At 42.4% G+C, this 243,904-nt stretch overlaps 1 protein-coding gene across 1 annotated transcript; it reads left to right on the forward strand.

Moving 5' to 3' along the window:
* The first annotated feature begins 17,557 nt into the window (after positions 1-17,557).
* Positions 17,558-180,901, forward strand: TAFA4 (TAFA chemokine like family member 4). The gene is made up of 7 exons (XM_030206195.1): positions 17,558-17,635; positions 61,517-61,656; positions 80,979-81,114; positions 85,873-85,988; positions 147,607-147,762; positions 168,811-168,935; positions 179,347-180,901. Exons 3-7 carry the CDS (start codon positions 81,035-81,037, stop codon positions 179,356-179,358), a joined length of 489 nt encoding a protein of 162 aa, XP_030062055.1. The 5' UTR covers positions 17,558-17,635; positions 61,517-61,656; positions 80,979-81,034; the 3' UTR covers positions 179,359-180,901.
* Positions 180,902-243,904: the final 63,003 nt, after the last annotated feature.

Here is a 243,904-nt window from a genome sequence, read left to right on the forward strand (position 1 = left end):
AACCTTTTGAGCTTCAGTCAAACTGGAAAACTAGAAACAGATTTCAATACCCCTGAACCCCAAGAAATGTGAATAAAATATAGCTGGATTCATTATGATTTGTGACCACTGGCAGGCAGTAGGCCTCAGGCTTCTGATACTGACTAATGGCTCCTAAGACAACTCTCAGTAAGAGTGTTCTGCTGTTAAATTGTTATGTAAAAAGAAGGTACATGGACAAGGCCTGCCAACGGGGTTATTGTAATACTAAAAAGGGTTATTATAATACATAGTAACATAGTAGATGACGGCAGAAAAAGACCTGCACGGTCCATCCAGTCTGCCCAACAAGATAAACTCACATGTGCCATTTTTTGTGTATACCTTACCTTGATTTGTACCTGTCTTTTTCAGGGCACAGACTGTATAAGTCTGCCCAGCACTATCCCCTCCTCCCAGCCACCAGCCCCGCCTCCCACCACCGGCTCTGGCACAGACTGTATAAGTCTGCCCAGCACTATCCCCACCTCCCAACCACCAGCCCTGCCTCCCACCAAATAATACCAAAATAAGGAGCTGTCTTGCAGAGTTAACAAATTATCCAGTTCCAGGAGGGAGAATTTTTGACCACTCCTGGCCAAAGCAGTGTGAGATTTGTAGTCCTTGATTCCGTCCATTGACATCAGTGCTTCAGGACTCATACCAGGATAGGGTTGTCAGAAATTCAGGACTGACCCCATATTTCCCTCCTGGAACCAGGCAACTCGGCAGTTCTTGTCTACTAGAAATGTCCAGCAGCAAAGACCAGAGTATACAACAACACTTATTCCGAATCGGCTACTTTCACATTATTTTTGACTGATAGAGTGAAAGCACTTACTCCTAATTGGTCCTATTGGGGGTAAGTCTATAAAGTGGTCATTACATTTACACACCAACCAGGTTCTTCAAAGATTTGATAATGGCATATTTGTGTGTATATGTGCACATAAGCATGTAAATTTCCAAATTCCACCCAAGCGCTATTCAGTAAATATGTGCACATCTTACACAGCATGTATTTGACAGGTAGGTGCACCCACGGGCAAGACTCAAAGCTACAAGCATAACTTATAAAACACGACATGTATAAAACACCACTGAACAAGTATACCCTGGATGAAAGGAGACACAGGGGTGATATGATGCAGATGTTCAAATATTTGAAAGGTATTAATCCTCAAACAAACCTTTTCCAGAGACGGGAAGGTGGTAGAGTTAGAGGACATGAATTGAGGTTGAAGGGGGGGCAGACTCAGGAACAATGTAAGGAAGTATTTTTTCAGGGAGAGGGTGGTAGATACGTGGAATGCCCTCCCGTGGGAGATGGTGGAGATGAAAATGGTAATGGAATTCAAAAATGCGTGGGATAAACAGAAAGGAATCCTGTTCAGAAGGAATGGATCCACAGAAGCTTAGCGAAGATTGGGTAGCAACACCAGTAACTGGGAAGCAAAGCTAGTGCTGGGCAGATTTCAATGGTCTGTGCCCTGAAAATGGCAAGGACAACTCAAGGTCAGGTATACATATAATGTAGCACATACAATGAGTTTATCTTGTTGGGCAGACTGGATGGACTGTACAGGTCTTTATCTGCCATCATCTACTATGTTACCACGTTACATCCCTTTTCACTTGTTCTCCCAATACTTTCCTCCCACTCAGTTGCCACTCCGAATGTGGTGCAAAATCAACTTCTGTAAAAGCACTGTGACTTTTAGTTGCGGTTTTCATTAGCTGCGGTCCATGTGTGTGAAGCAGGGGCGTAGCCAGACCTCGGCGGGAGGGGGGTCCTGAGCCGAGGCACATTTTAGCCTGCCTCCCCCAGCCGCCACTCCTCCCTGCCACTTTCGACCTCCCCCCGCCTCCGCCCCTCCACCGCCACTTTTGACCCCCTCCCACCGCCAGGTACCTTTGCTGGCGGGGGTCCCCAACCCCCGCCAGCTGAAGTCTTCTTCAGCACCAGTCTCCGGCACGTTCATTGATCTGTTTCTGTGAGTCCTGACTCCTGATGTCCTGCATGCACGTCCTGCACGCTGATAGAGACTTTTTTGATTAAATATCGGTGACAGGCGTGCGTGCCCTGATAGGAACTTTTCTGGGTTAAATATCAATGACAGGTGTGAACCAATAGGGACTTTTTTGATTAAATATTATTGACAGTTGTGTGTGACCTGATAGGAACTTTTTTGATTAAATATCGGTAACATACGTGTGCAACCCGATAGAGACCTTTTTTGGTTAAATATTGGTGACAGGCGTGTGTGACCTGATAGGAAATTTTCTGGGTTAAATATTGATGACAGGCGTGACCAATAGAGACTTTTTTGATTAAATATTATTGACAGCTGTGTATGACCTGATAGAAACTTCTTTTGATTAAATATCGGTGACAGGTGTGTGACCTGATAACTTTTTTTGATTAAATATCGGTAACATGCGTGTGCAACCCGATGGAAACTTTTTTGATTAAATGTGAGTGACAGACGTATGCAACGTGATAGGGACTTTTTTGATTAAATATCGGTGTCAGGCGTGTATGACCTGAAATGAGATTATGGAGGAAATGAATAGGACTGCATCATGTACACGGTAGTTTTAGGAGTTTTATTAATGGTTCATTTCAAGCAGTTAACATCCTCATTTGTTTGGAGCAATGAATGATCGATGATTCTACATAGCAAGTGTCACTGGCATGTGTCTCTCTGCGTGTACTAATATTAAGCTTGGTAGATTAAACATTGCCTGTGAAACATTTATCCACAACAAGTCACAGAATCCAGTATCCACTGAAATGCAAAAGCCCTTCAGTTTCTGGGAACAACCCAGCAACCCCTTTCAAGCCCTGGAAAGAAGCCGGTGCCATAGTCGCCAAGAGGGGGAGGCAGGGGGGGACAAAATTCCCCGGGCACGGCGCCACGGTCCCACCCACCCTCCGTCGTCGACTGTCTGCCACTGGGCCGGGCCCCCTGCATTGAAATCACAGCACCTCTCACCTCCGTGTGAAAGTGCTGCAGGCAGCTGGGCAGCAGATCGCCTCCCTTCGGGCCTCCTTCCCTCCCTGTGTCCCGCCCTCATCTACCGTAACTTCCACGAGGGTGGGACACAAGGAGGGAAGGAGGGCCGAAGGGAGGTGATCTGCTGCCCTTCTGCCTGCAGCACTTTCACACGGAGGTGAGAGGTGCTGTGATTTCAATGCAGGGGGCCCAGCCCGGTGGCAGATGGAGGGGGCCGGGTGGACGGGAGGGAGCAGCGGTGGTGACCTCGAGGGGGGTGGAGGGCGGAGCGGTGACGGCGATCTTGGGGGAGGTGGAGGGGGAGCAGCGGCGGCGACCTCAGGGGGTAGGGGCGGGGCCCCGGGGGCGGCCTTGCCCCGGGCCCGGCCCAGTCTCTCGGTGGCCCTGGCCATTGGTCTGTTCATTGTACCGGTCGGCTTTCATCAGCATCCTCTGATGGCTCAAAGGGAAGGGCCATCAGCCACGGAGTCAAGTGAGTACCGGCAAGCTTCTACAGAAATCCATCTTGTTACCTGATAAAAGTTTGCTAATGAGATGCACTCAGACATCCATGTGTGACTTTGTCTTCCTCCAACCGGAAAAAGAAAAGGGTTCATAGTTCAGCCATGTTCAGAGAACCCTTCAAGAACCTCTTTCAGTTTCACAGTGATCCCTATTTTGGGACCGATATAAGACTAATCTGAAAGTGCTTCAGCAGATAAGTTAATCAGACCATCTAAGCCCATTTTGAGGTAAGACTATTGCTGACAGGGGTGTAGCCAGACAGCAGATTTTGGGTGGGCCTAGACAAGAAGTGGGTGGGTACCAAGTGTTCTCCCCCCCTCCCCCACCAACTTAAAGAAAAAAATCTCAGCTGGCAGGAAAACACTGTTCTCCACCTTGGCAGCCTGCAGCAGGCATGCGCTGAAAACTGAGCATGTGCAGGTGCTGGTATCGTCAGTTTAGGAAGCTCAGACTGCTGAGGTGGAGAGCAATGTTTTCAGCATCATCAGCGGGAGGTCTTCAGCTGATGGAGCTTGAGATCCCCACCAGCTACCACTAAATGTGTGCTGCTATTGGGTGGGCCCGAATCCTAAGTGACTTGTGGCTACGCCACTGCTATTGCATCTAAAGAAAGGGATCTCTGTGGCACCAAAAGGTCAGGTACTGCAATATCTTTGAGTCATTTTATTTTTCAACACATAGTTGTGCAACCAACAAAGCATTCAGTTCTCTCTGGGACCAATGTGATCACTGGAAGTACAAAGTACAGAAGTAGAGAAATAGGAAGAAAAACAAAACGGAAGAGACAGAGCTGCTAATGATCATACTCAGTTAAAGGCCAGATTGGAAATGTTCTGTAATTATCACTTCTACTTCATTAAGTCTCATCGTACCCCTTGCTGTGGTTCTCTGTTTAGACCTGTCTTACATTATTACCAGCCATTCTTCATTGGGCTTTGCTTGTAAGAACAAAGGTATCAATGCTTCAAAACTCAACAATTACTTTTATGCCTGAGTTTAAACTTATTTTCTCCCACTAGGATGAATATATTCTTATTAAATAATAGTGGAATACATTGATAGAAGACTTTTTAATAAATGTTATGCCATACAAAAAAAAAGGACTGAGATTTAAATGATGTAAAGAATTGAAAATAAAGGCCTTTCATTATCTTATTTGAATATGTTCCACTTCCCTGATGGAATAAAAAATGAAAAAAAAAAAAATCAAAGGTACAGTTTCTTTTATGGTGACCTGTCTTTTTCAGAAAGGATGAAACCATGCTAAAAGTAAGCATTTTAATCAAAGACCCGCCAAATTTTGGTACAAACAATAAATGATATAAAAAGAGAGAGAGAGCGAAGAGAATCCCATAATCCCTGGTTTAGTTGTAATGAAATTGTCCAGGATGAGAAGGGAACAGATGGATTCTGATTAATTTCTTACTGAGATCAAGCATCTCCAGCAATCATAGCTAACGTCTGGTAGATGTTGCCGAAACCTCAAGAGTAAAGAGACTATTACTGTTTGACTTAGATATGTTTCATTTACATACTGGATAATTTTACCCCAGGCTCTGTACATTCCTTCTGTGTTTAAAAATTCTGTGCTATGTTTAGTCACGATTTAAGTACGTCCAGGTAATCACTGATCCAATCCAGTATGTCAAGATGCTGATCAGATTTTAAGTATGAAGGCAGACTTGCATAATAGTGCTGTGTTATTTGCTTAGATTGGCTTTGTGAAAAGAATATCAAGATAGTCAGATTGTCCTTTTAAAAGGTATACCAATTTCAGGCACGAAAACTTTTTATCAAGAAAAATACTCTACTGACGTGATCTCAAAATATACTGGGTTGATATAATCCAATTATGAGCCCCTCCCCCCCTCTGTGAAGGCCGATTAGAAGAACATACTGAAGACATTTAAGCCAAAAAAAAAGTAAACTAGTACATTAAAATAAATTTACAATTTTACCTCTCACATCTGAATATTTCAAGCTGAGGTACTAGGGTTACTTACAACTGGGTCATACTGACATGTAGCAGTGAAAGACACAAAAGAGCTGGGATCATACACTGAGGATCAGTTAAAGAAGACACAGTATCAACTGCAAAGCATATATAAACAATCATTGCCCTCTCTTTTAGGAATTGTTATAATTTTCAGTGTCTCAACTGACACGAGTTTAACATTCAAAGAGCAACAAACTGCCATTTTACTTTCCCAGACCTCTGAATTCCCAGGGTGCATTGCAGGTGATGATGTCACAGATGAGAAGGAATCCATGAATGTTAGGCACAGGGGATAGAGAGCACTTTTAATGCTGATGGTTTTGATGACATGATTGATAGGGAAAAGGTTAATGGTAAAGGATGACAGCAGTCACGTGCTGAGAAAGGATATATTCTGCAGAATGAAGAAATACTGTGAAATTATACAAGATTTTTTTAAAATCAATGTTTGCATTTAAGTTCAGTCAGGGATTCTTCTTGGTTCTGCTGGTGCCATGCCATGGCCCTGACCTCAGATCTAATCTCTTAATTGCATTCTGCTCCACTGGTGGCTCTCCAGTTTCCATTTGCATTGCCACCTCCTGGCAGACCTCCACTGTTCCCCACCCACCCCTGGTCTGCCAATGTCCATTTCTGTCCTTCCTGCAGACATCTTGGACTAGATTCTATATATCATGCTTAAAAAATCAGCGCCAAAAGAAATAAATTTAGGTGTGGTTTATAGAATATGCCTAGCACCCATCTGCGTGACGAAATGTAGTCAAGGGCAGTTACGCCAAGTAATATTTGGTATAAATGCCTATGCCTAAATTAGGAGCAGACTGGGTGGATTCTATAACAATGTAACAAATACAGAAGAAACCTGTCTTCGCAAAACTGGATTCTATAACAATGCACATAGATTTTAGAAACGCCCATGACTTGCCCATTCCGCTATGCTCCTTTTCCAACTCTGCATCTTAGAATTAGTACATAAGTATTGCCATACTGGGAAAGACCAAAGGTCCATCGAGCCCAGCATCCTGTTTCCAACAGTGGCCAATCCAGGTCACAAATACCCAGCAAGATCCCCAAAATGTACAAAACATTTTATACCGCTTATCCCAGAAATAGTGGATTTTCCCCAAGTCCATTTAATAATGGTCTATGGACTTTTCCTTTAGGAAGCTGTCCAACCCATTTTAAAACTCTGCTAAGCTAACTGCCTTTACCACATTCTCTGGCAATGAATTCCAGAGTTTAATTACACATTGAGTGAAGACAAATTTTCTCTGATTCGTTTTAAATGTACTACATTGTAGCTTCATCGCATGTCCCCTAGTCCTAGTATTTTTGGAAAGAGTAAACAAGACGCTTCACATCAACACCACTCATTATTTTATAGACCTCTATCGTATCTCCCCTCAGCCGCCTTTTCTCCAAGCTGAAGAGCCCTAGCTGCTTTAGCCTTTCCTCATAGGGAAGTCGTCCCATCCCCTTTATCATTTTCGTCGTCCTTCTCTGCACCTTTTCTAATTCCACTATATCTTTTTTGCGATGCGGTGACCAGAATTGAACACAATATTCAAGGTGCGGTCGCACCATGGAGCGATACAAAGGCATTAAAACATCCTCATTTTTGTTTTCCATTCCTTTTCTAATAATACCTAACATTCTATTTGCTCTTTACTTTACAGAATGTGCTTAGACAGTTATGCGTGTAAATTCTAATTAATGCCAATTAATGTTACCGCAGCTGGTAAAAGGGAAGTCTTGACTTCCTGCAGGAAATGGCCATGTGGCAAGTAAAGCATTTGCCGTGTGGCCATTTCGAGGGGGAGCCCTTACCGCCACCCATTGAGGTGGCGGCAAGTGCTCCTGCATTAACCCAGCGGTAACTGGGCAGCGCGCAACACTGCCTAATTACCGCTGGGTACACTCCGGCGCTACAAAAATAAATAATTTTTTGTATATCAAGCGGTAGTAAAAGGAGCCCTAAGTTGTGTGCGCAAATCCAGAATAAGTCAAATTATATAGAATCCAGGGGGGGGGGGGGCTTATGTACATTTCACTCTCTCCCCACGGATTTTAAGGGCACGATTCAATAAATGGCACTCAAAAATCGATGCTGAAAAAAAAATTGGTGCTTAACGTTCTACAATGGACACTACAGACAATAAAGCAACACTGGGCCTTCAAGACTGGGACAACAGGGGCTCTTTATTGGCAGATGACCCGACACGGGCCATGTTAAACTTGGTTCTGCAGTATGCACGTTGTATAAGTTCAATGCCCCAAAAGTTGTGCAAACGAGAAGCCTCTCTAAAGAGTTCAGCCTTTGCATTGCGGCGATCTACAAACAATTTTCCAGCTTTTGGGGCATTGAACTTATACAACGTGCATACTGCAGAACCAAGTTTAACGCTGAAACACGGCCCGTGTCAGGTCATCTGCCAATAAAGAACCCCTGTTGGCCCAGTGTTGCTTTTTTGTCTGTATACCTTCTATATATGCTGTATTACCCTCTCTATTTGTTTTCTACAATGGACACTCAAATAAGAATGCCCAGTGCATTTTTTTCCGTGAAAAAGGTGCCGGTACTAAAATGCCAGGCCACCCTTCACGGGTGGGGTGATCACTGAGGAACCCATACCACAATAGCCAGGCCCCCTTGTAACTGGTCACAGAATCTGTCAAGGCAGAATTGTTGTGTAGAGCCTGAGATCTTTCATTAAAACTTGGGGACCATGGGTCAATTTTAGCAGACAACAGAAAAGGTGCCGGTACTCAGTACCCCCTCAAAAAAAAAAGCCCTGAGAATGCCCATTATACAATAGCATTGAACTTCGAATTTGGTGCCTAGTTTTGGATGCCAGGACTTAAGCCTGCTGAAATCAGGTGCACATCCCCAGTGTTCTATAACACTGCACACAAATTTTAGAAACGCCCTCAACCTGCCCATGCACCTCCTATGACCACGTCCCTATTGGGTTGTGTGCTATACGATTTGGGTGCACATTATTATAGACTAGTGCATGGCAAAATGCGCACCCAATTCCAAATTGGTGCCAATTAGTGTCAATTAGCACCCAATTATTATCACTAATAGTCTCCTCTATATAGAAAATCAGGGTGTAAATACCTGATCACCAGTTCTCAGTGAACATCAGGGCAGTGAATACAGAGACTAAGGAGCTTAAGGGCCTCTTTACCAAGGTGCACTAAGCAGTTAGGGCCCAATTCTATATAGGGCGCCTAAAATTAACACGTTAGGCAATTAAGCCTAAGTGTATTCTAAATACCACGTGTATGTCTACACGTGATATTTAGAATATGCTTTGGTGCAGTTTATGTGACTAAATCTATGCACATCCATTTACACCAATGAAAAGCTGATGTAAATCCCTGCACGTAGATTTACGCGCTCTGGCTCATAGATTTTGGAATGCTCATGAAACGCCCATTTCCACTCCCATAAACACACACCTTTTTTGCCTGCGCATGTTAGAATTTATGTACATTACAGAATATGCTTGGCTATGTACGTGTGTAAATTTTAATTTTTGCCTTTGTATCACTCCATGGTGCCACTGCATCTCAAATATTGTGTTCAATTCTGGTCGCCGCATCTCCAAAACGATATAGTGAAATTAGAAAAGGTGCAGAGAAGTGCGACGAAAATGATAAAGGGGATGGGATGACTTCCCTATGAGGAAAGGCTAAAGCGGCTAGGGCTCTTCAGCTTGGAGACAAGGCGGCTGAGGGGAGATATGATAGAGGTCTATAAAATAATGAGTGGAGTTGAACAGGTAGATGTGAAGCGTCTGTTCATGCTTTCCAAAAATTCTAGGACTAGGGGGCATGTGATGAAGCTACAATGTAGTAAATTTAAAACGAATCGGAGAAAATTTGTCTTCACTCAACGTGTAATTGAACTCTGGAATTCGTTGCCAGAGAATGTGGTAAAGGCGGTTAGCTTAGCGGAGTTTAAAAAAGGTTTGGATGGCTTCCTAAAGGAAAAGTCCATAGACCGTTATTAAATGGACTTGGGAAAAATCCACAATTTCTTGGATAAGCAGTATAAAATGTTTTGTACATTTTGGGGATCTTGCTGGGTATTTGTGACCTGGATTGGCCACTGTTGGATGCTGGGCTCGATGGATCTTTGGTCTTTCCCAGTATGGCAATACTTATGTATGGTCTGTGCCCTGAGAATGACAAGGACAAATCAAACTCAAGTATACATATGAAGTAACACATACCATGTAAAATGAGTTTATCTTGATGGGCAGATTGGATGGACCGTACAGGTCTTTATCTGTCGCCATTTGCTATGTTATAGCCTTTTTACTTACCATGTGTTTATTTTTTCTGTTATAAGCGCAAAACTTACTGCATTTTAGTAAACAGAACCCTGTCCACTTATGGTTCTGTCCCCTCAGGATTTCCACATCAGAGTATATGAGTGTACAGCCATGAGCTGACTCAGCCCCTGTGCACTGTGTCTTGTGTTCACAGCCCGTCTGAAGTCCAGATGTCTGTAGGATCAGCAAAGAGAGAATTGGAAGTCAGGCATCTGAGGTTCACGAGAAGAAGGAGCATTAGAAGTTTGCAGAATGCAAGGGAGGCTTGATATTTTTCTACCCTAAGCAAAGGCCTTTTAAGTTTGTGCATCAGGGGTCCTGGGACCCAGCCTGGGAAGTGGAAATGTTTGTTTACCACAGCATTGACATCAGAAAAAAAGCTGGCAGGATTTCCCAGGCCCTCCCAGAAGAAGCAGAAGTATTATCCACTGTAAATGGCTTAGATTTTGTGATTTGCGGTGTATTAATATTGTTTCCTAATATAATCAATAATCAAACAAGAAAGAACAAAATAAGTCAGGCAGCACTGGGAACAATGATACGTCAATCAAGCAGAGAAGCTTTGTGCCCCATAGCCCCCCCTGAGAGACAACATCTGTCCCAAAATGAATTCAACATCTCAACCACCTACTCTCCGTACAAAAAAAAATTGCATACAAAGTTACAGAGTATTCAATATCAGACTGCAGGCTCTAGGAGAAAGGAATTGACCTCACATAGATAAGAATGGCTAAGGACACCCTCACCCTCTGCTTCTCCATCAACATAATATGGTGAAAACAAAATTCCATCAATTCCAAAACAAAGGAGGGTCAGGAACAGTCCAAACCTTTAAAATAATCTTTTGATGAGCAGACGACCAACCCAACTCTGCAACAAAAACACTGCATATATTAAATAAACTTGAACCTGGAACATTCATGAGTGTGTTCACCTGGCTTGAGTCCAAAACTACACCAGTAGAGGCGGAGCCACCAATTCAGCACTAAAGAGCCACATTCGGGGAGTCCTATCCTCACCAGTGGAAGAACCACCCACACCTTATTGAAGAAAGCCACTGGCAGAGACGCCAAGTCCTATTAGTGGAACAGCCACCGACCCATGCAAATTAGATGAGATGAACAGGAGGGAGGGGAAGGGAAAGGGAAAGGGAAGGGATTTTGGATTACATTACATTAGCCATTTTTATCCCATATTAGCCATGAGGTGCAATGTGGCTTACAAATTGATCAGAAAATTAAATAACAAGAGATGTAATTACATAACAAGAGGTATAGCAATACACATACATCACATGTAGTTCACACCTTTCTTTTCAATTGTAGCACAAGGTAATATTCAGGTACAATAAGAGTTGGGAGGAAAGGGTGTAGGAAGAAGTGGAGGGGGATGGATTGTACCACATACCCATACATACCCTGGTGGCAAAAGGAGGGGGAGGGGAAGTGGAAAGCAATGGGCAGGGTTCCTGGGGTGGGAGGTGGCCAATTTCTGAGAAATCTACAATTAGTATCTTTTGCCCACCCTGCCCCTATCTCTCCCCTGTCTCTATGGGGGAACCATCTCAGCCCCAGCCCTCTCTGTTATGAAATGTCCTGTGTGGCCCCTCCCTTTAGGGACTCCTGATGTACATAAAAACAGGTCTGATTAAGCTTCTATATCATCTTGAAGCAAGCAGAGTGGTTGGCAGAGCTTCAATCTACTCAAGCACTCTGATCTCATCAAAAGTGAGTCCATTACCAGCAAAGCCCTGGGGGAAGGTGGGAGCACGTCCTGAGATGGAGGAAAGCATCGTTTTGGAAGAGGATGGTGGGGAACATGTCAAGACACAAGAGAAAAATGTGGGAAATCCCAAGAAAAATCAATTGTAGATACCACACAATATATGACAAACAGAAAGAAATCATGTTTGGTACTTCCTATATAATATAATATGTTTAATGATACAGTATAACCATAGTAGAAATACTTTTATAGTATTAGTCATATACAATGCACTCTGTAAGCAGATTAATCAATTACCTTATAACCACTGATTCAGCTTTTGCCTACCTTGTAGATAAGAAAACTGAGTTGACCATGTACAGATGGTCAGGGAAACCATAGGTACCAACATTTCAAAATGATTGGGGATGCCACACACAAAACAAACTGCCTCACCCTAGACACAGTGAAGGAACCTGCTCAATGCTGGGGTGCTCAGCAAACACTGACACCCTCAGAGCTGGCCGGTATGCATGGAACATACTGTAACCATCTTCCTCAGTTAAAGGGGATTAAAGAGATATCCTGTTTCAGCTTCATTACTTTTAATCTGAGGTTTTAACTGACAAACATTGATAAAATATCAGATGCAAACCAAACCAAACAAACAAACAAACAAACAAACAAAAAGTACATATATAATTGATTCAACTGCAAAAGGTACCTACTCTGTGAAAATACCAACAAACACTTTTTTTGTTCCTGGGTTGTCATTTGTAATGACATAGGAAATGTTAATGACACAACCCATGTTGCTCCATGTCGTTAACAAATCATTTTTAAAAAAGCAGAAAAAAAATGATGCTCTCCCCCTGGATTCTATATATGGTGCCGAAAATTACACAAGAACAGGAACAGCAAACAGGAGAAACCTCCACGACAATCCAAACCAAACCAAGAGGAGTAGAGGCTGACCACAGAGATAGGGCTTGGAAAACGCAGGCAGGCATCGTGTCACGCTGAAACACGGGCCCTGTTGGGTCCTTTGTACAAGTACTTAATAAAGCGTTTTCCAAGCACTATCTCCCGAGTTGGTTTTGTCTGTGGTCAGCCTCTACTCCTGTTGGTTTGGCCCGTGTCCAATTTGTGGGCACATTTTAATTGAGTAATGAGCTGATAACTAGCAATAATTGGGTTCTAACAACCAATTATTGCTGTTAATTGGCTCCAATTAGGATTTATGCGTGCATCTTACTAAGCGCTGTTCTATAAAGATCCATGTGCAAATCTTTGAGGGCCCCTTTTACCAAGCTGTGGCAAAAGGGGGCCTGCGCTGGTGTCGGTGCGTGTTTTTGATGCGCACCGAGGGCCCCCTTTTACCGTAGCTGGTAAAAGGATAGTATTTCTTTTCTACAGGAAATGGTCATGCGGCAAGTAAAGCACTTGCCGCACGGCCATTTGGGGGGGAGCTGCCACCCATTGAGGTAGCGGTAAGGGCTTCCGCGCTAACCCAGTGGTAGGAAATAAGGTTAGGACAGCAAGGCTGTCTTAACTTTATACAATTAGCTATTTGTGTCCTTTTGCCATGGTACAGTCGTTCGAAGTGTGGGGAACTCCTAACTGGATCAGGCTGATTTCTTCTTTCTGCATCGACTGCCATCCCCTTGGGTTGGGTTCTTAGCTGTTAGGCTTTGACAGGGAGAACTAGTCTGGACTAGGCAGGAGCACTGGAGCCCATGCAAGGCAACCTCAAGGAAGTGAAGGAGCTAAGACACGGGAATAAAGCTGGTGAGGGAAGGAAGAAGAGAAAGTTCTGGCAACCTGTGGCCTGGAGTGCCAGAAGTAGATAGATAGGTAGACAGGAAACAAAACAGCCAGTAACAAGAAGTATGGGCCATGGAGCTGGGACAACTACCCAGCTAATCCAAAGTCCCACAGAGCTACCCTGCGGGTGAGAATCAAGAACTTCCTATTACATCCTTAAATCTTAAGCAACAGAATTGTTTTCACGGACTGTTGCCTGATAGTATTACACAAAACAATATAATTTTTTAAAGTATTCTTTTTTTTTGTTTCTTTTCAGTGCCTAGGAAATTGTAGATATGTGATTGGTGGGCATTCTGGGCTCCAACAGAAGGCAGAACAGGGCGATTTGTTTGCAAAATGGCCAGCCTAAGTCCTGGTAGTGGTGCCACAGAGAACAGCAGTGTGGCTTCCTGCGCAGCCTGGGATAGGACAGTGTAGTGGAGAGGTAGGCAGCCTGGTCCCCCTCAGGGAAGCAGCCCATCATTGTGGCAGAGACTGGCATCAGGGACACACATCCTGCAGAAGTAGTTGTCCAAAAGCTTGTCTTGAAGGATAAGCTTAAGTTTGGGCTGGACGCGACCTTTGAGGGCCTATGGGAGGGGGTGGGTGCATCCGGTTGGTCAGCTTGTTTCAAGCTGAACTCTACCACAGGGAAGTGAGGAAGGGATTGGTGGCCAGGAGCGAGGGGGGTCAGGTAAGGACAAAGTCATTTAAAGTTGGCCACCTCCGAGGAGCAGGATTTTTTGTCTTGCTCCACGGAGGCAGCTTACCTACCCATCCTTCCTGCGCAATAGAGGGTGTGAAGTTGTGTATTGAAGGCTCGTTCATATGTTTATTGTTGCAGCAGTCTACCGAACCTGCTCATCAGGGGATGAGTGAAGAAGGTAAGGCTCTGCGAGCCGGATGTCAGGAGGGTCAGTTGACCCGGTTATAGTGGCTTGGAGGTTCTTGCCACTTTCTGGTGCCTCAACTGTCACAGCGAGGCGGTTAAGGAAGGGTAACTGTTTACTAACATGAAGGTACTCAGGTGAGGGGTTTAATATGTTAATGTTATTGCTTAAAACTGTTGTTATCAATAAACTTTTATTTATTTATTTTATTTATTTATTTGTTGCATTTGTATCCCACATTTTCCCACCTCTTTGCAGGCTCAATGTGGCTTACATAGTACCGTAATTGGCATTTACCGATTCCGGTGTGAACAAATACAAGTTGCAAGTAATATCAAGGTGATGTGGTAGAGTGAGATACATGTATTGTAAAGACAATTGAGGAGAACTTAGTAAGGGGAAGGGTTAGGATATGTCGGTTACGATCTTTGGTTACGTTGTGTTGCAAATGTCCAGTTTTTTTTTATGTTGGGTCGGTGGGGTATGCCCTTCTGAACAGTTCTGTTTTTAGTGCTTTCCAGAAATTCAAGTGGTCGAGTGTGGTTTTTACTGCTTTTGGTAGTGCGTTCCACAGTTGTGCGCTCAGGTAGGAAAAGCTGGATGCATAGGTGGATTTGTATTTCAGTCCTTTGCTGCTTGGGTAGTGGAGGTTTAGGTATGATTGTGCTGATTTTATGGTGTTTCTGAGTGGTAGGTCGATGAGGTCTGTCATGTATCCCGATGCCTCGCCGTAGATGATTTTTTGAACTGTTGTGCAGATCTTGAATGCGATATGTTCCTTAATTGGAAACCAGTGCAGTTTTTCTCGGAGTGGTTTGGCGCTGTCAAAGCACGTTTTTTCCAAATATAAGCCTTGCTGCTGTGTTTTGGGCGGTTTGAAGCTGCGGCCTAATTTATCTCCAACTTGAGTGATGCCTGTTTATTTGATATTGTGGTATGTTTATGATTGTTGATGAGGAAATGCCATGTAATGGTAAGGTGGGGGGGGGGAGGGGGGAGGGAGGTAAATGCCAGAGGGGCACTTTTGTAATATTCCAGATCCAAAAGTTAAAGATCCAGACGGAACAAGGGAAGAGTGCGGACCTCCCTGTACATTTGCTTAGGCCCTGCCTGCTCATCATTTTTGACAGACCCTTTCAGCTGGTAATAATAATAATCATCTCTTAATTAGCAACAGCTGTCTGCCTTTGTATTCCTAAATTTGCATCAATGATGAGTGCTATTCCATTTATAATAATGGCTATATTATCTGCACCTTAAGCAGGTCCATAAAATTTGCTTTAAAAGTATGTCAGTGCAAGCGTGCTGATGTTGTAAATGATATGATAGAATATTTATTTTATTTTATTTCCATTTTGCTCATACCTTTTTCAGTAGTAGCTCAAAGTGAGTTACATTCAAGTACACTGGATATTTCTCTGTCCCAGGAGGGCTCACAGCACTGTTGATACAATTAATAGCTAAGTCCATCCCATTGAGGGGTTTTTGTTTTTTTAAAAAGACAGAAATGAATAGGTATCTACCAGTAAACCAGCAAATCTACCCCCAGGAGGAGTGGCCTAATGGTCAGAGCAACAGGCTTTGAGCCTAGAAACCTGGGTTCAATTCCCATTGTAGTTCCTTATGACCTTGGGTAAGTCACTTAACCTCCCATTGCCTCAGGTACAAAATACTTGAATGGTGAGCCCTCTAGGGATAGAGAAAGTAACTGCATCTAGATGTCTGCTGTATGTAAATGGATGATTTTTAAAATATATATTTGCAGTCTTTATAAAATTGATAAAAACTGTCATTTTTTTCAGTCCTGGAAAATGTGGGTCAAAGCAATATTTTTGCAGGAACAGAAGGCTCTGATTACATCTGTGCTCTGAGTGCAATTAGCCTCCCCGGTTAGTTCAAAGGTGTATGAACGAAAACAACATTAACCTGTCAACGTTGAGCTGCTTGGGTAGCATCATTCAGTAAAAGTCCAACCAAAGGACTGATGGTACAGGGACAGCCCAGGTAAAGAATGATAATCAGTCAGCAATCGGGGGCACGTGCACTGCTCCTAGTCCCGGGTTTGCATGCAACTGGGCTGGGCAGGGCAGAGAAATGCAGTCGAGCTGCTGACCTGCCCCCGCGGCTGGTGCTAGGGTACGGGTTGCATTATTCCCTCCCCGGTTCAGTGACAAGCTCAGGGCTCTGGAGCCGGGTTTGTGGATCCGCCTGGCTCCAGATCTCGGTAGATACTGGCCGGGCTGTTCGCTGGGTCACGGTTCAGACGGTAGTAGCAGCAGCCACCGTGTGATCAGCAGAAGGACTGGGGAGTGAAGCAAGGCAGCCCTCACCCTTTCAGTGCCTAGGACCACTTCTTCCCCTCCCAACCTAAAACAAAACAGTACCTGTTAATTTTTTTTTCTGCGGAAAACCAGGAAAATTCTCCAGACTAACTATGACTGGAGGAAAAAAAAAAATCTAAAATGGGTTTGCCTTTTCAGTAGAATTCCTGACACTTACTGGTCGAAGAAGCATGTATTAAACAAACTAAAACGCAACAACAGTGCGACTTAAAAGGACAAAAAAAGAAGAGAACTTTAATTTGCAGCTCAGCTCCAGGCAGAGCTCAAACCTTTCTGCCTCCCTTTCCTTGTATGTCTAGCACAGGTGCGATGACTCCAGGCAGGAGGATTCACTACACAGTTTGCTCTCGTCTCCGCCTGTTTTAGCTGTTATTTCGGCCACTTCAGCTAAAGTAATGTAACACAAGCAACAGCCCACGAGAGAGAGAGAGATCCGTGCACTGTGATCTGCTGCTGATCCAACCTCGGGGAGCTCCTCTGGCAGCTCTAGGTAAGACCCAAGCTGGCTCTCACTCAACCTCCTTGTCCCCTACGCCAGCGATGGGGCTGCAGACGTTGCCTTAATCTATTAATCGCAAGCGTTTGGTCTTTTTTTTTTTAATTTTCCGTGCTGCCCGTTTCAATAACTTTGTTCCTGGACCTGGAATTTAGTCCACATTTAAGCGTATAACGTCTACCGTGTTGCATTCCGTTATCTGGCTAATTCGTTCTTTCTTGTGTTTAATTAGTGAGGTGTTTTCAGTGTTGGATTTGGTGGAAGGAACAGAACTGCCTCGCTGTTTATCCGTGTTTTGTATGCGCGCGCGTGTGTGTTTTGCATCGGGTTTGCAATGTATTAATGAATAGCTTTTAAGCTATCTCAGAGCGTCTGCTCCCACCCTACAGACAAATCAATCTCACCTAGCAGCTGTAACTCATTCTCTCTCCCCCCCACCCTCTTCTCTGAGCCCTCGATGCTCCTTGGCGTCCAGCTCTGCTAGAGCAAACGGGAGACAAAGCCTCGGCCAGATGCACGGTAAGCTGATTGTACGGATGGAGGGGATCAAATACGTATAAAAACATAATTTTGGCGTAACTGGTACAATCTATTGCCTGGCAGGCAAGTGGGGATGAGGAAAAGCTTTTTGGTAGGAAGAAAACCGGCATAGATCTGGGAAGCAGAGCAAGTTACAAGTTATTTAAGACTAAAGTAAGTGTTTGTGTGCGTGTCGGGGGGGGGGGGGGGGGCTGGTGGTGGTAATGAGGAGGATGTGGACGGTGGAGGAGGATCTCAAGCAGAGGCGACGACTGTGTTTTGGAGCTGCTAAGTTGAAACTGGAAGGAGGATGATCGGGATTCCGAGGCTGCCCCGGCGCTGGGAATCGCCCGGTTGAAACCGGTAGGCGTCGTGGGAGCCTGTGAGCAATTGGGGTAGGGGAGATGCAAAAGGTGCTCCTGAAACTGATGGGGCGATTGGGAGGGGAGTGATGCTGCTGGTGGTGGTGGGAATGGCTGGGGCTGCTGGAGTGATGGGATCTGATAGAAATGGAAGGTCCTGAGCTCGTTGGTTGCTCTTCACTGGAACCTGCCGCAGGAATTGATGGGATCTGTTGAAACCGCTGCTTTCCGAGCGATCTGTTCTGTTTCGTTATTTCTGCTCTGTCGTTCTCCGTGCGTGGGATCGATGAGATGGGCTGGGAGTTCCTCTGACCACCATGAAGTGTTTTCAGCGCCGGTACCTGATGGAAGCCTTTCTATACTCTCCTCACTTCTTCTTCCTCTATAGATGATCAGTAATTCCCGAAACGTGTAATGAGGTGATAAATGCGTCTGTCTCGTTGTCTGTAGACAACACTTCGTTTGGGGAGGTTGGAAGACTACTGCACGTTAGCTCGGTTTCTCCCCCTCTGCTCTTGATCTCTTTGACGTGTACAGTGCCAAACTCGGTTCTTTGATACTTTTTCTAAGTTTTCACCCATGCTATCGGTGAAGTTCACGAGATTTATTGCCGGATGCCTCTCTAGCAACGGCGAAGGACGGATGCGCGAAATATCCGTCCACTCGGATGTATGTAACTGGTAATATATATTATAATGCACGGTAAAGCAAGGCTGGGGAGAGATATATTAGTTAAGAAAGCAGGAAAGCTGATCCTTGATGGAAACTGAGCAAGCAATTGCAAATGATCCGAGCAGTCTTTGAGGATTGGCACCGTTATTAAACCTTTGCTGGTAGAGATCATGTGCTTTCCACAGCAGGCTCGCCCTTGATTTCAGCTCATTGATCTGGTTTAGTGTCTGGTGTGAAAACAAAAATTCCAGAATCCCCAAACATCTCTATCCTGGGGTCTCTGTGCGTCTTGAAATGACCCCTCTGACCTCACAGAAGCAGCAATATTTTGGGGTTAGGTCCCAAACTCATTGATACCTTCGATCAAACTAGGCAACCATACAAGTTCTTACACCCTTGGCAGTGAGATCCCAAATTTTTCTGCAGCAGTTCGTTTTGTCCTCATAAGGTTTCTGTACCCTGTAGACTTAAGTCTTCCAATTTCCCCTTCTAGTTTGGCAGTAAAACTTGGGATGGGAGGCATGCAATGTCATTCAAAAATCTTTCAAGGTTTAACCAAATTGTCTTGAAGGTGGCATTGAATTTTATATCCTTTACTCCATAGCAATAGTATTTAAATACACACACCATACAGAACAACCTCATAAATATGTACCCTTTGAAAACTGTACTTGAATGAATGATACTTTGCTTCTGGTTCAAAATCAACTATTGCAAAGATATGCCCATTTAATGAAAATATTTTAATATTTAGGCACCATATTTATTTCATTTAATGCATTTTGTACATGCAAATAATTTTAGGGTAATTAATATAGGTGGAGTGGTGTATTAATAACCCTAATTAAGTCATTATGGACAATTAATAATACATTTTATCTGTTCAAAAACTGATGGCCAGGCCATATGTTACCAGCATTATAGTTCTTCAAAGATACTTACTTTCTACCTCAGCAACACCACAATGAGCCTGGTTCTTAAACGCATGGCATTTACACCTGTATTTCAAGTCTACACTTTATTAAAAAAAACATGTATCATTTTTTAAAATTAGTCAGATTAGAGTTATAGTAAATTTCCCCATAGAAACGTCTTATGTTCTGTGTTGAAACCCACCACTGTTTGCAGGACTGAGGTTCATCACTAGTTCACACAGAAGGAGATTTAAGAAAACACAGGTAAAGAAGAAGAAACAACAAGTAGGTTTAAACAAATTAATTAATATTTAAAATGGTGTGTTAGGAATTAACTGTGTTACTGAATTTGAATGACAGTACGCTTAGTAATGATAAAACTCAATGGTTTGCACACACCAAAGATAAAAGTATATATTCTGCCCTCTTTCTCTTTCATTTCAGCAAAACTAGGAAGTTTTTCTCATTTTCTTTTTATGGACCTTTAGTAATGGTCTGTTGCAGTTACAACGCCATGTTATGATTGCTGTACTTATTAAGCATGCAACAAAGAGGAATAAAAACAACCATCTTGAACTTATTTAGCTTATAATGAATCTTTTCTTAAAGGCGATTAATAAATCCCAGTAAACAAACAAATGCATCTAAGCAATGCCATCAGACAATCTCTACAGCAAATTAGGTTGTAGGAATCTCTCTCTCTCTCTCACACACACATATTTAATTAATTATGGTCCCAAATCAGTAAAAATGCATATGCATAGAGGCAGCAGATTATCAGCCTTTAAGTTCCCATATTCCCATGGTCCTTCACACTAATACATAAGGCGGCAGAGTATCCAGCCATGTCTGCCAGTTTTCATGGGTTGCTCTGCCCCACATCCAGTCTGTTAGTTATCCTGTTAATCACCCTCTCTCTCTGCTGGGACTTCCATTGCGAACATCAATGCAGAGCTGTTACTTGCCCCCCCATCTAAGCTTTCCATCAACCAATTCATTTCTAAAGAACAATGAAGGTATGGAGGGAACTGTGCCCTTGATGCTCCAGATTAGGAGCTGTCAAATCAGAGATCAAGAGGGAGGCTGGATGAGGAAGCCTCCTTTACTGTTTGTACTCACAAGGTTACATTACTATTGCGTTTGGTGATTTTGAAGCAGCTTCTACAACCCTGTAAGCTACAAATCAAAGCACAGAGGAATGAAGTGAGGGGGGCTGACACAACGAGAAATCTTCCTGGACCGAGGATTCTTGACAAAATGAAGGAACATTAGTCTACAAGTGACAAGGGATTGGGTGGCTCCATGAAGGTCCTAACAGCATTTCAGTTCTAGGTCAGCAGTTCAAATGTTCAGGTGGCCTTAAAAAGGTGCTCTATGTGAAGCAAGTTAGTGATTTCCATTCAGCTCCAGGGGCTATAGCTGAAACATTCATATCACAGCTCCCGCCAGGTTCCTGCAGATCGGTGAATTCTGCTGCAAACCTTGTCACAGATTCATGACAAGGACAGAGGAGGTTAGCGATCATATAAACTACCAGAAGGTGACCATAGAAGAGGAGTTTTTTCCTTCAGCTCAAAATTCCAAACAAGATGTAAAGCTAATATTTTTTTTTTGAGATTAATGAGAGTGCGTTACAACGTAGTACGGATGGGCAGGTGGTAAATGTTTGTTTTGTGTTATTTCTGGGAATGTTTGTTTTGTCTGTTTCTTTATGGCCATTTTTTTCCTTATGGGAGCTATGGCATCGAGAGGGCACATTTTTTTCCCAACGGCGTGTGCTTGTGCACACGTGCGTAGTGGTTTTCACGTGTGTGCACTTTCAGGAAAAGAGTGTGCAGTTTTACCAGCAAATGAAAAAAACACAAACTTCTGGATTCTACATAGGTCACTCAAAGTTGGACGCTGGAATTTGCACGTGGATTTGAAATCCATGCTCAATTCAATTGATTAATGGGCATTAACAAGCTCCAATTAGGCACTTAATTGAGATTAACAAGCACTTGATTGGAATTGCATGTGGATCTCCTCTGCACACTATTCTATAACATAACTAACTTTTCCTGTGTGCAACCTAAAGGGAGCGTGGTCATGGGAGGGACCTGGGCAGATCATGGGCATTATAAGCTAAATATACCTATCCATGCCTAACTTTGGGCAGTAGACGTATACCTGATAGAACCAGGCATAAGTCTGGCACCCAAAGTTAGGCTATCACCGGTGTGCTATATTAGTATGAGCAAGTATTTTATATATCCTCAAGAAGCACAAAACATGCAGTTTGCTAACAAAATGGCTAACACAGACTACACGGGGGGGGGGGGGGGGGGGGGGGGGCTAGAAATATCTCAAAATTTAAATAAACAAGGCCTCAAAGCTCAAAGAGCATTGGTCTGACAAAATGTGTCCATTTTCCCAAAGGAATTCCCAGATTCCTTGACCTTCAAAGGAAATGACCCAGAGTATTTGAAGAACAGGATCTCCCTCTGCAGACCTTCAAGGTCACTAAGGTCCTCCCAAGAAGTTTCTCTAACCACACCCTCTCCAAAGGACATCACCTGATGTGATACCCGCAAGCGAGCCTTCTCCAGAGTTGCCTCCGCGCTCTGGAATGCACTCCTTGAAAGTCTTCGCTTAACACAAGACTATCTCTACTTCAGGAAGGAGGTGAACGCTTGGCTCTTCAACAAGGCCTTCAACGGGAAAAATTAATACCGGCTGAACATAGTATAGTAGGGCATGTTTATCCACTCCTACCCTAGCCAAGATAATCTTCAAGCACCTTTCTGACCCCATTTGCAACTTTGAACTAGTCCGTTATTTTCTTACTTCTGTTGCTCTATCTTATCTATCTATATGTTCCATCTTTGCTTACACCCTATGCTGTTTATTAAATGTTTTTTATTGTATATTGCGTTGGCATTGTAATATAGTATGCTATGCCATACTTTGTATTGTTGTTTGAATATTTTTACTGCTGTAATTGTCTATTGCTTATGTTTGACTTATCGTTGCAGTACACCGCCTTGAGTGAATTCCTTCAAAAAGGCGGTAAATAAATCCTAATAAAATAAATAACTAGATATTATCATTGGCTTCAATAAATAAATAAAGAGATCAACCAAAAAAACTCTGAAAAACAGAGCAAAAAGTTGCTCACCAAAAAATGGAGAAAAATAGCCAAAACTGACACAGTCTGTTTTAGTCATCAAAACCCCCCCCCCAAAGATTTCCACATCAAATCCCCATTAGTCCCAATAAATACCACTAGTAATTCACGAAATATACCAATTTTGGTTCCACCTTCTGAAGCAGTGGGTTGAGGTTCTGGATAGCTGGAATATGTATCCCAACACTGGATGAGAGCTGTAGTGATTTTGATGATCTGGATGTCTCCAGTCAAGCTAAGTATCTGTGGAACTGTATTTTGATGTAATTCATGAATTACCAGTGGTATTTTATTAGGACTAATGGGCATTTGATGTGGAAATGTTTGTTTTATGATGACTAAAGGGATTTTTTTCTAAGGTGCTCTAGCTTTTCTTAGCTCACACTAGAAATGAGCTGGCGCTAAATGCTGAGACGCCCACAGAAATATAATGGGCATCTCAGGGGCCCTTTTACCAACCTGCGGGAAAAAGGGTCCTGCACTGGTGGCGGGGGCCTTTTTCCCAGCCACACACCAGGGCCCTTTTTACTGCAGTGGGTTAAAAAAGCCCCCAGCACACATGGCTGTGCGGTAAGAGAAAGCTTACCGCATGGCCATGCAACAGGGAGCCCTTACCATCACCCATTGAGGTGGCGATAAGGGCTCCTGCTCTAACCCAGTGGTAACCGGGCAGCACGTGGCAATGCCTGATTACAACCAGGTTACCGATGCGTGAGCCATTTCCGGGGGTTTTTGTTTTCCCCGGAAATGGCGCACGCTCGGGGTGGGACTACCGCTGGTGGTTGTGTTGGACCGGTGGTAGTCCCAAAAAAGAGAGCTGTAAGCTTGTGTTGGGTTTACCACCACTCTTTGAAAGGGTCCCTCAGTGTTCAGCGTTGGCTAAAAACACTCGCACACTTTAGTAAAAAAACTCCCTAAAACAGACTGAACGGGTTTTAGCTACTTTTCTCTGGTTTTTTTTTTTTGGTGAGCAACTTTTTTCTCCGCTTTTGGGAGTTTTGTTGGTTGCTCTCTTTTTTTCTGGAATTTGATGATTTATTGAGGCCAACGATAATATCTGGGAATTCTTTTGGTCAGGGTGATGCTCTTTGAGCTTTGAGGCCTTGTTTAATTAAATTTTGAGATGTTTGTAGTCCCCCCCCCCCCCCATAATCTGTGTTAGCCATTTTGTTAGCAAACTGCATGTTTCATGCGTCTTACCCCTTGTATATTTTTTTTCTGATTTGCAAGTATTTTATATCACCTTCATTGTTGATTTAATCATAAATTGATAATGTGTGACACAGGGGCATAGTTAGGTGGGGCCACGGGGGCATGGGCCCCCACAGATTTAGCCCTGGCCCCCCTGCTTTCATCCTCACTGCCGCCAACCCTCCCCCGCCACATTCGACCCTCCCGCCACCAACCCTCTCCTGCCACCACTGTCGGGTGCCTTTACTGGTGGGGTCCCCAACCCCCGCCAGCCAAAGTCCTCTTCAGTGCCAGTCTCCGACGCGTTGCTGATCTGGATTCTGTTTCTGTGAGTCCTGACTTAGGAACGTGCAGGACGTCAGGATTCACAGTAACAGAATTCAGATCAGCGAACGCGCCGGGCTCTGAGACCGGTGCTGAAGGGGACTTCGGCTGGTGGGGGTTGGGGACCCCCACCAGCAAAAGTACCTGGCAGTGGCGGGGGAGGGTTGGCGGTGGCGGGGAGGGGGGTCAAAAGGGATGGGGAGGGGCGATGGTGCCGGGGGTGTGTGTTAAAAGTGGCGGGGGGGGGGGAGGGATCGGCAGTGCTGGGGGGGGGGGGGCTAAAATGTGCCCCCTCACCTCGGGCTCTGGACCCCCTTCCTGCCAAAGTCTGGCTACGCCCCTGGTGTGACAGTCAGGCAGACTGAGTGGACCGTTCAGCTCTTTATCTGTCACTCTTTATGTTATTATATAAAGGCTGGGCACCCTTTATAGGATATGGGTTTTGTGCGGATCTTCCTGGCACCTCTTTCAGTACCATATATAGAATATGGCCTACAATGTCATGTTTTTAAAGCTCATTTTCATTTATTTATGACATGCAGTGACGTGATTTATCATTGACATTTCCTTATGTCTTTGGTAGTGACAGCCTGTCCCTACGAACTGATGCTAATTCAGGTTCCTAACTTTCTTGGGGGCAAAGAAGTTGAAATATTGTCAGAAACAAACGTTTCATAAAAGAATAACATTCAGAAAAACTTGAGTCTAAACACTTGCCAGTAAAGGGCACTTAGCTGGCAGGTTTGTATATCGGGTAAATTAAATATGCCATGGCACTGTCCTAGCTGGTCACATGATCTGTTAGCCCAGAGCATCTGTGAACTGCAGACTTAAGACCACCCACAGTGGAGCAATGTCACAGTAAGCTTAATGTTAATTTCCCCATTAATTAAATCCATGAAACATGACTCCTGCATCCTGCTTGCAAGATTATTTGGTGGCATCATCAGCGTGATTGATAGGAGTCCAGCAGCAGGTTTGCATGTCCAAAAGATGCTGATGACCTTTGTATAAAAATGAGATAGATGGGATGAAGATTAATTGCATTTAGTAAATGCATTTAATATTGCTCTGTAATAGATAAATAACGTTAATATGTTTTGTTTAAATTTCAGTGACACCGTTGTCAAATTTTCTAACAACAAATATTTCTTATTTTGGAGCACAAGGATATGAACCAGATTGCATAAACAGTGGAGCATGTCTGACCTCCTATTTCAATTTTTGTTGCTTCAAAATAATAAAAAGCAGTGGATTATCCTATTATGTCTTAGTTGATGGCAAATATTTTGTTTCATGTTTAATTCTGGAAAAAATGATCAAGGCACATGCATCGGCTTACATAGATTGTATGTACTTGTTTAACAGCTGAAATTATAGTGGGAAAGGGATATGATAAACCTCCTTTCTGTGGTTACAATCAAAGCAGTTTATATATTATATACAGGTTCTTATGCAATAGAAGGTTAAGTGACTTGCCCAGAGTCACAAGGAACTGCAGTGAGGATTTAACTCAGTTCCTCTGGTTCTCAGGCCACTGCACATTAAGCTTACTGTGACATTCTCCTGTGCAGAAGGAATGGATCCTCAGGAGCTTAGTCAAGATTGGGAGGCGGGGACAGTGCTGGGCAGACTTATACGGTCTGTGCCAGAGCCGGTGGTGGGAGGCAGGGATAGTGCTGGACAGACTTATACGGTCTGTGCCAGAGCCGGTGGTGGGAGGCGGGGCTGGTGGTTGGGAGGCGGGGATAGTGCTGGGCAGACTTATATGGTCTGTGCCCTGAAGAACACAGGTACAAATCAAAGTAGGGTATACACAAAATTAGCACATATGAGTTATCTTGTTGGGCAGACTGGATGGACCATGTAGGTCTTTTTCTGCTGTCATCTACTATGTTACTATGTTATGTTACTAACCATTATTAAATCAGTGAGAAAATTCAAGCATTCTTGGGACAGATATGGAGGACAATGGAGGGACAGGGTCTGAAGTGATATAATGAGGAGGGTCAGCTGGGAAGATAACTATTATATCATAGGGCTGTGCATTAATTGTATAAACTGATGCGATCGATGTATTAAGTCTCTGCGCGATTAAACATTTTAATCGTACTGGGGCTAGTGTGACCCGGTAAGCATCTTGCATTCTACTTCTGACTTCCCCCACCCCCTCTGGTGGTCTGGCATATCTCTCTCTCCATTCCCTCCTCCCACTCCAGTCATTTTTGTTCGCCTGGGTTGCAGGCAGCATCTGCAACGCAAGTAGGCATCCTCTGCTGACCCAAGAGCCTTCCTGCAGCTGTGTCCTGCCTCCTCTGATGTAACTTCCTGTTTCTATGAGAGTGGGGCGTGGCTGCAGGAAGGCTCTTGGGGCTGGTGGAGGAAGCCTGCTTGCACTGAAGATGCTGCCCATGACTCAAGCAAGTAATACAGTTAACTCAAGATTATTTTTTTTTTTATTGTGAGATTAATTGCGATTAAAATGTTTAATCATCCAACATCCTAATATATCATAAGTAAAACTCCCCTCGTTGGACTTTTCTCTTGTTTGAATAATGAGGTGGTCCTATTCCCTGTATTGTCACCAGAGAAATACTTGAGATACATCAAGTGCATAAATTACCCCTGAGAATACATTGCCTTATACAGGAAATCTGTTTAATAAAACATCTTGTCTATACAAATCAGAAATCTATATCCTAGAGTTACTCTTAATTAATAGATTTCACTGTATTGACAATATTCTTGCTTAGTACTGTAGTCACCAGTTTAGTAATGCCTTATTTCTGTGGAAATGGTTCAGTGGTCTGTGAAGACGGTCTACAAATTCACTTTAGCTGGACTATATGTGTTGTTTAGGCTACACAGGATTTTTTTTTCCATGAGTCAAAGAGAGAGATCCTGACCATTTGCTGGTGTCTTTCAATCTGTTCCTGCCTGGTATTCTTGGAGGGAGTTCACTGGGCCGTGAAGAATGGGACTGAATTTTTTTGTAATGGGGTGAACAACAGCAGGGTTAGAACTAGCCGAGCGTTGCATATGCTATACCTTCGCATCTCCCAGATCCAATGTGAGTTATCACATAAGGAAAAGTACCTTTCAGATATTCTGATTATGTAATGGCCAAATTGAATGAGAGAAGACGTAAGAAAGATCTTGTACTCATAGTCCCTATTTAATTATAAGAAATATCTTCATGTGCATGACTTTTCTTGGATTAAATTAATAACATGGATGTAGCTGTTGTCATGATTTCCCATATTGTGCTTTCTAACCAATGTTTTGCTGAGGATGATGACCTGTCCTTAGTAGATGAGCATGGAATCATTGGAGCCGACTCTGTGGGTGCTGTGGGTGCTTGAGCACCCCCAATATTGAGAAAATTCCTTGTATGTGTCCAGGGAGGGGTTATTTTCATTGGGCTTAGCACCCCCAATAATTTTGAAAAGTTGGCTCCTATGCATGGAATATATAGGTTGAGGGAAAGAAAACAACAAGGCAAGCAATCCACCAAATCCAGTGTGGAAGATTAAACAAAGAGGCAGATTTGCCTCTAGGTTGAGGGAAAGACAGAAAGGTTTTATAATTAGGAGTTAGGAAGGTTGCAGTATATTAAACCATGAGTGAGAGTGAGAGAGGATTCATCCAAACAGATCAGAAAACTGCCCTCATCTGTTCTGATTATGACACTAAGAAAAGTCAATATTCTAGTTTTTCTTACTTCAGGCTCACAAAAACTGGTGATATAAACAAGCATATACAGTATAAATTCATTGCAGAAGTTCACAGGGTTTTTTTTTTTTTCACAAGCAGGATTGAATCAGCCACACAATTGGATGATGTCATTCAACAGTGCCAGGACGGACTTACTCTCCCAGTGCACAGAAGTTAATGTAAATATAACCCCCAGGAGGATTTTACTGGCGTTGGATTCAGGGGTAGGGGATAACTGGGGGTCACGAGGCTCACGGGAGTAAGGCCTGCCAAGCTTGATTGATGCCAAGTTGGCAAGCGAGTGGGTAGAGAGGGGAAGCCCTGAAACTGCTTAGGCATCAAAAGAATCATAGCCCACCCCAAGAGAGGTATGGCAAGAGGGAATAACAGAACTGTGAGGGTGAGTGACGGGGCCTTTGGTTACCTGATTCCTGCCAAGACCCAGAGTGCTAAAGGAGGATCCCAGACCACAGGGCTTTGTAAAGTGAAGAAAAGATTTATGGTTGGAGGCGAGGACCTGCTCCCCAGACTGGGGATGGAGGAGGAGGTAAAGGAGTTTATTTATTAGGATTTATTTACCACCTTTTTGAAGGAATTCACGGAAGGCAGTATACAGCAAAAATAAGTCAAACATGCAATAGACAATTACAGCAGTAAAAATATTCAAATAACAATACAAAGAGGGGCATAATCAAAAAGGGCGCCCACGTTTTCCTGAGGACGTCCTCACAGGACGTCTAGCGAAGGGGCGGGGAAACCCGTTTTATCGAAACAAGATGGGCGTCCATCTTTCGTTCGATAATACGGTCGAGGACGCCCAAATCTTGACATTTAGGTCGTCCTTAGACTTGGTCGTTTCTGATTTTCGGCGATAATGGAAACTAAGGACGCCCATCTCAGAAATGACCAAATGCAAGCCCTTTGGTCGTGGGAGGAGCCAGCATTCACAGTGCACTGGTCCCCCTGACATGCCAGGACACCAACCGGGCACCCTAGGGGGCCCTGCAGTGGACTTCAAAAAAAGCTCCCAGGTACATAGCTCCCTTACATTGTGTGCTGAGCCCCCCAACCCCCCCCCCAAACCCACTACCCATCACTGTACACCACTACCATAGCCCTTATGGGTGAAGGGGGAACCTAGATATGGGTACAGTGGGTTTCTGGTGGGTTTTTAAGGGCTCACATTTACCACCACAAGTGTAACAGGTAGGGGGGATGGGCCTGGGTCCACCTGCCTGAAGTGCACTGCACCCACTAAAACTGCTCCAGGGACCTGCATACTGCTGTCATGGAGCTGGGTATGATATTTGAGGCTGGCATAGAGGCTTGCAAAAATATTAAAACTTTTTTTTGAGGGTGGGATGGGGTTAGTGACCACTGGGGGAGTAAGGGGAGGTCATCCCCGATTCCCTACGGTGGTCATCTGGTCAGTTTGGGCACCTTTTTGTGGCTTGATCATAAGAAAAAAAGGACCAGGTAAAGTCATCCAAGTGTTCCTCAGGGATGCCCTTTTTTTTCCATTATGGGTCGAGGACGCCCAAATGTTAGGCACGCCCAAGTCCCGCCTTCGCTACGCCTCCGACATGCCCCCGAGAACTTTGGTCACCCCTGCGACAGAAAGCAGTTGGGGACGCCCAAAACTGGCTTTTGGTTATACCGATTTGGGCGACCCTGTGAGGACGACACCCATCTTGCGATTTGTGTCAAAAGATGGGCGTCCTTTTCTTTTGAAAATAAGCCTGAAAGTATGGCATAGTATACTACTTACATTGTCAACAAAATACACAATAAAACATTTTAAAATACAGCATATGGTGTAAGTAAAGATGGAATATATATAGACAAGATGGAACATATAGATAGATAATATAGAGTAACAGGAATAAGAAACTAAGGGGTCTAATTTAAAGAAAGTTGCACATGAGGCCACAATGACTCTTACCCAGTTTAGGAATGAGAATGGGAGTAGAAATGAGCTTCACTTTTAGATGTGAGGAGAGGTTGGGGGGAAGGGGACAGGAGACATGGGGCTGACAACGAAGAAAGCTCTGATAGGATCCATTAGGGGATAAGATGGAAAGAAGGAGGTCCTGGTACTAAAGCTCTGACAGCCCGTGAAAGTCTGGGATGGAGCAAATTTGCTGAGTTGAAGATTAGGACTCAACCTGACCATAGCGTGGAGCCATTACTAAACTTGGACTGTAAAAGTAACAAGCTGGGAAATGGGTCAAACGGGCTGTTAACCTGTGAAAGGAAGCAGTAAAGTTATTGTTGGTTCTGAATTCCAATGTGTGGATGTTTTTCTCTTTTGAAAATGCGCCCTGTGGGGGCGTATTTTCAAAACACTTAGACTTACAAAGTTCCATAGTAACCTATGGAACATTGTAAGTCTATGTGCTTTGAAAATGAGTTACGTATCACCAAACTCCAGACTTTGTCCATGCCCCAATTGTGCCTGAAAGGTCCAGAATTTTGACAACCAAACTAAATGCCTCTTATACCTTGGGTCCTGACCAATTCAGAAGAACTGTAAACATGCTCAAATGTCACCAGCACAACGGTATCGTTTTAATCACCTGTAGGAATATTTTGAACCTGAGGGACAGGTCTTTCTAAAACAATTCCACCAGAAGGACCCTTCTGCACAGAAGGCATCTACCTTGAACAGACCAGTTGTGAATCTTCCAAAGAGTAGCCAACAACCTCTAGGCTCAGTGGAGGAGTGGCCTAGTGGTTAGGGTGGTGGACTTTGGTCCTGAGGAACTGAGTTTGATTCCCGGCACAGGCAGCTCCTTGTGACTCTGGGCAAGTCACTTAACCCTCCATTGCCACATTGAGCCTGCCATGAGTGGGAAAGCGTGGGGTGCAAATGTAACAAAAATAAAAATAAGTTTCCCTAAAAATCCAGTTGCTCAAAGGCGAGATCCTTTTGAGGTATCCAGACACATAGCACAACCACTGCTAGAGCACCTGCAAAAGTCTGAGGAGAGGCTGCTTGCATCAACTCCATGCAAAATGCTGTCAAAGATCAAGCAGGACAGTACAGATAATCGTACAACTAAGAGGAGGTGCTCACATCGTCTGCTGAGTCTCTCGATATGGTGTCAACTTAGACTAATTTATGTGGCCCCTGTGAGGAACCCCTGAGGGTCAGGGAAGAAGGGATCTGGGAGAGGAGCAAGATGGGTAGGTTTTATACCCGGGATTCCAACTACAAGTCCCAGGATCCTAGGGGCTGGGAAGCCACGCCCCCATGGAGGCATAAGTTTCCCAAGACTCGGAGAAGGGAGGAGGACTACAGTTCCCAAGAACCCCTGCAAAGCCCTGGGGGTAAGCAAAAGGAGCAGCAAGGGAACTACAAGTCCCAGGAGCCTGAGGGAGAGGAGGGGGATTGGCTGAGGAGGAATAAGGAGGGAGAGGACCAGCTGGGAACCATAAAGGAAGAGGAGCCCATGGAATGGGGGGTGGAGAAAGAGGTTGGAGAGGAGATCCAAGCCCAAGATGACTGGGGAAGTGAGCCCATGGAGATTGCTGCTCTAGCTCAGGTACAAGGGAAGAAGTTGAAAGGCTTCATAACAAACCTTCTTCAAGGCTGGGGAAAGCTTGGAGGAAATGTTAAGCAGCTGTTCCTCTCAAGGGGGAGAGAGGTGCTGTGCTGTAAAGCAGTGAATGATTTCAGCTGTGGCCGGAAGTCAGACCCGGCTGGAGAAACAGGTAGTGACTTGAACTGTGTCCAGGAACCTGGCCATGCTGGGGAGGCAGTGAGTGATTTAACGTTTGTCCAGAAGTCATGCCATGCTGGGGAAGCAGTGAGTGACTTGAACTGTGTTCAGAACACTGCCATACTGGTGAAACAGTGAGTGATTTAAAACTGTGTCCAGGAATCAGGCCATGCTGGGGAAGCAGTAAATGATTTAAACTGTATCCTGAAACTGTGGCCGGTGGGGAGAAGGAACAAGGGGTGATATGTGCTGTAACCAAGGACTGTGTCTGGAAGAGGAAATGTCTTGGCCTTGCTGATGGAATAAAGCGGTTTTAAGCATATTTTTGGAGTCTGCTGTGTCCAGGGAAGGGCTCTTCCAGGGTCAGCCGAGTTCATACCAGTAGGAAGGCCTGAAGGTGGTGGCCTGCTGACACCCCCCAGATTTACTAAAGTGCATTACTGTGTTAGCATGTGCTAATTTGCCTTAGCATTCATTATTTATTGCAGGGACCTATTTATTAATAACGGGCCCTTTTACAGAAGCTTAGCACATTAGTGTGCACTAAATGTTAAGGAGCCCATTTTATAGCTATGAGCTTCTTAGAATTTAGGGTTAGATTCTATATATGGTGCCTGGAAATTCCGTGCAGAAAAAAAAATACACCTCGGCGTATTCTGTAAAGTACATGTACATTTTATAGAATAGGCTTAAATTTCCACGCGGTAAATAATGAGCACCTCTCCACACGACCAAATGTAATTGCCACCATTTACACCATGTTTTACTTGGCATAAATCCTGAGGCCTAAATTAGGTGTAGAAGGGGAGATTCTATATAAGGTTCCTAAAAAAATCCGCATGGAAAACACTTCCGACTAAGCGTATTCTATAAGCGGCACCTAGATTTAGATGCAGTATATAGAATATGCTTAGGTGATATCCCAGCACCTAAAACTACGCATATCCGTTTACATCAACGAAAAGTTGGCATAAATCCCAGCATGTAGATATAGGCGCACAGTGCCATATTCTATAACTACACGTGTACATAAGTAAATAATGCCACACTGGGAAAAGACCAAGGGTCCATCGAGCCCAGCATCCTGTCCCCGACAGCGGCCAATCCAGGCCAAGGGCACCTGGCAAGCTTCCCAAACGTACAAACATTCTATGCATATTATTCCTGGAATTGTGGATTTTTCCCAAGCCCATTTAGTAGTGGTTTATGGACTTGTTCTTTAGGAAACCGTCTAACCCCTTTTTAAACTCTGCTAAGCTAACCACCTTCACGTTCTCCGGCAACAAATTCCAGAGTTTAATTATGCGTTGGGTGAGGAAACTTTTTCTCCAATTTTGTTTTAAATTTACTACACTGTAGTTTCATCGCATGCCCCCTAGTCTTAGTATTTTTGGAAAGCGTGAACAGACGCTTCACATCCACCTGTTCCACTCCACTCATTATATTTTGGAACACCCACGAAACACCCATTTTCCCACCCCTTTTGCCTGCATGTGTTAGAAGTTAGGCACAGTGCGTTACAGAATATGCTTAGCGAGTTGAACGATAAATTGTAATTATTGCCAGCTAGTGCTTATTATTGCTTGCTAAAAGCTGTTATCAATGCTGATTAGCTTGTTAAGCCAATTAAGTTGCATGTGCTGTTATAGAATATGCTTGGATTTCAGCGTGGATCTCTAGGCGCGCTATCTATAGAATCCGGGAGGAGAGCAGGCGTACTGCATAACAAAGCACAAAGATTTTAGAATTGCTCAAGCCACCTTCCAGGAATAGTGGAACTTAGTGCTCCAAATCTACAAATACGAATCACACCTTGCAAAGACATCTTCTCGCTTTGTTGCAAATAGGGAGAAATGGCTACCACTTGTATCATTTTTTTTTTTGTTACATTTGTACCCCGCGCTTTCCCACTCATGGCAGGCTCATTTCGGCATTGTACAGCGATAAGCACTCAATTAGATGTATTTTATGGCCTATGTATGTTTTATACTTTGATCTGTACCCTCCAGCCCCCACTCCTTCCCTCCTTTTTCTCTTTTCTTAACTTTATTTTAACCCTAGTTATGGATAGTTAGTTCTTACCTGTGAGCTCCGGTATTGCCTTACTTTGTAAAATGTTGCTTGTTGTTATGTTGTGAGCTCTTGATTGTATTTGTATCAAAAATCAATAAAAGAAATCAAACTAGGAAAAAAAAAAAGAAATGCTCATGCCCCACCCATGAACACGCTCTCTTTTCAACTATGCGACTTAGAATTTAAGTGCACCACGTTACAGGATATGCTTAGCGAGTTGTGCGCTTAAACCTTAATGCCAATTAGTGCAGATAATTGCTTGTTAATGTTCAATTAACAGCACTGATTAGCTAGTTCACCAGTTAATTTACAAGCATTGTTATAGAAAATGCTTCGATTTCCATGTGGAAATTAAGGTGCCATATATAGAATCCCTGGGTTAGTGTGCGCGAATGAAATTAGTGCGTCCTAAGCTTTAGTAAAAGGGCCCCAATGTTCGTTAACATAGTTGCACACTTTCGTAAATCTAGAAACTTTGCTACCAATGAAAATATGCTGTGTAGGAAACTTGCATAAAAATTTAGTTCCCAGCACAACAAAAAAGATAGTTACACCCTATAGAGTTGATTTCTGAGGATAAAATGCTTTTTACCCATGGAAATTGCTTTGAAATTGCTCTGTGTACCTGTAAATGCACCATATTAGGAGAGTTTACATCTAACAAAATGCTGCATGAAAGACAGACCATCGCACCTTATAAATAACAGGAACATAAGAACCATTATAAAAGATGCGAATTAAAAAAAAAGATATTTTAAAGAGATACAAAAATGGAAATAACATTTTGATAAAGCTTTGCTTGAACTTTCTTGAGCTGATAAAATGACAGAGAAGAAAGGGATTTTTGAATAGAAGTATCCAGTTAAAAGAGATATTGAATCACTTATGTATTCAAGAGGACACTTTAAAAAAAAAAAAAAAATCTGGCCCTGGAGAATGCCCAAGTGGGGCTGTTTTTCAGTACATCCAAAATAGAAAATCATGCAGGTTCTTGGCTCAAATATATGCAGGCATTTCTAAAGAATATTCCTTGTGGAAGTTGTGAAAAATGAATTTAGTTGAGTTTTTGCAAGATGTGGGTGAATTATCTAATGTCTTGTCGTAACGTGACAGTGCTTTAACCCATCCTATACAGTGGGTCACTGGACTTGTTCCCTTCTTTCTCAGAAATCTGTTTCATGTGGGGGGGAGGGGGAGAGGAGAAGAGGCTGTACAAAAAGTGGAATCCTGTACCATGTGGGTTTCCGGCATGTAATGCATGCTGCGTTACAGGAATGGATTTAGGACTAAACTCTAGATATCACGCCTAAAATATCAGCACCGAAATGAAATTCACCTCTCTAAAGTATGCCTTAATTTAGGCATACTTTATAGAATAAGCCTAAATTTCCAACTGGTATATGTACATTTTGATTAATGCAAATTAGCACTGATAATTGATAAGGCCCAATTATTGGCACTAGTTGGATCATTATTCAATTAAATTTCATGCGCAATCAAATTTGTGCATACAATTTAAAAAGCCATTTTTAGAACTTGGGGGTTAACCTATTCTGTGGAAGATGTTCTGCATGAGTTGGTAAAATTGAACATTTGAAAGATACTGGCAAAGAAATTCAAATTAAAGCATCAAGTTTTTTCAGTTCTGATAATCCAGTTTCTGTGAGGCATTCCTTAGTCTCCTCTGCCTCCACGTTCCTGCCACACAGCCATAAACATGTTGGTCATTGCCTTAAAATATACCAACATACTACACCTTTTACATTTTCATTAGAACAGTTAAAAAAGGAGAAAAGGCTGAAAAACGCAATGTGTAGTTAAATAGATGGAAACAAATCTCACTGACTGGGACAGTAAGCTTTATTTGTTGAGATGGATATGGGGGAAGCCACTGCTTGCCCCAGGATTGGGATTCTGGAATGTTGCTACTCAGGGATTCTGGAATGTTACTGTTTGGGGATTCTAGAATCTTGCTACTCTTTGGGATTCTGAAATCTTGCTACTCTTTAGGATATCGAAATGTTGCTACTATTTGGGTTTCTGCCAGGTACTTGTGACCTGGATTGGTCACTGCTGGAAGCAGGATACTGGGCTAGGTGGCCCAGTTTGGCTATTCTTATTTTTGGAGTCTGATGTTGTCATTTTACTAACCCTAACAGGGTCCTTTTTTGTGGGCACTCAGTGGCTGCCAACTTTAAGATTGCTGTGTCGTCATTAAGGTCAACATTTGAGAAGAATAGTGCATAAAAAGTGACCATGGTTTTTTTAATTAATTGGACTGCTATGGATAACGCAATGTCTGTTGGCTAATGAGGGCCTGAATTTTGCAAAAATGTCAGTACAATCGTTGTTTCAGTAACAATAAAATGGAAAGAAATAATCATATTCATGGTAGCTTATAATGTAACTGAAGAGATAATTACTTTAATAATCGAGAAACACAAGATAGCTTGAGGATAAAGGTGCATTAGCATCACTGGATGGAAGGAGCATGAAGGTGCACGTGGAACACACATAAAAGTTGATTGAGTTATTGACATTATGAACACGTCCTTCTCACATCATGGAATTAACAATTGATCATCTTCACTGGGGTTTAGCTCTTATAAGCATGGCATGTTTATTCATTGTTGTGACTGTATCACCGAGGCACTGGGGGTCGTTAGCAGAACACAATGCAAACTGATCAAGATGTTATTTGAATATTTAATATTTGCCTTTTACACAGATAAAACAGTCTTTGTGTCTTATATACTGATTGGCATTAATGGGAAATGAATAACAGTTGTCTGGTTCATTTGTGTTTTATACATTCTTGGAAATGGGCTTCTCTGCATTAAATATTTTGACAATATTGTAACTTTTATCGTTACAGTTAACCATACTAATATCTGATCGGAAATGAATTAATTTTATGTCTCCCTTTTTTATTAGTCTTAGTATAAATAGAGGAAACAGCTCATTCAGTAAGCCTGTCAAAAAAACTTCTGAGTTAGGAGGAAAACGCCTCTAGAAGCTCCTTTTCCACAAATTACACGGATAAAGGGCTAGGGCTGCTTCTTCATTGGCGAAAAACCCCCTTCAATGGTAGTTGCTAGCCTTAATATTAAGAACCTCTATCTTTCTAGCTTCCGTCGACAGTCTGAACGGAGTATATACTGACGTGTGGTTCTGAAGCAGCAAAGGCGAAATGGAGGCCAACGTTGACCATGGCCAGGAACACCAAAGAGCCCCAAAGAAGATATGTGCTTTGAGCTAAGTACCTCTCTTTAAATTAAGATAGAGGCACTACCATTGAAGGGGGTTTTTCGCCAATGATGAAGCAGCCCTAGCCCTTTATCCGCGTAATTTGTAGAAAAGGAGCTTCTAGAGGTATTTTCCTCCTAACTCATAGAAGTTTCTTTGACAGGCTTACTGGATGACCTGTTTCCTCTATTTATACTAAGACTATTATTCATGAATGGAAACTTGTTCCCTGGTATATTTATAGTTTATCCCTTTTTTATTAGGCATATGAATTGGGTGCGAGCATATGCATCTAAGTTCTGGTGATATGTGTGTAACTTAAAGCACTGTATATGTTATGGGCTAGATCAGTAGTGTCCAGCCTCGGTCCTTGAGGGCTGCAATCCAGTCAGGTTTTCAGGATTTCCCCCCATTGAATATACATGACATCTATTTGCATGCCCTGCCTCCATTGTATTCAAATAGATCTCATGCATATTCACAGTGGAAATCCTGAAAATCCGACCTGGTGAGGGCTGAAGTTGGACACCTCTGGGCTAGATCTTGTATATGGAGCTGAAAAATCAGCGCCCCCCCACAAAAAAAGAATGCTAAGCGTTATTCTATAAAGGGTGCTCTGATGTTTATAGAATAGCATCTGGCACTGAATTTTAGGTGCAAGAATTTACACCAAGTGAAACCTGGTGTAAATTCTTACACCTAAATTAGGCGCAGATTGGCCTTGTTCTGTAGCACTGTGCACAAATTCCAGGAATGCCCCTGACCCACCCATGCCCCCTTTTGGGTCTGCACAAAAAAATGTATGTGTGCATCTTTATAAAATAATGACTATAAAGATATGCACATAAATTCCAGTGATTGCCAATTAATGCAAATAATTGGTTGTTAGTGCCCAATTATCAGAATTGGCCCATTAAGCAATTGCATGTGCAAATTGGGTGCAAGTCCAAATTAGTGCATGCAATTTTGAGCACTATATATAGAATTAGGAATATGAGGTAATTCTCTATAGTTCTTGGGTACCAGGATGATGTGTGCTGAGCAAAAATTCTATATCAGCAATTGTGCATGGAATTAATGCTACAGAATACAAGCATAAATCCATAGTTATGTGCCTAACTTTATGCTAGATAAATGTCTTGTCTAAATGCTTGCAGTTATGCACCTATAAAAATAGTGCTTAGCGTTTGCACATCAGAGCACTATCGTAGTTTTTACAATGGGGATATCAATTCTTTGTACAAGGAACACTCTGAAATGAGCAAACTTTGAATTGTCATTTCTCCGGGAAACAAAGTTTTCGGACTCATCTTTGACTTCAAGCATTCTATACAGAGTTAGGTGCAAAGGTTATAGAATACTAGGAGTTATGCTATGCTATGCTATACTATACATTGCTTCTAGTCCACAAACACCTGAACACAACCATCCAGGAAGATATATAAGTACATAAGTATTGCCATACTGGGAAAGACCAAAGGTCCATCAAGCCCAGCATCCTATTTCCAACAGTGGCCAATCCAGGTCACAAATACCTGGTAAGATCCCCAAAAAGTACAAAACATTTTATACTGCTTATCCCAGAAATAGTGGATTTTCCCCATGTCCATTTAATAATGGTCTATGGACTTTTCCTTTAGGAAGCGGTCCAAACCTTTTTTAAACTCTGCTAAGCTAACTGCCTTTACTACATTCTCTGGCAACGAATTCCAGAGTTTAATTACATGTTGAGTGAAGATGAATTTTCTCTGATTCATTTTAAATTTACTACATTATAGCTTCATCGCATGCCCCCTAGTCCTAGTATTTTTGCAAAGCGTGAACAGACGCTTCACTTCTACCTGTTCAACTCCACTAACAAAAATAAATCAGTTGGTTCAAAAAATGTTCTCAAACAACCAAGATTTTAAAGGTTTACAACATGCCAAACAATTAGAATTAATATGAATTTCCAAACGAGTTCCACAGTGTGGCGCTTGATAGTGCAAAGAAGAATTAAATACAGATTTATATTTAAGATGTCTAATAGATGGAAAATTTTTTCGCATATCAATAGGACTTAAAATGAAGTACACTAGCCCAGTCAACAAGATAAAAAGGCACTAACCCACTTAATATTTTATAAGTAAAGGTACAGAGCTTAAACTGGGCCCTGGCCTCAACTGGAAGCCAATGTAACTTTTCCAAGAGCGGAGCAGCTGACTCAGACCTGGAAACTGAGAATATCAAATGTGCTGTAGTATTCTGCAACAGTTGAATTCTATTTACTAGCGTTTTTAAACAACCCACAAGTACAACATTTAAGTAATCCACTCTGCATAAAACCAGCACTTGAACCAACAATCCAAATTCAGCAAAACCAAAAAATTTGTGTATTGCTCTCCATCTGTATAGTATAAAAAGATTTCTGAACTAACTGTCAGGGCCTTGCCAACCCGGTAAGCGAGGTAAGCATGGCAGGAGGGCGCCGACCTCTGGAGGGCACCGCCGCGCCATGCTTACCCTTACCGTTTACCTCCAGACCCCGACAGCAGCCCTGCTCCGGTACCCGCACCGCCCTGGGGGATTTAAATTTACCTCTGACGTCGCAGCAGCTGCGCAGCGTCAGTGAAAGCGCTGCTGCCCGACGTCTCTCTAGCTTTCCCTTTGCTCGTTCGTTCCCTCAGTGTCCCGTTTTCTTCTGACGTCATTTCCTTGCGAGGGCGGGACACAGTCTGAGAGGGAATGCATGAAGCGAGCGTTTTAGTGGGACTGTGCATGCAGCTTCCTTAGAGTCATGTGTGGCTTTTTTTTTTACAGCACAGATTTTCTCTCACAATCAGAGGAAATAAATAACTTAACCCCCCCTCCAAAAAAAAAGTAACTTTGCGAAGCTGCAGTCTGACCTTCAATCACTATACTGGAAATGCAGAGTGCCTTTTGAAGTCAGCTTTACAGAATCTAGATCTGGGAAGTGTAAGACCCTCCAACTAGGTTTTTATCATGTTTAATTGCAGTTATTTTGTGTCACATTCTTTACAGCATTGCTCGTTTTCCCATTTATACAATGTCTTCACTAAGGGGAAGCTATTCAAAATAAGAAATCATTTCAACAATCAACTAACAAAAGTAACATTTAAGGAAAAAGAATTCAAGAATTACTATGGGGAAATGGTAAAACCGCTGTCTCCTATATGGCATATATAGGTCATCAGCTTATTTATAATAATTCATGATCATGTCTTTGGCGATGAATGTGGTTATGGATGCCTCCAAATTAATGCACCCTTCACTCTTAAGCTTCCCATATTAGGTGAGATGTTTGTCCAACTCCCAAAGATCCCTTGATTGGCATGTAATGTAAGACCTATCAGAGTGCAGCAGTAGAGAAAGACGGATTATTTTCTCCCTCGGCTTGGAAGGCATTCATAAAACCCTGTTCACAGGTACTTCGTGAGGATTACTTGCCATTCAGTTGCTCAAAGCTCACAAGCCAGGCAGACACATCAGCTCAAAATAAAGACAAACTGTGAGCTGCTATGCTAGCGTTGGAGATTCAAGCAGAAACAGTTCACACACACTGTTCACTGCAAAAAGATGATAGGTTATAGTCGCTGAAATCCAGTAGCATAACATATTCAATATAGATTTTTTTTTTTGTTACATTTGTACCCCGCGCTTTCCCACTCATGGCAGGCTCAATGCGGATCAAACCCATAACCCCACGTAAGGGAGCAGCAGCTAGTAAAAGGGGTGTGACTACTGTAGGGGCGGAGCCATGGTGATCACGCCCCTGCATGGGTAGGGGCGCCGACTAATAAGCTGCAGGGGGGCGCCAGAAACCCTAGGCCCGGCCCCTTCTAACTGTTGAACATGGCATGAAAAGGTCATTAAACTGTCAACTTCAACTCCCAGAAGTCCCACAGTTAGCCTTTGACATGGTGTAAGTGCTCGCGTCTAAAGTTGGGCAGATTCTGTAAATGGTGCTATATGCCAGATTCTGTAAATGGCGACTAAAATAGGTGTGTCCAAAAAATAGTGCTTAGTGTTATTCTATAAACCATGACTAAAGTTAGGCGTGGTTTATAGAATCGCACATAGGGCTGGGGAACATGCCTACATTTAGGCGCTGCCATTTACATTACTGAAAACCTGGTGTAAATACCTGTACTCAGTGGCGTAGCCAGACCGGCGGGAGGGGGGTCCAGAGCCCGGGGTGAGGGGCACATTATAACCGCCTGCCGCCGCCGACCCCCCCGCCATTGCCACCGCCGCTGCCGCCGCCACCACCACCACCAACTTAGACCCCTCTCGACCCCCCTCCCGCCGCCAACCCTCCCCTGCCGCCGCCGTCGCCTACCTTTGCTGGCGGGGGATCCCAACCCCCACCAGCCGAGGTCCTCTTCTTTCTTCGTTCTGTTTCTGAGTCTGACATCCTGCACGTACAGAACGAAGCCTTGCAGATCTCTGCAAGGCTTCATTCTGTTTCTCCGAGTCTGATGTCCTGCACGTACAACGTGCAAGATGTCAGACTCAGAAACCAGAACAAAGGAAGAAGAGGACCTCGGCTAGTGGGGGTTGGGGGTCCCCCGCCAGCTAAGGTAGGTGACGGCGGGTTGGCGACAGCGGGTTGGCGGCAGGATGGGGGGGTCGAGAGGGTCGTTGGCAGGGGGGTCCAGAGCCAAATCTATGGGGGCCCAGGCCCCCGTGGCCCCACATAGCTACACCACTGCCTGTATCTAAATGTAGGTGCATTCCCTCGAAATCTATAACCATGTGTGTAAATTTGAGGAACTCTCCCAAATACATTAAAAAGATGCACGCTTAGTATCTATTGCCAATTAGTGCTGATAATTGGTTGTCATCAGCCTTATGTTATATTGAAATGTCTCTGAATATTCAAATTAAGAATACCCAACAATTCCTAAAATGTCATTTTGCTCTGTTTAGTTGTTAATTCATTTAATGGAAATGAGCAGTGATTTCAGCACTTCAGTGACATCAATGTGAAAATTGGAACACGCCCTGCTTATTACCCTTCAGTGTGAGACTCTAATTTATTAAAGCAGATAAACATCCATTTTTATAAGTTAATTACACAGTAGAGTTTTATCCAAAGGGAACATTTTGCAAGTCTGAGAGTTAAGGTCACCCTGAGAAAAAAAGGGAATAGCCAAAGATGAGTGAGAAAACTTTGTATCCTGGAGAAATGGTAATTCAAAGTTTGCTCATTTCAGAGTGCTCCTTGTACAAAGAATTGATATCCCCAGTGTAAAAACTACGATAGTGCTCTGATGTGCAAATACTTCAGAGCTGCGCACTACACAGGAAGTTAACAGTTTTAGAGCAGAGATATTCCCTAGATCTGCATTTCAGAAGCTTTCAGAAGCTGTAACCATCTACCAGTGGAATCGGGGAAGAAGGAGGCATTTTTTTTCAGCAGAGCTGGGAGGCATCAGTCAAATGAAAAAGATTTGTGGCCTGATCTTTAAACAGCATGGTCATTTTACAAAAATGCTGGCTGTGGTGTTTAAATAAATCACGTATATTTAGCGATACTATTTGGATAATGGACAAAGTGCAGTGGCGTAGCTAGGTGGGGCGCCAGGGGAGCAGCCGCTCCCCCCAAACGGAGTTCTGCCGGTGCCTATCGTGTTGCATAGAAAATGTGCGCTGGCACTGACGGAAGTCCGCTCTCACGTCACTTTCGCTTCCCCCCCCCCGCGCCATCAACCTGGTTCTGCTTCTGGCAGAGTGGTGAGCATTAGTGCTGTCGATTCAGTCAGTTTCCTATTCGATTTCGATTTGCTCATATGAATTGATTTTTCAATTTGATTTGATTCGATTCAGTTCTTTAAGGCTACTGTGGAAATAAGTAGATTAGGTGTGTTATATTTACGTGAAGTCAACAGTTTTAGTAACGAATTTCACCTTATAGTTTGTCAGCAGCAATTGAACAGAGTGACTGCACCTTAAAGCAAACTATAGGGGTCCTTTCACCAAGCTGCGGGAAAGAGGGCCCTGCGCTAGCGGCGGGGGCCATTTTTCCCATGTGCCAGGGCCCTTTTTACCACAGCGGGTAAAAACCCCCCAGACACACATGGCCACGCGGTAAGAGAACTCTTACCACATGGCCATGCGACGGGGAGCTCGTACCATCACCCACTGAGGAGGTGATATGGGCTCCCGCGCTAACCCGTCGGTAACCATGCAGCGTGCAGTGATTCCCAGTTACCGCTGGGTTACCATCATGCAAGCCATTTCTAGGGGTTTTCTTTTTCCCCAGAAATGGCATGCGCTCAGGACAGGGCTACTGCTGGCGACCACGTTGGGCCGGCAGTAGTCCTGGAAGAGCGAGCAGTGATTCCACGTTGGGCTTACCGCCACTCTGTAAAATGGCTCCAAATATGATCAGTTTTGATATTGACCTTGAAGTAACTGTACACAGAAAGTCAAATACGTTAGCGTTTAACTTTAAAAAAGGAGACTATGATAAAATGAGAAGAACGGGTAAAAAAAAACTTAGGGGGGCAACTGAGAGAGTAAAAACTGTACAACAGGCGTGGACGCTGTTCAAAAATACCATCCTGGAGGCCCAGGCCATACATATTCCGCGAATTAGAAAAGAAAGACAGACTTCCAAAAGACAGCCGGCCTGGTTGAAAAGTGAGGTGAAGGAAGCTATTAGGGCTAAAAGAAACGCCTTCAGAAAATGGAAGAAGGAACCGTCTGAAAATAACAAGAAGCAGCATAAGGAGTGTCAAAGCAAATGCAAGGCACAGATAAAGAAGGCCAAGAGGGATTACGAAAAAAAAGATAGCATTAGAGGCAAAAAAACATAGTAAAAATTGTTTTCCGGTATATTAAAACCAGGAAGCCGGCAAAAGAATCGGTTGGGCCGCTGGATGACCGAGGGGTAAAAGGGGCGATCAAGGAAGACAAACACGTAGCGGAGAGACTGAATGAATTCTTTGCTTCGGTCTTCACCGAGGAAGATTCGGGTGGGATACCGGTGTCAGAAATGGTATTTCAAGCGGACGAGTCAGAGAAACTTACTGACTTCACGGTAAACCTGGAGGACGTAATGGGGCAGTTCGGCAAACTGAAGAGTAGCAAATCTCCTGGACCGGATGGTATTCATCCTAGAGTACTGATAGAACTGAAAAATGAGCTTGCGGAGCTACTGCTAGTGATATGCAACTTCTCCTTAAAATCGAGCGTGGTACCGGAAGATTGGAGGGTGGCCAATGTAACGCCCATTTTAAAAAAAGGTTCCAGGGGAGATCCGGGAAATTATAGACCGGTGAGTCTGACGTCGGTGCCGGGGAAAATGGTAGAGGCTATTATTAAAAACAAAATTACAGAGCACATCCGAGGACATGGATTACTGAGACCGAGTCAGCACGGCTTTTGTGTGGGGAAATCTTGCCTGACCAATTTACTTCAATTCTTTGAAGGAGTAAACAAACATGTGGACAAAGGGGAGCCGGTTGATATTGTGTATCTGGATTTTCAAAAGGCGTTTGACAAGGTACCTCATGAAAGGCTACAGAGGAAATTGGAGGGTCATGGGATAGGAGGAAATGTCCTATTGTGGTTTAAAAACTGGTTGAAGGATAGGAAACAGAGAGTGGGGTTAAATGGGCAGTATTCACAAAGGAGAAGGGTAGTTAGTGGGGTTCCTCAGGGGTCTGTGCTAGGACCGCTGCTTTTTAATATATTTATAAATGATTTAGAGATGGGAGTAACTAGCGAGGTAATTAAATTTGCTGATGACACAAAGTTATTCAAAGTCGTTAACTCGCGACAGGATTGTGAAAAATTACAAGAGGACCTTACGAGACTGGGAGACTGGGCAGCTAAATGGCAGATGACGTTTAATGTGAGCAAGTGCAAGGTGATGCATGTGGGAAAAAAGAACCCGAATTATAGCTACGTCATGCAAGGTTCCACGTTAGGAGTTACGGACCAAGAAAAGGATCTGGGTGTCGTCGTCGATAACACGCTGAAACCTTCTGCTCAGTGTGCTGCTGCGGCTAGGAAAGCGAATAGAATGTTGGGTATTATTAGGAAAGGTATGGAAAACAGGTGTGAAGATGTTATAATGCCGTTGTATCGCTCCATGGTGCGACCGCACCTTGAGTATTGTGTTCAATTCTGGTCACCGCATCTCAAGAAAGATATAGTAGAATTGGAAAAGGTGCAGCGAAGGGTGACTAAAATGATAGCGGGGATGGGACGACTTCCCTATGAAGAAAGACTAAGGAGGCTAGGGCTATTCAGCTTGGAGAAGAGACGGCTGAGGGGAGACATGATAGAGGTATATAAAATAATGAGTGGAGTGGAACAGGTGGATGTGAAGCGTCTGTTCACGCTTTCCAAAAATACTAGGACTAGGGGGCATGCGATTAAACTACAGTGTAGTAAATGTAAAACAAATCGGAGAAACTTTTTCTTCACCCAACGTGTAATTAAACTCTGGAATTCATTGCCGGAAAATGTGGTGAAGGCGGTTAGCTTAGCAGAGTTTAAAAAAGGGTTGGACGGTTTCCTAAAGGATAAGTCCATAAACCGCTACTAAACGGACTTGGAAAAATCCAAAATCCCAGGAATAACATGTATAGAATGTTTGTACATTTGGGAAGCTAGCCAGGTGCCCTTGGCCTGGATTGGCCGCTGTCGTGGACAAGATGCTGGGCTAGATGGACCCTTGGTCTTTTCCCAGTATGGAATTACTTATGTACTTATGTACTTATCACTTCAGGTCCTAGAGAGCTGAGCGAAGGTGGATGGAAAGAAAGATAATAGACTGGTGAAGTGGAAGGGAGATGCTGCAATGAAGGGGGGGGGGGGGCTAGATAAGAAAGATGCTTGTTCAGAGGTGGGAAAAGGAAGACTAGAGGCACAGGCGGTTGGTGGCCCAACTGTTTGGGGAGGCTAAAGGGGGCGGGGTTAGGGGTGGGGCCAGGGGTGGAGCTTAAATCCATAATTGTCTGATAACACACAGAAAAAATAAATAAAAATAAGTCACAATTAATACCTTTTATTAAATTTAGATATTAGCTATGTATCATATGTCAAAGAATAAAGTGGTTGCTCAAAGCATATACTAACCACAATCGCTCAACTGCAAAACACTATGCACAATTTTGTCCAAAAACACACTCAGAACCTCACTGTACCATAAATATTACACTGGGCAGACCTAATACACCAATATACCACCCATACGGAAAATGCAGACCATCAACAATATGAAACAAGGATCATATCATCACAATTCTCATGTAGAGCCACAAAACACCCTAATTCCTGTTTAATGTGGGATAAAATGCCATAAATAAGTAAATAAATATAAACTTTTAATGTTGAGCATCTGATTCTCAAAGTGGACATATTCCAAACACTATAATGAAAATAAAATGATCTTTTCTACCTTTGTTGTCTAGTGACTTTTTCTGATCATGCTGGCCCAGTATCCGTTCTGCTGCTATCTGTCCTCAGTGCAGGTCAGGAAGTCATCCTCGTTAAATATCTTCCTGGCAACCCAGGACACCTCCAGCCAACCCCCTCTGCTTTCCCAGCAGTAAGGTAAACAAACCATAAACCAATTTCTACAACTGCTAGAGGGCTTTTACTGCAGCTCCTCCTGTGAGGATGGAGGTAAATCAACAATTTAATCCCCTCAGAGCAGCTGGACTCCACAACTGATCCATTCTGCTGCAGCAGGGGGGAGGCTTAGCCTCTCCAAGCCTCTTATACCGGGCGCCTGTGACTAGAGGCACAAAAAAGGAGATGCTGGGGGTGGGAACAGGATAACAAGGGAGATGCCAGACATAGGTGGGAGTATAGGGAGACAGAAGGAGAAGCTGGACATAGGGGCATAGAGAAAGAAAGGGGAAAAGCTAGACATGGCTGAGGCTTAGGGATAAAGATGAGAGATGCTGGCTATGCGGGGGGGGGGGGGGCACAGAGAAACAGGAGGGCAATGTTCATTGGAGGAGGGAGAGATAGAAGAGATGCTGGATGGAAGAGAGAAGAAAGAGAGAATGAGAAGATGCTGGATAGAAGGGGGAGAGGGGAGAGTTAGTGAAAGACTGGGGAAAATGAGGCAGCGGAATAGGAGCGCTAGGTGAGGGAAAGAAATGAAAAGTTGTATTAGATGCAGTAAGAAGAGGAGAGAGTTTTACTTGTGAGAGAGGTCTCTTCGTTTGATAGGACCTTGGTTATTGCATTGTTTTGTATTTCACCCTAAGTGACCAGGAAGAGTAAACACGGACCACTATGAAACCTGCAGGAGTGGTGGCTTTTTCTGGGTTGTCTAAGGACACGTATCCAGTGCACATGACAATGACTAAAACCAGAATTGCAGTCCCAGCCTTGCCAGCTGGGTACCGGTCGGCAAGTCAAGGAGTCGATAAGTAATGGGGGTACGTCCTTGAAACAGCTTATGCGAACCCTGATATGGTCCATAATAGACTCTATGGACCAAAGTCAACAACTTAGTTTATTCTATATGATATGGGCAGTCAGTGATACTTCAGATAATAGGGGGGGGGGGGGGGTGACAGGATCATAAAATCTGCCATTTCCCAACAACCATTTCACTGTGTTCTGTAATGTTTGCAGCCTTTTAAGGTTTGAACTTGAGGTTCCAGCTAATACTACAGTGGCATAATCTATTCTAGCAGCAAAGTGTGTAGCGTTTTTTTCATCAAAGTAGTGTCTTATTGAGCGGAGTAGCTCCAGTGTATAAAAAACTTTTTAATTAAATTCTGATACATGATTGTTAAATACTAATTGAAACTCCACCATTGCCCCTAAATATTTAAATTTAGCAACTGGTGGAATAGTTTTACCTAACAAATTCAGAACCAAAGCTGGTTGGGGACTTTGACCTGTGACCCAACATGTTCTGTTAGCCACTGAGATGTTGAAGCTAGACAAGCTTGAAGCCTCGATTTGTTCCATATTTAACAGATCGATCTTGGCCATAATTAAGACGTCATCTGCATAACAGTATACTGTCATCCCGAATTCTTGAATCACTGTTAATAACGGCACAATAAAAATATTGAAAAACACTAGAGAAAGGGCAGAGCCCTGTGGTACTCCACACATTAGATTATAATTTTTAGACCTCTTATCGTCCATTGGCATTATTGCTAGCCACTCATGTTAACTTTAAGGAGGGCAGTAATTATATAGATAAATAAACTGAACTCTCATTTTTCTGGCTACCTCAGCACAAGTTGAGACAATATAGGGATGGCTGCAGCATTGCTGTCTAAAGAAGCTTTGACACCTACTCTAGATGAAAGATACCTTTCTTTTTTGTTATTTATAGTCTCTGAAGAGATTGCACTGATGGGTTTGTTCTATGGGAAGGTTCAGTCGGGGTAATGTCTCCAAATGGATTAGTTTTGCACATATCATGTCTCCTATGGCAGAGAGTACTGGGCAGGCTCGCAATATGGGTTCGGTGGAAGCCATTGATCATAGTCCACAGCCCAAATTGCAGGCCATAGCACGAACCACTTAAAAGCTGCAGATCTCTGTGGGAATTGGCAGGTAATCTCTGGTCTCTTCCATGTAAAGTGATGCAGTTGTTTATAGATGCCCATGAATTATTCACAGGGATCTATAAATGTGGTTTTTCTTTGGTACTTAGGTTCTTCTGTTTACCAAATAACCCTCAGTTGTATAAGTTTTTGGATTTGCAATGCTGAGTTATGGAAGGAAACATGCTCATTTAATTAGTTATCTGGCAAGTAAAGGTGCTGCTTTGTGAATATCCTGCTTTGTCTGGGGTTTTTGTTTTATTTCCATTTGGCTGTTGACTGCTGCAATTACACCTTATTCACATTTTTTTTTTGCCTTTGGCAGCATCAGATTTGCTTCACACCCGTTCAGTCATTTCGAACATTTTCTGTAGTAACCTATTTTGGTTTGTGTTCTTGGCTGTTTTCCATAAAATCCATTTAATGAAAAAGCAATGCAGCATAAAGATCCTTATCAAAATCTATTTAAACTGGCCAGGGACCATGCTAAGTAGCATAATCTTTAGACTTCAGTCCTCAGTTGTTTAAAGGTATGTTTCTAAACAACATAAAAAAAATTTAGTTTTGCTTTGCTTCTGGGTTTTAGCTTGCAGCAAACAATTTAGCACACACTAAAACAGAGAAACAAAACAGAATGAAAAGGGGGAAAGAAAAACAAAGTAATAAAGAAATGAAAAATAATGGGGAAACGGAAGGTTGGAATTGGAAAAGGTGCAGAGAAGGGCGACAAAGATGATACAGGGGAGAAAAGGCGGCTGGGGGGAGATATGATAGAAGTCTATAAGATAATGAGTGGAATGTAACGGGTCGATGTGGGGCGTCTGTTTACGCTTTCCAAAAATACTAGGACAAGGGGGCATGTGATGAAGTTGCAGTGTAGTAAATTTAAAACGAATCGGAGGAAATTTTTCTTCACTCAACGCGTAGTTAGACTCTGGAATTTGTTGCTGGAAAAAGCGGTTAAGGCGGTTGACTTAGCGGACTTAAAAAAAAAATGTTTGGACGGCTTCCTGGAGGAAAAGGCCATAAAATATTATTGAAAGGACGTGGGAATAATCCACTATTTCTGGGATGGGCGGGACAAATTGTTTGTTCTTTTGGCTGCTGTTGGAGACAGGGTGCTGGGCTCGATGGACCCTTGGTCTGTCCCAGCATGGCGATGCTTTTGTACTTATGTACTCCAAGAGGAAATTGGGGATCATCTGTGAGTTCCCAGACCTTCAGCAAATGAAAGCGGTGCTCAGACTTCTTTGGGGTGCTTTTACTAAGGTGGGCTGAAAAATGGGATGTGGTAGTGTAGGTGCGTGTTTTTCAGCGCACCTGTAAAAAAAATGCCTGGACGTGCGACAAAATGAAAATTGAAAATGGACGTGCGGCAAAATGAAAATTGGTGCGTGTCCATTTTGGGTCTGAGACCTTACCGCTAGCCATTGACTTAGCGATAAAAACTGGGTGGTAATGGTCTACACATGCCCAAATGCCGATTACCGCCCACGCACCAGAAAATTAAAATATTTTCAGACGCGCGTATCAGTCGCGTGGCAAAAATGAAATTGCCGCATGGCCCACGCGGTAGCCGGGTGGTAACTCAGAACTGGTGCATGTTGGGCATGCGTAGACACTTACACGGCTTAGTAAAAGCTTTTTTTTGTTGTTCATATGTGATGGGTTAAATCTGGTCTCAGGAGCTCATTCACAACATTTATGGATAATTCGGATGTTGGTCTAATAAAAATGATTGCAACTGACTTATAATGAGTGTAAGAATATAGTACTAGATTCTATATATGGAACAAAAATTCAATGTAGAAAAAAAGCTCTATTCTGTAAGCCACACTTAAAAAGTTAGATGTGGTTTATAGCAGAGGCAGAGCCAGACCGGCGGGAGGTGGGTCCAGAGCCCGAGGTGAGGGGGCACATTTTAGCCCCCCCCCCGGCACCACTGCTCCCCACCCGCCATTGCCGATCCCCCACCATTGCCGATCCCCCGCTGCCGCCACCACCTTTGACCCCCCCTCCCACCGCCAAACCTCCCCCGCTGCTGCCGTCGCCTACCTTTGCTGGCGAGGGACCCCAACCCCCACCAGCCGAGGTTTTCTTTTCCTTCCTGCATGTTGTACGTGCAGGACGTCAGACTCAGAAACAGAACAAAGGAAGAAGAGGACCTCGGCTGGCGGGGGTTGGGGTCCCCCGCCAGCAAGGGTAGGCGACAGCGGGTTGATGGCAGGTTGGTGGCGGGAGGGGGGCCGAGAGGGTCGTTGGGGTCCAGGGCCAAATCTATGGGAGCCCAGGCCCCCATGGCCCCACATAGCTATGCCCCTGGTTTATAGAATAGCGCTTACGCCTGGGAATCGTGCCTAACTAAGTGCAGCCATTTGCACCAACTGAAACGTGGTACAAATGTATGTGCCTACGTTAGATGCATATCTCTGTGATTCTATAACAGCGCATGTTCATTTTAGGAATTCCCCCATTCTGTCCATGTCCCTCCCATTTCCGCTCCCCCTTTTTCAAATTCCATATAAAATTTAGGCGCGGATCCTGTGCCTAAATTTATGCGTGTAAAGTTCAATTAAATTTAACTAGTGGGTTCAGAAGCACTGTGTTAGGATGACTTCACTCGATCAGTTTTCCTTTGTCTGTATCAAAGCAGTGTATCAAGCAGCTGTAGAGAATTTCCGGATAATGTGCATGCAGCGTTATACTTGGAAAAGAACTAAAAACCTCTTGCAATCACAAAAGAGACATCCATCCAACCCCAGGGCTGGTTTTAGACATGGTGGAGCCCAGAGCAGAAATTAAGGAGGGGGCCCCTGATACCTGATCTCCCCTCCCCCAGATCTCCCCACCTGCATTGCTACTATGCGGTCCTGGCATCTCTTCCCCTTCTGCTCACCACGGTCCGTCTCCCTCCCTTCCCCTCACCTTGCGGTCTTCTTGAAAATTTTTATTTTCCTTCTCAGTTTTTTGGTGCCTAACCTTTAGTGAGCTATATTGAATTTATCCCTCAGTTTGATTTAGTCGGTAACTACAGATTATCACATTCTCATTATTTTTATGTGGATCCAGTAAAATGTCTCAGCCCATCAAGACCCAAGCCTGAATTCCTTGTGTCATGGTGCATGGCACTACAACCTGACAGGCCCTCTTACGAAGTTGCATACGCGCATACGTGTGTCCTATGTGCGTCAGTTTTAAACTATCACCCAACTACTGCGTGACCTTGGCAGTAATTTCATTTTTTACGCATATGTGCTAGACTCGCCAGAAAATGTTCCAGTGTGCGGCGCTAACTGGACAGTAATCAGCATTGTACACATGCTGACGATTGCCACCTGGTTAATGTGTGAGACCTTAACACTAAGTTAATGGGTGACAGTAAGGTCTCAGACCCAAAATGGATGCGTGCCAATTTTTATTTTGCCGCACGTCTATTTTTGGCCAAAAAAAGGCCTTTTTTTGCAGGGTGCATTGAAAAATGGACCTGCGCACGTCCAATACACGCATCTACACCAGCGCAGGCCATTTTTTGGTGCACCTTAGTAAAAGGACCCTTGAATCCCTGGGTTGCCCCAGGATTTTTTTATAGTTAAAAAAATTTAAAGGATGACTTTAGGACAGCAATTTTTAAAGGCATTTTCCTGGATAAATAGTTGTCTACCTGTAAAAATGGTTTGATTGAAAAAATTGCCCTCCTGAAATGTGACAAAGTTGAATGTGGGTTCAATACTGGCTGCTATAATTTTAGCCACGGACAAAAAAGAAGGCATCTGAAAGGCACGTCAAGGTTGGAGGATGAATCAGCACATGTGCATTCCATTTTGCACTTGCTCATTTTCAAAGAGAAACTGCGTTAAGGCTGCTCACATATTTAGCAACCTGTGGTCTGTTTGAAAATTGCTCCTTATTATAGCCCTTGAGGGATTTTTGAGTGAATCAAGTATTTCTGGAAAGAGAAGTAAGCTAGCTCTCCTTAAGGACCATTTTTACCTGATCAATAAACTCCTAAAACTCTGGTTGTAATATAAAAACAGTAATTCAAATTTAGCTCTAATGATTAATTGTTCTCATGTTACCTGTGGAGCCATTCAGACCATGTTTTCAGGAAGTGAAATCCTTTCATGAAGGTTATATTTTACCTAATTAGAAAGATAATAGCTTTGTGATTGCTGTTAAGGTTATGACCCAAACTATCTAACTCCCTCCTCTTAAGACATTAGTCCTCAGATCCTCGTGTCCTCTTAGGAAGAGCTCCTGTCATATTATGGATTTTGCAGCAGCTGAGGTGGCAAAGCAGCAACAGGTATATTCCCAGAACAGGGCAGGGAAATTGCACAGACTGAGCGAACAACCAGCCACCTCTTAAAACTAATTGCAAACCTGTCAAGATTCCTTCCCATTTTATGGCCAGTGTTCTGCAGAGCCAGACAAGGTGTTGCAAACTCCTGACAGATGTGCAAACACAGCTGATCTCCTGCAGCCGTAAAGATAATCTATTTGCCATCTGTATTTTCTTTCTTTTTTTTTTTCACTGTTTTGTTCTATTGAGCGTCTTATTTCTTACTAGGTTTGCCATACACTAAATATTGTGCCGTACTTTGGTAAGTGGTGATGTATACTTCTTTGAAAACGTTTGCTGTACTGTAGATTTTGTTCTCCCCTATGGGAATGCAGAAAAACTTTTGATATTATTACATTACATCTAATACTAATATGCCGCGAATAACCAAAAATGGATCGATGCAGTTAACATTAAAGAAATAGGACATAATTCTAGAATTACAGCATATTAAACAAAATCCCTAAACAATAATATCCTAGTAACTTCAACCAACAATGTCCAGAGGAGGCTCGTTTATAAATTGTGCAGCTTGAGGATGGGATCCAAAGGGGTTAAGTGGATCAGACATTGGGTGACTGATAGCCGACAGAGGGTGATAGTAAATGAAATTCACTCGGAAGAAAGAAAGGTGAGGAGTGGAGTGCCTCAGGGAGCCATCCTGGGGCTTATTCTATTCAATATTTTGGTGCTGAACGATTAGAAGGAAAAGTATTTCTGTTTGCAGATGGTATGAAGAGTAGCAATGGGCTCTGGAGGGAGAGAAAAGCATGAGAAGTGATCTACATAAATTAGAAGCACAGTAGAGCTTTAATGTGAAGAAATGTAGAGTGATGTACTTGGGGTGCAGAAACTGGTGAGAGACTGATGTGCAAAGAACAGGAACGGTACCATGGAATGAGGATCTCAACGTGGCGAAACAATGTGCTAAATTGTTTTTCAAGGTTGGAAGGATGCTTGGTTGCACAGAGGGGCATAACCAGAAGAAAGAAGGAGGTAATAATGTACAAGTCATTAGTGAGACCATACTTGGAGTATTGTGGTCAGTGTTGGAGACCATGGCCTTGATATTGAGACAGTGGGAGTTAGACCGGCTAAATCCTGCTATTGCCAGCAAACCCGGAAATTCAATGCTGGGGCGGCAAACAGCCACCAGTATTGAATTTATGGGGTATTTTTTTGGAGCTGAAACTTAGCCAGTTAAGACGATATTCATCGGCTGACCTGCTAGGTTCTAGCGGCCAAAGATAGACCTGCTATTTACGTGGGTCTATTCGGCTACTAAACTTAACTAGTCAGCCACTGAAAATCAGCGGGGATTTTCAACAGGAGATAGTTGGTTTTCTCCTGCTGAATATCGGCAGATAGCTGGCTTGAGGGTATTTAACCAACCAGGTGCTGTTCCTGGCCTACTTAAATACTTTTGAATATCGGGCGGCTTATCTTGCCAAAGATATCATGCCTCAAAGCGGTTCAGAGGAAGCAACCAAAATGGTATGGGGTCTCCGCCAGAAAACATATGAAAAGAGTCTTGGATACCCTAGAGAAGAGGAGGGAGAAGAGAGGTATGATATAGATGTCTAAATACTTGAAAGATATATATGAACAAGCAAAGCTTTTCCAAACAGAAAGAGACTATAGACTTAGATGTCATGAAATGAGAGAGAAGCTGAAAAGCAACATAAGGAAATACTTTTTCACAGAGAGGGTGGTGATGCCTGGTATGTTCTTCCATGGTAGGTGTAGGGATGAAAATGATGATGGAATTCAAAAAAGCATGGGATAAACAAAGAGAATTTCTATATGGGAAGAGCATTGGAATAAAAGTATAAAGTAAAACAGAAATGATTCAAATAAAATAAGAGAGAGAATAGAAAGGGGTAACCTGCATGGAGCAGCAGGTGCAATCTTGGGCAGACTGGATGGACCATGCTGGTCTTTATCTGCCGATATTTACTATGTTACTTTTTTAGAATTATGTTGAGGATAAGTGCCTTTGTTTTTTTTAAAGGCTGAATCAGTCTTGTTTTTACCCTGTAACATACATGGACATGTAAACTCTAGGAAAAGCCAGTCTTTTGTAAGTCAATCAGTTCCCAGCACCTACATTTTTTCTCTCCGTCTTGAATCTACTTTTGAACACATAACTTGCTTTCTGTTGGGTTCCTTCAAAGTAAACAAGGTGGCCAGTCGCACTCTAAATCGAACAAAGACCAGGACCATAGGTCCATGAAAATGGTGGACCAAACCCATGCCTAGACCATCTGACCTGAGAAAACTGAGTCATCTGGACCTTTAACAGGCCCCTGTAGTCCTGGATGTGTCCCGCTGGCTGCCCAGACTTGCAGTTCTGCTTTTGTTATGGAAATGAGGACTGTGTTTTACAGTGGGGGAAAAGCAGTTCTGGTCAATTTGTCCTACAGAAGATGGAGGCAGTTGGACATGAGGCTGTGACTGGGAGACTCTCTTGGTAAGTTGCATTGCATGTGGCATTGCAACTTTAACTTTTTTGGTCTCTGACTACCGTTGTTTAGTGGAGGAGCGGCCTAGTGGTTAGAGCAGCAGGCTCTGAACCAAGGAAAGGAAGTCTGTTTCAGATCCTACTGCTGCTCCTTGTGTCTCAGGTACAAACTCGCCTGAAATTTAAACACCACACTCAGTGTGTGTTTAACTGTATACCTCGATATTCAGCCTGGGCTGTATCCAGGTACTGAATAGCCTTCTTGCTGTCCTAACTTATCCAGGTAGTTACCTGCTTAACAGACTGAATTATCTCCTCTAACTGGGCAACTGGGAACCCCTTCCAGGCTCCACCCCTGGACTACTCTGACACTACCTGGATAGTGTTAAGGCAATCTGGATAATGCCATTGAAAATCTAGGTATGGGCCCGGTGAGCAGCACTTACCAGGTAGGAGCTGATCCTTCGACCTGCTGAATTGTAAGCCGTCTGGAGACGGGGATATGCTTGCTGTAATTGAATGCAACTCACCTTGAGCTACCATTAGAAAAGTGTACATTAAATCTAAAAACAATGTCGGTTCAATATCTCTCATGATTTAGATGACTGGCAAATAGGTTTGCCAGCTCGCCCACCTTGATTTTCTCCATTGAGTACGGGAGCTGTAGTTCCTACTTTTCTTAGGAAAATCCAAAGCCAGAACTACACATATATAGGGCATTTTTATAAGTTGCCACCTCCTTTAGGCAGCCCAATGTCACACAATTAGGTCCTGTTTTATAATCCTCTTCGACTGAAACTACACTGGCTCCCTATCATGGACCGCATTACCTTCAAACTTTGTACTCTAGTCCACAAGATAATCTACGGTGATCTTCTAGCCAGGAATAGAATCAGTTCATCTCGTACTTATATGAACCTTCACTATCCTAGTTGCATTGGTCTTAAATATAAAACCGCCTACACGTCCAATTTCTCATACTTAGGTACGCAGATGTGGAATGCATTACCAAAGAGAGTGAAAACGATACATGACCATCAAGAATTCAGGCGATCTTTAAAGACCTATTTGTTTTGCAAGGCCTAACCTGCTGATTCTACTTAAGTCTCAACTCTACAATGATTCAAAGGACAATTTTATTTCTTCTTTCTTTGTCACTTATTATACCCACTTACCCCTACCTTACCTGACCCTATTTCTAATTGTATTTGTTTAACCACTACCGTACTTGGCGTTCACCAATACGGTTCTTGTAAGCCACATTGAGCCTGCTAGTGTGTGGGAAAATATGGGATATAAATGCTGCAAATAAATAAATAATGGCACTGGGCCCAGATTCCCTTATAGAACACAAGCTTAACCTGACATTCTAGGCAGCTGTAGTTAAACCAGCCATATATCCGGCAAGGGTGCACCTAAGTTACTGGATTCTGTAAGTTGAAGCCCTGCCCACCCATGTCCCTCTCATATTCTGCCCATGCAAATGCCTCCATTCATTTATGCACTATCCCCCTGATATTCAGTCTGCGGTGGGCAGTGCTTTTGCTGTCCGCTGGTGATGTTAAACCCAGATATTCAATGCTGGGCTGTTTTGTTTTTGGCAACCGGCATTGAATATCCGGTTTCACCTTCGACTGCAGCAGCCTAACTGGAGAGGAGAGCACCTTTGACTCTGAAGTAAAGATTGTGCTGGTTTTTTATCTGCCCTGGTGCCATAGGGCCCTCAATTGTGTAAATTATTGTGATACACCATTTAGCTATTTTGGTGATGAAGAGATCACAGTATAGCCCCTTGACGCAGCCCCTTTGGGTGAAACACGGCCTGTGTTGGGCATTCTATTAGGCTGAGATTCTCCAATAAAGATTTGTTCAGATTTACCCCAGATCTGCTTTGTTTGTCTCCTAATAAATGTTTGCCATCTTGCTGTAATAAGAAAAACGTGGAGGGGCTTAATCGAATGGGGCTCCCAAGTTTTCCTGAGGATGTCCTCGCAGGACGTCCCCGCGAAGGGGCAGGGAAACCCATATTATCGAAACAAGATGGGCGGCCATCTTTCATTTCGATAATATGGTCGGGGACGCCCAAATCTCAACATTTAGGTCGACCTTAGAGATGGTCGTCCCCGATTTTCGGCAATAATGGAAACCGAGGACGCCCATCTCAGAAACGACCAAGTGCAAGCCCTTTGGTCGTGGGAGGAGCCAGCATTCATAGTGCATTGGTCTCCTGACATGCCAGGACACCAACCAGGCACCCTAGGGGGCACTGCAGTGGACTTCAGAAATAGCTCCCAGGTGCATAGCTCCCTTACCTTGTGTGCTGAGCCCCCCCAAGTCCCCCCCCAAAACCCACTCCCCACAACTGTACACCACTACCATATCCCTTAGGGTTGAAGGGGGGCACCTAGATGTGGGTACAGTGGGTTTGTGGTGGGTTTTGGAGGGCTCACATTTACCACCACAAGTTTAACAGGTGGGGGGGGGGATGGACCTGGGTCCGCCTGCCTGAAGTGCACTGCAGTACCCACTAAAACTGTTCCAGGGACCTGCATACTGCTGTCATTGAGCTGGGTATGATATTTGAGGCTGGCATAGAGGCTGGAAAAAAAATATAATTTTTTTTAGGGTGGGATGGGGTTAGTGACCACTGGGGGAGTAGGGGGATGTCATCGCCGATTCCCTCCGGTGGTCATTGGGTTATTTAGGGCACATTTTTGTGGCTTGGTCGTAAAAAAAAAAAAAGGACCAAGTAAAGTCGGCCAAGTGTTTGTCAGGGATGCCCTTCTTTTTTCCATTATCGGCCAAGGACGCCCATGTGTTAAGCACGCCCCAGTCCCGCCTTCGCTATGCTTCTGACACGCCCCCGTGAACTTTGGTCATCCCCGCAACGGAGAGCAGTTGAGGACGCCCAAAATCGGCTTTCGATTATGCCGATTTGGGCGACCCTGGGAGAAGGACGCCCATCTCCCGATTTGTGTCGAAAGATGGGCGCCCTTCTGTTTCGAAAGTAAGCCTGAAACTGTTAATTTATGCTCGCTAAAGTTCCCTAATGTACGGTGTATTTTAATACTCTAGTTTGGATCCAGCTTTTGGATAGCCTGTCTCATATTCCCACCTTTTTTATTTTTATTCACTAATGTACTTATCCAGTTTATAATCTAATAAGATTTAACAAGGTAAATGCCCTGGTAGTGTACATGATGCTCGAAAGCTGCTCCTTTCAGTGAATGATTTATCAAGTGAGACTTTCTTAAAATGAACAGTGATACAATAGGAAAAAAAAAAGAATTCCTACAGGCACACCATTCAAATTCACACGAACATCCACCCTTAGGCAACGGCCTACTCAGCTGCTAACTTGCTGTGAAGCTGATAAAGGGGGAGGGTGGGGGATGTGTAACTCCAGAGTAACTAATTTAACCAATGCTCAAAACTAATTCCTATAAATGGTATCACCTGTGATATGCCTGCTGAATGTTCCTTCTCAGAAAACTATAATTGAGCTGCTGAAGTGGAAGAGGGTTTTTTTTTCTCCTATTTCTCTGTGAATATTTTTTTCAGTACATTACAGTGTTAGAGATAATGGAGCAAAGCATTTGAGTCCTATAACACCCTCCAGACTTTTGACTCTTGGGGGGGGGGGGGGGTAGCTTGAATTTTTGCTGAAAATTCTATGGGTTGAATTTTGAGCTGGTGTGGGGACTGGCTTGAGTACAGGGAGTGATACTTAATGTCCAGAGACTTCGATCAATGAGCGGGCACTACTACTACTACTTAACATTTCTAAAGCGCTACTAGGGTTACGTAGCGCTGTACAATTTAACATAGAGGGACGGTCCCTGCTCAAAGAGCTTACAATCTAAGAGACAAGTGAACGGTCAGTCCGATAGGGGCACTGTGAATTTAGTTTTAGCCTGCTAAGTGGCAACATTTAAACATCTAGAAAGGCCCAGATGTGTAAATGCCATTTCAGAACAGGGGTCATTCAAACATGGGGAAGCTGAGTTCACCTAGATGGCAAAGGGACATGGGGAGAATTGGACAACAATACAGGCATGCTTTTCCTGTTTCAAATAGGGAATCTGTCTGAATGGGGAAATCTGAACACTGGAATTTACACCTGCCCCAAAGCACATGTAAGTATCTACAGTAGGGGCAGCTCTAAATTTCAATGTTATCAGATGCAGGTAATGTCCCCACACTGATGCCAGTTTCCCAAATCCTCCTCCACAGCACACTTGATAGCGAAGCCAACCCCCTGTTCTGACCTGATTTTACTGTGGATTCTTTTGGATTCATATTAGGTAAATGAGACTTTTATTAGAGGTTCTAAGATACACAATGATTAAGATATATACACAATGATGAAAAGAAACAACACCTATCTATAGTTAAAAAGAACCAATCATTACTTCACTGGTCCCTACATCCAAGCAATGCTAGGAGTCTCTTGACCAGGAAAAGAAGCAATAATACATCATGATATACATACATCACTGGTCCTTAATCTCTACATCCAGGCTCTTATCATCAGTTGGGGGGGGGGGGGGGGGCCCTGTTAACAGCAAAGCCAGGAGTTTCTTTGATCAGGAAATATAGTTCTCTGCACAGTACGTACGTTACAGACAAGCTCCCAATTTCACTGGCAAAAATTCCCCTTTTTATTAGGCTTAGAACTCATGATCAGAGCTAAAGAAAATTACAGAATGCTTGAGACGTGGGAGTGTGGCCAGTCTGAACTCGGAACAGGCTCCACCTCTCCCTTCACATACCAAATTAATTAGAGCTGTGTCTTATCCTCGTCCACATTTCACACAAACAGAATTACTTCTAATACAAAAATACAGATCCCGAGTGCACTGTTGGTCAAGGCAGAGTTGAAAAACAATCTTTAAAATCTTCCATTGCATCCCTCCCTGACATCATCTGACCTCCCCCTGACACAATGGCATCCTTCTTTGACATCACCTTCCCCCCTATAACAATCAGCACCTCTCCCTAACATCACCTGCCCCACCCAGAGCAATGTCACTACTCCTAGATATGATCCTAACATGTGGCAACCTCCCCATATTCCACCTCCAGAGTCCAAGACCTCCCAAAATTGGTCTGGGGTTAATCTACCATGCCAGAAGTATTAGGCCTCAAAGCTGTGGTCTGATGTTCCTACCACTAAGGGTGCCATTTTGAAGATGGTGATGGCAAGGCAGGGCAAGAAAACTGGGGATCACTTTTCCCCAAAGACAACTGGATCACCAGGGTTATTGATGGTAGACCCACTAAGATGGTGAGGGCCCTTTAAGGGCGTGGGGACTGTGATTGGGTGGGGGAGAGGGGAGTGTGATCAGCTGGGAAGTGTGGGGAGAACAGCACTTACCCTGTAAGGCCTGATGCTTCTGGGCTGCTGGAATAAAACTGCTTGTGAGGTGGCTCACAAGCAGTGTTATTCATTTACCATAGTAATCGGCAACTTGTGAGACTGTTATACTGCAGGTTGCTGGTTCCCATGGTAAATCAAGGTGGCGGTAAAAGCTCGCCTCATTGACTTCTCCCCTAAATGCTGGGTTATGCACGTCTAAGTGCTTTGGTTGTACTACAGAAAGACGGTATATCAAAAATCTAATCAACTTTAAAATGTGTATTAAGCTTCTTAATTGAGCACCTTAATATCTTTCCTTAGTGTTATTTATTATTATTATTTATTTAGATTTTGCTCACACCTTTTTCAGTAGTAGCTCAAGGTGAGTTGCATTCAGGTACTCTGGATATTTCTTTGTCCCAGGAGGGCTCACATTCTAAGTCTGTACCTGAGGCAATGGAGGGTTAAGTGACTTGCCCAAGATCACAAGTAGCAGCAGTGGGATTTGAACTGGCCACCTCTGGATTGAAAGACTGGTGCTCTAACCATTAGGCCACTCCACCACTCCTTTTAAGATCTGAGTACTTTTTCCTCATTCTCTTCCTAGGATTAGATCGGAAATTGTTCATTTGTCAGCTCTGATTTGCTACTGCTAAGGGGTGAACTTGTTATTCATCATAGCATTAAAAAAATAAGTAAAAAGGTTGATTATTATCCTCCACTAGAGACGAACCAAACTTTCAAACTTCCTTTCAAACCGTGAGGGATTTACAAAGAAATGAAAATTCTGTCTTACAGGTGTCAGCCTGCCCTGCTGGGACAAGATTAAATCCGTTAAGAGATTTTCAACTCCCCAGGCTATCAACCTAAACAAGGACCCTCAAAAATGAAAGAAACTGATGTCAACAATTTGTCCTGTCAGGCGGCAGAGATGAGAGGTAAATCTGTTAAATATATCCCTTAGATTACCTTATCACAGCTTGTGCTATCATACATCAACTAGCTGAGCCTTTCAAGGTGGATAGACATAAAGGGGTATCAACGTTTCCCTACTCCTCAGAGGAAGGAACATAGGTCCCCTCTCTCCATCACTAGAGCGACTGTAAAGCACAAGGAACACTGCAACCAAATTACTGTTTGTATGTGGATGCAAATCAGAGAATATTTATTATGAGGTCCTTTTACTAAGGTGTGCCGAAAAGTGGCCTGCGCTGGTGTAGACGTGTGCATTGGACGCACGCAGGTCCATTTTTCAATGCACCTGCAAAAAAGGCCTTTTTGGGGGGGGGGGGGGGGGAATAGACATGCGGCAAAATGAACATTGGTGCGTGTCCATTTTGGGGCTGATACCTCACCACCACCAATTCACTTAGCAGTAAGGTCTCGCACGTGAACCGGGCGGTAATCGTCAGTGCGTACAATTTTCCGGTGTGTGTAGTGGGCGTGCATAAAAAATGAAATTACCACCCGGGCCACGCAGTAGCCAGGCGGTAGCTCTGAATTTGTTTGCATAGGGGCCTACGCGGCTTAATAAAAGGGCCTCTTTATTTGTATGCATTGGGATGTATTAACCGCCTTTATGAAGAGATTCACCCATGGCGGTGAACAGCAGGTACAGTTTAACATCAAACTTATAATTTTGTTAACAGCATAACAATAGTAAAATAACCAAGAATAAACATAAATACAATCAATGAGGTAAACTTGGAAAGGGCAAATTGAAATCTAGCAATAGGATTAACATGATACGGTGTCAGAAGTATATGATTGCTCTACAGTGTTATTAAATGTCTATAACAGAAATATGATAACATTTGAATATGAATGCATTAAGGTGAAATTCTTCCTTCCTTTTACATATTAAAGGTAAATTCTATAGCAAATCACAAATACACGTTAATAGTAAAACCTCCTTAATTTTTACTGCTGGCTCCTGAACCTCCAGGGTAGCATTTTCAGAAGGTGCTCCCCGTTCAATGCGCAGGACTCAAGAGACAGGCAGAGCCCCAGAGTCTCAATGTGTGGATGAGGTGCTGGTGCAGGGGAGAGGGTTTTAGATTTGTTAGGAACTGGCAACATTCTGGGGAAGAGGGAGACTTTTCCCGAAAGATGGGCTCCACCTTAACCAGAATGGAACCAGGCTGCTGGCATCAACATTTAAAAAAGGAAATAGAGCAGTTTTTAAACTAGAAACCGGGGGGGGGGGGGGGGGGGGGGGGGGGGAGGGGGGAGGGGGGAAGGCCGGCAGTCGCTGAAAAGTGCAAGGTATCCTTAAAAGGTATCAACCAAAACAGGGAAGATAGGGGCATCCTGATAGCAAGGTTGCAGTAGTCCATAGTAGGTGTGGAGACATATTTTCAAAGCACTTAGACTTACAAAGTTACGTGGAGGGGCATTTTCGAAAGGAAAGGCCAAGTTCCGATTTGGACATCCTTGCAAAACGGCGAAATACAGGGGTGGGGAAACCCGTATTTTCAAAATAAGATGGATGTCCATTTTTCATTTTGAAAATGCAGTCTTGGACGTCCCTAGATTTGGACGTTTCTGACTTTCGGTGATTTTCAAAACCAAAGACGTCCATGTCAAAAACGTTCTAATGCAAGCCATTTGGGCGTGGGAGGAGCCAGCATTTGTTCTATAGCAAATCACAAATACACGTTAATAGTAAAACCTCCTTAATTTTTACTGCTGGCTCCTGAACCTCCAGGGTAGCATTTTCAGAAGGTGCTCCCCGTTCAATGCGCAGGACTCAAGAGACAGGCAGAGCCCCAGAGTCTCAATGTGTGGATGAGGTGCTGGTGCAGGGGAGAGGGTTTTAGATTTGTTAGGAACTGGCAACATTCTGGGGAAGAGGGAGACTTTTCCCGAAAAATGGGCTCCACCTTAACCAGAATGGAACCAGGCTGCTGGCATCAACATTTAAAAAAGGAAATAGAGCAGTTTTTAAACTAGAAACCGGGAGGGGGGAGGGGGGGAGGGGGGAAGGCCGGCAGTCGCTGAAAAGTGCAAGGTATCCTTAAAAGGTATCAACCAAAACAGGGAAGATAGGGGCATCCTGATAGCAAGGTTGCAGTAGTCCATAGTAGGTGTGGAGACATATTTTCAAAGCACTTAGACTTACAAAGTTACGTGGAGGGGCATTTTCGAAAGGAAAGGCCAAGTTCTGATTTGGACGTCCTTGCAAAACGGCGAAATACAGGGGTGGGGAAACCCGTATTTTCAAAATAAGATGGATGTCCATTTTTCATTTTGAAAATGCAGTCTTGGACGTCCCTAGATTTGGACGTTTCTGACTTTCGGTGATTTTCAAAACCAAAGACGTCCATGTCAAAAACGTTCTAATGCAAGCCATTTGGGCGTGGGAGGAGCCAGCATTTGTAGTGCCCTGGTCCCCCTGACATGCCAGGACTGGGCACCCTAGGGGCACTGCAGTGGACTTCATAAAATGCTCTCAGGAACATAACTCCCTTACCTTGTTTGCTGAGCCCCCCAAAACCCACTACCCACAACTGTACACCACTACCATAGCCCTTACAGGTGAAGGGGGCACCTATATATGGGTACAGTGGGTTTGTGGTGGGTTTTGGAGAGCTCGCTGTTTCCTCCACAAATATAGCAGGTGGGGGGGGGGGGTATGGGCCTGGGTCCACCTGTCTGAAGTGCACTGCAGTACCCACTAAAACTGCTCCTGGGACCTGCATACTGCTGTCATGGACCCCGAGTATGACATCTGAGGCTGGCATAGAGGCTGGCACCACATATTTTTAAAGATGTTTTTTGAGGGTGGGAGGGGGTTAGTGACCACTGGGGGGGGGGGTAACAGGAGGTCATCCCTGATTCTGGTGGTCATCTGGTCATTTCAGGCACCTTTTTATGCCTTATTCATAACAAAACAGGTCCGGGTGAAAATGTCCAAGTGTTCGTGAGGGATGTCCTTGTTTTTTTTGATTATGGGTCAAAGACGTCCAAGTGTTAAGCACGCCCAAGTCCCGCCTTCGCTACGCCTCCAGCACGCCCCCTTGAACTTTGGATGTCCTTGCGATGGACTTCCGCTAGAGACGCCCAAAATTAGGTTTCGATTATACCGATTTGGATGTGCCTGGGAGGACGTCCATCTTCTGTTTTATGTCGAAAGATGGACGTCCTTCTCTTTCAAAAATTAGCCCAATAGTAACCTATGGAACTTTGCAAGTCTAAGTGCTTTGAAAATGAGCCTCTAGGTGTTTTTAAATACAAAACAGATTTTAAAGATTGCAAATTATCACTGTCAACTGCTGAGCAAGTTGTATATAGGAATAACAAACATTGTTTGAAATGCCAGAAGCCTAAGAAATAGGATGAGAGAGTTAGAATGTATTGCACTATGTGAAAAGATAGATATAAAAGGCATCTCTAAGACATGGTGGAAGAAAAATAACCAATGGGATACTGTCATACTATGGTACAAATTATATCACAGTGATAGGGTGGACTGAATTGGTGGAGGGGTAGGTAGCGTTATATGTTTAAGAGGGCCTTGAATCACATAGACTAAAAATTCTGCAGGACACAAAACACATCTTGAAATTTCCTATGGATAGAAATTCCATGTGTAAAGGGGAAAAGGTGTTTGTGAGGAGCTGGCTAAACTTGAAGGTAGACAAAGTGATGGGACCCTATAACATATATCCGAGGGTACTGAAGGGACTTTGGGAAGTTCTAGTGGCTCCACTGGCTGACTTTTAAAATGCTTCTCTAGAGTTGGGAGTGGTCCCGGAGGACTTAAGAAGAGCAAATATGATCCCTCTCCATAAAAGTGGAAGTAAAGAAGAGGTTGGGAACTACAGACCAGTAAGTCTGACTTCCATGCTAAGTAAATTAATGGAAATGTTTTTAAAACAGAGAATAGTAAAGTTTTTGGACTCTAGTGTTTTACAGGACCTGAGGCAACATGGTTTCACTAGAGGCAGGTCTTATCAGACAAATCTGATTAATTTCTTTGACTGCGTGATCAGACAGTTGGATTGAGGGAGAACGTAAGATGGAGTGTATGTAGGTTTTAGCAAAGCTTTTGACACAGATCCACATAGATGACTAATAAATAAACTGAGTGCCCTTGGTATGAGTCCTCTAGTGGCTGAGTGGGTTAGGAACTGGTTCAGTGGAAGGCAACAGAGGGTAGTGGTAAACAGAGCTCATTCTGAGGAAAAGGATGTGACTAGTGCTGTGCCATAAAGTTTGGCTCTTGGGCCGGTAGTTTTTAACATTTTTCTAAGCGACATTGCTGAAGGGCTGTCTGGCAAGGTTTTCCGCTTTGCGGATGAAACCAACATCTGCAACAGGGTAGACACCCCTGATGGTGTGGATAAGGATGCTGAAGGACTTAGCAAAGCTAGAAGAATGGTCTGGAATTTGTCTACTAAGATTTAATGCTAAAAAAAAAACCAATGCAGGATCATGCATTTGAGCTGCAAAAACCCAAGGGAACAGTACAGTTTAGGGAGGTGAAGAACTTTTGTGCACGAAAAAGGAGCGGGACTTGGGTGTGATTGTATGTGATGATCTTATGATCTTAAGGTGGCCAAACTGATGGAGAAGGTGATGGTGAAAGCTAGAAGGATGCTTGGGTGCATAGGGAGAGGAATAGCCAATAGGAAAAAGGAGGTAATGGTGCCCCGGTAGAAGACTCTGGTGAGACCTCATAGCTCATCAGCTAAATAAGGGTTCCTTGTACTAAGCGGCCGTAAGACCAATGCAGGCTTACCGCTCACTATACAGGAAGTACTGCCGGGCTACCTGCCTGGCGGTACTTCCCTTCCCTAGTGCGCCGTCATTTCCGGTGCTACAAAAATGTATTTATTTTTGTAGTGCCGGAGAGTACCTGGCGGTAATTGGGCAGTGCCGCATGCTGCCTGGTTACCAGCGGTTTAATGCGGGAGCCCCGGGCTCCTCCCCAAATGGTCACTTGCCACATGGCCATTTCAATAAGGAAAGCAAGACTTCCCTATTACCAGCTGCGGTAAAAGGGGGCCTCGGCGCACGTGTAAAACATGCAGCCCCCTTTTGCCGCAGCTTGGTAAAAGGGGCCTTAAATATTTAGTGCTGGCCTTTTGAGTTTATAGCTGCAAATATAGGACTGCTATTTAGCTGCAGAATGAGGTATTAAAATTTTAGTTGATTCTTCTCTTGCAAATGAAATGGAATCACCCAGTGCAGTAATCAAATTTTAGGGCCTACCACACTAAGCTTCTGGCCCTTAATCTTACTTCCTGTGCACCTTTATTTTTCATTTGCTTTGCTCAAAATTTAAATCCGGTCCCAAATGTTGTGATCAATGGTCACATAACGGGACAATAGTTGTTAAATTATGTCCAATGCCTCTAGAGACCACAAGGTGGCAGCCTTGTTACATCAAAGGAATCAAACACTAGTTACAAATAACTATATTTCTGCTTGTCCTTACTGAAAAAATGGTTGGTAACTCCCAAGAAAACTTGACACATAATTCTTTTCTTTTTCAAACATCTTATAAAAGTTATTTTTCTAATTAAAAATATCAACTTGATATTTTTGTTCCATGTCATGGTAGCAATTCTTAGCCCTTTTTTGAGTTATTGCTCTTGAATCTTGGTGTAGAATTATTATACTAAATTTTAATTAAGCTCATCGTTTATATATGTGCTTGATTTCAGATGTAAACAGGAAAAATCATATGCTGATCTGAGCAATTAGTTTACCAATTTAAGCACAGTGTAGTCGTGACTGCTCCATGTGTCAAATAATTTGAATATTACCTTTTTGTTAAAAGATAAAATGAAAAAAATATTAAAACAAATGAAAGGCAACTAGTTATTGAAAATGCATTTGTGACACTCTGGTTTCATTACTGGAAAACTTAAAATGAAACGTGTCCAATTAAAGAAAGGTCTAATTAAGAAAAAAGTCAGCAGTAACAATAATTGATCCTTTAGAGATTTAGAGCTAATATCCATTTGCATTTGCTTTTGTGTCGCCCAAGCACTGGGCATGATCCTTCGGACAATGCACTAGATGCTCTGATACTCTCTTCTTAAGGGTGAGTACTGCAGATTTTATGTATCTTTTATTTCCAGTTTAATGCTGATCTCCTTGACATTAACGCTAATTAATATCTATCAGTGTTACTCTATGATAATTTTATTTCTGTGAAAAGAAACAAAATGTACCTTTGCAACCGATGACTTTTTATAAAATCATCTGTAATTTGTAATATTCCAGCCTAGTAATTACAAGTTGCTTCTCAAATCTAACACATTTTAACACCCTTCAGAAATGTCTAGAACTCTTCTCTGTTTAAAATCTCTCACAAGAAAAGCCTGCAAGAGACCCCTTTTCTCAGTTAATAGATGACGTTCATGGAACGGCAGAAAATATATCTGTAAGGCAAACTTAGCATCAAGTTCTCTTTTGCTGAGTCTTATCTTTCAAGTGAGGTGAATTTTCTAATCACCTTTCTACACTCTTCCTCCTGACATCTAAAGGGTGTATCAAAATCAGAGATGCCCTCAGGAAAAGTTTAATCAATTCATGAAATGAATTGACTATAAAAAAGTAAATGACTTACAAACTAATCACAGGCACTGTTCTGATTATCTTTTAAAACTGACATTAGTCACTCCTCTTTACAGCTGAGTCCTGAACCAGGGCAAGGGCAAGGGAGCGCTAAGGTGGATTCAAGGAAAACCAAAGAAGACTAGGATGACCTTTTGTTAAGTTGTAAAAAAAGAATGTAATTAGTTTAGATCTGAACTACTGTCATAATACCAAGAACCACAAAAAGATGGAACAAATGAAGCTATAAACTAGTAAATTTAAAACAAATCGGAGAAAATACTTCTTCACTCAACGCATAGTTAAACTCTGTAATTCATTGCCAGAGAATGTAGTGAAAGCAGTTAGCTTAGCAGGATTTAAAAAAGGGTTGGATTGCCTTCCTAAAAGAAAAGTCCATAAGCCTTTATTAAGATGGCCTTGGGGAAAATCCACTGCTTATTTCTAGGATAAACAGCATAAAATGTATTGTACTGTTTTGGGGATCTTGCCAGGTACTTGTAAACTGGATTGGCCATTGTTGGAAACAGGATGCTGGGCTTGATGGACCTTTGGTCTGTCCCAGTATGACAATACGTATGTACTTATGTACTTAATACAGGTCGGCATCTTCTTAGAGACTAATTTATGAAGACACATAGGTGCCTGTGTGTCATTATAAATTACTGGTGTAAGCAATGAAATTGCACCTTGAATGCAGGCGCGGACCATTTGCACAAAAGTTTATTTTTTTAATTTGATTTGATGTCATTTTAATTTAGTGCTCGATATTCAAAGCATTTTAACCAGGCAGGAGAGGCTACCCTCCGGTTAAATTGCCTGTTAGGGCTGCATTCAGCAGTGCTCTGAGTCCATGGAGCATATCCCCAATGTATGGACATAGGACAGTGTATGTAGTCCTGCATTCTTAGATTTGGAATCATCTGCAGAAAAACTTGGGGATGGGTTGTCTGGTCTACGCTTTCTTGCTTATCCAGCATTGTGCAGAAGAGAACATGATCTATGGTTGTTTGTAGTTTCTAATCAATCCATTACTAGCTGGAAAGAAAAATAAGTAAAGAGATGAGACAATAGGTCACTTCCTGTAGTGGAGAATGAATGTACTTGATTGTTGACACCAACCTCTTATTGAACCTCACCATGAAGTGCACTCGATGTAGGAATTCTGGAGGTCGGAAAAAAATGTTTTCTCTGCCATCAGCAAAGCTCTTGTGGCTAGTTACAATGGCATTTGGAATGAGAAAACCAAGGGGAGAAGATTCTTTTTTTCTGCATTGGGTTTGTAGAACCTGCAGGGTGAGATGCTTTCAAGAATCTTTCTGCTGGAGCTTAATTTCATAATGGGGACCTATATGAAATAAGCCCAGTGTCCGTTCTCTATCTGCCTTTATGAAATTAGCTCAAAAATGAAAATGACCCACTTGAGAAGAAGCACAAATAAGATTTCACAAATGTGAACTTCTCAGGAAAAATATATATTTGGAACTTGAAGATAAAAGACTAGCAAACGGTCATGTAAGTAAAGGGGCCCTTTCACTAAGCTGAGCAAGCATTAGCGCACACTTACCACAGCTTCAAATGGCTTACCACAGGACGTGCTTGGGCCACTTGCTTTAAGTTCCAAATTGGCGTGCTAACCATATGCTAAGAAATATTTTAAAGTTTTTGTTGGAGGGGGCATGTCTGGGGTGGAGAGCCGGCATCCTGTGCTTGCTGCACAAAATTACACACATGAGTTATAGAATACTGCCAGTTAGGCATATAACTTAATTGTTAAATTAGGTGCTAATTGACACTAACAATCAATAATTGGCTATAATTAGAGTTAATTGTGGTAATTGGCTCTAATTTGCAGTTATGCATGTAAGTACTCATAACTGGAGTGGGATGGGTGGACAAGAATCACTTGAGCGCAGACTGATTAGCACAGGACTGCCGAATCCAGTGCTTTTTTTTGTAGGAAAAAAGGTGCTGGTACTCATTATGGGTGGAGTCACCACACATGGCTCCGCCCCTATGATAGCCACACCCACATTGGCCACACCCCTTATACCAGCCATGGCGCATATAAACAGACATCATTGAAAATATTATACTAGTATAGGAGAAAAAAAATAACGTGATTTTTTTTCATTATAAATAATTTCTGTAAGCTGTTATAGCTCCAGTATACCCAGTGCAAAATAAGACAGCAGATGTAAATTCTGAAATTGGACATATTCCAGACACCTTTGTTGTCTGGTGACTTTGTTTTTCTATCCATATTGGTCCCAGTCTCTGATTCTGCTGCTCTCTATCTGTTCCCTTAACTCTGTTTCCAGGCCAGGGCTTCCTTTCCATTTATTTCTTTATTTTCCTCCTTTCTTCTTCATTTCTTGCCAGGTGATTATAACCTCCTCATTCTCCATAATATCCTAATACAGTGATGTTGTCGTGTTCATAAAGTTTCCAGTGGATTAGATGTGCCACTTTTATTTCACCTTTCCGTATAAAAATTTTCTGCCATCAGCACTTTGCAGCTAGCTATGAGATCAATAACTATTTCCAGCTCTTTCATACAGAATCTGCATTTATTTTATTTATTTTTATTACATTTGTACCCCGCGCTTTCCCACTCATAGCAGGTTCAATGCGGCTTACATATTATATACAGGTACTTATTTGTACCTGGGGCAATGGAGGGTTTAAGTGACTTGCCCAGAGTCACAAGGAACTACCTGTGCCTGAAGTGGGAAACGAACCCAGTTCCCCAGGACCAAAGTCCACCACTCTAACCACTAGGCCACTCCTCCACTCATGTGTCTGTTTACCAATTTCTTTTTGTATATTTGCTGTGAACCATCTCATCCGTAATCCACTCATCTGGGCTGCAACTATCAACCTCTGATCCTTAGATTTCAGTTCATCTCTCTGTAGCTATTCATGTGTACTGTTACGATCCACTTCTGGTTTCTGAAGTAACTCTTGGCATTCCCACTGTATTTGTCCATTTGCCTCTTGCTTTTCCTTGTTTGCAAATCTAATTCTTCAAACACATTTTTTCTTCTTTTGCAAATCCTGTTGCCTCCTCTCTTCGATGTGCTCTGGTGGATTCTCACTCATTTCTTCTCCTCCACTGAATGCTTGTCCAAGTTTAATGGTGGAGATGGACTCTGATTGTTTCTTCCATTCTTTCACACTTTTTTTCTCTGTTTGGATCTGTTGATGCTGTTAAGCAGCATACAAGCAGTCCAGAAAAAAAGCACAAAGGGCTCTCAAAAATGCAACTAGTGTGCTTTAATGGTTATCCGACACGGGCTGTGTTTCGGGCGTGAACAAAAGCCTGCCTCGGATCAATTCCACCAAAATACACTAGGGAGTTATTTTATTAAGCTGCTGTAAAACGGGGCCTGTGCTATCGTCAGCAGGGCCGCCGAGACACTGGGCCGAGCCTGGGGTAAGGCTGCCCCTGGGGCCCCGCCCCTGCCGCCCTCGCCACCCTGCCCCCTGAGGTTGCCACCGCTCACCCTGAGATCGCCACTGCCACTGCTCCCCCCTCCGCCCCTGAGGTAGCCGCTGATGCTCACCCCCTCCGTCCGCCACCGGGCCGGCCCCTGCATTGAAAATGCAGTCTCACCTCCGTGAAAGCAGTGCTGCAGGCAGCAGAACGCCTCCCTTCGGCCCTCCTTCCCTCCTTGTGTCCTACCCTCACAGAACTTACGTCAGACGAGGGCGGGACACAGGGAGGGAAGGAGGGCCGAAGGAAGGTGTTCTGCTGTCTGCAGCGCTGCTTTCACGGAGGTGAAACTGCGATTTCAATGCAGGGGGCAGATGGTCGACAACAGAGGGTGGGTGGGACTACGGCGCCAGGCCTTCCTTGGAGGCCCGGTCCCGGGGAATTTTGTCCCCCCGCCCACCTCTCGGCGGCTATGATCATCAGCGCATGTAAAAGGCTGTCTTTTTTATTTAAAAAAGATAAGGCCATGCGGTAAGTGAACCACTTACCGTGTGGCCATGTCAGGGGGGAGCACTTACTCCTGTGCTATTCCGGCAGTAGCTGGGCAATGCGCACCACTGCCTGATTACCGCTGGGTAAACATTGGAGCTACAAAAATAGAAAACATTTTTGTAGTGCCGAAAATGGTGCGTGCTGGAGGTGGGAACTACTGCCAGGATCCTACAGTAGTTACGGATTGGCGCATGGCAGCCTTTTTGTAAAAGGATCTCTAGGTGCGTACGTTTCAAATCAAAATACATAATGTACAGTGGCGTTCCTAGGCTGACTGAAACCTGGGGCGGATCGCTGATGTGACCCCCCCCCGGGTGCAACGCGCCCCCCCCTCTGGGTGCATTTTTACCTGCTGGGGGGGGGGGCGTGCCGCTTGCCTGTTGGCTCCGAGTCCGCTCGTTCCCTGCTGCTTCCTCTGCCCTGGAACAGGAAGTAACCTGTTCCGCGCAGAGGGAGCAGCAGGGAGGGAACGAGTGGACTCGGCCAACAGGCGTGCGGCACCCCTCCAGCAGCGTGCACCGGGGCGGACCGCCCCCACCGCCCTCCTTGGTACGCCACTGCATATGTAGTGACACAGCAATAGTAATCCGCTCAGAGAAATTGAAATCCGATATCTGGAGCGCAGCAGACTTGTTCCATTCTTGAGAACCCCGGATGCTGTTAAGTAGGCCTGGAGGATAACAATGGGGTCCTTTTAGTAAGGTGCGCTGATAAATAGCCTGCGATAGTATAGGCGCATGTTTTGGACGCACGCAGATCCATTTTGTTGGCTGAAAATGGACGTGCGGCAAAATAAAAATTGGCACATCCATTTTTTTGTCTGAGCCTTGACTGCCACCCTCTCGACTCAGTGGTAGGGTCTCACGCGTTAACCGGGCAGTAATTGTCAATGCACGTACACTGCCGATTACCGCCTGGTTAGCACCGCATGTCCGAAAATAAAAAATATTTTCAGGCATGTGTAAAAAAATGGAATTACTGCCCAGGCCACATTGTAGCCTGGTAGTAGTTCCAAACTGATGCTCATTGTACGCACGTAGGTGCCAATGCGGCTTAGTAAAAGGGCCCCTATGGTAACTCCATGGATTAGATTCAGTAAATGGCGCCCAAATTTATTTATTTATTTATTTGTTGCATTTGTATCCCACATTTTCCCACCTATTTGTAGGCTCAGTGTGGCTTACATAATACCGGAGAGGTGATTACCGACTCCGGTTTGAACAAATGCAATGTGGTTTGTGTAAGATAAAGTTCATGTGGCAGAGGCCACATTAGGAATCGTAGAGTGGAAGAGTTGAGTTATGTTCATTACGTGCTTTAATTTTCTAGTGTAGCTGGGATCAGGCATTTAAGTTGGATTCGTTGGGTATTCCTTTTTAAACAGGTGGTTTTTAGTATTTTCCGGAAGTGAAGGTGGTCGTATGTCATTTTCAAAGCTTTTGGTAGCGCTTTCCACAGTTGTGTGCTTATGTTGGAAAAACTGGATGCATAGGTAGATTTGTATTTAAGTTCATTACAGCTTGCGTAGTGCAGATTTAGATATGTCCGTGTTGATTCAGATGCGTTTCTGGTTGGTAGGTCTGTCATTTATCCTTGGGCTTCGCTGTAGATGATTTTTTGAACCATGGTGCAGATTTTGAAGACGATGTGTTCTTTGATTGGGAGCCAGTGTAATTTGGTTGTCGAAAAAAATAAGCGCTGAGCGCTATTCTATAAACGGCGTTCTGAGTCGGGTGCTGTTTATAGAATAGTTCATAGTACTGGGATCTGCGTGAGAATTTACATCAGCTGAAACCTGGTATAAATCCTTCTGTATAAATTAGGTGTGGATCCCCCGGATTCTATAAAACTGTATGTATCTTTAGTGAATGCCCCTCCCTTGGTCACACTCACTTTTCATTTGCACGCTAAAAAATGTGTGCATTCATCTTTATAGAATAATGCATAGCAACATGTGCGTGTAAATCCAAATTGTTGCAAATTAACACCAATAATTGATCGCTAGTACCCAATTATTGGGACTAATTGGCTTGTTAATTGTGCGTGCAAATTGGGCGTGAACCCAAATTTGTTCGTGCAATTTTGAGCACCATTTATAGAATCCGTGGGTATGTGTATAATGTGTGAGGCTCATTCTTCCGGATCTAGGTAATAAATAGATAGAAAACAAAACATAGAAAAGTGAATAAGATACCTTTTTTATTGGGCTAACCTAATATATTTTTTGATTAGCTTTCGAAGGTAACTCTTCTTCTTCAGATCAGAAATAAGCAAATGCTGATAAATAACAGTATATATAAATGAAATATTAAAGCATTCCAATGACAGTCTTCACAGGAAGAGGGTTACCTTCCAAAGCGAAACAAAAAATGTATTAGGTTAGCCCAATAAAAAAGGTATCATCTTATTTACTTTTCTGTGTTTTATTTTATTTCTATTTTTCAGCTTTAAAAGTGGACTAACACGGTTACCACATCACTCTACTTCCAGATCTAGGAATGACCTCATGATGCAACGTTTTATATTTTTGTTTTCATTGTGCTCTTTTCCCTTATGTTTCCTGCGGATTAGGGGTGGATAAGGATTTGACAGCATAATTAAATGAACTTTTTGCTCTTAGTTTGCACTAGTGTCATGCTGGAAACATGTTCCAAGAACTTCCTCTGCCTATTTCAAATGTCAAAAATGTTAGCAGAGTGACTCACTTCCCAAATCTAAAGGTAGTAACACGTATGCAGACTTCAATAAAACTAATATTGTATCATACGCTGGTAATGGGGGTTGCCCAGGAGTATATGAGATATACAGTACCTCTTGGCAGCCCTTTTCAAATGCAATAAATAAATATTTTACTAAGGCGCATAGGCACCTACGTGCTTCCAACACGCGTCAAATTAGACCTGTAGGAGTATTTACCTGAGCTCTCACCTTTGCTGGTCTTGGCCTATATAAGCAGAACCATTCTGTTATAACAATATGGACATTTCTGCCTGTGGCCTGCATACATCTGTATTCATCAGAAACCAGCTTTTCTACAAAGGAAAATTACTGCTGAGCATACCATGATGACTTAATCCAAGGACATATTATTTGTTGCAAACTAGCCAGTTATCTCCTGGGAAGAATGGAGGAGAGAGGCACAGATGGTTCCAGGAGTATGAGATCCGACAGGGAGGTTTGCATGCCATCGATAACAAAGGCCTGTCTTCATGACCATGAAGCTGGCTGGACATTATTACACCGTCTGTGATTGGTCCACAGGTATCATCTGACCCTTGGATGCCAAAAGTTGGATTAAAGAAGGAAAACAGAAGAGGAGAAGACCAGAAGACTTGCAGGAGGATAGAAGGCTCTGAGAGAGAGAGATTGATTTCCTAAAACACCAGTGAATACAGACCTTGTAATAAACTAACAAGGTTAGCTCAGCTATAATATACGACCTTACCTAAAGACTATGCCATCTGTATCCAGAATATAGACCTTGGACTTTATTCCTGGACTGAGTGACTCACTGAGGCTTCAGCTTGAGTCTCTAAGGAGGAATCCACTTCTTTACCATTGGAAGTCTGCCACAACAGACGGCAAGGTGAGATAACGGGGTATACTACCTATTAGTTAGGGGATAACTAGTTCTTGGCTTTTGTCTGAGACAGATGGGTTTTATGTAATGACTTATGGTCCGTGAATTTAGCTGCTAACTGTGTATTTTGCATAAGACATGTGGTGTAAGTTCTCATAATCATTAGGATATCAGTATCGTGATTGGTTGTGTAATCACTCATTTAGTTAGTCCATTAGGATAATCATATATCATTATCTATATTTTGGTGATTAACCTATTTTTTAGCAAGTTATTTTGTTTTTTGCTTTGCATTTTGCTTCAGAACTATTTACATATATATTTCTTTACCTACTAAATAATATATATTCCATCTGTGGCATGGTTCCTTTTTCCAGCACAGCTAGCTAGCCATAGGGCCAAAGAGGTACGCTTCCCCTAGAGATGAGTCCAGAATAATTGCTATTTAGTAGTGTTCTGTCAGCTAAGTACCTATGGATATATATTAGGAGTTGTCCTCCTGGATATATACCCCTACAGAACTACCGCCCGGCTACTGCGTGCCCCGGGTGGCAATTCTATTTTAAACATGCGTCTAAAACGTGCGGCGCACAATATTTTCTATTTTCCACCATGTGGCACTAACTAGGTGGTAATTGTTAGTGTATGCACGCTGATGATTACCGCCCAATTAATGTGTGAGACCTTACCACTAAGTCAGTGGGTGGCGGTAAGGTCTCATGCCGAAAATGGATGCATGCTGAATTCAATTTTTCCACACGTCCATTTTCAGCCACAAAGAAAAAAAAGGCCTTTTTTGCAGGCACGCTGAAAAATTGAGCTGCCTGTGCCCAAAACACGCACCTACACCAGTGCGAGCCATTTTTCAGTGCGCCTTAGTAAAAGGGCCCCCTAGTGCAGGAAATGCATGTTCACCCCAGTTAGGTCTCTGATCCCTAATAATTGCAGATTCCTCAGGGAAGAACTGCTCTTTTCCCTGTCACAGGCTTTCACAATTAATTCAGTTGCATTTTTATCTAGTTTTTGAATCACGCTCCATGCATTTGCATATTGTTTCCTACAGATTTAAATAAATCAGTCATAGAGACTTTATTCTGCAAAATCTTATTTGATTATTTTAGCAGATAAACTCAGAATGTACAGGAAACCATTTTGGTAATGAAATATGAATTGAGCCTACAATTTCTATGACTGGAGCAACAAAGATTTGTTTTATTAATTTTACACACTTTTATTCTTGTTCAGTTACAAAATAATAAACTGTGCTTTATATCTTATATGCTTTAATGCTTCAAGGGCAAGGGAAGGACATTTAGTAATGTGTTTTCTTGACCTTGAGCGTTGCTATGGACACCGGAAGGAAGGCCATTCTTCAGGCAGGATTTCTAATTGTTGTGACAGAAATATACCAGCGTAAATATCAGAAAAGGTTATGTTGATTATTCAGCAGGCAAGGACGCCACACAAATTCAGAGAAATTGCAAAGTGTCAAATTTTTGATAATGTGAGGTCATGTCACATGACTACGCGCAGTGTCATGAATAAGCATAAACAGGTGTTGCTGTGCTAGGAGAAATCCCATTCAGTAATGCAAAGCAGTAAGATCGTTCCTTACAAAATCATTTCTGATCCAGAATTCATAAATTCTGGAATAAAAACAACCTGGCAAAACTAGCATGGAACTTTACAAAGGGTATCCAGAATCATTGTTTTCTGTTTGTCTTTGAAATGTTTGGTTTTCCCTTGAATAGCAGTTTCAACAAGAGCACAAACCATCTATGTGCAGCCCCAGTGGGTGGGTGTGGGGGGGGGGGGGGGAATGAGTACATTGTTGTGAGAGCAATTGTTATTTTTTTGTACTTATTTTTGTACTTATGGTCAGGTAACTTTCTGTGTGTTAGTTCATAACGAAGTTGGCATTTATTAATAGCGATTGTTGTGTACTGTGCATTGCATGCAGAATGTGTTTGTATTATGCTCTTAATAAAAATAATTTGAACAAAAGAATAAACCACAGAGCGCATAGGGAGGTGTGATTTTATTAAGACATATACCATTTCTAGAGGTGTAAACATTTACCTCCTAAATCTATTATCTTGCATGCTCATTTTCATGCTCACCGCACAAAATTGCACACTTTAGAATACTGCCAGTTAGGCACATAACTTAATTGTTAAATTAGGTGCTAATTGGCTCTAAAAATAATTTGCTATAATTGGAGTTAATTGTGGTAATTGGCACTAATTTGCAGTTATGCAAGTAAGAACTCTTAGCTGGAGTGGAACGGGTAGACATGAATCACTTGTTCACTCTTTCCAAAAATATTAGGACTAGTACATTTAAAACAAACTAGAGAAAATATTTCTTCACTCAACGTGTAATTGAACTGTGGAATTCATTGCCAGAGAATGTGGTAAAAGCAGTTAGCTTAGCAGGGATTAAAAAAGGGTTGGATAACTTCCTAAAAGAAAAGTACAGGAGCCATTATTAATATGGATTTGGAGAAAATCCACTGCTTATTTCTAGGATACAACAAAAAATCTTCGTGTACAGCTTCACTTCACGCTCAGATCATGCAGATTTTTCCCTTGACAAAGCTGTCAGAAGCGAAACAGGCTCCTGTTGGGAAATGTGTGGAAAACGCACATCGTGGCTTAATGCCGATAAGGGATACAAAGGAAGCACCCAATGTCACAGATTGAATGAATAGGCATGGGGAAGAGTGAAGATAAGCAATGCTTTTTCTACACTCGTTTAACTTCTTTGCATGAAAGAATAGTGCACAGTATAAACAAACAAACAAAAGACTATGAAGAAGTGTTGCACCAAGCAATTTTAAGTTTAAGCACATAGGGAAGGACATTTATGTGTAGCAAGATTGTGCACTATTGGGGGTCGGGGGAGTCTATGATTATACAGCGTCACAGAACAAAGGCTCGCTGTATGCGGGATACAAAATGCTTATGTGACTGTATGAGACGACCCCTTATAAATTATTAAATATTCTTCTCCTAAGAACAACTTTGAGAACATTTGTTTGTCTCACCAGTATAGTGTTGTATTTCTAGGATAAGCAGCCTCAAATCTATTTTACTATTCTGGGATCTTTTCAGGTACTCGTGACCAGGATTGGCCACTGTTGGAAACAGGATACTGGGCTTGATGGACCTTCAGTCTGTCCCAGTATGGCATCACTTATGTTCTATTATAAGGCACAAAGGTATAATTGTTAAATCAATGTATGGAACAACTATCTAATTCAAGAAACCATAAGATAAACACAGAGGATTCCTATATGTGAAGAAATGAAGGGCAGTCGGAGAACAGGTGGGGTCTTTGGCATTGCATCAGGCAGGCTAAAAAGGTGTATTAGTGGTCCTTTTACTAAGGTGTGCTGAAAAATGGCGTGCGGTAGTGTAGACGTGGGTTTTGGGTGCACACCAATCCATTTTCAGTGTGCCTGTAAAAAAGGTCTCAGACACTTTGCGTCTGAGACCTCACTGCCAGCCATTGACCCTGGTGGTCAAGCCTCACACGGTAACTGGGCTTAAATGACCTATGCATGCCAAAAGCCACTTGGCATGCGTAGCTGACGCACCAGGAAATAAAAAATATATTTCGGGCACATTGGGTGCACGTAGACGCTTATGCGGCTTAGTAAAAGGGCCCCTTAGTTATTTGCCATTATGGTATATATTTCTCTTCATTGAGATGTCTTACACGAAAGGCTCCTTGTTGAAAAGGAATAAAGAGGACATATATAAAATAAATGGCAAACAAGAAGAGGCAAAAGCCCTCCCCTCATAATTTATTTATTTATTTGCAGCATTTATATCCCACATTTTCCCACACACTAGCAGGCTCAATGTGGCTTACAAGAACTGCATTGTAGGGGTTAAACAAATACAAATAGGGTCAGGTAAGGTAGGGGTGGGTATAATAAGTGACAAAGAAAGAAGAAATAAAATTGTCCTTTGAATCATTGTAGAGTCGAGACTTTTAAGTAGAATCAGCAGGGTAGGCCTTGCGAAACAAATAGGTCTTTAAAGATCGCCTGAATTCTTGATGGTCATGTATCGTTTTCACTCTCTTTGGTAATGCATTCCACATCTGCATACCTAAGTATGAGAAATTGAAAAGAGACAGAAAATAGTTATTTAAATTTAATGATAAATAGAATATTAGGGTGAAAGAGATATTTTGTTTGTGAAAAATCATCCCGCACATTCCTTAATCTACACTTCCCTAACTGCAAAGGTCTAAAATACAAAGTAATGCATGCATCATCCTTTACCTACTTGAGCACACAGTTATGGAACACATTGCCGCACAACTTAAAAAAGATCTACGAACTAACGAACTTCCGCAAACTACTGAAGACCTATCTCTTCAACAAGGCACACCGCACAGATCTACCAATGTGAATACACACAACTCCTCCACATCTACTCAGAACTGTCTTATAATTTCTGCTCGTTATACTATTATCATGTTTTTTCATTATCATCTTGCCCAAAATCCTTCTTAACACTAAAGTCTACTCTCTAATATATGTTCACCATTCATGATGTATTGTAAGCCATATTGAGCCTGCAAAGAGGTGGGAAAATGTGGGATACAAATGCAATAAATAAATAAATAAAAAAATGACTGTACATTTCCAAAAATAATTTTTCATACTGGGCAGGTGATGTAAAAGATAGAAGAGTGACCTGCAGTACTAAAGTGAAATCTAATATTCCTGTACTGAACTTTACAAAATATCAACGTGAAATTGTAGGTGTAGCTTGCCTGCTTACTTGGGGGGGGGGGGGGGGGGGGGGAGGAGGGGAGCAAAGGATAACAAAGTCATATTAGCAGTAGGGCAGTAGGACTAATTCAGTATTCGCAGCCTCGTTCTTGAGGGGGTGGGTGACCACTCTTCATGCTATGCCTAGGTCTGAGAAGGTGCTCCTTTCTTTGAAATTCTCTACATTTCTTGGGCCGGAGCTTGAAGCACGATTGAATTTGTGAGTTGCCTTTCACTGTAAATGGCACTGCAAAACAATTGCTTGGGATCTCGGCTGTATTGCACATCACTTTTTGAAACGCTAATTGCTGTCCACTCCTGTTTTTCTTTGTAGGTACCTGATGGGGAAGAAATTTTCTGAAATGCAGAAATGGTTGGTTGTAGTTGCAAATGGGAATTTGGAGTAACTCTGAAGCACAGACTGAAATAATTGTATTTGACTGGAACAAAATTCATGTAAAGTCCCCAAGGTAAGACAACTCTTTTACCGTAGGTCTATAAGGAAGGAGGATTCTGGGTTCTGGCTGGATAAGTTACACATTTTAGCTTGGCAAAGAGTAAACCTTTTATTGCTTTAAAGGTGAACAGATTTTCCCTTTTTTTACTCGGTCTGTAATATAATTTAAATTATATTTTAATTCACTTCATTCAAGTAAAATTACAATTTTTCCTAGCTGAGGCTGTCTCCTATGTACAGCCTTGGAATGTGTTGCATTTTATGACATCGGAATGTGATATTATTGCTAAGCTCTGAACTTGATTAGCTTTGACTGATGGAACAAGTCAGTTGGAAGTCATAATTGTAGCAGCAGTTAAAATACACTTACTTTTTGGTCATTTCTGGTTTAGTTTCCAAATTATTAGTCATGTATAGCAAATTCTTCCTTTAATTATTGCATTTGATATCTAGGAGCTTGAAGTATCCACCTGTCAGTGGTCCATGGTGCATTCCAGACCCACGTGTAAATGAATTACTTAGGGGCCCTTTCACTAAGTCGTGTAAGCGTCTACGCGTGCCCAACACATGGCAAAATGGGAGTTACCGCTCGACTACTGCGTGGCTCTTGCGGTAATTTCATTTTTGGTACGTGTCCAATACCACGTTTTACTATGGCTTAGTAAAAGGGCCCCTTAGCGCGGATCTTACCTGCTCAAACCTGGTGTAAATGCTGGCACGCAACTAATGGCAATTGGATGCATAAATGATCCTATTCTATAACACTGCAGCTAATTTCTGGGAACACCTCTGCCTGATTAAGCCCCTCCCATGACCACGCCTCCTTTTGAGTTGCACTCTATAAAAGTTAGGTGCACAGTTTATAGAAGAGAGTGCAGGGCAGATCCGCGTGTAAACCTAATTGACTGACAAATGACATCAATTGTTGATTGATAACGGCTCATTAAGGGGTCCTTTTACAAAGGCACACTGAAAAATGGGTTGCGGTAGTGTAGGCACGGGTTTTCGGCGTGCACCAATCCATTTTTTTAGCTCACCTGTAAAAAAGGCCTTATCAAAATTTTTGCCAAAAATGGATTTGCGGCAAAATGAAAATTTCCTCACGTTCATTTTGGGTCGGAGACCTTACCGCCAGCCACTGACCTAGTGGTAAAGACTCACGTGGTAACTGGGCGGTAATGAGCTACGTGCACCAAATGCCACTTGGCGCACATCCGTTACACGCACTCAAAAATAAAAAAATATTTTTCAGACGTCTGGCATTGCAAAAGGGACGTCCACTGGGAGAATAGAAAGGGATTGAGATGTGACTTTTTTTTTTTTTTTTTACAAAATGGGAGCACTGTTAAGGAGAATCTTTCCCAATTACACTGTGGGGTCTTTTTACTGGAAAATGGCCTGCGGTAGTGTAGATGCGTGTTTTGGCCGCGCTCAGAATTATTTTTTTAGTGCACCTACAAAAAAATGCTCTTTTATTTTTTTTGCCGAAAATGGATGTGCAGCAAAATGAAAATTGCCACGCGTCCAGTTTGGGTCTGAGACCTTACCGTAAGCCATTGACCTAATGGTAAGATCTCACGTGGTAAGACTGCCTCCATTAAATGCAAATCTTTTTCATGCATATTCATTGGGGATATCCTAAAAACCTGACTGGCAAGGACCAGACTTGGGAAACACTGCCCTACACAAGTTAGCGTGTGCTATTTACTATGGACCCCATTCAATGGGGTCTATTTATTATCGGCCTCTGTTTAGTAACTAGATCTTTATCTAGCTTTTAGTTTTTGATCCACCTTAAGGTTTTATAAAGAATAGCAGCATTTCTTATTTTATTGGCTGTAACTGAATTGTTCAACATTTTACCTGAGGCCAGGTTTTTGTATAGTCTCTTCCAGATTGCTTAGTAAAAATGACCTTGGAAATGATTTCTGACAAAGTTGCTTCTCTTCTGAGATTGTAAACAGGCATGATTGTGATGGGGTTGTCCTTCATCTTCCACATGGCTGAGCTGTAACCTAAAGTTTTCTTCTGAACAGCTGCTTAACTCAGTTTCCAGAACTTGTTCAAATGGAGAAAAATATATGTACCAGAAAGGTTTCTGGCACAGAGTGGAAGGCTATGAAGGTTATGCAACTATTTACACGAGATAAAGAAATTGACAGAGGCAGGTGGGACCTTATAGACTCATCAAATTATTGAGGCATGAACTTTTGAGAAAATAAAACAAGCACAGTGAGGAAAAGGAGCCACTTTATGGAACCAACAGTCCTTGATTACAGTCCAGCACAATATGGATGATCCAACACAGCTACGTTTCGGCAAAAATTGCCTGCATCAGGGGTCTCAACTCATAGAAAGCTGATAAAGGAACAGCATCGTCCAAGAAAAAAAAACCACGTAAAGGTGGAGGTGCGTTGATTCCCTACGTGAAGAGGGTCACAGAAGACAAGAAGTAGGGAGAGTTGGCTCTTCTCAAACAACGGAGGAGATGTATAGATGGATAAAAGTCCTTATTGCAAAATATCAAAATTGACTCGACACAGCAGCCGTGTTTCGGCACCTAAGCACATGCCTCGGGAATCTTATGATGTATGGCTGGTTATGGAAAGAGATATTCTTATCAAAACTCTCTATATAAAAGATATCAATCTAACCCGAAGTAGGATAGGAACAAGAGTTTTGATAAGAATTTCTCTTTCCATAATCAGCCATCCATCATAAGACTCCTGAGGCAGGTGCTTAGGCGCTGAAACACGGCTGCTGTGTCGAGTCGATTTTGATATTTTGCAATTTGGACTTTTATCCATCTAAAGGAACAGCATTCACATACAAACACCACTCCAAAATACTGCTTCTGTGTACCAATATTACATGAAACTGGAACAACAATGCATTATGCTGGACAGTAATAAAGGACTGTTGGATCCACAGAGTAGCTCCTTTTCCTCAGGGCCACCGAGAGACTGGGCCGGGCCCGGGACAAGGTCGCCTCCCTCCGTCCGCCACTGGGCCGGGCCCCCTGCATTGAAATCACAGTGCCTCTCACCTCCGTGTGAAAGCGCTGCAGGCAGCAGGACAGCAGATCGCTTCCCTTTGGGCCTCCTTCCCTCCCTGTGTCCTGCCCTCGGGGAAGTTACGTCAGATGAGGGCGGGACACAGGGAGGGAAGGAGGCCTGAAGGGAGGCGATTTGCTGCCCTGCTGCCTGCAGCACTTTCACACGGAGGTGAGAGGCGCTGTGATTTCAATGCAGGGGGCCCGGCCCAGTGGCAGGTGGTTGAGGATGGAGGGCGAATGGGACTGTGGCGCCGGGCCCCCCTTGGAGGCCCGGGCCTGGGGAATTTTGTCCCCCCTTTCGGTGGCCCTGCTTTTCCTCACAGTGGGGTCCTTTTACCAAGCTGCAGGAAAAAGTCCCTGCGCTAGCTGCAATGCCTGATTACTGCCGGGTTATCGCCGTACAAGCCATTTCCGGGGTTTTTCTTTTTCCCCTGGAAATGGCACGTGCTTGGGGTGGGACTACCGCTGGCGGCCGCGTTGGGCTAGCAGTAGTCCTAGAAGAGTGAGCGATAGGCCCGTTTGGGCTTCCCGCCGCTCTGTAAAAGGGCTCCTGTGTTTGTTTCATTTGGTCCTCTACATGGGAATTCCTTTTGGCCCTTCTTTGTTGTTGTTTCATGAGCTTTTGAGAACCAGAGTCTACTTTGCCCGGCATTTGCAGTTTCCTTAGGAAGTTAGTGATGTCATGAAAGTTCTGGTGGCATAGGGTCTGCGGATGGAGTCCATGTAGCCAGTGTGATGCTGTTGATGCTGGAAACAATAGGGCATCCAGGCTTTCTCCGTTTGTGTATTTTGGGAACTAGAATATACCTGATTGAGGCTTCTAGAGTGTGCCCAATCAATTCTATTTGCACACTTCAGTGGGGAATCCCTTCAGTGCACTGCGTATTGTAGTTCTTTCTGGTATTTTTCAGTTTTCACTCTTTGGTATCCTGTTATAACATTACCCTCTACGTGAAAAGCTTGAGTTACCCAGGGGTTAAAGATCCATGTTGGTAATTGCTGCAACTAGCCTGGCAAAGGTGGAACCGAAGCGAGCAGACATTATCCCTGGGATTCTATATATGGCGCCTTAATTTCCGTGTGGAAATCGAACAATGCGCATAACTCAATTGGTTAACTAGCTAAATAGCGCTGTAAATTGGATGTTAACTGGCAATTATCAGCACTAACTGGCATGATTTAAGATTTACGTGCACAACTCGCTAAGCGTATTCTGTAACGTGGTGCGTGTCAATTCTAAGTTGCATAGTTGAAAAGAGGGTGTGGCCATGGGTACAGCGGGGGCGTTTCTAAAATCTATGCACGTTGTTATAGAATACGCCCTCTCTGTGCCTAATTTAGGCATCGAGATTTACGCCAATTAAATCATGGCATAAATGGCAATGACTACATTTGGTTGCATCGAGAGGTGCTCGGCGTTATTCTATATACCGTGCACAAATTTAAGCCTATTCGATAAAACTTAGGCGTACTTTACAGAATACGCCTAGGCGTATTTTTTTTCCATGCGGAATTTTCAGTCGCCATGTGTAAAATCTAGCTCTGTGAGTTCAGTCTATGCGTGAATTAAATTTAATCAATATTCCTTTCTTTTTACCTCAGCCACTGCAATTATTGTTTCAAATCTTTCCTTCTTTCTCCCTCCCACCATTGCTTCTTTTGTGCTTTCCCTGTTATGCTATTCTTGCGTTCATCTGTTTGCTCTTCTGTCCTCAGGATGAAACTTTATGCCAAATCAATGCTCCTGTCTCACTGGCTTTTTCTGGTCTATGCCTTAACACTCTGCTGCAAATTGTCGTCCGCTGCTAGCCCCAGTCCCCGGGGACACGCAGGTAGGCGCCTTAAAGTCATTATATACTTCAGAGGCCAATTAATAACACTCACAGAACGCTACAGTCCAGTTTGCAGCCCTTGATAATTGATGAAGCTGTTGACAATGTGCTATAGAATGAGCAAAATGTTAAAAAAAAAACATGTCAAAATAGAAGCTGTAATCAGGATGGGAGTTGGCAACCTCACTACAGTAGAGGCTTGGGAATCAGGAAGAATTTGTTCTTGGAGAATGCTCTGCAGCTTTCTGAATCTGTCTTTGATCATTCATTTGACGCTTTCTCTCTTCCTCCTCACACTGTAAAGGCAAAGAAATTCAAGTGTGTTTGTGTCATCTAACCTATACCTGTTATGTACTTGTGCCTTTGTTTCATTGCTTTTCCCTTTGGGCTATATTTTATTTTTGCTTCTCTCTCTCTTTTTTTTTTTTTTTTTTTTGGTAATACTTTGTCTTCCTATAGGTCATTCCTTGATGAGATGTAATAAGCAATTTTCCAAGAGTGACTGAATAGGGTCCCTTTTACAAAAGGACCACTGAAAAATGGCCTGCGGTAGTGTAGACACGTGTTTTTTTGGCGCACGCAGAATTATTTTCAGCGCTCCCGCACAAACTGCCTTTTTAAAATTGTTGCCGAAAATGGACGTGTAGCCAAATGAAAATTGCCGCTTGTCCATTTTGGTTCGGAGACCTTACTGCCAGCCATTGACCTAGCGGTAAGCTGTCATGTGGTAACTGGGCGGTAATGGTCTACGTGCGTAAAATGTCGAGTACCGCCCAATTACCACCCATGCGCCAGAAAATAAAAATATTTTATGGCGCCTAGCGGATGCGCAACAAAAATGAAATTACCACAGGAGCCAGGGGCGTAGCTTCATGGGGTCACGGGGGAATGGACCCCCATAGATTTGCCCTGGTCACCCTGCCGCCAACCCCTTCGACCCCCTCCCCCGCTGCCACCGCCATCGGGTACCTTTACTGGTGGGGCTCCCCAATCCCCACCAGCCGAAGTCCTCTTTTCCGGCGCGGTCGCGTTGCTGATCTGCAAGGGCAGGCTTCTGTTTCTGTGAGTCTGACGTTAGAGATGGCCACCATTGGTTTTCGCTGATAATGGAAACTAATGGCGGCCATCTCAAACCCGGCCAAATCCAAGCCATTTGGTCGTAGGAGGAGCCAGCATTTGTAGTGCACTGGTCCCCCTCACATGCCAGGACACCAACCGGGCACCCTAGGGGGCACTGCAGTGGACTTCACAAATTGATCCCAGGTGCATAGCTCCCTTCCCTTGGGTGCTGAGCCCCCCAAATCCCCCCCCCCCAAACCCACTCCCCACAAGTGTACACCACTACCATAGCCCTTATGGGTGAAGGGGGCACCTACATTTGGGTACAGTGGGTTTCGGGTGGGTTTTGGAGGGCTCACATTTACCACCACAAGTGTAACAGATGGGGGGGGATGGGCCTGGGTCCGCCTACCTGAAGTGCACTGCACCCACTAAAACTGCTCCAGGGACCTGCATACTGCTGTCGTGGAGCTGGGTATGACATTTCAGGCTGGCATAGAGGCTAGCAAAAAAATGTTTTAATTATTTTTTTTTAGGGTGGGAGGGGGTTGGTGACCACTGGGTGAGTACGGGGAGGTCATCCCCGATTCCCTCCGGTGGTCATCTGGTCAGTTTGGGCACCTTTTTGAGGCTTGGTCCTGAAAATAAATGGACAAAGTAAAGTCGGCCAAATGCTCATCAGAGCCGGCCCTCTCTTTTCCATTATCGGCTGAGGCCAGCCATCTCTTAACCACGCCCCCGTCCTGCCGTCGGTACACTGCTGACACGCCCACTTGAACTTTGGCCGGTCCTGCGACGGAAAGCAGTCGAAGCCAGCCAAAATCGGCTTTTGATTATACCGATTTGGCCAGCCTTAGGAGAAGGCCGGCCATCTCCCGATTTGTGTCGGAAGATGGCCGCCCTTCTCCTTTGAAAATAAGCAGGATAGCTGGTTAGCGGCTAGCCACTAACCCGGATATTCAGCGGCAGATAACTGGTTATCTCCCACTGAATATCCATGGTCAGGCATTTAAATCCTATCTAACTGGCCATAGCCATTTCTAGCCAGTTAATTTGTTTTGAATATCGGGGGGGGGGGGGGGGGGGGAGAGATTTCCAAATGAAATCCGTGTGCATACTCTCCTCCCTGATGTAACCCCACTGCTTTTTTTTTGCCACAGGTAACTTTTCCGGGCAGAGAACAACCTGGGTGGCAGTGGCGTTCCTAGGGGGCTGACACCCGGGGCGGATTGCCGATGTGCCCCACCCACCGGGGGCAGCGCCCCCCCCCCCCTGGAACAGCGCGATGCCCCCCCTGGCGAAAGAACTCCCTCCCGGGTGCACGCCGCTGGGGGGGGGGGTGCCGCAAGCCTGCCGGCTCTTCGTTTTCATGCTCCCTCTGCCCCGGAACAGGAAGTAACCTGTTCCGGGGCAAAGGGAGCATGAAAACGAAGAGCCGACAGGTGCGCGGCACCCCCCCAGCGGCGTGCACCTGGAGCGGACCGCCCCCACTGCCCCCCCCCCTTGGTACGCCACTGTTGGGTGGAGGGAGAGGAATTTTCAGATATCCTGTTTTTGTGAATAAAAGTTTCTTTTACCTGTAGAGATCACTTTTGAAAATTGCCCTCAAAATAGGAAGAATCTTTTAGTACATTTGAAAAACATATTTTTAGTTTTCTATTCTTTTTTTTTCCTTGTAAAGATGTCGATCTTCTGTTAGTTCTGGCATCTGTCTGCGCGAAGCATGCAGTAATTGTATTTTTTTTTGAGGGTCTGTTATAAAAAGTAAACCGATACCCATATATAAAAACAAAAAATTATTTATCTTGGTTTGAATAAATTATTTCTTTGTTTTTATATATGTGTATCGGTCTACTTTTTATAACAGACTTTTATGTAGCAAGTAGACTGTTGCCTTTTTTGATGTTCTTTTTTTTTCGAGGGGACATAGTGACAGAGAATGAGTGTGGATGTGCTAATCAGTTAGAGGTCCTTTTTCTAAGGTACGCTGAAAAATGGCCTGCGCTAGTGTAGGCGCGTATATTGGACGAAAGCAGATCCATTTTTCAGTGTGCCTGTAAAAAAGGCCTTTTTTGGGCCAAAAATGGACGTGTGGCAAAATGAAAACTGGTGTGCATCCATTTTGGGCCTGAGATCTTACTGACACCCATTCACTTAGTGGTAAGGTCTCATGCGTTAAGCTGGGGGGGTAATCATCAGTTCATGTACAATGCTGATTAACACCTGGTTAGCGCCGTGCACTGGAAAATAAAATATATTTTCCAGCGTGCGTAGTGGACGAGCATAAAAAATGAAATTACCGCCCGGGTCATGTGGTAGCCGAGAGATAGTTCTGAACTGGCGCACATTGGGAGCGCATAGGCGCCTACGCGGCCTAGTAAAAGCGCCCTCTAGTGTATCTACATTACTGCTGTGTGAAATAGGAGGTGGTAAGTGCTCCCGCGGTAATTTTTTTAAATGGCCACGTGCCAATGCTAACGTTAATGCAAGACAAAAAAAAATGAAACAAATTGAAAAGAGGCATTTTTGATGGCCGCACTAGAAATGGGCTTTAGCGAGCGAGAAAGGTCTGTGTAAGGGCGAGCTAAGCCCATTTCTTAGTGCAGCTTAGTAAAATGACCCCCTCTGATGTTTTCAAAACAGGAGGCGTAGCCTAGTGGTTAGTGCAGTGGACTTTGATCCTGGGGAATTGAGTTTGATTCCCACTGCAGCTCCTTGTGACTCTGGGCAAGTCACTTAACCCTCCATTGCCCCAGGTACAAAATAAGTACCTGAATATATGTAAACCGCTTTGAATGTATTTGCAAAAAACCTCAGGCCGTATATCAAGTTCCATCCCCCCCCCCCCCTTTAACATTGATATCCATTCAGGAATAAAATAAGAAAAAAAAGGCAGGATTAATTAACAATTTTATCTATTTATTTTTAATTTTTTTTACAATTTATTTACACTTTCCATGAATTCTCTTGTAACAGAAAATAAGGAATATAACACTTTCACTTTAACAATCATTCCTACACAGGAAAAAGAAAATATTTATATTTATAACCTTATTTAGTCCACAAACCTTTAGAGGAGACCAAGCACTATACTGATAGGAAAAGAAAAAAGATTCCTAGCTTTAATTATCCAACGGTTACATGAAGGAGAATCTCAGGAATTATCTTAATAGATCATGGTGTAGATGTCATTATCGCTTCTGATTTTGGGGGGGGGGGGGGGGATGTAACTTTTTTGACTCTAAAAAGGAACTTAAATGTAACGGTTCAAAGAAAACATGCGTCACTGATTGATACTTCACAACACATTTACATGGAAAATTGAGCCAAAACAATCCACCTAACTGTACAACCAATGGACGTAGTTTAAGAAAATTTTTTCTCCTCTTTTGGGTCATTTTAGAGACATCTGGAAATATTCTAATTTTATAACCCAAAAAGGTCTCCTCTCTATATCGGAAGAATCGTTTAAGGATCCAATCCCTATTCTTGTCATCTTCAAGTATTTGTGTTAAATTTAAAGTCTCAAAAGCAGCATCAGTTCCTTCAGTTACTACTTGATCAGTTAATTCCTTTTTGTAAGGCTGAAGGTAATCAATTTTTGCGATTGGAGGATATGCTGCTTCTGGTATTCTTAATACTTCCAACATATCTTACTATATAAATGAAGAGTGACCGATGGGCGGCACGTCACAGATCACTCCCAAATCCCGCACCGTCTGTCGTTTACAGGAGCTACCCCGACAAGCTACGAGAGCGCTTCTTAACCCGGCTCCTGTTTCCCCTCCCCTCATCCGGAGGTGGGGGGCTGCCGAGGGGAAACCCATGTCAAAGCGGAAGCGGAGTAACGAGGTGTGCGCAGACCGCAGCGTGCCCGGAGAGGTTGTAGACAGCAGCAGTGGTTCTCTCTTCTTATACTTGCTCCTGTCAATGTTCCGATTTCTGCCTGCAGCACTAAAGATGAAGTCGGAGGGCTGAGAGGAGCAGGTAGAAGAAGAGAGAGAGAATGTGGACTTGGGGGGGGGGGGGAGTGAGGGTTCAGGAGAGCAGGAAAAATTACTGGTAGAAGGAGGGCAGAGAGAGAGAGATGTTTGAAAGGGACAGATGCTGGGACAGATGCTGGGAATAGGGGATGAAAAAAACAAGGGAGACTGTGGTCATGGAGTGGAAGGCAGAAATGGTGATCATGGAGGGCAGGGGATAGCTGGTGCCAATGGAGGGGAAGTAAAGGGAAAAGAGAAAACAGGAGGAGACTGTGATCGGGAAGGGGAGAAATGGTACCCATGGAGGGGAAGGGACCTGGAGAGAAGAGAGCCAGGAGGAGATGGTCATACACACTCACTCTCTCTCTCTCTCTCAACTCACTCCCACACTCTCATTCAGACAGGCGCGCGCGCACACACACACACACACACACACACACACACACACACACACACACACTTTCTCACACACTCACACACACAGAAGCAGGGAGAAATGTATCTCCTCCTTCCTTGACTCTCTGTCTTTCAAACATATGCACACACACACACACACACTTTCTCTGTCTGTCTGTCTCTCTCTCTCTCTCACACACACACACACACATACACACACTCTCTCTCTCTCTCTCTCTCTGAACTCACTCTCACACTCTCAGTCAGACAGGCACACACACAAAATATTACCTTCTGTACTTTTACAAGACAAACAGAAGCAGGGAGAAATTTATCTTCTCCTTCCTTGACTCTCTCTCTCTCTCTTTCAGACAGATGCAAACACACACTTTCTCAGTCTCTCTCTCTCTGTCTCTCTCTCACACACATACACACTCTCTCTCTCTCTCTCTCTGAACTCACTGTCACACTCTCACTCTCTTTCAGACAGGCACACACACAGAGACTTTCTCTCCCTCTCTCACACACTCACTGTCTGTCTGTCTGTCTCTCTCTCACACACACACATAGACAAAATATTACAACAATAAGGGAATTACATTTCACAAATAAAAAATGCTGCCCATTTTAATGGGCTAAACGGCTTGTAGTAACATATAGAAACATAGAAACTTCATTGGCTCCCTATTAGAGAACGAGTCAACTTTAAGGCCATTACACTAATACACAAGATCATCCATGGAGTATCACCAAGTTAAATGGTCAATCTATTAGATCTTCCATCCAGAAACAGGTCACCATCTTCACGGACATACCTTAACCTGCACCTTCCAAATTGCAAAGGACTAAAGTATAAAACATATCATGCATCTAACTTCCCCTACCTGGGATCCCAACTCTGGAATGCTCTACCCAGATACATTCGATCAACTAGTGAATACCTTCCCTTTAGGAAACTATTGAAAACCATTCTATTCAAACAGATTTACCCAAATGACTTGACCTACCATAAGCAAACATAAGCAACCCATCCATTTACCGGTTCATCTAATCATTAACAACAATGGCTCAGAAATTACCTCCTACCAATCTTCTTACCCTCCATGCTCTTCCCCTACCTCTTCTTCATCGCTCCACTTCCTTACCTATCCCTGTCCTTTCTCTCATACCTCTTTTATCCCATTTATCCTTGTTCATTTGTCCTACCACATACCTCCTTTGTTGATTCAGATACTACAGATTGTATTCTCTTGCTACTGTGTAAGCCGCATTGAGCATGCGATGAGCGGGAAAGTGCGGGATATAAATGCAATAAATAAATAAATAAATAATAGAAGTATGACGGCAGATAAAGACCACATGACTCATCCAGTCTGCCCATCCTCTGTAACCCCTAACTCTTCCTGTTACTAAGTGATCCCACATGCTTATCCCATGCCTTTTAAAATTCTGGAATATAGAACAGGAAAAGTTCTGTACGATGACAAATCACAGAAGGCAAAAGTAGAGACTAATAGACGATTCACCACTGGAGACGTGAGTCCAACAGTCTTTATTATATCAAAGATAACGACCCGACACAGGCCGTGTTTCGACGCTAAAAAAGCGTCTGCATCAGGGGTCAATAAATACACCAAGTAGTGAATGCAAAATGAGGAGTCCTACTTGTATGTGTGTTGTCAACTCACTAATCACATAGCACTAAACAGAAAATGCTGGACACAAACTATCAGAGCAAAAGTTATAACTTTTGCTCTGATAGTTTGTGTCCAGCATTTTCTGTTTAGTGCTATGTGATTAGTGAGTTGACAACACACACAAGTAGGACTCCTCATTTTGCATTCACTACTTGGAGTTTTAAAATTCTGGAACAGTCCTTGACTCCACCACCTCCACCGGGATGCCATTCCACACCTCCACCACCCTTTCTGTGAAATAATATTTCCTTAGGTTACTCCTAAGCCTATTCCCTCTTAACTTTGTCATATGCCCCCTCATTTCAGAGCTCTCCTTCATTTGAAAAAGGCTCTCTTCCTGTACATAAATGCCCATGAGATATTTAAACGTTTCTATCATGTCTCCTCTCTCCCTCCTCTCTTCCAGCGTATACACGTTGAGGTTCATAAGCCTGTCCCTATAATTTTTGCATTCAAGACCGCTTACTAATTTCATAGCTGCCCTCTGGACCGACTCCATCCTGTTTATATCTTTCCGTAGGTGCTGTCTCCAAAACTGCATGCAGTACTCCAAATGGGGCCTCACTAGAGACTTATACAATGGCACTATCACCTCCTTTTTCCTGCTGGTCATGCCTCTCTTTATGCACCCAAGCATCCTTCTGGCTTTGGCCGTCGCTTTTTCTACCTGTTTGAAAGCTTTAAGGTCATCAGACACAATCACCCCCAAGTCCCGCTCTTCCTTTGCACACCGAAGCACTATGCCCCCTATACTGTACCGTTCCCTCAGACTTTTTGCGACCCAAGTGCATGACCCTGCATTTTTTGGGATTAAACCTTAGTTGCCAAATATTTTTTAAAAGTTATTGTCGGTGCTACAGACACCTGTTTAGGAAAATTCACTAAACACAAAGTGTTAACATTGATATCCATTCAGGAATAAAATAAAAATAAGAAAAAAAAAGGCAGGATTAATTAACAATTTTATTGATTGTAATAATTACCAACTTAAGGGCCTTTTTACTACAATGCGCTAAAATTTGCAGCTATTGTGGCTTGGCTTGGCAATTTCTCTGGAAATTTAGGGGCCCTTTTATTAAGGCAACGTAGGCGCCTACGTGCATGCAATGCGTGTCTTGGAACTACCGCACAGCTACCATGTGTCCCGGGTGGTAATTCCATTTTTGATGTGTGTCCAAAACACATGGGTATAAATTTTCCGACCACGTGGCGCTTACCCGGCGGTAATCAGCAGTGTACGCGTGCTGACAGTTACCGCCCAGTTAACGCGTGAGCCCTTACCGCTAAGTCAATGGGTAGCAGTGACATCTCATGCAGAAAATGACACGCGCTGGTTTTAATTTTGACGCATGTCCATTTTCAGCCACAAAAATGGACCTGCACACTTCCAAAACACGCGCCTACATCAGTGCAGGCCATTTTTCAGTGTGGCCGAGTAAAGGACCCCTTAACGCTTCGTTGTTTAGGGGAGTTTTATTTTTTGTTATTAACTCATGGCCATTTATCAAATTGCCACATGAACATTTACCAACATCTATCTGATATGCCCTCACAATCCTCATCTGGGCTTACTGCTCCCTATACAGGACGTACCACCGGGCTACCATAGCAGCCCAGCAGTACTTCCCACCCCAAGCACGCCGTCATTTCTTTTTTTTTTTTTTAAATATTTTTATTAGATTTTAAAGATACATCAAAAAATAATATAACTTTGGGTCCATAGAGACCAGCTCTTTGGGTGCTGTAAGTATTGAACAGATACCTTGATTGGATCCATTGAGAGATAATCTCCATTGGATTTAACACCCCAAATAATGTCAAAATATTGGGGCTCCTTTTACTAATGTGCGCTGAAAAGTGACCTGCGCTGGCGCAGACGCATGTATTGGATGTGTGCAGGTCCGTTCTTCAGCGCACCTGCAAAAAAGGCCTTTTTTTAGCCGAAAATGGATGTGCAGCAAAATGAAAATTGGTGCACGTTCATTTTGGGCCTGAAAGCTTACCGCCACCCATTCACTTAGCAGTAAGGTCTTGCGCATTAACCGGGCGGTAATCGTCAACACATGTACAATGCTGATTACCGCCCGGTTAGCACTGGATGCCCATAAAAAATGAAATTACCACTATGTAGCTTAGTAAAAGGGCCCCTTGGCTTCTACAATTGGGTCCCGTCCTTAAAAAAAAAAAGCCTTCAAGTATAGTGATAGTGATAGCCTCCAGTAAAATATAATGCAGTCATGAAAAAGTAAAGTACGGAAGAGCAAATTCATTTCAAAATAGTTTAAAATAGTCTAGCCAATCTCAAGAAGACAGTAACTTATCTTTCTTTAAAATCCATAGCCTGCTTTTTAATCTTCTTGTGACGGACCCACGTCTTATCATTCCATCTAGCTGTCTGTTTCATCCAGAAAGATCAATATGCTTGAAACAGTCAGACGAGCATCATGATGATGAGACGTGGGTCCGTCACAAGATTAAAAAAAGCAGATTATGGATTTAAAAGAAAGATACATTATTGTGCTCTTTGGACAGACATTCTGGTCTAAACTGAATCGAGGCAGGATGTTTTCAAAGTTTTTTTTCCATAATGTGAAATTGTCCCTTCATGCTTTCGTTCTGTTCTCTGATTGCAATGTGGGTTTTGTTGTGTTTGTATTTTTGTTAATTTTTACTGGGGTTTTGAGAATAATTGGTGCTCCTTCTTTTTAACCAGTTCTGTCTCTCGGTATGACCGTTTGTTGGGTGAGTGCTTCAGATGTTTCATTGGGGTTTCTGTCTGCATAAATGAATCTCTTGTTTCCATCCTAGCGCAGAATCCTACAGAATTTTAGGGCCTGTGTCATAGTGAATGACGGGGCAAGAGGCACTGCTACCATCTGACAGATGGTGAGCGCTTAATGTTCGCATACCTCATCGATAATCTAAAAACTGGTGGCCAGGCCTGTGCAGTGAAGGTACCCTGTAGAAATATGTTTGTATTAACGGTGTGATTGTGAGTTTGGCTCTGCTTCTTCTTCAGTCTTACTCAAAGCCTTTTTCACGCTTATTTCTGTTATCTCTCTCTTACTGGCAGATTCATTTTTCAGTGTACCTGCAAAAAATGTCTTTTAAAAATTTTTGCCGAAAATGGACGTGCGGCAAAATAAAAATTGGCATGCATCCGTGTTCGATCTGAGACCTTACCGCCAGCCATTGACCTAGCGGTAAAGTCTCACATGGTAACTGAGTGGTAATGACCTACGTGCATCAAATGCCACTTGGCACACGTAGCAGATTCACGCCAGAAAAGAAAAATGATTTTTCGGACGCGCGTATCGGACGCTTGCTTAAAATGAAATTACCGCAAGAGCCACGTGGTAACTGGGCGGTAACTGCAAATTGTCACGTGTTGGGCACATGTAGACGCTTACACGGCTTAGTAAAAGGGCCCCTCAATTGGAGACAGTTTCCTTCCTACTGTAATTCTAACTGAAGTTGATTCTTCATCTTTGGTGAACAGATCTTAAAAACCCTCCTTCTAGTCGAAGTCAATTTAGCCTTCAAAAGGCCTGAATCAGTCAGCAAAGCTGAAGATCTCAGAGCTCTACTGAGAGCTTACCTAATAAAAAATTTATACAAATAGCTTGAGCCTAATTGATGAAGCCCCTTAAAAACCATTGTAAACACTTTAAAATACACATACCAATAAACAGTTAACTAATGCAGTTTATGCAGAAAAGTAGTGCCATGTTCAGAAGACCTGCCAGCCAACAAATATTGAGCTGCTGAATGAGATGCTATTGCATCAAATTTGGTTTTGGTAAACGTGATAAAAAGAGTTATAATAACTCAACTTCATGGCTATTGTTGCATGAACAAGCAATAAAGAATCGTCACTCAGCAGCCTGCAATGATGTCACAACTAATGTAACACCCCAAAATAAAGTTTCTTTGTAGCTAAAATTTGAGGCTTGAAAGAAAGTGTAGCATCCTAAAAGGCATTGAGTGGTCCCTTTACTAAGCCATGGTAAAAAGTGGCCTGTGGTAGTGTGGAATATGTTTTTGGCGTGCACTGGGGCTTTTTTTTTTTTTTTTTTTACTGCAGCTGGGATAAAAGGCTTTTTTTTAAATGGCTGGGGAAAAAGGCTTTTTTTTAAATGGGGCCAGTTAAATAGCAGTAAATATTGGGGGGACAGTATCTAAGTTACTAGTCACATCCACTTGACCAAAGCCAATGTCTATACATGAACCTCTTTGATTTAACATCTGATTGAACACTGATTAACTTTTCTTTTGTACGATTCTCCTATAGCGTCTGTAACACAGGAACCTCTTTGATTATAACATCAACTTGTATTTGTTTCATCATCGAAGGCAACTAACGCCTCATAGTACTATGTAAGCCACATTGAGCCTGCAAATAGGTGGGAAAATGTGGGGTACAAATGTAACAAATAAATATACAGAGATAGATACCACCTGCTTAGACATGACCCCCAACACCAAACTTCTGGGTAATTTAGGACTTCTTTTAGTAGAGAGATGTGGTAGCCGTGTTAGTCCACTTTTAAAGGTAATCAATAGAAATAAAACAAAATAAAACATGGAAAAGAAAATAAGATGATACCTTTTTTATTGGACATAACTTAATACATTTCTTGATTAGCTGTCGAAGGTTGCCCTTCTTCACCAGATCGGAAATAAGCAAATGTTGGTAGATGACAGTATATATAAGTGAAACATCAAAGCATTTCAGTGACAGTCTAACAGGATGGGGGTGGATATGTGAGAGACAGGAAGAGTTGGGTGGAGACAGGAGGGTGAGAAAGCAGTACAATTTTATGGTTTATAATGGGCTAGAAAACCCAGATCTTTAAGTCCTGTCTGGTGGGTGTCAAAATATTTAATCATTCTGACTTCAAAGCTCTTACGTTCCTGTATTGTTTTAAAGTTACCTTTTACAAAGCCGCGCTGGAGATTCCTGCATGGCAAATGAGAGGAATCGGTAGCTTTATAAAAGAGGCTGTTTGTTGTTTATTTTTACAATTTATACCTTGCCTAATACTAAGCAGCTTACGAAGGAAATATACTCAAGCAAAAATTAAAACCCAAAACACGGAACATGAAAAAAAGTAAAACAAAAGAAGTTGCTTATTTGAAAGCCTACTGACAAAGACATTGAGGGCCAAGTTCTATAAATGGCACTGAAAGATCCCCCCCCCCCCAAAAAAAAAAAAATGCTGAGAGCTATTCTATAAATGGTGCTCAAAATTGGGTGCTGTTTATAGAATAGTACTTAGTGCCAGGATCCATGACTACCTTCGACATGATCATTGCACAAATTGAACCCTGGTGCAAATCATTGTGCCTTTATTTATTATGCATGGATCTCCCTCTATTCTAGATAACAGCATGCCTAATTTGCAGGAACATCCCTGATTCACCCATGCCATTCCCATGGCTGTGCTCCCTTTTTGGAGCTGCAGGAAGTATTTTTTCACAGAGAGGGTGGTGGATACATGGAATGCCCTCCCGCGGGAGATGGTGAAGATGAAAACGGTAATGGAATTCAAACATGCATGGGATAAACACAAAGGAATCCTGTTTAGAAGGAATGGATCCACAGAATCTTAGCAGAGATTGGGTGGCAACACCGGTCAGTGGGGAGCAAAACCAGTGCTGGGCAGACTTCTGTGGTCTGTGCCCTGATCGTGACTGAATAGATATGGATGGGTTGGAGTGTAAATTTTAAGGGGCTTCAACCTTAACTTCAGAAATTTTAGTACAAGAACAGTGCTAGGCAGACTTCTATGGTCTGTACCCTGAAAACTACAGGCCAGTAGCATCCATACCTTTAATAACCAAAGTAACAGAAGGAATGGTAACCAAACAACTCACAAACTATCTAAACAAACACTCAATACTACAGGACGCCCAATCAGGATTCCGATCGAATCATAGCACAGAAACAGTATTAGTCACCATTATGACCAAATTCAAACAATCGCAACTGGCAACAACATACTCCTCCTTCAATTCGACATGTCAAGTGCCTTTGACATGGTTGACCACGGAATCCTGTTACATATACTCGAATACTGAATTGGTTCGAAGGGTTCCTAACCCAACGTTCATATCAAGTCACATCAAATTTGACCACATCTAAGACATGGATACCTGAATGTGGAGTACCACAAGGATCACCTCTCTCACCAACCATTTTCAACTTAATGATGATCCCTTTGGCAAAACTCCTATCAAACCAGAACCTTAACCCATACATCTACGCTGATGATGTGACAATATACATCCCCTTCAAACAGGACATTAACGAAATCGTCAACGAAATTGATCAAAGCCTACACATCATGAACACATGGGCGGATGCATTTCGACTGAAATTAAATGCAGAAAATACTCAATGCCTGATTCTCACCTCTCAATACAACACAAAAGAATTCACAACCATTAACACTCCAAACCTGAACCTTCAAGTCTCAGAAACGCTAAAGATCCTTGGAATCACCATCGACCGCCACCTAACGCTTGAAACTCATGCTAACAACACAACAAAAAAGATGTTTTACAGCATGTGGAAACTAAAAAGGATAAGACCATACTTCCCAAGATCCGTCTTTCGTAGCCTAGTGCAATCCCTTGTGCTCAGCCATTTGGATTATTGCAACTCACTATATGCAGGTTGCAAAGAACAAACACTGAGGAAACTGCAAACAGCCCAGAATACGGCAGCCAGACTTATCTTTGGAAAGCCAAAATATGAAAGTGCAAAACCATTAAGAGAAAAACTGCACTGGCTTCCACTCAAGGAATGCATAACTTTTAAAGTATGTACATTAGTCCACAAAATCGTTCACGGTGAAGCCCCAGCCTACATGTCAGAGTTGATAGACTTACCACCCAGAAATGCCAAAAGATCATCTTGAACCTTCCTTAACCTCCACTTCCCCAATAGCAAAGGCGTGAAATACAAAACGTTACACGTGTCAACCTTTTCTCACAAGAGCACGCAGTTTTGGAATACACTGACGCGCAACCTAAGAACAACCAACGAGCAAGCTTCCTTCCGCAGATTATTGAAGACCCATCTTTTCGAACAAGTCTACAGAAAAAAACAAAACACATAAAGTCCACACTTACTGTTCACTAATGCATCGTACATTCATCTCAGAACTCCCACTCCCAAATTATCACATCACTCATACCTTTACTCACAGAAAGTTATATACCATATGATTTCATGTCTTTTTATCGCCCCTAAGCTACCATTGTTTCCTTCCAAAGTTGCAATGCCTATGTCCCATTATTACATCCCTAACGACACCTCAACTGCTTCGCTTAACCCTGCATAATATAATCTCTAACTATCTGTAACAAATTGTATTTCCAACATTCAAATCATATTGTAAGCCACACTGAACCCACAAAAAGGTGGGAAAATGTGGGATACAAATGCAATAAATAAATAAATAAAATGGCAAGGACAAATCAAACTCAGGTATACATATAAAGTATCGCATACCATGTAGAATGAGTTTATCTTGTTGGGCAGACTGGATGGACCGTACAGGTCTTTATCTGCTGTAATTTACTATGTTACTATGTAAAATTTACATGTAGATCTGAGTCTGTAAATATGTGCGACATTTACCCTACAAAAATTATCCTGAAAACCTTTCTATATAGCTGTGATTTTTGTGTGAATGTGTGTGCCAGGACTTGGTTAGCAGTTGATATTTGGCTTCAATACACAAGTTATCTGTTCTAGCACACGTTTATGGACTATTCGCAACAGAAAGCTGTGACATCTAAAAACACAGTGTAGGTCAGTCAGTCCTGCCAGGTAGAGAAACGTCATTTACTGGAAACCCTGAAGCGCTGTTTCACCTCAGTAGCTCTCTGTGTTGTGCAGAAATCGTAATCTAATCTCAAAGGACAGATTACAGAAGGTGCCACTCAACATTAGTCCTTTATACTTTTCAGCTGACTGAACAGATAATGATTGTGGTTTGTTCTTAACCATGTGTTAACTAAGACCTATTAGGTTAACTTGACCCATGGCAGACAAACTGTAAATTTATCAGCTTCAATGCGCTATCAAAGCCTTCATCCAAACTAATTTATTTCAATAGTGAATCTGTTTCTGTAGCTATTTGAACAAGTAAAACAAGCACTTGGATGCAGTTAGTTGCACTGTTCTGGTGGCATTATCTGTGCAAAGTTATCTGCCATGTTCACTATTAAATTGTAGGTGTGGTTCTGGAACCACAACATTAACATGCTTTATAAAATGTAGACCCATGCGGCAATTCTATAAATTGGTACGTCAGTTTAAGTACCCCAATGCTATGCTCTTAGTGCTCTTAGGAACCCAAACTATAGCTACGTCATGCAGGGTTCAGCATTAGGAGTTACGGGCTGAGAAAGGGATCTAAGTGTCATCGTTGATGATACGTTGAAACCTTCTGCTCAATGTGCTGCTGCGGCTAGAAAAGCAAATAGAATGTTGGGTATTATTAGGAAAAGGATGGAAAACAAAAATGAGGATATTATTCTGCCATTGTATCGCTCCAAGGTGCGACCACACCTCGAGTATTGCGTTCAATTCTGGTCACCGCACCTCAAAAAAGACATAGTGGAATTCAAAAAGGTGCAGAGAAGGGCGACAAAGATGATACAGGGGATAGGACGGCTTCCCTATCAGGATAGGCTGAAGAGGTTGAGGCTCTTTAGCTTGGAGAAAAGGCGGCTGAGGGGAGATATGATAGAGGTCTATAAGATAAGGAGTGGAATGGAACGGGTTGATGTGGAGCGTCTGTTTACGCTTTCCAAAAATACTAGGACAAGGGGGCATGCGATGAAGCTGCATTGTGGTAAATTTAGAACGAATCAGAGGAAAGTTTTCTTCACTCAACGCGTAGTTAGACTCTGGAATTCGTTGCCAGAAAAAGTGGTTAATGCGGTTGACTTAGCAGAATTTAGAAAAGGGTTGGACGGCTTCCTGGAGGAAAAGGCCATAGAATGTTGTTAAATGGCCGTGGGAAAAATCCGCTATTTCTGGGATGGGCGGGACAAATTGTTTGTTCTTTTGGCCGCTGTCGGAGACAGATTGCTGGGCTCGATGGATGCTTATGTACTTATGTAATTCTATAATGACATCTTGGTTCCAGGATTCCATCATAGAATACTAGTGCATATCAGCATTGGAATGCCCATATTTAGGCATGCCTTCTTATGCCATGTCAGTAGCAGGCATAAGCTGGCACACCTCATGTACCAAGTGAAGCACATAATGTGTGATAATGTTCAGCATTTAAACGATTCTTAAAGACTCACTATTTTTAAAGGCCTTTCTAGAAGAACAAAGTGTACTGTTTTTCAGTTAATTAGGTTGATGTATTAATTGTTGTCTGCTGTGATTTAGTGTTTTTATTAATTGTATGTATATTTTTCTGTTACCCACTTTGGGTAAAGGCGGGATACAAATAAAATAAATAAATAGATACATAATTTATAGTAGTCTATAAACTATGGGGCCCATATTCAGCCAGTGGGAGGCAGTCTGCAATTATTGCTGCAGTCGGCACTGACCCCGGATATTCAATGCCGGGCCATTTCCATGGACCGGCATTGAATATCTGGGTATTTTTGGCTGGCTCTAACTTAACCAGCTATGTGAATATTCAACGGTAGCCAGCTAAGTTAATAGTGGGCAAAGATAGGACTGCTATTTATATGGTCCGATTTGCCCACTAAGCTTAACTGACCAAAGCTTGAATATTCACGGATAGCTGGCTAAAGACATGTGACACAGCCAGTTATCGGCTAGCTACTAACTGCAAATATTCAGCTGAGATAACCAGCTATTTTCCACTGAATATTGGCGGTTAGTTGGCTAAAGGCTATTTAACCATCCAGGAACCATTCCTGGCTGGTTAAAATAGCACTGAATATCAGGGGGTATGTGTATGATTGGGAGACACGCCTATGGCTTACCCACATATACACCCCCATGCAGTTAGGCTCTATTGGGGCCCTTTTACAAAAGCGTCAGTAAGTCCAACGTGGGATTTCCACATGCTATCCTGGAACTTAAGTAAAAGTAAAAAAGTTATTGCCTAATATAATACTTTTTGAGTAAAAAGTAAAAGTATCCACAACTACAATGAATGCAACTGTTATTAACGTTTTTACCCAACAACTTTGTCTTACAATTCAATCCACTTTGCTTTTAGTAAAACTAAATTTTTGAAAATGACTGTCACTCATCTGAGTGTGCTGAGTCATTAATCCACCCCAGCTAAAAAGGTTCAACAACTACACTAGAAGAAAGTGCATTGTTCAGTTTGATAAAAAGTTCCTTCAAATCAGGCCAGATTGCAATATTACCGATGTCTTCTGACTGGGTTCTAACAATGGCAAACTGTTTGAATATTTTTGAGAACGATGCAAGAACGTCAAATGTAGTAGAGACATACGTCTGTTCACCAAGAATTGTTACCAGTTTCAGCTTCATCTCCACTTTAAAGTCACCCAACCCATCACTGTTCTGCTTGATTGATCTTATAGGTTATATTCTCTAAACAGCAAAATTTAAGATGAGACGATCTACTGTTTGCGTGACAAGGTTTGCAATAGCAAAATCCTGTTCCCGGTATTGCTGTTTCATTTGTTTTACTGAGGAATTGTCATTTACATCTCCCTTCTGCTTTTAGTAAGGGGGCCTTTTCCAAGCTGCACTAGTGTTTTTACCTCATGGTAAAAATCTGCTGGCAGTAAACGCTGAGATGCTCCTGAGATGCCCAGGGCGTCTCAGTGTTTACTGCCAGCTGATTTTTACCACGAGCTAAAAATGCAAGCGTGGCTTTGTGAAAGACCCCCTTACTTTTAACTGCAAGCATCAGATGTAACTGAGTAAAAGTAGTAAAAACTGGCAAAATTATTACTTCAGTAAAAGTAGCAAAAAACCCTATATAGAGGATGCATATCCCTATCAAGTAAAAATATCCTACCAGGGCTAGAAAACACATGTAGCAGTTATAAAATATTACACAAAGGAGACCCTAAGCAGTGCTTGATCTTGTCACTTGAGGGCTCTGCAAGGTTGTGAATTATAACAAGGCTGCAAGACAACCAGTCAGCTTTTACCATGCTCTGATGATCTAAGCCACAGTTTTGTTTCACTAATTAGAATTATGGATCACTTGCAATTTTGTGGTTCAGACACGGATAGAGCACAATTGCTTTATCCCTTGCTCCTACTTAGCTTCTCATATGTCTCAGTACTTTATTCACTGTATTACTTGGGTACAGTTTTACCCTTATTGGAAAGGAAGGGAACAACCATACTCAGGCATGACTTTAAGACTTTGTCAGCTTTTTTTATCTTTAATTTTTAATTGTTTTTTAAACATATTACACAATAATGAATACATCAGTTTTGCTTACTCAGATTATAAATCCAAATTAGTGTTGACATCTGATCTTGGGTCATGGTAATTAGAGTAAATGTTTTTGTAAGTTTTGATGCTACTTTTGTGCTTCATATTTATATTTTTTTCTTTTTTTTTTTTAATTACCACTTTTAACTTTTGTGGAATTACAATGTGTTTGGTCTTTTGCTGTATGATATTTTCTGTTTGCAGTGTGTGTTTGTTTATATGCTGTACTTGTTAGTTTTATTGCTCCCTTCTTACTTTTTTTTTTTAATGCTACTCTTGTTATCCATTTTGAACATTTTAGGAAAAGTGGGTTATGAATAAAATTTGAATGATTGAGCCATTGAAACAGCGACTAGTGAGGCAGACCAGCGTAAAACAGTGTGACACATTTTAGATTCACTTGCTGGGACTTTCAGTAAAAGGAGTTAGAGAAGAGAATTGATAGGCAGGTTTCTACTATCAGATTTTATCCTGCTTTGGTTTCCCTGTGCCACAGGGGCATAGTGTACTGCAATTTAACTGCTTTGTGCAAAAAAGAAATTTAGGGGCTCTTTTACTAAGCTGCGTAAGTGTCTACACGTGCCAAAATGGAGTTACTGCCCGGCTACCGTGTGGCTCTTGTGGTAATTTCATTTTTGGCGCACATTCGATACGCGCATCCCAAAAATAATTTTTATTTTCAGACGTGCTTATTGGACGCATGCCAAGTGGCATTTGACGCACGTAGGTCATTATTGCCCAGTTACCGTTTGAGACTTTACCGCTAGGTCAATGGCTGTCAGTAAGGTCAGACCCAAAATGGACGGGCGGCAGTTTTCATTTTGCCGCACGTTCATTTTCATCAAAAAATTTTAAAAAGGCATTTTTTACAGGTGCGCTAAAAATGATTCTGTGCACGCCCAAAACACTCGTCTATGCTACCGCAGGCCATTTTTCAGCTTGCCTTTGTTAAAGGGCCCCTTAATAATTCTTACCAGATTTGGTTGTGGGCTACAGCAGAATTTTGTTTGGTTCATAGGTTACTTTGAGCTGGGTAGTTAAGCTAAAGTTTATAGGGGACTTCTGCTTTACTAAGAATTTTCCCCACCTCTCTAATACCTCAGACCCATATGAGCTGAAACAATTTATACTGAATTCTAAGTGCTGGTTTCAGATCTGAAACAGCAGTGGCTGTGCTTATCTTGGTCCCCTGTGATAACCTCACATCCATTCAGAAGTCAGAGAACCAGTGGAAGGTAGTGAATTTTAAGTGAGGAGATTAGGGATGCCTTGTTCCCTGAAGCACCACTTTCATCCCATCAGTTTGGCAAACATACTCAGGAGGATAAGGATGGAAATCAGGGTTTCATGATAACAATCTCTGAGAATTCTTTCAGACAGAAGAGAATTACCAGCACAGAATTTCAGAGGACAGAGTTCTGTTACTCAATTTTCATAAACTAAGGGCAGAGGTGGAAAGGTCTTCCATGCTTTAATTTCCTAAATTCAGATGGAAGGAGCATTCAAAGATGAATTAGGGGGAGGGAAATCACACGATCATGTCAGCAGCCTCAGCCCCCTTTGCTCTGTGTTAGTTTTCTCTTGTGTTATTGTGATTGAACATTAGGGATGTGCTTTCATTGGAAATGAAAGCGGGAATTTTAACAAAATTTCCAATTTCATTGAATTCTAGAGATGGCTGAGGATGGATATGAACGAGGTCTATAAAATCCTGAGTGGTCACTCATTCAAACAGTGCAAAGACTAGGGAACACTCAATGAAATTACATGGAAATACTTTTAAAACAAATTTGAGGAAATATTTTTTTTCACTCAAACAATAGTTAAGCACAGGAATTCGTTGCTAGAGGATGTGGTATCGGCAGTTAGCATATCTGGGTTTAAAAAAGGTTTGGATAAGTTCCTGGAGGAAAAGTCTATAGTCTTATTGAGATGGACATGGGGGAAGCCACTGCTGTCTCTGGGATTGATAGGATGGAATGTTGTTACTGGTTAGGTTTCTGCCAGGTACTTGTGACCTGGATTTGCCACTGTTGGAGGCAGGATACTGGGCTAGATGGGCTGACCTAGTATTGCTATTCTTATGTTCTTAACCAGCCAGGTTAACCACATAAATAGGACTGCATAAAAGTCTGTCCTTTCTTTGCGGCAACTCATAGTTACTGCCAGGCTACTGCACCCCCTGGCTGTAATTTCAGGTTTGGCACATGTCCATACTGCCTGGAAAATTTAGTTATTCATTTCCTCCCACGTGTGGCGTTTCTGGCAGTAATCGGCAACTTTGCACACACTGACTGGACACCTCGCATGTAGCGCCTGAACCCTTACCACTAGATCAATGGGTGGTGTTAAGGTCTCAGGGCGGTTTTAGGTGCACGCTGGTTTCTGTCTTACTGCATGCCCTTTTCCAGTCCCATTAAAAAAAATAGCCCTTTTTTTGCAGATGAGGTAAAAACTGGTTCATCGTGTGCCCAAAACACGCTCCTACACTACCACAGACCACTTTTTACCATGGCTTAGTAAATGGACCCCTAGGTGCTAAATATCGCACTTAATCAGCTAAGAGTTAGCTGGCTCTGGAAATCTAGAATTTCATTACTGGTACCCAAACATGACCTGGCATTGAAATTGTAGGTTTAACACCAGCAAGTGGTCAGCAAAATGCTGATCACTGATGCCTGTATATCGGGCCCTATATTTTCATTGTCTTATTTTAAACTATATGTGTATGATGTACACCATAGGATGCATACATGTGAGATATGATGGGATATGCATTTTAATAAATAGAAAACTGAAAATATTTCCTCAATTATTTCTTTAAGAAGCCTGTGAAAACTGGGATTACTTTAATCAGTGGGATTTGAATTAGAGACTTAAGTATATGCATTGTTAAATAACTTCTGGTTTTTAAAATAGAAAGAATGTAATCAGATGTATTATTTCTAACTAATATTGGACAATAAGTATGTTTTTCAATGAAATGATTTGACTATACACCGTATTAGCCTTGAAGAAGCCAACCAGATTATCAATGTGGAATAATGAATTAGATGAGTAATATCTGGGGATAATCAGGTTAATACCACTTTTTTTTCTGTTTACTGTTTAATTGATCTCCTTGTCTTGTTTCACTCTCCCTATTTAGTGGTCTAAGGAAGAGAATAGAATTACCTGACTGAAATAATTCCTATATATTAGTTTCTCTGTATTTCCGGCAAGTTGTTTTATCACTTGTAAAAATTTAAATGGTTATAAATAAAAAATAAAAAAAAAACCTGAAATGGAACAGACCTTTTATAAATGAAAAATAACAAGCATTCATGTATCGGATTACTACTTAGTTTATTCAACATCAGGTTGTAGGTTACTACTCCTAATGAAAATTGCGTGAGGGAAAAATGTACTTATAGAGATGTACCCCTGCTTTTCTTGCGTGTTCTTTTTCTGACCATAACAGCGTTTTTGGTTTTGAAAATTATGCATTGTGTCAGCTGCACCATCCTAATCCTGTTCTGAGAAAACTGCAATAAAAGCATGGGCCAAAGACCATGAGCTGTGGAACGACGTGAACAGTTAAAAAAAAAAAAAAAAATTCCTTCTACCTGGGTACACGGCTTTTGAAAATCGCCTTCTAGTAGGCTGGTAAAGAACAGGACGTAAGGTTTCCATCTGTAAATTTGCTAACTTACTGGGCCAAAAGGCATTGAAAAGACTTAACAGTCTTGAAATGTTGTTAGCATTTTGCCATGAATGCTAAATATTTTTACAGTCAATTAAGCTTGACCTGCTATGTATTATTACAGATACGACAGAATGCTAGCATTCTGGAGTTTTCTTTATTAGTAAACAGTATTATCAAGGTTGTTTTTTTTCTATTTGACTAAGGAAGCAGTAAAAATATCAATTCAGAGACTAGCCAGGCTTAATGAAAATAAACATTTGCAAGGCTGCTGTTGTAACATCAATACACAGGGACTCCTGAGACAGGCCAGAGCGGCCGAAACACGATTTGTGTCGAGTCCAGTCTTTATCAATAAACTCTTGCTGTGAACTTTTTCCGAGTGCAGTAGTAGTTTTATCGACATCATCCACCTTGTCACCTTCGCTGTGCCTTTCTCTTGGCTGTAACAACCCAGACATATCATATAGAGGGGGTCATGGATTTGATATACTGCCTTTCTGTGGGTAAAACCAAAGCGGTTTACATCTATTATATGCAGGTACTTATATCTGTTATAACTTGAAGGCTGTCGCTTGTATGACCTTAATCTATGTTCAATTGTAAGTAGATTTGCCAGGTTTCAATTATATTCAATAAGATGGCAATTATTAAAAGCTATTTCCATAGATAAAAGGGCTATTTGAAAAATGTCCGCCTTGTGTACAGATTAAAGTATGCACATTGTAGAATGATATGCATGCTTTTAGCCAGATTAAGTGTGAGGGGGTTTATAGATCACTGAGCCACCTTAAGATCGCTGGTCCTACTCAGGGAGGAAGTGAGCCAGGAGGGGTGGATTCAGAACCAGAAAGTATCAAAGGCAGGGCCAGACTAGGGTTAAACATGCCCAGGGAAGAAGCAACAGGAAGCCCGATATAGGCTGCTACAGCTTATGTCTAATGATTGTGACCTGACTGAGGTATGTCTTTTTTTTTTTGTTTCCTGATTTGGGACTAGCAAGTTTTGCTCTGAGGTCTTCCTGTAGCCAGACCTGGAACTCAGAGAAGAACCGAGAAGAACTTACAGGCAATGTTTGGGGCGTGGCTGCCTCACCAGCCACACACTGTGTTTTGGACCTGCCAGCCAGAGGCATGCTTAAGACTGTATTTACTGAACTACAGAGGCATTTCACCTTATGTTCCTGGCCCTGTGACATAACAGGCCTAAGGATTTCATTTATATACCTTAGTCCAGCTGTGTTATTTTGCAGGCCCACCCTCAACCCTCACTCGAGGTATCACATTCAGCATAGCTATTCTCAAGGCCTGGTTAAGCGGGAGGGATCTTGCTACAATAAAGGTTGTTTTGTATTTTCAAAAATGCATGCATTGGATTTAGCTCACACCTTTCTCAGTAGTTGAAGGTGAGTTATATTCAGGTACATAGACATATTTTTGTCTCTGGAGGGCTTATAATCTAAAGGTCCCTTTTACAGAGTTGCACTAGTAAATGGTCTTAATGCATCCTTACATGGCCCATTTCTAGTGCCATAGATAGAGAACAGGACATCCGAAACATATCAGTTGAGAAAATCCCACGGACCCTGATGCAGGAGGTGAAACTTGGGCCGAAGTCGGGCCGTGGACAGGGTTAAGAAGACTGAATGACTGCACAGTTGTCAAGCAGCAGAAAAGATAAGTAACCCTCATAAAAAATTTCATCACAAAAGTACTATTATTAAAAGGCATTTGAGGGTTACGTTGATAGAGGAGGTTTTTCAGCCAGTGATGATCAGGCAGTGCTCCCTAAGGTTGGACTCAACAAAAGGAGTACTTGCCTGTGTTTGAGGCTTTTCGTCCTATAAAACATAATTAGACACCACACTATAAGTATAGTAGAGGTCACTTTGTTTGATTGGTTACTGGGTAACTAGCAGACTCTCTACAGGCTCTTGGTGATTTTTAGATGACCATTTCTAGTGAAGCCATCAAAAGGGGCTTTTTTTCTATTTGTTGTGTTTTGGGCCATGACTGAATGTTATTGGCCATTTAAAATAATTAATGCTAGAGCACTTAGCACTTCCTGTTTAGGAGTGGAGAAGTAGCCTAGTGGTTAGTGCAGCGGACTTTGATCCTGGGGAACTGGGCTCAATTCCCACTGCAGCTCCTTGTGACTCTGGGCAAGTCACTTAACCCCTCATTGCCCCAGGTACAAATAAGTACCTGTATATACTAGCACTTTGAATGTAGTTTCAAAAACCACAGAAAGGCAGTATATTGAGTCCCATTTCCCTATTTGAGATTCTACGTGGAATGTTGCAACTATTTGAGATTCTGTTGCTACTGTTTGAGGTTCTACATGGAATGTTGCTACTATTTGAGGTTCTACATGGAATGTTGCTACTGGAGGAGTAGCCTAGTGGTTAGTGCAGCAGACCTTGATCCTGGGGAACTAGGTTCAATTCCCACTGCAGCTCCTTTTGTGACTCTGGGCAAGTCACTTTAACCCTTCATTGCCCCAGGTACAAATAAGTACCTGTATATGCTATGTAAAGCACTTTGAATGTAGTTTCAAAAACCAAAGAAAGGCAATATATTGAGTCCCATTTCCCTTTCCCTATTTAAGATTCTACATGGAATGTTGAGATTCTGTTGCTACTATTTGAGGTTCTACATGGAATGTTGCTACTGGAGGAGTAGCCTAGTGGTTAGTGCAGCAGACCTTGATCCTCAATTCCCACTGCAGCTCCTTGTGACTCTGGGCAAGTCACGTTAACCCTTCATTGCCCCAGGTACAAATAAGTACCTGTATATTTATTTATTTATTACATTTGTACCCCGCGCTCTCCCACATACAGCAGGTTCAATGCGGCTTACATAGTAAAGAAAAGCATTACACAGAACATGTAAGAAGAATATTATAAACCGTGGTAAATATAATGGCAACAGTGCCCAAGAATAATGAATTGGAGTAGGGGAGGTAGACAAGGAAAGGATAGGTTAGGTAAAGGGAAGGAGATTGGGGGCAATGGTATAAAAGGTAAAGAATAGAAGGGTGGAGATTGAGTATAAGGGATTTGGAAATTAGGTCAGAGGTGTGATTGGTGCCATATTTAGTGTCATCTTCAGATCAGGGGTAGTGAAGGTGGGCTGGTAGAATTAAGTTGGTTGGTTAGGGTAAACTTGCTTGAAGAAATGGGACTTTAACATTTTCCTGAATGGTAAATAGTCGTTAATTGCTCAGGTGGGTCTAGGTAGTGCATTCCAAAGTTGACTACCCAGAAAGGAGAAGCTGGATGCATAGTAGGTTTTGTATTTGATACCTTTGCAGTTGGGAAGGTGTAAATTGAGATACGTTCGTGATGATATAGATCTGTTTCTAATTGGAAGGTCTATCAAGTTGTTCATATAGGTCGGGGATTCTCCTGATATGATTTTATAGATCATTGTATGGACCTTGAAGTATATTCTCTCTTTGATGGGGAACCAATGAAGCTTCTCTCGAAGGGGTGATGCACTTTCAAATTTTGACTTGTCAAAGATAAGTCTTGCTGCTGTATTCTGGGCCATCTGAAGACTTAAGTCCTTTTTTAGAAAAAATACTAGCTCTCCATCCCTGTCAGTCAGGATTTTCAACCTCACCATTGCACCGAAACTGTTATAACTGCACTCATCAGTGAACTTCAGTCCCATTTTGATCAGCACAACACTATTTTAGCTGTCTCTCAATCTCTCTGCGGCTTTCAACCTTGTCAATCACTCTCTTCTGCTTGCCCATTTGTCTTCATTAGGTATCTTGGGTGTAATCCTATCTTGTTTCACTTCTTTCTTATCACACCGCTGTTTACTATGTAAAGCACTTTGAATGTAGTTTCAAAGACCACAGAAAGGCAGTATATTGAGTTCCATTTCCCTTTCCCTATTTAACATTCTACATGGAATGTTGAGATTCTGTGGCTACTATTTGAGGTTCTACATGGAATGTTGCTACTATTTGAGATTCTACATGGAATGTTGAGATTCTGTGGCTACTATTTGAGGTTCTACATGGAATGTTGCTACTATTTGAGATTCTACATGGAATGTTGCCAGAGCTATAGCGAGGGGAGCTGACACCCGGGGCGGGTCGCTGCTGCGCACCCCCCCCCCCAGAGTGCATACCCCCACCGGAGCGCATACCTGTGGAGAGGGACGGGCGGGAGGGCCGATCTGCCCGACTGCACGTTGCTGGGGTGTGTCGGCTCCGCGCTGGTTCACTGCTCTCTCTCTGTCCTGGAACAGGAAGTAACCTGTTCCGGGGCAGAAAGGGCAGTGCATCAGCACGGAGCCGACACCCGCCAGCAGCGTGCACCCGGGGCGGACCGCCCACCCGCCCCCCCCTTCCTACGCCACTGAATGTTGCTACTGGAGGAGTATCCTAGTGGACCTTGATCCTGGGGAACTGGGTTCAATTCCCACTGCAGCTCCTTCTGACTTGGGACAAGTCACTTAACCCTCCAATGCCCCAGGTACAAATAAGTACCTGTATATACTATGTAAACCACTTTGAATGTAGTTGCAAAAACCACAGAATGGTGGTATATCAAGTCCCATTCTCTTTTCTGTTATCAATGTGCTAACCAGTTAGCATGGCATAATGTTAGTGCACTAGCTGTTTACCACAACCAGCCAAGTCTCCGCCCCGACACACCCCTACCACAACCAGCCAAGTCTCCGCCCCGACACACCCCTTCCAAAAATAAATAAAAAAAAAAATACTATGGGGCCAATTTTCAGACTATGGGCTTCTTCTAGTGACTGGCATTGAATATCTGGTTTATTTTGGGCCAGTTAATATTCAGCACTGCCTGCTTATGTTGAAAGCGGCCAAAGATAGATCTGCTCTTTTGGTGGCCCAGTTTGCCTGCCAAACTTAGTTGGCGATGTACTGAATATTCACAGATAACTGGCTATATCATGTGATATAGCTGGTTAATCACTAAGGTGTGCTTTTGCCAAGCTGGGGAACTGGGGGCCCTTTTCCCCATGCTCCAGGGCCCTTTTTACCGCAGCGGGTAAAAAAGCCTCCAGTATGAATGGCCACGCGGTAAGAGAACTCTTACCACATGGCCATGCAGCAGGGAGCCCTTACCACTACCCACTGAGGTGGCAATAAGGGCTCCCGCGCTATCCTGGCGGTAACCGGACAGCACGCGGTGATGTCCAATTACTGCCAGGTTATCACCACACAAGCCTTTTCCCCCAGAAATGGTGCACGCTCAGGACTACTGCCGGCAACCACATTGGGCCGGCGATAGTCCTGGAAGCATAGGCACCAACTCTGTGGGTGCTGTGGGTGCTCGAGCACCCCCAATATTTTAACCCACCGGAAGTTCCCAGCCAGCCCTACCTGCCCGTCCTTGGCCTCAACAGTCTTCCGTCCTCGCCTTCCTGCCACCCAGAATTTAAAACTCATCTTACCTCTGGTCCTGGCAGCAGTGAAAGGCGAGCAGGCTCTGCGCTTCAGCCTTCCCTTCTCTCTCAGCTCTGGTCCCGCCTTTCACTGCTCCCGGGACCAGAGGTAAGAGGAGTTTTAAATTCCGGGCGGTAGGAAGACGAGGAGTGGACGGAGGACTGTTGTGGGAGAAGAGGTCTGGCTGGGGTTGGGACTGGCACTCAGAGGAGAGGGTGGAGGCCTGGAACTCGGAGGAGAGAGAGGGGGACCTGGAACTCAGAGGAGAAGGGGGGGCCTGGAACTCAGAGGGGGGCAGGTGGTGTTTGGGGCGAGTTACTGGACATGAAGGGGAGGGAGGAGAAATCACTGGACATGGAAGAGAGGGCAGGGGAGAGATGTAACTTGTTGGACGTAGATGGAGGGTAGGGGAGAGAGGAGAATTGCTGGATATGAATGGAGGGGGGAGAGGAGGGGGGGAGGAGATGGGGAGAGGGGGGAAATGCACCACCTGTAAAAAATTTCAGCACCCCCAATCATTTTGAAAAGTTGGCTCCTACGCCTGGGAGAGCAAGCGGTAAGCCCACGTCGGGCTTACCGCCGCTCTGTAAAAGGGGCCCCTAAGTGCTGACCAGGAATATTTAGCGGGAGATAACCGTCTACCTCCCCTGATATTCGTGGTTAGCCAGTTAAGCACCGTTTAACCATCCAGGAGCTGTTCTAAATTGTACTGAATACAGGGCAGGATGTGCTTAGCGTGTCCTGCATTAGTCCATTTTTGCTGCGTTAGATGAATATTAGTGCCTGATGCAGCTTAGTAAAAGGACACCTAAGTTTCTACCAGAGGCAATGAAGGGTTAATGGTAGTGAAGCAGGAGGCCCCTTGTAATATGAGGCCCAAAGCTGTACCTTGTCTATCATATACCTAAATCTGGGCCTGCCAGAAGGAGCCCTGGTTTGTGGCCACCCGCTGAGAATGATCCAAAAAATGTATTTATTTTTATTTATTTATTAAATTTGTACCCCGCGCTTTCCCACATATGACAGGCTCAATGCGGCTTACATAGTAACAATATAAATGTACACTAAGAGTTTACTATTGTCACTAGATTGCTCATATTTGAGTTTCAGACAAGTAAAAAAAATAACCTGAAGTTAAGACTTTTAATGTACATTACAGAGAAGTAACGTATTTATGCTATTAATTGTTGAACAAAGTCTTTGACATACTGTAGAAACTATTCCCATGATTAAGTGAGTTGGGAGGGTAATAGATAAGAGGAGAGACCCCTAAGGTCTGTCATCTCCGCAAAGAGACCTTCCCCAGTGGACTAAATTTAGGTAGATAAATACAGGCTCAACATTTTCTTTTTCTTTTCTTTTCTTTTTTTTAATTTTAGCTCTATCACAATGGAAACATTGAATTCTATTAAGAGTTATAAACACTGTTAATACTTTCAGGGTTATTGAAGCCACTTGATCAACCTTTCTAAAGTTATACAATAATTCCCTTTAACTGGATTCTAACTGATTGACCTGAGAGTAAAAAAAATGATTCTGTATTAGATCCAAACACAGGTGGGCACCTGGGATCAACTGCGGTCTTGAAAGGAAATAACACTTAAGCACTGGGCAGCTGATATATGTAAACTGCACAGAGCATTTTGGAGACTTGAGAAACACCTGTTCCTTTTGCATACATCGGGTGACGAAGTAGCACTGGCTGATCTGTGGAGCTGAGATAATGTTTGGCAGATAGATGAAGCAGGAGGAAGGTGGAAGCCTGCAAGGGGGAAGGAAAGAAGAGTCACTTTCTGTTCTGACAGGCTCTCCTGATGTTGCTTAGTGCTTGATAAGAGGATTAGAAGCCTGAAATCGGCTTTAAATTGCTGGGCAATGGAATGAGATGAAGATAAATAGGTCTGCTCTGTTGATTACATCCCCTCTTAACTAGAATCAGTTATTAAATAATATACCATGCTTCTTTAGTTAATAGCGTCTTTCTCTCCAAACAAGGATTCCAGTTGAGGAAGACTTTTAGGGAATAGTTTGCTGCAAAAAGTGCCAGGTCACAGATTTTTGCTTTGAGATTTCATGATCGGGTAAACTGAGCCTTGAGTTGCTTCTAGACGATGTTGAATTGAGAGCAAATGCTTGTGACAGCTGCTGCTATCAGAATATGTCATTGTAACTCAATATATAGCAGATGGGAGACAAAACATGTCTCAGTTTTAAAAAGTCAGATATACCCCTCCGAAGGGACACCACCTTGTAGAGGTGGAGGGGCTTGTGTGTTTCAATGACTTAGAGGGCTATGCTGAAGGGTTACTCCTATCAGACAGGCCTCTGAGGAGAAACCAGACAAAGTGTCCCAAACTGGGAGAGTGGTAAGATGGTGACCTGAAGTTCGTATGCCCAACAGCCCAGCTGCCCTCTGAAGTTTTGTCTTCTTTACGTAAATTTCCTCTCTGCAATTGCAGTTACCTTAACTGAGAGGAAGGGGACAACCGGCGGTCAGCCGCCGATAGCCAACGTTTTATCCCCTGAGTAGGAAGTGTGGGACCACTGCGCGACGAACTGCCCACAGATGAAAGGGTTGGTGAGTCCATTGATTAGCGCCGGCGAAGGAGCGTCGACGCTCTTGGACCTGGAAAAAACAACTCCATCTCTCCCGAATTATTCAACCACCATGTCCAAAGGAGTGGAGGAGTGAGTTAGAGGTATATGCTGAAACGGAGGACATTTACAGCAGAACCCAAATCGGCGGAACCACTCCTAAACACCTAAGAGAAATCAACTTGGAGTTTTGGGCTCCCGTGGAGGTTACATTGAATACCATCTGGAAGGCGCTTCGGGACCTAACAGTGGCAGTAAATAATTTTGTTTCAGAAATAATTTTATTAGAGAGTTACATGGACAATTCAACTAAACCCTTTGAGAGTAAAAATTGATATAACAAATGATTCTACATGAGCAAGAAGTGGTTATGATTTTGAAAATGATAATAGACCAGAAATTTTGAATAATAAAATGAATATTATTATAGATGATTAATATCGAGATTATTGTTTTTCCCAGAGCTCCAGGTATGACTCCTAAAGTTTTTCTCAGAAATATTTCCTCAAATTATTACTTTAAAAGGAGTAAAGCTTGTGAAAACTGGGATTACTTTAATCAGTGAGATTTGAATTAGAGACTTAAGTATATGTATTGTTAAATAACTTCTGGTTTTTAAAGAGAGAGAATGTAATCAGATGTATTATTTCTAACTAATATTGGACAATAAGTATGTTTTCAATGAAATGATTTGACTATACACCATATTGGCCTTGAAGCCAACCAGATGATCAATGTGGAATAATGAATTAGACGAGTAATATCTGAGGATAATCAGGTTAATACCATGGGGTTTTTTTCTGTTTACTGTTTAATTGATCTCCTTATCTTGTTTCACTCTCCCTATTTAGTGGTCTAAGGAAGAGAATAGAATTACCTGACTGAAATAATTCCTATATATTACTTTCTCTGTATTTCCAGCAAGTTGTTTTATCGCTTGTAAAAATTTAAATGGTTATAAATAAAAAAAAAAAAAAGGTGTGTGGTGCTTGAGACAGCAGTACACCTATAGTTGTAAAAATTGCCAAATCAATGGTCCATCCAGCCCAGTATCCTGCTTCCAACAATGACTAATCCAGGTCACAAGTATCTGGCAGGATCCCAAAGAGAAGCAAGATTCTGGAATCCCAAAGACTAGCAAGATTCCATGCTACTTAATCCCCAGATATGCAGGGAATAGTCTCAGCAACTTTAGAATGAGTAAACCCCTATGAGAAAAGCTACACTGGCTCCCACTTAAAGAACGCATCATGTTCAAAATGTGTACCCTGGTTCACAAAATCATTCACGGAGATGCCCCAGCCTACATGTCAGACCTGATAGATTTACCACCCAGGAACGCTAAAAAAATAGTCCCGCACATTCCTTAATCTTCACTTCCCCAACTGTAAAGGTCTAAAATACAAACTAACGAATGCGTCAACCTTTTCATACTTGAGCACACAATTCTGGAATGCGCTGCCGCGCAACTTGAAAGCAATCTATGAACTAACTAACTTCCGCAAACTATTGAAGACCCATCTCTTTAACAAGGCATACCACAAAGATCAACAAATGTGAACTCCTACACATATATCCAGAATTGCCTTACGATATTTGCTTGTTATTCTACTATCATGCTTTATCATTATCATGTTACCCAAGATCCTTATGCAATACTAAATGTCTATTTTCTTATATATTTCCACTAATCATGATGTAATTGTAAGCCACATTGAGCCTGCAAAGAGGTGGGAAAATGTGGGATACAAATGCAATAAATAAATAAATAAGTCTGCCACCACCCAAGTAGTTGTCCCTGTTTGGCTACTACCACCGGAGCAGGGTCCCTGATCACCCTAAATATCTTATGGAGACTATACCCAAGTTGTCTGCTGTTATACGCTCTTGAGAGGGTCTGACTGGGATTGTAAGCTCTGTCAAGCAGGGACTGTCTCTTCATGTTCAAGTGTACAGCGCTGCATACATCTAGTAGCGCTATAGAAATGATAAGTAGTAGTAGTAGTCGGGATTACGGAATCTTGCTACTATGGGATTCTGGAATCTTGCTACTCTTTAGGATTCTGCACGGAATCTTGCTACTCTTTGGCCTTATCCCTTATTTGTTCTGTTTGTCCTAATTAGATTGTAAGCTCTGTTGAGCAGGGACTGTCTCTTCATGTTCAAGTGTACAGCGCTGCGTACGTCTAGTAGTGCTTTAGAAATAAGTAGTAGTAGTAAGTAGTAGACTGGGGGCTCCTGTTCCCTTGTGATGGGACATACACCCCCCCCCCCCATTACAGTGCTATTACTCTTTACAGTTTGACATACAGTTGGTGCTTGACTTTAGGTTTGTGCCCTATAAAGTTGTCTTTTTTCATTTACTGGAGAAACACTTACCAAGTCAAGGAACAGAGTTGATCCCCTGCCTGCACATACTTTCTTTCAATGAACATCCATTACACTGTGCTCAGAAACTAGTTTTCACTGTTGGGAGGTTCATCATCGTAATCCTATTCTGAAATACTGTTACTGAATTCCTCATCTGCAGGGTTGAAATAGGTTCCCTTTCTTCTGTGGAATAAGTAAATGTTGTATGGGAACCTTATTAGATAAAATGAAACGATGAAAGAGGCATTCTCAATATAAGGTTATACTGCAGAGAATACGCCCATTCTAACGATATCCAGGCAAGTTTATCTGTGTATATTCAGCAGAAAACCTGTTCAGATAAGGTACACAGAATATCTAAATAACGTTATCTAGGTTATATTATCTGAATATATTTTGTGTTTATAGAATATTAGCCCCAAAGATATAATTTACAATACTCCTCAGTACAGCTGTGGATTTTGACAGCCACTTTGGGGAAGTGTCACCAGGCCTTCGATTTAGGAAGAAATAATATGGCAACTACCCAGGGAACTGTTTTCAGAAGCTGGAGGAGTCATCTCCCACTGGGTTTGGGGCTTATACTCTGATATCATTTTGAAGAGATACTGCTGTGTTACGCTGGTTCCAAGTCTTCCACTCACTTGTGCCAGGCGTATTTCAAGCTCTCTGCTTTTGCCTATAAACCCCAAAATCTTACATATGATCCTGAGGGTCAAAATATCTTTAGTACCACTCTGTAAATAGTCAGTCCTTATTTGTCACGTAAACCTAGAACCAGCACCAGAAAGATTCATTTTGCAGAAAGAGCAACCGCCTAGTTGACCAACTTTTCGTACTGATTGAGTGCTAAACACAAATTGTTCCTCCCTGGGCAACATGAAAGCAGTTGCTCAACATTGGAAGTTCTTTAATATGAAAAAAGCTTTAACCCAGGAGTTGAAAATGAAGACTTATTCACCTACTCATAATTACCAGCATTCATTTTCCTCTTGCCTTTTTGCTTTTGGTGAAGGCACTAGCAGGATTTTACTGACAAGCGCATTGGAAGCTATTTCAGTAGAGTTACCTGATACATCAGAAGTGAGACAGTCCAGGGAACTGGTTAAGCTTCAGTTAAAAGGGGTTGCTAGGAACCAGGAAGTTTGTTCCGAGCAATCAGAAGGCTGCCATATTCTCCAGTGAAGTGAACTTCCTGTGCATCATAGCTGAATCCTGACTCTTGTCTCGCTTCGGTTTCTGAATTATGTGTTACAGTGAAATGGGAAGACTTTTGTCTTCCTGCATTGAAGCCACTGTGCTTAACCCTGCTGCTCTGCCTCTGCCCCTGTATCTAGTCTTTGCATCTGATTCTTCTACGACAAGGCTCCAATCTTGCACTCCGTCGATGAGTCTGTGCTACAGCCCAGTCCTTGGACTGGCTTTGCTCCAGCTTCTCTTGCAACCCTGCACCTGGCCCAGTGCCAGTTCTGCTGCCACTTATGTCCTGATGTCTGACACCATTCACAGGGGCATGAACTTGGCAAACTCCTATTTTCTTGTCTTTTTGAGGAATGCGCTCACTTTGGATATAAGCGGGGCGCAGACATTCTTTTGCATTTCTCTTGTGACTTACCTGATATATAATTTTTCTTTTCTGTTTAGCAGAGGACCTTGCCTACTAGTTATTCTAACAAGTTGGCTCAGAATATTAAGTAAAATGAAAACAGCGTCAGCTAAGGTGGGACTTCACCCTAATTCTTTTTTGTTTTTCTTAACACATTCTGATGCCATCTGATTCCTGCTTTTTCTTTATGCAAATAAGATTGGTTAACAATCTACGCTGCAGCTTCGCAGGAAATAATAATGTTTATAGAGATACAGAATGTCTGCATTATTATTTATTTATTAGGCTTTATTTATTACCTTTTTGAAGGAATTCACTAAAGGCGGTGTACAATAAGAATAAATCAAACATAAGCAATAGACAATTACAGCAGGAAAAATATTCAAATAACAATACAAAGTATGGCATAATACACTACTTACAATGTTAACACAATACATAATAAAACATTTCCATAGACAGCGGTAAAAATGGCTGATAATAGCCATGGCTACCACCCACTGAGGTGGGTTACTGCCTGATTACTGCCAGGTTAGCGCTGCACTAAAAACTTTGGGTTAATTTTCTCTAGCACGGGAAATGGTGCATGGCAGGGCTGGAATGACCGCTGGTGCCCATGTTGGAATGATGGTAGCTCCAGATGAGCGTGTGTAAGCCCGCATTGGGCTGACTGCTGCTTTTTAAAAGGGTCCCTCTATGAATGTGCAAAAAAGGTGGGAATAAAAATATCTAAGCATGGCTTGTAGATTTTTAATTTTTTTTTTTTTATGATGGTTTGAAACAGTCTTGCCTTTGGCAACCTAATTATAATATTGTCAAACCACAGTGTTTCATACTTGGAAAAATGCAGTCCTGGGCTATGAGTGCTCTGCAGTGTAATTACTTTTAAGTTGTATTCCATGATTGTCTTCACTATGAGCCTACTGACTATACCTCTTGACCTGAGGTTTCAAGTTGAAGCCACTTCTCCAGAAGGGTACAGACTCATTTGTCTTTTTTTTTTCTTTTTTCCACATTGTTAATATAAGTTCTTGTTTCTGTTCTCTTATCCCTGTAGAACAGAATAGTTAACTTTGTTTCTGCTTTTTCCCCATGCTGCTAAATTATTCTGTAGTCAACAATTCTTCCATGTTTTGTCTGCGCTAACGTCTTGGCTATTAAACGATGAATTATACAGTATGTTACACTTTTAATTAACTGAGAAACAGATCTTATACTGATAGACTATAAAAATAGGAGGAAATTGCAGACACAGAGGAATACATTTTATTTATTTATTACATTTTTATCCCACATTTTCCAACCTATTTGCAGGCTCAATGTGGCTTACATGGTGCTGGAGATGCGATTGCACAGTCCGGTGTATACAAATACAGAGTGATGTAGAGATAAGATAAAGTTCTTGTGGTATAGCCACATAGAGGCGTCATACACGGCAGAGTTGTGTTGTATCCGTTCCATATTTTGGTTTTGTTGTGTTGCAGCGGTCAGGCATTTATATTGGGTTGGTAGGGTATGCCTTTTTGAACAGATAAGTCTTTAGTGTTCTCCGGAAGTGTAGGTGGTCGTACGTGGTTTTCACGGCTTTTGGGAGTGCGGTCCACAATTGTGTGCTTATGTAGGAAAAACTGGATACGTAAGTTGATTTGTGTTTGAGTCCTTTACAGTTTGGGTAATGCAGGTTTAGGTACGCTCGTGATGATTTTGAAGTATTTGTAGTTGGTAGGTCAATCATGGTTCTCTTACCCTCTGATTCTATAACTGCGCATGTAAATGTTCAGAATGCCAAACAGCAAAACAAAAAGTACCAGGAGCCTTCAAAAATGAGGGATAAGAATTTTAATTGAATGTATAGATGAAACAATCCTAGAATGGACCCGACACGGTCTGTGTTTCGGCGCACAGCGCCTGCGTCAGGGGTCCCGAAGTGTAGCAGAAAAATGTATGGCTGTGGGCTGGAAGCAATATGTTGCACCACTGCGTTATCTCTTCTGGGTTTTTAGAGGGATCCTTCACTTCTTTGCAGTTTGGGTAATGCAGGTTTAGGTACGTTCGTGACGATTTCTAGTTGGTAGGTCAATCATGGTTCTCTTACCCTCTGATTCTATAACTGCGCGTGTAAATGTTCAGAATGCCAGCATTTTTGTGCACTGCTCCCTCTAAGCTGAGCGGGAGTCCTCCAAGGGGGTGGTGCTTCAATACTGAGTTTTCAATTGCTAGGGAGAAGCATTGCCATACTGGGACAGTCTGAAGGTCCATCAAGCCATGGGTCTGACCCAGTATGGCTACTCTTATGTTGACCTGCATGGTACAATTTATTGTTTAGTCACCTAAATGTGTGTGTTTTTTTTAGATAATTATTTTAGAATTATTGTTTTTCATGTTAATATTTACAGTAATCAATGACTTTTGTTCCAGCCATTCAAACAAAACAGCAGCACAGGCAAATGATATGACAGCACACTGTAGCTTTAAATAATGCATGGTGCTTATTGCATGGTTACATATGGAACTGCTCAATTAAATAACTATCCAGTCAAAAAAAGCATGGTTTCTTTCTCAGCTTAATTAACACTTCCTTGTTGTTTAACTATTTATAAGGCGGGGAGATGTTAAAGTGTGTTCAACAATTCCCATCTGGCATAATCTAAATCCATGATTAAAGTAACTGCTACGTTACAAGAGACATTCGCTTCTATTCAGAAACTAAAATTATACAATGATTGCTTTATAATTGCTCTTTCTGCATGTTTTGCTTCCTTTTTTTTCTGTAATGCTTCAGATTGCATTAGATCTAATGCTGTAGAAGTTGTTTGGAAATTATTTTTCTTGGTATACGATTTCTTGTCCTTAATACTTACCTTTCTTTAAAGTTTTATTACATTTTTGTTTTCACTGTTTCTGCTTTCTGGCTGATTGATAAAGAATGCAAAAACAGGAGGCTTAATGATGTCTTCAATTCTCAGCATCTTAATGGGTTGTTTTACAATCCATTTTTACACAGCCCTCTGATGTCAGATGATACCAGGATGTTATCTACTCAATAAAACAGAACTAACTTGGGGCTCGATGTCATAGTGGAAGCAAGGAGGGATAAACAGAACAGCAGTGGGTCTGTTTAGATTGTTACAAAGCTTGTCGGAAAGACATGAGAGGGGACCTGAATTAAATATGGGACTTGTAGAAATCAAAGAGGAAAATGACGGGTTTGTATCAGAATTATTGTTCAATTTTTATTTTAATTGGTTTATTCAGTTAATGCAGATTGTAGACTAACTTTTTCTGTGGCCCCATTGATTTGTTGTTTTATGTTCTTTTTTTTAGTATACCTGTGAATATTTACCATCTGTTCTGTTGCATGCTTTTTGGATAGCCTACATTATTTGCCAAAGTTATGCAGAGTAGCAATGTGCATTCATTTGAAACAGCATGGGAAATGTCAACCACATGATCTTTATATGGACGCATGTTTAGTGCCAGTTGATTAACGAGAAGTGCTCCTTATGTGTAAGGATGACCTCTACTGAAGAGACAACCGCTAGGACTCTTTGGTGCCATTTTGAACCTAACACAATCCTGTGGGAGTTGAATGGGATTGCTCAACCCTAGGCCACTAAATTACCAGAGAACCCACCCGAGTAGGTCCTGGGTGATTGTTTGTTTGTTTGCTTGTGTGTGTGTGTGTGGGGGGGGGGGGGGGGGGGAGCTTGTACCTATAGGCACAGGTATTGTGACTAGTGGAGGGGATTAGACAGGAGGACCAGGGCGGTGACTTGGATGTGATCAGACCAGGAGATGACTTTGGGGGGCTATGGGGGGTGGAACATGGGGAAATGTTTGGGGATGGGTAAGATGAGATCAGACCAAGGGGAGATGTCTGTGACTTTTGTTGGGGATTGGACAGAAGAGAGATGTTGGAAGGGGGGGGGGGGGTTGTGACTTCATGGGGAAGATTTGACTGGGGAGGAGATATTGGGAGTGGGGTTGCAACTTCAAGGGAGGTCAGTGATAGGACAACGGTGAGATGTTGTGACTTCAGGTGAGGGGGGGGGGAGGTTCACCACTGCAGCAGTCCATTATTTTTGATTGGGCCAATATAGCATTCCATGATGTAGCAGATAGCACAGGTGCTCCATTGCTGCCACTGCATACAACATGGTGCCTGTGCAGTACGCGTCTGCCCATTGTGGTAAATACAGGGCAGATGCTGGGCACTCTCCTAAATTTACTGCACAGGCTTTGCACCCGTCACCTAATTGTTTTTGCACCTAATGATCATTCAGTGCAAGAACTATACTTAATAAAAGGGTCCCTCGTGGAAAAGAAATCATCTGAATGCGGTTTAATCGGAGTGTTTGGGAACTAGTGATTCAGAGTCAGAACTAAGAACAGGATTCGTCCATGGCCAAAGTTCTCTCTTCTACTGAAGGTCCTTTCATCAAAGGAGTCAAATTCATGTCAGAGCTGCAGACTGAAGGTGAAAGACGCAATTTTGTTGTTTGAATGAAACAGTTATTGGAATGTTTAGAGATTTGGTGAGCCATTTATGAAGTTACCCAAGGCAATTTTTCTTAATAAACGACACTTCCAACTGTGTGGCTTGAGCAGGAGAGCACCCAGTACAACATATGAGCAACTCATTAATTTCCAGTACCAGGTCAGTACGATACCCAATGAGGCATTGTCTGACCCTGACTATCTGAAAAGTACATTTGTAATCTAAGATACAGTATCAGGAGAAATGTGTTCTACGGGGATTAAATAGAACATTAGCAATGAAGACAGCTGTGAAAAGACACTAAGGGCAGTCAATTAAGTTTGAAGATAAACTAAAAAGATTGGTTCTAGTGGGCAAATATTGGGCCTGGATGGGTTAAAGGCAAGAGATTATCATCAATCATATATTTTGTACCTGTATCATAGACACGATGTCCAGAAAAAAAAAAAACAGGACCCCTTGCATAGTTTCAAAACACTTTGCAATTGGGATTCATACACAGGGATTTTAAAAGGGAGCAAGCAAAGAGCCTGCACTATGGGAAGTATGAAAATTGCCTTCCTCAGTTTTAATGAGTTGTACATTAAAAGTTTTATTTTTTTTTAGTTTTTCATATAGGTTTTATACATAAGATCCTATAGATCAATTATTGTTAAATTCTATTACAGTGGTGACATTTATCACTTCTGCTGATTGGGCTATTCCAGACACTGTTGTCTTCCTCTTTGGTTTTTATGATTTGAGTCCCAATACTTAACCTAACCCCAGCCCCCCTCTCATTTCAAAGTTTTTCTATAAGGTCAATTTGTAGCCACACATACAGAAGGTAATTTTGTAAGGGGGCATTTAGTTCTAGGCACTGAGAACATGCATAAATGCAGATCTTTTAACAACTAGCTTATAAGCATGCACCAAGTGGGCCTGCCCATGGGCAGAGTTTGCATGTAAATTACAAGTAGGCATGTAAGTGATAAAATACAAACATATAAGCACCTTCTTGCTAATATCTAGGTGTAGATGTTTACCAGAGGAACTGGGTTCAATTCCCACTGCAGTTCCTTGTGACTCTGGGCAAATCACTTAACCTTTCATAGTCCCAGGTACAAAATAAGTACCTGTGTGTATAATATGTAAACCTCTTTGATTGTAACCACCTGTGGTAGTGCAATCAAGGTTGTGGCCTGGATCGGGCACAAACTCAGTCATACATACAGGGTTGCAAGCAAAAAGGAACAGACTATAAAATAATGAGTGGAGTTGAATGGGTAGATGTGAAGCGTCTGTTTACGCTTTCCAAAAATACTAGGACTAGGGGGCATGCGATGAAGCTACAATGTAGTAAATTTAAAACGAATCGGAGAAAATGTTTCTTCACTCAACGTGTAATTAAACTCTGGAATTCATTGCCACAGAATGTGGTAAAGGTGGTTAGCTTAGCGGAGTTTAAAAAAGGTTTGGACGGCTTACTAAAGGAAAAGTCCATAGACCGTTATTAAATGGACTTGGGGAAAATCCATTATTTCTGGGATAAGCAGTATAAAATGTTTTGTACATTTTTGGGATCTTGCCGGGTATTTGTGACCTGGATTGGCCACTGTTGGAAACAGGATGCTGGGCTTGAGGGACCTTTAGTCTTTCCCAGTATGGCAATACTTATGTACTTATGACTTTATTGTTGGACACATGTGGTCCCTGTTACTTCACAGACTAATGTCCAGTACAGGTAGTCTCTTTAGTTCTCTCTGGTTCCTCACATTAAAAACAAGTACTTTCTGAATGTAATCCAAAGTATCTCCTAACTTGTCAGTCTTCCCACGCAATTCTGACACCAAAGAAGCTTGAACCACAGACTTCTCTTGCCTTCTCAGGTACTGCAGCTCAGCTTAGAGTGGAGTCTTCTTGCCTCGGGGCCTGGCTGGTTCTACACTGTCTCAGGGCATTTTAACCTTCCCTGACCTCTTGACTCAGGACCTGCTTTGGCAGTTTAGTGCCACCTGCTTTCAAGCAGCTAAACTGCACCCTTATTGGGGAAGTGCTCATCGCCATACCATCCACTTCCTCACACTACAGAACGGTGGTATACCAAATCCCATCCTCTTTCCCTTCATTGTATCTTAAAGTAAAGCATGTTATTGTCCACTTATAAATAAAAAGTAGGCATCTGCTTTTCATTTTAAAATAGGCACCTTAAACAGTGTTTTTAGTAGGTACAGTTATAAAATTATCCTTATAGGGTCAGTTCTCTGAAAGTGCATTTATGAAGGTTGCAAGCTTCTTGCATGCACAGCCTAACTTGTGATATGTGACCCCCAACTATTGTACTCTGTTATGAGGAAGGAATGATGTTATGTTAAACGTTCTTCAAATTCCTTGGACGTTTTAGAACACCTTCAGTGTAAGGAAACTGCAGGAATCATACCATTCCCAATTCATTGTTCAGCAAAACTATACGTTGGAAGCTTCTCATCTTTAGTCACCATGAGTTCATGCATATTTATGATAACCCCGGGCTATCTGCCGATCTGCTCCCAATATGGAGGCATGAAATAATCTTAAACAAAGGCTCTCTTATCACAGCAAACCATTCACAACATTATTTATTCTCCACTGTATTTTGTTGTCTTTTTAAATTTAAATCAGGTGATTAGTTTTAAGCTCCCTCCAAACCTTTTAGCAAGATAAAAGACAGAAATAGAAACACCATGTGGAGTTGAAGGCAACATATTTCTGCTTCTTTTAAAAACCCAGTACAGGTTCGTACAGTTCATATTTGAAAGCTGAACTTTTAAGTTGAAATCAATACTTCTATTATAAGATGTCACATTTCATATTTTCCCAACATGCTGTAGTACAAGCAGGGTCAGGAGCTAATCTGTTTTTTCTTTGGTTTTTTTTTTTTTTTTTTTTTTGCTTCAGCCCCATTATTTATGTCTTTGGGAAAATCCCTTGATAAATTAGGTCTATGGAAGCCCACAGAATGCAAATATGAGACTGTACAATTTGCAAAGCATGAAGGATTGAACACTCGGAGGCAATTCTAGATAAGGTGTAACTGCATTTAGGCACATTTAATGTGTATAAATGCAGAATCGGCATTAGTTATGTGCACCCTTGCCCAAAGTGCTATTCAGCAAGCTACAATATTGGAGGGTGACCTCCTGGTCTGCTTTTAGTACATTGTTATGAAATCTGGCCTGTCTTGGAAATGAGTTTGATACTCTCTCTTTAGAGACTTTGGAGTTGATATTGAAAGAGAGCCAAAACTGAGCATAAAAATAAAAAGATGATTCCAATATTTTCTTGTATTTAATACCAACAAAAGATGGCAATATTAAGTGAAACAAATCATGAAGAACTTTGTATAAGAGGGAACGAGGTCAAATTCAAAAAATATTCTGGAGAAGAACCATCAAATAACGTAAATATCAAGCGTGCTACATTTGTAAAGAGGGATCACATCAGCCCTTCTTCAATCTCTAAATTATCCACTTTTACCCTAGCTGAGACAACCTTTTATCATCTCTCTGACCTCATGTGCAACTTTCATTAAATTAGTCACCTTATTTTCTAACTCCTCTTATTCTCTTACCTATCTATATGTTCCATCTTTATTTACATCCTACTCTGACAATTAAAATGTTCTATTAAGTATTGTGTTGACATTATTTTATTTATTAATTTGTTGCATTTGTATCCCTCATTTTCCCACGTATTTGCAGGCTCAATGTGGCTTACATTATGCCGTAGTGGCGATCGTCATTTCCGGAATGAGAAATACAAAGTTCAAATCTGATAAAGTGAGTTATAGAGTAGTTATACATTAATTTGTAGAGCAAGTTAAACACATATAGAGAGTTCATTTCAGCATGAGAGGTAGCATGATAGTTCAAACCTTTTCATTAGTGATAGAGTGGTTGAAGCAGTCACGTGTAAGAAAGTTCGGTTTTATCAAGTTTTGGTAGAGTTCTGTTTCCTCGTGTTTAGGATGGATCTTTGTGGTATGCCTTTTTGAACAAGTTGGTTTTCAGTAGTTTTCGGAAGGTTGTTAGGTCGTGCATTGTTTTTTATGACATTTGGTAGTGTGTTCCATATTTGTGTGCTTATGTATGAGAAGCTAGTTGCATATGTTGATTTGTATTTAAGACCTTTGCAGCTGGGGTAGTGGAAATTCAAGAATGTGCGAGCTGATGTTTTTGTGTTCCTGTTTGGTAAGTCAATAAGGTCCGACATATAGGCTGGGGCCTCACCGTGAATGATTTTATGGACCAGGGTACAGATTTTGAATGTAATCCGTTCTTTTAGTGGGAGCCAGTGTAGCTTTTCTCTTAGGGGTTTGGCACTTTCATATTTCGCCTTTCCAAATATGAGTCTGGCTGCTGTGTTCTGCACAGTCTGCAGTTTCTTAATGATTTGCTCTTTGCATCCTGCAAAGATGGCGTTGCAGTAATCTAGGTGGCTCGGTACCATTGATTGTACCAGGCTGCGGAATATTTCTCTTGGGAAGAAAGGTTTTACTCTTTTGAGTTTCCACATTGAGTGGAACATTTTCGTTATGTTTTTCGCATGCATTTCTAGTGTGAGATTTCGATCAATTGTAACTCTGAGAATTTTCAGACTTTCCGAAACAGGGAGGGTGTAATCTGGGGTGTTTATGGTGGTGGGTTTGTTTGTGTTGTATTGTGAAGAGAGAATGAGACATTGTGTTTTTTCTGCGTTTAGTTTCAGTTGGAATACATCCGCCCATGAGTTCATTGTTTGGAGGCTGTGAGAGATTTTGTTTGTAATTTCTATACTATGCCATACTTTGTATTGTTGTTTGAATATTTTTACTGCAGTAATTGTCTATTGTTATGTTTGATTTATTCTTACTGTACACCGCTTTGAGTGAATTCTTTCAAAAAGGCGGTAAATAAATCCTAATAAATAAAAGTACCCCAATAAAAAATTGCTCTCTTAACCTTTTTTCTGTCCATTGAACTGTTTCTAAATTAATGCGTCTTAAAATGGAGTCTGCAGACAGTAACAGTTTTCTATTTTGAACTCTGTTGACATTGCCTGAGGGGCTTTTGGTACATTGAATGTACCTTTTTTTCTGCAAGGCCATTTCAGGCTCTATTATTGGAACATCATCATTTACCAAAGCAGAAAAGGATCCTTTGGGAAAATGGGTGTCTTTATGTTACAGGTCACATGCTGTCAGAGCCCATTGTAATCTATCTATTCCTGGGTTGTGTGATTTTCTTGCATGAGTGGGGGTGGGGGAAGCACTTTGAAATGCAACTAATTCTTCCTTGCATTGAGTCAGCTCTTTTTTTTTCAAAGCTGAGAGCTGGAGACAGATGGAATAAGCTCTAAGACTCCAAATGATTTGTTTTAGGATTAAGGCACTGCAACTATTGCATTGAAGAACTGTCATTATGATGATTGGATTTGATATAGAGCAGTTGTACTATCAAAAGCAACAGATATACTTTCCACTTAATTGAAGACTATTGGCTATGTGTCTTAGGAGGACTATATTTAAAAACTCCAGCCCTGGGATGCTGGATGAAGGTAGGGTGGGAGGGATTTTAACTGGCCAACGATTGCAGAAGACCATGTCTGAACTGACTGTAACCCTAAACGTCTCATGTATAAAGGTCCAAGAGGGGAAATAAAGAAGTTCAATTCTGTAAAGCTATAGCCAAAAATTAAAGAGGTTTACTAATAGACTGTATCTAAGTAGGCAAAAGAAAAAAGAGACAGGAAATTTGGAGAATTGTCTTTCAGAGAAAGCAAGGCAAAGTTAGGATTTTTCCCCCCTTTCTTTTCCCCATGTATATATCCATCCAGAACCATTACAGTAACATGCTATGGTTATAAGTGGAGTCTGACTTCCATATTTTGCATAGGAAAAATTAAAAGAAAAAAACAACAACCAAGAGCAGCTCACTAAGAACAAATAATCGGTTTTTGTACAAATTTGGAAAAGCTTAGCCAATCCATTCACAAGGATGTAGGGTTTATGAGAGGGCAGAAGATGCATTATGCAGACACAAAATTTTCCAGAAGCTTTTGAACTTAAAAATAACATTCATAGATCTAAGTTTAGCTATTTGGTAAAACTATATGGAGGATAATTCTGTAACAGTTCACTTATATGTAAGGACCAGTTGGTTGCCTATTCTATAAAGAAATGTAGGCACCTACTTCCCTTCATAGAATATTAGACATAGAGCTGCTATAAGTTCTCTCATCTAATGCGTGCCACTTATAGAGCAGAATTTTAGAAAGGATGTCTAAATCAGAATATGCACATCCAATTCTGTACTTTGGATATGAACATCCATTTCTCATGTATTTTAGAACAGGATCTGCTGATAATACAGCCCGTTCTAAAATACATAAGAAATGGACATCCTGAGTGCTGACATCGTCCAGTGTGAGCATTAATTTTATAAACTATGAACAGGGCAAAACCAGTGACTTGGACATCTGGTGACAATAGAAGAATATCCATGTTATAAAATGGCTATAGCATTATCTAGAGCAGCCACGAGAGAACCAATAAAGAGATCCAAAGGCTGCAGGTTCAAATCACACTGTAGCCTTTTATAGTTCTGTATTTTTATTTTTAATTGTGAGCCCTTCAGGGACAGAAATACCTACTTCCTTTTACTCTATCCATCGAAAAACTGTTCAATCGGAGCACCTTTCTGTCAACTGGACTTGCCAAGTACCGTGTCTAAATACGGATGTTCCTCTTTTTGGACATGGACATCTCCTTTCTCCTTCTGCAATTGGAGTTGGAAGCCCATCTTTTGGTTCTTCCCTAGTCCTATCCGGATGATACCCAGACTACGCCCTCTGTCTTGTGGATGTACTGCAGTTTTACATATCCAAATCCTAGCTTTGTAAAATCTGGATTTGGACATCTATGTAATACAGACATCTAAACGCCAGTTTTCAGATGTCCAAAAACAGGAATAGAGCTTCTAAAAGAACCACCATTGTATTCTTCAAATCACACACATAAGGGTGAGTCCCATTCATTCTCCTCTTAGACTCAACCTATGTGTTCATCTGTCTGTCAAATTCTCTAGTACTGCATACATCTTAAGTGACCGCCTCTGACCCTTCTATGCCCTTCCCATGGCCACACCCCTTTTCAGTTGCACGCATCTTGTTAGGTGTTGTTCTGTAATGATGTGTGCATACATTTTTTTTAGTGTGCAACTGAAAAGGGGTGTGGCCATGGGAGGGGTATGGGTGGCTCAGGGGTTCCACTTAAGATGCACGCAGTATTAGAGAATTTGGGGGATCCACATGTAATTGAGGTAAGGAGATTTATATCAGGTTTCAGATGGTACAATTCTTGTGCCCAAAATTGGGCACAGATCCTGGCAGTTGACGTTGTTCTATAAATGGTGCCCAACTCAGAGACCACTTGTAGAATATTGTTCAGCACTCATTTTTTTTCGGTGCCCAAATTTGGGCATTGTTTACAGAATTTAGTCCTAAATGTTATTGCTTATGTTGTGGAATTACCCCCTTTATGTACCTTGTGCACTATTACCATTCTCCAATGGAAAAACATCCTGGTCTAACCAACTTGTAAAGTGCTGCTGTGAGTTTCTTAATAGTGTTCTTACTTCCCTACTTGTTTCCAGGCTGATTTCATTTAGCTCGTTAGAATATCAATACTAAACAGTTGAAATATTTGTCACAATGCACAGACTTCTCACTCTTGTGTTTTGATATCAGTTACAATGAAAGGCCACATATGATTGATTGATTGATTGTTCTTGGTAGGGGTAATGCCAACGTGTTCATAATTTACTGTGTCTTGGATATATGAACTCCATTGCTGCAAAATATATTGTCCTGTCACCTTGATCATGAAATCATTACTTGAACAGTCTGGACTCTTTATTTTAACATATTTTTTTTTCTTTGTAGAGTGAACTGTGTCTAATTAAATCATGTCCACTTTCCAACCAGTTTTGGTTTAGCCTTAAAGTGCTGAACATCTTCCTCGCTTTTCAAGATGTCCTCGCTATACTTTACTAAGCATAATCCCATAGACACAAAATAGGAAAAAACATTGAGGGGCCGATATTCGGACCACAGGAGTTAGCCAGACTGCCTCTATGGTTGGCGGCAAACCTAGAAATTCAATGCCAGTCTGTATTCGGCAACTGTCATTGAATTTCCCGAGTTTCTTTGGCTGCTATGCACATAGCTTGTTAAGTCAATATACATTGGTTGACCGTCTAAGTTATAGCAGCCAACAATAGATCTGCTCTATCTGGTCACTAAACTTAGCCAGTCAGCCAATGAATATTTGCGCTAACTGGATATGTTGCACAACATAACCGGTGACCGGCCTAGCTGCTAAGTGCTAATATTCAGCCGAGATAGCCAGCTATGTCCTGCTGAGTCTTAGCACTTAGCCAGCTTAAGGCTATTTAACCAGCCATGAGCCATTCCGGGACGGTTAAATAGTGCTGAATATCGGACGGTGAGTATATTAGCAAGGCTGGCCCAACCATTAGGCAGGACTCGGAGATTGCCTAGGTCATCAGCTTCCGAGGTGTGTGTGCTTCCTGCCTTTATTTATTGCATTTGTATCCCGCATTTTCTCACCTATTGGTAGGTTCAATGTGGCTTACATAGCACAATGGGGGCGGTTACAAGGTATCGAGTGGGGTTAAAAGTTCGATAGAGACAGCGAGAGTCTGGTCTCTTGTGGAAGCATTGGGTTAGGCAAGGACCTTAGGAGATTCAATGTGGTTTACATGAAGTTTGATGATTCTGCTCATCTGTACTGGTAAAAACCTGATTCCGTAGGAGAGGATGAAGGTTTCCTATGCAGGGATGGTCTATGGGAAACTCTGAGGAGTGGGCTTGATTCAGGGAGGGCAGAGGAGGGAAGGATGCTAACCAAAAGGAGCAGAGGGCTGTTTCTTGGGATCTGGGGAGGAGTAAGTGGAGGAAGTGCATTGGGAAGGGACTTCTTTCTTTGCCCAGGGATTTAGAGAGGAGGAAATCTCTCAGCGTATATAAAGACTTACCGACTTGTGCACTAAAACATTGTTAGTGGAAGTTTTATTGCTTAGGCCCCTATATATCGACTAGGGATAGGCAGCCAGTAAATTTTCAATATGTCATTTCCCATGTCATTTCCAGGGATGTTGGTTTTGTTCATCTTTGTTTTCCCCTTATGTCATCATGGGAGCACTGTTACATGGTATTTGTAAATAGTGTGAACTCTTTCCCAATAGTGAAGGGTAAAGGATCATGGATTTGATGGTCTACCTTTCTGTTTACATTTATTATATGCAGATTCTTTCTCTGTCCCTAGTGGGCTCACAATCTAAGCACCTCTTTTATCAAGCCGTGTGGCTATGCCAATGGAGTCCATTTAAAGTGAATGGGCTTTGTCAGCATTACAGCACTGGAAGCCGTTAATGCATCTTCATAAGAGGTCCTTAGTGTTATACCTGGGGCATTGGAAGGTTAAGGCGCCCTTTTTACAGAGCGGCGGTAAGCCCAACACGGGCTTACCGCTCGCTCTTCCAGGACTATTGCTAGCCCAACGCGGCCACCACTGGTAGTCCTGCCCTGAGTGTGCGCTATTTCCAGGGGAAAAAGAAAACCCCCAGAAATGGCTTGCCCGGTGATAACCCAGAGTAAATGGGCATCGCCATGCGCTGCCCGGTAGTGCGGGAGCCCTAATTGCCACCTCAATGGGTGGCAGTAAGGGCTTTCCACCGCATGACCACACTAACAGCTATCTCGCTACATGGCCATTTTTTTTTTGGGGGGGGGGAGAGGGCTTTTGCTAGCTGTGGAAAAATGGTCCTGGCACAAGGGAAAAATGTTCTCCGCTGCTAGCACAGGGCCCTTTTCCCCACAGCTTGGTAAAAGGACCCCTCAGTGTGCAGATGCACACACTGTTCACACACTTATGATGGTTCACGCATGTGCACATTATTAAGAAAGGATGCACCCTTTTTGTAGATCCAGTTCTAAAATATCTGGTGAAATGGGCACTGTACTTGCTGGCATTTACACTTGTATTTCTCCATACTGTTATATATTGATTTTACAAAAAGCTCCATGCTAGGTGAGCTTGGGTTTTAGACATACATAAACCATTATTTAGATGCTTATAGTGCATAAACTTTTAAATTCTGATTTTACAAAACTGGGATATACACATCTAAAACTCTAAAACATGCATATGGCAAGGAAGCATGGACTGGGTATATTCTGGGCAGGCCTAGGGCAGACCTAAAAAGTAAACATGTATTCTCCGTTTCAGAAGTGGAATGCATGTCTATGTATAAAAGACTGAAGTTGGAATTTACATCTACGACTTAGGATATCTAAGTTTCAGAAAAGTGCTCCTACTGAGTCCACTGGTGGGATTAGAGGAGGTCGATCCCTTAATGCCTCGGTGGTTGATGTCCACCCTGCAAACGAAACTGGAGAAAGATTTCAGGAAAAATAATTATTTATGTTTCCAAAATGTCTAAGTTAAACACTTATGATCGGGTACATAAATGTTTATGTTGCCATTTTATCTCTTCTAAAATGCTAAAGGAATTTCACACATCCCAACTTGGATATCTCGAGTCTAGCTTTTACGTCCTTTCCAAAACCGGCCTCTATACACCGGGTTCCTTTAACAAAGCTGTGCCAGCAATTCCGGCATAGCAAATGCGATGAATCCCATAGGAACTGAATGGGTTTTGTTGCATTTGCCGCACCAGAATCATTAGCGTGGCTTTGTAAAAGGAGCCCATTATTTTTAAATTCTAAGTTGTTTTGGGGCGCCAATGTAAAGCAGTAGATTAAACTGAAATAATAAATGTATGAACAAAATTTTATTCTATGAAATGGCAAGTGCTACCTGCAGAGTTTGTACATTTCTATCTGTAAGAACTGTTAGTTTGTATTTTTCTCTCTATTAAGCCTCATAAGTTTTCCACCTACCTATTTCCCCAGGATAGTCACTTTCATTTGCAGGAGGAAAATGCCTTACTCTGCATTAATTACTTCACACTTCCTTAGTCTTTTTTATCTTTGAATTTCATTTCAAAGTCATGGTGTTTCAGGAATCTCTTGATCAATTTTGCCCAGGCAGATTCCATTTTTTTGTGTGTGGATGAAAATGACAGCTTGGGAGCAGAAAGGACATTAAAATGAATATACCAGCCTTGGAACTGCAATCTGCCAAGTGATTAGACTGCTGATTGGATTTCCAGGCTCTGTTATCCTCTTGAACATCATTTTACTTTCACTCACCTTTAATTCTAAGGATGTTGCTTTATTTCAAAACTGTATAAATGCCCCTTAAGATATTTTATAGAGATTCCATATCAAAGAAGTCACTTTCGTGTGCAGCAGGTATACGTTCTCTAAGGGTTACCTTAGCATGCACTAAAGACATCAGCATTCTAGCAGAGAATTTCTTTGCATATAAATTTTATTTTTCAGCTGATACTGTAGTAGCATTTGAGTCTTTTTTTTTTTTTTTTTTTTTTTTTTAACTATACAGTGATGTTGTATGTTTTGCATGTCAAGTCACGGCAGACCAAATAGTGTTGAAGGCTGTAAAGCTGGAATTAATCCATCTAATTAAGTTATTCACAATTGGTGGTGGAATGGAAGGAACCAATTACCGTTCTGCTAATATAGATTTTGTTTTACAGATACATAATTGCTGGACAGCTACTTGTAAATACAAAATCAACATCTAAAAAAAAGTGGTCTCAGCTTTTGGCTCGCATGCCAGATTAAATCTGTAACTGCATTCATCAAAACACTATTGGACGTGTTGCAGTTTTCTCAGGGTAGACTATTTTTCTTCCTTTTCTTTTCACCAGAAAAGCATTGTGGGAAACACATTGGGATGTGTTAGGTATTCCCTAGTGATCCAAATTGTCTGTTGGAAACAGGATAGTGGGCTTGAAATACCATTGGCCCAGCCCAGTATGACACGTCTTATGTTTTTATGTAAAAAATATATATAGAGAGAGGCTTGGGTTTCATTTCTTTGAGTCTAATGCATTCTCATTGATGGTGTCGAGACTACAGCTTCCATTCAGTGAAATTCAAGTTTTATTCGGTACTTGATATACGGCTCAATCAGTGGACTTTGTAGGTGGCTTACAATGTTATAAATAATAATATAAGGAAGAAATGGAAAAGGAAATACAATATTCATTAAAAAAGAGAGAAGAATAGTGAAGAGAAAGAAGCTGCCAACCAGCTGCTTCAGAAATGTTAAAGAAAATTACATACTAGTAAACTTCTGCATGACAGAAGTCTAACCTCAGTAATTGCCTTTTCAATAGGGTAAGAAAAAAATGCTGCAGGTTGAATATTATCAGAAATTTGCTTAATTTATGCAGTATAGGAAGCCGCACATTAGATGGTATTAAGAGTGCCCTCAGCAATGTAGGTGAGTGCAGATAACATGGCGGTGTCCATTCCTGCATGATGAGGAGAGGGAAGGATAGCGTTAGGAATGGGGAAGAAGTTGAGGTAGGGTAGGATTGGAAAAGAGGCACAGGGGAGGAGCTTGGAGTAGGTGAGTAGTTAAGGGAGAATGTTTGGTTGGGCTTAGGCATTGTTGGGTGGGTGGGTGGCAGGTAAGAAGGGTGAGGTATGGGCGGGTTAGTGTGCAGGGGAGGAGCTTGGAGTAGGTGAGTAGTTAAGGGAGAATGTTTGGTTGGGCTTAGGCATTGTTGGGTGGGTGGGTAGCAGGTGAGAAGGGTGAGGTATGGGCGGGTTAGTGTGCAGGAGGAATTTTGCCCATCCTGTCCGCCTCTGAGGACTTGTTTGGTTTGTTGAGGGTCAGACTGTGGGTGGGTTGAAAGATAAGGGTGGTGGCCACAGCTATTGGAAAGTGAAAGAGTGGTTTTGATCCCAGATGTAGTTTTCAGAGGGGTGAGGACAAAGCATGAGGGGAAATGAAGTTTACCCAGCTCATGTGTGATATTGCCACAAGTGTAGGCGGATGCTGGGCGTTATCTTCATGGGTATGCAGGGGGAATTATACTGAATCTCATGCTTGTGAATAATGACAGCTAGGTTGTCACCGACTTAGCTATTTCTTAAAAGATGTGATATATTGAGATTGAAATAGACCACTCTGGGAGGGATGTTCCTTTGGTAATGTTGGGAAGGTTGTAATATTCTCATTTGATATTTACAGTGTTAAATAATTATTGATAGTATTAAATAAAACTGTGGCCAACGTTGTGCCAGTTTTAGAATTCATATGGCTGTCGAGTTCTTTAGTTGTGAAGATGGTGCGAAGAAGTGGTGCGAATGCCAATGTTTTGAACATTTGGCATAGTGGAACACAGATGTATTTATTAGTAAATTTGGTTTTCTAATTATTCTTCAGTTTTCAATAATGATGGGCTGTCACTTACAATGACATGGGAAATATCAATGGCATATCCCATGTCGTTAGCAAATAAAAATGAGCAGAAAAAAGCATGACAGTTTGTTTCCTCCTTCGCTGATGATATGCGCATTCTTTGCAAAGAGGCTACACTATTAAAAATATTGTTCCTGTAATGACAAAGGGGATAGTTCAGTAAATGGCACCCAAGGTTAGGTGCTGGGAAGATCCACACTAAACTAGGATTCTTCAAAAGGCGCTCTTCCCTCAGATTCTATATAGTGCGCTTATCCTAAACCGCACGTAACTTAATTGGCTTAACAAGTGGAGGAGTGGCCTAGTGGTTAGGGTGGTGCACTCTGATCCTGGGGAAGTGAGGAACTGAGTTCGATTCCCACTTCAGGCACAGGCAGCTCCTTGTGACTCTGGGCAAGTCACTTAACTCTCCATTGCCCCAGGTACAAATAAGTACCTGTATATAATATGTAAGCCACATTGAGCCTGCCATGAGTGGGAAAGCGCGGGGTACAAATGTAACAAAAATAAATAAATAATGAGCACTGATATCAGCACTTAACAAGCAATAATGAGCACTAACTGGCGCTGATTAGAATTTAGGCGCACAATTTGCTAAGTGTATTCTGTAAAGCTCTGCGCCACACTTCTATTATGCACAGGCAAAAAGGGATGTGGCTATGGGTGGGGAAATAGACGTCTTTGTGGGCGTTCTGAAATTTAGGCGCCTAGTTATAGAATATGGTGCAGTGCACCCAGGATTTATGCCATGTTTTAGTTGGTGTAAATGGATGTGCACAGATTTAGGCACTAAAATATCAACTAAGCGTATTCTATAATCTGCGCCTAAATCAAGGTGCCATATATAGAATCTCCTCCTCTGCGCAGAATGCCCTTTGCAGAATTCTAGCTTAGCATGGATCTTGCCTCTAGCTTTCATCATGGCACTTACGCCTGGTGTAAATGCTGGTGAGCAACTTATGGTGCTTGGGGGTATAAATTACACAATTCTAACATCACACCTGCATTCTGGGAATGCTCCTGATCCATCCATGCCCCTCCCATGACTACACCCCCTTTTGAGTTGCATGCCATAAAATGTAGGTGTGCATGTTATACAATTGAGCACAGGGCATAAACAGGGCAGGCGACATCTTGGCACTTTCCTTTCGTCCCACTAAACACTGCATATATCCATACATGACAAATTTTCCGAGAGGAAGAGTGGAATTTATGATGGCCACAGCATTCTACTACTTACATACATTGGAGCCGACTCTGTGGGTGTTTGAGCACCCCCAATATTGAGAAAATTCCTTGTATGTGTCCAGGGAGGGGTCATTTCCATTGGGCTTAGCACCCCCAATAATTTTGAAAAGTTGGCTCCTATGCTTACATATGTGAAGACATTTACACTATTGTGCAATTACATACATGCATGCAGCTTACAACAGCAAGCAATTAAATACATGGATCGATCTTCTATCTAGAGTATTTTGGGCAGGGTGTCTATCCTTTTGAGTCACACAGCTCTTACTCATGAAGCACCTTTCCTGCTCTGCCTGTGGCATATACCATTGAAATGCCGAGGCTCTGTCATCACGTCCTTGATGAGGGGTTGCAATAAAAGCACATCTCCCTTCTTAATCATTTAATCTCTTTCTTGATGCCTTCAGCCTCCCAATTCCTCCAAAGCCTAAGGTAGGCACCACCAACTTTCTGTTTATTTGGCACTGGCTTCCCTTCCTACAAGAGGGACTGCTCCTGGTTTTTCATGTCATCCATGCTACTGCTAGCAAGTGACAAAACAACTTCACATTTGACCAATGTTGCAGCTTGATTTGATCTGAAACATACTGCTGTGTGCTCTAATAGGCTAGAACCACAGACCAAGACAGCAACACCTTGCTTGCTGCAATCTCCCCATCTCCCCTACTCCTAGCTGCGGCTATTCCTTAACTCAGGTACTCCTGAGGTCCTGAGCTAAACAGCTGTAACTCCACTAATGGGTCAGCTTCGCTGTACTATGTTTTCAATGTAAGCAATCTGACTCATTCCTGCATTGCCAGGCATCACCAAGAAGCCATCAGTAGAAAGCTTGAACACACTCTCCTATGGCTAGAACCCAGTTATATATATATATATATATATATATATATATGTGTGTGTGTGCGTGTGCGCGCATGCATTTATTTATACTGCAGCTTGACTCAGATGGCAGCAAGGTAACTGGAGTTTAGAATTTGAAAGCAACATGGAAAACTGGAGGAGTACATTTTGGTAATCTGTTGACTCGTATTTGGAGTCATTTCATACAGACAGCTTAAAACTAACCAGCCATGAGCTGCTGCTACAGTTGCAGTGAGCCCCAGATAGGATGCCAGGGGTTCCTTGAAATCTATGGCTACCTTCTATGGATTCATTAGTGGGGACAGTGTGGTGGCTGCTGTATCTGAAGAATCCTGATCCAGCAAACCATGCTGATGGCGCATCCCATACTCCATAGGGAAGGTCCGTACCCCCAATTACTCCTGCCACTGAGAATATTCTACTGAAAAATCTATTGCAGCATGGGGGTATAAGGTTAATGAAGTCCCCTGGCACTCCTTGTAATACACTTGGCCACATGGGTGTGTAAGGTTAATGAAGCCACTGCCAACTCCATTATTATTCTTGCCACTGAGAAAATCCTAATGGTGTAAGGTTAATTATGCCACTGTCACTATTTCTATCCTAATATTTGAGGACATCATGGGAGCCTAAGGTTAATTAAGCACTTCCAACCCCCTTTTGAATCCTGCTATATGGCCTGTGAGCCTCTCTGCCATCCTCTTGACCTTCAGCAAACTGTGGAGTAGACTCAAACCATATACTATGCCTAAACTAGCCTGACGGCAGAATAAGCCACCACAACACTCACTCTGTATCTTGAGGAAGCGTAGGACTTGTCTACTATTTGTGGCATGCATCGAGGACACAAATATGACCACATTGTTTAAAGCATGAATATGGCAGGTATATATAATATATGTAGGTTTCTCTCTTGTGATGATTGATCTTGCTGTTGTTGCTGCAGAGACCAATGCATTGAGTACAAATCTGTAGACTATAGAGGAACAGCTCTGCCATTAACATCTACTCTACTGGAGAACTGATGCAAGGAATACTGAGGTTTGTTACAGTGGCCCATCCTATTCTGTAGTTTAGTTAGGAACCGAGCTCGCTTTAACATCTACCCATGTCAAGAAAGAACCGTGCTCCCGTTAACCTCCACCTAGATTGAGGAAAAACTGATGGAGGGACGAGAAACAATGAAATCAGTTAAATGGATATCTTCAGATTCAGTAGATTAGGAAGGAACAGTGCTTGTTTTTGTTCCACTGAAGGAACAGCGCTTGTGTTAAACTGCACTTATTTTGAGAACAGCTATCTGTGTAATAATAGCACATTATATCAAAAGCGATGGAAGTAGTTGGCAGAGGAATCCTGTGGAATATGTTTGGCCTTGTGCACGTAAATTCTAATTATTGCTAATTGGTGCTCATCATCGTTTGTTAAATACTGTTAATGCTGATTAGCTTGTTATGCCAATTAAGTTATGCGCATTATTATAGAATGCGCTTGGAGTTTCGGCGTAGTTTTCTATCAGTTACACACATGAGTTTCACCCACGCTCTGCCCAAATTCTATCTGTGTTCACCCATCTGTCAAATACACACCACGTAAGATTTGTACATATTGACAGAATAGCGCTTAGGTGGATTCTTGGCATTTATTTGCCTATGAGCAATTATTGTAAACATTTACTCGTGTAATCAATGTGTAATAGTTAGAACCTATTTTAGAGCATCTTTTACTAAGGCGCGCTCACGTTTTTAGGACGCACTAAAATTGTGGGTGAGCTAAATGTTAGAGACGCCCATAGGAATGCATTGGTGTCTCTAACGTTTAGCACGCCAAAAATGTGAGTGCGCCTTAGCAAAAGACCTTCTTATAGAATTACCCCCTTGATGACTAGTAGCTTATGCATTTTCTATCCACTTTATTGGCCATAGCAGAACAGAGATTATTTTAAGGTCAAGGTTGTATTCTGAAGAGTGAACATTACAAACCAGGCAGTGATCTACCAGTCTAATAGACTGAGCTCTTTTGAATGAGCCGCCAGGCATTGGGACAGACCCTAACGGATTCTACACACTGACACTCTTTTGATTGTCCCATCTCATCAACTCAAACTGATCTCTACTTAATGGTTCAAGAAGTGGTGGTGTCTCATCAAAAGGAGGAAAAGCCTCAAAAAATGATAAGGTACTCTTTTGTCAATCAGTTAATCAACCTTAGGGAGCCCCATTCATTCATCACAGGCTGAAAAACCTCCCGTTAGTCTTTACTATAAAGAAATTCATTCATGTACGGTTGCACTTAATTCAACTTTATCCAGACTTCTAGTAATAGGAACGACACTTATCTCTGCAGCTACTCAGTCTCTTCTCGCTGCCCATGGCCAACTTTGACCAAGGTTTCGACTCCTGCTTCAGGGTCCGTGGCGTATTTTGATTATGTCATTAGAGAGCATCATGCCAAGTCTGTGAGTGATAATGAAGGCCTGGGGGAAATGCACTCTTTTTCTGACTCTTACTTCACATATCTGAGGGGAGGTATGATAGAGGTTTATAAAATACCCAGTGGAGTGTAACAGGTAGATGCGAATCGCTAGTTTACTCTTTCCAAAAATGCTAGGACTAGGGGGCACGCAAAGAAGCTCCTAAGTAGTACATTTAAAATGAATTGGAGCAAATATTTCTTCACTCAATGAGTAATTAAACTCTGGCATTTGTTGCCAGAGAATGTGGTAAAGGCAGTTAATTTAGCAGGGTTTTAAAAAGGTTTGGATAATTTCCTAAAAGAAAAGTCCATAAGCCATTATTAAGATGGACTTGTGGAAAGGCACTGCTTATTACTAGGGCAAGCAGCATAAAATCTTGCCAGGTACTTGTGACTTTGATTAGCTACTGTTGGAAACAGGATACTGGGCTTGATAGACCTCCCGTCTGTCCCAGTACAACAATGTTTATGTTCTTATGACTCAAGTTGATTCCTGATTTGAAAACTGGCATAAACCGCTAGAGAAAATGTAATATCTTGAACCCCTAATCTAGGTTTAGAAGTTAAACTGAAGGTTCCTTTGCCTGGAGTGCTAAAGGCCTCCCTCCTTCTCTGCATTAAAACATGATAATTACTCTGTGGTTCTAGTGCCAGAGTTCACCCGGCCACATAGCACATATGACACTGCCATGTGGTGCCAACTATTTTTATTTTCCACTAAAGCAGAATTCCTTTTCTTAATTAGCTGATGGTGAAGCCCAACTGATAACCCATTCATGAATAAAAATAGTCCTAGTTTGTCTCGTCTTTATCAACAGTAGAGTGTTGGAGGCAGAAATACTAGAGCAGCAGTTCTTTCAGCCAGCTTTGTCCGATCACTTGCATTTTTTTTTCTATTCCCAGCACCTATTCCTGTCACAGAGGTTTTTGATTTATTGGCCCTGCCATGGCAATGCTGTGCTCCTCCTTGAAGCCTCAGGGCTCTTGTCTGATCTGATGTCACCTCTACTGCTGATTCTAGGGGATTTTAATCTCCACATGGACGTGACCCCTCTGGTGCTCTCACCCAGGAGTTCACTGTACTACATGATTCGGTTCAGTTAAGTTAGCACGCTTATTCCCCTTTGCACAGAAAAAGGTTAGATTTGGGGAAGTCAATTTTCAAAGGATTTTATGCAGCTACACCTGTGTTTAGCTGCCAAAAACGATATTTGAAAACTTATCAGCGCTTGTAAAACTACATTTGCAGTTTCATAATGCATAGAGCAAAAAGGTATGGGTGGAAGAGGGCTGGTTCAGCGGGAAGAAAGCACCCACAGTTGATTTTCAGTTTGAACTCCTTTCATATACTTTGCAGCATGAACTTTGTGCCTGCTGCACAGTACTAGGTATAAAGTCCTTGGGTTCCTTGGAACCCCCGGCATATGAGCTGGTGGATTTTCAAAGGGAAACTCAGTCAGGAATTTCCATTTGAAAATGACCTTGCAGTACAAAACACCTATAGATCTACAAGTAGCCTGGGGAGTCTGAAACTTGCCCTACCCCATCTTACTTAATTTTGGGGGGCATATGTTCTAAAGATAAAGGTGTGGGCTAAGGCCATTTAGCATGCACTAAATACATTGTGGTATCCATGAAGGCCCTGGCATGCTCGCTAAACTGACCTGATAAGAGTACTGGTTAAGACCAGTGTGTATGCACTTGAAAAAGGAGTAACTTCAGATGAAAATGAGGTTTTAAAAAGCATGTGCCAAGTAGCAGCTCAGCTCTCTCTCCCCCATGAACTTTCCTCTTTGAGAAGTTCTAACATTTAAGTTCGGCCTTGAACCAGGTTTTAGCATTCACACTACTTTAAGGGATCAGCTGAAGGTATACATTGATGGTTACTGAGGGGTGAGATGGGGTTGTTAATGGAAGCAGCATTGTTGGAGGTGTGGAATAGAGGAAGAGAGTGAAGTGGAGAAAGGAGGTGCCCAGAAACAGATGCTTGATCACTTAAAAAAAAAATTCTACATGTATGCAGAAAAGAAAATGCATTTTCAAGGGTTTGCTGAGAAACAGCGTTTTGCAGGTAGAGGCATGTTGGCGTTCATGTAACCTGGCCCCGGTGTTCTCTTCAGTGTGTACAGTAGTAGGCTTGCCACATTAATAAAGATCCACAAGGTCAACCGTGATACTTTTTAATTTGCCTCCATACATTTGTGACTGGATGTCTAGAACAATGCACTGACCCGATGAAAGGAATATAATTCTAGCAAGGGTTGATGGGAGGGTAATTTTCAATGCCATTTCAATCAGAGTGTTTTACTGACTGTACATTTGTCCTTTAGATTGTAAGCTCTTTGAGCAGGGACTGTCCTTCTATGTTAAATTGTACAGCGCTGCGTAACCCTAGTAGCGCTTTAGAAATGTTAAATAGTAGTAGTAGTAGTAAATAGCTCCTTGAAGATTTCCAATTCAGGCAAAAGAATGCTGAATTTTTACCAACATTGATGGTGCTCCTGGAGTTAAGTTGGAAGAGACAATAACATAGTAAAGAGGCCCTTTTACTATTCCCTACTCTCCACCCCACCTGCTTACTTCAATCAATAGATGATTGTTTGGTCCTTCCTGGCCCATGCTTTGCCCAACTCCAGCCAACTAGATATCATGTTCCCCCAACAAATCATGCAGTTAACATGCAAATGAGTACATGCTGTCATGCCACTGCAGTAAGTTTCCATGCTCATGCGGTAGCAGTGCACATTAATTTGTGTGTTAACTGATCAACACACTTTAGTAAAAGGAGTTCCTAAGCTTTTCCCAGAGATACAGAGTGGGAGAAAAGCTTGAGAAAATCAGTCTATTGTCACATAGCCCTGGATGAGTTAAATTTCGATTGAGCTGACAATAAACAGAGCAGTACAAAATTCCCCATTAGCAATACACAGAGCTCACATCACTACACCCTGCCTTGGGCTAAAAAACATAAATTGTACCAAATTCTTACTCTGATACTAAATTGTAGATCGTATGTGTCTTTTTTGCATTTATTGGTATGTGTCACCGACTGTTATTACTAAACACAAATGCATTACATTATTCCATTAGACTTTTATCAGCTTAGCGTGAATATTCTAGTTTTCTTCTTTTTTACCTGCTTTGCCTCACACAGATTCTTGCTCCGTGTATATATAAAATATTTTTATTGAGATTTTTCAGTGTTTTCGTTTTGTAAAAGTTTTTATTGAGATTAATCTGTATATATCTTTGCAACCAAATACTTCCACTGTTTTGATGCCAATAGATCACTGGCTATTTTAAATCATTTTATGACTTGGGGGGGGGGGGGTGGAGGGGGAATTCAGTAAATGCTACCCAAAGTTAGGCACTGGGAAGATCTGCACTAAAGTAGTATTCTGCTCAGGGCGCTCCGCGCAGAATGTCCTTGCAGTGTGGATCTCACGCCTAACTTTGGGCGCAGGCAGGCCTGCTGAAGACCTGGTATAACTAGTGGCGGTGGGGTGTATAAAATGATCCTATTCTATAATATTGCACCTAAGTTTTGGGAACGCTTCTGACCCGCCCTTGCCCCTCCCATGGCCACACCCCTTTTGAGTTGCACATCATAAGATTTAGAGGCACATGCTATAGAATACGGTGTAGGGCAGATCTGCATGTAAATCATAATGCAGTGGTTCCCAAACCTGGTCCCGGAGGCACCCCAACCAGTCAGGTTTTCAGGATATCCACAATAAATATGCATGAGAGAGATTTGCATGCAGTGGAGGTAGTGCATGCAAATATCTCTTGTGAATATTCATTATGGATATCCTGAAAACCTGGCTGGGGTGCCTCCAGGACCAGGTTTGGGAACCGCTGTCATAATGACTGCCAATTAACACCAATTTATTTATTTATTGGAATTTATTAACCATCTTTATGAAGAGTGATTCACCCAAGGCGGTGTACAGTAGGTACAGTTTAACATCAAACTTACAATTTTGTTATCAACATAACAATAGTAAAATGAACAAGTATAGACATAGACACAGTGAAAGATGAAAACTTGAAAGCGGCAAATTGAAACCTAATAGGACTACCATGAAAAGGGATAAAAAAATATACACATTTAACAGCACTGAAATTCAAATAACAGAGATGTAATACTATGCAAGCATAATAGCGATGGAATAGTCAATAAGCACACAGAACCTTCAACTAACATTGCTATGATACTAATGCTTTTATAATACATAGCAAATTTTGAACATGCTGACTTGCATATTGATAATGGCTCACTAATTAGCTTGTGTGCAGATCTGGGGTCTGCACCCAAATTTGCATGCCCAACTTTGGGGTAGAATTTTAACGTGGAAGGAAGTGGTAGGAAAAGGAAGGTCAAAGACTGCAGATTGCCTTCATTACCTTTTTGTGCCTCAGGTGAAAAGCTGCATTTGATAGTCTGCCTGAGCTACTGGAGTAATAACCTTGACATACAGTAACAAGAAGATGTAAGAACTCTTAGGTCTTTTCATCATGTGAAGGACAATTCTATAACTGGGCATGTGACATTTTGCGTGCCTTGTGACTGTACACCTGCCGTTGACCTGGCGTAAAGGATCATGCCTAAATTCAAAAAAGCCTTTGATAGATATCAATATATCTATATCTTTGCAGTGCAGACTCTATTCTTCATAGGCATCCTGGAAAGAGTTGGTGCTCAATGCAGGCCTTCGGTGCACCTAAACAAAGGCGCCCAGTTATAGAATCACCCCTAAGGGTTTGCATGCTCTCCAAACTGAATGTGTATCATGGGGAAAACTAATGTTCACACACTTCTGCTTCCTTGGTTATTAGGCCACCACCAAGTGAAACAGGGCACGTGTGAAGTTGTGGCCGTGCACCGGTGCTGCAACAAGAACCGGATCGAGGAGAGGTCACAAACGGTGAAGTGCTCCTGTTTTCCGGGACAGGTTGCTGGCACGACAAGGGCTCAGCCCTCTTGTGTGGAAGGTAAGGAAGTTCTGCTTTAATTTCTGTGTAATTCAAGCGGGTTTGAGGATATCACCTCCTCAATCAGTATCCCTGAACCCTCTGCTAGTGATCAAGGACAATCCCTTATTTCGTTTGCACTAGAAACATCAATGAACTTTCTTAATAATGAACGAAGCATATTAATCATACTATAACTATTATTTTTATTGCATGTGCTTGTTCATTTCCTGTGGTACCTGGCATTCAAATACGTTCGAACTACTAGTTCTCCAAATTTGTGAGAGTTTAGCTGACAAAGAAATATGCCATGGCATGTTTCTTTGACGTTTCTATGATATACAGTATAATGAGAAATGTGAATGTCTACTTGTCAGTAAAAAAGGGAATGGGTCTTGAAATGTGACATTCTCTTCATTTTAAAGTTATTTATTGGAATTGAAACCATGCAGAACATCAGCTGGTAACTGATCATTAATGCTTTTTCTTTACAAATCAATGTAATCCTCTATTTTCATGTACTCATGTTGAAAGATATCATTTTTCTGGTTTTTACTGCTTTCCAGTTTAAATCACTGAGGTCAGCTTGTATCAGCACAGCAATTGCATAAAACAGGAAACTGAAAATACACTTATAACTTTAAACAGTTGAACTTATTCATTTAAAGCTATACCTACTATTTGTATAGTCCGATCTGGATGGATAAGTAATCTGGTTCCATTTTACTATGGGTAACTATAACCAGGTACATGTGACTTGGATTGGCCACTGTTGGAAGCAGAATACTGGGCTACATAGACCATTGGTCTCACCCAGTATGGCTATTCTTGTATTCTTTTGGAAACTTCTTTGATAATTTTCCTGGGTTTTTTCCCCCATTACTTTATTATCTTAATCTTAGATCTGATTTGCCTTATCATAATTGGTGGACGAAAGTTAGAAAATATTGTTTTTCTACAATGGCTAACATTTTTTTCCTTTGGTGTATTACTGATTTTTTACTGTATATCAAGCTGTGTTTTGGTGATATGTTAAACTTTATTTATTTATTTTATGTATTTGTTGCATTTGTATCCCACATTTTCCCACCAATTTGCAGGCTCAATGTGGCTTACATTATGCCGAAATGGCAATCGCCATTTCCGGATAGAGAATTACAAGTAGTATTGCATTAAGGCGCATAAATGGTATAGTAAAATACAAAGTGGTATTGTCTTGACGTTGCTGAGTGATAGAATGAATTATAAAATAAGTTAGATAATCAACTATCGAAAGTTCATTTCCAGCAAGAGAAATAAGGTGGTAGTGGGTATTGCGTAACTTTCATTAGTAGCAACAAAGGTTATCAGTTTAGTGTAAAGTGTTCAGTTTTGTCTAGTTCATTTAAAGTCTAGTTGTCTAGTATTTAGGATGGATCAGTATGGTATGCCTTCTTGAACAAGTTGGTTCTCAGTAGTTTTCGGAAGATTGTTAGGTCATGCACAGTTTTTATGGCCTTTGGTAGTGCGTTCCATAGTGCGCACTTATGTAGGAGAAACTGAATGCATATGTGGATTTATATTTAAGTCCTTTGCAGCTGGGGTAGTGGAGATTCAAGAATGTGCGTGCTGATCTTTTTGTGTTCCTAGTTGGTAGGTCTATGAGGTCTGACATATAGGTCGGGGCTTCACCGTGAACGATTTTGTGGACCAGGGTGCAAACTTTGAATGCAATTCGTTCTTTTAGTGGGAGCCAGTGTAGTTTTTCACTTAGGGGTTTAGCGCTTTCGTATTTCATTTTTCCAAATATGAGTCTGGCTGCTGTGTTTTGGGCAGTTTGAAATTTCTTATTTGTTCTTTGCATCCGGCATAGATGGCATTGCAGTAGTCTAGGTGGCTTAGCACCATTGATTGTACCAAGCTGCGGAATATTTCCCTTGGGAAATTTAAATTTATAAATTAAAAAAACTTAAAGAACAAAAACAAATACATATCTATAATCTAGGCTCAAGCCCTTATGTCAGGCCTTTATAGTATTGTAATCAGTGCCGATTCCCACACCAGGGGTGTAGCCAGACAACAGATTTTAGGTGGGCCTAGGCAAGAAGTGGGTGGGCACCAAGTGTTCTCTTCCCCCCCATAACCAGGAAAATGCTTCTTTCCACCTTGGCAGGCTGAAGTAGGCATGCGCAGAAAACTGAGCATGCACAGGTGCCGGTATCATGGAGAGTAGCATTTTTGTTACCATTAGGGGGAAGTCTTCAGGTGGCAGAGCTTGAGATCCCCACCAGCTACCATTAAACGTGTGCTACTGTTGGGTGGGCCTGAGCGCTAAGTGGGTGGGCCCCAGCCCACCCAGGCCCACCTGTGGCTACGCCAGTGCCCACACCTAACTGTAGGCATTAGAGATGTTTGCTGAAACCTGGTGTTTATGCTGACGTCCAAGTTAGGTGCATTGAGGCAGTATTCTGTAACAACGTGCGTAACTTTTCGGAACACTCCTGACACCCACATGCCCTTCCCATGACCACACCCCCTATTAGAGTTAGGCACCATGCCTTATAGTATAACATGCGGCTAGATGCGTGTGCCAATTAACATCAATAAGTGGTCGATAGCACCCAATTATTGATAATTGGTTCGTTAGCCAATTAATTTTCACACACATCGCGAGAGCATTCCCAAATTTTAGCATATAAATGTAGGCACTGGGTTAGCGTGGGAGTCCCTACCCCCCACCTCTATGGGTGGTGGTAAGGGCTCCCCCCCAAAAAAATGGCTGCACAGCAAGTGCTTTACTTGCCACAGGGCCATTTCCTGCAGGAAAGAGAGGCTTCCCTTTTACCCACTGTGGTAAAAGGGGGCCTCGGCCCATGTGAAAAACACACGCTGAAGCTGGCGTAGGCCCCCTTTTGCCGCAGCTTGGTAAAAGAAGCCCTTAAAGACTTAAACATGTATATCTTGGAGAAATATAAGAGATATGATATAGATATGTAATAACACCCAGGTATAAATGCACAGGATTCAGGCCTCCTTGAACGGAAAGGAGGCACTAGAAAGAGTGGTCATTGTATATGAGGGGGAAATGGTGTTTTCAGGTATAATTAAAGAAATATTTCTTTACCAGAAGGGTAGTGAACATGTGCAATAATATCCTAGTGGAGTTGGTGAAGATAAAGACAATAAAAAAATCAAGTAAGCATGAGACAAGCATCTCAGAGACTAGACAGGTCAGATGATCTTCTGCCATTAAGTTCTATATTTCGACATTTCGATTTTTATTTTCTGTTTCTACCTGCTCCATTACAGAAAGGAAAAAAAAAACTATGACAATCAGCTGAATTTAATTTGGTTGGTGACACTTACAAATTTGATGGTGCTTGGGATTTTAGAAGCAGATATTTCTGTATAAAGCCACCAGTTTTAATAACACCCCGATGCATCGATGAGTCAAATAAGGACCAATAGATGGAAACTTTATTTGCATACCAGTATGTGATTGAAACACAAATCAACAGATATTGCTTAACAGACTGAAAGGTTTGTCCCACAATCATCTGTATTTAGAGCTGAGAAATGGTAACAAATTTTGTTCCTTATGATAGAAAATATATTATAGATACCCATCAAACTAGTGTAATGCCATAGAAGTAATACTGAATACTTTTTTTTAATATAATGGGAAGAATGTATTAGTCTAGTTTATTTGGTCTATGGACAGTGTCTACAGATCTATCTATATCAATTGGCATTTTTTCTCTTCATCAGGGAGAGGGTGGGATTTTTTTGTCACTAAAGACACATTTGACCATGTAAAATCAGATTTCAAAATTGTCTCCATGAATGTGAATAAAGGTGGGTATCAGTGGAGCTGGGATGGGGCAGGTAGCATTTTATTTGTTTTTTAGGATTTATTTACCGCCTTTTTGAAGGAATTCACTCAAGGCGGTGTACAGTAAGAATAGATCAAACATGAGCAGGAGGCAATTAGAACAGTAAAAATATTAAAACAACAATACAAAGGTATGGCATGGTATAGCACATAAGCACAGCCATACTGGGAAAAGACCAAGGGTCTGTCAAGCCCAGCATCTTGTCTCCGACAGCGGCCAATCAAGGCTTCAAAAACACGGCAACCCCCCCCCCCCCCCAAAAAAAAATATTTAATAATGTTCAATGGACTTTTCCTTCAGGAATCTGTCCCAAACCCCCTTAAACTCTGTAAGGCCAACTGCTGTCACTATATTCTCCGGTAACGAGTTCCAGAGTCTAATTACATGCTGAGTAAAGAAAATCTTTCTCCTATTTGTTTTAAATCTACCATATTCTAGTTTCATCTTGTGTCCCCTGGTTCTATTATTTTTTGAAAGTGTAAACAATTGCTTCACATCTGTCCGCTCTACTCTGCTCATTATCTTGTGGACTTCTATCATATCACCCCTCTGCCGCCTTTTCTCCAAGCTGAAGAGCCCTAACCGTCTTAGCCTTTCCTCATAGGGAAGTCGTTCCATCCCTTTTATAATTTTCGTCGCCCTTCTCTGCACCTTCTCCAATTCTTTTATCCCTTTTTTGAGATGCGGCGACCAGAATTGGACACAATATTCGAGGTGCGGTCGCACCATGGAGTGATACAAAGGCATTATAACATCCTCGTGTTTGTTTTCCATCTCTTTCCTAATAATACTCAACATTCTGTGTGCTTTCTTAGCCACCACAGCACACTGAGCAGAAGTTTTCAACGTTTTAACGATGACTCCTAGATCCCTTTCTAGATCTTTGACTCCTAATGTGGAACCTTGCATGACATAGCTGTCATTCGGGTTCCTCTTACCCACATGCATCACTTTGCACTTGTCAACATTGAACTTCATCTGCCACTTGGACGCCCAATCCCCCAGTCTTCTGAGGTCCTCCTGTAATCTTTCACACTCCTCCTGCGACTTGACGACCCTGAATAACTTTGTCATCTGCAAATTTAATTACCTCACTAGTTACTCCCATTTACTACTACTACTACTACTACTACTTAACATTTCTAGATCGCTACAAGGGTTACGCAGCGCTGTACAAATTAACGAATAAGGACGGTCCCTGCTCAAAAGAGCTTACATTCTAAAAGACGAAATGTCAAGTTATAAATATGTTTAAAAAGCAGCGGTCCCAGCAATGACAACACAATATGTACTAGAACATTATAATTGGTAGTGAAGGGTAAGGCAAAGTTGAAACATATAGATGAGTAAGAAAGTAGGAAGAATTAGAAAGTAAGGTGATTGATTTGAAGAAACTTGTACGTGAGGTCAGAGAGACGGTTAAATACCATCATGTACTTCCCAAGGGGGAGATTTGTTCAAGATAACCTGTTTAGGGGTCCTTTTACTAAGGTGCTCTGAAAAATGGGTTGTGCTAGTGTAGGCACGTGTTTTGGGCATGTGCAGATCCATTTTTCAGTGCGCCTGCATAAAAGACCTTTTAAAATTTTTTTGCCAAAAATGGACGTGCGGTAAAAATTGACGCATGTCCATTTTGGGTCTGAGACCCTACCACCACCCATTGAGTTAGCTATAAGGTCTCATGCGTTAACTGTGTGGTAATCGTCTATGCACTTAGAATGAAGATTACCGCCTGGTTTCTGGCTTAGTAAATAGGGGGGTTAGCCATTTAAGTTAAAAGGTTCTTTTCCTGTGCAAGAGCCTTTACCGCTAGATCAATGGGTGGCGTTAAGGGCTCAAGCCAGTTTTGGGTGCGCGTTGGTTTCATTTTTACCGCAGGCCCTTTTCCCATCCCATTAACCCCCCCCCCCCCCCCCGTTTTTTGTGGATGCGGTAAAAACTGGCCCGGCGTGCACCCAATACACACTTCTACACTACCGCAGGTCACTTTTTACTGTGGCTTAGTAAAATTGCCCTTTGAGTGACACGTTTGAAGATATTATTTTTGAACACTACTTTAAGGGGATTTTTGAGCTATGGTTACTGTTTCAACTGTGAGTATTGTGTTGGCTGCTGCAGTATTATGAGGCATAGGAGCCAACTTTTCAATATTATTGGGGGTGTTAAGCCCAGTGGAAATAACCCTTCCTTGGACACACACAATGAACTTTCTTAATATTGGGGGCGCTCAAGCACCCACAGAGTCGGCTCCTATGAGGTCTTTTCCTTCTTAAAAAAATTTTTTTCAAGAACTTTGATATTGAGTATGCATGTAAGAGATCTGCAATATTGCCTCATTTGTATGCCTTGCTATCTCATGAATATTCATGACAGATATTGGAAAACACAACTGCTGTGCGGCCCTTCAGAGACTGGAGGCTCCTCAACAATTTCATAGAACCAAATCCTCCATCTAGTGGGGGCTTGATTTTGAGATGATAGACAATATGGCTTTCGTATTTCATCATAATTTCACTGTTCACAATGTGTCTGTGTATCTTTGCTGAGTTTATACACAAGGATGGTATTTAACGCACTGCAGATTTATGACCAGTGGAGGGCGCTGTCTGCATTTGTAGCAAAACACATCACTTGTCATTAGTAGTACACAAATGTGTTTATTTTTACAAAATGAAGAAGTATATTTGAGGGCCCCATCGTCTAAGCTAATATAAATATTTATACTCTTTTATGCTGACATACAGTATTAAAATATACTACTACTTTTGCAAAGTACTCTCAGTAGACAGAAGCAAAAATGTAATTTCATTTTCATGCCATCTGTTTAAGAACTATTTATTTTTTTTAAATATTCAGTCAGGAAAAATTATCCTTGTGAAAAGAGATTCATATATTGTGTGTAAATATATTCAGTAAAGTTACTGGAAAAAGTACTTGCCTTAGAACTGGGCAAACTGACCTTTTTATTCCTGTTCTCTCTTTTGGGGCAGGTAATCCACTCTGTCCCTACACTTCAGTCCATATTAATAAGTTAGGAGTGCTTAGGTTTGTAGAACATTTTCTCATGGATCAGCTGGAGATGGCAGTACAAAATGCAGAAGGCAGAACCTCAGACAAGTCAGAACATCACTGAACAGATCTAAAAACCAATTTTATCGTATTGTACAAAAACTCACCAGAGGCACTATTTTATTCACTCACTATTCATGCTTGCTTCCTTTGGGATAGTATTTTCTAGTGACACACCTACCACCTATGCATGTTTTACCAGCTTTGCATTTACATATCTTTTATGTGTTTATTCTGCACTTTGTAAAAAAATTATTATGCGGAGGCAGTACCTGGGGGAGGAAGCAGAAGGCATCACAGTGATCACACGGCAGTAACACCTAACCCTGGATTCTGTATAGGTTAACCAGAGTTGCATGCCCAAGGAAAAGGCACACAGTGCCATAGTGAGGGCGACTGACACCCGGGGCGGTTCGCCGCTGTGCACCCCCTCCGGGTGCAGTACAGTGCACCCCCCCCTTGATGCGCGCGCACACCCTCCCCCCGGAATGCATTCTTACCAAAGGGGCGGGCCGCTCCACCCCGAGTGTACGTCGCTGGGAGCTGTGTCGGCTCCACTGGTTCCCTGCTCTCTCTGCCCCGGAACATGAAGTAACCTGTTCCGGGGCAGAGAGAGCAGGGAACCAGCAGTGCCGACACCGCCCACAGTGGCGTGCACCCGGGGCGGACCGCCCCACCACCCCCCTTCCTATGGCACTGGAGGCACACTGAAATTAGGGACCCTTTTACTAAGCGGCTGTAAGCTCACCGTGGGCTTACCGCTTGCCGATCTGGAACTACTGCAGGGCTACCGCAGAAGCCCGGTGGTAGGTTCCCATCTCTAGCTCATTCCATTTCCGGCACTACAAGAATATGTCCTATTTTTATAGTGCCAGAACTTAACCAGCAGTAATCGGGGAGTGCCGGCTGCTGCCTGGTTACCACCGGGTTAGTGTGGGAGCCCCTTACCACCATCATAGACCCCCCCTTTTTACTGCAGCTTAGTAAAAGGGACCCCCTCAGTTAGTTAACGAGCTGTTACATAGTAACATAGTAGATGACGGCAGAAAAAGACCTGACGGTCCATCCAGTCTGCTCAACAAGATAAACTCATACAGTGGGGGAAATAAGTATTTGATCCCTTGCTGATTTTGTAAGTTTGCCCACTGACAAAGACATGAGCAGCCCATAATTGAAGGGTAGGTTATTGGTAACAGTGAGAGATAGCACATCACAAATTAAATCCGGAAAATCACATTGTGGAAAGTATATGAATTTATTTGCATTCTGCAGAGGGAAATAAGTATTTGATCCCCCACCAACCAGTAAGAGATCTGGCCCCTACAGACCAGGTAGATGCTCCAAATCAACTCGTTACCTGCATGACAGACAGCTGTCGGCAATGCTCACCTGTATGAAAGACACCTGTCCACAGACTCAGTGAATCAGTCAAACTCTAACCTCTACAAAATGGCCAAGAGCAAGGAGCTGTCTAAGGATGTCAGGGACAAGATCATACACCTGCACAAGGCTGGAATGGGCTACAAAACCATCAGTAAGACGCTGGGCGAGAAGGAGACAACTGTTGGTGCCATAGTAAGAAAATGGAAGAAGTACAAAATGACTGTCAATCGACAAAGATCTGGGGCTCCACGCAAAATCTCACCTCGTGGGGTATCCTTGATCATGAGGAAGGTTAGAAATCAGCCTACAACTACAAGGGGGGAACTTGTCAATGATCTCAAGGCAGCTGGGACCACTGTCACCACGAAAACCATTGGTAACACATTACGACATAACGGATTGCAATCCTGCAGTGCCCGCAAGGTCCCCCTGCTCCGGAAGGCACATGTGACGGCCCGTCTGAAGTTTGCCAGTGAACACCTGGATGATGCCGAGAGTGATTGGGAGAAGGTGCTGTGGTCAGATGAGACAAAAATTGAGCTCTTTGGCATGAACTCAACTCGCCGTGTTTGGAGGAAGAGAAATGCTGCCTATGACCCAAAGAACACCGTCCCCACTGTCAAGCATGGAGGTGGAAATGTTATGTTTTGGGGGTGTTTCTCTGCTAAGGGCACAGGACTACTTCACCGCATCAATGGGAGAATGGATGGGGCCATGTACCGTACAATTCTGAGTGACAACCTCCTTCCCTCCGCCAGGGCCTTAAAAATGGGTCGTGGCTGGGTCTTCCAGCACGACAATGACCCAAAACATACAGCCAAGGCAACAAAGGAGTGGCTCAGGAAGAAGCACATTAGGGTCATGGAGTGGCCTAGCCAGTCACCAGACCTTAATCCCATTGAAAACTTATGGAGGGAGCTGAAGCTGCGAGTTGCCAAGCGACAGCCCAGAACTCTTAATGATTTAGAGATGATCTGCAAAGAGGAGTGGACCAAAATTCCTCCTGACATGTGTGCAAACCTCATCATCAACTACAGAAGACGTCTGACCGCTGTGCTTGCCAACAAGGGTTTTGCCACCAAGTATTAGGTCTTGTTTGCCAGAGGGATTAAATACTTATTTCCCTCTGCAGAATGCAAATAAATTCATATACTTTCCACAATGTGATTTTCCGGATTTAATTTGTGATGTGCTATCTCTCACTGTTACCAATAACCTACCCTTCAATTATGGGCTGCTCATGTCTTTGTCAGTGGGCAAACTTACAAAATCAGCAAGGGATCAAATACTTATTTCCCCCACTGTATGTGCTACTTTATGTGTATACCTTACCTTGATTTGTATGTGTCATTTTCAGGGCACAGACTGTAGAAGTCTGCCCAGCACTAGACTCACCTCCCAACCACCAGCCCCGCCTCCCCCCACCGGCTCCACCACCCAATCTCGGCTAAGCTTCTGAGGATCCATTCCTTCTGAACAGGATTCCTTTGTGTTTATCCCACGCATGTTTGAATTCCGTTACCGTTTTCATTTCCACCACCTCCCGCGGGAGGGCATTCCAAGTATCCACCACCCTCTCCGTGAAAAAATACTTCCTGACATTTTTCTTGAGTCTGCCCCCTTTCAATCTCATTTCATGTCCTCTAGTTAACAATCAATTGCATCTGTTCCTAAATTTCACAGTCTGCAACTCCAAAGGGATGTGGCTAAGGGAGGAGCATGGGCAGATTAGGGGGCATTCCCGTAAGTTAGGTGTGGCGTTAATGAATTGTGCCTAAGGCACAACATATAAAATTTATGGAGTGAAAAAGCAGCCCTCAACTTCACAATCTCATCTCTCAGAGTCAAAAATTTCTTCCTGTGAGCTTGTGTAGCAGAGGTTAAAACAGGGAAAAATCTTCACTCTAAGAGAGAGAAACACTTTGGGGGCTCTTTTTCAAAAGAGAAAAAAGGTCTCAAAAATAGCACTTGGACTTTTTTTTCTTTCTGAAAAATGTCCAAATCGTGATATTCAAAACTCGTATTTAAGATGTTTTTCTCTGCAGTGTGTCCAAATCACAAGGGAATGTATTGTGAGCATGCTAGGCCTGGGATTTGGGTATTCCCAAAACAGAAATTTTTTTTTGTCATAATGGAACAAAGCAAAATCATCCAAGGCTAAAAATTAGACGTTAGACACACCTAAGTCACAAAAAAGTGCCCTAAATTTCAAGATGACCACTAAAGGGATTAAGGCATGATCTCCCCTACCCTCCTTGTGGCCACTGACCCCCCCCCCCCACCCCTCAAAGATGTGAAAAAAACCCCAATACATACCAGCCTCTGACAGCTTCAGATGTTATGGCAAGTCCTATTAGAGCAGCAAGCAGGTCTGTGGAGTAGCCTAGTGGTTGTGCAGTGGACTGTAGAGAAGGGGACCCAGGTCTATATCTCACTCTAACTGCTGGTACACTTGTGGTTTTTGGAGGGTTCACACTTTCCACCACGTGAACCCTCCAAAAACCATATAGGCAACCAGGGGTGTAGCCAGACCTTGCGGTGGGAGGGGGCCAGAGTAAGAGGTGGAGGGGCACATTTTGGCCTGCCGCCCTGCCACTCCCCACCCACTGCCGTAGCAAATACCTTGGCTGGCAGGGGTCCCGAACCTGCACCAGCTGAAGTGTTGTCCAGCGCTGGTCTTCGGTGCCGCGACGTTGCCTGCCCTGCTCTGTCTTCCTATCATGTCCTGCACGCTTCTTTTAGTGAAATTGAGCATGCTCAGTTTCATTAAAAGGAGCGTGCCGGATGTGAGGGGAAGACAGAGCAGGAAAGGCAACGCAGTGATGCCAGAGACCGGTGGGGGTTGGGGACCCTTGCCAGCAAAACCAGGGGCCCACAGAACATTTTGGGGGGCCCAGGCTCCCTGTAGGCAACACCTGCAGGCATAAGGGCTATTGTAGTGGTATACAGTTGCATCCAGTAAGTTTTTTTTGGTGGGTTTTGCAGGGCTCCCCATACAGTATAAGTGGGTAATGGTGAGATGTGTACCTGGGACCTTTTATGTGAAGTGCACTGCAGTGCCCCCTAGGGTGCCCCACTGTTCTGCTGGGATGTCTGTGTGGCCAGTGTACTAAGAATGCTGACCCCCACACAACCCAGTTTGTTTTTTTGTGCATTTTTCCTTTGGATGTTCCCCCCCCCCTCCCAAATGGTTCTAAAAGATAGATGCACTGAGCATAAAAATTTTCGAAACAAAAAGTTGGACTTTTTCAGGTATGAAAATGGCCATGTTCGCTACTGGATTTTGGGATGTTTTCTGCAAAATATCCAAAATCGGATTTAGTTATCATGCCAAAAATGCCCCTCCATATCTCTCTGCTGAAAATATGGTTTAAGAATGTATTGTTGTTCCATGTGGTAACCTGCTAATACATATATTCAGTGGATATTTATATAGCTATCGGTGCTGAATGTATGAATTATGGTAAGCACTGGTGCATAACTAAAAGCAATGACTGCACTGGCTTGAAATCCAATCCTATATGTTTACGTGCTTTGGGGGTTGACCTATTTCCCTCCTCCTAAATGACATCACTACCAGAATGTATTGCTTTCTTTTCTTACAGAGCAGAAATAGGTGTGACTTTTTAGCAGCAGCATTAACCAAAGTTATCAGAGGCTCCTCTGATAAAACTCGGAGCCTGACTTCACCCATAGGCATGTATGATTTTTGCTCACATTTACCAAACCCCAGCTCCGCAGCCTCCAACACCATCAGAGCTTGTAAGGAAGCTGATCAATAAATATGATAGATTCAGTCCCAGCCCCCAGTTTAGAGGAAATCAAATCGGAGAACTGTGCAGCTCTGAAATATTTTAAAGGGGGTCAGAAGCCCCAGCTCTCCAGCTGATAGGGATCAAAAGCTGGTTTCTCAATTGCAATGAGGTCCCACTGCAGCTGCAGTACTTCTGCCATGAATCATGTTGACACCGGAGAAACCTCGGTATGAGCTGCTTTCTCCCTTTTTGATTTCCACTCTCATCTTTTAATTTACTGGATCTTTTTGATTAATGCTTTTAGAATTCAGTGGTAACGACCTCTGCAAAGTTCATGGCATCTTTTCATTGGCTTCTTTATCAGCAGCAAGAAATGTGTATTAATGGCACTAAGGGGTCACTTTATTAAGCTGCATTAAAATTGGCTGTTAGCCTGCATTAATAGCTGATTTTAATGCAGGCGGTTTTTAAACATAATTTTTATTGAAATGAAAAGGACAGTACAAATCATATTCCAACAGGTTTGTACATTTTACCAAGTGTTGTGTTCAGTTTTGGAGGCCGTATTTTGCTAAGGATGTAGAAAGAATTGAGGCTGTGCAAAGAAAAGCTACAAAAATGGTATGGGATTTGCGTTACAAGACGTACGAGAAGAGACTTGCTGACCTGAGGAGAAACGGGGCTGATATGATACAGATGTTCACATATTTGAAAGGTATTAATCCGCAAACAAACCTTTTCCATAGATGGGAAGGCAGTTGAACTAGAGGACATGAGGAGATCCGTGAAATTATAGACCGGTGAGTCTGACGTCGGTGCTGGGCAAAATGGTAGAGACTATTATTAAGAACAAAATTACAGAGCATATTCAAAAGCATGGATTAATGAGACAGAGTCAACATGGATTTAGTGAAGGGAAATCTTGCCTCACCAATCTACTACATTTCTTTGAAGGGGTGAACAAACATGTGGATAAAGGGGAGCCGGTTGATATTGTGTATCTGGATTTTCAGAAGGCGTTTGACAAAGTACCTCATGAAAGACTCCAGAGGAAATTGGAGAGTCATGGGATAGGAGGTAGTGTTTTGTGGATTAAAAACTGGTTAAAAGATAGAAAACAGAGAGTAGGGTTAAATGGTCAGTATACTCAATGGAGAAGGGTAGTTAGTGGGGTTCCCCAGGGCTCTGTGCTGGGACAGCTGCTTTTTAACATATTTATAAATGACCTAGAGTGGGAGTAACTAGTGAGGTAATTAAATTTGCTGATGACACAAAGTTATTCAAAGTCGTTAAATCATGGGAGGATTGTGAAGAATTACAAGCGGACTTTACGACACTGGGCATCTAAATGGCAGATGACGTTTAATGTGTGCAAGTGCAAAGTGATGCCTGTGGGAAAGAGGAACCTGAATTATAGCTATGTCATGCAAGGTTCCACGTTAGGAGTCACGGACTAAGAAAGGGATCTGGGTGTCGTCGTCGAAAATACACTGAAACCTTCTGCTCAGTGTGCTGCTGCGGCTCGGAAAGCGAATAGAATGTTGGGTATTATTAGGAAAGGTATGGAAAACAGGTGTGAGGATGTTATAATACCGTTATACCGCTCCATGGTGCGACCGCACCTTGAATATTGTGTTCAATTCTGGTATCTCAAGAAAGATATAGTGGAACTGGAAAAGGTGCAGCGAAGGGCGACTAAAATGATAGTGGGGATGGGACGACTTCCCTATGAAGAAAGACTAAGGAGGCTAGGGCTTTTCAGCTTGGAGAAGAGACGGCTGAGGGGAGACATGATAGAGGTGTATAAAATAATGAGTGGAGTGGAACAGGTGGATGTGAAGTGTCTGTTCATGCTTTCCAAAAATACTAGGACTAGGGGGCATGCGATGAAACTACAGTGTAGTAAATTTAAAACAAATCGGAGAAAATCTTTCTTCACCCAACGCGTAATTAAACTCTGGAATTCGTTGCCGGAGTACGTGGTGAAGGAGGTTAGATTGGCAGAGTTTAAAAAGGGGTTAGACGGTTTCCTAAAGGACAAGTCCATAAACTGCTACTAAATGGACTTGGGAAAAATCCTCATTTCCAGGAATAACATGTATAGAATGTTTGTACGTTTGGGAAGCTTGCCAAGTGCCCTTGGCCTGGATTGGCCGCTGTCATGGACAGGATTCTGGGCTCGATGGACCCTTGGTCTTTTCCCAGTGTGGCATTACTTATGTACTTATGAGTCACGGACCAAGAAAGGGATCTAGGTGTCGTCATTGATGATACGTTGAAACCTTCTGCTCAGTGTGCTGCTGCGGCTAAGAAAGCAAATAGAATGTTAGGTATTATTAGGAAAGGAATGGAAAACAAAAATGAGGATGTTATAATGCCTTTGTATCGCTCTATGGTGCGACTGCACCTCGAATATTGTGTTCAATTCTGGTTGCCGCATCTCAAAAAAGCTATAGTGGAATTAGAAAAGGTGCAGAGAAGGGCGACTAAAATGATAAAGGGGTTGGGATGACTTCCCTATGAGGAAAGGCTAAAGCGACTAGGGCTCTTCAGCTTGGAGAAAAGGGCGGCTGAGGGGAGATATGTTAGAGGTCTATAAAATAATGAGTGGAGTTGAACAGGTAGATGTGAAGCATCTGTTCACGCTTTCCAAAAATACTAGGACTAGGGGGCATGCGATGAAGCTACAATGTAGTAAATTTAAAACGAATCTGAGAAAATGTTTCTTTACTCAATGTGTAATTAAACTCTGGAATTCGTTGCCAGAGAATGTGGTAAAGGCGGTTAGCCTAGCGGAGTTTAAAAATGGGTTGGATGGCTTCTTAAAGGAAAAGTCCATAGACCGTTATTAAATGGACTTGGGGAAAATCCACCATTTCTGGGATAAGCAGTATAAAATGTTTTGTACTTTTTTGGGATCTTGCCAGGTATTTGTGACCTGGATTGGCCACTGTTGGAAACAGGATGCTGGGCTTGATGGACCTTTGGTCTTTCCCAGTATGGCAATACTTATGTACTTATGTAACTGAAAGTATCTTTGTCTCTGCATTAACTAATATTGAATACTGAGCACCATGCAATTTCCATCAGTGAACATTTTGTTATGCTCTGTCTTGTTCCGCAGCTGATCTCAGTAACTGAAGCAATGCGTTTTGACTTTCACCTGACTCATCATTCATACTGTAAATGACATCAACATCTATCTTGCTGGTAGCATTGCCAATGGAATTATAGATATCTTTATATAATCCTAGTTTCAAATGTGCAATTTTTTTTGTCTTATAGAAAGAAAGACAAAATGTCCTTTTCTTTCTTAGGTGTTGCCTTGCCAAAATTTATTTTGCCTTTCTTGAAGAGTCCCCTACTGCACATCATTGTACCAGTCACTGATGAACTCATTTATCTTTCTCTCATCTTTTCACAGTTCACTGCATTCAGCCGTTGGTATCTTACAGTGCTGTCTTTCTTCATTCATCTTCTCTTGCATAGATGGCATTTTTTCAGCTCTTTAGAGGCCTGATTCGTCCAAAATATTTGGCCTCTTGTGAGTGAATATTAGAGAAAAGTCAAATAGAAACTATCATAATAGATATTAATGAGATATTAATGGGAAGAAAGAATTTCGAGCATGCAAGAGGAGGTGACTCTATAGATTGTCCATTATAGCCCATCACTGGAACCCACAGATGTATTCCAACAGACAGATTCACTTCTGTACTTCATAAATACCTCTTGGAACCCTAAGACCTGAATACGCCAACACCTGCGTCTGGTAGGATAACTCTAGGTGGATTACTGCCTCAATCATAGATGTTTCATTAAGTGGGGAATCAGAGCTGAAAAAACATTTGGTTAGTGTGATTCTATAAACTACGCCTAAAGTTATGCATAGTTTATAGAATATGCTCACACCATTCTTACAACTAAAATTTAGGCGCACCCATTTAGGCCACCTAAAACCAGCCCTAAATAGCTGCGCCTTTGTTAGGGACAAGTAGACGTAGAGGGGCATTGTCGAACGGGGACGACCATCTCTAAGGGCGCCCAACTCTAAGGACGGTACCGCGAAGGGGTGGGGCAACACGCATTATCGAAACAAGATAGATGTCTATCTTTCGTTTTGATAATACTGTCGGGGACACCCAAATCTTGACATTTAGGTCGACCTTAGAGATAGTTGTCCTCAGTTTTCGGCGATAATGGAAACCAAAGACGTCTATCTTAAAAACGTCCAAATCCAAGCCCTTTGGTCGTGGGAGGAGCCAGCATTTGTAGTGCACTGGTCCCCCTCACATACCAGGACACCAACCGGGCACCCTAGGGGGTACTGCAGTGGACAAATTGCTTGCAGGTGCATAGCTCCCTTACCTTGGGTGCTGAGCTGCCCAACCCCCCCCCCCCCCCCCCCCCAGGTTCGCCTGCCTGAAGTACATTGCACCCACTACAACTGCTCCAGGGACCTGTATAGTGCTGCGATGGACCAGAGTATGGCATTTGAGGCTGGCATAGAGGCTGGCAAAGTATTTTTAAACTTGTTTTTTTATGGTGGGAGGGGGTTAGTGACCACTGGGGGAGTAAGGGGAGGTCATCCCCGATTCCCTCCAGTGGTCATCTGGTCAGTTGGGGCACCTTTTTGAGGCTTAGTCGTGAAAAAAAATGGACCAAGTAGTCGACCAAGTGCTCGTCAGGGACGCCCATCTTTTTTCGATTATCGGCCAATCATGCCCCAGTTCCGCCTTCGCTACCCTGCTGACACGCCCCCCATGAAATTTGGTCATCCCCGTGATGGAAAGCAGTCGAGGGTGTCAAAAAATCGGCTTTCGATTATGCCGATTTGGACGACCTTGCGAGAAGGACACCCATCTCCCGATTTGTGTTGAAAGATGGACGTCCTTTTTTCGAAAATAAGCGTGATAGTAGAGTTGGATATATTCTATAATAGTGCGCAAAGTGTTTTGTAATCCGCACAACCTACCAATTCCATGCCCATAACCACTCCCTCTTTTTCACTGTGCATAGTACAATTTATGTGCCCCACGTTATAGAATACATCTATAAACTTGTGCGCATTAATACTAAAGTCAATTAGTGCTGCTAATTGGCTAAGTACTAATTATTGGCGCTGACTGGCTAGTTTATCAATTAAGTTGTGTGTGCAATTTGGCCATATGGTCAAATTATCACGCACAACTTAAGGTGCCTTTATTTATTTATTTATTACATTTGCACCCCGCGCTTTCCCACACATTGCAGGCTCAATGCGGCTTACATAGTAAATATAATTACAATTACAAAGTCTTGAAGGAGAATATTATAAGCAGTAAGTGAGGTTTTGAGGATAAAAAAGTTGAACATGTAGAGGCAAACAAAGGAAAGGATAATCAAAAGGAAAAGAGATTGGAAGAGGTGAGGAGAGGAGGGAGGGATGGAGAGGAGAAGGTAAAGGATAGAGAGGGAAAGATGAGGGTATAAGGAGATTGGGATATATAAACTAAAGTATAATAATCATCAGGACCGGGATTAAAAGGAAGGGTTTAAAAGTTAAGTAGGGTTATTTGAGTAAGCTGACTTGAAAAGGTGGGTCTTCAGCATTTTCCTGAATGGTAGATGGTTGTTGATTGTTCGGATGGATCTTAGCATAAGTACATAAGTCATGCCATACTGGGAAAAGACCAAGGGTCCATCGAGCCCAGAATCCTGTCCACGACAGCGGCCAATCCAGGCCACGGGCACTTGGCAAGCTTCCCAAACGTACAAACATTCTATACATGTTATTCCTGGAAATGTGGATTTTTCCCAAGTCCATTTAGTAGCGGTTTATGGACTTGTCCTTTAGGAAACCGTCTAGCCCCTTTTTAAACTCTGCCAATCTAACCTCCTTCACCACGTTCTCCGGCAACGAATTCCAGAGTTTAATTACGCGTTGGGTGAAGAAAGATTTTCTCCGATTTGTTTTAAATTTACTACATTGTAGTTTCATCGCATGCCCCCTAGTCCTAGTATTTTTGGAAAGCATGAACAGACGCTTCACATCCACCTGTTTCACTCCACTCATTATTTTATATACCTCTATCATGTCTCCCCTCAGCCGTCTCTTCTCCAAGCTGAAAAGCCCTAGCCTCCTTAGTCTTTCTTCATAGGGAAGTCGTCCCATCCCCGCTATCATTTTAGTCGCCCTTCGCTGCACCTTTTCCAATTCTACTATATCTTTCTTGAGATGCGGTGACCAGAACTGAACACAATACTCAAGGTGCGGTCGCACCATGGAGCGATACAACGGCATTATAACATCCTCACACCTGTTTTTCATACCTTTCCTAATAATACCCAACATTCTATTCGCTTTCCTAGCCGCAGCAGCACACTGAGCAAAGCGTTCCAAAGCTGGCTGCCCAGGAAGGAGAAACTGGATGCATAGAAGGTCTTGTATTTAATGTCTTTGCAATTGGGGAGGTGTAAATTGAGGTGGGTACGAGATGACGATGGTCTATTTCTGGCTGGGAGGTCGATAAGGTTGTTCATGTAGTTGGGAGATTCTCCATATATAATCTTATGAATCATAGTGTGAACTTTAAAATTTATTCTTTCTCTGATGGGGAGCCAATGAAGCCTCTCCCGAAGAGGTGTTGCGCTGTCAAATTTTGACTTGCCAAAGATAAGTCTGGCTGCCGTATTTTGGGTAGTCTGAAGTCTCTTGCATCCTAGGAAAACACTAATAGAATTTAGGGGTAAGTCCATTGAAGGAAATACGATACACACAAAAGCATTTCATGCTTGACGGAAAAAAAAAGAAAACATAGCTGGAACCAGCCCTCTCCGTTTATTAATTAATACTCCTAAACATCTGTAACATTTGTTTAATTGAAGACTTGCTAAAGCTTTTGATATAGGTGATACTGAGTCACTGATGATTTTCCCACTGCCTTTTGAGAAACACTTTACTACTCTACTGCCAATATCACATTCTACCAGCTTTAAAATTCTATTTTAAACCTAGTTTTTCATGTATTCACATCTTTACTCCTCCATTTTCACTCACATCTTTATGCAAATTTTTTAACGCACATTCCCAAGACACTCATAAACACCTCCTTTTGGTAACAGTGCATTGTTTTGGTCATTTATGCCATACACATAAGAGGTCATGCAGGAACTGACAACATACCCCAGGAATAGAAACAATACAAAATATAAAGATAAGAAAAACAAAGAAATGTACCCAAAAGTTTTATTCCCAAAAATAAAACAGGAGGACCTTTAGTCGCATCCTTTCGTTGAGTCAGTAGTGGAAGTGGTAAAATGAGACTGAGTCCTTTTCTTCACTGGCTAGGTCTCTTTATATTTTTCTTCAAGTCACATTAGATAGTCCATATGGACAAGTGGACTTTTCCAAGGTACCTCTTCAAGATTGAAACAATGGCCTAGGATCCCCAGTTTGAGACTAGGGAGAAACATTGGTCCTTGGATAATCAGGTGAGCTGACCAAGTTGTTGCTCTCACTGCCACTGATCAATTAAGGAATGCCGAAATGTTCATGAGAAACATGTTTAAGAGGGGCCCATATATCACTAGAAGGATGATGGTGTTGAGTGCTTTAGAACGACTGCATCGGGGTGGACCGACCATTGGGACAATAGGGCAATACCCGAGGGTTCACAACAGTGGGGGGCTCATTCTTCCCTATCTTTCATCTAGTTTAATCACTTTTGATAGGTGGTAAGGGGCCAATGATCCTTATTGCCCATGGGCCCAGATCACTGTCAGTCTACCCTTGGCCTGCATTCATTTTGTATAACTGCTACCAAAGGCAATTTCAAAAGAAACAGAGGCAGGATGTGTGAGGCCCTTTTTACCGGGGTAAAAAAGGCTGAAAAAAAGACATGGCCACTTTTCGTATGGCCATGTGGGGGAGGGGGGAGCAATTACTGCCACATATTGAGGTGGTGGTAAGGGATCCCATGCTAACCTGTCAGTAACCGAGTAGCATGCGGCGCTGCCTGATTATCACCGGGTTAGCGCCATGCTAAAAATATAGGCCGATTATGGGAAATGGCAAGTGTAAGGGCTGGCGCCCACATTGGGACGGTGGTAGCTCCGTAATCCCACGTTGGGCTTACCAGCACTTTGTAAAAGGGCCCCTTACGTACCACCATTTACACTACTACTACTACTACTACTACTACTAAACATTTCTAGAGCGCTACTAGGGTTACGCAGCGCTGTACAAATTAACAATTAAGGACGGTCCCTGCTCGGAAGAGCTTACAATCTAAAGGTAGCCATAGACATGGCATAAGTGGTCGTACCTAAAGCTGGGTAGGTTATTGTTGACTTATTACAGATTTGGCACATCCAATTGTGCCATCATAGAATACTAGCCAGTTTTTTGGCCCCTAACATTTATGTCCTTTATTAAAATTGCCCTCGTACTTGTGTACACAAACTGTAGATACCATGGTTGCCTACAAATTCAGTACACCTGTACTATACTTGAGAAAAGTCATCTCACTGTAGTTGTATGGCATAGATGATTTTCTCATTGCAATACGAGCTTGAGACTGTGCTTTTCACCCTATCAAAATGTCCAGTCTTTACACGTTCCTCAACTTTACACCTTTGGGTATTTTCTCTGTAGTGTGCAGGAAATAAATGTGACCTAGGAGGGTTGTAGTGTAGAATAAATCCTACCTTGCTGAAAGCTGCAGTGTATGGAGTTTGCCTCCATGATTACAGTGCTCCAAAGAGAGAAATGAATGGAAAGCAAGGTACGCAGTACTCATGAGACACTTTTTTTCAGGTATTGTAATTTAGTTTATTTGAGAATTTATTATACTGCCTTATAACCTATAAAAAGAAAAAAATAAGGTGGTTTACAATGAGAAAATAAAACGGGAAAAGGGGAGGGAGACCAAAAATCTTTTATCTGTTGTGATGCTTTCCTGTTCAATAGTAAAAGTGGGAATTACATTTTTTGGGACTTTTTTTTTCAGCCTCCATCGTTGTACAGAAGTGGTGGTGTCATATGAATCCATGTATGGAAGGGGAAGAGTGTAAAGTACTGCCGGATCTTTCAGGCTGGTCGTGTAGCAGTGGCAATAAAGTCAAAACAACAAAGGTAGGAATGGAACAAGAGCCGTCCTTAATAAAAAAAAAATCATCAAAATTGATTTCATTAAGGACCTGGCATTTTGCTGACTGCTGCTGGTGTTAAACCCAGAAATTCAATGCTGGACCGTGTCCAAATATTGCCGCTAGCGCCAGAAATGCCGCGTGCTGGAGTGGAACTACTGCCGGCACCCGTGTTGGGCCGGAGGTAGTTACAGATTGGCGCATGGTAAGCCCGTGTTGGGTTTTCCGCTGCTTAGTAAAAGGGCCCCTCAGGGTGCATTTGGGCAGGGCGTGGGGGGGAGGGGTCATACATATGTGTAAAACTTATAGAATATGGTAAGTTGTTATTTTTTGTACGGAGGTGCTAATATTTACACTTGCTGTTTACATGGCGTAAGTATATTGGCACGCAAATGCTGACTTAGTGGCCGTTTTACTACGTAAGCATCTATGTGCGCCAAAATAGGGTAACTCACGGCTACCGCATGGCTCTTGTGGTAGTTTCATTTTTGGTGTGCGTCCAATATGCAGGTCTGAAAAATTTTATTTCAGATGCGCATATCGGACATTCGTCAAGTGGTATTGGACACTCATAGGTCATTACCCGCCCAGTTACCGCATGAGTATTTTACCGCTAGGTCAATGGCTGGCAGTAAGGTCTCAGACCCAAAATGGATGCATGGCAATCTTGATTTTGCCGCATGTCCATTTTCGGCAAACATTTAAAAAAGGCCTTTTTTACAGGCACGCTGAAAAATGGATCGGCACATGCACAAAACACTAGTGCAAACCATTTCTCAGTGCACCTTTTGTAAAAGGACCCCTTAACCTCTCTGCTTCGATGATTCCCAAAACTGTCCTGGGGGAGTTCCTAGCCAGTCAGGCTTTCAGGATATCCACAATGAATATGCATGAGCGAAATTTGCATGCATTGGGAGGTGGTGTATGCAAATTGATCACACGAATATTCGTTGCGGATAACCTGGAAACCTGATTAGCTGGCATTCACCCAGGACAGGTTTGGGAATCTTTGTTCTATTCTGTAACGGAATCTGGGTGTCTAGATGCTATTATAGGATTTTATCCTAGGGGCCCTTTTACTAAAGGGTTGCCGCGTGGCAACCCGGAACTTCCACCGGCCCAACGCGGCTGGTAGTTCTGCCTCAAGCGCATGCCATTTCCAGTGCAACAGAAAATTATTCTGCAATTTCTAGTGTGGCACTAACCCGGCGGTAATCGGGCAGTGGTTCTTGCTGGGTTACCATGGGAGACCTTACCGCCACCTCAATGGGTAAGTGCTCCTCCCCCTTGCATGGCCACATGGTTACAATAATCTTACCACATGGCCATGTCTTTTTTTTTTTTTAGGGCCTTTTTACCCGCTGCAGGGCCGCCGGGAGGGGGGCGGGGCAAAATTCCCCTGGCCTCCGGGGGGGATGGGCCTGGCGCCGCTGCCCTTTGTCGCTCCCTGGCATTGAATTTAAGTGCCTCACCTTCGAAAGTGCAGCAAGCAGCGGCAGACCACTCCTTCCTTCCGTGTCCCGCCCTCGCCTAACGTAACTTCTGCGAGGGGGGGACACAGAAGGAAGGAGTGGTCTGCCGCTGCTTGCTGCGCTTAAGGTCAGTGCAGAGGGCCTGGTGGCGGGTGGAGGGGGGCCCGGCGACCTCGGGTGGGGGGGCCCTGGGGGCGGCCTTGTCCCGGGCCTGGCCCAGTCTCTCGGCAGCCCTGACCCGCTGTGGTAAAAAGGGCCCTGGCCCAACCACAGGGGCCCTTTTTACCGCAGCTTGGTAAAAGGACCCCTTAAGTGCATAGATTTTTGGTGCCTAATGTGTACACGTTATAGAATTGTCCCGATTAATGTGCATTGTTTGACTTTTAGCAAACCATGAACATATATTTCTCCATGAAAAATTATGTGCACTGCAGTGCCAAGTTTTTTCCTGTGGTAAATGTCTAAGGAGACTTTCAAATATCAAGCATACTCATTGTAATCAATTGGTAATTTTTCAGACGTGTATGATCTTTCTTATAATGCAGTCAAAGTTTGCGTTAGTAAAAAGCAATTGTTTGTCCCCGTGTCAATTAAATATTATGCACAGACCTGTCTGAGCACTGTATTTTTTTTATTTAATAAGCACTGTGAGAGAGCATAGCATCTCGTTTTTGTTTTCTAGGTATATATTAGGAAGAGGTTGATGGGGGAAATAACGAAATCCCTAGCGGTAGTGACATTTCATTTGTAACACGAAGAAGCTGTAGACACGTAATATGGCTCCCAAAGTTGTCATTATGATATAGCTTTTATAGTTTGAGTAGTACAGCACTGGAGAAAAATTATGAAATCATAAGTTTTTATTCACGCTGTTTGTAGTCTGATCTAATGGGAGTTGAGACGCTTGAAAGATTTTGTGCCTGTGAATTCATTTGCAGAACGACCTCTAGTTATGATATACTCATAGGTTATTATCTCCCCAAACAAGATGAGCAGAGGAGATATGGGTTATTTGGTAACACACTCAGGTGACTGTTTTATTATGAACTATGAAGCTAAAAGAACCCAGACCTGCCATTCATGGTAATTAGTTAACCTGTATTAGAATAGACTGCCATAGCAAACCAGTGATTTCCAAACCTGTCCTGGGGGAACCCCAGTCAGGTTTTCAGGATATCCACAATGAATATTCGTGAGATTGATTTGCATACACTTCCTCCTTATATGCAAATCTATCTCAAGCATATTCATTTCGGATATCCCCCAAACCTAATTGGCTGGGGTTCCCCCAGAACAGGACTGGGAACCCCTGTTGTATTCTAACTGTGCTTCTCAACCCAGTCTCTGGGGCACACCCAGCTGGTCAGGTTTTCAGAATATCCACAGTGACTATGCATGAGAGAGATTTCCATGTGCTGCCTCCTTAATATGCAAATCACATACATATTCACTGTGGATATCCTAAAAACCGGACTGGTTTCAAAACCATTGGTGTGGAGGATGGTATCGCAGCTTCTTAATGCACCAGTACCATGCAGTCATTTATTGGATAATACTTTTGAACAGCAAATAGAAGCCATCCTAGACGTTTTCTTCTAGGGAAAAAAAGTTCTAATAAATAAAACACAATGTTTATTTATTTATTTGTATAGCACATTTGTATACCATTTTCCGAGTCATAAAGCAAAGCGGCGAACAAATTTGACATGCCATAACCATTTAAGCATAATTTAATGATCAGAAAGTTAAAAACTGCCCACAGCAATTCCAACTTAAAGGAATTCTTCTCTTTCATTAGTGCACAGAAATGTGATTCTGAAATGATGCCAAATTTAGCTATAAAAGTCCTGGATAATGATACTGGTATCTTTTCCTGTCATAACAGCATATTGTATAAGCGGGGATAATTCTGACCCAGATGGTTCTACAGCTACACAGCTCCCATTACTTCCTACAGGCCCATTTTGTTACTTTTAAATGGCTGAAATACTTAGAGGGTTATTTTATAACTGCACACTTACAGGACAATTTTATAAAGTATGTTTTAACAGTTACATCCCGATTGCCTATATGTGTCATTAAAATAATGGAATATACTTTCGTATGTGTGCATAACTGAAAAAATAAATCCCCCTAAGCTCCATTCTGTAAATACCTCACACAATTGAGTAACAAACTGACCCTTCCACCATCGTATATTGACGTCCCAAAAATTGACAGTATGCCCACCAATCTGATAGACAAACTTAATATTGGGCTGTTGAGAATTCAAATATATCATAAATCGTTGTAACTTCAACACATCTTCTTTCCAAATAAGCAGGGCATCATCTATATAACTCAGCCATCCCACCACTTCTGGTTCTAAGTGACTCGAAGTGCAACTGAGACTGGCATGTGTAGGATACACCTGGTGGCTGTTCAAGTTTCCGACTCTGGGAGATTCCTACCATATTTGATGGATGAACTCAATTGATATAAAATACAGTTGGAGGAACAGTTAAGTGCACGCTCCGGTTAACTGCATGCATTTCTTTGGTCCCAGACCCTTGCACTTAAGCGGATTGCAATATATCTATCTATCTATCTATCTATCTATCTATCTATCTATCTATCTATCTATCTATCTATCTCTAATCTCTCTCTCTCCCTTTCTCTCTTCCCTCTTTCTCTCCTATCTCCTCTTTCTCTCATCCCTCTCTCTCTCCTCCCACCTCCCTCTTTCTCTCTCTCTCCCCTCCTCCTCCTCTCCTCTCTCTCTGTTCGCTCTCTGAAAGAAGGAGAGGAGGGGGAGGAGAGGAGAGGGGGGAGCGGAGAGAGGGAGGAGAGAGCGAGAGGAGAGAAGGAGGGAGAGAGGAGAGAAGGAGGGAGAGAGGAGAGAAGGAGGGAGAAAGAGAGAGGAAGGAGAGAGGGGAGGAGAGAAAGAGGGAGAGAGAGGGAGGAGAGAAAGAGAGAGAGGAGAGGAGATATCTTTCTTATATATATATATATATACACATATATATATATACACATATATATATATATACACACATATACACATATATATATGCTTAAGTGCAAGGATCTGGGACCAAAGAAATGCATTCAGTTAAGCGGAGTGTGCACTTAACCGTTGTGACCCAAAGAAGCTTGACATGTGATAAACTTATGTACAGTACTGTTTGTTATTATACATACAGTATACAGTCTCCCTTAACTGACGTTAGGCTTACTTGAAGTAATCAGTTATAGTCCTCTGTACACTATTGGGTCTGTGAGTTCCATAGACTACGTCTGCCAGATGGTAAAAACTGACATCCAGTGGCCTTCAAATAGGCCCGCATGGTGTTGAGACTCTCCAGCGCTCTTGCAAAAGTGACAGGAGGAGGTTGTTGAACTTTGTCAGCATGTTCCTCACTGCTCATTTCATCTCTTCCATCATCAGCTGTTGCCTGTGTGTAGGCACATATTTCAACATCAGTGCTGTCGTCAGCTGTTTGCAGATCGTAATCAACAGCTACGTAGCGATGGAACTCCTTTTCAGTAATACCAGCTGGGATGTCAATAACCCGTTCATCTGACGCGTTTGCAACAGCTGCATCTGTTTCGTCCCTCTCCACATCCTTAAAGCTTGCCCGCTTGTAGCAGTTCACAATTGTTGCCTGTGTAACATGATTCCAGGCTTCTTTCTGCATATGCAGGGAATCCAACAGTGATATATTACGAGCCAGTTCAACAGCACGTTTATCTTTGCCAGTCTGGTCATCCATAACGCTCATCAGACAACGTAGCACAAGAGCCCGATAATGTTGTTTGAAATTGGCTATTATGCCCTGATCCGTAGGTTGGATCAGAGAGGTATTGTTTGGTGGCAGGAAGACCACCTTGATGTTAGACAGCCTGACATCATCCCTGTGTGCAGCACAATTATCACAAAGCAACAAAATCTGGCGCTTTTTGTGCTTGCATTCTAGTGTCTAACTTCTTTAGCCACTGCTTCCAATTTTCCCCAGTCATCCATGAAGTTGCTTAACTTTCTTGAAACAACGGGGCCATTTGCTCTTTCCAATGATGAGGGTTTCCAACTTCTCACTCCCATCCATATTGCAGCAAAGGAGGATCGTCAGTCAGTCCTTCATTTTACCTTCAGTAGTTTCGGCATGTTTGAAGTGTTCCATCAGGAATCGCTCGCCAGTAGAGACCGTTTTCATCAGCATTGAAAATGTCACGAGGTGCAAACTCGTTCAAGATGGTAGGAAGAACTGAAACAACCCAATTTTCAGCACCAAAGTCATCAGCGTCTTGTTTCTCACCATGCTGTTTCTTAACTTTTATATTATTCCTCTCCTTCCATCTTTCCAACCATCCAACAGTGGCTTTGAATTCAGTTAGACCAAGACTTTCAGCTAGCTGGTTAGCTTTCTCCAAAAGCAGTGGACCACTGACAGCAAACTGTCTGCTCCTGACCCGAGAACCACCGAAGAAGAGCATCTTCTACCTCCTCAGCTTTTCCCACCCGTTTTCATTTCCGTTGTGGATTTGTATTGTTTTGCCAGTGTTCCAGAAGCTGGTCTTTCTGCTTCAAGACACGTGAAATTTGACTGGGATTGACACCATATTCTTTAGCAATAAATACTTGTTTTCTAATTTTTTAAAGAACTTCTATTCGTTCAGCCAGTGTTAGTCTTACAGTTCTGCCGTGACGACAACGACCCCAGTGTACACTCTAACAACATTCTTTCGCTTATTCTGCCTGTGGCAGCTAAAGGGGCAGTAAATTTGAAATCTCGTTGGTTGTCACGCGCCAATTGGCTTCCATATTCTGTGCGTGTGCTTATGTGGAGTCTTCCCTGCAAAGGAGCGGTCTTAAACCATGCATGTAAGCGAATCTTGCACTTATCAGTGGTGCGCTAAACCGAAGTTTGTCCCCATAGAAATTGATGGCACCAAAAACGGGACTGAAGTACGGCATGCAGTTAAACAGAGCATGCGCTTATCCGACGTGCACTTAAATGGAGTGCACTGTATATGCATGTAGATTTGGTGCACTGGGGCATATTCTGTAAGTAGGCGCATAAATTTCAGAATGACCACTTCCCCACCCATAACCACGCTCCTTTTTGCCTATACACATTAGAAGTTTGGAGCACATCATTACAGAATATGCTTAGTGACTTGTGCACCTAAATTCTAATCCGTGCCAGTTAGTGCTCATTATTGCTTAAGTGTTGTTATCAGTGCTCATTAGCTTGTTAAGTTATGCGAATTGTTATAGGCACGCTATATAGAATCCAGGGGACAGAGGGTGTATTGTATAATAATGTGCATAGATTTTAGAAACGCCCATTCCACGCCCATAACCAAGCCTCTTTTCAACTGTGCAACTATGGAATTTACACACACCACATTACAGAATACGCTTAGAGTTGCGTGAATAAATCATAATTAATTCCAAGTAGTGCTGACAATTGCTAACATCCAATTGAAAGTGCTAATTAACTAGTTTACCAATTAAGGGGCCCTTTTACTAAGCTCCGTAGGCACCTATGCGCACCCAACGTGCATCAATTTACCGCCCGGCTACCGCATGGCCCTTGCAATAATTTCATTTTTGATTTGTGTCTGCTACGCGTGCCAGAAAATATTTTTATTTTCTGGTGCACGGGCAGTAATTTGCATTTTACGTGTGTAGACCATTACCGCCTGGTTACTGCGTGAGACCTTACCACTAGGTCAATGGGCAACGGTAAATTCTCAGACCCAAAACGGACACGCGGTAATTTTCATTTTGCCGCACGTCCGTTTGGGGCAAAAATCAAAAAAGGCATTTTTTTACAGGTGCGCTGAAAAATGATTCTGCGTGCACCCAAAACATGCGTCTACACTAACGCAGGCCATTTTTCAGCGCTCCTTTGTAAAAAGGCCTCTGAGTGATTTTGAGTTGCTATATTAAGTGCATCTCTTGTTGGGCTGAGATTTGTTTTTTCTCCACATTGGTGGATATTGTAAGATTGGGAGAAGAGAATCCGCATGAAGGCGTTTTGAGAGACTTTGATTGTGAGTTTTATCATAAACTTTCATAGGATGTAAACCAAGACTTCCTAGCTTAATATTCATTTCAATCTGTTTTCTTCTGAAGCATTGCAAGGCCCTGTACAGAACTATTTATGTGGTGCTGTTTGAATAAAAGATACTATTACTACTGTGACAAATATTTTGTGGGTTTTCACATGCATTAAACTGTCTTAAAGGGTTTAGAGGCAGAGCTGGCACCCGTGGGAGGGCTGGCAGCTGTAGGAATGAGCTAGAGCTTCTGAAATCTAATTAAATACAAAATACTTTCCCAGACATTCTGCAAATGTCTATTAATAAATGCCTTGGAGCCAGTAATTGTAATGTGTCCTGATACAGTGAAAACCAAGGTTTTAGTACCAGTATAAAAGACAGAACACTGCAAATGAAAGATATTTTCCGTTCCAGTGATGCACCCTGTAACAAGTACTTACATTTTTTTTTTTTTTACAGCTAGGAATTTTTAGTAACATAGATGTGATATTCAAAGGGATTATCAAGAAAAAAGCAAGTAAAGCTGGCCACTTCAGCAGTGTCTATATACCCCAGATTATATATATGGTGCCCAAGTTTGGGTCAACCAAAAGAAGATCAAAAAGTGGAGTCAGTCAGCACGTATTGGAACCAGATGATTCTTTATTGTTCTTATAGTCAGCAACTGTAAATGGCAGAAAACCCGACACAGCTGTGTTTCAGCATAACTATATGCCTGCATTAGGGGTAGAACAACCTCTAAAAACAAATGTTGTTGCATGGATTGAAGATGTATGTGCAAAATAATTAGCTAACAAGTCATTAACTAGCAATAAATTGATGTTAATTATTGAAGTTAATTGGCATTAATTAGATTTTGCATGTTCTTTTTTTTAATGGTCATGTAGTAATTTCCTGATTAGCATGTGGCAATTACCACCAGGAGCCCTTCCCACACTACCCAATTAGTGCAGGCATGCCTACTCTCCGCCCCCCCCCCCCCCAGACACTTCCCACAGCAAAAAAAAAAGGTAATAATAATAATTTTACTATGGGAGCAGCATGTGCTGCTGCCAAATTACGAAGGGACACCTTAGCACCTCCGGTGTTAGGCCTACTGCACCTTAGTAAAGGGGCCCCTTTCTCCCGGATTCTATATAGCACACCTATAGCTCTGCGTGAAAATCCAGGCATTTTCTATAACAGCATGTGTAACTTAATTGGCTTAACAAACTAATTAGCGTTGATAACCGCTCTTAACAAGCAACAAGCACTAATTGGTAATTATTAGACTTTACATGCACAACAGATATAATAGAGGTCTATAAAATAATGAGTGGAGTTGAACGGGTAGATGTGAAGTTTGTTTACGCTTTCCAAAAATACTAGGACTAGGGAGCATGCGATGAAGCTACAATGTAGTAAATTTAAAAAGAATCTGAGAAAATTTTTCTTCACTCAATGTGTAATTAAACTCTGGAATTCGCTGCCAGAGAATGTGGTAAAAGGTGATTAGCTTAGCGGAGTTTAAAAAAAGTTTGGACAGCTTCCTAAAGAGTCCATAGACCATTATTAAATGGAGGAAAATCCACTATTTCTGGGATAAGCAGTATAAAATAATTTGTACTTTTTTGGGATCTTGCCAGGTATTTGTGACCTGGATTGACTACTGTTGGAAACAGGATGCTGGGCTTGATGGACCTTTGGTCTGTCCCACTATGGCAATACGTCTGTACTTATGTAAACAGGCATTTTGTAGGCGTTCCAAAACCCACTCCCCACAACTGTACACCACTACCATAGCCCTTAAAGGGTAACGGGGGGCACCTAGATGTGGGTACAGTGGATTTCGGGTGGCTCCCATTTACCACCACAAGTGTAATAGGTAGGGGGGGATGGGCCTGGGTCCACCTGCCTGAAGTGCACTGCAGTACCCACTAAAAACTGCTCCAGGGACCTGCATGGAGCTGGGTATGACATTTGAGGCTGGCAAAAAAATGTTTTTTAATTTTTTTTTTGGGTGGGAGGGGGTTGGTGACCACTGGGGGAGTAAGGGGAGGTCATCCTCGATTCCCTCCGGTGATCATCTGGTCAGTTCGGACACCCTTTTGAGGCTTGGTCCTGAAAATAAATGGACCAAGTAAAGTCGGCCAAATGCTTGTCATGGCCGCCCTTCTTTTTTCCATTATCGGCCGAGGGCACCCATGTGTTAACCACACCCATTCCTACCTTCGCTACGCTCCTGACACGCCCCCTTAAACTTCGCCGCTCCTGCAATGGACTGCAGTTTAGGGTGGCCAAAATTGGCTTTCGATTATGTCGATTTGGCCGCACCTGAGAGAAGGGCGCCCATCTCCCGATTTGTGTCGTAAGATGGGCGCCCTTCTCTTTTGAAAATAAGCAGGATTGGCTCCCAGGCATGTGATCTATACATGACTATTAAATGAAATAAACTATGTACTTATGCCTCCATTACCTATGGAATGTCACAGTATGGCATAATAAATAATACAACAATCACAAGCTATTTATTAACTATATTTATGAAATTTCCAATGTGCTTATGCTGATATGACATTTTGATGTATAACATAAAATACAATACCCACTGCTTCGGGAAAGACTAACCTGGATTTATGGATTCAAGCAGATTTTCTATTAAAAAGCCAACAGAACACTATTGCTGGTTAAAATTAATATGCTAACAAATGTTCTCATTTCAATGAAAGATGATCTGGAAAAAGATTTTTTCACAGAAACCATCCAAACTGTTACTTTAAAGAGTAGAAGGCACGGAAATCCTCCAACCTGGGGCCCAGAATATTTACATAAGGTTTTATTACAAATGTTCCATTTTTGCATCTATAAAATAATAACTATTACCTCCTTTGTATGTAGGTGACACGGTAGCAGAGGATGAAGAGCTGCACCTCTGTCGGAAGAAGATGGTTTTTGATATATTTCCAGTGGTTGGAGGACCAAGACCCCTTTTCTGTGACATGGATCTACAACAGACTTCAAGACTTTGGTTCTTTTACAAATAGGAAGAACATGAACTTCCCCTTTTGACAACGCATTTCATGATCCGAGATATTTTCTAGAGTAGATAGGAACATGAGAATTTTAACTCAGAGGGGAGGATTGGACATCTGCAGATGGGATGGTTAAGGAATAAAACCTGCGCTCTCAAAATTTGTATACCTAAGAACAATTCACAAGAGGAACATGACTAGGATTTACAGTTTTCAAGATGATGATGATTGTGAAAACACTATTGGGTCTTTCAACAGCTTGGCCAGGTGAAGGACAAAAGAAGAAAACAGACTACGTTCCTATTTCATTGTACTTCATTTTCTCTTTACAATATTCTGGAGGCTTCTGGAAAGTCAAATGTGTCTAAAGAGACATTTCTAGTGAACCAAGTTTCAACTGTGATTTACTAATCTTTATTTTAAAACTGTAACGTTAACTGTGTAAAATAACACTTGCTGTACTGATTAATTTATTCATCCAATGTACATTTGCTTTGATCTCTTTTGCCACTTTGGCTTTCTTCTTTTTAAAACTCTAAGAGTAGGTGATGGATGTTAATGTATTTATAAGTCTTATCCCATCACTAGCCTAGGGTCTGACGCCAGGCATGGACACAACTAATGTCTTGGAAAGAAATCTGTACCCAGGAAAATCCACTCTAACTGGAATGCAACCCATTAGGAAGAAATTTAGTTTGCATTTTCACCACTTTGCTTATAGTTTAATAGCTGCATTACATTACTGAGGATAAATAATTGCTAATTTGCTAGATACTGCCTCAAAACGCTTATCAGTTTCAATTAGTTTTAGTGTCTAGTAATTATAATGAGTGTAGCCTATATTTACACAAGGTTGCACGTAAGTGTCTAAAATTTGCACTTAGGGATCTGTTGACATTAATCTTGATATCTAATATATTTTCAAACTCCTCCAGTTATTCATCTAAGTATCTTGGATGTTTATGCTTGGACAACCATCCAAGTGGGTAGTCCAGAGCAAACGTGCTAACTCCAAAGAGGTTTGCAAAAAACAATTCTATGAGCCTATTGCAATTCTGCAGACCTTCTCACAAGAAAATTCCAAAGCAGATTTCATTGGCTTGGTGGATCAACTGCTGGGTTTGTCTGAAAATCCTAAAGTGACGTTTACAGATTTTTCTTTAGGTCGTCTTTATTTTTGCAGTGTGTGAACTAGGAAAAGATACTTGCAAATTTTATTCGGATATGCTGCCGTGAAACGTCTAGTTAAAATCTAAAATTTCCATGAAACTCAAATCAGGTTGAATTCCACCTGATTCAGGTTAGACTGAAAACTGTAGTCCAGTGGTGTGATTTCCCATTAGATGGCCACATGTAAACTTCAAAATATTGCAGAGTTAGATGTTATGCAACATGTGTCTAATTCTAAACAGTGCATTAAAAGTTATAGATAGAAAGTTACTTGGACTGTAAGTGTTTCTATAACTTTATTTTCTTTTGGGGTAGACATGGCGGAAGCCACTGCTTGCCCTGGGATTGGTAGCATGGAATGTTGCTACTATTTGAGATGCTGAATGGGATGTTGTTATTATTTGAGATTCTGACTGAAATGTTGCTACTCTTTGGGATTCCGGAATCTTGTTATTCTTTGGGATTCCGGAATGGTGCTACTAGTTGGGTTTCTGCCAGGTACTTGGGACCTGGATTGGCCACTGTTGGAAGCAGGATATTGGGCTAGATGGACCATTGATATGACCTAGTGTGGCTGTTCTCATGTTCTTATGACTCTTTTACTAAAAGGCATTACACGCTCTAATGCGCATTTACCATGTGAAAAAAAGGCTTACTACAAAATGTATTGAAGATTTTATAGTAATTTGCCAGGTTGTGCGCACTAATTGTGTGTTATTTATTTTTTTAAAATACTTTTGGGAGGAGGCATGGGCAGGAAATGGGCATCAATGTGTTAACCAGCTAGTGTATTTACATTAGCGTGCGCTAACTGGATAGTACAGACTTAGAGGGGCATAATTGAATTGGGCGCCCATCTCTAAGGACGCCCCAGTGAAGGAGCAGGGCATCCCATATTATCGAAACAAGATGGGCGCCCATCTTTTGTTTTGCTAATACGGTCGGGGATGGCCAAATCTCAACATTTAGGTCGACCTTAGAGATGGGTGACCTCGGTTTTCGGCGATAATGGAAACCGAGGACGCCCATCTCAAAAATGACCAAATCCAAGGCATTTGGTCATGGGAGGAGCCAGCATTTGTAGTGCACTGGTTCTCCTTACATGCCAGGACACCAACCGGGCACCCTAGGGGGCACTGCAGTGGACATCACAAATTGGTTCCAGCTGCATAGCTCCCTTACCTTGTGTGCGGAGCCCCCCAAAACCACCCCAAAACCCACTCCCCACAACTGTACACCACTACCATAGCCCTTAGGGATGAAGGGGGGGCACCTAGATGTGGGTACAGTGGGTTTCGGGTGGGTTTTGGAGGGCTCCCATTTACCACCACAAGTGTAACAGGTAGGGGGGGATGGGCCTGGGTCCGCCTGCCTGAAGTGCACTGCAGTACCCACTAAAAACTACTCCAGGGACCTGCATACTGCTGTCATGGAGCTGGGTATGACATTTGAGGCTGGCAAAAAATGTGTTGTACTTTTTTTTTTTGAGGGTGGGAGGGGGTTGGTGACCACTGGGGGAGTAAGGGGAGGCGATCCCTGATTCCCTCTGCTGGCCATCTGGTCAGTTCAGACACCTTTTCATGGCTTTGTTGCAAGAAAAAATGGACCAAGTAAAGTCGGCCAACTGCTCATCAGGGATACCCTTTTTTTTTCCATTATCAGCCGAGGACGCCCATCTCTTAACCACACCCCTGTCCCGCCTTTGGTACACTGCCGACATGCCCCCTTGAACTTTGGTCGTCCTTGCGACGGAAAGCAGTTGAGGGTGCCCAAAATCGGCTTTTGATTATACCAATTTGGGCGTCCTTAGGAGAAGGACGCTCATCTCCCCATTTGTGTCGGAAGATGGGCACCCTTCTCCTTTGAAAATAAGCGTGTTAATGCACGTAGCACCTTGTACGTAGGAGACGGTAAGTGTTCCCATGTTCATTTTTTTTTTGCAAGTCCCTCACGCTAATGGAAAAATTAGCACAGGACCTGCAAAAAATATATATATTAAAGGCCCTAAATAATGAGTTAAAATCTGGGTTAGTGTGTGGGAAACTCCTGTGTTAAAGCATGTTAAGCCCAGGTTTTAATACATTTTAGTAAAGAGGCTCCTAAAGGCTGTATTACCACTATAGATCTCAAAAGAATTTATACTTTTGGTTGCAATGATTTTAAACCTGTGGAGGGGCATTTTCAATATGATGTCTAAATCCAATGTTGGATGTTTTGCAAAAAACATCCAAAAATCTAGTAGTGAACATGGCCACTTTCAAAGAAAAAAGTCTTTTTGTTTCGAAAATGGCCATTTGCTAGATGTTTTGTGCTCAGTGCATCTATCTTTTAGGACCATTTAAAAATGCGCAAGGGGAAAACAAGGCATTGGGATATATGTGAGACCAGCATTCATAGTAGACTGGCCACACAGATATCCCAGCAGAGCAGTGGGCACTCTAGGGAGGGACTACAGTGGACTTCACATAAACATCCCAGGTACACAGCTCACTGTTACCTCCTTATATTGTACGGGGAGTCCTCCAAAACCCACCCAAAATCTACTGTACCCAACTGTACACCACTACAATAGCCCTTGTGCCTGCAGGTGTCACCTATATGTGGGCACAGTAGGTTCTTCGTGGGTTTTTGGAATGCTCACACTTTCCACCACAAGTGAAACAGTTAGAGTGAGAGATGGGCCTGGGTCCCCTTTTCTACAGTGCACTGCACTGACCACTAAGCTACTCCAGGGACCTGCTTGTGCTCTAATAGGACTGGCCATCACATCTGAAGCTATCATACAGGCTGGTATGTACTCTTTCTTTCACATCTCTGGGGGATAGGAGGGGTCAGTGACCACTGGGGGAGTAAGGGGGAGTCATGCCTTAATCCCTCCAGTGGTCATCTGGTCATTTAGGGGATCTTTTTGTGACTTAGGCATGATTGAAAAGTCCAAATTCCACCACAAAATTGTCCCGACATGTCCCCTTGTGATCTGGACACTGTGCAGTGAAACTGCATGGAAACAAATATTTAAAATAGATTTCAAAAATAACAGTTTGGATGTTTTGGACAAAAAAAAGTCCATCTGTCATTTTGTGTGGCTTTTTGGACATGTTTCTGTTTTGAGAATGAGCTCCATAATATATCTCTAAGGTAGGGGATAGTTTTATGAACAACTTGTGCTTGTTATTGAATTATATTCCCTATCCATCAGAACATCTAGAAATGTCCAATTAGATTAACTTCTCTAACCTTTTGGATGCACAACTCTTAAATACAAAGGAATATTTGTAGGCACAAAAGATAAGGATCAGCCTCCTTTAATACAATTTGTTGTACTGTTGTCATAAAACAAATATCGGAAGAAATCCCCAGATGTTTATCAGTGGCTAAGATGCCGATGATCTGAAATGTCTGGGTTCAATCAACAGTGAATGCACTAAAGTACTGCAAATCACACTTCATTTTCAACATCAAGAATTGATCAATACTGTTGATGGTTAACAGTCATCATGCTATTCATGAATCAGAAGGAAAAGGACTTTACCAGTCCAAAACACAGATAAGAGAAAATCCTGGTCAATAATTCAACTAGAGTTAGGATGTAAGAAAAGAATACCTTTACACCTATCAGTAATTCATGTGGTCGGCAGCAGAGGAATATGTACAAAATAAACATGAAAACTGTGTTTTAACATCTTGATAGATTTAATTTACTGAAGGATATTTATAGCTCAAAATCAAGTACTATAGGTAAGTATTGTCAGAGTGCTTCTGCTTTTGTCTTACACAACTCCAGCATCTTCTCTGGTGCTATGAATATTCAGATGAACTAGCAAAGAATCATCCCCCTAATTCTCTTAAAAGGCATTTTGAGATGCACTTGCAAATTTGGGTGCAGTGCATTGTAATTGAACAATGAGCCAATTAGCATCAATAATTGGCTTAACAAGCTATTATTGGTGCTAATGGGAATCAATTAGGTATTTGCATGTAACTTTAGGAGTGTGATCCATGCCTAAATTTTAATGCATGTCCCAGAAAAGGGAGTGTGGAAATGGGAGGGTCAAGGGTGGTTTGGGGTGGAGCATGGGCATGGATTTCAGTTACGTGCACAGAATTGCAGAATAAGGGGACTCTGAGGGGCATAATCGAACGGCGGTGGCCATCTCCATGACCGGTGCTGTAAATGGGCGGAGCCGGCCATCTTTTTCTTCGCTAATACGGTTGGGCCCGGCCAAATGTCAGAGTTCGCCGGGGTTGAGATGGCCGGCATTGGTTTTCGGCCATAATGGAAAATAATGCCGGCGATGTCAAACCCGGCCAAATCCAAGGCATTTGGTCGTGGAAGGAGCCAGCATTTGTAGTGCACTGGCCCCCCCTCACATGCCAGGACACCAACCACTGGGGGAGTAAGGGGAGGTGATCCCCGATTCCCTCTGGTGGTCATCTGGTCAGTTGGGGCTCCTTTTTGAAGCTTGATTGTGAAAAAAAAGGGACCAGTTAAAGCTGGCGAAATGCTCATCAAGCCTGGCTTTTTTTTCCATTATCGGGCGAAGCCGGCCATCTCGTGAGCACGCCCCCGCCCCACCTTTGCTACCCTACCGACACACCCCCTTAAAGTTTCGCCGGCTCCGTGTCGGAAAGCAGTTGAACCCAGCCAAAATCGGCTTTCCATTATACCGATTTGACCGGGTTCAGGAGATCGCCAGCCATCTCCCGATTTGTGTCGGAAGATGGCCGGCGATCACTTTCGAAAATGAGCTGGTCTGTGTCTAAATTTAGGCACGGGCATTTGCACCATATGTTCATTGGTGCAAATGGGTATGCCTAAAGGTAGGCATGACCCCTGTTTTCTAAACAGCATCCAAGGTCCCAGGTAAAGTTGGCAAGTACAGATATTGCTTATATTCCCCCTCATTCTATAACCATTTGGGCATGTAAATTCATAGAATGCTAATACTTTCACGGGTATGTCTATAATTGCATGCATAAGTATTAAGTGAACATTCAATCCTATTGTATGAATGATGCAAGCAACTCACTTAGGGGGTCTTTTACTAAAGGTTAGCACACGTTATCTATCACAGGAGCCATTTTATTCCTATGGGTCCAGTTACAGATAACATACTAATCTTTAGCAAAAGAAACCCCCTTAACATGTAAATGCAAGGGGGCATTTACAGGGGAAGATCATGAGTGGGGCAATGGGTAGGACCAACATTTTTACACATAACTTATGGAGTACTGTAAGTTACGAACTAAAGTACCACGTGGAGGGGCATAATCGAATGGCGCCGGCCAAATAGATTGAACTTCAGAAACCGTATTAGTTTAGGAATAATCATCTCAGCACAAAGTTCGTTTTATTTTTCCTGCCAGGGATACCAACCCAAAAAAAGCTCTTATATGACAATGTGACCCTTAGTGGTTGATCTGCAACACTTCTGATATAAGTCATGGGCACCATTTTGAACCCAGCAGGGCAACTATTACCTCAGGTTGACTCTGAGGGACCTATGATGGGTCAGGGGATCCAGGGGTCCAACTTGGATGAGGCAGGGCTTCACCCTTTCTGAAGGGATGTGTCTGGAGTGAGGAGACTGAGGAGTTGTGGGTATCTTTGCAGGGTCCCCCTCCAATGGCTTTTGGTTGCTCATTTTAGGGGTGATCCGCTTTGGTGTTCTGTAAATGGAAGGAAGTACAGCAAGTCTCAAATAAACACAACTGTATCTATTTTGTGCTTATTTTATCAAGGCAACATAGGTTATTATGTGCCTTTATACCACAGGCTGACAAAAAGACCCCCAGCAATGCACAAATTTTCACATACAAATGTACACCTCCTCCAAAGAAGGGGTAAAAGTAAGCATGTATTCTATGTGCGCCAATGTCCTTTTTATAAATATTGTAATTCCATCCCAGCTCCACCCAGTGTCTCCTGGAATGTCGACAGGTGGTGCATTTATAAGACAATCCAAAAGGGAAAAGAGGAGGTTACAACCCCATGAATATAAAGCAGCAAAACCACAGAAGTGAGGCAGCACAAAAAGAAGATTCCAAGAAGCTGATTCAAAAAAACCTTAATGAAGTCCAAATCTTCAAATGTATCCAATCGCCTAGTGTGTATCAGACTCAACACGGCCGTGTTTCAGCATGGATGCCTGCGTCAGGAGTCACAATGCCTTACAAAAACAAATGGCAAATCAATAAAAAACATAAATCATATACATTAACATCTAGTATAAAAGTACTCAATATATAAATAGATGAAATAATAAAAGAATAAATTAATGAATGAATAAATGTCGGTTTACTTTATATATATACAAGCCATTGAGCCCATTAAAACAGGTAAGAAAGCAGTCGGAGCAACGCCAGGTGCAGCTGAGCCCTCGCCCAAGAAAACCGCCCAGGGGGATGGTGGCAGAGGAAAGCGCCCGGGTCACAGCAGGGAGCGGCGCAGTGACAGCTGATTCCCAGGCAGGGGGAGGAGTAGGGAAACACGTTGGTTGGTTGCCTTGCCTCTCACTGTTCCGCCCTCGACGTCATCACATTTTGACGTGAGGGCGGGACAGAGAGAGATGGTGACAGACTGACGAACCTAATGAACCTTACGAACCCTTCACTTCAATGAAGCCACGGAGTCAGCTTCAGAACATTGGCGGTGGAAATTATTTTAGTAGATCAGTGATTTTGATTCCTGTAGAGATTTCTTTTTTCTTTAATTAAGGGGGGAAGTTATCAACGTGGGCTACCATTAAGGCATGTTATTTTACTGTTAACCCCAATTATTAGTAACTAGGTCTCATTGTGGTATACTAATACATCTTAACAATAGCCTATGTTGATAACTACATCCCTCAATGTAATTCTCTTTAGATCTTTAAAATAATTTTTCATATATTAAAATAAAACAAAAAGTTAATGCTCCACGTGTCCCTCAAACCACTAATGGCCCACCTGATAGCATGAAGTACACATCTGACCTCCTGATTTCAAAAGCTAAGAAGACAGATGTGCTGTCAAAATACACTTCTATCAGCTTCATCATGTAAATAACCCCAGATGTTATTCAATAGATATCTAAAGGGAAACAAACATTTTAACTTACAAAGTAACCTTGTCAACAGGAACTTTTTACAAAAGATGCGTTAATAATTTATGACTTGCAACTGGATCATGCAGAGAAGGTTACTTAACATTGATTTTTTTTGGCCGTGAAAGACGATGAAGGCAATCTCATTGCTCCCATGACACAAGGCGATGTTCTAATGCATGCTGATATCAATATTCACAGGCTATTTACATGTAGTAATGTCAGGGAAAAAAATTTAAATCTTTTTTTTTTGGATTTGGAGTCAAAGCTTATAAACTCTTCACACAGATACAACCCCAAAATAATCTTCAAGAAAATTGCCTCTTCCCTCAAAATACCCAGAGAAAACATATTGAAATACAAAGAAAAGAAAATCAAAGCGAGAGTGACCCTTGTAGTGACATACAATCCAGAGCTAGAAAATCTGACAAAAATCATAAAAGACCTACAGCCACTACTCCAGAAGGATGAATTCCTGAAAGATAAATTCCCAGTGCCACCTATGCTGGTCAGAAATTAAGACTGTCAACGGGATCCAGATTCGCTTGACAGGGTAGATTCAGCCCTGGGTTACCCCATTGCATGCAGGGACTTGTAGTCTTGCTTTTCGTGGGGAATATTGGGGAAATCAGAACTTCAGGTAAACTCAGGACTGGAGGAGCCCTGTCAGGTGAGTCTGGAACCAGTTAGCAACCCTACCTTCTGACAACCACCTAATCTGAAACAAAAATGAGTGAAAACAAAGCTCCCAGTAGAAACTGAAAAAGAGAATGGCACACATACCCAGTGGCGTACCAAGGGGGGGGGGGGGCGGTGGGGGCGGTCCGCCCCGGGTGCACGCCGCTGGGGGGGTGCCACGTGCCGGTCAGCATCATTCATTTCCATGCTCCCTCTGCCCCGAAACAGGAAGTAACCTGTTCTGGGGCAGAGGGAGCATGGAAATGAACGACGCTGACTGGCGCGTAGCAGCCCCCCCACCAGCGGCGTGCACCCAGGGGGGGTTCTTTCGCTGGGGTGAGGGGGGTGTCCTTTCCCGGGGGGGGGGGTCGCACTGCACTGGGGGGCGCTGCACCCGTGGGGCGGGGCGCATCGGTGATCCACCCCGGGTGTCAGCCCCTCTAGGAACGCCACTGCACATACCTACAATATATCAAGCTGCAGACTGTGTCAACACGTGTCACAGTATCTCACAGTCACTCACATGGGAAAAACATTCAGCATTCAGGAATTCTGCACATGTTCATCTTCAAATGTAGTAAATATTATTCAATGCAAGAAGGATGCTGTGTTGGAGAGACAGGCCAAATGCTTAAGAGACCAGGCTCAATTCACATCAGCACCACACGAAACACTACAGTTCTTACCAGGATGACATTTCTATAGGACAGCATTTTGCCAGATCAGAGCACCAAATGAATGACTTTTATGGTGAGAATATTAAAAGTCAACACCAACAAAAGATAAACACTCCACTCTTTTTATATAGTTTTTTGTATATTGATATTAATATATTTTTATATGTGTAACCTCTACTTTATATATATGTATATATTTTTCTCTTGATTTTAGACATCATAGGAGATTTGGCTGCAATCAAATTGTTCTAGGAATACATACTGTTTTACGAATTCCTAGGTATGTTTTACCCACAGTTTCTTTAGCTCTTATAGATATTTTTATTATATGTATATATATATTTTTTTTTTTCTCATTTTGTGTTACATATAATGTATGTTGATGTATTTATTTGTCACTAGTAAAAAAGGCCCATTTCTGAAAGAAATGAAACGGGCGCTAGCAAGGTTGTCCTCTAATGGCAATTATGTTTTTAAGGGAACTGTTAGGAGAGAGTATGTGTGAGAGAGAGTGAGAGTATGTGTGAGAGAGTGAATGAGTATGCGTGAGAGACAAAAGAGTGTGTGTCAGAGAGAGACAGTGTGTGATTGAGAGACAGAATGTGTTTGTCTGTCTGTGTGAGTGAGAGAGTGTAGTGTGTGTCCCGTATGCACTAAATATGCAGGATCTCTCCCCTGCCCCCTCCATCCATCATGGTGCAACAATTCTCCTCTGTCCTTTGCCCTCCCCCCCTACATGTGCATCATACCTCCCCCCTCCGAGTTCAAGGCCCCCCTCCCTCCCAGTTCCAGGCTCCCTCTCTCCCGCCCTTAATGGCCCTCCTCCATCCCTCCCCTCTCTCCGAGTTCCAGAGTCCTCCCCTCCCCTCCCTCCCAGTTCCAGGGTCCCTCCCTCTCTCCCTCCCAGTTCCAGGCCCCCTCCCTCTGATTTTTAAAACTCATCTTCACTCACCACATCGGCGTTACGGCAGCAGCGGTACAATGCACGCAGGCTTGGCCCATCTCTCTGTCTTAGCTCTGGTCCTGCCCTCATTTTCTGTTTCTGCAAGGGTGGGAGCAGAGCTAAGACAGAGAGACGGGCCGAGCCTGCGTGCGTTGTACCGCTGCTGACGTAACGCTGATGTGGTGAGTGAAGATGAGTTTTAAAAATTGGAGGGAGGGGGCCTGGAACTGGAAGGGAGGGAGGGAGGGAGGGATGACGACCGTGGAACTGGGAGGGAGGGGGAGGGGACCCTGTCACTGGCGTTAAACATCTGAAGCGGCTCCTCGACAGTGTCTCTGCAGTAACATCTCCTGACGTCAGGCAAGCAGGGTTCTAGTGCGGGCCAGTGACATCAGGAGATGGTTACGATCCCAGTGAGACACATTCGAACGTTGAAGGAGCAAATTATTATATTAGATAGACCGCTGACACAGGCCGATAGGGCCAAAACATGACTCGTGTCGGATTGCTTTTTTACTGATTTGAATAAAGAATTTACTGCGGACACCATCTGAGAGAGAATATTAAAAGGAAATTTCAAAACCATCCAGGAACGTAAAACCTTTGAAGTTAAAATGATAAAATATTTGACACCCAGCAGACAGAACTTAACAAAGACCTCGGTTTTCTATCACAATACAAACCATAAAATTGTACTGCGTTGTCACCCTCTGATCACCCATCCATCTCTCCCTGTTTCTCACACCCCTCCCCACTCACCCGTACCTTCCTCATGAGACTGTATTTGGAATACTTTCATGTTTCACATATATAATCTGATATATTTATTTATTTATTGTGAACATTTATATCCCATATATTCCCACCAAGGCGGGTTCCATGTGGTGTACAAGGCAGGAGAAAGTACAACAAATGACAGTAGCGTGAAGCAGAAGAGAGAGGAAAAAAAAGGAGAGCAGGGGAGGGAGGGAAAACTGAAGGGAAAGAACCAGGCACACCCATTAAAGGGGGGCCGACCACAACCGGGCTGAAGGCCAGCGAAGACAGAAGTGTGGGGGAGGGTACAGGGAGGGCCTAGCTAGAGAGCAGAGGTAGTAGTGGGAGGGAAACAAGGGGTAGCAAGGGGAGGGGGCAGGAAAGAAGGGGAGGAGCAAGGGAGGAGGAGAGAGGAATTTGAACTGCACAGGAAGTCCTTTTGAATTTGGAAGCAGGGGAAGGAGGGGATGTAAGGATCAAGCTGCTGAGGAGAATGAACGATCACATAGGTAGGTCTTCAGGGATTTCTTGAATAGGCTGTGATCCGTGGTCTCTTTTTAACGATGATGGGAGAGCATTCCAATAACGGATGCAAAGAGCAGCTTGTAACGTCATCATTTGCTCATTTCTGAACTTCTGATCTGAAGAAGAAGGTTTACCTTTGAAAGCTAATTACAAAAATGTATTGTTAGTCCAATAAAAAAGGTATCATCTTACTTTCTTTTCATTGTTTTGTTTTATTTCTATTTATTAAATCTTCACAGAAATCTCTAAAAAAAATCTCTCATTAATATTAGAGCTGCCATGTACTAGAAATATTTACAGTGTCTCTAGCGCTGTAATTGTTACTGAGTAGAGCAAAAATTTCCAAAGGACAACTTTCATTACTGTCGTTGTTAACATCTTGTAGTGCTCTTGTAATTAATTATGTGGCTTATGTATTAAACCCTGGATTCTATAAATGGTGTGCAAATTTCTATGCACAAAATTGCTCACTATCCTGAGATGCGCATGTAGCTAAGTGGTCCTTTTACTAAGCCGTGGTAAAAAGTGGCCTGTGGTAGTGTGATTGTGTCTTTTCGGCGTGCTGGGCCATTTTTTACCATGTCTAGGCAAAAGGGCCTTTCTTAAGGGGCCGGAAAATGGACATGCGCTAAAATTGAAACCAGCGTTCATCCATTTTTGGCCTGAGATCTTACTACCACCTATTGACCTAGTGGTAAGGGCTTACGTGCTACATGCGCGGTGACTGGTGAGCGAGCACCAACTGCCGATTAATGCCGGAAATGCTGTGTGCAGTAGGAAATTAAAAAATAAATTATCCCGGTGTTATGGGCATGTGACAAATCTGAAATCACTGCCAGGGGGCATGCTAGCCTGGTGGTAGTCTCATTTTGGCACATACCAGTGGCTTACCTATGTGGGGCCAGGGGGGCCTGGGCTCCCGTAGATTTGGCCCTGGACCCCCTTGCCGACGACCCTCATGATCCCCCCTCCCACCATCGCCTGCCTTTGCTGGTGGGGGACCCCAACCCCCACCAGCCAAGGTTCTCTTCTTCCCACAAAAGGCTTCCTTCTGTTTCTACCATCCTGCACATACAGGACGTCAGAAACAGAAAGAAGCCTTTTGCGGGAAGAAGAGGACCTCGGCTGGTGGGGGTTGGGGTCCCCCGCCAGAAAAGGTAGGCGACGGCGGGTTGGTGGCGGGAGGGGGGTTGAGAGGGTCGTCAGCAGGGGGGGCAAAGTTGGTGGTGGCAGCGGCAGCGGGGGTCGGCAATGGTGGGGGGTGGGTGTCAGCAATGGCAGGGGGGGTGTCGGCGGCACCAGGGGGGGGCTAAAATGTGCCCCCTCACCTCGAGCTCTGGACCCCCCTCCCGCTAAAGTCTGGCTATGCCCCTGGCACATACTGCACATATCTAGAGCCTACCGTGCCTTTGTAAAAGGGCCCTTAAATTGGCTAACAAGCAAATTAACGCCAATAATTGGGTGCTAACAATTTATTGGTATTAATCCTGAATGTTGTAGAACCAGTAGAAGTGAATTTGATTTTTCACTCTTTCAAAAAGTACAAAGACTAGGGGACACTCGATAAAATTACATGGAAATACTTGTAAAACAAATAGGAGGAAATATTTTTTCACTGAAAGAATAGTTAAGCTCTGGAACTCGCTACCAGAGGATGTGGTATTTGGGTTTAAAAAAGGTTCAGACAAGTTTCTAGAGGAAAAGTCCATAGTCTGTTATGGAGATGGGGAAACCACTCCTTGCCCCGGGATAGGTAGCATCAGTGCATTTTTTTCTAGCGAAAAAGGTGCCGGTACTCAAATGCCAGGTCACCCTTCAGGGGCGGGGTGATCATTGAGGGGCCCACCCCACAATAGCCAGGCCCCCTACAACCACAGAATCTATGACAAGGCAGAATTGGTGTATACAGCCTGAGCTCTTTCATTAAGACTTGGGGATCGTGGATCAATTTTAGCAGACAATGGAAAAGGTGCCGGTACTCAGTACCCCCAAGTACCCCCTCAAAAAAAGCCCTGGGTAGCATGGAATGTGACTACTAATTGGGTTTCTGCCAGGTACTTGTGACCTGGATTGGCCACTGTTGGAAGCAAGATACTGAGCTAGATGGACCATTGGTCTGACCCAGTATGGCTATTGTTATGTACTTATAACATTTTGAATTTGCATGTGCATCTTGCTATTATTCTATACAGATCCACATGAAAATCTTATAGCATGCAACTCAAAAGTGGTTGTGGCCATGGGACAGGCATGGGCGAATTAGGGGCATTCACTAAAGATGCGAGCAGTATTGATGAATACTGGGGATCCAGGTTTATCTTACGTGCCAGGATATTTTTTGGCACTATTTTTTGAGCGCCATTTTCTGATGCTAGCACAGGCCTCCTTTACCGCAGCTTAATAAAAGGAACTGTTTAGAAGGCGTATTTTTTGTAAGCACGGATCTATAAATATACCCTGCAATCATTTATTACAGAAGACAGTAATTTTGGAAGGAGCATCTCTCCTAAAATTAATCTGTTTTGTATCTATGAATGTATCTTTTTAAACATGATGCTTGTAATTTATTCCACTAGAACACTGGAACAATTTTTTTATGCTCCTTCTCTTGAGCACCGTGAACAATCTTTTCTAAAGATCACATCAAATATTAGGCATTTGCTGAATAACTCCTGAGCGTGGCACGTATCTGAAGATTCCCTTTTATGACAAGACAACTAATCTTCAGGGTTTTCACTGTTTGGTTTCCAGAGATCAAAAAGATCTTCGATGAACCTAGACTACAGCAGTTGGACAAACAAAAGCCTCAAGATTAAACTCCCACTGACCAATTGACTAACATTTTGAATAAGAATTGACTTAAGAAACATTGCTTTATTTCATAATTGCAGCTGAATTCCCTAATGCAATACATCATTCAATTAAATGAGTGGTAATTATACAGGGTGAGTGGATATAATTTGATTTTTCTGCATTATTTTGCTTCTCTAATTAACTTGTTGGCATGAGGGTTGGTATGCGATGATATGCTGGAATGTGAAAATTAGGAATATTAAAAAAGTAACAAGAATTTTCTGTTAGAATATCCTATATAATAAAAAGCACCTCCAACGTTCTGAAGCTGACTGCGTGGCAGTGAAAGTTTGAAAGGTTCGTGCTGCCTCTAACGCTCTATCCATCTCCTGAATTGACGTCACGCACTTCCGGGTTTGTCACAAACAGCACTGACCAACCACAGGATAGTAGCATGAGGCACAACCTCAACGTCTATAGCCTTCCCTTCAAGTTCGTTCCCTCAGAGTCCTGCCCTCGTGGAAAGAGAAAATGACATCAGCAGGTGGGACTCAGAGGGAATGAAGTCGAAGGGAAGGCTACAGACTGGCAGGGCTTTCAAAGACGCAGCCCCTTCGACGGAGGTAAACAGGGGAACAAGGAGAATCGAGGGATGGCTGGAGGGGGGCAGGGGAGCGAGGAGAATCTCTGGGTGGCTGGAGGGGGGGCAGGGGAGATAGGACAATCACTGGGTGGCTGGAGGGGGGGCAGGGGAGAGAAGAGAATCACTGGGTGGCTAGAGGGGGGCAGGGGAGAGAGGAGACACACTCTTACCCAGCGGTCTTACTCTCTTTCTGTCACACACATACTCGCACATTCACTCTCTCTCTCTCACACAGTCACTCTCACACACACTCTCTCAAACATACACACTCCGAGAAAAACCTTGCTAGCACCCGTTTCATTTGTGTCAGAAACGGGCCTGTTTTACTAGTGAACAATAATGAAGACAATAGTAACACGATGTTTCCCAAGTATGAAAGAAGATTAAGGGGTTCTTTTACCAAGCTGCAGTAGAAAGTGGCCGTTGTGAACCAGGGGCGTAGCCAGACACCCAATTTTGGGTGGGCCTGGGCCCAGGATGGTTGGGCAGAATAACTTTGCCCTGTCCCACAAGTGATTTGGTGTCTTCCTCTCTCGCCTGCATGCCATTTGGTCTCTCAAACATCCTCCCTCCCTCGTATGCAGCAACTAATATACACTGCTCATGTTGGCCCACCAGCCTTCCCTCTGATGCAACTTCCTGTTTCCGCATAGGTGGGAATACATCAGAGGGAAGGCTGTGGGGCTGGTCCGAATAGTATGTATCAGTCACTGCTCGCTGCAGGCGAAGGTCTGCTATTTACAAGGTATGCAGGAGGGACAGTTGTTGGGAGTTTTTGGCTGGTGAGGCTTAGGGATCTTTGCCAGCCACATCATATGTGTGCTGCTACTGGGTGGGCCTGAGCCCAAAGTGGGTGGGCCTGGGCCCATCCAGGCCCATCCTTGGCTACGCCACTGTTGCGAACCCTTACATGGATCTTTCCTGTGTTCTAAAGCTATTTCTACCACAACCGGAAAATGACTGATTTTCCATTTTCCAAATTAATGGCCATGTGCTAATATTGCCATTAGTGTACGTTTTTTGGCGGTTCACGGAATCGGCTGCTGCTTGCTAAAGTTTGTGCATCAAATTGTAGAGTGAGTTTACCATAATGCAGTTTGCACTCTCATTGGTACTCAAGACTTCACTCTTGACCCCTGAGGCGGGCGCTTTGAGTACCAAAACACGGCACGTGTCGGGTCTCCTTCCATTAAAGTTTTGCATTTTTCCAACCTTGGATGCCCTCTTGTGCTCTTCTGTGCTGCCATTAGTGTACATCCTTTATTAAAAATTAGTGCATGATCCCTTGCCGACACCTATTTTGAAAGTGGTAAGGGCTCACGTGTTAATCCCACACTAATTATTTACACCTTAATTCTCTATATATGGCTAGATTCTATATATGGTGCCTGAAAAATTTGCCTAAATTTTAAAGAATAGGCTTAAATTTTCACACAGTATATAGAATATGCCGATCACCTCTCCACATGACCAAATTTGGTCGCATCCATTTACTTGGTGTAAATCCTGATGGCTAAATTAGGCACAGAGCGGGTGTATCCTATAGTAATGTATGTAGATTTTAGAAATGTCCATGACCCACCCATTCCATGCCCATAACCACGACCCCTTTTGAACTATGCAACTTAGAAATTACGTGCACCACATTACAGAATACACTTAGCGAGTTGTGTGAATACATCTTTGAAGGGGTGAACAAACATGTGGATAAAGGTGAGCCGGTTGATATTGTGTATCTGGATTTTCAGAAAGTGTTTGACAAAGTACCTCATGAAAGATTCCAGAGGAAATTGGAGAGTCATGGGATAGGAGGTAGTGTCCTATTGTGGATTAAAAACTGGTTAAAAGATAGAAAACAGAGAGTAGGGTTAAATGGTCAGTATTCTCAATGGAGAAGGGTAGATAGTGGGGTTCCACAAGGGTCTGTGCTGGGACCGCTGCTTTTTAACATATTTATAAATGACCTAGAGATGGGAGTAACTAGTGAGGCAATTAAATTTGCTGATGACACAAAGTTATTCAAAGTCGTTAAATCGCAGGAGGATTGTGAAAAATTACAAGCGGACCTTACGACACTGGGAGCCTGGGCATCAAAATGGCAGATGACATTTAATGTGAGCAAGTGCAAAGTGATGCATGTGGGAAAGAGGAACTCGAATTATAGCTACGTCATGCAAGGTTCCACATTAGGAGACACGGACCAAGAAAGGGATCTAGGTGTCGTCATTGATGATACGTTGAAACCTTCTGCTTAATGTGCTGCTGTAGCTAAGAAAGCAAATAGAATGTTAGGTATTATTAAGAAAGGAATGGAAAACAAAAATGAGGATGTTATAATGCCTTTGTATCGCTCCATGATGTGACCGCACCTCGAATATTGTGTTCAATTCTGGTCGCCGCATCTCAAAAAAGATATAGTGGAATTAGAAAAGGTGCAGAGAAGGGCGACAAAAATAATAAAGGGGATGGGATGACTTCCCTATGAGGAAAGGCTAAAGTGGCTAGGGCTCTTCAGCTTGGAGAAAAGGCGGCTAAGGGGAGATATGATAGAGGTCTATAAAATAATGAGTGGAGTTGAACAGGTAGATGTGAAGCGTCTGTTCACGCTTTCCAAAAATACTAGGACTAGGGAGCATGCGATGAAGCTACAATGCAGTAAATTTAAAATGAATCAGAGAAAAGCTTTCTTCGCTCAACGTGTAATTAAACTCTGGAATTCGTTGCCAGAGAATGTGGTAAAGGCGGTTAGCTTAGCGGAGTTTTAAAAAGGTTTGGACAGCTTCCTAAAGGAAAAGTCTATAGACCGTTATTAAATGGACTTGGGGAAAATCCACTATTTCTGGGATAAGCAGTATAAAATGTTTTGTACATTTTTGGGATCTTGCCGGGTATTTGTGACCTGGATTGGCCACTGTTGGAAACAGGATGCTGGGCTCGATGGACCTTTGGTCTTTCCCAGTATGGCAATACTTATGTACTTATGTTTAATCTTTTTTATTGAATAAAGAAAACATTGTAAATACAGAAGCATAGTGACCAAAAACTTATTTCGTTTAATACTCCCCCCCAACCTGCCTCCTCCCTCCCATTCCCCCCTCCCTTCCCCCCCAAGAGAACTCCCCCCCCCCTCCCCTCAATCTCCTCCTCCCTTCCAGTCTTTCTGAGTCCAGCCGTGTAGGTCCCATTAGAAGTTCAACAATCTGCTTACTTATGTACTTATATACTTATGTACTTATGTAGCATCCAATTAACAGTGCTGATTAGCTAGTTAACCAATTAAGTTATGTGCATTGTTGTAGAATACGCTTTGATTTCTGTGCAGAAATTAAGGCACCATATATAGAATTTGGGGGATAAGTGCTCAAAATTATACACACAAATTTGGGCACACACCCAATTTTGCGCATGCAATTTAATTGATAAACAAGCCAATCGGTGCTAATAATGGGTGCTAATATTAAATAATTGGCGCTAATTGGAATTAATTTAAATTTACATGCTCATCTTTAGGTGCTGGGTTCTATATGTAAATTTTACACGTGGATCAAGAGAGGGGGCATGGCCATGGGAGGGGCATGGGTGAATCAGGGGCGTTCCTGGAATTTGCACACAGTGTTACAAAATAAGGGAGATCTACACCTAATTTAGGTGTGAGAATTTACACCAGGTTTCAGTTGGATCCTGGCACCAAACACTATTCTATAAATGTCATCTGACTATTAGCTAAAAATTGCTCACAGATCCTATTCTCTCCAAAAATCATCAGAATAACTCAAAACATACAGTGAATCGAAATACAAGCACTTCCACTATTAAAAAAAAAAAAGACTTCATAACACTACAACAAATAACAGCTTAAAAGCAGACCACAACAACTTCACTTGCACACAGTTAAAAAAATTAATTATGGGTCAAAAAACCTCCTGAGCAAAAATAAACAAAGTTTCATCACATAAGTGCCATACCATTACACTCCTAGGAGGTTGTTTACTAAAGCTCAGCTCGAGTTATCTGCCGCAGGACCCATAGGAATAAAATGGGTCCTGCTGCAGATAACTCGAGCTAAGTTTTAGTAAACAACCCCCTGTTTAGTGCATGCAGGGCCCACTTTACTAAGCTGCGTAGACACGTATGTACACCCAATGCGCGTCGATTCAGAGTTACCGCCCGGCTACCATGTGGCCTGTGCAGTAATTTTGTTTTTTACGTGCGTCCACTATGCGTGTCGGAAAATACGTTTTATTCATTCTATGTGCATAGACAATTACCACACGGTTACCGTGTGAGATCTTACCGCTAAGTCAGTGGGTGGCGGTAAGGTCTCAGATCCAAAACGGATGCGTGCCAATTTTCATTTTGCACATCCATTTTTGACAAAAATTGAAAAAAGGCCTTTTTTGCAGGCACACTGAAAAATGGACCTGAGCGCATCCATTACACGCGTCTACAACAGCGCAGGCCATTTTTCGGCACACCTTAGTAAAAGGACCCTACAGATTGTAAAGCTAATACAGAACGCTTTAGTGCATCCAGTGTTAGGCCATTTTTGCTGTTCAGTGGCTTATTCTGTAAATAGCAATGGGATGTCCACATAGGTAGAATTATGGGCTGGACTTTGGCTGGCCTCCCACCTGGCTTAAAGGAGGCAAGGTCCAATTAAGGGGCCCTTTTTCTAAGCTGCATAAGCGTCTACATGCACCCGTGTGCCAAAATGGAGTTACCACATGGCTACCACGTGGCTCTTGTGGTCAATTCATTTTTGGCGCACATCTGATACACGCGGCCAAAAAATATTTTTTATTTTCTTCCGCTCATATCGGACGCATGCCAAGTGGAATTTGCCAAGTGTAGGTCATTACTGCCCAGTTACCATGTGAGTCTTTACCACTAGGTCAATGTCTGGTGGTAAGGTCTCAGACCCAAAATGGACGCGCAGCAATTTTCATTTTGCCGCACGTCCATTTTCGGCAAAAATTTTAAAAAGGCATCTTTTACAGAAGCGCTGAAAAATGATTCTGCACACGCCCAAAACATGCGTCTACACTACCGCAGGCCATTTTTCAGTGCAGCTTTGTAAAAGGGCCCCTAAGATCAAAACTCAAAGAAGGAAGAGTTAAACTGCTAGACTAAAATAAAATGGTCTGTATAGGAGTGAAATTACATTTTGATTTGAAAACATTATAAAGGGTTATTGCTAATATAATTCTGTCTTCTCTCGCTAGAAACTACAAAGGTAATTCTCCTGCACTTCCTCTCTTTAGGGTATATATGTGATCAATATATAATCCACACAAAATCCTTTTTAAAACCTTGCAATATTATTAATTTACTGTTAATTTTTGCAGTCAAGTAGAGCTTGTTCATAAGTGGTCCATTGAGCATTTCTTGATTAACAAACTTCAAACAAATGGAACAGAGGTTTTCAATAAATATTAGATAGAATGCTTCATTTTCAGATTTTTCAACAGGGTAGAACAGAGGTAATAAAACTGTCCTTGGCAACTGTATGGTAGCTCCCAAATTGTTATTAGAAACTATTTTTATTTTTTGTGCTATTATCCTGCTTATTTTCGAAAGAGAAGGGCACCCATCTTCTGACACAAATCAAGAGATGGGCGGCCTTGTCTCAAGGCCGGCCAAATCAGCATAATCGAAAGCCGATTTTGGCCGGCCTCAACTGCTTTCCATTGCAGGGACAGCCAAAGTTCAAGGGGGCGTGTTGGCAGTGTACCGAAGGCGGGACGGGGGTGTGCTCAAATGTCATGCCCAGCTCCATCACAGCACTATGCAAGTCCCTGGAGCATATTTTAGTGGGTACTGCAGTGCACTTCAGGCAGGTGGACCCAGGCCCATCCCTCCCTACCTATTACACTTGTGGTGGTAAATGGTAGCCCTCCAAAACCCACCAGAAACCCACTGTATCCACATCTAGGTGCCCCCCATTACCCTTTAAGGGCTATGGTAGCGTTGTACAGTTGTGGATAGTGGGTTTGGGGGGCTCAGCACCCAAGGTAAGGGAGTTATGTACCTGGGAGCAATTTGTGAAGTCCACTGCAGTGCCCCCTAGAGTACCTGGTTGGTGTCCTGGCATGTGAGGGGGACCAGTGCACTACAAATGCTGGCTCCTCCCACGACCAAATGGCTTGGATTTGGCCGGGTTTGAGATGGCCGCCCTTAGTTTCCATTATAGATGAAAAACAATGGTGGCCATCTCTAAGGGCGGCCCAAATGTTGAGATTTGGCCGTACCCGACCGTATTATCGAAATGAAAGATGGCCGCCCATCTTGTTTCGATAATACGGTCATGTATGCTTTTTTATGGGGCTGTCCCTAGAGATGGGCGCCCTTATAGATAGGCGCCCCTGTTTGATTATGCCCTTCCACATGATACTAATTTTTACATGACACTATTAAATTATGGTCTAATAATGTAAATATATTATATGCTAGTCAATGACAACAGGAGTCTGATTAATATTAGTAATGTATTATACACATTGAACAGACATGTCAATGGAAACTGCAAATTTGCAGAAATTAAATATGAAAACATGATTTTCTATCAAAATATGTCACAATTGGTTATGCAATGAACAAAAAGTGTAGTATACATCGTTAAAGAGCAATGCATTAATAATTTTCATCATCAATAGACAGTTTCAGAGAAAATATTAATGTCATATTTAAAGGCATCTACCAACATTATAGGTGTTCTTAGTAAAACAGATTCTATAACAGGACCGATTGAAGGATCACCAGCGATCCAACATGTGGTAGTTTTTGATACATTCCATACTAAATGATTGCCTTTAAGCCATTGTAACTAAATCTAAACAATTCTGAAGAGGTTGAAGGTCTCGTAAGGAAGGTGAGAGAGAAGAAACCTTAAGTTCAAAAGGAATGTCATCAGTGTCAACATACTGCAATAGCAACGAGGCACTGAGTGTCTTGCAACTCTTCCTACTTTCTTACCCTTCTATATGTTACATCTTTGCTTTACCCTTCGCTACCACCTATAATGTTCTATTACGTATTGTGTTGACATTGTAAATAGTATAAAATGCCATACTTTGTACTGTTTTTGAATATTTTTACTGCTGTAATTGTCTATTGCTCATGCTTGATCTATTCTTACTGTACACCGCCTTGAGTGAATTCCTTCAAAAAGGCGGTAAATAAATCCTAATAATAATAATAAAAAATAGACAGAAAGCAGACCCTGAAGTCCAAACAGTTTCTTTATTTGTATCAGATTCTTTATGGTATCTTACCATCTTGTATGATAGATCTCATTAATTTATCACCACAAAAATGCCACCTCATTATCTACAGAATATCTCATATTACATTTCTCAAGTTGTAAAAACTATCGATTCAACATCACCACCATGATTGGAACAAACCACGTGCCCGATCGCAAAACCGATCAATCAAGATGACATCAGCAGTAATCTGAAGGTGGAGCTCAGCCTTTCTTGTCCCTGATTAGCTGTTTTATGTCACTACCCCTAATGCAGCCTTATTGGTAAAGCGTGGCCACGTCAGGTCTGTACGAATAAAGAAACTGTTTGGACTTTCAGTGTCTGCTTTCTATCTCATCAGTGTCAACATATGCACTGATACCAGCATCCTGGATAATTGTACCCAATGGACTCAAAAATATATTGAACAAGAAAGGGGATAAGGCAGATCCTCGAGACACACCACAATCAATACAGTTGGGCATACATTTAGATGCCCTGGATGAAACTACAAATGATCATCAGATGAAGTTGAAGTAAACCAATCCAAGACAGTATCTTGAATCCCTACCGCTTGCAGTCTTGCCAGTATTAATTGATTATCAATTAAAACAAAGACTGAATCCAAAGATAATACCCAAAATATTTTTCCACTTTCTAGGGTACTATCAACTTTAGTTTAAAAAGCTTCCAATAAAGTTTCAATGCTATGGTCATAGTGAAAACCAGATTGTTGAGGATGCAACACATTAACCGATTCCATGAAAGGGGTAAGCTGTCTTATCACTACCTTCTCTACAATTTTAGATGCAAAACCAAGTTGAAATAGATCTGCAATTAGAAGGATCAGTAGACTCCAGAGTGTGTTTTTTCCAAGACTGGCCACACCAAATCTTGTTTCCAACAAGCTGGAACTTGGCTTGTAGAAAGACTTTGGTTAACCATCAACAATGGCAGTGGTAGTAAGCCATGTCAGTTGAACTGACTTTAGACAGAATGGGGACTAAATCACAATGTCTGATTTCCTTCCTTGGTTAAAAATCTGTTGGATGTATGGAAACTATTAAACTTGTATCATGAAATAATCTTCCTGTCTTGTTTCAGGTTTGTTTAAATCTGTACAGCCTGCCTAACATGTTTGTTAAATCTCCTTTTCTTTTGACCCACTAGTTTCCTCCCTCTCTTTTGCTCAGTCAAAATCTGACAATGTGAACCTTCATTTGCAACCACCATATGTATATCAGGACCATTATTATAATGGGAGTTTCAGTGATGTTCAGCTATATAAAAACGGAATTCAAAAGATGGATAGGGGTTGGTTGGTTGGTTACGTGAAATGGCATTCTTTTGATTTGCTATTGCTCGTTACTTTATCTAAATTGCTTACATCTATGAAAATAACTAATTACTCATTACATGATGTAATGACCATGGCAAGAAAGTTTATGACTTCCTATGTGAAGATAATCCTCACGTGCACAAGCTTTAGAAAAATAAAGGCATATGGATCCAGTGAAATTTTTCTGGGTGACCTGAATGACATGAGTTGGAAGTAATCACCGTCAAGATTTTTATGCTTATCATTAAACAGCACCTAAAGAAAAGACGTCCCTTTCCCAAGAGAAGCTCCTGCTAAAGAACCGTATTATTAAATGGTGCTTAAAGTGTCTTTTTCCATTCTTGGAGTTCAGCTATATAAAAATTATAACTATAAAAGCAGCGTATTAAGGCTCAACAAACATTCTTCGGTCTTGTAGACTCATACTTTTATTCCCTCCAGCGCTAATGAGCAGTGATTATGGCAAAAGAAATAATGGGCAACTGCACATTCCATAAAAAGTAGAGAATGTTGTAGGCAATTAATTTCTGATCAGATGCGAATTACAACTATAATGCAGATGGCACAGCTGTTAGCATAGTCATCCTCATCTAATAAAGATTTTTTTTTGTGAGCATAGACTGGGAAAAATCTTTTAGAATAAGGCCCATGGCAAATCACAAAACAGTGATTCAAGTTACCCACTCATTTCAGGTATTATGGGCTCTGGTTTTCAGAAGGTGCTAATTATTATTATTATTAGCATTTGTATAGCGCTACCAGACGCACGCAGCGCTGAACACCTGATACAAAGAGACAGCCCCTGCTCAAAAGAGCTTACAATCTAAATAATACAGACAGACAAGACAGTTACGGGTGAGGGAAGTAATGGGTGAGAAGGAAGGAAGGGACAAGGGGAGGGCAATTGAGTAGTGGCTAGGAGCTAAAAAGCAGCAGTGAAAAGGTGGGTTTTCAGCATAGATTTGAAAATAGGTAGAGATGGAGCTAGACGCATAGGTCCAGGAAGTCTATTCCAGGCATAAGGTGCTGCAAGAGAAAAGGAGCGAAGCCTGGAGTTAGCAGTGGAGGAGAAGGGAGACATGGGAGCTCTTTTACAAAGGCGCACTGAAAAAATGGCCTGCGGTAGTGTGAATGTGTGTTTTGGGCGCACACAGAATCATGTTTCAGCGCACCAGTAAAAAAGGTCTTTTTGAAAATACTTGCTGAAAATGGACATGCGGCAAAATGAAAATGGCCGCATGCCCATTTTGGATCTGAGTCCTTACTGCCAGCCATAAGCACCACCATGCTGGGAAAAGACCAAGGGTCCATCAAGCCCAGCATCCTGTCACCGACAGTGGCCAATCCAGGCTTCAAGAACCCGGCAACCCCCCCCCCCACCCCCCCCATTGACCTAGTGGTAAAGACTCACGGGGTAACTGGGCGATAATGACCTATACATGCCAAATGCCACTTGACATGTGCCCAATACATGCACCCAAAAATAAAAATTATTTTTCAGATGTGTGTATCAGACGCAAGCCAAAAATGAAATTACCACAAGAGCCACACGGTAGCCAGGTGGTAACTCCATTTTGGCACACGTTGGGCACGCATAGATGCTTATGCGGCTTAGTAAAAGGGCCCCATGCTTTTTTATAACAAAAGGAATGCAGTCGTGGGTGGGCAGAACAGAGGGAATCAACAACACAGATGAAGAGTCACAAGGGGAAGAGTAGTTGGCTGCAGGCGAGACAGAGAAGACAAGCATCAAATTTTTTATATATTATTATGGGGTCCTTGGAGAAGAGACGGCTGAGGGGAGACATGATAGAGGTATATAAAATAATGAGTGGAGTGGAACAGGTGGATGTGAAGCGTCTGATCATGCTTTCCAAAAATACTAGGACTAGGGGGCATGTGATTAAACTACAGTGTAGTAAATTTAAAACAAATCGGAGAAAAGGTTTCTTCACCCAACGTGTAATTAAACTCTGGAATTCATTGCCGGAAAATGTGGTGAAGGCGGTTAGCTTAGCAGAGTTTAAAAAGGGGTTGGACGGTTTCCTAAAGGACAAGTCCATAAACCGCTACTAAACGGACTTGGAAAAATCCAAAATCCCAGGAATAACATGTATAGAATGTTTGTACGTTTGGGAAGCTTGCCAGGTGCCCTTGGCCTGGATTGGCCGCTGTCGTGGACAAGATGCTGGGCTCGATGGACCCATGGTCTTTTCCCAGTATGGCATTACTTATGTACTTATGTACTGAATTGTGGTAAGCATTAATGCATGCGATTGCAGTTAAAATGCACAGGCAAGTCCACTGTTCTTATAAGTTATATTCAGTGAACAGTAACATTTAGGATGAAATGATCCTAAATGAAATGTTTGTGTGATGAGATTTGCAATGACAAAATCTTGTTCACAGTTTTACTGTTTCATTTGGTTGACTGAGGAATTGTCATTTACATCTCCCTTCTGCGTTCACTTTTTACTTTTAACTGCAAGCATCAGATGCAACTGAGTAAAAGTAGTTAAAATTGGTGAATTTACTTCTGTAAAAGTAAAAGTAACAAATGTTACCCTGTACTTTACAAGTAAAAGTAACAAAACTAGTTACACTTACTTAGAGGTACTTTTACCAAGCTGTGGGAAAAAGGGACCCGCAGTAGTGGCAGGGGCCATTTTTCCAGTAGTAGGTAAAAAGCCCCTTACAAAAATGGCCATGTGGTGGAGAGGCGGAACTACCACTGAAGGCCATGTTGGGCTGGCGATAGTTCCGGGTTGCCACATGGCAAACCTTTGGGCCCCTATGTTACTATACAATACTGATTAGCACCAGTGGAGCCAGAATGAGGCAGGTTGACTGCACGGGGGGAGCGAGAGTGGACTTCCGCCAGCACACCTTTTCAGTGCAACAGGACAAAAAAAATAGGCACCGGCGCAAGCAGAACTCTGTTTGGGGGACCGGCCGCTCCCCTGGCGCCCCACCTAGCTACGCCACTGGTTAGCACGTGAGACCTTACTGCCTACAAAATAGGTGTCGGTAAGTGCTCATACGCTAATGGCCACATGCTAATGGGACATTTTTTAAAAATGGCTGCATGTTAATGACAACATTAGCGCATGGCCAATAATACAAATAATATTTAAAAAGGCATTTTTATAGAAGTTGTAAAAATGGCCTTAGCACACAGGAAACACCCGTGAAAGGGTGTGCTAAGGCCACTTTTTGCCACAGCTCAGTAAAAGGACCCCTCTGTTTTTCTAGCAGTTACTGTCACCACATCTCATAAAAGATATAGTGGAATTAGAAAAGGTGCAGAGAAGGGCGACAAAAATGATAAAGGGGATGGGACGACTTCCCTATGAGGAAAGGCTAAAGCAGCTAGGGCTCTTCAGCTTGGAGAAAAGGCGGCTGAGGGGAGATATGATAGAGGTCTATAAAATAATGAGTGGAGTTGAACGGGTAGATGTGAAGCGTCTGTTTACGCTTTCCAAAAATACTAGGACTAGGGGGCATGCGATGAAGCTACAATGTAGTAAATTTAAAACTAACCGGAGAAAATGTTTCTTCACTCAATATGTAATTAAACTCTGGAATTCGTTGCCAGAGAATGTGGTAAAGGTGGTTAGCTTAGCGGAGTTTAAAAAAGGTTTAGACGGCTTCCTAAATGAAAAGTCCATAGACCATTATTAAATGGACTGGGGAAAATCCACTATTTTTGGGGTAAGCAGTATAAAATGTTTTGTACTTTTTTGGGATATTGTGACTTGGATTGGCCACTGTCGGAAACAGGATGCTGGGCTTGATGGACCTTTGGTCTTTCCCAGTATGGCAATACTTATGTACTGTCATGCTATTGTTAATGACTATTCCATACACACTAATAGTTATCTTGCCAACCACTGTAAAACACAGCATCACACAACCTTGTAAATGTGATTGAATCAATGTAATCTCTAACAACTGTTAAATGTAAGCCACATTGAACTGAAACTTGGTTTTGGATAATTGTGGGATACAAGTATGAATAAATAAATAAATAAATGCAAGTACGCAATGGGGTGATTTTATAAACACACAGGCTGCCCTAACATTATCCTTCAAGCTTAAATATCTACCCCATTGACCACCATAGGATGAATATCTACCGTATAGTCTTTTGTAGATGTTCAGTAATGTAACAAAAATGCTATCGTGTACTCAAAATAAAAAGTAGCATGCGATCAATTTCCCTTTCTTGAAATAAGGGACCAGTGTAGCTACAAATCCTTTATTGTTGAAATTGTGACAGATTTCAGCCGCCGTAAGTCCTGACAAGGCTACAATCACCTCTCTCGCGTGCCCTATAACTCGTATACTAAACTGAGATTTATTCTTTCTTGACCTGGAGGGTTTTGTTTGGTAACCCTCAGGTCAGAAGCCAGTAAATCTCAGCCCACAATGCAATAATTTCCCCGTTTATGTGGCAGCTAATGGAGCGTGTGAGAGCTAGGATGCTAACTTGATAACAGAGTCGACAGCAGCCAGGATTTCTCACCTTCTTGTGGGACTTGATGATCTTAGGCTTTCCCCATCTCTCTTCTTGCAGATATTGGACTGCCTCAAGCTTCAAAAATAAATTTTTCTCTGGCTCAAAGGAGGGAGAAGAAAGGTGTTCAATATTTCGTGCTTACTGGACTTTCTTGTACCTTTAGCACTCAGGGAAAAAGAAATAAAGTGAGTCATTGCTTTCAAGTCCTCCTATCTTCATTATCTTTGGTATATTGATAATGGCAGGATGCCAACATGTTTATTTGTTCTTTTTGTTTCAGTGGATCGAATAGAAATAAAACTACAACAGGTATTGAGTATTGACAATCATTCCTGGGACTCAATTACAGGAGTGTGTGTGTGCGTGTTTTAAATTTAATGTGTGATTGTTTCCGGTTACAGCTATCTCTATTATGCTTTGTAACAGTGACATTTTTTTTAAAGTGTTGCAGAGCAACAATCCAAGCAATATTGTCCTGCCTGCAGAAAAAGCTATACAGGCTTATTTTCGAAAGTGATCGCCGGTGATCTTCCGACATAAATCGGGAGATGGCTGGTGATCTCTCAAAAGTGGCAAAATCGGTGTAATCGAAAGTGGCTTTTTTTACACCATCGCCGCGCTGGCGAAAGTTCAAGGGGGTGTGTCGACAGCATAGCAAAGGCGGGACATGGGCGTGGCTACCAGATGTCCGGCTTTCGCGGATAATGGAAAAAAAAAGCGGCGTTAAACAGTATTTTGCCGGGTTTACTTGGTCCTTTTATTTTCATGACCAAGCCTCAATAAGGTGCCCCAACTCACCAGATGACCACCGGAGGGATGACCTCCCCTTACTCCCCCAGTGGTCACCAACCCCCTCCCACACTAAAAAAATTAAAAAAAAACTTTTTTTTACCAGCCTGTATGCCAGCCTCAAATGTCATACCCATCTCCCTGACAGCAGTATGCAAGTCCCTCGAGCAGTTTTTAATGGGTGCAGTGCACTTCAGGCAGGCAGACCCAGGTCCACCCCCCCTACCTGTTACACTTGTGGTGCTAAGTGTTGAGCCCTCCAACCCCCCCCCCCAAAACCCACTGTACCCACATGTAGGTGCCCCCCTTCACCCATAAGGGCTATGGTAATGGTGTAGAGTTGTGGGGAGTGGGCTTGGGGGGGATTTGGGGGGGCTCAGCACCCAAGGAAAGGGAGCTATGCACCTGGGAGCTATTTGTGTATTTTTTAAACATTGTTAGAAGTGCCCCCTAGGGTGCCTGGTTGGTGTCCTGGCATGTCAGGGGGACCAGTGCACTACAAATGCTGGCTCCTCCCACGACCAAATGCCTTGGATTTCGCCGGGTACGGGATGGCCAGCATTTTTTCCATTATCGCTGAAAAACAAAACCGGCGATCTCAAACCCGGCGAACTCTGGCATTTGACCGGGCTAAACCATATTATCGAAAAAAAAAGATGGCCGGCCATCTTTTTTGATAATACGGTTCCGGCCAGCGGTTGCACCGCCACCAAAATAGATCGCCGGCGCCATTCGATTATGCCCCTCAAGGTCTACACATGTTGGCCAAATAGGCAATTTGGGGGCCATTTTACTAAGCCGCATATGTGCCCATGTGCGCCAGTTTGGAGTTACCACCCAGCTACTGCTTGGCTCTTGCAGTAATTTCATTTTTGGTTGTGTGTCCAATACGCATGTCTGAAAAATAATTTTTATTTTCTGGGGCATGTCCGCTGTGAGTGTCAAGTGGCATTTGATGTATGTAGGTCATTACTCAATGGTCATTACTCAATGGCTGGCGGTAAGGTCTCAGACCCAACATGGACGAGTCTTCTATTTTTTTGAATTAATGACCATGAGCTAATTTCCCCATTAGCACACGAGGCCCTACTGCCACCTATTTTGTAGATGTTAAGGGTTCACATGCGAAACATGCACTAATTGGTTAGCGCATAGCGATGTAGTTGCGAGAACCAATTAGCACAGTACATACCTACCCTGCGCCCCCTGCCTCCAGTGCTAAAAAATAAAGGGCTCCTTTTACTAAGCAGAAGTACCACAGGGCTACCGCAGCAGCCTGTTGGTACTTCCCACCCTAGCACGTCATCATTTCCAGCGCTACAAAAATTTATTTATTTTTGTAGTGCTAGAGTGTATCTGGCGGTAATTGGGCAGCGCCATGTGCTGCCTGGTACTACCGGGATAACAAGGGAGCCCTTACCACCACCTCAATGGGTGGCGGTAAGGGCTCCCCCCCCCCCCCCCCCACCGAAATGACCTTGCGGCAAGTGCTTTACTTCCCTTTTACCAGCTGCCTTAAAAGGGGGCCTTGGCGGACATGTAAAACATGTAAAACAGCCCAGAACACTGCAGCCAGACTCATATTTGGGAAAACAAAATACGAAAGTGCTACATCACTAAGAGAAAAGCTACACTGGCTTCCACTTAAAGAACGTATCGCATTCAAGATCTGCGCTCTAGTTCATAAAATCATTCACGGAGATGCCCCAGCCTACATGTTAGACCTTATTGACTTGCCACCCAGGAATACTAAAAGATCAGCCCGCACATTCCTTAATCTACACTTCCCCAGCTGTAAAGGACTAAAATACAGACTTGGCGGACATGTAAAACAGCCCAGAACACTGCAGCCAGACTCATATTTGGGAAAACAAAATACGAAAGTGCTACATCACTAAGAGAAAAGCTACACTGGCTTCCACTTAAAGAACGTATCGCGTTCAAGATCTGCGCTCTAGTTCATAAAATCATTCACGGAGATGCCCCAGCCTACATGTTAGACCTTATTGACTTGCCACCCAGGAATACTAAAAGATCAGCCCGCACATTCCTTAATCTACACTTCCCCAGCTGTAAAGGACTAAAATACAGACTTGGCGGACATGTAAAACAGCCCAGAACACTGCAGCCAGACTCATATTTGGGAAAACAAAATACGAAAGTGCTACATCACTAAGAGAAAAGCTACACTGGCTTCCACTTAAAGAACGTATCGCGTTCAAGATCTGCGCTCTAGTTCATAAAATCATTCACGGAGATGCCCCAGCCTACATGTTAGACCTTATTGACTTGCCAGCCAGGAATACTAAAAGATCAGCCCGCACATTCCTTAATCTACACTTCCCCAGCTGCAAAGGACTAAAATACAGACTAACACATGCGTTCAGCTTTTCCTACATGAGCACGCAGTTGTGGAATGCATTGCCATGTAACTTTAAAACAATTTATGAACTAATTAACTTTCGTAAATCCCTGAAGACCTCTCTCTTCAACAAAACATACCACAACGATTAATAATTGTAACACATCACCACTTACCTCACATTCTGACTGGTTCTTTCTATGCCTGTTTGCTTAATTCTATTATGTCATCCTATTCTCTATGAAACACCAACTATATCTTTTACTCTGGAATGGCAAATGCCATAACGGAACATTGTAAGCCACATTGAGCCTGCAAATAGGTGGGAAAATGTGAGCTACAAATGCAACAAATAAATAAATACATAAAACACACACTGATTGCAGCACCGGCGCCTTTTGCCGCAGCTAGGTAAAAAGTGCCCAAAATCGTTTTTTTTTTTACCATGTGAGGAGCATGCGCAGATGCCAAAATTACAATGGGGCGCTGTAAGGCATTTTAAGCTTTCTAGTGCTTACCGCAGCTTAGTAATAGGGACACCTAAATTTGAGTACGTAGCCAATTAGGATCACGTAAAAGAAGGATTTTGTTACAGAAGTCAACTTTTCAATCTGAGCTGGCTCCAATGGGCTTTATTTTGATCACTAGTCTTTAGTCTTTCTTCAAGCCCTGTAACTAATTAATAGTTACACAAAAGTCTGTCCAGCAATCTTTCTAAAACACTAGTGTTTTAAAAGTTAGCAATAATAGAAAAGAAATAAAACTTTTAATGCAAGTTATATGAACACTACAGTATACACGTCTTAGCCAGAGTCTCACTGCAGTTCTCTCTTTTCACTTTTGCAGTACGCAGCACTCACACAATTAGATACAGAATTACACAGGGAGACAGCAGGGGCTTGGTCAACATTGTGAATATAGAATAGACATATAGAATAACAGGTCCTAGACACATCACACCTGTGGATAGATCAATATCGTGTTTCGTTTCTTAATTTTGCTTACACTTATATGTCTGGTGTGTGTTAAAACTGCCTGATACTTTAATGAATTGGCTTAGGGAGGATAATTTTCAAAGCCATTTCTGCAGACATAACAGCTCTTTACCTTTGCATCCACTGCACTTTTTGTGAAGAAATATTTCCTTAGATCAGTCTGGGTCTGATCTAGTTCAACCTTATCCAGAATAACCCCCAATTCTAGAGTGCCCTTTCATTAGAAGACGCCTGCTTTCATAACTTGGAGTTATTTAAATGTCCTCCGGGGTACTCACGTTTAAATCTGTAAGGGGTCCCTTTACTACTACTACTACTTAACATTTCTAAAGCGCTACTAGGGTTACGCAGCACTGTACAATTTAACATAAAAGGACAGTCCCTGCTCAAAGAGCTTACAATCTAAAGGACACGTGAACAGTCAGTTCGCTAGGGGCAGTCAAATTGGGGCAGTCTGGATTTCCTGAAAGGTAAGAGTTAGGTGCCGAAAGCAGCATTGAAGAGGTGGGCTTTAAGCAAAGACTTGAAGATGGGCAGGGAGGGGGCTTGGCGTAAGGGCTCAGGAAGGTTGTTCCAGGCATAGGGTGAGGCGAGGCAGAATGAGCGGAGCCTGGAGTTGGCGGTGGTGGAGAAGGGTACTGAGAGGAGGAATTTGTCCTGTGAACGGAGGTTTTGGGCGGGAACTTAAGGGGAGATGAGGGTAGAGAGGTAGTGAGGGGCAGCAGACTGAGTGCATTTGTAGGTAAGAAGGAGAAGCTTGAACTGAATGCGGTATCTGATTGGAAGCCAGTGAAGTGACCTGAGGAGAGGGGTGATATGAGTATATCAGTTCTGGTGGAATATAAGACGAGCAGCAGAGTTCTGAACAGATTGAAGGGGGGATAGATGGCTAAGTGGGAGGCCGGTGAGGAGTAAGTTGCAGTAAAAAGCAGCCTTAGATCACCCTTGCACAGGTTTTTCCTGCATGCTAAAGCCTTTTGTACCGCAGCCATAAAATGGCTTTTTTGTATTTTAATGGCCATGTGCTAATGCTCTCAATCACAAAAATGAGAGAAACTAACCAAAATAATTATAACTCAAAAAACAAGGTTTGTAAAAAATGCCCAAACTCAATTCACATAGGAGTGCTGTATAATTTACCACCTTAAATAAATGACACCTCAAACAACCCAGTACAGGACAATAGAACATCTATTAAAAGTCCCTCTCTCTCTTTGGGAGTCCCGTTAATATCATTGGTGTCCAAGACTAAGATGAAAAAAAGAATCAGTGTAAAAAAACTCCAAACGAAGGAAAAAACAACTGATTCAAAAACCATCTTCTGTCTCAATGCAAAAGCAGGTACCACCCCAAGCGAATGAGTCCAATCTCAAAAAGTGAAGGTCCATCTTGGGTTTGTTAATGAAGGTTAAAAAGCAGCAATGTATTTGCAAGACAAGACGGCCTCGTTGGGGATTATGGAGATTTAGCAGCAGCTTGCTGATTCATGAATGCTATTATGAGAGACTTTGTTGAGATCCACAACATCAGTAACAAGTGGGAAGGAAGCAGAACTGCAGTGTGCTGTAGCGGTTTGCAGCGGAGCCTGTGTGTGTGGTTGCTGGAAGACAAGTTTCGTCTCATAAGATATGTTTTTTTTGGCAAGCCTGCCTCTCTTTTTTTGAGCTACAGTGATCACTGAGATGGTGCTTTTGCGAAATCTTGATTTAGAACCTCTTCAGTTTTTGAGCTTGGACGCATTCGCTTGGGGTGATACCTGTTTTTGTATTGAGACAGGAGATTTTTTTGAATCAGTTTTTCTCCATTTGGAATTTTTTTACACTGGTTCTTTTTTCTTCTTAGTCTCGGACATCAATGATATTAACGGGACTCCCAGAGAGGTAGAGGGATGTTTAATTGGTCAGAACCGGTTTGAACCATCTTTCAATCCTGGTTTATCCTACACACTCTTTTGTGTATGTGTTTTCAACCTTGTGCTCAATCCCCCCCCCCCCCCCCCACCTCCCATCATCGAGTCCAAATTTTCAAGACATCCACAGTGAACATTTATGAGATTGATTTACATGTACTAGGCCTCCTGCACTCATATGTCATCCATATTTATTGCAGATATCTTAGCAACCTGGTTAAAAACCTCTGCATTAGTACATAAGCTCCATAATATAAATACAGTGATACCTGGTTTTCGACGATAATCCTCCTAAAACAATCGGCGAAATCCGAAACCGACGAAAACCGAGGCAATTATTTCCATATGAATAAAAAAAGTACAAAAACACTGGAAAGCAATGGAATTGTTTGGCTAGACGCGCGGGGTGATGCTCACACAACGAGAAACAACACCACACTGAGCAGGAGAACGCATTTTCACAAAATTAGCAGCGAGGTCACATGGGCACGCCAACAAAATCCAAGACAAATTTCTCATGGAAAAAATCAACGAAAACCGAAACCGACGATAACCGAAGTCAACGAAAACCGAGGTATTACTGTAGTTGAAAAAAAAACCCAGGCTAGGAAATTTGTAAAAACAAGGTGTGCATAGTATTAAGAGAGATGTGTATACCCTTTCACCTAATTATATAAAAGGTATATGCTTTTATTCCAAAGATATTGTATAAAAATATACAAAAAGAACGGGGGGGGGGGGGGGGGGGGGAGGCTATGAGCAGAAGCAAAGAAGGACGAAAACAACACTGTTGAAAATCAGGTCTTTCGACCAAGGTTATTTTCAATAGCATAGGTGCCACATCCTTCCTAGTATAGACATACCTAACTGATTGATTGTCATAGATGCCACACCTAGTCAGTCAGGTTTTCAGGATATCCACTGAATATGCAGGAGATAAATTTGCATGCCCTTCTTCCTGAAAACCTGACTGACTTCGGAATGGGTTGAGGACCCACGATCTAGATGGATGGACAAATTCAACCAGTCTTTCAGAGCTTTCCTGCCTAAGCTGAAAAGGGTTACAGTTGTTTCTAGAGTGGAGTGGGCAACCTTGGTCCTTGAAGGCCCGCCACTCAGTCCGGTTTTCAGGATTTCCCCAATCAATATGCATGAGATCTATGTGCCTACAGTGGAGGCAGTGCATGCATGTAGATCTCATGCATATTCATTGGGGAAATCCTGAAAACCCAACTGGGTTGCAGCCCTTGATGAGGGTTGCTCACCCCTGTTTCTAGAGAGTAGATATGTCATATTTGGAGGAATCTAGCTAGGATTGGTACATTACAAAAATAATATGTTTTGGGGTCCATACATATAAGCCTTCTTATACCATTATACTTCTAACAGTCTACAAATGTTTGCTCAAAATACAGCTGTGGGGGAATCAGATGACAGATGACTACAACTGCAAATGCCAAATATATTCAAACAATGTACCTTTTCTCTAAACCATAAAATAATGATTTAACAGAAGAAATGTAATAGCCTATAATGTATACTTATAAACAACCCATAAAATTTAATGTTTAGAGTAATGGGACAGACGGAGTTTTTGAATATTTAATCAAGTATGGTTCTAGAAATAAATGGGTCATTCTTTATAAGCTTGATGTAAGGATTGAATAATTGGCCTGCAACGCATTTTTAGTGTCAAGTGCAGAGAGGATATACAATGCATGCTTCTAGGCTTCTCAACAGATGAGAACGTAAAATGAATTAGCCACCTTCATGTTGTCTAAAATAGGATGCCAGATTTATGCTTCCCTGTCTACGAGCCTGTATTCAAAAATCAGTCATTTAGGTTCTTCTAGTGCTTTCTCAGAATGATTTGCATAAAATAGTTGTTCATAACTCTTGATTTTATGGTTACTTCTATATCACCTAAGTACAGTTCTTGTAGTTAAATATGAAATATTTAGAACCAACAAGAATATAAGCAAATTATGGATGGAGAATTGGTTGGGGGTGGGAGATTATTATTTTCTCATAATATATATTCACTCTGATATTATTAGTAATCATTGTAAGGAGGGCAATCTTCAAAGCAGTTTTGGGATGGAAAATTGATTTATATGCTTAGATTGCCCTAACAATTGTCCATCTCAACCCAACTAAAACTGCATGTGGTAAACCCTAGCTCTTGTACTCTACAGATGGATTTGAAGGAAGCAGTTAGAGTGGATCAAAACGTGGAGAAAAATAACATGTATACAAAACATTCTCTATATGATAGAGGATAATAAAATAATGAGTGGAGTTGAATGGGTAGATGTGAAGCGTCTGTTCACGCTTTCCAAAAATACTAGGACTAGGGGGCATGTGATGAAGCTACAATGTAGTAAATTTAAAACGAATCGGAGAAAATGTTTCTTCACTCAACGTGTAATTAAACTCTGGAATTTGTTGCCAGAGAATGTGGTAAAGGCGGTTAGCTTAGCGGAGTTTAAAAAAGGTTTGGGCGGCTTCCTAAAGGAAAAGTCCATAGACCGTTATTAAATGGACTTGGGGAAAATCCACTATTTCTGGGATAAGCAGTATTTATTTATTTTGTTGTATTTGTATCCCACATTTTCCCACCTATTTGCAGGCTCAATGTGGCTTACAGTATACCGTTATGGCATTCGCCATTCCAGATTAGAAGATGACAGTTAGTGTTACTTAGAGAACATGTATGATATAATAAAATTAAGTAACAGATATAAAAAGAAAACAGTTCCGAATATAGGTAAAGTGGGGATGTGTTACATTTACAATTATTGAACATTGTGGTATGCCTTGTTGAAGAGGTAGGTCTTCAGAGGTTTACGAAAGCTAGTTAGTTTGTAAATAGCTTTTAGGTTAAGCGGCAATGCGTTCCATAACATAAAATGTTTTGTACTTTTTTGGGATCTTGCCAGGTATTTGTGACCTGGATTGGCCACTGTTGGAAACAGGATGCTGGGCTTGATGGACCTTTGGTCTTTCCCAGTATGGCAATACTTACGTTTGTAAAGTATGTTTGCTATTTAACCTCATGAAATAAAGGATGTTTTCACTCACAAGCATCTTTGGGGAAAAAAATGGTCATGCGATAAGTGAACCACTTGCCGCATGGCCATTTTGGGGGGTGGGGGGGAGCACTTACCACCACCCTCTGATGTGGCAGTAAGGGCTTCCATGTTAACCTGGTGGTAACCAGGCAGTGCACAGCACTGCCTAATTACTGCTGGGTAAGTACCGGCACTACAAAAATGGTGTGTGCTGGGGATGGGAACTACCGCCGGGCTCCTGAGGTAGCCCTGTGGTAGTTCCAGATTGGCACGTGGCAAGCCAGTTGCCACGCATCAACCCTTTAGTAAAAGGGCCCCCAAAGTGCCTAAAATTTAGAAAAATAAATACCGAAACAAAAAAAGCAACACTGGGCCTTCAAGACTAGGACAACAAGAGTACTTTATTGACAGGTGACCCGACATGGACCGTGTTTCGGCGTCAAATGACGCCTGCCTCAGGGGTCAAAATTTGATTCTGCAGTGTATAGATCTCGCAGGTCAAATGTCTCAACACATCAAAGCTCCTGTAAAAGCCGTCTCTTATGCGTAAATAACCGGCTATTTACGCATAAGAGATGGCTTTTACAGGAGTAATTTTTCGTGTTGTGGCGAACATTTCCAAATGATAACACTTTGATGTGTTGAGACATTTGACCTGCAAGATCTATATACTGCAGAATCAAATTTTGACCCCTGAGGCAGGCTTCGTTTGACGCTGAAACACAGCCCGTGTCGGGTCACCTGTCAATAATGTACTCCTGTTGTCCTAGTCTTGAAGGCCCAGTGTTGCTTTTTTTGTTTGTATACTTTCTTTGTATGCTGTATTGCCCTATTTGTTTTGAAAAATAAATACCACAATACAATTTGTGCAGTGCAAGTGGTAAATATGAATTGACCTGTTGATTTACCAAATACTGCTATATAAAGTAATAATGTAAATACGTGCCAAAACAAACTTTTTTTTAATATATGAATACTTTTGTTTAAATAGAGAAAATAGAAAAAAAAAGCATTTTTGTGGCTGTAGTAAAAATAGCCTTAGCATGTAGGAAAGACCCGAATGTGGACATGCTAAGGCCAATTTTTACTGCAGCTTAGTAAAAGGACCCCATATTTACGTTTAAGCAAAATATAATTCTCTAAATATAATTACTTTCAAAATTTGCTCTCTGGTCCACAAGAAAATCTACGGTGATGCCCCAGGATATGTGATTGATTTAACAGATCTTCCAGCCAGAAACAAAATCAGTTCATCACGTACTTCACTACCCAGTACTTCCCTCATCCGTAACTGTCTTGTCTGTCTGTATTATTTAGATTGTAAGCTCTTTTGAGCAGGGACTGTCTCTCTGTGTCATGTGTTCAGCGCTGCGTGCGTCTGGTAGCGCTATACAAATGCTAATAATAATATCCAAGCTGCATTAGACTCAGATACAAATCAACCTATGCATTCAATTTTTCTTACTTAAGTACGCAAGTGTGAAATGCGTTACCAAAGTGTGTGAAAACGATGCACAATCATCAAAACTTCAGGCGATCTTTAAAGACCTATCTGTTTTGCAAGGCCTACCCTACTGATTCTACTTAAATGCCTCAACTCTACAATGCATCTATACATACATTGTAATGGACATTTTTATTTCTTATTTCCTTGTCCCTTATTGTATCCCATTTACCCCTACGTTACCTGACCCTTTTTCTAATTGTATTTGTTTAATACCTACCATACTTGGCGTCCACCATTACGGTATTTTGTAAGCCATATTGAGCCTGCTAATATCTGGGAAAATGCGGGATACAAATGTTACAAATAAATAAATAAAGGGGCCATTTTACTAAGCTGCATAAGCGCCTATGTGCACCCAACATGCGCCAATTCAGAGTTGCCACCTGGCTACCACATGGCCCTTGCGGCAATTTCATTTTTGACGCGTGTCTGAAAAATATTTTTTATTTTCTGGCGCACATCAGCTTCATGCTTCAAGTGGCATTTGGCACGCGTAGGTCATTACCACTCGGTTATCGTGTGAGTCTTTACCACTAGGTCAATGGCTGGTGGTAAGGTCTCAGACCCAAAATGGACATGCGGCAATTTTCATTTTGCCGCACGTCCATTTTCAGCAAAAGATTTTAAAGGGCCTTTTTTACAGGTGCGCTGAAAAATGATTCTGCACGTGCCCAATACATGCGTCTACACTACCGCAGGCCATTTTTCAGCGCACCTTAGTAAAAGGACCCCTAAGCATGGGAGTGTTCTATTAAGTTCTAACAATAATAGAACCAGGGGACACAAGGTGAAATTAGAATGTGGTAGGTTTAAAACAAATCGGAGAAAGTTTTTCTTTACTCGGCGTGTAGTTAGACTCGGGAACTCATTGCTGGAGAAGGTAGTGACAGCAGCTGGCCTTGCTGAGTTTAAAGGGGGTCTGGATAGATTCCTGAAGGAAAAGTCCATTGATCGTTATGGGTTTTTGCCAGGTTCATGGGGCCTGGATTGGCTGCTGTCGGAGACAGAGTGCTGGGCTTCATGGACCTTTGGTCTTTTCCCAGCGTGGCAGTGCTTATGTGCTAAGTGGGTGGAGTAGGTTAATAGAGGCTCAAAGACTTACAAAGTTATAGAGGTTACTAAGAGGTGTATTTTCAAAGTACTTAGAATTTCAAAGTTTCATTATAATCTATGTGACTTTGTAAGCCTTTGAAAATGAGTCTCCATGTAACTTTGTAACTCTATGTGTTTTAAAAATGAACACCTAATTGTTCAGGAGGTTCTTTTCTAACAATATCTAACATCATAAATGTGTTTTCTTACATCTATTTGAAGTTCATGAGCAGTATATGTTGGATTTGCCAAGTTTCTAACCTTCTGAAATGTGAATACATGCAAAGCATTATGCAGAGAAATAAATGCCTATGGGGCAGAGCTGAGTATCCCCTTAATCCACATCAATCACCTTTTTATGGTGCTCTGTAAGAAATAAAATGTCACAGTTTAAGAGTCCCTAGATACTCAGCAGAGGAATTTTGCATAAGAGTGGCCAACATAATTAGCAATGAGTAATAAGGTGTTTTGGTCACAAAGGGAGAGAAAAGAAAACAGAAGAAGTGGGAATGCTTACTACACAGACAATTTTTTGTTTGTCTTGCAGTACATACCTGGCAGAGCTCCACACTCAAGCATTAATACTTTCCAAAATGCCTCGGAGCCTCCAAGAAAAAAAACAAAAGAAAGAGTCCTACAAAATCACTAATCATTTTGAACAGTCAAAGGGAGGTTGGAAAGAGCAGAAAGAGTTTTTCTTTTCTTTTTTCGCTGGCTGGCAGATCTCCACAGTTATTTCTGATTTTATTGTCCATTTTGTGAAGAGTGATTGTCCCAATATGTGAACGGGCTTTTGTCAAGATCGATTATACGGGAGACATTTGTAGTATTTTATAGTCGATTTTACTATGATTGTATTATGTAGAAATGATTTTATTTTGTTTTAGTTTATTTGGTATTTGTATTTTTTCTCTACTGATGTTGGTTATCTACCTTGAGATCATGAGGGTTGTAGTAGAATAGAAATGTGAGGAAAAGCTAAAGAGGTTAGGGCTCTTCAGCTTGGAAAAGAGATAACTGAGGGGGATATGAATGAGGTCTACAAAATCCTGAGTGGTGTAGAATTGAGTGGAAGTGAATCGATGTTTTACTCTTTCAAAAAGTAGAAAGACTAGGGGATGCTCAATTAAGTTACATGGAAATACTTTTAAAACAAATATCCATAGTTGTTTTGTTGAGATAGACAGGGGGGAAGTCACTTCTTGCCCTGGGATTGGTAGCATGGAATGTTGCTACTCTTTGGGATTGCTGAATGGATTCCTGAATGGGATTCCTGATTCCTACTATTGGCGTTTCTGCCAGATACTTGTGACCTGGATTGGCCACTGCTGGAAGCAGGACACCGGGCTAGATGGGCATTGGTCTGACCGAGTAGGTTATTCTTATGTTCTTATATGCATTAGTGTACAATATTTCCGTAATAAGCCATTTGGGAACAGATTGATGGGAACATTGGACACTAAAGGGTTAAATTAAAATTGACTAAATTAAACTAGACTTAGTAATTATAGGAAAATCATGAGGAGAACACACTTGGAAGTCAACAAAGCATATTGCATCCTGGAGTTTTTCATTGGCTCATAAAACATAGGAAGTGGGATGGATTGGGTCACTGGTTCTATGATCCCACCAATATTTTGCCCAACACAACATCAGTAAGTAGATAGTTTAATTGACCTGTGCAACCAAGAAGGTGCTCTGTGTTGTGGTTCTCCAGGCTCTATAATCTTTTGTGTATGTCTGGTAATGGAACAGTTCCAGGTCTATCACAATGAAGGACTATAAGGAACAGTAGCTCACTTGCACAAATGCCCCCCTCCCCCCCCCCCCCCCCCACACACACACGAACACAAAAATGATGCATACAAGTAAAAAGAAATTTAATCAATATGTTCTACCAACTGTTATGGGGGCAATTTTCAAACTGACAACCTAGATGTAAAGAAAAAAAGGGAGAACCACCACAAAGGTGGAGGTACACTGAGTTCCTACGCAAGAAAATGCACAAAGCAGGAAGAAGGAAAAGTAGGCTCTTCCAAGAAACCGCCGAAGACATATATTGAAAATCAAACCTTTATTCCAAGAAAAATACTGACACACTTGACTCTGACTCGACACAGCTGTGTTTCAGCGCTGAAATACGCCTTCATCAGGAGTCTTATAACGTACAGCTGATTGTATATATTCAATTATCTGTTATATGCTGATGTTATGTTAGATATGGCTATCATCCGATATCTCTTCCAAGGATGATCTATGTGGTGTGCAAGTCAATCCAATGTATCACTTCATTGTAGAAAAAAGTGATACATTGGAGTGACTTGCACCGATGAAGGCATATTTCAGTGCCGAAACACAGCTGTGTCGAGTCAGAGTCAAGTGTGTCAGTATTTTTCTTGGAATAAAGGTTTGATTTTCAATATACGTCTTCTGCGGTTTCTTGGAAGAGCCTACTTTTCCTACTTTGAACCTAGATGTAAAGTCCATGTACCTAATTTTCAATTGGAAAATTGCACCCAGTTGTATAATTGCTCCCAAAGTGACTTAGCTAAAAGACTATCTGGTCAATTTTTAGCAAAGATAACTAGATAACCTCATCTGGTTATCTTGTGCTAAATTTCTAATTACGCTTAACTGGTAATGTTGCAACTAAAATATTTCTTAAATTTAGCCAGACAATCTTATCTGGCAACATGTAAGCCTGCTATTTGTGTAACAGGAGCTGTCTAGCTAAAGTTATTCGACTTGGTTAGCACTAAAAATCCACTTTGATCAACTGAATTGAAAACCAGCCCAGCGAATTCCTCCAGAGCCACTTTTTTCCCTGACCAGTTGAATTTCTGCACCCTGTCAATTTGGGAGTACATGTTTAAAGTCAGAGGTCATTTGAATGATGAGATGCAACTTTAGGTCACAGAGACGGCCACTCAAAAATGAGTATATTAATTCTGTACTAGAGATTCAATTAAGTCTGGGAATTTGATTGAAAGTCATTCCTGAATGTGTGAACATTAAAGTAAATGTAGGAAAATGACTCTTCTTAAAAGCCTACAAGGGACTGGGGATACAAAACAAAGTCTATTACTTTGTCAAGAGCAAGTTGTCTTTGATAGAACAGAAGGTATGATACAGCAGGTATGTTAAGTAATCTAACCTTGATTCCTCCTATTAATCAAACTGAAAACACCTGACAAAACAATAATCATAAACATAACAGAAGGGCTTTTAAGTTCCCCAGTTGCTTTTGAATTTGCCTGATGGGAACAGTTTCAGTTTGCGGATATTTGGAGTCAAATATGGAATAGCATTGAAGCATAATTTTGCATATACCAGCTCCACCATGGAATTTAAATAGAAACACTATTGGTCTAAAAATGGTTGTATTGACATTACGTTTGTCCAAATTATAAGCGAGGTGCAGCCCCTTATTAGATTAAATGAGTACAGTCACTGTATGAATGCTGCTTTGTATGCTAACTGTATACTTTTGAACACAGTTCTAACAATGGTTGGCCTGTTATTTAAACTCTGCAGTCGGTATTTGTTTAAAACACTGGCTGTGGCATTTAAATAGTTAATTTACCAAGCTGCGGCAAAAAGGGGCCTGTTGATGGCGTCGGCGCGTGTTTTTCACGTGTGCAGAGGCCCCCTTTTATCTCAGTGGGTAAAAGGCAGGTCTTTCTGTTTTTTGAGGAAATGGCCATGCGGTAAGCGAAGCATGTGCTGCATGGCTAATTCGGAGGGAGCCCTTATCGCCACCCATTGAGGTGGCATAAGGGCTCCTGCGCTAACCTGGTGGTAACCGAGCAGTGATTATAAGACATAAGCATCGCCACACTGGGACAGACCAAAGGTCCATCTAGCCCAGCACCCTGTCTCCGACAGTGGCCAATCCAGGTCACAATCACCCGACAAGATCTATGGAGCAAAGCATTTTGTACGGCTTGTCCCAGGAATAGTGGATTTTTCCCTACGTCCATTTAATAACATTCTATGGCCTTTTCCTTCAGGAAGCTGTCCAAACCTTTCTTAAACTCTGCTAAGCTAACCACCTTAACCACACTCTCCGGCAACGAATTCCAGAGTCAAATTACGCACTGAGTAAAGAAACAATTTCTCTTATTTGTTTTAAAATTACTGCACTCCAGCTTCATCGCATGCCCCCTTGTCCTAGGATTTTTGGAAAGCGTAAACAGACGCTCCATATCTATCTTTTCCACTCCAATCATTATTTTATATACTTCTATCACATCACCCCTCAGCCGCCTTTCCTCCACTGGGTACACAATGGCGCTACAAAAATAAATACATATTTGCAGTGCCAGATATGATAGCGCACTGGGGGTGGGAACTGCCGCTGGGCTGCTATGGTAGTCTGCCGGTACATCCTTTTTAGCAAGCAGTAAGCCTGCATTGGGCTTACTGCTGTTTTGTATAAGGGGCTTTCAGTGTTATCCGAGGAGCAAAAACAGCAAATATGTATAGAGTAGGCTGCACAGTCGTGATCTGGATAGCAGGTAAATTTCAGACCAGCATTGAATTCACCTTGTATTTGTTTCTCTACCGGACTAGGCAAAAGCCTTTATGGTACTATGTAAGCCACATTGAGCCTGCAAATAGGTGGGAAAATGTGGGATACAAATGCAACAAATATAAAATATAAATATATAATATATCTAGATAAAGTTTTATCTGGATAGTAATTCAGGTAGCAGACAGAATAGCTCTACTAGCCTATAACTTGCAGTTTTCTCATTAAATAGGGATGGGCAGCCCCAAAATGTTCATTTTGTTTTGTGTCCTGTATGGGCTACAGCATTTCTTGTTTTGTTTTCATTTTTTTTTGGTGGTGAGGGGGCAATATCGTTAAAATTAACCGCACTATTGAGAAAGAATGTGCACTGTTTGCAAAGAACGGACAATATTATTGACAAATGAACAAACACTAAGGGGTCCTTTCACTAAAGTGTGTTAGGCTATTACTGCATGGTTCGGTCAGTGGCGTAGCTACTATGGGACCACGGGGGCCTGGGCCCCCGTAGATTTGGCCCTGGACCCCCCCCCCCCCGTCGATGACCCTCTCAACCCCCCCCCTCCCGCCGTCAACCCGCCGTCGCCGTCTGCTACCTTTGCTGGCAGGGGATCCCAACCCTTGCCAGATGAAGTCTTCTTCCTTCGTTTTGCTTCTATCTGATGTCCTGCACATTAGACTCACAGAAACAGAACGAAGCCTTGCGATCTACATTGTATGTGCAGGACGTCAGACTCAGAAGCAAAATGAAGGAAGAAGACTTCGGCTGGCGGAGGTTGGAGTCCCCCACCAGCAAAGGTAGCAGACGGCGACGGTGGTTTGATGGCGGGAGGGGAGTTGAGAGGGTCGGCGGCGGGGGGGGGGGGGGGTCAAAGTTGTTGTTGTTGGTGCTGGCGGTGGCGGGGGGTGTCGGCAATGGTGGGGGGGGGGGGGGTCGGCACCACCGGGGGGGGGGGGCTAAAATGTGCCCCCTCACCTCGGGCTCTGGACCCCCCTCCAGTTGAAGTCTGGCTACGCCCCTGGGTTCGGTGCACATTAACTGGTAACGTAAAAATGTGTTAACAGCCCAGGTCATATATTTACAGTTTGTGTGTGGTAAGTTGTGCATTAAGGCCATTTTTTGGAAGGGGTGGAACAGGGCAGGGCATGGGTGGAGAGTGTTTGGTACTTAACACGCTGCACAGTGCAGAACTACTTATCAACTCCTAAATAGGAGGCATTAACTGCTGGATTCTATATCTGGTGCATTGAATCGCATGCATGCCTAATCTATGGTTGTGCCTCAATTGTTGAACGAGCCTTTAGTTATGATAAGTGGCCGATAACAACCACTTAACACTAACTGGTTGTGGCATTTATGTGCGTGCTTTGCTAGGCAGTCAAAAAAGGGGTGAAGTGATGGGAGGACTATGGGCGTGCCAGGCCTATCAATCACATCTACACAAGTGGTTATAGAATTTGGGCCTATGCCTGTAGATGTAGGCGCATGCATTTACACCAGCTTTTCAATGGAGTAAATGGACGCGTTTAAATGTAGGTGCGTCCACTGGCCCAAGGTGTATTCTATATACCGTGCACATTTAGATGTGTTTAATAGAATATGCCTAGGCATCTGTATTGGATGCGCCTAGATTCTAAGCGCCATATATAGGATCTAGCCCTAAGGGGGGAAGTCTATAAATGGTGCTCAAAGATGGACACTGGAAAAGATTGGCACTAGGTGTTATTTTTATGAAGGGTGCACACCCTTTATAGAATAGCGCTTTGCGCCAGTTTCTGCACCCAACTCTGGGTGCCAGACTTTCACCTGCTGAAACCTGCTATAAATCCAGATACCCAATTTGGCCATGGAGACCCATTACTCTATAACACTGTGTGCAACCTTTTGGAATGTCTGTGATTTGCCTATGCTCCTCCCATGACCACACCCCCTTTTGGATTGTGCACTATGGGATTTAGACTCCCAGCATTAAAGAATAGCATGCAACCAGATGCATGTGCCAATCCTAATTGGTGCCAATTAACGTCAATAATTGGTTATTAGAATCCAATTATTGATGGTTAACAGCTCATTAGCCAATTAAGTTATTTATTTATTGTACATTGATATCCCACATTTTCCCACTCATGCAGGCACAATGTGGCTTACAAAAATTAGGCAGATATACAAACAAGCTGAAAGACAGTGCAGAGGAGACAGAGGATAGATGGTGAGAAAACAAATAACTAGCAACAGAAGGCAGAGCAGGGTGGGGATCAGGAGGGGGTTATCATATTACGGAGTAACTAGGGGAGTAGCTTTTAGTAAAGAAGTGGGTTTTCAGCAGCTTCTTGAAAAGGCCATGGTCCACTTGGGCTTTAAGGTGCTGCGGGAGAGCGTTCCAGGATTTAGGGCCCCAGTAGCGGAAGGAAGAGGTGAAAATTCTTTTGTACTTGACTCCCTTACAAGTTGGGAAGTGGAAGTGTAGCATCTCAAGAGCACGCTCAAATTTGGACACCAAAATCTGGGTATCATATATAGACTCCACAGGTAAGTGCTCCTGCTCTAACTGCAAGCTGAGTACCTGCACTAATGGACATTTTAACTCTGTAATTGCAGGTTAAATTTCGGTCACACCCCCAGTAGGTACTGCATTAGTTTTACACTTGAGGCATGATAATGCACTTTAATGCAGGAAGTTAAGTGCAAAATCTAACAGTATTAAAGGAGCACCTAAAAGTCGTGTGCTTTTCTGCTCATTTCATTAGTTAGCGGCAAGCAGTGATATGAGATACGCTGTTAGCATTTCCCATGCAATTGTACATGTCAGCCCCTACCTACCACCTACTGCTCCCGGCAGCATCTGGATAGTGCCAAGTTGGGCCTTGTTAACTGCAGAAATGAAAGTTGGCATACACTAATTACCAAGCATTCACCACATTATGCAGTCCATGACCCGCCTAGTTTGGATAGAAAAAAAGGTGACCGGAGAGGAAATATTGCATAGTAAAAATACAAATATTTTAAAGTCTTCTCAATTGCTTTAAGCCATATATTTATATTTCTCTTTTTCACCGCCTCTGTCCCTCTCTCTCTATATATGAATGGATAAATATGTAGGACCTGATATTCAAAACTGTAATCTGCCTTCACTGGGCCAGCTAGTATTCAGCAGCATTACAGTGGTGGAAATAAGTATTTGATCCCTTGCTGATTTTGTAAGTTTGCCCACTGACAAAGACATGAGCAGCCCATAATTGAAGGGTAGGTTATTGGTAACAGTGAGAGATAGCACATCACAAATTAAATCCGGAAAATCACATTGTGGAAAGTATATGAATTTATTTGCATTCTGCAGAGGGAAATAAGTATTTGATCCCCCACCAACCAGTAAGAGATCTGGCTCCTACAGACCAGGTAGATGCTCCAAATCAACTCGTTACCTGCATGACAGACAGCTGTCGGCAATGCTCACCTGTATGAAAGACACCTGTCCACAGACTCAGTGAATCAGTCAAACTCTAACCTCTACAAAATGGCCAAGAGCAAGGAGCTGTCTAAGGATGTCAGGGACAAGATCATACACCTGCACAAGGCTGGAATGGGCTACAAAACCATCAGTAAGACGCTGGGCGAGAAGGAGACAACTGTTGGTGCCATAGTAAGAAAATGGAAGAAGTACAAAATGACTGTCAATCGACAAAGATCTGGGGCTCCACGCAAAATCTCACCTCGTGGGGTATCCTTGATCATGAGGAAGGTTAGAAATCAGCCTACAACTACAAGGGGGGAACTTGTCAATGATCTCAAGGCAGCTGGGACCACTGTCACCACGAAAACCATTGGTAACACATTACGACATAACGGATTGCAATCCTGCAGTGCCCGCAAGGTCCCCCTGCTCCGGAAGGCACATGTGACGGCCCGTCTGAAGTTTGCCAGTGAACACCTGGATGATGCCGAGAGTGATTGGGAGAAGGTGCTGTGGTCAGATGAGACAAAAATTGAGCTCTTTGGCATGAACTCAACTCGCCGTGTTTGGAGGAAGAGAAATGCTGCCTATGACCCAAAGAACACCGTCCCCACTGTCAAGCATGGAGGTGGAAATGTTATGTTTTGGGGGTGTTTCTCTGCTAAGGGCACAGGACTACTTCACCGCATCAATGGGAGAATGGATGGGGCCATGTACCGTACAATTCTGAGTGACAACCTCCTTCCCTCCGCCAGGGCCTTAAAAATGGGTCGTGGCTGGGTCTTCCAGCACGACAATGACCCAAAACATACAGCCAAGGCAACAAAGGAGTGGCTCAGGAAGAAGCACATTAGGGTCATGGAGTGGCCTAGCCAGTCACCAGACCTTAATCCCATTGAAAACTTATGGAGGGAGCTGAAGCTGCGAGTTGCCAAGCGACAGCCCAGAACTCTTAATGATTTAGAGATGATCTGCAAAGAGGAGTGGACCAAAATTCCTCCTGACATGTGTGCAAACCTCATCATCAACTACAGAAGACGTCTGACCGCTGTGCTTGCCAACAAGGGTTTTGCCACCAAGTATTAGGTCTTGTTTGCCAGAGGGATTAAATACTTATTTCCCTCTGCAGAATGCAAATAAATTCATATACTTTCCACAATGTGATTTTCCGGATTTAATTTGTGATGTGCTATCTCTCACTGTTACCAATAACCTACCCTTCAATTATGGGCTGCTCATGTCTTTATCAGTGGGCAAACTTACAAAATCAGCAAGGGATCAAATACTTATTTCCACCACTGTATCTACATGCTGCTGCAAAACATCATTGCAACACCTCAGCATTATCCAGATATTGCTGTGGTGGTATCAGTCCAGAGCAAAGGCAGAACCAGAAGCTATCCCAGGGGTGAGCAACAATGGCCCCGAGGGCCACAACCCAGTCAGGTTTTCAAGATTTTCACAATGAGTATGCATGAGATTTATTTATATACGATAGAAGCCATATCTGTAAATCAATCCCTTGCAGAGTCATTGTGGAAACCTTGAAATCTCGACTGGGTTGTGACCCTCAAGCACCTTGGTTGCCGACCCCTGAGTCATCCAGTTAATGGTGATATTTAGTCCATTAACTAGATATCCATCTGGACAAATTTAAGAGATCAAAATGGCCGTCTTAACTTTATCTGGTTAGCTGTCCAGATAGTGGACTGAATATCGCTGCTATCTGGATAGAGATGCCAGTCAACAATATATTTGAATATTCAGCACCAGTCAGTATCTGGATACTGGTACTGAATATCTAGATTTTTTTTTTTTTTTATAGTTGTGCAAGCCAGCATTTAGAAAAAATGCAGACTGCTGAGACTGAATATCAGCTCACTTTATTTTCTATCTATCTAGAGATATATAAAGAAATATAGATAAGCAATTTTTTTAACATGAAAAATGTAGCTTGTATACAATTTCAATGTTTTAAAATGTCACATACCCCAAGTTTAACCATCATACGCTTGACATTTGTACAGATGCAACGCTGTCCCTGAGGCTCTCATGCTCATGCTTGGTGACTCAATTCTGTAAAAACATTTTTACACCTTGGGTCATTGCACTATTCTCATATCAAAGCATGAAAGTTGTGACTCTGAAATCTTAGGATGCTTCGGGTTCCGAGCATTAGCTCCAGTTGAATCAAAAAGTTATCTTTTAAGATCATAGTTCAGGTAATAATGCAGTCACCAGCATAGTTTTTGAACATATAAAAGACAAAATGGGGGTGGGGGTGGGGGTGCTGTTCTTGGATTGTGCATAGCAATGCATAGGCTCATCCCCCAATGAAAGGCCCAATCCCCCGGATCAACAACACAACCACCCCCTGACACCAACCTGAGCCAGCCCTGACATATGAAACCTACCCCCAATACAGATTCCATCCCTAGCACAACCTTAACCCCCCACAACCCTGAACTCCTCCAATTAACTCTAACACCCTCAGAAGTACCCTCCCATGACAGTTCCAACACCCTAATAAAAGCAGCTCTCTCCCTAAGCCAACCCCCCCCCCCCTTGTGATCAAAAATCCAGCCTCCAATGCTTACTGTCCTCTACCCCTGATCCTGCTCTCTGGGACTTACCAGGGGCTGCATTGGTGGTCCAATGGAGTCCAGGCAGCAGTGATCCCTTGTGACTACTTGGGTCAGTGCATCAATCCAAAATGGCACCAATAGCCCCTAGCAGTTGTCTTGAGGTTCTACCATGGTCCAGTGGTAAGTACCGTGGCTGCTTTATGTACGGAAATCACATTAAGAATTGCTTTCCATATGCCAAAGGTCAGGATTACATAGCCAAGCCAAAGTCTAAAGTAAATATATAGAACACGAATAAATATTTGACTGCAGGTTCTATGATTTAAAAAATAAAATATTAACACACTCCGTTTGTAATTCCTGAGAGGTTGAAGATATTTTAAATGACAGGGAAAATCCCCCATCTTAATAGAGTAGGTAGCAGATAGTCTACTCATCTCTTTATTTATATATTTCAATTTCCCATCTTCTAGATCCTAAACATTGCACAACATGTTTCATCAATGCCAGCTTTATAGACATACTAAAATAACTGAAAGATAGTAATATAAAGGACCAAGAAACCTAAGACTAGACTTCATATTTCTGTGTAAATCAATAAATACAGAGCTATTCACCAGCAGATAAAAAACCCAACAGATTCATCTATCAGGCTATCCCCAGACTGATTCTTCCCAACATTCCACTGCCTCTTCCCTGGCTCATTATCTAAATATGACATTGCAGGATTGTAGTCATAAAAGATGCATGGAAGGTGAGCTGGAAGGAACAGAGCTCTGCAGGATGCAAGACAGCAGCTACTATTTTTAACATGTTGAACATCTTCAATTGAAGTAACAAACTCTCTCTTCCTTTTCTGTGTTGCAGCAACTGGAAAAAAATGCAGATTCTAGATCCATCACATTGAAATGTCTCTGCTTGTGAACAATCATCTCTTTTCCGCAGCATGGATATCTTTCTATCTACCTTTCTATCTATTCACACATACAGTCTCATCCAGGCAGGAATCTGTAGGCTGCTGATCCTTGCACTCTTACCATCACTGTCTCATCTCTCTTCTCATGCACTGCATTTTGGTCTGTTGGGGGCCCTTCTACTAAGCCGCGAAAGCGCCTATGCACGCCAAATGCATGCCAAAATGGAGTTATCGCACGGCTACCGCATGGCCCTTTTTATTTTCCAGCACGTTAGCTATGCATGCCAAGTGGCATATGGCACACGTAGGTCATTAATGCCTGGTTACCGCGTGAAACTTTACTGCTAGGTCAATGGCTGGCGGTAAGGTCTCAGACCCAAAATGGACGCGCGGCAATTCAGATTTTTTGCCACACGTCCATTTTCAGCAAAAATAAAAAAAAAGGGCTTTTTTTTACAGGTGCACTGAAAAATGGAATGGCGTGCACCCGAAGCCCGCGCCTACACTACCACAAGCCATTTTTCATTGCACCTTAGTAAAAGGACCTCTTGATGAGGTAGTGTCTTTCTATAAAAACATATTCTCCTCTGCTTCAAACACTCTGACTCCTCCCATCCCCTGTATGAGTCATGTTGATCTATCTATCTATCTAGATATAAATATAGATGCTCACATTGTATCTATAACTTTATAAAGATAGTGTGTTGCAAAATCCAGTAGCTATCTATTTAACATGCACCCTAGTCAGTGTTTTTTTAATCACACTATAAAGTGAGAATTAAATCATAACATGATGGAAAAGGAGCAGTCGGCAGCAATTCCAGACATGACAGAATCTTCAATAGTGCATAAAATTATTCAGTGAAGTGTTCAAAACCTCTGAGCAATTCCAGCCTTAAAGCTTTTCTTCCAACTACCAAAAAGTGCTAAAAAACCAAGAAAGCCGGGCTAAGCATTTCATCTGTGAAGCAGCTTATTGAATTAATAAGACAAGTCAATTAGTGTAATACTCTGTTGCTTCAGGATAAAATAGGAATGCAAAAATCTATGATACTGTTTACCACAGTAAAAGCCAAGGTGCTTCTAATGCTGTATTAAATCTAAGCTATAACTGCAAAGAATAGAATATGCACTGCAAACCAGTTTGTCAATGGTGCCCAAATCTGGATGCTGAAAAAAAGAGCACTAAGTGCTGTTTATTTATTTGTTGCATTTGTATCCCACATTTTCCCACCTATTTGCAGGCTCAATGTGGCTTACATTGTACCATAATGGCAATCGCCAATTCCGGATCAAGAAATATATAGTGGTATTGTAGTAAAGTTCGTACAAGACAATAGTAAATTAAGCAGTCTAGTGTTAAAGATTTTTTTTACCGGGGTAAGAAATCAAGTGGTATTGTGTTAAAGTTCAGTAATTGACAGGGTAGGTGAAGTAGTCAGGTATTGAAAGTTCATTTTGTCTATTCCTATTATCGGTTTCCTTGTCTGGCATATAGGATGGATCAATTGTGGTATGCCTTTTTGAAAAGGTTGGTTTTTAGTAATTTTCGGAAGTTTGTTAGGTCATGCATTGATTTTATGATTTTCTATAAACAGTGCCCCAAATTGGGGGCCATTTATAGAATAGCGCTTAACGCCAGGGTCCATGTCCAATTTTGGGTGCAAGGATTTACACCAACTGTGGCTAGGAAAGCGAATAGAATGTTGGGTATTATTAGGAAAGGTATGGAGAACAGATGTGAGGATGTTATAATGCCATTGTATCACTCCATGGTGCAACCGCAACTTGAGTATTGTGTTCAATTCTGGTCGCCATGTCTCAAGAAAGATATAGTAGAACTGGAAAAGGTGCAGCAAAGGGCGACAAAAATGATAACGGGGATGGGACGACTTCCGTATGAGGAAAGACTAAGGAGGCTAGGGCTTTTCAGCTTGGAGAAGAGATGGCTGAGGGGAAACATGATAGAGGTATATAAAATAATTAGTGGAGTGGAACAGGTGGATGTGAAGCGTTCTGTTCACGCTTTCCAAAAATACTAGGACTAGGGGGCATGCGATGAAACTACAGTGTAGTACATTTAAAACAAATAGGAGAAAATGTTTCTTCACCCAACGCATAATTAAACTCTGGAATTCATTGCTGGTGAACGTAGTGAAGGCGATTAGCTTGGCAGAGTTTAAAAAGGGGTAGGACGGTTTCCTAAAGGACAAGTCCATAGACCGCTACTTAAATGAACTTGTGAAAAATCCACAATTTCGAGAATAACATGTATAAAATGTTTGTACATTTGGGTAGCTTGCCAGGTGCCCTTGACCTGGATTGGCCGCTGTCGGGGACATGATGTTGGGCTCGACGGACCTTTGGTCTTTTTCCAGTATGGCATTACTTATGTACTTATGAAATCTTGTGTAAATCTTCACGCTTAAATTAGGGACAGAGCTACCATATTCTGTAACACTGCAAGCAAATTCTAGGAATGCCCATGATCCACCCATGCCCCTGTCATGGCCAATCACCCTTTTTAATACATGCAGAAAATTTACATGTGTGTCTTTATAGAAACTCAGCTAGGAAGATGCATGCGTAAATTCTAATTTGTAGCCAATTAGCACCAATAATTGTTAGCACCCAATTATTAGTGCTTAATTGGCTCATTGTTCAATTAAATTGCACACAAATTGGGTACACATGCAAATTTGCATGTGCTATTTTGAGTGCCATATATATAATTTGGGGGCACATGTCTATACACACCCTACATACTTATGCAAGTTGCAAAATCTGTATCTTATCCCACAGTCAGAAATCATTGACGTTTCAGTCTCCATCTTTGAGTTGCTAACTGGAGCTTCAGACCCAACAGGTGATCTCTGTTATTGATAGACGGTGGAAGACAACCAGCCTCTGGTTGCACTAATAAATAAAATATGGTCCTAAGGTAGAAGAAAAACAGGATAAAAAGTGTTCATGGAAAAGCCCTGCACTAGCCAACCTCTAAACAACCTGGTTACTGTAACGAAGATGCAAGATATTTACTCTAGCATTCTAAGATGTGAGGATTTGTCCTAGGAACTTCTCTTTGGCCATTTTCATCATTTTTACAAAAAAACGTGAGTGTATGATTATTTTATGATATGATATGATACCTGAAGCAAACTCCTCCAAAGTATAACAAATTTGGACCTTTTAAATTCCAAACTTCTCAACTTGCTGGCGATAGGTGAGATTCCTGATATTCTCTTTAATTTAATGCTTAGTGCTTAATTAATTTTGCCCTGTGAAACCTCTTATTTTCTTTCTTTTTCTCTTCCTACCAAGCTCTGAGAGGGAGGCTGTATTGTATTGGGGCTCTAAAGTGCATTTTACATTGTTGAAACTGATATAATTATTGGGAATATCTGGATTTATATTACAACAAGGAAAGTTTATTTTTTATATTCTAGGGCAAATTTGGAAGTTAAATCATTTGAAAATTCTGGTCCCACCCAGAGAATTGCCTTAACAGTAGTTAGCTGGCACTTGGGACTTAATCATTACACAGCAGGAGGTATATTAGTGAAAGAAGAAGGACTAAAAAGGGAATTGTGAGACTAAAAGATACAGCGAACCGCTATGTAGATAATGATGAAGAAAAAGCCAATTTACTAAATAGATACTTTTGTTCGGTTTTCACTGAAGAAAATCCTGGAGAAGGACCGCGAGGGACTGGCAAAAGTACACCTGAGAATGGAATGGATATAGCACCGTTCAAGGAAGAGAGTGTGTATCAACAACTTGGAAAGCTAAAGGTGGACAAAGCCATGGGACCGGACGGGATCCACCCCAGAATATTGAGGGAGCTCAGAGAGGTCCTGGCGGGTCCTCTTAAAGATTTGTTTAATAAATCCTTGGAGACTGGAGAGGTTCGAAGGGACTGGAGAACGGCGGAGGTGGTACCTCTTCACAAAAGTGGTGATAGGGAAGAAGCTGGAAACTACAGGCCGGTAAGCCTCACTTCGGTTATTGGAAAAGTAATGGAAGCCATGCTGAAGGAAAGGATAGTGAATTTCCTAGAAGCCAACAAGCTGCAAGATCCGAGACAACATGGTTTTACCAGAGGGAAATCGTGCCAAACGAATCTCATTGAATTCTTTGATTGGGTAACTGGAGAATTGAATCATTGACGTGCTATAGACGTAATCTACTTAGATTTTAGCAAAGCTTTTGACACGGTTCCTCACAGGAGGCTCTTAAATAAACTAGATGGGCTGAAGCTAGGTCCCGAAGTGGTGAACTGGATTAGGAACTGGTTGACGGACAGACGACAGAGGGTGGTGGTAAATGGAGTTCGCTCGGAGGAGGGAAAGGTGAGTAGCGGAGTGCCTCAGGGATCGGTGCTGGGGCCGATTCTGTTCAATATATTTGTGAGTGACATTGCTGAAGGGTTAGAAGGTAAAGTTTGCCTATTTGCGGATGATACTAAGATTTGCAACAGAGTGGACGCCCGGGAGGGAGTGGAAAGCATGAAAAGGGATCTGAGGAAGCTAGAAGAATGGTCTGAGGTTTGGCAATTAAAATTCAATGCGAAGAAATGCAAAGTGATGCATTTAGGGAGTAGAACCCCACGAGAGACGTATGTGTTAGGCGGGGAGAGTCTGATAGGTACTGAGGGGGAGAGGGATCTTGGGGTGATAGTATCCGAGGATCTGAAGGCAACAAAACAGTGTGACAGGGCGGTGGCCGTAGCGAGAAGGTTGCTAGGCTATATAGAGAGAGGTGTGATCAGCAGAAGAAAGGTTGATGCCCCTGTACAAGTCGTTGGTGAGGCCCCACCTGGAGTATTGTGTTCAGTTTTGGAGGCCATACCTTGCGAAGGATGTTAAAAAAATGGAAGCGGTGCAAAGAAAAGCTACGAGAATGGTATGGGATTTGCGTTCCAAGACGTATGACCAAAGACTTGCTGACCTGAACATGTATACCCTGGAGGGAAGAAGGAACAGGGGTGATATGATACAGACGTTCAAATACTTGAAAGGTATTAATCCGCAAAAAAATCTTTTCCGGAGATGGGAAGGCGGTAGAACGAGAGGACATGAAATGAGATTGAAGGGGGGCAGACTCAAAAATGATGTCAGGAAGTATTTTTTCACGGAGAGGGTGGTGGATGCTTGGAATGCCCTCCCGTGGGAGGTGGTGGAGATGAAAACGGTAACGGAATTCAAACATGCGTGGGATATGCATAAAGGAATCCTGTGCAGCAGGAATGGATCCTCAGAAGCTTAGCTGAAATTGGGTGGCGGAGCAGGTGGGGGGAAGAGGGGTTGGTGGTTGGGAGGCTAGGATAGGGGAGGGCAGACTTATACGGTCTGTACCAGAGCCGGTGATGGGAGACGGGACTGGTGGTTGGGAGGCGGGAAATACTGCTGGGCAGACTTATACGGTCTGTGCCCTGAAAGACAGGTACAAATTCAAGATATGAGTTTATCTTGGGCAGACTAGATGGACCATGCAGGTCTTTTTCTGCCGTCATCTACTATGTTATGTATGTTACTATGTTACTATGATTTTAAATGTATTTTTATGTTGTTTTTCTGTACTTTTTATAATGTGTATGCAAAGTTATGATGTACAGTAATCTGCCTTGAGCTGGAAGATTAAAGTGGAATATAAATGTTCAGAGTTAAATTAAATTAAATTTCAAGGCAGGAAATTCTGTGGTTTGCTGAAAATTTAGTTCTTGTGACTTACAAAGAATAGGGCAAACCCTAGTGAATACATAATATATAATACAAATATCTAAAATAACCAACTCATTAACAGCTTTTAAAAGATTAAACAGGTGGAGGCATATTTTCAAAGCATTTTTCTAAGCTGCTGTAAAAGGGGGCCTGCGCTAGCATCAGTGCGTGTTTTGACGCACGCTGAGGCCCCTTTTACCCCAGCAGGTAAAAGGCTGTCTTTGTTTCCCGAAAAGAAATGGCCATGCAGTAAGTGAACCTCTTGCCGCACAGCCATTTTGTGTGTGTGTGTGTGTGTGGGGGGGGGGGGGGGCGCACTTACCACCACCCACTGAGAGGGGATCACTTCCTCTGGGGTTATTCCACTGGACCATCAGAGGTCTTAAGATAGGCTCTGGGGGAGAGGGGTGTCCTACAGTTGAGGGCAGGTTCAGGGGAGGATCTAATCCTTGGAAGGGTTTGGAAAGGAGGGGGTGATCTATGGGGTGGGGGTTCAGGAGGTAGTTGGACCATTTTGGGTGGGCGGAAGGGAGGTGAGTCCACCCACATCTTCGGCCATTATTGGGAAGCTTTGCAACTGCCGGTCAATATTCAGTACCAGAACCTACATAGCTAAGTGACCAAAGTTATGACTGCTATTTATTTATGCAGTCATATTTGGTTGCTTAGTTACTTGGCTCCTCCCCGACTCCACCTTCAGAGCACCTCTCTCCTGCCCATTTTAGAAATGGCCAGTTAGTGCCAATATTCAGTGGCATTGCCTGGTCGTGTGCAGCTCAATATCAGCGACTGGCCCTCAGAACACGATTTAAGTTGGCAGGAGCCTATCCTGCCTGTTTCAATCACTTTGAATATCGGGCCCATTAACTACACAATAGATGACACAGACGACACTTTTTTATTGTTGTCTGAAAGCAAAAGAGTTGTGTAATTTTTGCATGAAATGAAATAGACAATATAAAAATTAAAATTTGATATATTATTGGTAATAATAAGCACATCAATCTTCACTTCTCATTTTCTGTTTCACATCAAGCACACATACAATACTTTTGCTTTCAGGTGATGATATGTTTTTCATATTTCTAAGGAAGGATGGTCATTTATTCCTTTGATGTGGATTTCAATTGCACTTCAGCCTCTCCATTTTGATGTGAGTGTACGAAGTAGGGCTAAATGAGTGTGAGAGTATGAAGGAGTAAAGATGGGGATGTGATTAAATGATAAGAGAAGGTGTGCATGTTATACATAAGATTCTAGGCATTAAGAAATGGCAAAATAGTTTACAAAAGCTGAGCCTCACAGTGCCCAGCAGGAAAAGTGGTACCGACCCCTTACAAAAACCTTGATCACACTTCAAGAAGGCTGTAAACATGTTTTTAATGTTATGCAATAAAGTAAATGGGGAAGGGGTTTGTTGCAGCTCGCTCTGCTCTCTCCTTCATGTGCAAAAATGTTTCAATGGTTAGAATTGCTCCACAAGGAAACAACAAAGCTGCCAAGTTACCCATTTCAGTCTTTTTGGTCGGTCCTGGCTTTAAACTTACATCCCAAAGCAGTGTAATATTTGTAGTTCATGATTCTCTACCCATTGAAATCAGTGCTGCAGGTCCCAGAATGCACCAGGATGAGGTTGGCAGAAATCCAGGACTGACCAAAAAAGTATCCTTCCTCGAATGGGTAACTTGGCAGCTCTGAAACAATGGGAGAAAAACAGTTGAGTCAACAGTCAAGGCTGGAGCTCTGCTAACCTGGAGCAGGAATATTTGTACTTGTATATGGAGCTCACAGATTTGACTAAAAGGTAACAGGACTACCATCTCCATTACTGCAGCCAGGAATGCAGAATGTTACTGGCTGCAGCAATGCATATTATACTTAGTACGGGAGTGAAAGACTTGCAATACTGAGGAAACCCATGCTAAATATCACTGCAGCAAACCCTTTGCTTTACTGCAGGTTAGTAAATACCCCTTTAAGACATCAGTATCTTCATCTTTCTTTGAGTTCACACTACTCTGCAGACTACTAATTGACTCTGTGGCTTCATTACAAGCTATTAGCTGGAACTGAAGTGATGCAGTTAAGAGTTAATTAACCTTCTTCTGTTTTCATTAATAAGTGTGCTGGAGCTCTTTGTTCCCTCATTTGCTGGGAAAATATTCAAATAATCTGCCTGGTTAACCTTGAAGTTGACCAAATTGTCATTTTTAACATTTTCAGGGCCATTGACCGATTAACTGTTGCCCAGACCACTTGATGTCTGACCAGATATTAACTGGTTTAAAAAAAAATTGGATCAGAGGCATGCTGGACATGCAGTTGACTTTTAAATGAATGAAACCACTATTCAGAACTATGATCCATTTAAATCAGTATGTATACCCTAGAGGAAAGAAAGGATGGGGGGGGGGGGGGGGAGATATGATACAGAATTTTAAATACTTAAAATGTATTAATATGCAAACTAATCTTTTCCAGAGACCAGGAAGTAGTTAAACTAGAGGTCATGAGTTCAGTTTGCAGGGTGGGCGACTTAGGAGCAAAGTCAGGAAATTGTTTTTCATAGAAAGGGTGGTAAATGCCTGGAATGTTCTCCCACAGGAGGTTGTGAAAACGAAAATGGTTGTGGAATTCAAGAATGCATGGGATAAACACAGAGGAACACTGTATAGAAAAAGGATGGACTCCAATTAAAGCAAAACTCAAAGGACCTCATAGCTGGAGGAAGCTTTGATGGTAGCTTCAGAGTTTGGGAAGAAAGACCAATGTTGGGAAGACTTCTACGGTCCGAGTCCAATAAATGGGAAAAGACAGAAAAGGATCCAGGCTGGAGTGGTCTTCGACATCAAGTTGGGAAGTAGGACAGGTGCCAGGTAGACTTCTACACTCTGTGCCCCAAAATTGGCAGGGAGAGATAAAGATTAAGTGCATCAGTGTTTAATCATGAGGAAGTGGAATCTGTGCAGAGTGCCAGATTCTGACCACCTTGCTGGGGAGACTGGAAGAACTGTGCAGGTCTTTATTTGCTGACTTTTACTATGTAAGTCGGCCTCTACACATACTGGGCCAAATTCTATAAAAGGCACCTTAAAAATCGGTGCTGAAAAACCATGCACTTAGCATGATTCTATAAACTACAAGTGCAAGGTGATGCATATGGGAAAAAAGAACCCAAATTATAGCTACGTCATGCAAGGTTCCACGTTAGGAGTTACGGACCAAGAAAGGGATCTGGGTGTCGTCGTCGATAATACACTGAAACCTTCTGCTCAGTGTGCTGCTGCAGCTAGGAAAGCTAATAGAATGTTGGGTATTATTAAGAAAGGTATGGAAAACAGGTGTGAGGATGTTATAATGCCATTGTATTGCTCCATGGTGCGACCGCACCTTGAGTATTGTGTTCAATTCTGGTCACCGCATCTCAAGAAAGATATAGTAGAATTGGAAAAGGTGCAGCGAAAGGCGACTAAAATGATAACGGGGATGGGACAACTTCCCTATGAAGAAAAACTAAGGAGGCTAGGGCTTTTCAGTTTGGAGAAGAGACGGCTGAGGAGAGACATGATAGAGGCATTTAAAATAATGAGTGGAGTAGAACAGCTGGATGTGAAGCTTCTGATCACGCTTTCCAAAAATACTAGGACTAGGGGGCATGCGATGAAACTACAGTGTAGTAAAGTTAAAACAAATTGGAAAAAATGTTTCTTCACCCAACGCATAATTAAACTCTGGAATTCGTTGCTGGAGAACGTAGTGAAGGCGGTTAGCTTGGCAGAGTGTAAAAAGGGGTTAGGCGGTTTCCTAAAGGACAAGTCCATAAACCACTACTAAATGGACTCGGGAAAAATCCACAATTCCCGGAATAACATGTATAGAATGTTTGTACGTTTGGGAAGCTTGCCAGGTGCCCTTGGCCTAGATTGGCCGCTGTCGTGGACAGGATGCTGGGCTCGATGGACCCTTGGTCTTTTCGCAGTGTGGCATTACTAATGTACTTATGTACACCTAAAGTTAGGCGTAGTTTACAGAATATGTTCACGTACCATTCTTGCAACTAAAATTTAGGTGCACCCATTTAGGCCATCTAAAACCATGCCTAAACACCTGTGTCTGTTAGGCACAGATCGGGTGTATTCCATAACAGTGAGCACAGTTTTTTGAAGCAACCATGACCCACTCATTCCACACCCATGACCACGCCCCTTTTCAACTGCATAATTGAGAATTTACATGCACCAACGCTGATTGGCTCGTTAATCAATTAAGTTGTGTGTGCAATTTGGCCATGTTATTTTGCTTCAATTATTGGTACAAATCCTTGGTAGGCTTTGCTGTTACTCTGGTGTGTTTGCAAGATGGGCTTATATTTCCAAGCTGCGGTAAAAGGGGTCCTGCGGTGGCATCGGTGCATGGACTTCACGCTCTGAGGCCCCCTTTTACCGCAGTGGAGAAAAGGCTTTAAAAAAGGAAATAGCTGTGTGGTAAGTTAAACACTTGTCATGCAGCCATTGCCCTGGGGATCCCTTCCTTCCACCTATTTAGGAGGCAGTCAGGGGCTCCTGCAGTAACACAGATTGCTGCTGGGCGAGTCCCCGGAGTTAAAAATATAAAAATATTTTTCAGCTACCAGAAATGGTGCATGATGGGGGCAGTGGCGTAGCTACGTGGGACCTGGGCCCCCCTGCCGACGACCCTCTCGACCCCCTCCTGCCGCCAACCCTCCCCCGCCGTGGGCTACCTTTGCTGGTGGGGCACCCCAATCCCCGCCAGCCAAGGTCCTCTTCTTCCCGGAAAGGCTTCGTTCCGTTTTTGACATCCTGCACGACGTTCGTCGTACGTTGTACATGCAGGACATCAGACTCACAGAACAAAGCCTTGCAGATCAGCTGATCTGCAAGGCTTCCTTCTGTTCTGTGAGTCCTGACATCCTGCATGTACAATGTACAGGACATCAGAAACAGAACAAAGCGTGGGAAGAAGAGGACCTCGGCTGGCGGGGATTGGGGTCCCCCGCCAGCAAAGGTAGGCAACGACGGTGGTGGAAAGGGGGGGCAGGGTTGGTGGCGGGACGGGGGTCATCAAAGTTGGTGGTGGCGGGGGGGGGGGGGGGGGCTAAAATGACCCCCCTCCCACCGAAGTCCGGCTACGCCCCTGGATGGGGGCAGGAACTACTGCCAGAACCATGCAGTAGCCTGGCAGTATTGTTAAATTGGCATGCGGCAAGCCCACAGTAGGCTTTCTGTGCCTTTGTAAAAGGGCCTCTGAATGATTTACTGATCTACATAGCAAAAAAAAAAGGTAACAGAGAAATTTTACCACCAATTATTATACAGAGATTGACAAATCAATGCCAGTGTGTTCAGTCTAGAGGACTTTATTGAGAATGACTGAAGCACATTTTAATGAGTAGTTTTTGAACAAGAAATCAATTGCAGACAAATACTGTATGATAAAATGAGAACGAAAGAGGTCATTAGAAATATGGGAGCCAACAGTGACTTTCTAGATCCATCTGGGAAATTCAGAACCCTAAAACGTGAGAGAGTCCAGGCAGGGGGTGAGAAAGGAACTCGTATTCATTTTCAGTGCTGGCTATCCAGCTTAGCAGCAGTGGGTGATAATTTTAGAAGGGTTTTCTATATCTAAAACTGTTGCAGGCTCCATTACTAAAACATGCTAATATTTTTCTGATATTTAGCTGATGCCTTTGGGTAATGCTGTATTGTTTTGATTTCCTCTTGAATGGACTTCTTTGGGCAGTTTTATTTATTCACTTCTTGCCTGACCATCATTGTGACCCCTGAAGCAGGCGTTTTATTGTGCTGAAACACAGACCGTGTCGGGTCTTTTTATCCAAGCAGTGAATAAAGCAGCCTTTAAGCACTATTTTCTGTGTTGGAGTGTCTGTTGGCCAGCCTCTACTTCTGTTTGGTTGTACTTTCTACGTGGAGGTCTTTCCTGTTTGCTCTGCCTAATATTTTTATTAGCACAGCTTAATGTGGGAATTTCCCACACCGTAACTGCAAAATTAGCAGGTTTGTTTTTTTAGGTGTTTTTCACGTCATGTAAATATATTGCATTAGTGCGTAAGACCTGAAAAACTTAACAGAGGAACACTCAGGGCTGGATTCAGTAAATGGTATTCAGAATTGGCACTGAAAAAAATTGGCGCTTAACATTCTATAAATGGCGTTCCAGAATAAACACCCTTTATAGGATAGCGCGTACTGCCAAGATCTGTGCTCAACATTTGGCACAAGGATTTACACCAATTGTGATCTGAAATATCTATAATGACAAAGAATTATGTTTAAAATATCAAACAAATATAACGCGGACTTAAGCACCGCCACGCTGGGAAAAGACCCAAGGTCCATCAAGCCCAGCACTCCCATCTCTGACGGCGGCCAATCCAGGCCCCAAGAACCTGGCAAAACCCCAAAATTTAATAACGATCAATGGACTTCTCCTTCAGGAATCTCTCCAGACCCCCTTTAAACTCAGCAAGGCCAGCTGCCATCACTACCTTCTCCGGCAATGAGTTCCAGTAAAGTACTTTGTAGTATGAAGAGGTTAATATACATAAATTAAAATAATAATAATTTTTTTTAAACAAAAGAACTTGTGTAAATAATGCCAAGACCATAAAAGAAATAACAGATATTGATTTACATTAATATCTGTTATTTCTTTTACCATTCTTTTGTCCGTGTTATACTTGTTTGATATTTTAAACATAATTCTTTGTCATTATAGATATTTCAGATCACAATATGATGGACCTCACTATGTTATATATGTTTGATACTTTTAGTATTATAATTTTGTGTTGTCAGATATTTCAGATCATAGAAGATCGACTGACAGTCTATTAGTCTAGAAAAGATTTTTTGCATCCAAAATCACTAGGTATGTTCCACCATATATAGGTTTAATGTTTTATACATATATGTTTTGTTTATATTTATTCTTTGATTGATATTTATAATATTTTGAATTCTTTCGATATGTCTAATAATTTATTATCATATGTATTTTTCATGAACTTTTATATATACGTTTTATTTATTTCTGTTATATTTACTCATAGACCCCTGGACACAGGCCATAAGGCCGAAACATGA

The sequence above is a fragment of the Microcaecilia unicolor genome, chromosome 6, assembly GCF_901765095.1.
Source record: "Microcaecilia unicolor chromosome 6, aMicUni1.1, whole genome shotgun sequence".
In the NCBI taxonomy this organism is placed as follows: domain Eukaryota; kingdom Metazoa; phylum Chordata; class Amphibia; order Gymnophiona; family Siphonopidae; genus Microcaecilia; species Microcaecilia unicolor.

Coding starts and splice junctions, on each gene's coding strand:
- TAFA4 (XM_030206195.1), top strand. CDS start 81,035: ATGGGAATTTGGAGTAACTCTGAAGCACAGACTGAAATAATTGTATTT. Junction 81,115..85,872: donor ATTCATGTAAAGTCCCCAAG/GTAAGACAACTC, acceptor TTCTGTCCTCAG/GATGAAACTTTATGCCAAAT. Junction 147,763..168,810: donor TCAGCCCTCTTGTGTGGAAG/GTAAGGAAGTTC, acceptor TTTTTTTTTCAG/CCTCCATCGTTGTACAGAAG.